The sequence below is a fragment of the Pleurodeles waltl genome, chromosome 7 (genome assembly GCF_031143425.1).
Source record: "Pleurodeles waltl isolate 20211129_DDA chromosome 7, aPleWal1.hap1.20221129, whole genome shotgun sequence".
Lineage (NCBI taxonomy): Eukaryota > Metazoa > Chordata > Amphibia > Caudata > Salamandridae > Pleurodeles > Pleurodeles waltl.
The window spans coordinates 610,837,307-611,125,664 of NC_090446.1; positions in this window are offsets into that span (position 1 = coordinate 610,837,307).

Here is a 288,358-nt window from a genome sequence, read left to right on the forward strand (position 1 = left end):
AATTCCACCAACAATTCCTTGGATTGCAGCATTGGTGTTTGGAGAATAGACATATTTTGAATTGATTTTGGTTTGATACCATATTTTAAAAGTTGTGACCAGGATAGTAACCCTCAAAACAACTGAACTTTCATTTCACCTATCTCAAGAATAAACTTTTCACCTTTAAAGCATGAAGAATCTGTCCTAGATTCACATCACGTTCTTATTGATTTCCATCGAAGACTAGTATGTCATACTAAAATGCTATGGCACTGGGAATACCATCCAAATTCTCTTTCATGGTCCTTTGAAAAAACAAAACTGCACTATCTCAAGTAAAAGGCATTCTTTTGTATTGAATCATAGGCTCTTGGGTCACAAGCACAAGTCATGCATTTTGGGTTCTTATCTTGCACCACCTGATGATATGTGCTTGCCAAATCCAGAGAAGTAAATAGAGTTGCTGTAATTAAAGCAGAGACCATTTCATGAAGAATTTGGAGGGGTTGCCTGTCATCCCAAATAGCATCAAACAGGACTCCTGCACAAATCAATGCATCACCTTAAACCACATGAGTTTTTAAGAAAATAACTACTTTGGACACAATGGGCTCCAATATGTGCTTCCTACAAAAGGTCTCTAGTATCTCTATGAAGGTTCACTGAATGTCAAAGACACATTCCTTACTCTAAGTATAATGGGCAGAATGTCATTCTTTTCTATAAACCATGTATGATGTCCTCACCCAACTATACCTGAAGATAGAACAATTTTAAGTTTGGCAGTAGGATACTCTGTCAAAATGTGACAGCTATCCTGTCTGCCATATTATCAGTGTCATAAACTACAATGCACCTGAAATATGACAGGCAGGATGTAGGAGTAGCTCATCTATCAATCTCCAAATCAGACCCTAAAGCTGTTACTTAAACTCCCAGTGCAATGGCTGTTTGTTCAAGTACAACATTGTTGTGACAATCCTCACTATTGATTCAATCATGCACTTTATTTTCTAGTTTGCTCATCACTAAATTTACCTTTCATCTCCTTCAAATCCTTCTAAAATGCCTTTTTTTGGGTCAAGCCTACCAGAATGCGCAAGCTGTCTGATTACAAAAGATCTATTGTTAGTTTACCAGATCTTACAGTGGGCTTAAAACCCACCCATTGTTTACAATTTGTTGGCATTATTGATACTTTCGTTTGCTTGCTTCTTATCCAATGGCTTGGCTTTTACCATCACTGGAGTATAACTTTCTTGCTTGTGTCATTCGACTGCTCGCTTTTAGAGAACTACTTTTTAAAATTTTTTGCTTAAGCACTCCACAAGAGTGCATGTGTTTTCCCGCTGTCTACTTCATATTCTTCTATCTTCCCTCCCATTTGTGTTACTTTCTCTCTTCCATGTGCTTTTCTCCACACCTTGCGCTGCTTTCCTTTGTTTCTTTTTGCATAAGCACTCCACTAGTGCTATCAGCTGTATCCCTTGTATTACCGCTGTATCCCTGGTATGCTTCTCGCCCCTACCATCCTCTGACAATTGTGATTTCTTCCACCCTGCCCTCCATGTGCTGCCTTCCCCTTTTCCATCCCGCAAGACATATTGACCTTGCCAATGCTTGTTTCCTATATATGTTTTGTTGAAGGGAACCTTTCCAATTTCTGATATGTACTTAGCTACAACAATTACAGCGTACTATACTACTTTTTCTTTCGATATTATTGAATTCCGATTTTTTTAACTTGTCCTTAAATTGTTTTTTATTGACGGAGCAAACTTCAGAAATGGATTGCTTTATATTTTCCCAAACAATTCTTTTAGATTTACCAAAGCTTTTTGAAATGTTTATAGTTAATTCACACATATACAATAGCACATTCATAGGAAATATACCTCCACAGTTTTGGCCAAAGCAGCTTCACACCCAACAGCATAACAGGTGAAATTGCCCCTAAAAGTTCCCCCATCCAAAAATGTCCATTGACTTGCAAACTTCGCAATACCTGGGTGACAACAAATACAGCATAAAGACATGTATACAGAGAGCAAATAAATTAAAAAGATCACTTATGGATTACAGTATCAGAACTGCACCAAATACAAACACCCGAATACCATAATGTAAATATTTCCGCTCATTATATGCAGGAGAAGGCCCAAAATTGATAGGGCAAGTCTTAATCAAGATGGCAGAGTTTCATGCTTTAACAAGGTGCCCACTCAACATGGGGAACATAATGTCAGCCATTTGTGTAACTGAGTGCAAAGTAATGTGTTGGTGGGGAAAATCTGCTGACTTTGTTAGTATCTAGATGTCCAGAGAACACTCTGAAGAAACTTGGTTGAGACGTTCAGGCTAAATCTTTCAAACGTTCTACAACATCAATATATGAGCAAAAATAGGGCTTCAACAGTATACTCACAACACTTCAGATGTGTTAAGGTCAGTGCTGGAATGAAGTGGGAACCAGACAGATCCCCAGTCCAGCAGCTGTTGTTCAGCCAGATCGGAGATACATCTGACACCATGAAATATGCTGAATTGTCAGTATAATTTGCTTAGACAGAGGCACAATTCAGCAGCGTGTGCGTATTGTATACTTACCTTTGGATGGGGTCCCCCCTCCTCCGCTGTCCCTCTGGTGTGGGTGGGGGTGTCCCTGGGGCCTGGGGAGGGCACCTGTGGGCTTATTCCATGGTGTTCCACCGTGGAAATAGGCCCACAGGTCCCCTAACGCCTGCCCTGACGCAGGTGTTAAAAAATGGCGCCAAGCAAGCTTTGCACCATTTTTTGACCTCTCCTCCCCCATGCATGATTTTTGCACAGGAGGATAAATAAGGTGTTTGGGCCTTAGAGTCTTTTTTTGTCCGTGAACGCCTACCTTGCATTTCATTGACGCATGGTAGTTTTCCGCAGGCAAAAAATGACTTTAACTCCAATATTTTAGTGCTAGACATGTCTAGCGCCAAAATATAAATATGGAGTTACGTTTGCGCTGGATTTGCATTAAAAAAATGATGCAAGTCCGGCATAAACAGAGTATAAATATGGGCCTAAGTCTTTATGTACTAACAGTCACTGGCTGCGAGTTTAGGCATTTCGTTTGTACAGACAGAAATTTAACAAGTCTACAGTTTATCTGCAGGCCAGTTGGATCAAACATTTTCATTGCTGCTGGCCGACAAGAGCATATCCCATTTGTGCTACAAACTGGTTTCAGCAGTTGGTGACGTGCTTCTCTTAGGGCGGGGAAGATACTGATCAGATGGACCATGTCCTCCCTGGCAGCATTGCACAGCCTACATGACGTCTCTCCCCCATTCTTCCACAATGGTTGATCCGCTCTTGATGGAAGGGATCCTAGCTGCATCGCAAGCAGGTGGTGTTTGACGTATACTGAGAATGTTGAGGTCAAATTTTGTGATGGTGCCAGGGTAGTATAAGTGTGCATGAGAAGCCAGGCATGTGAGTGTCGTGCAAATTTGCATTTATCATCCAGCAAAGATTGGATACCTATTTCTTTTTTTAATACACAGCACAGAAGGGGATATGACATATTAGAATCCCATAGGTATGTCATTTGTGTCTCTTGCAGCGAATACTGCAAGTACCTGTTGTATACTGACTTTGAGTGATTGCTTACTGAACTCCATAAAGCTGCGACTAAAGGGCAAGTATTGTTTCCTCTTATTTTATACCAGGTCTTTATCATATGTACTTTCCTGTCCAATTGTTGTTGTTTGAGGCCAAATTCAAGCCTAACTTGAGCAGAGGAAGCAGTATGGGGAAGTCTGAAAACTTGTTTGTAGATTTTTATTTATTGCTGATCCAGGAGCGAAGCGTCTTTCCCGTATAGTGTTGCGCTTCCGTATGTAGTGGCTGGAAGGAATTTGGCCGACACAACAGATAGTAAAGGTTTGTATGAAGGCCCTTTTAACTTTTTGGCTAGGGCACAGAAAGCAAATGTCAGCGCCTTGCATTTCTGAGTGATGTACTGCTTTTGTGGTGCAAACTTAGCCTTGTTGTTTATAGTAAAGCCCAAGAATTTATAGCAGCGAGTCTCTTCAAGGCTAATGCCGCCTAACTTAATTTTATTTACAGAGTTAGAGAAGTATCCTATAGACATGGTTTTTGTCTTCATAGTATTGATTTCTAATTTGTTTGACGCTGCAAAATCGCCCAGTGTGCTGACTAGCCACTGTAGCCCATTTTTTGTGTTGCTCAACAAAACAATGTCATCAGCATATGAAAGATGTGATATGAGCAGGTTCCCCATCCTCGGAGAATGTGAGTTGGTCACGTCTAACTTTGGGGAGAGGTCAGCCACAAAAAAGGTTAAACAGGTGCGGGGCCAAAACGCATCCTTGTTTCAAGCCTATATTCTTTGGAATTCTCCTTGAAACTTTCGTACCATCTACTACCTTGATCTGCACTCAGGTTTTATCATATAGCATGTCCATGCTGTGGAGAAGCCATTCCTGCTGGCCCCAGCTTCGAAATTTGCGCCAAAGAATTGCTCTGTCCACACGATCAAAAGTGAATTTAAAGTCTATAAAGCATACATGTAGCTTTTTCTTTAGGCGTTTTGCTTTGTCAGCAATGTCACTTAGTGCTAAAATATTAATCATTGTACCGTAACCCTTCCGGAAGCCAGTTTGATTCAGGTGGGGGTGAGGTTGTCTGAATTGGACCAGTGGAGCAGATCATCCAAAATCAGCGAGGCAAAGTATTTGGCCTCACTGTCAATTAAAGCAATCAATCTGTAGTTGGACGGATTTGTTCTGTCACCCCCTTTAAATATCGGATTGATAATAGATCCTCTGCAAGTGTCCAGGACAGTTCTGTTGCGCTCTACTTCAGTATAAAGAATTGCCAGTGAAGTTGATCAGTACTCCGGATCAGCCTTAAATACTGCCTGTGGAATACCATTGGGTCCGGGTGCACCATCCCTACTCCCCCTCCTAATTACTAGGGAGACTGCCTTAGCACTGTATCCTACGTCAAACTGACAGAGGTCCTTTGGGCTTGCAAACTCCTTCAGATGTCAGTTTGCTTCAGGTGAGTCTTGTTTAAAAAAGATGTTGGCCAGGTAATGTGCCATTTATTTTCGGGAATTGATGAAAAATGTATTACTCTTGACTGCCGGTCAATGCCGTTGACTGTTACCCAAAAGGCCCTGGAATTTGCCATTTTTGAGTTATAGAGCAATTTAAGCCAGAAGTTGTCCTCCATCTTGATGCCCTCATGCCATACCTGACTTTTATAGTTTGTGCGAAGGGCCTTTATTTGGACACATGTAGATTCTGTGAAAGCCTCAGTTCCTTTCTTAATTTTAATATTTTCTCTGATAGACTTGAGGACATCAACCGATTTTGTATTGATGGACGCATAGCAGAGCTGAGCGTAGGTAACAAAGTTAGAAAGGTAGCCTACACTTCCACTGAAGGCGAGTGCTGGAGTGTTGCAGATTGAAACAAAGGGGCATATTTATACTTTTTGACGCAAAACTGCGTTGACGCAGTTTAACGTCAAAGATTTTACCGCCGGCTAACGCCATTTCTTTGCGCCGCTCGGGCGTCAAATTTATCCTTTGACGCATGGCGGCGCAAACCACTGGTGTGAGTCATTTTTTTTAACTCAAACCAGTGCGTCACGTCGTAAAGAAAAATGACGTTAACGCAACGAATATTACTGTGAGCCGGTTTACGACATCGCAAACCGGATACGTGCCGTTTTTTTACACAATTGCGTCAAAAAGCGGCGCAAACACAGCAAACTGTGCTAAGGAGAGCCAAAATGGATCCCAGATGCTTGCACAGACCCCAGGAAGATGACAACAGACCAGTACCCACAGAAGACCCAGGACGGGGAGAAGAAGAAAAGAAAGTGTCGCTTCAGTGCAGAGGAGCAGGAAATTCTGGTGAAAGAGGTGACGGAACACCAGCCCCAACTGTTTGTCACCTCAAAGTTGCCAATCAGTAGGAGAGAGGCAATATGGCAACAAATTGTTGACAAGATAAACAGTGTGGCAGAAGTACGGAGAACAGTCATCGAGTGCAAGAAACGCTGGCACGACTGCAAGCGCAGGACCAAGGAAAAGATGGCCAGGAACAGGAAGGCAGCACTGCAGACTGGAGGTGGGAGCCCAGCACCGCAGGAGGCCCTGGACCACATGGAGGAGATGGTCGCAGCCGTCAGCCCTGAGGAGATCGTCACAGGGATTCAAGGACAGGATAGCACAGACTACCAGGAGACAACACAGATGCAGGGTAAGTCGCATGGGGAATTAAAATGCACAAATGTTAACTGCAAGCGGGGGGGGGATATACCTATTACACAATGCATGTAAGTCATGATATTCAGGGAGTAGCATGGGTAAAGGGGCACGGCACAGGGGCATAGCTCGTTCAGAGGAAACCTGGGGCAGAGTACTACATTACACCAACCACCTTTGCATGGGGGTATGCTGCCATGCCAAGGATGTTGGAAAGGTAAAGCCAGGCCAGGAGGGTAGGGTACAACGTAAAACTGCCCTGCTGTCACACGTCAGCTGGTATTCTCCCTACAAGAACTAGGGCTCAATTAACAGTCTCAGGCCATATCTTCAAGTGGAATTTAACATTAACAACCTTTGCCACTACCACCTATGCTGTGTGTGCAGGTCAAGTAGCTAATGGAAGCAACGTCCCCATGGATCAAACACACCCAAATTAGAGGGTTCAGGATGACAACGTTAGCAATACCCTGAAATCAATAGAAATGTTCCAATCCTGTCAAATGTGATTGTCCATAGTTGCTACAAACATCAGCCATTGTCATAAACATTATGAGGTACACAACACTAATGTCATACCCATGCTGCATATGTCAGGGTCCACTCTGTGCCTGGGTCACAATAGCTGCAATGACACCATGCAACATCCCAAATGTCATACTGCTCAGACAACAGCATTGAGGGGAAGGACATATGTAACTGGCTAGTGAAATACACCTGCACATTCAGAAGAGAAACTGGAACACTGCTAGGATCATCAATGCAATCCAATGTAGCACACATTTCCCAACATCAGCAGTACACACTACCAATGCTGACATAGTATATGCTAGGACTCAGCAACATATAGGTGGATGGGAAATATCAGAGACTGGGTCAGTTCCAGAATGTTAAGTGTGGTGCAAGTGTCATAAGAACACCCACAGCCAGTGAAAGGCCTCACCATGAGAATGAAAGTAGACGGAGGGTTGAGTAGGACAAGAAGGTGGCACTTCACAATTTGGCCAAAACCAACACCTAGAGGATGTAATGCTGACAAGTCCCCAAACTGACCACAATACATGTGACATGCAGGTGGGGCATAGGCCTGGGAGAATGCTAATATTAAAGACCGGAACAATGAACTGGAACCAAGATCCAAATGTGCAACAAATAGGAGGGCAGGCACGTCACATTACAAATCCCACAACACAGAGACACTAATTGTACCATATCTCATTGCAGAGGACGATGGCTCTCCTGTGGATATGCCTGTCCTGGACTCCCCTGATGACATGGATGACGAGCTGACAAACATCAGCCAGCAGACCCTCCAAGATGTCCTTGGGACCCTCCAGACCCCACCTTCAGTCACAAGGAGGAGCACAGAAGTAGCAGCCATCACAGAGGACCCACCCACGAGCCAGATTGTATGACCTGCCAGCTCCAACCCAGCTGACGACTCTGACGACACTGACACCAGCTTTGAGAAAACTGTAGTTGGAGCACAGCGGGAGCTGGCCAAGGAGGTGCGGGTGGGGATGGAAAATATGGCAGCCAGCCTAGAGGGGGTGCGTTCGTGCATGATGTCAACTGCAGAACAGGCAGCAGCCATGCAAGGGCGAACATCAATCTTGCAGGAACTCAAAAAAAGTGTGAAGGAAATCAGCACAGCTGTAAGAGAGTTGACACAACACCTACAACAAAAATCCTGTCAACGCATGCACAAATGCAATATTGACCCCCTCAGGGCCGACCTGGCTGCCTACCACAGTGATGTGGCTGCTATACTTAAGAACCAGCAGCTCCTCCTTGCTGCAGTACTGCCCTTAATAGCCCCACAGTTGGCAGCTACCGGGATGTCTGACTCCACGTCTTCAAACATTGAGGTGTGTGTTGCCCCTTCACAACCACCACCACCAAGGGCAGAGGAGACAACACACGCATCAGAAGATGAAGACGTGGAACAGATCACCTTCACCCGTAAGAGCACCCGGTAGCCCTAGTCCCTGCCACATGACCACCTATAGCCAAGGTCTTGTGCTTTGTAACATGCCAGTCTTGCAACAACTGCACTCAAGCACTGTTCTTCAGCCCACTGTTTATCTTGTCTCCTTGCCCTGTGATTGTCTCTCACTAACTCATTGGCAAATCCTGTCCCTCTGCACTGTCTGACACTTCACCCCAGCATGTCCAATGACATGTCCTTTTGAACTTGTGTAGGATCACAATGGAAGGTGTCACACTGATGGACTCACAATCATGGACAATGTACATATAGCACTACAGCACTTTAAAATAAATACCACTTACTCAACAACTTTGTCTCTGTGTTATGTGACATATCAACCGTGATGGCCATCAGTGATGTTTACCTCAGGTCAATGATTATAGATTGTCAATACAACTGACCTGAAAGAATGTTGGCGGATAACTATGCACTGTGGTCTCGATTGTACCATCATCTGCCCTTCCTGAGGGTTAATTCTGAGGGAAATAGAAACTATACACCATAATGCTGTGTTGGACAGAATAACACTTCCTCAAGGGATGTCTAAGCCAAAAATTATTGCCTTCAACTTTTTCTTCAAGCCAAAACTAACGTATGTGAGATTTGACCCAAATTGTACCTAACACACACCATACTGCATGAATGGATGTGTATGAGTGTACGTACAAATATGTAACCTGGCTGAACATTGTAACAAATGATAGGTGTGAGTTATGTATACCATACTACATGAGATCATACTACCACTCGCCTTATAAGGCTTCACTTGGACATCAGGCTGCAGGCAGACTTAACACAGTGTCCTCAATACCAATTCTGGTCACAAAGTATGTGAGATTGAAAACATAAATCAAAAATTAACAACACTTTGGGATACATAGTAACCTTGAGTGGTGGGTGCAGTGGATGGCGGATTCTTAGCACAACAGCTTTGGTGTAGCTACCAGTGTAACAGCTCAATTGGGATTAGGTTGCAGGATGGGACACAAAAGCTAATACTAAAGAGACACTGTTCACCCATGGCAAGGCCCTGATCCCCAAGCATGTGACACATACTGTAAAGGGTCACCTAAATATTTATTTAACAGTAGAAACTGAAGCTAAAACCAGGGGAAACACCTTACCTAACCTAACCTATCCTAACTACACATTACCCACAACTGGCCCTAACTGACCTAAGCTAAACTTACTTATCACATTTAACTAAACACTCTAAACATCAGCCTCCCTCCCCCTTATAAGACGGGACACATGGAGGACAACATATACTAACCTAAAAACATACTATTTTATCCAAAACAAATATATATATTTTTTTTATTTTTATATTTTATATATATTTTTTGTTTTTTGTTTTTTTTAAACACCAAAACCCCAACATCATCCCCCATACACCCACCCACACACATAATAAAAAACAGATATTAAAAGTATCATACCTTCACCCCCCACCTACTACTACTAACTAAACTATCAGTCTATACTAACCTAACACTAAGCCCCCTAAACTCACTAATGAAAAGAACCAAGAAAGAGGAGGGAGGGGAGGGAATCATGGCTGAGGGTAAAATGTTTACAAGTTCGCCCTCCGCAGGTTCTTCCTTGTGGCACGCACCCTCCTATTCACTTGTGCCACCTCCTGCTGCAGCCTGTTCAATTTCCTCAATATACGGTCAATGTTCAGTTGCATCCGCTGAAAATATGCTGGGTCAACGACTGCAGCAGGGGTAGTCTGGGTGCCAGTTGAAGATGTATATCTCCTTATGGGTGCCATGCATGTAGGAGGAGGTGCAGGTGGTGCTGTGACAAGTTCTGGAGCAGTGGAGGTTGACGGTTCATCAAAGGTGCCTGCTATGGTTGGTGCCACCTGGGTGGTAGTGGTGGTGCTGGTGGTGGTGGCTGTGGTGGACACCTAAGGGCCCCTTGGGCATATGACCTCCACACTCCTGAGGCTCTTTCATGGCGATAACGCCTTGCCATGTTGCGGAACCCAGACTCCACATCCAGAATGTGGCGGTAATGCATCGCCCTGCGCTGAAACTCCCGAATCTGGATGGGATTCATATTGGCAGCTGTTAAAAAAAATATAAAACCAAACATTAGGTACTTCATTGTGTTATATGGCTCTAGAAGTAAATCAGACAATACATCTAATGTACCAGAAATAGGCCATATCATCATACAGATCACTGATTGTCCCTGAGGAAGCACATGCCAACGCAGTCTACACATGTCCTATCAAACAGTACAGCAATGCTCTAAAACATGGTTAACAACTTAAATGACCTATGCATCATTGTTCTGCCATTTGTCACGTAAAAAAATGCTGCAAGTCCTCCACATGTGACAGGCCAACTAAAGACTAACTTCTGGATGACAATCAAGGGCCACAAGATCTGTGAGCTTTAAATAGAATTGCCAGCATAGAATTCAGTTGCTAATCATGGGTGGGTATCCTAGTTTTGGAAAAGTGACTTACAGATTTTCACGTCTGTGTACTAAACTTGGATCATCAGTCCTAGGTACACATTTCATAACCCTATATATGTGCCTGGGGGGGGGGGGGGGGTGGGGAGGGTGGACAAGCAACAAATACTTTCAAACATCAAGAACACCCAGGAAGCTTTGGACAGCTGTACATGGGTTTGGGCAGTCCACCACAGGTAAGGAGGATGTCCTACTAGGATACACCCAAACCTTGGACAATCCCATCCACATTTATGTTTGGAAATGTAGACAATTGTCAACATCATTTCCTACCAGTAACACATGACTTACATCAAGCAGATAGATGCAAGCACACATCTGGCCATGAGTTGCATGCACACCTAGGCCATTGTACCCAAGTGCCTCATACACGTAGCACAACATGTGGAGCTACATGCTGCTAGGAAGTCAAACATACAGTCAAACATGTTCATTAGTGAATAGGGACGCTCAACTCTGTGGGTAAGACTTTGGCATCCCTATTCTTTGAGATTCAGTGTCTGACTAAATCACAAATATGGTCCTCTGCTACATTTCCTTAATATAAGTTTTATCCACAAAAGTCACCCTATTCACATGGCCGTGCCTACAGGGCTGACCTACAATCCCAAAATATGACTATACGCTAATGATTGCCCAACTCAAAGATGGAATAAAAATGATACTCCACTCAAGGAACATATCCAATCATTGACCAGCGCATCATACCTAGCTATGTGTCCAACACACAGGAGTCAATCACACAACAGTAGCAAACACAACACAGAACAGAAATATCACCACTTACTAGAGATGTCTGGGTCCACAAAACAAGCCACCTCTCCGATAGTGTAGGGGGAAGGTCCACCTGTAAAGCATGGAAGGGAGAAATGTGCTCAATGTCTGTGCACTGTACAACACTTCCAAATACAATTACTGTGTGTAAGATTAAATCAGAAAGTCAAGTCTCTCAGGCATGATGATGCTGCATCCAACATACCACTGCAAACATGTACAGACCCAGGCACTCCAGTGAGTGATACACACATATCTGCACACACGCAGTGGCCCTAACTATCATGTGGTGGCAAACATGCTCCATCATTTGGTTGCAGACTCATTTATAGAGTGCATTCCTCTCATCATGTGTATCCATGAGAGACATGCAAAGCCACTTTCCTGGAGGACTGTAATACCAGTCACTCAGGTATTGTGACTTGGGCATCAAAGGACAATCCTTTACTGTGTACGCATCTGTGGGTTGATTTAAGGGCATGATTTATCATGCTTTCTATCGTCCCTTACATGTAGGGCCTGTGTTGTGTCTAGGTTACATATGCTACATTAACAGTGTACCCTGAGCCACACATGCCCCCTATGACACCATAATAGCAGGGATCCTGTGTATTATTTGGTGACAGTTTGAGGCTAGCCATGGATTGACCAGTTTTCTAATTTGGATACAACAATGAGATATATGTTGACAGTGTATATTGTATTCATCCATGACAGACTGCATGGGCACAGGTGTAGTTATTGCACCTGAAATGGGTCTCTCATTGCGCTTGTTACCCAATATGGGTTTCAGAAATCACAGATGAGCCACATTCATCATCTTACATTTGCCAATTTGGTTGATCAGTGGATCTATAGCAAACTGACACCATGGTATTATTAATACATGCTTTAGCAAATGTACCAGTGTGTCAATCATGATGATGTAGTTTTAATTTGTAAGTACCTTTGGAATGAGAGCAGTCACAGGAATGCTGGTCTACCGATCTTAGCATACACCCATGTCAGTGATAGCCACCATACTGGGAGGTTAGTTATTAAACATATGCTGCACTTGAACAGCATGGGTGTGCCAAACTAAACTAGCAAAGTATTAGTCTACTTGATATGTATGATGAAATTGGTCAGTGGTCCCTTGCATGACATCATGCACTTAATCCATTGTGATCATGCATTCCCCAACGTCACATATCCCACGATGATCCCATAACTTATGAGAAGTACACGGCAATGGAGTAACACAGATGGCAAATGCATTAGCTCGGGTCAGCTATTGTGACTAAGACCAATGTAAAACACACAGGTATAATGTACAGGGGGCCATGGATAGTTGTTACCCCTCAATGTGTATCGTTTGTTTCATTTTATGTGCCACAGCTATGGTAAGTTGCACCAAACATTTTTATATGAACCCATGTGCATTACTTTTGGCATCCATCCCTAATTTAATTGTGGCACAACAAAGTACAAATATCAATCTAAGATGTTACCTGAGGTCAGCTATAACTTGTTACGTATGTGTCAGAATCCAGTTCAGACATGTATCAGAAATAATTTTGGGACACATTATTTCTTGAAAATATCTGGATTAAAAACATGTCTTTCCTGATACACTCACAGACCATGCATAAAACATATGTTAGAGCCACATTTGCATCATATATTGACATGAAGGCAGCACTAATTTACAGGCTCCTGTTGTGTTTTGTAAGTTAGTGCAGCTGTTGCGTCAACAAATGACGGTAATGGCAGCATATGAACAAATCTGCTACTGTCACTACAGAGCATTTAAATGTGCACGTTACTTAGATTTGTACTCACCAACAGGGCCACCAAACACAATCCGTAGGTGGTCCAGCAGATCTTGCTCCCTGGCAACCAGGTCAGCCCAACGGTGTTTCAGTTGGTGGTCGTTGCACGGTGTGTTATAGATTCTTTGAAGATGGTACAGGACCTTTGCCCACCGGAGCCTCCTTGCCTCTGTGTGATACCCCTGTATCACACGCCCACCTGCTTCTATCATTAAAGGTAGGAAGTGGCACACCAGCCAAATAAATACCCCCAGCTCCTCCTCTCCCATCCTCCCAAGACGAGGCCTACCCAACATGCTTGCAAAAAAAATGTGATAAAGGGGTACAGAGGATAATGAAGGGAAAGTAGGATTACCACAAAACAGCCCAACTATCCCCAAACTAACACTACCCACAACAGACTCCCAACAGTACAAAGACAAATTTATACACCAGAAATGACAAAAATACACTTACACAGGATACCATAGACACTTAGGGAACACCAAAAGACAATTTAAAGACCACACAGGAGACAAGTTCACAAAATGCACAGAGAGACAAGTCAAAACGCAGCCACACAGTCAGGAAATATCACAGACTGCAAAGTGAAAGTGAAAGTACACCCACTGTACCAATTCTGTAAACAGGATATCCTATTACTCACTTCCTGCCTCAAATGCGGTACGTTTTTATTGTTAAGCTACAAAAATGTTTAATGCTTACAGTCTGTGCGTCATTTGTTTTTGACGCACATGCTTAGAAATTACCCTGCATCCATATTTTCAAATATTGTTCATACTTAACCAATTTCATGGGGTACAATGTGGGAATTACCGCTCAGGGCCAATGGATGTATCATGGCAGTGAGCGTCATTTTTCGACACATATGTGAAATTTTTTGACGAATGTGTGCCTTTTTTGAGGCGTATGCGTAAAATTTTCTGTCTTTGACTGGGTTTGGGTCATTTCTCATTTTTAATAGTACATGGCAGGTGTGACAATAAAGAGATAGGCTGTTTTCACCCACATTGTGCATTCCGGTGTATGGGCACATGTGACTGATCATACTACTACGGACCATGATCCTCTAGTTGTTGTACCGGATTTGCACTCTTCACTGATGCAATAGATGGCTAAACGTGTGGAATACAAATAGGTATTACCCAGTTTTGGCATGTTTTGCGTCAATAGAGGATTGCAAGGCTACACAACTCAATACAGCAACTCAATGCCTGTGTGTCAATGTGTGTGAATTGGCTCTTACTAATGTAGTTGTCCCACTGTGTGAACATCACAAGACGCGTTTTCTCAATTCTGCTTGTATGCATGTGTTGTCAATGTGCCCAACCGTCATATGCTATTCAGTGTGGAAAAGAGAAAGGAAATTCGTTTGTCATACATGTAGCAACAAATGCTGTGTGAACTTCCCAGGTTTTTTGGAACATAAGCATCGCCAATGACAAACCATGCACAGGATAGATAGAAGACGGTTGATCATGGCAAAGTTCCAAGACTAGGCCATCACATGTCGTGGAATGTTGGATACCACTTCCTGGGCACTTGTTTGTATACTACCTATGAGTCAGGCATTTGAAAATGCTATGCGAGTTCGGTGTTTGTGACACAGAGTCCCAAAACCAATCCACAAATGCATGTCACGCCACAGTTTGAGTCATATAAATGAGCCATGTTTCTCCTGTGGCAGTGGAGGACCAGCAAACCAAGCAGCACGTGTGCACATATTTCCAGTGGTTAATTGCACAAAGGTGTCCAGTTCAAGTGTGTGGGGCCGTGTGTAGCCTGAGTCATTATTGGGGTCCATGTTGTCACACTTATGTGCAGGTCTAGTCATGAGTCTGTGGAGCCATTTCCTGCATTTACAAAGTATCCTTCACAGCTGAATTGAACAAAAGCCAAAGAGGAATTCGGAACACACATGGGGATAGTCCAGCTATGGCACTGCAGACGTGTTATGAGACTGACACCAGGGCAACCTTGGTGTGCTGACAAAGTTAATGGATCAGGAATTTTAAACCGGCAGGTTTCCTCACAACATCTAAAATTCCCACTGCAGCCGGGAACATCAGTGCCTCTGTGCTGATTAATCTCACAGCTATTCACCATGCAAGCCCCATCAATATGTTGGGGGCAATGTGAATCAGTGAGTGTACTGTCAGGGTACTAACATGTGTTGACATTTCATGCACATTATCTGACGTTGTTTGTTGTACTGGAGGCACCATACCCAATCCATGCATACAGCCATGGTACACTGTCACTATTTGTCACTCATGCATACATGAAACCCAGACAAGGGATGGGCCATGATTAGGCTATTTAAAGACAAGTTCCACCCCATGATACGATAAGTAAACTGATCACGCTATATAATGTATTTGAGTCTTCATTGTAGACCTACATGACACAATACCCCAGGAGGAAAGTGAGGGCATGGAAAGCAACTATGAGACAAATGTAGCCATAGGGAACCTTTATGGTGACGCAAAGACAGGAACCAGTCAGGCTAACAGGATGCAGGGTCAATCAGGAACAAAAATGAACAAGGCAAATACACAGTGACCAGACTGAGACTGATCAAAGCTGGAACAACACTGTGGAAAATTAAAACTGTATTTGTCCTGTGTGTTGGAACGTAGCACAATAACCCAAGGCCTGTGTTACACAAGTCCTTTTAATGGCAATGCATAACAGTGTTATACATATAATGGCAGTTTCTATGCCGTTCCAGGCAGCTGCAAGGGCAGGTCATGTTCAAATGGCTGGTCTGCATGGAGGTGCTCACAGGTGTGTGCAGCTTCAGTCTCTCACAAGTCCTGTAGGTGAGAATCAAGTTCAAAGGGCCAACAGTACCTTTCACATGGGAAGTAATGTACAGGTGATTACAGGTCCTACAGACTACAAGGCAGTGCATTATTCAACCAGAAGTCCATGCAGACAGAAGAACAATGACTATGGCATACCATACTAAAGAGGGAAGCACACAGGATTCAGAATGTGAGTCTGGGTGTGTGTACATGAGGGATTATCGGGGTAAAATTTTCAATTTCCAGGGCCCTCTGTAGAAGGTTGGGGTGAGATAGGGAACATGGCAGTGACAGGACTTATGACCTGGGATGGCATGTGCAGGGGACGTCTTGTTAGCAATGCTAGTCATAAATACACAGAAAGAGAGCAAGGGAAGCAAGGCTAACCCACACCGCTTCCCAAAAGAAACTATATAATCACAGAAGGTGTGGGGTAGTAGGAACAGGGGGTGAGACTGGGTTAGTCTTTTAACCAGTGTCTGGTTATTTAAGGTTGCTGTATAAGGGGTGCTGTGTTGACCTACAGGAATGACGGGGGATTTTCCTTTACGGACTAGGTGGTCTCACACACATAATAGTGTCATGCTTCATCATATGACCACCTAGCCCCACCTAAGTAAGATGATACTACTCAGGCGGACTCGACCTCTGGTTTAAAGAACCAGAGGGAGTGCTGAAATTAAATTGACTGGATAATTACAGTGATCCAGAGGGGGTGAATAATAAAATTACCTAACATGTCACCGGTGGCTCTTATTAATTTTAATAGTGGTGCATGTTGGTAAGACTAAAACTAAGGGGAAAGGCTCGTTAGAGGATAATGTCTCTTGGAGTCTAAAAGGGGTTGTACATGACCAACATGTTTCTGCCCTCACTAAGTGCTGGTAGGTCAGGGGCATTCGTCAGGGTCGGAGCACGTGTAATCAATACGGTGCTCAAAGTAAACGTGTGTGTCCTACCTGAACAGGTAGTTCACGGTGGGGTAGGCCCCGGAGCTGGGGGCGGGTTGCCTCTGGTCTGGCTAGAACCGGGGGGGGGGCTTTTCCCTTGTAGTCACACTCACGCCAAAGGGAATACCATGGGGATTACCTACGTGCCGGAGCCAGGCCGTATTGATTACACGTGCTCCGACCCTGACGAATGCCCCTGACCTACCAGCACTTAGTGAGGGCAGAAACATGTTGGTCATGTACAACCCCTTTTAGACTCCAAGAGACATTATCCTCTAACGAGCCTTTCCCCTTAGTTTTAGTCTTACCAACATGCACCACTATTAAAATTAATAAGAGCCACCGGTGACATGTTAGGTAATTTTATTATTCACCCCCTCTGGATCACTGTAATTATCCAGTCAATTTAATTTCAGCACTCCCTCTGGTTCTTTTAACCAGAGGTCGAGTCCGCCTGAGTAGTATCATCTTACTTAGGTGGGGCTAGGTGGTCATATGATGAAGCATGACACTATTATGTGTGTGAGACCACCTAGTCCGTAAAGGAAAATCCCCCGTCATTCCTGTAGGTCAACACAGCACCCCTTATCCAGCAACCTTAAATAACCAGACACTGGTTAAAAGACTAACCCAGTCTCACCCCCTGTTCCTACTACCCCACACCTTCTGTGATTATATAGCAATGCTAGTCATACCTGGGGCACTTGTGCTATCCATTTTCTGCTTATATGGAATTCTTGTCACACATACTCCTTGCAAAGATAGCTGATGTTACACTTACTGATGTCAAGGGTCTGGTCATACCTTCTTGTTACCAATGCAATAGCACATCCACTGCCTCATGTATGAGGTATCTTTTGTCCACATTGAATGATGGTGTCTTAGTTGTGTGCCAAATGCTGCAATGAACCATGTTGCCAACATGTATGTGTGAAATAGCTGTGCTCCTCTGATATTGACCTTCAAATGTGAAATGGACAGGTTATATGTCATTTACAGTGTGTGTGAAGTTGGGTGTACATTCATACCCATCAAATATGATGTGGAGTTTTCTGTATCCTCATCTGTATTTCTGCAATGCTCCATAAGGCTACACTCTGATTATGATTCTTAGGGATAATGTTATGCAAAAATGATTAACCAGACCATGATATAGAGAATAGAATAGGTGTCTATTGACATGTGGTAAGACAGTGGTGATGGTGAGTAGAGTTAAAAGAAATTTTGGACAATATGTTGTCTCCGACGCAATCCAGCAGCTGTGTTTGGATGGTCCCCCTCATGTTGATGGACAGCATCCTCCTCTTCCTCCTCTTCAGGCATTTGTGGGTTGAGTTCATATAGGGGAATGTTCCTCCTTACACATATGTTGTGCAGGATGGCACAGGTCAAAATGATTTTGCACACCATTTCTAGTGAGTATAGGAGGCTGCCTCCGGTGATGTCGAGGCACCTGAATCTTGACTTCAGGATGCCAAAGGTCCTCTCGACTATGGTGAGTGTCCTTCTATGTGCCTCATTATAGGCACGCTCTGATGCTGTGCTTGGGTTTGCAAATGGGGTCATGATCCATGGCTGGATCCCATACCCCTGATCAGCTGAAAGAGAAAATGAGTGAGAAAATGTTGATGTTGCTTGCACCATGATTATCACTTTGCATGGCAGTTGTTCTCTTGTGTTGTCTGTGACTTATCTCTGTTTGTGTTATTGTGTGGAATCCTAGGCTTCTAGGATGTACTATCAGCATTGGGTTGTTTCATTATCTGAACTGGTGTTTGGCTGATTGACCGGATGTCAGCGGTATTTTTGTAGAGTTGCAGTAAATTGTGTACTCCCTTGCATTATGTCATGTGAAAGAGGTGTCCATGTCTCTTAACTGGGGGTTACATGATACTTCCATACACAGAATCAATTCCACAGTGGTGGTAACACGGTTGCATCTAGATGGCCTGGACATCCCATCCAATTTAACATATGCAACAGAATTAGTTGAACATCAGTGAAGCCCTTAGATTTGGCAAGGTGACAATGTACAACACATCTCCATAAGTTGTCAGCACTGACGTGTTGACAATTGACTATGCACAAATATCCCATGTGTGACAAATTCTCTGCAGACTTATTTCTCTGCCCTTGCCGAGTCGACTCAGGTTCAAACGTGTACCTATACTACTGAAAATGTTCTAGTTCAGCTGGCTAACTTAGTTGTGAGGTTGTCATTTACAATGTCAGAAGGTCCATATGCTTGTACATCTGTTGTGTATATGTGTAATTGTCTCAAACCGTATGTGTAGGAATGTGCACTTTCAATATTGTCACATCAATATGTGTTCTTCGCACAGTCCACTTGCTTATTGGTAGTGGGCAATGTCAGAGCAGGAGTGATGTGAGATATTGGTAGAGCCTCAATGATTCCATGTCACCTTCATTGTAGTCATCATCATGCTATGTGTGTCATGGTGTTTGACCTGCAGCAAAACACATTACACACCCCTTACATAGTACTTATTGCTTGGAAGGGTGTTTGATTGAGTGTTATTGATGTGATATTGAAAGATTAATCTTCCAAGTTGTACTGCCAGTTGAGGCCATGTCATTGTCATTGTGTTGTTTTAAATTGTTCCCTTGTGTATGTGGAGTGGCATCTGTTGTTATTTGGATCTGTCATTTCTCCATAGGTGTGTATCCAAATGGGTGAGGATATCAAACATGCCTAGCGGTGTCACAACCTCAGTGTGTTCCTGGCCAAGTGTCAATGTAGTGGTGTATGTGTTGTTTGTCCTAGAGGGTTGTTGTGCAGTGTGTATATAAGTAGGGTTCTGTACTTACCAACATGTAGGCCATTTCCATATCGTCCATCCTGGAAGTGTTGATTAATGGTGCAGTGGCGGAAGATGAATGAATCATGTACACTCCCAGGTTACTTTGCCACAATGTTGTTGATCAATCCGTGGTGATCGACAATGGCCTGCACATTGATGGAGTGTGTGTGCTTCCTGTTGCGGTACAGATGTTCGGTGCAGCAGGTGGCACAAGGCGTACATGTGTGCAGTCAATGGCACCAAGCACGTGTGGGAAGCCGTTGATTTGATAGAAGCCCTGTTTGGTCTCCTGCTGCTTCTGCTGTGTGTTGGGGAAGCTGATGTGGCGGGGTGTGAGGGAGATGATGGCATCCAATACCTTGGGTAGGAAGGCAGAGAATGAGGGCTGTGAGATCCCGGCAACCAGGGCACCAGTAGTTTGAAAGGAGCCACTTTCCAACATGTGGAGTACAGCTAGCAGCTTGGTTTCTGGTGGAATGGTGTGTGGTGTCTGCAAGCTGGGTGCCAACTGTGGCTCAATGTTGCGCAGCAGCTGCTGAATGGCTTGCCAGTTGAGTCTGTACATCTGGATGATGTCTTGTTGCCGGAGTCCCAGAAGGGTTGTCCTGGTGCGGAATATCCTCTCCTGCCTTCTGCGTTGCCTTTGGGGTCCCTGCTGGTGTTGTTGAACCTGCTGTTGTTGGTCCTGTGCTCTGCGTCGGCGTGCATGCTGAATGAAAAGCACCTCCACGTCTTCCTTTTTGAGCTCTGCTGTTGCTTCTGTATGTTTTCCTTAAGTACTGGTGTGTTTGCCCCATTTTAACGCCTGCCCTGACCCAGGCATTATTTTGTTACGCAAATCGGGCTGTGTGTCATTTTCTGACTCCGCCTCCCGGCTGTGCGGGATTTTTGCGCGGTAGCATAAATATGGGGCACAGGTGTTTAAGTCATTTTTGGGACGGGAACGCCTACCTTGCATTTCATTAACGCAAGGCGGTTTCCCGCATCCAGAAAATGACGCACACGGCTGAATTGTGGCATTTGCCGGCTCGGGCGTCAAAGTATAAATATGGTGCATGGTTTGCACCGAATGTGCGTCAAAATCTTTGACGCACAATCGGCGCAAACAGAGTATAAGTATGGGCTAAAGTTTTTATCTTTTCACACAGCCGAGGTAATGACGACTCTGGCCAAATCAGATGTTTTAAGTTGGTAGTTGCAAGACTTCCTAGGTCAGCAACAAGAGGCAGGAAGTGTGGGGCATTCAAGTCCAGTTCTATATGTTGGTATGAGTGATCGCTGTGGATCGTAGTTTTTATTTTAAATTTCCTCACACGTGATAGCAGGGGAAGAGACAGGGCCGTGTAGTCTATTATGGTTGCAGCCTTTGTGCCATAGTGGGTGTAGCTAGGTGGCATATCATCTTTGGTCCTGCCATTTAAAACCCTCATGCTCAAATGATCTAATGCCTCAACCATTTGCTTACCCAGGGTGTCCGATCTCTTCCGTATTGATGGAAGTTGAGGCAGAGCTGACCATAGAGCGTTTTCCACTGCCAGTTGGTCATCGGGTTCAGGAGTGTGGATTAAGAGGGCATTGAAGATGCCCGTCACTAGAATGTCCCATGTTGGGTGAGCGCATGTTATCTCTTCTGCTTTATTCAGTAATTTCTCAAAAAGCAAGGTTTTCTGACTTTTCTGCGGATGAGCATATACATTAAAAATTACAAGGGGAGTTTGTCGGTTGCCTGTGAAGATGAGTTTGACGGCCTGCAGATTGTTTTTTGAGAATGCCAGTTGCTCTGTTGTAGCGTGTAGTGCCTTGGAGACATACATGGCTAGACTTCCACTGCCCGATTTATTAAATTTTTCGGCACTGACGTGATGTAGTGTGTAACCTCCTAGGTGGGCGGGTCTATTAGCCATGTTTCTTGCAATGGGATTATAGTGTAATTGCAACTGTTTACTATTGCAAATCCATCTATAATAATGGTTTTTGCTCTGGCGATGTTCCAGGACATGATGGTAACAGCACACCCCTGTGAGCCATCAACCTCTGTTCATCCTGAGCACCAGTCTGTGGTCGTGGGGGTACCGGCATGGGGCTTCGACCGATTGGGGGGCCATGCAAAGTTTTTTGGTTAACTTCCCCCACTACTGTGCTGCTTCTTCCCCGACTCACTTCTGTTCGTCTCCAGAGCGTGTACATGGGCCTTTAAGTCCAATTGATGATTTGTTTTTTCCCAAAAATTGGACAGCAGGGGGAGAGGGTAGCATGGTCTGGACGATTGTGACAGCAATATCCCCCATGCTTCAAATTGCATTTTTTTCTGCCATGATTGATGTAACTATTTCCCTTGTTCTCCAAGTAGTAGATGTTTGTTCTCGCCCGTACTGATCGCTACTGGAGAAGAACAGTACGGGCCAGAACAAACATCCATTAGAAAGATTGCAGCTGATGAACTGCAACTAATAAAAGGATTTCTATGTCAAAAACAGTAACCCGTTTACCTATCTACATAACATAATAATGTGTCATCTTCATGTTACACAGAGTGCTTTCCAGGAGACAAATTAACCCTCTTTGCAACTTTGTGAGTCAAAACTGTGATTAAACAAAACACAGATCTCTTCAAGAAATGCTTTAACCACCAGAGTTATCATTTTATTATTATTTCCTGAGATTTATTGAGCACACAAAGCTCTCTGCAGCAGGTGTTTTAACTCAATAATATATTTTAAAATGCAGCCTTTGCAACCAATTAAGCCATAACAGATTTAGAGCCATATTTAAAAAAAAGTCACACAACTGCGCTAGCACAATTGTGCGTCAAAAATATTACTGCCTACTAAAGCTATTCCTTAGAGCCATCTGTGCACAATATTAATCAAATGATGCACAATGGTCCTAAGGAATAGTTAGCGTAAAAATAAATGGTGCTAACCTTTGCGACATGCCGTAAGTAAAAATCACACTAATGCTGCAAAAGTGGATTTAGCACGGTTAGCGGCACATTTTTTTACGCTATCTGTGTTAGCGCCATTTTTCCATCATTAGCGTAAAAAAATAACGCAAGGCTGCTGAACTACCCAAAAGGACCCAAAATGGGCAATGCTGGCCAGGAAGACCCCAGGTACACCCCAATCAGCCCAGTACAAGCCAGGATGGACATACAACAGCACAGGAGAAGGCGAAAATAAGAGGAAGTGTCGCTTCAGTGAGGAGGAGAACAACATCTTGGTCAGAGAGGTGACAGAGCACCAACACCAGCTCTTTGTCACCTCCAGATTGCCAATAGGTAGGAAGGAGGCCACATGGCAGGCAATAGTAGATAAGGTAAACAGTGTGGCTGAGGTGAAGAGGGCTGTCACCAATTTGAAGAATCACTGGCACAATTGCAAGCTCAGAACTAAAGAGAAATTGGCCAGGAATCAAAAAGCAGCACTGCAGACTGGAGGTGGAAGTCCCGCACCACAGGAGGACCTGGATGACCTATAGAAGATGATCGCAGCAGTCATCCTGGAGGAGCCGGTCACCGGAATCCCAGGACAGGACAGTGCAGACTTCCAAGACATAGCAGAAATGCACTGTATGTTGCAGTGGGGGACATTTCCAGAGCTAACAAATGCCAGAGGTGGGATGCACATGGGACACACTGAATGCAGGCAAAAGGGTTGCATAGGGGCCAAACACTTCAAATGCACACACACCCTCCCCGATAAGCACTGACCATTACACAAACCACACAGCAGTCCCTTCGCTGTTGCCACGCATCCATCTGCTCATGTGTAACACTAAGTGGTCAACATGTACTATGTTTGTTGCACAGGGTGGCCGAACAACTCACACACATCCATGCACCGTTGGGAATGGGCACAAACATGAACACCATCAACATATGGAGAATTTCTGTGATCATCATCTGTGCTGATGTACAACTAGATTCCATATCACAATGTAACAAGGTTGCCTGTGTAGTGGAAACGGGTGGAAGTCGTGCACAAAGGGACACCTTCATGCATGACAACAGTTACAAGTGATATCATTGTCGCACTAGGGGCCCAAGGCGTACAACCCCCTAATGCAACATTAGCATCATAACAATTGATGCCAATGTGGAGTCAAGCTGCCCATTCCCCCTCTGCTCCAAAACATGCCTGTGCCAGATATGATGTATGGCTGGAAAAAAACTCATGAAGAGAGGGAAGGACTAAGGGGGCTGACAATCCATAGAGGGGAAACTGTGCAAAATGACAACCCCACTTGTGAGGCGTACCAAAGGCAGATGTCAAAGTGGCGTAAGCATTCTAAGCAATTGACCTTCATGAGCTTTGTTGTACTAGTGCCATCATTCATGGTGACAATGCAGTAAAGCACCACTATAGTGATAATACTCATTTGACTACTGTGGGAATGTCTGCCATAGTGAGTAGGGATGTACATTTGAGCTGCCATGGTGTCAGTGGCAGGGACAATGGGGATGTAGGAAGAATGATGTTTGGGAAAAATGCACCACATACATAGAAACTCCGCATTATGTGTTATGCATAAAGCAACATAAAATAATCAACAACAATCTGTAGAACTACACACATGTCACACAAGCACTTGGCACTACCACATCGCCCTTGAGGTCTAGGACTACACTTAATCAAAGACAGATGTTCAGATCGTTTCTAAGGCATCCCAAGTGAGGGCTCACACGTGTAGCATAGGAAGATCACAGATGTGCACATGGAATGTCTCCTACATGCAGTGTCATGTGTGAGAGGGGCACATGATACATATGCCTGCAGAAGGCATGCAAGGTGCATCACCTTGGCATGTTATGTCTAACCTATCACTATCCACCACTGGAGTAGAAGTCCTAAAACAACTATGCCTGGGTAGAGCACTATGATGTTTGTGTATGCCAAATTGCCACATAATCATCCATCTTTGGACAAACATGCAGTGCAACGGCTCATCTTGCCCAGCTCTGCAGCATCAACTCAATTGTGCAAGATGGGTACTTGTTACAGAGAGTCAGTGCATCCTTCTGCGTACCTTGGTCATGTCAAAAGATATGATGATCAAGAACAACTTTGCAACACTATCTGCATAGCGTAGGAGTGTCCCTCTTGGTGGGACTAATGCACATCTGCATGAAGGAACACATTCTGCTAAACCCACTGACAAGAATGCGGTCTGCTACATACAAAGTGTGAGTATGAATACAACACTCAATTAAAGTAGTTCACAAAAGGATTACACCAAAGTCAGTCCTCAATACAACAACTACAATGCCACCCCTGATGTGCTGTACCACCATGATGCATACACACATCAGCTGGCATCTAAATGTACAAGGTCCGCATCACACCCCACGTGTGTTATCAGAGTGATGGAAGTGGGTAGGCTTTACACATGCATCCCCCTAGCCACATTGAGTCATATGTACAACATCCAGCGCAACACAATAAAACTATGAACTACCTCAAATGTATGTGCGCGAAGAGGAAGGGCCAGCTCCAAACCACAAAAAAAAGACCAGCAATGCAGCTATCCTTGCAGCCATGCTACAAGGAAACCTGTGATGCACGGATGAGTGTTGCCCTGCTGGAAGGAAGAAAATCATGTCAGCACACATACAGACGAGGTGGTACTATCTCACAATGGGTGGGGCAGGATGTTGGGACCCACCACTCAAAGTGGCTCGGAGGATGCATGTGGACCACACACACCCCTTCCATCACTCTGAAAACACACGTAGTGTTGCAGAGGAGTCAGTTACTCAGTCAAACATCTGTACAACCTAATGCCAAGTTGCCCTTTACATCTCCTCTTGTTGTCTGAGCACAAATCCCAAATAACGCACATGGCATGCATATGTAACACAGTCAAGTCTAGCTAAGGGGCACTTATGGGGGGGTACCATGATTAAACAGTCAAGGGGGTGTAACATTCTGGGAACCGGGGCCTGGTATGTTGTGCCAATGGTCATTCCACAGAAATGATGCTCAAGTGTCAACATGGGCCATTAGTAACCCACAAATGTGTGCCCTGATGTATGGGTCAGTAGCATGTCACTGAGCTAACAGCAGCAAATAAATGATGACACAAGTCCACAGCTACCATAGACAAAAACTGACCTTTCTCTCTCTCTTTGCAGAGGATGATGGCCTCCCTCCTGCGGACCTGTCTGTCCTGGATTTCACTGATGATATGGATGACCAGCTGACAACCATCAGTGCTGACACGCTCCAGGATGTCCTAGGTTCATTCCAGACCCATTTCCAGTCACAGGGAGGACACACAGCATTGGCGGGTCTCCATGTGAACCACTGAACAACCAACACTCACCACCAACCAGTACAGCCACAACCCTCGACTCTGAGGACCCAGACATTACCTTTCAGAGGACAGCGGTAGGAGTCCAGCAGGACCTGGCACAGTAGGTGTGGGTGAGGATAGAGACCATGGCAGGCAGCCTAGACAGGGTGCAGAGGTGCCTCAGTCTGATTAAGGACAACTCTGTTTCCATCAGAGGCACCCACTCTCTGCTATGTGGACTTCAGTAGTCCCTGGCAAACATTGCTGCTGTCCTGCGGCAAAGGCTGGAACAATTGCCTTCCCAAAGTGCCAGCAGCATGATTGATAACAGGCTCGGGGCTATACAAAATTCCTTGGGGTCCAAACAGTGGGAAGTGGCCTCTCTCAGGGAAGACATTACTGCTTACCACTGTGATGCTGCAGCTGTGTTGCGAAATATGCAGGTCCTCCTTGTTGCAGTGATGCCTTTTGTGTTCACACAAATGGCAGCTGCCAGGACCACAACTCCATCCCCTGATGTGTCTGTGCCCTCCTTAACTTCAATAACAGCACTACCCATGGCACACGCGGCACAAGACACATCAGAGGATGAAGATGTGGAAGCAACAACATTCCCACGTAAAACCACCCGTGGTTACAGTCTGTGGCACATGGACAGAATCTCTTTAGTTCTGTGCTTAGGATCATGCCAGTGTTGTGACAGCTGGCAATGTGCCCTCTTCACTCTACCACTGTTGACTGACGTTTTGTGGTCTGCCATTGTCTCAGTTCCTACCTAATGTCAATTTGGACACCACCTCACTAATGCATACTTCTCCTACACATCTCGTGATATGTCCCTCACTCTTGCACTCTGAATGAACATTAAATGGCTCAGGATCTCTCACGTGGTCAGTGAACAGAACATTATACTGCTTTGGAAACAAAACTTGCACATGTAAAAAAAATCTCCATATTCACAAATATAATGCCATATTTTACTGTGATCCATCAACTCATCTAAATGTATGCATTGTGTGAAGCTATGTCAATGTGAACAGAACCGAATGACATGTGTGGCTTACTGTCAGACACAAAACCACACACTAGGACTCTAACATGAAAAAGGCGACTGATAGTGTTGCGGACAACAACCAGCTTACAGAGCCTTAAAACCATGTATCGAACAGATATCCATGCAAGTTGACATATGGCATGTATGGGTCAAAACTCAAGTGTCTGGAAATTTCCCTGATGATAGCTCTAGTACAACAAATATGTGAGGAACAGAAGAGGCTAAATTGATCAGTGACGGGCAGCTGCCAGTGTGCCAGGATACATACCCCAAATAAGGTGAAATAAAATGTGCTACACTTTACAAGAATAATTGTGACAGACCTCAGCGATGACAGTTGATGTTGCATTCTTGCCTGTTAAAGGTTTTGTATACATACACAATGTGACTATCAGGGACTGGGGATGTTTTGAGTAGCTGATGTCATATTGCATCCAGACAGCTCCTTAGTTATAAGGGATACACATAGTCATACATGTAAATCAATACAGAAAGCATACCCTAAGGCATTCCTCTAACCTGGCCAGTAGACATACAAGAACACCCAGACACTCAATCATCATGGGCACCTAATTGTCTACAACTAACAGGATTTATTGGTACTTAAAAACAACACCTTATAAAAACCTATACTAAACAAAATCCTACACTAAGCTATAATAACTTATCTAAACTTACCCCCACCGCTATCTAACTTAATCTAAACTTATATATGTAACACCACACACTAAACATTGTCCTCACACCCCTCTTAAGAGACAAGATAGGAGTAGGACAACATAAACTAAAGCTACACATATACTAACTTAACCTATATTCTAAACAAATATATATTTTTTGTAATATTGTATGATTTTTTTTGTTTTTTTGTTTTTTTGAACATGCAGCCCCATTCATAACCCCCCTAACCAACACCCCCCCCCAAAAATGAAACTAACCCCCCAACTATACTTACTCTATCCTACAACTAACCTAATCTATGCTACCTAACTTATTACTACTGACCTAAAACCCACTAAAACTAAATACAACAGGAGAAGGGAAGGAACTGGGAGGGTGTGCATATCTTCAGCTTCTTTTTACAAAACTTTAAGAGTTTGTAATTGCGAGCATTGTCCTGCTCCAGACTGTCTAACCTGCCACTAATAACTGCCATGTCCCTCCTCATGTCCACCTCAAAGCTGGAGGATGGGGATTCTGCAGGTGGCTGTTGCGGTGCTTGTGTTGCCCTTGGTGCTGTAGACAAGGAGGGGGTTGGACCAACTAAGGCATCCCTGAACCTTGATGTGGTGCTTGATCTGCTCTGCCATGTTGGGGCCTGTTTAGGAGGTCCCCCATGAGACAAGGCAAGCCAAGACCCCGATTACTTCTCCCGCCGATATCTCCTGGACATCTTCCTGTACCTCCATGATGTGGCAGAAACTCTCGGCCCTCTTATCAAAAGAACACTTCTGTGCTGGGGTCATAGTGGCAGCTAAAACATGAGGAGAAATTACATCAAATACTGCATTGGGTAGAGGTAGAACAACCATGCAATGTACACAGCATCATCAGATGACACATGCTGTCCACCAGGCATTACACTACAATGTCAATAACCAAATCAAAACTAAACTTCCTACCAGCCATCTACGGTATCATATTCATGCCACAGGGTTAATGCCTATCCATTGTTGACCAATAGGGCACAGAAGAAAATCGGACTATTGCCTCCTTGCGCCACATTTGTGTCATCATACTTGTGAGGATCAAGTGGCCCACAAGTCCCAAACCCCTGTGCCATAGTCACAAAGTGGCACAATGCACGCATTCCACCATTTTGACACACCTTGCACTACATTATACTTTGGCCAGGCATCATGAATGCAAGGTGGGGTTCATCTGGTAGGGAGCAGGAAAAATGCATTAGGAATTCTAAGAGATTCCAATTCATCTTTTATGTTTCCTTCGGTTAACACCTGCTCAGAGCAGGCACTGTAAGGGGATACACCATTGCTTACCACATACCCCATGTACAGTTCAGGGTTAGTGCCAACATAGTTTGCCCTAATCCTGAACAGTACATCTACATTATCTACAGATTTTGTACCTATTGCCCCCTACCCTGTGGCATGGTGTGCAAAATTTCTTATGCTGCTCACACATTGTGGAGGTAGGGGTGCCCTAATGGCCACAGAAAGAGTGGTGCTGTACTGGGTGCAGTAACAGTTTTCCTTAATATTGAACTACCTGTGCACATGCATGTTTTACATCTCCTAAGTACCAAGTAAACACTCACCATCCACATTCTATACACACATGATGTGACCAAGCTCTCTCACAATTATCAGGATATGTAGATCATGTAGGTTAATCTGCACCCATCTTGTTTGCTACAATCCGTAGATATGTCCCACCTCCATCTGGAGCAGAGCTGAAATCTCAATGTGTACTCAACTGACTGTTGCCTAATACAATAAGGCTCCTTGCACGGCCCGTGCCTCACTTCATTTCAGAAGAGTAGTGAGGCACTGGTGGTGCAAATGTTTCCTTGATAAGCCCCCTGGAGACCTCAACACTTGGTTATCATTTGTCTCATGTCCTGAGTAAATTAAAGCAACCTGTGCCACACAGTGCTGAAAAATGTTTTGTGACAAATATGTTGGCAACAGGCATGCTAATCAGATAAACAGCACCTCTGACACATATCTTTACTGACATCACTGTGTATGTGGGCAAGCTCTCCTTTTCGTAACACCCACAATTCCATAGCAACACTTGTGCAACAATCAACTTAATCTAAATCCTCAACATTGCATCAGATATGATGTCAATACCCAAACTCAGATGATGTTATCTTATTGGTCACACATGCCATTTTAACATTGCATTGCAAACATTATACCCTCCCACACACAACCCTAGAATGACACATCTGAAACACAAGGTGACACTTACTGGCTGCATCGGGGTCTTCAAACTGGGAAACCTCTCCAATAGTATAGGGTGGAGGTCTACCTGCAAGACATCACAGGAACAAATAGCTTAGTGATTTTTAAACATTTATGAGCATGGACAACTGTTACACATTGAACTTGTTTAGCTGAGTAAGGTAGTCAAGTTTGTGTTAGGAATGAACAACTGGCAACCATTACATTTCTGTCTGTAAGACAAAGGGCTAGATTAAAGAGGCACTGGCACCACCAGAACATAACTTTCCATGACACTCCTGTGGTGCTTTTCACTGCACCATATGTACAAGGAGCTGTTATGCTGCTTTTTAGTAGTGTATCGCCTCCATGAACATATGGGGCAGCATGACACAGTATTCTAAGTGAGAGGGGCATGCAAGGGTTGGTACAGTGGCCGTCCCATTGTAACCCTCATAGCTTTTGACCCTGCCCCAGATTTACCACTCATCATACTTACTGCCAGCATCAAAAGAGTAACAACACCCCAGGGGTGGTGTTACCACAGCAAAGAGGTAAGGAATGCTTTAATACCTCCTTGTTTTATGATTCTAATATGTGTGCGCCATTAGAGGCACACACAGAAGAGGTAAAATGCCACGGATGTTTGCTTATGTGCAGGTAGGCATCCTGTTATGATGTGGCTCGCGGCTAGATGTGTGATTGTTGCCGCGAGCCTAGAATGTTAGTGATGATTCTTCCCTCTGGCAGTTGCTTGCTGACAGGGGAAGAAGACACTGCGTTAGAGGAGAGCTCGGATTAAAGCTTACCTGCTACACCGCAACGCTGCCTCTCGCCTTCATTACATTTTTGGCGACGAGATGTCAGCAAGCAGGTCACTTTCCTCTTGATGCGGATGCCGCGAACGTTTCGTACATCGTTTTGCCATGGGATCGCAGACGCGGCATTACGAAAGGGCATAATTACCAGCGCCTGGCGTTTTATGTCTTTCCAGCGCCAGACAATATATTTACAGTTTGCAGTCCGGCTTAGTTTGGAGATACGACTGCATCGGCCTCGGTCACGTGAGGGTGGCTGATTTGCTGTCAACGTCGCGATGACATCACAGGCGTTCTAGTAAACTGGTGGCGGCCATCTTTGAGAGTTGGGAAAACAGTCGGTCAATTGGATTTTTCACATGACGAACTGCTTCGTGTGGTGGCGGCCATCTTAGGGAGTTGGGAAAACTCCCCTTAAAATAGATTCTGGCCATGACGAACTGCTCACCATTTCACGGGTCTTCTACTGTGATAGCCACCTGTAACCTGCTGTTTGCTACATTGTTTTATCTTGGCAAATACCTGGAGGAACATTAATTTTGGGGTTTTTTGGGTTTCTCCTGAGCATAGCTTCATACCAAATTTACCAAACTGAGCACAGATTCACACAATGGATATGTCAGCCGCTCCTGTGCACTCTCCACCTCTATTTTTGGTGCAACCTGGGAATCCGCCGATATTTTGGGAGGAGTGGATAGATATATTCGATAATTATCTTGAAGCCTTAGATGGGTTAGGATTCTCGTCCAGTAGAAAAAAAGCTATCTTACTTAGTTCCCTAGGCAATGAAGGTCAGCATGTCTTTAAGTACTTGCCTAAAGCTGTTGATCAGTCTGGTCAACCCATAGATGATGTGTTTTTGGAAGCAAGGCGGAGACTAGAATTAAGGTTTGCCAAGACTGAGAATGTAGTCATGCAAAGATTTAAGTTTTACACACAACCTCAAAGGGATGGTGAATCTGTGGACGAATTTGTCACTCGATAAAGAGAGCTTTCTGTCAAATGCAGATTTGGGCCGATGACAGAGGAGTTGATTCGGGACCAGCTCATAGTACAGTGTAGGAGCAAGAAAATGCAGGAAAGATTGTGGGCAGCGAAGGACCCCAAGCTGAAGGATGCTAAAGAAATTGCAAAGGTGGTTGAGGAGTCAGAGTTTTGTATGAAACAAATGGAGAGGAGAGAAGTTAGGGCTTCTGAAGAAGTATGTTCTGTTCAGGGTGATGTAGCTGTGACGAGTAAATCGTCCTGGGAAAGGCTTAGTGGATCTAAAAATGGGAAGTGCAACAAGTGTGGGAGCAAGTATCATACTTCTGAGTCAAAGAATTGCTTTGCCCTAGGGAAAGAGTGCCGTAGGTGCGGGCGCAAAGGGCATTTTGCGAGGATGTGTAGGGAAAAAGAGCATTCAAAGGGGAAGGTGGCCATGGTTGGTGATGCGTCAGGCGATGTGTCCGTAGGTGACAAGTTCGGAAGGGCGTTGTGTGTTTCTGGGTTGGACAAGGCAGGGGTGAGAGCGGAAAGGATGCAGAGACCAAAGGCAGAATTTTCTGTCAAGAATGTGTCTGTAGAACTAATGGTGGATTCCGGCTCCTTATATTCAATAGTTCCTAAGGTTTTATTTCTCCAAATGTGGCCTTCAACAAGACTATTGCCGAAGGACATCAATCCCGGCGGGTATCAGGGTGAGCAGATAGACATTATAGGTTATATGCTCACTGAAATAGGGTTCAAAGGGAGAAAGGTCTTAGGCAAAGTGTATGTGGCAGAGTCTGGTCCGCCTATTTTGGGTTGGCAACACCAGTATGATCTTCGCATAGTCATCAATCCGTGTGCCCCTAGTCAGGTAGCTGCAATCGAAGATGTTTCTCTTGCTGGTATATTGAATGGAGCTAAAGGGGTATTCAGAGAGGAGATGGGAGAATTGAGAGGCTATGTTCACGAGATTAGGTTGAAGCCCGGTGCTGTTCCTGTGCAGCACAAGGTTAGAAAGATTCCAGTCTCGGTAAGAGAGGGTGTAAAGGAGCTCTTGAGTGAAATGCTAGACAGTGGGGTAATTGAACCAGTGGAGGCCTCAGCATGGTTGTCGCCTGTAGTGATTTCTAAGAAGAGAGATGGCAAGTTGAGGTTCTGTGTAGATTTGAGAGGGTTAAACCAGAATATTGTTACAGACAATTTTCCTTTGCCGAATATTAATGAATTGGTTCTACTAATGAAGGATGCCAAATTCTTTTCAAAATTGGACTTGAAGCACGCATACCATCAGATTAGACTTCATCCTGGTTCTAAGGCCCTCATTGCTTTCATCACCATGGAGGGCACATTTCAGTTCACTCGGATGCCGTTCGGACTGGCGTCTGCCGCTAGTGTTTTCCAAAGGATGATTAACCAAATTTTCAGAGGGTTGGACAATATCCTGTTCTTCCAAGATGACATTCTAGTGTTTGGTGAAACTATTGAAAGTTATAATATAACCCTGAAGATGCTTCTGGACAGATTGTTGCAATCTGGTTTGACTTTGCGCCGTGAAAAATGTCAATTTTTGATGACAGAGGTGGAGTATCTTGGTCACTCACTGTCACAAGATGGTGTAAAGCCGAAGAAAGACCTGTTGGAGGCAATTAGGTCAGCTCCAGCTCCTAAAGACAAGGACCAATTGTGATCCTTTTTGGGATTGGTTGAGTATTATTCCAAATTTGTCAAGAACTTCGCTAGCAAGACAGAATGCCTAAAAGTACTTTTGCGCAAAGGAGCTAGTTTTGTCTGGGGAGGAGAGCAATGCCAGTGTTTTCAGTTGATTAAGGATGATGTATGCAATGCTGGCATTCTAGTGCCTTTCGACACAAAGAGAAGAACAATAATCACGGTGGATGCAAGCGCTGTGGGCATTGGTGCCGTCTTATCTCAAATGCATGGGTCTGTAGAGAAGACGGTTGCCTTTGCTTCTCGGACTTTATCTTCTGCTGAGAGACATTATGCTGTTATTGAGCGTGAAACTCTGGCTGCGGCATGGGGTGTGGAGTATTTTCGCACATACATATGGGGTAGTACCATCACATTGCGTTCTGATCATAAACCATTGCTAAAGATTTTGTCACCAGGTGGGACTGGTAAAGGGTCAGCAAGACTGGCTAGGTTGGCTTCCCATTTGCAAGAATTTAATTACAAGATTGAGTACATTCCTGGTTGGAAGAATGTGCAAGCGGACTGTCTTTCTTGTCTGGCTCTTGAGTGGCAGACAGTAGATGGAGATAACGTTTTAGAGCATGAACAAGAAGGAGCTGTTGCGTCTGTGGGTGAGGTTGTGCATTGGTGTAAGGGAGCAGTGAAAGAAACTGATTGGAATTTGGCTATGAAAGCAGATGAAGTTTTGTTGCGGGTCATTGATTTAATAAGGAAAGGTGGGAGGAGAGACAGTACTCTCCCGGCATCTGTACGGCCTTTCAATTTGGTGGTGGATGAGCTTTCTGAAGTTGATGGAAGAATGATTCTGCGGGGTGAAAGGGTTGTTCCGCCTGTGGGGGTGCGCAAATGCTTGTTTGATATTGCACATGAGGGTCATCTTGGCCAAACGATTACCAAGAGAAGGTTGAGAATGGAATTTTGGTGGCCCGGTATGGATGATGATGTGGTGAGATGGGTAGAGAGATGTTCTGAGTGTGTTCAGAGTGAGAAACGGTTGAGAGTGGGAGAACAGTCGGTTAGTGGTAATATAACTGACCCTGGCCAACCTTGGCATAGTGTTTGCCTGGACTTTATCGGACCTTTGTCCGGCATCGGCAGGGGAAAGAATTTTGCCTTGGATATGGTGGATGTATACTCCAAATGGCTTATCGTCAAGTTTATGGGAGAAGTTACAACATCTGCTACCATAAGTGCACTGAGAGAAATTTTCGCTGAGGAGGGATTTCCATCGGTGTTGATTACCGATAATGGTACACAGTTAACGTCTGTGGAGATGAAAGAGTTTTTAGACTTGTGTGGCATAAGGCACGCTCGTACAGCGTTGTACAATCCTCGTGCTAATGGTATTGTGGAACGTGCTAATCGCATGATTAAGGGTGGTCTGCAATTGGCTGTGGTCAATGATTTGGATACTGGTTTGGTGATCTCAGAGTTGGTGTGGGGATATCGAACCACAGAAAACACAACGTCAGGCAGAGTACCGTTTGTTGATATGGGAGGTAGGAAACCTGTCAGCAAACTCAGACCTGCATGGATGGAGAGATTGTTGGGAGGTGGTGGCGCATTCAATGGAGACACAGCCAATGAGACAGGGAATGATGATGCGAGAATTAAACCAGGTGATTGGGTAAAAATCAAATCTGGTAGAGTGAGACAAGGGTTTAGCAAATTCTTAGGTCCGTTTAGAGTTCATCAAGTTCACAAGTGGCATGTCTTGCTTGATAATGGCCAACGTTGGAATTTCAGGCGTGTCGCAAAAAAAATTTCTGCATTGGATGTTGGATGTGCAAGGAGGGGTGATGATTGTAGTGGTTATATGTTGATGAAAGATGAAGATGTGAATGGTCCTAGTGGTGGCGAGAGGAAACAGTTTGGTTGTGGAAGTGGTGATGCTGCGGTTGGGAGGAGTGAGGTGATTATGGATGCTCCTAATACCTGTTCAGATTCCATGGGAGCCTCTACTTGTGTTCCAAGTACTGTGTCACCTAGATCTGTTGGGTTTCCTAGGGCTACCAGATGTCGGAGACCTCCAGGGTTCTTGAATGACTATGTAACATAAAGCTTATTGCTAGGGTATTTACTCTGTGTATAGATTTTCTTTTGTTTTATCTTTTAGTTTCTTATTTTGTTAGAGTTCTTTCCTGTTATTTATTTGTGGTACTTTTTGTGGGTGTTAACGGAGGGGGATATGTTATGATGTGGCTCGCGGCTAGATGTGTGATCGTTGCTGCAAGCCTAGAATGTTAGCGATGATTCTTCCCTCTGGCAGTTGCTTGCTGACAGGGGAAGAAGACACCGCGTTAGAGGAGAGCTCGAATTAAAGCTTACCTGTTACACCGCAACGCTGCCTCTCGCCTTCATTACACATCCCTTCCTGCACACTTACAATCTAACATAAAGAATGTTTTGGCACTACTATGTGGCCTGCATTCTGCAGCACACATAGAAGTGGCATATCACCATTGTAGATTGTTTATGTCCAGGAAGGGATACCTTTTTGCGCATATAGACACTTCCCTCAACACAGACACACTTGCACTGTGGTCCAGGTATACCTGTGCTGGCTGCTTAATTATGTGCCAGTGCAGGTGCAGACATAGGCCTGCCCCATACGCTAGGAAATATGGGGAGGCTTGTGTTTAAAATCGAGCGCAGTGCTGCTGATGCTGGCACAGCACTGCGCTGCACCCGGTTCTCACATATGTGGCTCATAATTATCACACAAGAACATGCACAGATTTGGGTGGCAGACATATGTACATGATTCAGATACTTATTTTTAACAATAAAGGGGGATAGGATACTGTCCATTGCCTAAAGCTTTGACTCTGGTAGATGATCTATGTGAAGAAGCAGGCAACCAATCAGATGCTTGCCTGTTTTCAGTCCCATAGCACAAACACATACCTCCATCATGTGCAAGCCATATGTAACATATGGCACACCATGGCGGATGTCAGGACACTGATGTTGGGAACCCTGTCAGTATGGTTGCACTTTGCATATTTAGCACCATACATGAATAGGCTACACGTGCAAAGTGGAAATTGGCTTTTTGATGACAAGGGAACAGTCAGGTAATCAATCAGCCTTAGGCAGACATATAAGTTGACTCCAATGAAGGAACAGTGTAACCAAGTTGATGTTAAGGCTATATGTTTTGGGTGTCACCTACGGCAGGAATACACAGCTTGCATTCCTCAGGCCTGGTTCTGAAGTCATGTGGCACCAGACTTTCACACTGCCACAATGCTTGCAGTTAATAAAAACTGACATATGGATAGGTAGTAGTTGCCTCCATTGGCAACATTATCTTCAAAATATTAGACACAGATGTTGCATCATGAGGCAATCACTCCCTCCTACATTTGTGTAACAATGATGTCACTATGCACATCCATGACTCTCGGCACGCCCATGACTAATAATACTCCTGCGTCATGTTTCCCATCACCTTTACATTACTTACCCCATTTACACAGTTGTAATGACCATGATGGGCATGTAACTTTGTGCATGGGAAACATGTACCCTTGCACCATTGCACCTGTGTCTGATATTTGACACTTTATGGTGTATCTGTGATACACAATGTACCCAAAGAGGAATGTGCAATTTGCCTTCAACTGGTGCATTGCTAAGCTCTCCTAAATGCTATTTGGTTTGGGCGCTAAACTTCCTGCCCTGACCCTTGACAAAGCATGCTGCAGTCAACCTTCTGTTCTCCTGTCATGCACATGCAAATGAGGATGTTGCAATGCAAAAGGGTGATCCAACAGATCTCTCTCTCACTCAATAAGGTCTGCCCATCGGTGTTTGAGTTGGTGGTCCATCCACACAACACCAAAGATCCTCCATAGGTGGTGGGGCACCTTGCCCCACCGCAGCTTCTGTGCCTCTGTTGGATAGACCCGGATGACCCAGCCACCCATATTCAACGTCATGGGGAGGTAGTGCACCACCAATCAGATGAACCCTCCCAGTTCATCTCCTCTCATTTTTTTTCATAAATCTTTTTTATTCAAGTTTTTACATCTTAATCCGCTTTACAACACATCATTTGGGTATAACCAGTAACAGTGAGAAAAAACATCTCCAGCAGTTATGAATTCCAGTAGTTCACATATGAACGCATAATACATTTGTGTCTGCAATGACTACAAATTACTTTGTACATAAGTTAAGTGGAAGCATGACCACGATAGCTGGGGTCTCCCATAGTACCTATTTTCGGAGCATGTGCTGGTAGAGAGTGACAAGTAAGTCCTGGTAGTCCCATAATGATCAACCATTCGTATCAGGGAAGCTGCAGCATACCAAGAAGATTTATCTGTTTAATTATTTACTTTTTTGGCGTAACTTGGAATAACAGTTGGTAACAACAGTAGGTTCAAAAAATAAAAGCAGAGCCTATATCTATAATCTCACTCATGTTTCGTTTCCCTGCTTCCCATCCCACCTCTTCCACTTAGATACTCATGTTCGCCGGTGACAAATCCATGCAGTAGTTGAAACTTCTGATACTCTGTAATTCCCTTCAACTGGATTACAGGCTGCCCCCCACCCTGCCTATCTGTTCAACATTCCCCGCTAGGCCCTCGGCTCGACCTTAGACTCACCCTCACCTTAGTGTCCTACGTTCAGTTAGCATGTTCTCCCAGCTAGAGGACAGTGGGTATTTGCGCAGCCCCAGGTTATCCTCCCTGAGCAGTGTTGTCCCCTCCCCCTGTGCCCACACTGAAAAAGAGAACAGCCACACCATTAGGGAGGGAGGTTCTGGGGCATTCCACGTTTTTTTGTAATTAGGCGCTTAGCTGTCAAAAAGCTCAAGTCCAAGAATTGGGAGGTTGCCTTGTAGTTCTTATATCTGGGAAATAATCCCAACATGCATTCCTCCCAAGTAGATAATGCTGGGCTTGTCGTACAGGCAGATAGGTGGGAGGTCACTCCCTGTCAGTAAACGCGCAAGGAGGGACACAACCACATCATATGCAGAAAGTCTGCCATGACCAGCACGCATCTGTGACAGGATGCATCAGGGCGTTGAAAATATCTGTTAATCTTCTCAGGGGTGAGATATGCCCTGTGTAGTATGTAAAATTGGATCAAGTGAAATTGTGCATTCTGCCGGACATGGGAGGGGCTTTCCTGAGCCATTTCCCATTCCCTGTCTGTAAACGGTCGGGTTAGGTCGCCCTCCCATTTGGCGCAAAAACCAGCATGTGCAGATGTAGTATATATTTGCAATGAGCTAGGTAGCCAATGCACTAAGTGCGTGCCCTGACCCATAACCTCCATATATTGTATCATCAAATGAGTTGGAAGTTCCATCAATATGTCCCTCAATGATGTGACAGGGATGCCTTCAAAGAATTGTAAAGAAGGAGTTGCCCAGATGGTAAGCCAGTCTCTGCTGCCAGTGTGTCAAAGGGAGTCATAGTGCCAACCTTGTAGAGGTCACCCAGAGAATGTAGTCCCACTGCATGCCAGGTCTCCAGCTCTGCTGCTGATGTAAATGTGGTGCTCCTAGGAGTACCCAGTAAGGCTAGGGCTGGTGCATAGGGAGTCAGCGAATGTGTGAGGTTAATGCTGCTGCAATAGCACCGATGTGACACACTTAGAAGAAGGGAGTCTGGTGCTCTAGTTCACATGTTTGGGTGGAATAGATTGAATACGTTGGCTAAAGGCCACAGTGGTATCGCTGTAGCTGTAGCCCAAGAGCCAACCGGACACCCACTGTAGTTGGGAGGCCAGGTAATAGTGTTCTAGGTTAGGCACCGCCAAGCCGCCTCTGTCTAGCTGCGCATATAATTTCACCAGTGCCACACGGCAGCGGCTTGTATTCCAGATGAACTCCCTGATCCTGGGTTCTAACTCCCTGAAAAACTATGCTGGAATATAAACAGGTAGGTTGGAGAAATAATATAAAATGCAGGGAAGCACTACCATCTTCAGGAGGGCCACTCGACCCATCACCGATAGAGGTAGAGACTGCTAGAAGGACATTTGAGTGCAAATGGAGGTGACCACATGTTTACGGTTTCCATCGTGCAGATCAGATGATGATTGATATATTCGGATCCCGAGATATCTAAATGTTCTGGGTTGTCAGAGGGCCGGCGCACCGGAAAGCACCAGGGCCGGGTCTCTTGTCTATTGGTGAAAGGGGAGCAAGCATGACTTGCCCCAGTTAACATGCAGGCCAGACAGGGAAGCAAAGTGTTGCAGCACTTACGCAATCTCAGTGGGGATATCTGAGATAGCTCAGAAATAAAGGAGTAGGTTGTCTGCATATAGGGACACCACATGATGCCCGTCTCCTAATGGGATGCCCCAGCTCGTCCCACAACGGCGGAGCTCTGTTGCCAGGGATTCGATGGCTAATGAGAAGATTAGGGGAGAGTGGGGAAAGCCCTGACGGATTCCCCCTGCCCATTGAGATTGAATCAGAAATGGCAGAACCAGTTTTTACTCTGAACAGGGGTTGCATATATAACAGCCGCACTAGTCGCATAAAGCAGGGGCAAAAAAAACGTTGAGGCTCAGAACTCAAAATCAAAAAGGCCATTCCAGCGAATCCAAGGCCTTTTCGAGGTCTAATACCAGGCATCCAGCAGTAGGCCAGGCCTGCGTGGAATATTTCATGACACAGAAGTAGTGTTGGAGGTTCAATGATGTGCTGCAAGCTGGCACAAATCCATTCTGGTCCGGGTGAACCAGTGTGGGGATTAAAGGCGCCAAGCGCGTCACAAGTGCTTTAGCAATATTTTATAATCCAGGTTAAGCATTGTCAGTGGTCTGTAGGAGCCCATCATGGTTGGGTCATGGCTTGGTTTTGAAAGGGAGATCAGCAGTGCCTCTCGCTGAAAAGCGGAGAGAGTAGCTACACAGAGCGCCTCCTCATACAGTCTCAGTAGGTGAGGGGCGATTGTAGGGGCATAAGCTTTGTAAAACTCAGTTGGGAGGCCATCCGGGCCTAGGGTCTTACTGGTGGCAGGAGCACGTATACTCTCATGTAGCTTGGTCAGTGTTAGTGGTTCGTCCAATTCCTCTTGCTGCTGATATGTAAGGTGAAGCAAAGGAAGTGAGGAGAGGAATGCATTGTAGTCCATGGGACTTGCAGACACCGTATATTGGTACAAGTGTTTATAGTCGTGTGCAAGCTCATTGTGTATTTCCCATTGGGTGTGCAGCAAGAAACCCACCACAGAGCGCAACACCATTATTGGCACGGCAGCGCACTCCTGACATATCAGCCAGGCCAACAATCGACCTGACTGATCCGCTGTGGCATGCGTATGGGCTGAGTGTGCAGCATAATTAAGGCAGCATAGGCTCTCCAACAGGGATATTCATTCCCTGTGGCTGTCTGCCAGGTCACGCCGCCCTTCCGGATCTTGTAGCGCATATTTTTATTAATTTAAGAGTGTGTTCTCCACCCGTGTTCGGTCCCCTTCAATTGACTTGCGCATGTTTCACTACATACCCAAACAGTGGCCCTCCCTTGTGACTTTGAATGCGTCCCATTCGAGGCACCTTGATGAAGCTGTCTGGTCATTGCTGTTGAAGTATTCTGAGATGGCTCTACTGAGAGACTCACATAAGGGGGGGTCCTCCAGCACCTCAGGCCCAGGCGCCACGTGGGTATGGCCGGAGCTATGTTGTCTTCCGCCAGCTGTATGTATTGTGGATTATGGACAGGACCCAGGTAGTCCGTGTGTGATACAGTGGATATTAGGATGCAAGAGCAAAGGATTCTGTTTAACCGCAAATGTAGATTGTGTGGGGTGGAGTGGAACGAGTATACATGGTCCTGGCCGTGTCAGTGGTGCCAAATGTCTGTCGAGGGCAAATGCTGGAGCCAGTTATGCAGTGAGCGTGCAGCATATCTTGCAGGTACCATAGGTAGGGGTGGGAAGGAGTGGTCTAGCCCCAGGTCAATGACGTTGTGAAAGTCTCCCCCCATAAGCCACGGGATATCACTCCTGCGGGACAGCACGCCAGACAGTTTGTGTAAAAAGAAAGCCTGTTCTGTGTTTGGCTCATAGATCGATCTTAAAATTAACACCGGCCATCTAAACAGTGGCATATAATTACATATCGGCCTTCAACGTCGATTACCTGCCCCTCAGCCAGGAAGGGGGTACCCGGTTTAACCCATATAAGAGTGCCCCTAGCATAAGAGAAAAAATGTGTTGCGAATAGCTGTCCGCGCCAGCTCCTTTTCAACCAAGTAGCCTCTGACAATGTGAGTTGCGTTTCTTGCAAAAATCCAATGTGAATGGAATGTCTTTTGCAGTATGAGTAAATAGATTATCTACACACTGGTTAGTGTATATCTCTCACATTCCATGTGAGAATTTTAGTAGGGGTCATTGGTGGTCAGTGTGGGAGCAGTGTCAGGACCAGTCAATGGAGCACTTCATGGATAGTGGGTGGGTCGCAGGGGAAAGGCAAAGGTAAAGGCTCCTTTTATCAACAAACCAATGAGGCAAAACAACAAGTGCTGCTAAAACGTATAGCGCAAATACCATAAAGGTAGAAAAACAAATGGCTTCTGCCCAAACTTCCAAACTTCTCGGTTCGGTTCAACTAAGGAATAAGGAAGAAAGTGCCTATAAGAGAGTTCGACAAGAGGAGTGCCACCATGGAGGTGCCAGTTGACTATTACTGTTAGGCAAGCATTGTAGAGGAATTTAATATTGCCCTGCATACAGCCTCCCCAATCAGGGAATGTACCTGACTTCTGCAAACGCGGAGAAAGAGAAGGAAGGGAGGAGGGAGCATCACGGGGGGAAGCAGGCCGCCAGCTGGGTGGAGCCAGGCAAGAAGGAGTGAGATCAAGAGCGCGGCTGGGAAGGCATCTTCCAGAGACCCGAGGCAGACAACTGATCATCAGTTATGCAGTTATATATTACTGCTATTTATAACAGTAGTTTGGAGATGCAGCGGTAGGTGGCAGTTGTATTAAATTGACTTGACATCTCATACAATGTCATCCGCTGTCTGGAGTGTCACGTCTGGAGGGGTTACAGTCTCAGCTTTCGAACGATCACCGCTCAGTGACTCATCTTCACTGCTGATCTCTCCAGTTCACTCCTCCAGATCTGAGGTCCGCACTGGCTCTCCAATGGGTGCCGCTTTCTGCAATGCACGTCGTCAGTCCCGTACGATCTGTTCGAGGTCAGGAGCATGAGACGATCGTTGGGGAGAGGCTCCGCAGTGTCCCCTGTTCCGCTGGCGGTCAGACCGCCTCTGCCGTGCCCTGCCTCCTGTCTCTGGTGATACAGTTCATCGGGCCTGATCCTTTGCCTCCAGCCATTCCCAAGCTGCCACTGGTGTAACAAAAAATCACGGCTGTCCCTGTGCCACAACAGGAGTTTTGCTGGATAAAGGAGAGAATACTTCAAATTAAGGCTCCGGAGCCGGCGTTTCACAGACAAGAAAGAGCTCCTCTGTTTCTGCATGGCCATAGAATAGTCGAGGATCAGCATGACCTTAGAATTGTCAACTTAGATGCTTTGTAGTGCCCTTGCTTCACATAGTATGGAGTTTCTGTCTGCGTAATGAAGTATGCAGAACAGAAGAGGGCGCATGCCCGACCCCAGTGGCGGGTGCCATGCCGGCACCCGATGAGCCGGCTTCACAGTGGAATATGGCATGAGTGCCCCAGCGGGGATCAGTTCCTTTATTCATTTTTCTACATAGGACACAGTATCGCTTCCTTCAACTCAGTTCGGCAGGCCCACTCCTCGGATGTTATTTCTCCAGGAGTGCCCCTCTGAGTTGTCCACTCTGCGCTCCAGGGTAGCCACCTTATCAAGCAAAGACTGCACAGAAGTTTCCACTCTTTGGGCTTTGGGGGCTAGTTTGTGCATGGTGTGTTCCATGGTGCGTGATTTGTCCGCCAGTTTTCAGTGGTCCACATGAAGCAAATTGAGATCAGTGGCCACAGTGTGATCTTATGCTCCAGAGATGTTCTGGTTTGGTCCAAATATGTACTAGGGTGCTCCACCGCATCCAGCACCGCATCCAGTTTACGGTCCATTGATGTTGGAGAGCCAGTGTTCGGGCCCGAAGAGCCACTGCCCGTCCTGGAGCACAACCGCCCCATGTTGCAGGCGTCTGGGAACAGGTCTCTCCAATCTCCCTGATCGAACAGATTATTGTTTATTGCATGGTGGTTGCTGCTAGTTACTCAGCTCCACAGCGTCACACCATTGTATTTGCTCTGGCGCCTCAGCCCTTAGGGTGGTGCTACTTGGGTGCCACCTCCACTGGTGTCCCACCATGGCGACCAGTGCACATTCCACTACAGCAACGCGGTAGGGCTGGGGGGAATGACAGGCAAAGCAGTTCAGCAGTTACCCCCCGAGCCACTCCTCACACTGCACAGCAACAATAGCCGGCCTGGCCTCCACTGCCGCTCAGGACGGTGCCCCCGGAGAGGATAGGCGGAACACCAGCAGCCTGTCTCCACACCTCTCACTCTTGGGACCACTATTTATCAAAGTGTCTTTGCAAGGAGGGGGGAGCAACCCACATCGGTCCAGCCCAGTATTCCCACCACTGGAACAACTTTCCAAAGGAGGGGGGGCAGGCCGGTCCAGCCCCGTCCAGCCCCCAGGCCAAATTGAGTGGGGCTCTCTCCTGTCTCCCCCCGTGTCCGGTCCGGACCCAGAGGGTGACCGTGTCCTCTGGCAGGTCTCTCTGGGGAGGTCAGGGGTGTACTTACTCCTTTCTATGTAGGCCAAACTACCCACCGGCAATTCCAATCCTCCTCACTTCAGTAGGCCAAGTGTGTGTGGCCCGCATCAAGGCCTGGCCTCTTCTCAACTCTCCCAGTGGCTGCAGGTGGTCCAGTGCCACAGCATGCCCATAGGGACCGCGCCGTCCCCGATCCTCTGCTCCACCACCTCAAAACACGCTTGCCCCAGAAACCTTCTCCTTACTTGCACGCTGGGGGGGTCGAGCACCCCATCAGCCTCGTAGGCCTTGGCCGCCCTCTGCAGCCATCAGGATCATCACTGGTGGGCAGTGGCCGCATCTCCAGTTACTGTGGCTGCCGCTCACTGCAGGGGAGCACTGTCTCCGGCTCCCCCCTCCACCAACTCTCCCTGCTCACTGGTCGGGCAGCCTCCTCCTTGATTCGCGCTAGCAGACCCCGCTCTTCAGAGGTACCCGCTTGCTGCGCATCAGGTCCCAGTTATTTTCTACGGCTGCCGGGCCACAAAGCAGATTCCGAGCATGCCGCCGGCTGATTACCATCATGCAGCGCTCGATGCAGCGCTTTAGTCAGATAATTGGCGGATAAACTGGGTCTTGTGGCGGAGCTCTTTCAAAGTCCGCCCGCCATCTTGGCTCCTCAAGCCACGCCCCCCAGTTCATCTCCACTCATGCGTTGGGCTCTTCCCTTCCCCGACATATTGCAGTTTCCCTCCACTGCAAATATATTACCCCCCAAAATAATGAAACACTAACCCCAAATACCCCAACAAACTACGCTACCCCAAGACAAACACCCAACAAAACAAATACTATGACAGGACAAAAACACTACACAAAACCTACAAAAATGACAAAATTGATGGGACAGCACCAGGACACAGCCCAAAACTCAGAAAAAACACCACTCCTAAAACTGCACCAGCTCCACACAACGTCTCACAATCACAGACTTGTGGGTCGACCACATTGTAATGTCTGATTTCCAAATCTACTTTTGACAACACTGCTTTAGATATGATGGGCTCTGTCCAACACATGTTCATTCATGTGGTACCCTTGACAAATCATACACAAAGTATGATGTTGACTACGACTGGGTTGATTTCACGTAAACAATGGCAATGTGAGTGCATGTGTGTCCACACTGTGGTGTGTTGTATGGTTCAGGGTTCATGATGCTATGCTACACATGTAACATATGGTTCACCCATGCATATATGATGCAGGAGATGGTGTACTGACATGTATCAATGAAGGTCAGTATGTGATGTGTATGTGGAAAGATATGTTTCGTGTAATATGTGTAATGAATGCCAAAGCAGTGTGTTCATGGGATATGACACCTCCCAAATCTATCTTCCAGCATGGACATATGTTGGCCATTGTTTCATGGCTGTGTATTCATATCTGTGCCACCTATGGATCCCTATGTGGGAAATATCTGAAGGTCATATAAGTCTACGTATGATCATGTGATACACATACATTTTCATTAGTGGAAAGTTGACTTTTGTGCATACTCCAATACATGATACCAAGCCTGAGCCATTGAAGTGGTACATGTGTGTTGAGAATTCAGACATATGTGTGAAAGGCACACAGTTGGTACACATAATCGACCAAAACATGGTTGTTTTGACTGTTACATGCAGTCAGGCAGTAATGACACCCAAGTCATCATTGCTTCTGTGGCACTTTTTGTGCCCACACAGACCCATGGTTGCATGTATTTATGCAGGTTGACGGAGCTCCACACAGCTCAGCCTACTGTGCAGAGGCAGCAGGCCCCTGACTGTGTCATGAGTCAATGTAGCCTCAGCAGGGGAATTAGGGGGCAAAGGCCGGGGATCTTCCTTCATCATGATTGCTCTTCAACAGCACATTGCACAGTCCCCTGCAGACAGACACCTGCACAAATGTGATCCCATGGTTTACCATGTTTTGTTATCTTTGGGGTACTTGATGTCAGGTTTGCCCTATCCTGTACAGGTGACTGGCTGTTTGTTAGTGTAGGGCATGTCTCATCATTTGGCTTGGTTTGACACAAATGGTTATACATTGTTTGGATATTCAATATGATGCTTGCTTAGGGCATTTATATCTTGTGTAACTTGCTTATGCTTTCCGACCCAGGGGACAGATAATGTCATCTGTCTCTGCCTTCTTTCACAATGGTATGCGATAGGCAAGTACATTGTTGTTACCAACATGAATGGGCTATGTACTGACCTAGACATCCTCTGTGAATATATGTCTGGTGATCACATGGTAACATGGTTGTGTTCTACAGTCAGTATTGGTCTATGTGTGTTCCTTCTCTAACATTCACAGCATATCATGTTTGCAATGGATTTGATCCTACCTTGCTGGCATTCTTTAGGTCGTTTACCCTTTATTCACATCTTCTACTGCAACACTGCCCCGTCATACATGGACAGAATGCTATGTGAGACTTGTGTACTTTGCAGATGAACACATCTTCTTCTACTGGCTAAGTGATAGTATCCCTTCCATTCCCAGGCTTTGCTAGATTACGTGACTTCCACACACACACAAGACAGTACACCAGATACAGCACTTGTGTAGTGTTAGAGTGACCTCCCCATGTTGTATCTCCAAGTGTCTGAGGGAGTCTCTCAGCTGCTCTTCCACATTCTTTGGTGTATATGAGCATGCACTCACATCTGCATTCCACAACCTATGTCACTTTCACCATGAGTGTATCTTTTTAGTGTGGAGTCATCTCAGCTCTGATTATGTAAAATGCCACATGCAACATTTCTGTCTCCTTCTTCACCCATCCAATTTTGGATCGGTCCGTGACATGTTTGGACATTGCTAGACTTACATGCACATCCCAAGCAGGATTGGCTGTGGGAGACCTAGATATTTTAAGGTTTTGTTCCCAGTATGTCACTTTCTCTTGGACAGACATGTGAGTGTCATTTGAGGGGTATGTTTTCATATGTCATGTGTGATAGTGTCTTACAGACTTTACTGGGTTATCTTGCAGACACAAACCAACCATTGTAGGTAATTGCTAACTGTTTCCTACCTAAGTCATACACCGGTGCAGCAGTCTTCACATGTATTTCCAGATCAGCTGCAGACATATGTCAAGACAACACAATTGTGTGACATGTGTCTAAGAATGTACATTGGAAGTGCTACAGGCTATGCCTACAGTCCACCCACACATTCACGTGGTGATGCATTCTCCCATTTTATAAATAATTCCTGGCTACGGGGCAAATATGTAAAAAGTGTAGCAGCAACCATTGCTGCTCCACTTGTCTTGCGGCCCTTAGCGCACTCCACAGCCAACATGTGTGTGCTATATTTGAGAGACAGCACACCATGCGGCAGGGTTGGGGCCAATAGTGCTCATGGTATGTAATGCCATTGATATACTGTGTAGGGTTAGGGCCCAAATTTGGCCCTAACCCTGACCAGTACATAATGGTCTATTAATACCATTGGTGTTCCCCCTTGTCACACCCTGCTCAATGCTGGCATTACAGCGACCCCTCTGAGATCTGACCTAGTTTAGGGGCATAATTATGCCCCATTTGCACCCAATTTGCATCATTTTTTTTAACGAATATTCAGTGCAAAACTAACCCCATATTTATATTTTGACTTTAGACACGTCTAACATCAAAATATTGGAATTTGTACCAATTTTTAGATGCGTGAACCTACCTTGCATCAATGAGATGCAAGGTAGGAGTTCCCATCTAAAAAATGGTGCTCACCCCATAGCCCCATATTTATCCCCTGTGCTAAAATGACGCACCTGTGGGAGGAGGGACTAAATAATGGTGCAAAGCTTGCTTTGCACTATTATTTAATGCTTGGGTCAGACCAGGCGCTAAGGGACCTCTGGACCCATTTCCATGGTTTAACACCATGGAATGGGTCCACAGGTGCCCCGCTCAAGCCCCAGGAACACCCCCACCCACACCAGAGGGACATCGGAGGATGGGGAACCCCATCCCAGGTAAGTAGGGTAAGTATAGATTTAAAAAAAGTTTTTAAATAAAGTGCCATTGGGGGCCCAACTTGGGGCCCCCTGTGTGGCACAGGGTCCAATGGCCATGCCCAGGGGACACTGGTCCCCTGTGCTAGCCATTGGGGTGGTGGGCATGACTCCTGTCTTTTTTAAGACAGGAGTCATGTGGTCTGGATGGTTTTGCATCAAAAAATGACGCTTGGCTGGTTAGAGTCATCTTTCTTTACTCTAACTAGCCTAACGTCATTTTTTGGTGCAAAACCCCCTTCTCCCATACAGCCAGCCCCACCCGGCTAGCGTCATTTTTTTTTACGCTAGCCCACCCTTTGCACAGGCTTGTGCCATTCCACAAATATGGCGCCCGGCTGGGGCTCAGGAATGGCGCAAGCCAGAGCTAAACTTTTTGGGGCAAAACTGTGTTAGTGTAGTTGTGCACCAAAAAGTATAAATATGCCCCTTAGTTCCTTTATTCCTTAGTTTCAAGTATACCATTTTGAAACACCCCCTATCGTATGCACGCCCCTCTTTCATACATCTTGTCTGGCATAGGCATGATGTGGTGCAAGGGGTAGGAATTGGCACAATGCATACATTATGCTACTTAGTATTTCTGATGCATGGATCTAGGCTTTAGAGAGTCACATGAGTGTGAGTAATGTGATGCTGATGTGTGGCATGGAGGCGCTGAACCCTCTTAAATCACAACCAATGTTCCAACATCCTTTGCAACTGTTGTAGTTTTTTTTCCTGCTCTCTGAGGTATGGCAACTTACGAGTGGTATATGAAGCAGTTAATGAGTATGCCATGGACAATCTGGAGTAAAGTGATTTAATGGTGATATTTACAGGGTAATTTTTGTTGTACAGTGCCTAGGTAAAGAGGTTCAGTACAATTTGTTGTCTCCTGCGAACTCCTGCAGCAGTGTTTTGTTGTTCCCCCTCCACCTGTGCTGCACCATTGTCGTCATCCTCCTCATTGGGGACATATACCAGTTCATCCTAGGGGACATCAGTCTGAGTACAAATGCTATGTAAGATTGCACATACAAGGATTATCTTGCATACCAGTGGTGGTGTATAAAACAGGCTTCTTCCAGTCAGAGCCAGGCACCTAAAACTTGACTTCAGGACCCCAAATGTCCTCTCCACCACATTTGTGTCCTTCTGTTGCTTTCATTGTATGCCTGATTTTCCTCCGTTGTCAGGTTTGAAAAAGGGGTCATCACCCATGGCTGCATGCTGTAACCTTGGTTGGCTGAGAAGGAATGTGAGAACGTGTCAGTCATGCATATTTGTGGTTTCCTATGTGCCATGGCAGATGTTAGTTTTAATTGGAGTGGTGAATCAGACTTGCACCTGGTATTGTGTGTGTGTTCCTGTTTGATTGAATGGTTGCATTAGTGTGTGGTGGTGGATGCTATCATGGGTTGTGCCTCTGGGACCTGGTGATTGTCAAATTAAACCTGGACTGACAGTTCGACCATGTGAAATATGTGTTGTGTTGTAAATATTTGAGGCTGTGTCCTAATGCTAGTGGAACCTACCACCTCCTTGCACCACAATACCACCACAATACCATCATTTGTATTGACACTATGGTAGCCTTAAAAGACCAAACTCAAGCCACTATGGGGGTCATTCTGACCCTGGCGGTCACCGACCGCCAGGGCCAACGACCGCGGAAGCACCGCCAACAGGCTGGCGGTGCTTCCATGGGCATTCTGACCGCGGCGGTACAGCCGCGGTCAGAAACGGGAAACCGGCGGTGTCCCGCCGGTTTCCCGCTGCCCCAGGGAATCCTCCACGGCGGCACTGCTTGCAGCGCCGCCATGGGGATTCCGACCCCCTTACCGCCATCCTGTTCCAAAAGGATGGCGGTAACTGGTGTCGCGGGGCCCCTGGGGGCCCCTGGGGGTCCCTGCAGTGCCCATGCCAATGGCATGGGCACTGCAGGGGCCCCCTAACAGGGCCCCACATTGATTTTCAGTGTCTGCCAAGCAGACACTGAAAATCGCGACGGGTGCCACTGCACCCGTCGCACGCCTTCAACTCCGCCGGCTCCATTCGGAGCCGGCTTCCTCGTTGAAGGCGCTTTCCCGCTGGGCCGGCGGGCGGCCTTCTGGCGGTCGCCCGCCAGCCCAGCGGGAAAGCCAGAATGGCCGCCGCGGTCATTTGACCGCGGTGCGGTTATTCGGCGGCTCCCGCCGGGCGTGCGGTTACCACCGCCGGCGGGAGTCGGAATGACCCCCTATGTTTCCATGTGGCACTACACATGCAGTGCGTCACTTAGTGACTCTTTGTGGCAGATCATACATCATGTGTACAAAAGAGAGATTCACACAATAGGAGGACTAGCAAAATTGGTGTAGAGGATTCTCCAAGGTTCCTAGGCATGATTTTTCGCAGATACTTTAAACACCTGCACAGAGCAGACATTAGGAGGAGGCACACCATTTATTTGAATGAGTCCCTATGTACTGTGCATGAAATGGTCAGGTATGTTTTCAGTACTCCTACAGAGTCCATCAATGGCATCCATTATCTTGACACAATTGCACCTACTATGCGCAATGGTGTGCCGTATATAGTATATGGGGCCCACATGTTGGAGGTAGGGTGTGGCAAAGAGGCACAATTACAGTGGCGGTGCTGTCGATGCTGCGCCACTTTCCTGACATGAGGCCCTCGGTCCCTTCGCTTTAGACCTACAGAACAGTAATTTTCTGGGAATTGAACCTATTTTGTGTGTTGTGTGCCATTACACAGGTGTTGTGCCCTGTGTAGCATGTGAATCCCATCCCTTTTCCCTTGGAAAAGCTCCCTTACACAATGTATTGTTGTTGCCAATTGCTGGCTGGTATATGTCTATACATGTGGGTCAGGGGCATAGTGTGGCACAGTTGTATGGTATGTTTTGTGATGTATGCATGAGTTTTCAGACACCTGGGTGACAGGAGAGGGAATTATGAGGTTTTCTGCAATACCCTGCATCGCATGACCAGACCTGTTAAGTCCCATGTCTCCTTTTCACATACATCTCTGGCCCCTCCCTGTAAATTGTCAGCAGGAGTCCAGCTGCCACAGTCCCCTGTTGGTACCTGGTATTATGTTAGGGAGCTGTGGAATTGCTGGATATGATTGTAGGTGTGCTGTGAGGTGTCCATCCCTACACATGGTCTTTCATGACTGATGAGGTTGTATTCCTATGTGTGTGGCACAATGCACCTGACAGGTGAAGGTGAACACAATGGGTATGTCTAGTATATTTTTGTGATATTTAGTTGGTGATGGCAACACTTGGACGACATTTGATATTGGTGCTGCCGGAGGCTTCTACACCATGACAAATGTGGGGCTGTGCCTATATGTGACTTTTTTTACATTGACATGGCCAATGCCATTTACATAGCTGAGCTATTCCTTGTTAGCTGTTATGTGTGACCAACCTGTGGACACTTGCAGTTGTTTGGGCCCAGCTTCTGTGTGCAAAGGGGACATAGGGGGTCATTCTAACCCTGGCGGTCGGTGATAAAGCGGCGGCCAACCCGCCAACAGGCAGGCGGTCCAAAAAATGGAATTCTGACCCTGGCGGGAACCGCCAACACAGCCCGCCACATTAACACTCCGACCGCCACGGCGGGACCGACAAACAGCGCGGCGGTCACCGCCAACAGGCAGGCGGCAGACAATGTACCGCCCACCCTATCACAACTCACCAATCCGCCACCTTTTCCGGGGCGGGAGCCCCGCCGATAAAAACACGGCGGAAACAGACTACGAACGGGAAAACGCTCACCTATAAACACTCCACGAGGAAGGAGGACAGCATGGAGCCCGAATTACACATCCTACCGGCTATTGTCTACCTGCTCATCTACCAGGAGTACGAACGCCGGCGCAGACGACAACGGTGAGTACTGCACCTATGACACAGGGGAGGGGGGAGGAGGAAAGCTTATGGGCACACACATACGTGATACACCCACCCCCCCAACCCCCCACCAATACCTACACACCAATGCAGAGCAACAAGTCAGAGTGACACCCCCAAACCCCCCGGAAGAATGCAAAGACATAATTCAAATGAAGTTAAAAAGTTATGTATAAAATAGGTTCATTTAAGTCATGGTAAATATGCCATATGAAATATACACAAGAAATAATGAACATAGTGCAAAGTATAAACATAGTCAATAAGTCCTGCACAGTCCGTTCAATATCCATAGTCCGTGGGCCAATGTGTACAAACACATGGGCAAAGCCCACACAGGAGACCGGAAACCATTGGAGAGAACACTGCTGGGGCATCAGATGAGAAAACAACAGGCACCTCAGGGGGAAGGGAAAGGGGGGCACCTCAGCCACATGAGTCCACGACGCCAGGTCCACAAGGGGCCTCCATGCCCACTGTACCATCCTGGGGAGTGCAAAGCCACAGTCCATCAGATGGAGAACCGACTCCACTGGTATTGGAGGAGGCATGGTGCCCAGAGTGCTTCGTGAACACCTGCTCGACACAGAACCGGCACTGTCAATGGACCAGCGGTGCTTGAGACGGCGGTGCCCAGCGGAGCGGTGCTTGAAATGAAGGGCCCAGCGGAGCGGTGCTTGACAGGAAGGGCCCAGCGGAGCGGTGTTTGAGATGAAGGGCCCAGCGGAGCGGTGCTTGAGATGAAGGGCCCAGCGGAGCGGTGCTTGAGATGAAGGCCCCAGCGGAGCGGTGCTTGACAGGAAGGCCCCAGCGGAGCGGTGCTTTACAGGAAGGGCCCAGCGGAGCGGTGCTTAAGATGAAGGGCCCAGCGGAGCGGTGCTTGAGATGAAGGGCCCAGCGGAGCGGTGCTTGACAGTAAGGGCCCAGCGGAGCGGTGCTTGACAGGAAGGGCCCAGCGGAGCGGTGCTTGACAGGAAGGGCCCAGCGGAGCGGTGCTTGACAGGAAGGGCCCAGCGGAGCAGTGCTTGACAGGAAGGGCCCAGCGGAGCGGTGCTTGAGATGAAGGGCCTAGCGGAGCGGTGCTTGAGATGAAGGGCCCAGCGGAGCGGTGCTTGAGATGATGGGCCCAGCGGAGCGGTGCTTGACAGGAAGGGCCCAGCGGAGCGGTGCTTGACAGGAAGGCCCCAGCGGAGCGGTGCTTGAGATGAAGGGCCCAGCGGAGCGGTGCTTGACAGGAAGGGCCCAGCGGAGCGGTGCTTGAGATGAACGGCCCAGCGGAGCGGTGCTTGAGATGAAGGGCCCAGCGGAGCGGTGCTTGAGATGAAGGCCCCAGCGGAGCGGTGCTTGACAGGAAGGCCCCAGCGGAGCGGTGCTTGACAGGAAGGGCCCAGCGGAGCGGTGCTTGAGATGAAGGGCCCTCTTTAGCGGTGCTCCTCACGGCGGGGCCCTGTTCAGCGGTGCCTGTCTTGGCGGGCCCTCTTCAGCGGTGCTCCTCACGGCGGTGCCCTGTTCAGCGGTGCTCCTCACGGCGGGGCCCTGTTCAGCGGTGCTCTTCACGGCGGGGCCCTGTTCAGCGGTGCCTGTCTTGGCGGGGCCCTCTTCAGCGGTGCTCCTCACGGCGAGGCCCTGTTCAGCGGTGCCTGTCTTGGCGGGGCCCTCTTCAGCGGTGCTTGTCCTGTCTTTCAAGGGAGCCAGACCTGGCCTAGACTCCCCGCTTAGTCGCGGTAGCGGGGCCCTCCTGTGATGGAGTCTTGTGCCCGTGGGTGTCGTCCGTCACACCCGGGATGGGGCTGGTGGGGCCCTCCTGGTGCGCTCGGCTGCTGCATGTCTTCTCCGCCCTGCTGCCCTTGCCCTCCTTCGCTGCAGCTCTCGGGCCCTTGCCTCCCTTAGATGATGTGGCAGGTGACGTGGCAAGGCCACTCTCCGTGGTGGCAGCCGTCTCAGGCTTTTCGCGCCGGCCCTTAAGTTTTCTTGTCCTCTTCCCAGGGGGTGGGCTGGCTGTCCCCTTGCTGCTGGCCGATGTTCCTTCCCTAGGAGCTGGTGGACTCCAATAGCCCTGCACTATGGTGATACTAGATGCAGGGCTGGTGGTGGCTGAGGTGCTCTTTGGACTCTTACCAGATGGAGGGAGTGGGTCAGGTGATGCAAAGAGGTTAATTTTGGAGAGGAAAAGTTTTTTAGGAGCAATGGGAACGGTAGGTGCAGTGGGTATGGGAGTGGAGGAAGAGGATGTGGTTGTAGGAGAGTCAAGTGTGCTGTCTTTGGGTGCAGGTGCTTGGGCTGGAGGCTGTCGTGAGGTGGATGGCTGTTGGGTGGGTGGCTGCCTGCGTTTGTGTGGTTTGGAAGAGGGGGTGACAGACACAGTGGGAGAGGACACAGGGGACGTGTAAATGGCAGTGGGGGTGGTGACTGCACGTGTGCTGACTGTAATGGAGGGTGTGCTGGTGAAGGAAGTACTGGCTGATGGTGGTGTGCATGCAGGTGTGAGTGGAGACGTCACAAGGAGGGAGGAGGGAGACGAGGAGGAGGGGGACACAGAGGTGGTAGTGACTGTTGGCATGTCTGCATCTGGATGTTGTTTGTGTGAATGCTTGTGGGATCTGTGGTGCTTATGTCTGGATGAGCTGCCCTTGGGTGTTGAGGTGTGTGCAGGCTGGTCTGATGGTGTGGATGGGATAGGCAGAGGAACAGGAGACTGGGACTGGGTGGAGGGAGTTAGAAGAGGGAGGCTGGAGACAGGGACAATGGCTGCCGTCAGTGCTGAGGCCAGAGCGTTGAACGATCGCTGATGGGCAGCCTGACCCGAAATGAACGCCCTCCAGGTATGCATTGCTCAGATGCACCTCCCTTTCCACCCCCTGGATGGCATTCAAAAGGGTAGACTGCCCATCAATGACCTCCTCACTGAGGGCAGCAGGGGTAACTGGGGCAGGGCCTGAGGTGCCTGGGGCGAAGGAGATGCCCGCCTTGGTGTGCGAGCGGGCACAGGGCGAACGCTGAGGGGCTGCTTGGAGGGCGGAGCTGGTGCGCTGGGTGGCGGCTGTACCTGTAGTTACGGATGTTGCCGCCACCGCAAGGGAGCTCCCTTCCGAGGACGTGTCGGTGTCGCTGACGTCTCCACGGGTCCCCGTTGTGGAGCTCCCCTCGCCCTCCGTCTCACTTCTGACCTCGGAGTCCGTTGCATGGCTCTCCGGGGCCATGTGAGATGCAGCTCCCTCATGCGCCGATGCCACTTCTCCTCCGCCTGATGATGCTAATGCACACATGCACAGGAAGAAAAAGAAAATGGGTGGGGGGGAAAAATGAAGACAGGTTGAGTGCATGCATTGGCAACACCGTTGGCGGAGAGGACAGACACAGAAGCCCCCTGAACTACGCTGCGCAATCGGGGTACACTACTCAGTTCTTGTGACTAGGCCTACAGGTCTATGGACGACAAATGCACACATGGGTGATGCAGGACCATGGATAGCTGTACTTGGCACCCTACAGAGGTGGGCGGCGGGGGCACAGGGCCATGGCTAACGGAGGGGACTAGCCTACAGAAAGCGCCCTGGCCTTGAGTTACCCACAGCCCTCCTCCCCCACCCAGACACCTCCACTGCGCGCAAAGATAGCAGAATGTGCTGATACTCACCCCCTTGTGTCTGCTGTGATGTCCTCACGCGCCCATCCAAATCGGGGTAGGCCACTGCCAGGATCCGGGACATCAGGGGGTCAATTGGCGGCTGGCACCCCTCCTACGTTGGGAGGCCATCCCCAGCAGAGACTCGGCGGTCTTTCTGGTCCCGCGGCGGATGTCCTCCCACCTCTTTCTGCAGTGGGTGCCCCGTCTGTTGTGGACCCCCAGGGCCCGGACGTCCTTGGCGATGGCACGCCAAATGTCGACCTTCTGATGGGCGCTGACCTATTTGACATGTACAGGGTGGGAAAGGAAATATGATCACTTTTCAGCATGGTAGATGTGAGTGGCCCCCCCTCCCCAACCTTGCCATGTGGCACATGTTCCCATCTGTCGTGCGTTGCACTCCTCATTCGCTCCCCTCCCCACCATCTTACATACACCCCACTCAACACAGGCATAGTCCATTCAGCGTGCACCCTGTGTACTAACCTGTTGGTCTGGAGGACCGTAGAGTAGCACATACTGGGGGAGGACCCCATCAACAAGTTTCTCCAATTCTTCGGAAGTGAAGGCAGGGGCCCTTTCCCCAGTCGCAGCAGCCATTGTATCTCCCAGACCGAGGTCACAGCAGCACTTGCAGTATAGGTTCTCTCCTGTGGATGATCAGGTCTCGAGTGATTAATCAGATAGAAAATGGCGGGCACGCCCGCGGTGGTGCGTACCGCGGCGGGGCGTACCGCGACCGCCGGCGCACATCGTCATTGGCTCCTGAGACCCATAGGGTTCAATGTTAACCAATGCTGCTTTGCGCCGCGGTCTTTGACCGCCTACCGCCACGGTGTGCCACGCCAGCGCAGTGACCTCACATCCCACTGTCACACTTCACAGGTCAGGCAGCCGCCATTTCAAGGGCCCACATGGCATGATTTCTACTGCGTCACACAGGCCTAGGCCTTGCATTGCCACTCATACAAGCCGTTCCATGCATAGCGATTCGTGTACTGTGCAAGCTGTGTGAACGAACCTGTGGGTTGCTTGACTCTGTGCTCCATGTTGTCCTTCCTAGGCACCGTCCGCTGGGACTTGCGAGGAGAAGGATGAATCCTCCCGTGTACCGACCGCTGGTGGACCTGTCGACAATGGAAGAACGACATATCATACTTACATACCGGCTTGACAGAGCAACTATACATGAACTATGTGTCCAGCTGGAGCCAGACCTGATGTCCCCCATCCGCCAACCCACAGGGATTCCCCCTCTGGTGCAGGTTCTGTCAGTACTCCATTTTTTGGCAAGTGGGTCGTTTCAGACAACAGTGGCCATATCATCTGGGATGTCTCAGCATATGTTTTCAAAGGTTTTGTCCAGAGTGTTGTCTGCCCTGATGAAATACATGCGGAGATACATTATTTTCCCTGAGGTGGGCGAATTGGCTACAGTGAAGGGTGATTTCTATGCCCTTGGACATATCCCCAACATCATTGGGGCCATTGATGGGACCCATGTGGCTTTGGTTCCCCCCAAAGACAGTGAGCAGGTGTACAGAAACAGAAAAAGTTATCATTCGATGAATGTCCAGGTGGTCTGTTTGGCTGACCAATACATCTCCCATGTAAATGCCAAGTTCCCTGGGTCAGTGCATGACGCGTATGTCATGCGAAATAGCAGCATCCCTTATGTGATGGAACAGCTACAGAGACACCGTGTGTGGCTAATTGGTGACTCTGGTTACCCCAACCTGTCGTGGCTACTGACCCCAGCGAGGAATCCCAGGACAAGGGCAGAGGAACGCTACAATGAGGCCCATGGGCGAACTAGGAGGATCATAGAAAGGACCTTCGGGGTCCTGAAGGCCAGGTTTAGGTGCCTGCATATGACAGGGGGATCCCTCATGTACTCACCAAAGAAGGTGTGCCAGATCATCGTGGCCTGCTGTATGCTTCACAATCTTGCATTGCGACGCCAGGTGCCTTTTCTGCAGGAGGATGGTCCAGATGGTGGTGTTGTTGCAGCTGTGGAGCCTGTGGAGAGTGAAGAAGAGGAAGACGACGGGGACGACACGGACAACAGGGATACAGTCATACAACAATACTTTCAGTAGCACACAGGTAAGAAACAGCCACCCCAATTTACATTTACTTGAGGCCTCATGCGTCTCCACTGTCTGTGTTTCCCCCAGTTCCTGTTAACTGATTTGTGACTTTCCCTTCCCTTTTCAGAGCTGTATGACCCACTGCCTGACTTCAGCTTTGTTTGCCCATGGACTAAAGCTTATTGAAATTGGTATGTTGTCATCACAAAGTAACTGGACATTATTGAACCGTTATGTGTAATACATTTGTTAAGAATACAAGCAGACTCCTGTTTATTTAAGTGGAATAAGTGATTTATTTAAAGTGCTAGATATAGGTAAATGATTGGGAAGCGGGGATGGGTGGGGGTGGAGTATGTCCATGGCAGAGTCCAGTTCTCAGTCGCACAGGTGCATTGTCCATATGCCTGTGGAAGGATGGAGCAGGGGCAGTTCAAGGTTGGACAGGGTGACAATGTGGGACAGTGGGATGACATCAGGGGGTATCTTAGGCTGGCGGGGGTCTTGCAATCCTACTCTGTCTTCTTGTGAGATCTCAGGTTCCGCTTGCGGGGTGGTTCTTCTTCTGCAGGAGGTGGGGTTCTGGTGGCCTGTCGTTGTGTGGGGGCCTCCTGTCTACTGGCGCCGGCGGAGGTGGTAGGCTGTTCCTGGCCTGGGCTAGTGACAGGGGCCCTTTGGGGTGCCACATGGTCCCGCAATGTGGTGACGATCTGGGTAAGGGCCACGACGATGGTCCCCATTGCGGAACCGATGTTCCTCAGTTCCTCCCTGAACCCCATGTACCGTTCCTCCTGCAGTTCCTGGATCTCCTGGAACCGGGCCAGTACCGTCGCCATCGTCTCCTGGGAGCGGTGGTATGCTCCCATGATGGTGAGAGGGCCTCTTGGAGAGTCGGTTCCCCGGGCCTGTCCCCCCCCTGTCGCACAGCAGCCCTCCCAGTTCCCCTGTGTCCCTGGGCCTCTGTCCCCTGGCCGGTGTGCCCACTACTACTGCCCCCAGGTCCCTGTTGTTGTTGGGGTGGTGGGTCAACCTGGGTGCCCTGTAGTGGTGGACACACCGCTGATTTACGTGCCCTGGAGACAGAGGCATGGGCCCGCTGGGTGGGAGCTGTGCTGGTGTTCCCAGAGGGGGTTGGGTCTGGTGTAGCCTGTGGCTGTCTGTGGGGAACCGACTGTCCAGAGGTCCCCGATGGGCCGGGCTGGTCGTCTGGCTCCAGGGAGACAGAGCTGCTGTCATCGCTGGGGGCCTCTTCTGGGGGTGGGATGGACATCTCTGGACCCTCCGTGGCGGTGTGGTGGCGTTCGGGTCCTGCAGGGGTATAAAGGTATGGTTATTGCTTCTGTGTGTGGGATTTTGTGTGATGGGTGGGTGTCCGTGTACCCATGTGCAGGCATTTCCTTGTGGAGGCTTTTGTGAGGGTGGCTTGTGGGGGTGATGTGTGTGTGCAGTGGGCATGCTTTGGTGATGGGTGTCCATGCTTTGGGGTCGCATGCAGGGCTTGGTGTTGGGATGGGTGGGTTGTGATGGTGAGGCTTTTGCTAGGGGTTGGTGTGATGGGGGAGGGGGTAAGGGTGGGGGTATGATTTGGCATTCAGGTGGGGTGGGGGTGGGAAGCAGTAGTGAAGATTTGCCTTACCAGAGTCCATTCCTCCGCCTACTCCAGCGAGGCCCTCAGGATGCAGGATGTGCAAGACTTCCTCCTCCCACGCGGTAAATTCTGGGGGAGTAGGTGGGGGTCCGCCGCCAGTCTTCTGCACCGCTATGTTGTGCCTTGATACCATGGAACGCACCTTCCCCCGTAGGTCGTTCCATCTCTTCCTGATGTCCTCCCGATAGGGTGGATGCTGTCCCACCGCGTTGACCCTGTCCACTATCCTTTGCCATAGCTCCATCTTCCTGGCAATTGTGGTGTGCTGCACCTGTGCCCCGAAGAGCTGGGGCTCTACACGGACTATTTCCTCCACCATGACCCTGAGTTCGGTGTCACTGAACCTGGGGTGTCTTTGGGGTGCCATGGGGTGGTGTGGTTGAGGTGTGGGGTGGCGTTTGTGGTGATGAGTGTGGTGTGTGTGGTGGTGTGTGGTGTTTGGTGCGTGGATTCTGTCTGGGTGATGGTGTTGTGTGCCTCTGTGTTGTGGGATTCTCTATTCTGTGCTCTGTCTCTAGCCTTCGTCAATGATTTCGGGTGGTAGGGGCTTGTGGGTGATGTGGGTGTGTGTTTTATATTGTGTTGGGTGTGTGGGAGTGGTGTTAGTATGTGTATCAGGTGTGTGTATTTCGAAGTGACCAATGTGGCTGAGTTTTCTATGGGTGTGTGTATTTTGACGGCGGCGGTGTGTACCGCCAATGGAATACCGTGTTTGAAAGACCACCGCGTGGATTTGTGGGTCGGAATGGTATGGGCGTATTTCTGTTGGCGTGACGGTGGAGGTTTGGTCAGTGCCATTTTTTCGCTGACCTTTGGTGTGGCGGATTATTGAGGATGTCGGGTTTTCGGCGGTTTGACAGTTGCGGGTCTGAATGACCGTGGCGGTTTACCGCGGCCGCGGCGGTGTTATGGCGGTCTTCTGACGGGCGGTAAGCGCCTTTTACCGCCGAGGTCAGAATGACCCCCATAGTTCCACCTGTCCTCCACGTGGTGTGTCATTCAGGTTGTGCTTGTATTATGTACATTTGGGTGTGTGTGTGTGTGATGTGCAATGAATGCGGTATAGTGTGGCATGTGGCATATGTGTTGTCTGTACATCTGTGTTCCTCTGTCTATGTGTGTTTAGTATAGTGTGTGTATTGTTTGTCCTACAAGTTTGGTGTGTTGTCTGAGTAATAATTTATATGGTGGCTTCCCTACGAGTAGCCCATTGCCAAATGTTGCCCATCCTGGAACCGCTCATTGATGGTGGAGTGCCAGAATATGTAGGCATCATGGATGCTGCCAGGATATTTGGCTAGGATGTTTGTGAAGAGCCCACGGTGATCCACAATGGCCTGCAGATTTATGGAATGGGTGTGTTTGTGGTTCCTGTAGAGGTGTTCCGTTGCAGCAGGTGGCACAAGTTGGATGTGGGTGCAGTCCATTGCACCCAGCACAAGCGAGAACCCAGCAATTTGGTAGAAACCTTGCTTGGTCTCATGCTGCAGTTGCTAGATGTTGGGGAACCAGATGTGGTGGGGTGTGAGGTGGATTATTGCGTCCAGATCCTTTGGAAGGAAGGCTGAGAAGGATGGCTGGGAGATACCACCCACATGTGCCCCAGTTGTTTTGAACGATCCTGATGCCAGCATATGGAGGACAGCCAGGAGTTTGGTCATCGGTGGAATAGTTGTTGGAGTTTCCACACTTGCAATAATGCCTACCCCAATGTGGTGCAGCAGGTGTACAATCGACTCCCGCTTCAGATGGTAGATTCTGATGACATCTTGTTCCCTGAGTGCAAGGATGGTTGCACACTGTCGAAATATCCTCTCCTGCCTTCTGCGCTGCCTTTGTGGCTGCTGTGGTGGTGTTTGGGGTTGCTGAGGTGGTGCTGGTAGGACATGTTGTCGTTGCTGTCATCTACGGTGTGTGTCCAGCTGGAGCAACAACAGATCCATGTGGTCCAGGGGGTTGTCAATGCTCCTTCTGTGTGTTTTCCTTATGTAGTAGTGGTTGGGGCTCATTTTAACGCCTGGTCTGACCAGGCATCAAATTTGATGCTAATCGGATTTATGGTCATTTTTTTTGACCGCTTCCTTAATGTGTGCCGTTTTTGCATTGGGCAGTAAATATAGCACTAGAGGGCTAGCAACATTTTTTGGAAGGGAACACCTACTTTGCATTTCATTGTTGCAAAATGATGGAAGGAGGGGTGGTGCTCCCAAAAATTGATCTAACTCTGAAATTTGGTTGCTAGATGGGTCTAGCAACAAAATATAAATGTGGCACTAGATTAGTGCCGCTTTTGTGTCAGAAAAAATGGTCCAAAGGTGGCACTAAGGCCCATATTTATACTTTTTTAGCACCACATTTGCGCTGCTTTTTGACCCCAAAACGGCGCAAACTCACAAAATACAATTGTATTTTGTAAGTTTGCACCGTTTTTGCGTCAAAAAGTGGCGCAAATGTGGCGCTAAAAAAGTATAAATATTGGCCTAAGTTTCTTAAGTGTGGGCCTTACTGTCTCATTTGTACTTGTGCCAACTTCTTTGTGACAGAGGTTTTAAAAAATAAGGGTCAGATTTAAGAGCACCTAGCGCCTCCTTGCACCTCATTTTTTTACACTAATGTGGCCTCACATGGCCAAAATCACTGTGCCACATTTACAAAGTGATGCAATGCATGCATTCCGCCACTTTGTAACCCTTTGTGCTACATTATGCCTGCGCCAAGGCATAATGTATGCTAAGGGGGTCTTCCTCCATTAGGGAGGCTGAAAAAATGGTGCAAAGAAATCTAAAAGATTTCTTTGTGTAATTTTTTCGGCACTTTTAACGCCTCCTCTGAGTAGGTGTTAAAGGCAGGCACATCATTTCTTACAATGGGCCTCAATGGGCTAATCCTGCAAAACTCCAAACTAGCGTCAAAATATTTGACGCTAGTTCCCCTAACTACCGCCATGGTGCGCCATATCCTAAATACGGCACACACATGGTGGTGTTATGGGGGTGCTAAGGGGCACAAGAAAAGTTGCTCTGCACTGGGTGCAGCACCACTTTTCTTAAATCGTTGAATGTCATACTGCTTTTCATGACTCCATCCTTGTGACTCCACCCACCATTAATTGCACAGCTTGACCCCCAGCTTATGTGTTCCTAGAGTAAGGTTTGTCCAAATCCAGCACTGATTAAGATCATCAGACATGTTAACAGTCAATGGAGGATGAGTTGTTCCTTTGCAGTTTTCTATTTTGTGCTATTTCGAATTAAAATGAAGAGGTTTGGATGAGTGTTTCCAGCATGGACGGGGGTCTATGCAAAGCATCTCTGTCCAGCCGAAACCGAACCCGGGAGACACCCCTGGACAATTAGATGATGAGCCACGGGTTATAAGACATGTAAATGTTAAATGACACAGTTTTGATTGAAATTATTCTGTCTTGTATACCTGGGTTGTGGACGGCAACTGACCTACAGGTACGTTTAGGTACTGGCCTTCGCCTCCAAACTCTGCAAGTGGTTGCCCCTGGGTAAGTTTGTTAGGTGGGTGCACCCTTCCTGGTTGCTTATCTGCAGTGGCAGGTACTGTTTGTCGATATTCAACTGTATGTGGAATGTAAAGACCTTTCAAAATCAATGCCCATAAAAGGAAATGCGGCATGGAGTGTTTTTCTGCTTCCAGGTTGTTATGTACTTATTCAACGTAGCCACAACCTTGCAAGCCGACATCCTGTTTGTCCTTCACGCAGCCGCAGGCCTTGCTAAGAGGACACTGCACCGGGCAGCCCTGACGACTGGTTTTGAAACCTAATAGATGTGCTGGGCATCTCTGATCTCTAGCCATATTATTCCGCCAGAAACAGCTTTGTGAGGGTGGTCCATTGCCAATTCACATATACTCGCTTGGACCCATTTGATGTTGGCGCTTGCGTCTTTCAAAGCAGTGCCCCTGCCAGGATTTATCCAACATGGCATCACATTAGCTATTCAAGGAACGCCAGCCCTGTAGGACGCTCCCTCTGCGCAGAATGAGGCACTTACTGAGCACTTAAACGCACAATGGAAAATGCTAAAAGCTGGTCTGTTGGCATCAGAAATTGCGGGGGGCACTCGCCCCCCGTTGGGCTTGACCCGCCAGAAAATGACAAGCACGCCACGGAAACTTTCCAAAGTCCATTAACGTGCGGTCCAGGGAAAAGGTCTGGCCTATTAAGGGAAATAAAGACACGCCGAGAAGCAGCAAAATGCAGGCATTAACTGCCAGAGGAGGCCCTCGCAGAAAGAGGTCAGCGCGGGGAGCGCGGCGAGCGGGTAGGACACGCCTGTCAGAGCTGTCCGGCCCTGCTATTAGCCAGCTCAGATGGTCAGTAAGTGTGTTTCAGTTTATCCGGCCTGGACTTTGCTCAAAAGGTTTTCTGTAACAAGCAGGTGGGGAAAATATGGAGACCCGCAGTGACCTGCGTAAACTCTCGGGATCCGAAAGTGGTGGCTGGCGAAGCATTGTGACCAAGGAGACTTCTACTCAGTAGAACCATGAAAGAAGCTCCGCGCCAGAGCCAGTTGGTGCGCAGTGGCTACCAGAGAAGGACTTCACCAGGCCAAATATCAGCAAGCCCCAGGGACCGACCTAATGTGAGTACCAGTGGTGGACCTCACAAGGCCTCAGGGGTCTACAAAGAGTATCAGCAGGGCCGGCTTTAGCGCTGGTGGCACCCTGTGTGACAGTCTTTTTTGGCACCCCCCACCCCATGACCACATCCTCGGATTCACTCATTACACCCCGCTAATGTGCCCGTCTTCTCTCCATAGCCCCCCTTTCACAAACATTCATTTGTTTTAAAGCGCCTGTAAAGGCTGGCTTTACTAATCCACTCAGCTATCCACATAAAATATAGTTCTGTTCCACACAGCTGGCATATTAGCCCTCCACGCTACGTTATGGAGAGTCAAATCTGCTGCTAGACAAAACTCTCATCTCTCTCACTAGCAGGAACATTATTCACAAGAGGTATCTTGATATTTTAATTGTTTCCTGAAGGCTGGACTCACAAGGAACTTTTCAGTAGGTGCTTTTAAATCGCAAGTTTTGTAAGTCATTGCTAAACCCAGTGCCCCTCTGAAGTCAACGTCCCTCAATCCAGGTCAGCACCTGGTGCAACAGCACCACTCACACTGCCCTAAAGCAGCCCCTGAGTTGCAGAGATACATCCCAGCAGACCTCAGCGATATACACTGAGTAACAGAAATAGACATCACAGACCCTAGGGATGTACATGTGTCTGACATGGACTGGACTGAGCCTTAGGTATTTACCACAAGCACCAGAAATTGACACTACCATGCCCAAGAAATCTACAGTGAGTACCAGCATTGGACATCACCATGCCTCAGGGTTCTACAAAAGAGTATCAGAGATACATTTCATCAGACCTCAGCGATCTACAGTGAGTACCAATGATGGACATCAGCATCTCAGGAATCTACATAGAGTATTAGAGACAGATCTCAACAGACCCCAGCGATTTATGCTGAGTACCAGACATGGACTTCACAAGACCTTAGTAATGTACATGTGTCAAACATGGACCGTACCGTTCCCTTACTTATCTACAATAAGCTCCAGAAATTGCCATTACCAGTCCCCAGATATCAACAGTAAGTGCCAAGGATGGACTTCACCATGCCTCAGGGGAGGGGTCTACAAAGTGTATCTGAGCTAGAGCTCAATAGATCCCAGTGCTCTACAGTGACTACCAGAGATGGACATCACAAGACCTAGGAATGTACATATGTCTGAGATGGACCGCACCATGCCTTAGGGATCTTACAATGAGCACCAGAAATGGACAATACCAGGCCCCAGATATCCACAATGAGTACCAGCGATGGTCTTCACCATTCCTTAGGGATCTACAAGGAGTACTAGAGTTGGACTTTAATAAGTGTTGGAGTCTACAAGTTCCAAATAAATTATGACCAGGGCCCAAAAGTATCATAGATAGGCACAACCAAGCCTCATGGAGCTACACTGATTACCAGAAATGGGCATCACCAAGTCTCAGGGATCTACAATGAGAATGAGATGAGACTCTCAACAGGCCCAAGAATCTGAAAAAGTAACAGGTCCAAGAGATGTGTGGTTGGTATCAGAGATTGGCTTTTCCAGGCCCATAGGAGATAGAAGAGCAACCCCAGACCCTGTCGATCTATGATGAGTACCAGAGAAGGACATTACCAGACCCTACCCATGTGTCCCAAGGGAAAAGAATATCAACATGAGGTCCTATAGATATCCCCGGGGATTGATATTTATAGAGATTTGTAATCAGCCCGAGAAAGTGTACCCTAGGTACCATGATGGTACAGCAAGCATGAGTGAATGCTCTTGCCAGGCCCCTGAAATGTCCATCAAGGATCTAAGAAGGAGTTTAGAATGCCCTAGGCATGTTCAAGAAGCGCCTGAAAATGTCAGTCTGGCTTATGGATATACCAGGCCCTATGGATAAACAACAAGAGCCATACAAAATCTTTCCTAAGTGCCAGGGATGTGCAGCAAGCACCAGAAAATGGTCTCACTATGAATAACCATGGTAAGGACCAAGGACGTACAATGGTTACCAGAGATGGACCTCAGCAGGTCCAGAGAATGCTCAAGGAAAGCAGAAGAGGTCTTCATTAGTGGTCGGAGGTAGATACCAAGGGCCTGATTTATACTTTTTAGCGCTGCATTTGCCTAATTTTTTGAGGAAAAATTGGCACAAACTTACAAAGTATAATTGAATTTTGTAAGTTTGCTCCACTTCTGCGTCAAAAAATATTCAAATGCGGCGCTAAAAAAGTAGCCTGTTAAGGAGGAAGCATGGCCTAATGGCTCCAGCTTCCGCCTATGAAACCTGGGGACCCAGGATCAAATCCCAGCCTCTTCACTAGACTTAACATCATGTGATTCCAGACAAATCACTTAATCAGTCGGTGCCTAAAATGTTTGTAAAATGTATTTGTGTAATCCCCGCAGTATGTAAACAATCTTGTAGATCGTCTTCCTAGCCCTCCACTACTTCACAGCTAGGTTTCTGCTATATGCACACTAATAAATGCATAGGCCCTCATTACAACCCTGGTGGTCGGTGGTAAAGAGGCGGTAAAAAAAATTGAATTATGACCATGGCGGAAAACCGCTAACATAGACAGCCACTTTAACACTCCGACCACCACGGCAGTACAAACAAACAGCATGGCGGTCACCGCCAACAGACAGTCAGAAGACAATGTACCGCCCACAATATTATGACAAGCCAATCCGCCACCTTTTCCGGGGCGGATTCAACAGGAACAAAAACCCGGCGGAACAGGACTTGGAAGGGAAAACACTCACCTAAACACAACCCACGAGGAACCAGGATGCCATGCAGCCTGAACTCCAAATGCTCCCTGCGATTGTCTTCCTGCTCCTCTACCAGGAGCACGAACGACGGCGGCGATGACCACGGTGAGTACTGCACCTACAACACAGGGGAGGGGGGAGGGAAAAGAGTGTGACACACACACGCAACACCCCCACCCACAACAACATACACACCAATACATGCTGCAACATTACATTTACACCCCCCAACTCCCCCGAAAGAACGCAATGACAAAAGGAAATGATTGTAACCATTGTAATCAAGAATAATCCATCAGTCAAAAATGTATATACACTATAAACAATTATGTACACCAAGAATTCAAGTCCAGGTACTGCACCTATATAGTCTGTGGACCACTGGGCCCAAAATGCATGGGCGAGGCCCACACTCGATACCCGATCGAAACGGAGAGAACACTGCAGGGGCATCAGATCGAAATAAAACAGGCACCTCAGGGGGAAGGGAAGAGGGGGCACCTCAGCCGGATAAGTGCACAACGCCAGCTCCACGAGGGGGCTCCATGCCCATTGATGTATCCTGGGGAGTGCAAAGCCACAGTCTCTCAAGTCTCTCCAGTGGGTGGTTTGCCCACTGCTTTATCCTGGGGAGTGCAAAGCCACAGACTCTGAAGTCTCTCCAGTGGGTGGTTTGCCCACTGCTTTATCCTGGGGAGTGCAAAGCCACAGTCTCTCAAGTCTCTCCAGTGGGTGGGTTGCCCACTGCTTTATCCTGGGGAGTGCAAAGCCACAGTCTCTCAAGTCTCTCCAGTGGGTGGTTTGCCCACTGCTTTATCCTGGGGAGTGCAAAGCCACAGTCTCTCAAGTGGATAACAGTCTCCACTGGTTCTGGAGGGGGCTTTGTGCCCAGAGTGCTTCATCCTGCCAAGGACTGAGGTAGTGGATGTCTTTCTCCACTGGTTCTGGAGGGGGCTTTATGCCCAGAGTGCTTCATCCTACCAAGGGCTGAGGTAGTGGATGTGACACTCCACTGACGGTGGTGCAACATGTAAGCTGCCCAGGCCCCTGGAACTGACCACCAGCCTCGTACGAATGACCATTGGGAATGGCAGCCATGTCTGCGGTGGTGCCACTGGCTCAGGATGTCGCGGGGTCGCTGGCGGTGCTGGCGGCGGGGTCAGTAGCGGCGGTGCTTGCGGCGGTCATTGTGGCGGCGGTGTTGGTGGTGCCCGCACTGACTGCCGTGCTGGTGGCTGGCTCACTGACTGCCGTGCTGGCGGCTGGCTCACGGACTGCTGTGCTGGCGACGGTGTCAATAGCGGTGGTGCTGGGGGCGGGCTCACTGACCGCGGTGCTGGTGGCGGTGTCAGTAGCGGCGGTGCTGGTGGCAGGCTCACTGACTGCGGCGCTGGCGGCGGTGTCAGTAGCGGCAGTGCTGGTGGCGGGCTCACTGACTGCGGTGCTGCTGAAGGGCTCAGTATCTGGGGTGCTGGCGGTGGTGTCCGTGGCGGCAGTGTATGTGGCGGTGCCGGTGGCGGTCTTGTCCGCCGTGCAGATTGGCGGCGATGTTGACTTGCCTTTCATTTTCAGGCCCTTCCCCACCTTGGATGGTGGCGCAGCTGTCTTGCCACTTTCAACAATTGCCTGAGCCCTTGGTGGCAGGTGATTTGCCCTTCTCCCTCCGGGATGTGGGCAACTTTTTCTGTTTTGGAGGTGGGGAATGTCCTTGGCCTCGCTCCTTGGGGCACTGGCAGCCCTATTGCTTGGCGCACACCAAAATCCGGCTATTGCTGGCACCACTGTGCCCAGTAATGTGGTGACTGAGGTGCTGGGTTGGGACCTGGAAAGGCAGGCCCTAAGGGACGGACGGAGGGGAGGTGAAGGGAAGAGGTCAAGGTTTGACAGGAAAAGTTTTTTAGACACACTGGGATGGGTAGATGGAGGGGGTTTGGGAGTGGAGGAAGAGGTAGTGGTTGTAGGAGGTGTTAGTTTGCTGACTTTGGGTGAAGGTGCATGGGCTGGAGGCTGCCGTGAGGTGGATGGCTGTTGGGTGGGTGTGTGCCTGCGTTTGTGTACTTTGGGAGGAGGGCTCACAGACACACTGGGAGAGGACACAGGGGATGTGTGAATGGTAGTGGGGGTGGTGAGTGCACGTGAGCTGTGTGTGGTGATGGGCGTGCTGGTGATGGAGGTAGTGGCTGAAGATGTAGTGCATGCAGGTGTGAGTGAAGACGTGACAGGGAGGGAGGAGGGAGACGTGGAGGAGGGGGACACAGTGGAGGCAGTGGATGTTGGTATGTCTGCATGGGTATGATGCTTGTGTGAGTGCCTGTGGGATGTGTGGTGCTTATGTTTGCCAGAGCCACCCTTGTATGTAGAGGGGTGTGTATGCTGGTCTGATGGTGTGCTTGGGATAGGCTGAGGTACAGGGGATTGGGTCTGGGTGGAGGAAGTTGGAGGGGGGAGGCTGGACACATGGACAATGGCTGCCATCAGTGCTGAGGCCAGAGCCTGAAATGCTCGCTTTTGGGCTGCCTGACCAATATGAATGCCCTCCATGTATGCATTTGTCTGTTGCAACTGCCTCTCTATACCATGGATGGCATTCAGAATGGTAGACTGCCGAACAGTGAGGGATTTCAGGAGGTCAATAGCCTCCTCACTGAGGGCAGCAGGGCTGACTGGGGCAGGGTCTGAGGTGCCTGGGGTGAAGGAGATGCCCACCCTCCTGGGTGAGCGCCGACAGGACACACTCTGAGGGGCTGCTGGGAGGGCGGTGCTGGTAGGGGGACTGGTGGCTGTACCTGTAGATGCGGTGGGCAAAGAGGGGCCGGCCACCGCAAGGGAGCTCCCATCAGAGGAGGAGTCGGTGTCGCTGGTCTCTGCTCCTGTCCCCGCCGTGGAGCTCCCCTCGCCCTCCGTCCCACTGGTGACTTCAGACTCCGTTGTCTCACCCTCCAGGGCCATGTGGGATGCAGCTCCCTCCTGCTCTGGTGGCACTGCTCCTCCGCCTGATGATGCTAATGCACACAAGAACAGGGAGACCACAAAAAGTGGGGGGAAGAAAGACATGTTCAGTGCATGCAATACCGCTACAGTTGGCGGACACTACAGACACAGCAGCCCTCTGCACTACGCCATGCACTTAGAGTTCCCTAATTCATCACAGGGACATGGGGTCCATGGCCTATGCCCGATTGCTGCACACATGGAAGTCACAGGAGCCTGACTAGGTGTAGATTGCTCTAACCACTGGTGGGGTTGGGGTGCCACTTAGCCTGCCTCACAAAGGGTCCTTGGCTACAAAGCTCGCCCTAGCCTAGGGGAACCCACTGCCCACCTCCCCCACCCAGACACCTCCAATGCGCGCAGAGTCAGATGGATGGGACCGTACTCACCCCCTTGTGGCTGCTGTGATGCCCTCAAGCGCCCATACTCCGGATACGCCACCGCCGGGATCCGGAACATCAGGGGGGTCATGGTGCGACGGGCACCCCTCCCACATTGGGAGGCCATCCCCAGCTGGGCCTCCGCCATCTTCTTGCTCCAGCGGCGAATGTCCTCCCATCTTTTACGGCAGTGGGTGCTCCGTCTGTGGTGGACCCCCAGGGTCCGAACGTCCTTGGCGATGGCACCCCAAATATCCTTCTTCTGGTGGGCACTGACCTACAGGAATAGTACAGGGGAAAAGGAAAAACTTTAACCGTCCGGACCATCACAGTCATTGTCCCACGTTCCCACCCTTGCCCTGACGCACATACACTCACCGTCCGATCATGCAGGCCTCATCCCCCCCGTATCTTCCATCCACACCACTCCAAACAGCATGCTCACAGTGTACTCACCTGTTTGTCTGGAGGGCCGTAGAGTAGCGTGCACTAGGGGAGGACCCCATCCACTAGTTTCTCCAACTCCTCCGATGTCAATGTGCGTACCATCACCACTGGCGTATATCGTCATTGGCTCCTGGGATCCATATGGTCCAATGTTAACCAATGCAGGATTGCGCCGCGGTCTTCGACCGTCTACCGCAACGGTGTACAACGCCAGTGCAGTTACCTCATATCCCCTTGTCCCACATTACAGTTCGGGCAGCCGCCATTTCAGGGGGCCAAATGGCATTACTGTTAAAGGCTTCACACATATCTAGGCCTTGCATACACACAAAGACAGGCACATAGCGGATTAACAGATGTGTGCAATAAATTTGTTTTTTTACTACCTCAGTGTTGGCTGACTCTGTGCTAGCTGTTCTCATCCATAGGGCACGTCCGCTGGGGCAGGTGAGGAGATGGCGGCATCCTCCAGTGTACAGACCGCTGGTGGACCTGTCGACAATGGAAGAGAGACATGTAATAGTCACCTACAGACTTGATCGTGCCACAATCCAGGAACTGTGTGCCCAGTTGGAGCCAGACCTGATGTCAGCTATCCGCCATACCACAGGAATCCCCCCTCTAGTGCAGGTCCTGTCAGTACTCCATTTCCTGGCAAGTGGGTTTTTTCAAACAACAGTGGCCATAGCATCAGGGATGTCCCAGCCTATGTTCTCAAACGTGTTGTCCGGAGTGCTGTCTGCCCTGCTTAAACACATGCGCAGCTACATCGTGTTCCCTCAGGTGGAGGATTTACCTACAGTGAAAGGTGACTTCTATGCCCTGGGACATATCCCCAACATCATAGGTGCCAATGATGAGACACATGTGGCCTTGGTCCCCCCCCATAGGAGTGAACAGGTGTACAGAAACTGGAAGATCTATCATTCAATGAATGTGCAGATGGTGTGTTTGGCCGACCAGTACATCTCCCATGTGAACGCCAAGTTTCCTGGCTCAGTGCATGACGCTTACATTCTGAAGAATAACAGCATCCCTTAAGTGATGGGGCAACTCCAGAGGCACCGTGTGTTGCTAATAGGTGAGGACAAGGACCCTATACCCTGTGAATAGTTGTATGGGTCTGGGGTTGTCCCTAAGGGTTAGTGTGTGTTTAACGGTTGTCCCTCGACATTTGCAGGTGACTCTGGTTACCCAAACCTGTCCCCAGTGAGAAATCCCAGGACAAGGGCAGAGGAACACTACAACGAGGCACATGGGCGAACTAGGAGAGTGATAGAAAGGACCTTCGGTCTCCTGAAGGCCAGGTTCCGGTGCCTCCATATGACAGGTGGGTCTCTCTACTACTACTCACCAAAGAAGGTGTGCCAGATCATCGTGGCCTGCTGTATGCTGCACAACTTGGCTTTGCGACGACAGGTGCCTTTTCTGTAGGAGGATGGTCCAGAAGGAGGTCTTGTGGCAGCTGTGGAGCCTGTGGACAGTGAAGAAGAGGAGGCAGAAGAAAAGGATATTGACAACAGAAACAACGTGATCCAGCAATACTTACAGTGAGACACAGGTAAGAAGACAACACTGCCTCCTACTTCTGATGAAATTGTTAGACCTATCATATGTCTGTCACTTTCACCCAGTGTATGGACCCTGACCTGTCACTTTGCCTTTTCATTTCACAGATGTGGGTCCCACTGTGTGACCTCTGCTATGTTACCTCATGGACTAGAGCTGTGTGACATAGGCATGTTGACAATACAATGGACATTGCTATTTTCCTCAGTTATTGCAAATACACATTTGTGAAAGCACAGACTGACTCCAGATTGTTTTGTGATTCAAGGGTGTTTATTTAAGTGCAAAATAGTGGATGGGGTTGTAAAATGGTCAGGGGTGATGGTGGAGGAATGTCCATGGCAGAGTCCAGTTATTAGTCTCACAGGTGCATTGTCCAAAGGGGCATAGGAAGTGGAGCTAGGACAGTCTAAGGATGGACAGGGTGACAAAGTGGGATAGAAGAATGACAATCAGGGTGGTCTCATTTCTTGGTGGCATTGCTCTCTGTCTTTGTCCTGGATCTCAGGGACCGTTTGCGGGGTGGTTCTCCATCTCCAGGGGGTGGGGTGCTGGTGTCGTGGTCCTGTTGCGGTGCCTCCTGTCCACTAGCGCCGGCAGAGGTGGTGGCAGTTCATCGTCCAGGCTAGTGTCAGGGGCCCCTTGTTGTGCCACAGTGTCCCTCCTGGTGTTCACAAGGTCCTTCAGCACCCCTACAATGGTGTCCAGGGTGGTGTTGATGTACTTGAGTTCCTCCCTGAACCCCAAATACTGTTCCTCCTGCAACCGCTGGGTCTCCTGAAACTTGTCCAGTACCGTCGCCATTGTCTCCTGGGAATGATGGTACGCTCCCATGATGTTGGAGAGGGCCTCGTGGAGAGTGGGTTCCCTGGGCCTGTCCTCCCCCTGTCGCACAGCAGACCTCCCAATTCCCTGGTTTTCCTGTGCCTCTGTCCTCTGAACCGTGTGCCCACTGCCACTGCCCCCAGGTCTCTGCTGTTCTTGGGTGGTGGGTTTGCCTGGGTTCCCTGTAGTGGCTCCATCTTCCTAGCTATGGAGGTGTGCTGCACCTGTGATCCGAATAGCTGTGGCTCTACCCGGATGATTTCCTCCACCATGACCCTGAGCTCCTCCTCAGAAAACCTGGGGTGTCTTTGCGGTGCCATGGGGTGGTGTGGGTGATGTGTGAGGTGGTGTGTGTTGTGATGTGTGAGGGGATGTGTTTGTGTGTGTTATGTAAGGTGCATGGATGTTGTGTGAGTGATGGTGTTGGTGTTGAGTGCCTGTGGATGCTAGTTTCTTGATGGTGGTGTCTCTCTCTGGCCTTCTGTTGCAATTCTGGTCATAAGGGTTTGTGGGTGTTGTGGGTGTGTGTTTTATATTGGATTGGGTGTGTGGGAGTGGTGTGTGTATGTGTATCAGGTGCGTGTATTTCGATTTGTCCGAGGTGGTTGTGTTTTGTAAATCTGTGTGTATTTTGAGCGCGGCAGTGTGTACCGCCAATGGAATACCGAGGTTGAAAGACCGCCGCGTGGATTCGTGGGCATATTCCTGTTGGCTTGACGGTGGAGGTTTTGTTATCGCCAGTTTAGCACTGACCTTTGGTGTGGCGGACTTGTGTGGGTGTCTAGATTTTGGCGGATTCCTAGCTGTGGGTCGTAATAGCTGTATCGGAATTCTGCCGCCGCAGCGGTGTGTTGGCGGTCTTCTGCACGGCGGTAAGCGGGATTTACCGCCAATGTTGTATTGAGGGCCATAATGTTTAAATAGACCTTAGGATTCTACAGTGAACCCCCGGAAGATCTTCACTAGGTACTGGGAATGGAGAACAAGCACCTGAAGGAGCCATGACCATGCCCAAAGGATGTACCTCAAGCATATGGAAAGGGCCATACCAGGACAGGTGTGTTCAAAGAGTATAAAACAAAGTCTTCACTAGTCCCCCAGGGATAGACAACATGCACCAAAGAGAAAACTCACTGGAGTCTAAGGATGTATACTGAACATCAAGGAAAGTCGTCGAGCAGTCCCAAAGGATGGGTCATTATGTACGTGAATAGGGGTCTGCAGAGGTAGCAGCTACTACCCGTGTCGTACGTTTTGGTACACCTAGTTCAGAGTCCTGCTTGTTCCTGTTTACTTCTCTTTGCCCTCTTCCCCTTGTCTCCCAGCAGCAAATAAATGTCTGCTGGGGCACTAAGGGTTGGACAAGGGTCAATCCCATGATGTCATCGGAGAATACATGTCATATCCCCCAACTTCATAACTTTGGTGATCCGACGTCTGTGCGTGCCACGGTCACCACACCAGTCAAGGTCAGGGTCTTGCCTTCTCCATTTTATGTTCACTTGTGCTCATGTAGTTTTCATACTCCGCTCTGCTCCGCGGTCCGTGACTCGTGAGTCAATCGTGCGAGGAACGTCTTCTCTGTCTCGGCTGCTCACGAGTCTGGAATATGTTCCTGAAGGAGATTGGGCTTGTTTCTCTCTCTCTCTTCCAGAACTGGAAATGCTGAATGTGCGGAGAATGAGAGACCAGCCGCTTATGCCTTCTGTCAGCGATTCCTACCAGCTTCTTTCACACCTGAACATATCCCTCGTCCCTTCACGCCTGAACGCCTCATTGCAGCTCCGACACCCAAAAACAAAAGAAAGACAGGCCCAATTATACAATTTCTGCACAGCAAGATATCAAGCTGGAAATCACAACGTGGATGCAGGCAAATGGCAACCCCCCTCCCACTGTGAAAGGCAAGACAATGCGGGTAATTACCAGGTGTTTTATTTTCTCTGTGGTACATACACATATTGCCGTTCTCTGATACACAACAGCCTGTCCTTCAGTCATGCTGCTACACAGAAACCATCAGTCCCTGACACAAACCAGCCCGTCCTTCAGTCACGCTGCTGTACAGAAACCAAGCAGTCCTTTCCTCCCAAGCAAGCTAACAATGTATAGGGGAACCTAGTGTCCGCGGCGTGCAAAAAACCTGGGTGCAGGGTCCAAGAGGAACGTTACTATTAGGAACGTGCAATACAGGTTGTACGGAGTCGAGGGCTCAACCGTTTTAATTCAGCAAAGGTCAGGAATGTGAGTGGGCAGGTATTTTATGAGTTATGGGGAGCTTAGCGAGGTGCGATTAAGTCAGCACCACTCATTACATTTCAGCAGGTCAAACTTGCATTTTATTTACTGTGACATGCGGATTTTGTATCAGCATGATATTCCTCCAGAACTCATAAGAGGTTCAATTTAAGGCACCCAACCAATTTCAAATCTAGGGGAATTGGATTTTAGTGAGTGTGATAAATAGGCCCTACCAATGCGGGGCACACTAGGGCCGAGGTTTGCCATAAAATAGATTAAAGATGATTTAGTGTCCAACACGCCTGCCCCTTCCAGCCACACTGCAGTTGAATTATAAGCAGATCAGGGCCCAAGCATCCTGTCCTTCCCCTCCATGGTGTCATGCATTAACTGTCATATAAGACTGAGCCTCCCAGTCCTGCCCATGCAGGCTACTAGACAAATACAGGCATGTTATGTTATGTTGATTTGTATAGCTCACTAAGCACTTGAGCGGTCCAGGCGCTTGGGCAGGTGTGTGGTCTCCAAGGTTTGAGCAGTAGCAGCACCTCCTCCCCTCACCCCCCACTTCAGCGCCTTGAGACCCTCACAGGTTAGTGGTGCGCTGTACAAGTTCCTGATTGATCGATTGAAGGTGATCATGCGAAGAGCCGGGTCTTCAGAACTCAACCTCATTGTGCATTTCAGACATTGTACAACACAGCTAAAGGGAAAATTATGCTCCACAAGACTGTCTCTCCAGGCCATTCTAATATGGAGATCAGAAGTTGGTGAATTAAAATTTGCCTACGAGTACTTTGCAAAAATGGGATAATTTCGGGTCCACACCATATATTTATTTCATTTGACTTTGCTCCTGTTTAGGGAGCAGTTCTCACCAAAGTTTTCCTATATTTACTAACTATAGATGCAGCACCAGTCCTGAGTCAATTCCTCTTCCAGGCCGCTGCTGGGCAGGACATCCTGGAAATGTAGTTCAGGTGCATCCTGGTTCAAGAAATAACATTGAATAGCTGCACCTGCCACAGAACATGATAGGTGGTGGCAAGGCTATATGTGAGCACCCGTGCTAGGAAGCATGTGGGTTGGAAGAAGAGGTGTACTAGATACGGATAGGAGCAAACTGCTGGTTATTGGGCAGATCAGATGACCTGGGCCAGGTAAGCATTTCTTGTTATAGTTTGGATGTGTGGCCCAGTCAACTGGTAATCCAGTGCCGGGGGGGTTTGGGGGAGTTATATCAGGGTAAATGGCTACCTAATGGCATCAGTCCCACCCGGTGCCCTGAGCGAGTTCTTCTTATTTTTTTTTTTAGCGCGCATAGCTATGCACTCTGCAAAGAGTTGTGAGGATTGTTAACTTCGCACACACCTAATGCACATACAGGTAAAGGTACAATTAATCTATCTGTCCCTCGCAGGCCTGGTACCATTAAGATATTAGTAATCACCAGCCCAATAACCATGCCCCTCACAGACACTATATCATGCAGATATAGGACCCGGAGAACCCAGCCCCAACACAACCCAAACAAGTCACCGACAAGAGGTAGGTACTAGACACTGACATTTTTTTAGTAGAACAGCTTATTACAAAATGAGCAAAGAACTTCAGACATTGGCAACAGAATTAAACATGCAAAATAAAAAATTGTCATGTGCAAAAACATATATCATTGAATCAACCTTAATAAAATAGGTTAAAGAATGTAACAAAATCAGACAGAGCAATAGCAATACGTAGCTTGATGCCGTCCACAGCGCCAGGGACCTCCCACATTGCTAAACGGCATTGGACCACACAGGTGAAACAACTTGTATCCGTTGGGGTCAGTCTTCACCACACCGTCCCTTGTGCTCATGCCTGGGGCTCTAACCCCCAAACACAAAGCTGCCAATAGGGCTGTGATGACGTGGCCAGGAGCAGGAGCCGCATGCCCACCCCAGTGATCTGGGTGCCCTAGCCCCACAAGCTGGTGTGTGCATCCACTGGTTGGTTCAGGGATGCTGGACCCTACCCTTGGTGCTGTCCAGGGGAACATGCTTTGGAGGGCCCCTTTGCTGCCAAGGGGTGAATTTAGGATTCAATATCCCACCCAAATATAGCGATGGGAGGGTGGAAGAATTGATTCTGGTCCGCCCGCCGTCGCCACAAAGTTCTGCTCAAAAGGCAGAGGCCAGGGTAAAGGGCACCTAAATAACCCTGGCCATCACGCTGGGCGGAAGTGATGCGCTTGCTGCACGACTTCAGACTTCCTTCTGCCCCCGTCTCGTGAGGGGGTGGAAATCCAGTCAGCCAGTGTATCCCCCTAATAGCACCAAGGCCTGGGCCACGATGGTCCAGGGCCATAAACACTGTCCACCCCCCCCTGATTGGGGGACACTCTGTCCATTGTCTCATCCAAGCTTAATCATTATGTTTCCCCCACACTACGGGTACAGGCATGCTGCCGTTCAGATATATGCTACAATCAAAGAGAAGGAAGGCATGCTTGAATTCATCTCAGACACTGGCAAAAGCTCAGGGCTAAATTCCAAACCATTAGTTTTCACTGATTATGCCTTGTTAGACAGAGACCAGCCGCATACAGCCAGTCTTGGACCTGCTCCTGTAGGAATCGCCCAACCTGAACACCTGGGCCAGATCCTCCCCAAGAAGGCATCTACCACAGCAAAGTGATGGAGGGAATAGAATACTTGAATTAATCTCAGCCACTTGGAATTGCTTAGGGTGGCATTACAGTCCATAGTTTTTGTCGCACTGTGCCACTCTAGACATAGATCAGCCATATGCAAATCAGCCTTGGTCCTGCTTCAATAGGAGCAGTTCACCCTAAACCTAAAGGCCAGGTCCCCTCCAGATGGAAATACAAGCAACCCCATAAGCATTCCTTCCACCATCATGTTATGTGTTACCATGGACGTCTTAAGCTCGCCAGGAATGCCCAAGCATGGTTTTCATGTTCACTCTGTGTAAGAGAGCTGGCCTGGCTTGTAGTGGGTACCAGAGGTACTTACACCTTGTGCCAGGTCCAGTTATCCCTTATTAGTGTAGAAGAGGTGTTTCTAGCAGCTTAGGCTGATAGAAGGTAGCTATGGCAAAGCAGCTTAGGCTGAACTAGGAGACATGTAAAGCTCCTACTATACCACTGGTGTCATATGCACAATATTATAAGAAAACACAATACACAGAAGTACTAAAAATAAAGGTACTTTATTTTTATGACAATATGCCAAAAGTATCTCAGTGAGTGCCCTCAGTATGAGGATAAGATATATACACAAGATATATGTACACAAACCAAAATTATGCAGGTAATAGCAAGAAAAGTAATGCAAGCAGTGTAAAGTTACAATAGATTGCAATAGGAGCACATAGGTATGGGGCAACACAAACCATATACTCCAAAAGTGGAATGCGAACCACGAATGGACCCCAAACCTATGTGAGGTTGTAGAGGGTCGCTGGGACTGTAAGAAAACAGTGAGGGTTAGAAAAATAGCCCACCCCAAGACCCTGAAAGGTAGGTGTAAAGTGCACCTACTACCCCCAGAGAGTACAGAAGTCGTGATAGGGGGATTCTGCAGGAAGAACAAACACCAGCAATGCAACAACAGTGGATTTCCAGACCTGAGTACCTGTAAGACAAGGGGACCAAGTCCAATAGTCACGACAGTGTCGGGAGTGGGCAGGAGCCCAGGAAATGCCAGCTGAGGGTGCAAGGAAGCTGCCACCTGTTGGAAGAAGCTTGGAGTTCTGCAAGAAAGAAGAGGACTAGGATCTTCCCCTTTGGAGGATCGATGTCCCACATCGCGATGAAGCTTGCAGAGGTATTCCCACGCAGAAATACAGCAAACAAGCCTTGCTAGCTGCAAGGGTCACAGCTAGGGTTTTTGGATGCTGCTGTGGCCCAGGAGGGACCAGGATGTTGCCACTTGGATGAGGAGACAGAGGTGGCACCCAGCAACGTAGGGAGCCCTCACAGAAGCAAGCAGCACCTGCAGAAGTACCTGAACAGGCACTTAGAAGAAAAGTGAACTGGAGTCCACCCAAAGTCCCAAAAGGGAGTCCCACGATGCCGAAGAACAACTCAGAAGGTTGTGCACTGCAGGTTAGAGTGTCGGGGACCCTGGCTTGGCTGTGCACAAAGGAAATCCTGGAAGAGTACACAGGAGCCGGAGCAGCTGCAAATCACGCAGTACCCAGCAATGCAGTCTAGCGTGGGGAGGCAAGGACTTACCTCCACCAAACCTGGACTGAAGAGTCACTGGACTGTGGGAGTACCTTGGACAGAGTTGCTGAGTTCCAGGGACCATGCTTGTTGTGCTGAGAAGGGACGCAGAGGACCGGTGATGCAGTCTTTTATTGCCTGCGGTTGCAGGGGGAAGATTCAGTTGACCCACGGGAGATTTCTTCAGAGCTCCTGGTGCAGAGAGGAGGCAGGCTACCCCCAGAGCATGCACCACCTGGAAACAGTCGAGAAAGCCGTCAGGATGAAGCGATCCAAGGTTGCTAGTAGTCGTCTTGTTACTTTGTTGCAGTTTTGCAGGCGCCCTGAGAAGTCAGCGGTCGATCCTTTGGCAGAAGGTGAAGAGGGAGATGCAGAGGAACTCTGGTGAGCTCTTGCATTAGTTATCTGGTGAGATCCCCGAAGCAGAGACCCTAAATAACCAGAAAAGGAGGTTTGGCTACCTAGGAAGGAGGATTGGCTACCAAGGGAGGTAAGAGCCTTTTAGAAGGAGCCTCTGACGTCACCTGTTGGCACTGGCCACTCAGAGCAGTCCAGTGTGCCACAGACACCTCTGTTTCCAAGATGGCAGAGGTCTGGGACACACTGGAGGAGCTCTGGGCACCTCCCCTGGGAGGTGCAGGTGAGGGGAGTGGTCACTCCCCTTTCCTTTGTCCAGTTTCACACCAGAGCAGGGGTGGGGGATCCCTGACCCGGTGTAGACTGGCTTATGCAGAGATGGGCACCATCTGTGCTCATCAAAGCATTTCCAGAGGCTGGGGGAGGCTACTCCTCCCCAGCCTTCACACCTATTTCCAAAGGGAAAGGGTGTTACACCCTCTCTCAGAGGAAATAATTTGTTCTGCCTTCCTGGGCCAGGGCTGCCTGGACCCCAGGAGGGCAGAAACCTGTCTGGGGGGTTGGCAGCAGCTGCAGTTGAGACCCCGGAAAGGCAGTTTGGCAGCACCCGGGTTCTGTGCTAGAGACCCGGGGGAGCATGGAATTGTCCCCCCAATGCCAGAATGGTATTGGGGTGACAATTCCATGATCTTAGACATGTTACATGGCCATGTTCGGAGTTACCATTGTGACGCTCTACATAGGTAGTGACCTATGTACAGTGCACGCGTGTAATGGTGTCCCCGCACTCACAAAGTCCGGGGAATTTGCCCTGAACGATGTGGGGGCACCTTGGCTAGTGCCAGGGTGCCCACACACTAAGTAACTTTGCACCCAACCTTCACCAGGTGAAGGTTAGACATATAGGTGACTTATAAGTTACTTAAGTGCAGTGGTAAATGGCTGTGAAATAACGTGGACGTTATTTCACGCAGGCTGCAGTTGTAGGCCTGTGTAAGAATTGTCAGAGCTCCCTATGGGTGGCAAAATAAATGCTGCAGACCATAGGGATCTCCTGGAACCCCAATACCCTGGGTACCTCAGTACCATATACTAGGGAATTATATGGGTGTACCAGTATGCCAATGTGAATTGGTAAATTTAGTCAATATCCTGTTAGTGACAATTTGTACAGAGAGAGCATAACCACTGAGGTTCTGGTTAGCAGAGCCTCAGTGAGACAGTTAGGCATCACACAGGGAACACATACATACAGGCCACAAACATATGAGCACTGGGGTCCTGGCTAGCAGGGTCCCAGTGACACATAACAAACATACTGACAACATAGGGTTTTCACTATGAGCACTGGGCCCTGGCTAGCAGGATCCCAGTGAGACAGTGAAAACACCCTGACATATACTCACAAACAGGCCAAAAATGGGGGTAACAAGGCTAGAAAGAGGCTACTTTCTCACACTATGACGTACAGAACAATACATACCTCGCTGATAAGGCATAGGTAGGCCAAAACCAGTCTGGGGTTGGTTAGCACAACCAGTTCTCCTCTCACCTGCAGGGCCCTGTCGACTCTTTGGTAATTCGGCACCAAAAACCAAATCTAAGGTCGTGAGGGCCTAGGTCTGCACAGCTTCTCAAGATGGTTCTAGTTGTTATGGTGAGGACAGTTGCTTAATGGTGCTTGGAAGTTCTGCTGGGTTGAGTTCACTTTTCCGCTCCACTCTGACTGTATGAGGTATCGCCTCTCTTTTCTGCCGTTCCCTAATTAGCTTGTGGGTGTCTCTGCTCTGAAGTTTACTCATGTCAGTTTAAGCAGCCTCTAACACCGAAAATACAACTCCCCTTTCAGGAGCCCTGAGTCAAGGGGAAAATACCACCTCTGATCTGGCAGGGTGAACCCCGACTCTTAAAGAAAAAATCCCTTAATGCCTCCTCAGCGGCAGGAGCGATGTGCCACAGCGAGCCAGTAATTCTCACCTTCGTTAATATTTAATGCAAACAATAAAAGTTCATTAAAAGGCCTTCGGAAGAGAATAAATAATTCCGGCCTGTTTTAAAGGGCAGCGCAGGGTGGCTATATATCACCTTAATAAAAGGGGGTCACCCAAAGTCCCGCCACCTTCTGAGCCCTGGGCCATTTCATCACTGAAATTTTCTGGCGCGGAACGAAATTGCATCTCTTATGCATCCTACTGGCAAAGGCAACCCCTGAAGAGAGGAAGGGAGGGAAAGGGTGGGTGGGTTAGTGTGCGGATGAGTGAGTGAGTAAGCAGACGAACAAGTGAGTGGGTATGATCTGGAGTGAGTCTGTGATGCAGTGAGTAAATACGTGGATAAGAGAGTTAGGGCCTGATTCTAACTTTGGAGGACGGTGTTAAACCGTCCCAAAAGTGGCAGATATACCACCTACCGTATTACGAGTCCATTATATCCTATGGAACTCGTAATACGGTAGGTGGTATATCCGGCACTTTTGGGACGGTTTAACACCGTCCTCCAAAGTTAGAATCAGGCCCTTAGTGAGTAAGTGAGTACAGGAACAACTGAATGAGTATGAGCTGTAGTGAGTCTGTGATGCAGTGAGAGAGTGAGCGGATGAGAAAGTGAGTGAGCAAGCGAGTACAGGAACAAATGAATGAGATCGATATAATGTGAGTCTCATGTAGTGAGTGGGTGAATATGTGTGACTGAGAGGAATGGAAGGTTTAGCGAGAATGAGTGAGTGACAGCAGGATTATGATATTGAGGGAGTACAAACGTGAACACTTCAGTGTGTATGTGTTACTGGATATGTGATGGGGTGAAGGTTTGGTTGGGTAAATGTGAGTTATATTCTCGAAAAAGTCTAAGTGATTATTATCGCACTCAACAAATAGTGAAAACCTCAGTTTCGTTTACATCAGGTGCGGATCAGCTGCGTAATGAGGACCAAAGTGTGCTACTGTGAGTAAGTAGGTGAGAGTGTGTGATGTAGCAATTGTATGATGGTTTGAGTGAGATCATGACTGAGGGCCTGATTTAGAACTTGGCGGACAGGTTTCTCCATCACAGCAATAATAGGTATCCCATCCTCCGAAATCTAAATCCCATGATATCAAATGGGTTTTACATTTCAGCAGACAGGATATCCATCACCGTTGTGGCGGAGTAACTCTTCTCACAAGTTCTAAATCAGGCCTGAGTCTGTCAAGAAGTACATGGCAGAAGGAGCGAGTGAGTAAGGGCCTGATTTAGAAATCAGCGGTGGGTTACTCCGGCACTTGGGTGACAGATAGCCTGTCTGCCGAAATCGAAATCCCATTTTATTCTATGGGATTTAGATTTCGGCAGCCGGGATATCCATCCCACCCGCTGCGTTCTAAATCAGGCACTAAGTTAGTGAAAGATAGAGTTAAAACATAATGAAATTAGTGTAACTCGAGCAAACAAACAAATGAGTGCAGGGTAGTGTTGCGGTAAGAGTGAATGAGTGAGCACATAACTTTGAGTGAGGGAATGACTGCATGGTTGAGTGGGTTCATGATGGAGTAAATAGGTGAACTGAGAAGTGACTGCCTTAAGGAGTGAGTGAATAGTACAGGGAATGAGTGAATAATGGAATGAGAGCGTCCTAAAGAGAATGAACAAGGGTAAAATGGAGATTGCATTATATAATAAGTGAGTGAGTTGAGTGAATAAGTGAACGAGTTAATAAATACTTGTGTTGCATCACAGTGGAGTGAGTAAACCAGGGAAGGTGACTGAGTGTAATCAGGCTGCAGTAAGTGAGGTAAGTCAGATGGATACATTATAGGGGAAAGATTGGTATGGAAAGTGGTATATGGAAGATGGGCACGGAGAAGGAAGGAAGAAAGAAAGGCGGCAAGGAATGTTAGGAAAGGGTGAAAAGGCTGGCAGAGGAAACGGCCAAGGTAAAGGGAGAAAGGTAAAGATAAAATTAATAATATGCAACAGGTGAGTCTGTGAGGTCCTTTACCATGTGACGTTTACTTGCTTAGGGCTCCACCTCCTACCACCTGAGTCACCTAATCCATTGTTTGTTCCAAACAGCAGAGCTATCCCTCGCATGTCACAGTGTTTATGCCTCTCGTGCTACAGACAGCTAGCTGCCCTACACCACAGACAGCAGAGCTATCACTCGCCACTTTCAGTGGAATCTTTTGCTCACCTAACTGATATCCAGTTCAGTTCACACAAAACAGCTACTACTCGCTTGTCCCAGGCAACAGAGCAATCCTTTGCTTGTCCCAGGCAGCAGAGCTATCCTGTACTTGTTACAGGCAACAGGGCTATCCTTTGCTTGTTGCAGACAGCAGGGCTATCCTTCGCTTGTCCCAGGCAGCAAAGGTATCCTTCACTTGTTACAAGCAGCAGAGCAATCCTTCGCTTGCCCAAGGCAGCAGAACAATCTTTCGCTTGTCCCAGGCAGCAGGGCTATCCTTCACTTATTTCTGGCAGCAGAGCTATCCTTTGCTTGTTACAGAAAACACAGGTATCCATTGCTTTTCCAAGGCAGCAAAACTATCCTTCACTTGTTACAGGCAGCAGAGCTATCCTTCACTTGTTACAGGACGCAGAGTTATCATTCACTTGTCCCAGACAGCAGAGATATCTCTCGCTTTTCACAGACAGCAGGACTATCCTTTGCTTGCCGAGGCGCCAGGGCCATCCTTCGCTTCTCCCAGCACCAGAATTATCATTCACTTGTTACAGACAGCAGAGCTATCCTTCGCTTCTCTCAAGAAGCAGGACTATCCTACACTTGTCTTGGGCAGAAGAGCTATCCTTCATTTGTTACAGGAGGTAGAGTTATCCTTTGCTTGTCCCAGGGAGCAGAGCTATCCTTCACTTGTCATAGACAGCAGAGATGTCCCTTGCTTGTCCGAGGCACAAGGGCTATTCTTCGCTTGTCTCAGGCAACAGAGCTATCCTTCGCTTGTTACAGATAGCAGAGCTATCCATCACTTGTACCAGGCAATAGAGTTATCCTTCACTTGTTACAGACAGCGGAGCTATCCCTCACTTGGTATAAGCAGAAGACCTATTCTTCCTTTGTCTCAGGCAGCAGAGCTATCCTTTGCTTGTTACAGACTGCAGAGCTATCCTTTGCTTGGTGATGTCTGGTGGAAGAGGGAACACAATGGGACGGAGAGAATGGTTTACAGGGTACACAAAGAGTGAGAGGCTCTCACACAGCACCAGGCACCAGGCATGGAAAGCCTGGACACAACAAAAGAAGGACATTGGGTCCAAATAGAACAGAAACAGTTCAGTCTGTTTGAAAATGCAGGTAGACCAGGGAACAAGAACTCAGGGAGGCGCCATTTCAGCGGGAGCCATGTGAGGTGGCACTTCTTGGTCCGGAAGTTGGACCCAGGTCACCAGTGTCATGGAACTAAAAGGAGATCCAAGTTAGACTGGAGTAGATACTGCTTGTGAGAAAAGGGAAATAAAATGGCAACAGAAACCACAGCTGGGGGTTAGAACATGAAGAGAGAATGCCATGTATGGAACAAGCATGGAGAAGAAGACAGAATTACCGCATGAACAACTTGATCAGTCCTTGTTTGTTATAAAAACCCTGTGTAAATATCTGGTCTTGGATGTGCAACATAAACGTTAATACAATTGTATTTTGTAAGTTTGCGCCGATTTTGAGTCAAAAAATGACGCAAATGCGGCGCTAAGAAAGTATAAATATGGGCATTAGTCCTTTAATCAATATTTGATGCAAGGGTGCATTTTTCAGTAAATAATAGCATGAAAAACACATGTGACACAAGTTTCAGCCACTTTCGTTCTTGCATCTTGTATTATTGTGTAAAATGTTACCATGAACGGCACGTTATTGCACAACGTAGCATAGTAGCATAATTTTAGAAATGTCAAGTAGCAAGTGTAACACCGAATTCCCTAAATGACCCGAATTTACTCTGGTGGAATTTCAATTTCGCCTGGGGCGTAGTCTCAGCATGCCCCATTCACGTCCTCAAGTATGAACTATTTACTTAATGACCTATAAAACACTCCTATTTCAAAGGTGACACGTCTGTTATCCAGTTTGATAACAAATCCGGTCCCCAAACTGGAAAAAGCTCAACTCGGGCGTGGATGCAGTGTGAATGCTGATTGGCTCATTTCATTGGGTTCTCCAGAAGGACCTTTAAAAGAAAAGAGCCCGGCGCCATTTCTTCATGTGCCTTCTAAAAGCTGAAAAACACTGCTGTGGAAAAGAAACATAGGAACTGATATCTCTTTGGACCAGAGACATGTCTGAGCTCTTTTTTTACACCATGACCTATTGGTTCACAGATTCCTGTATTGAAAGGCTCTCACGTCCAGCCCTCTATCATTGTATGGCAACGTGCAGGATGATGGTGGAGAACAGACAGGCACGGAGGGTCATCAGAACAGAGGGGCACTGTTGTAAAGTAGACACTGGAATATTAATTGAAGTAAAACTATCTTCTTTATTTCATCGTTGAAGTACATCGGGAACACATAGCTCAGAAGTGTCCAACAGGAAAGGCCTCACACAACCAACTCTCATCATTTTCTAACAATCTGTGGTAGCCTGGAGGACCGAACCATGGGGAAGAAGGAAAGGGAGGGGAGTCAAGTTTCTGAGCTGAGCTTTGGGCACTCATTCTATTACAAATTAAGCACTGATGACAGCCTCCAAGTTAAGTCCTGTGTCCTGATGAGTTATCACTGCTTCCGCTGTGCAGCCACCCTACAAGGCACGGCATACAAAGTAATAGCTGTTGACTGCCTTTGTCTCATTTGAGTAATTTTCAACCAGCCGTATTTGTTCGGTGCTCAGGATTTAGTAAGATAAAACCTATGGTTTACCTTCTCCTGTTTTAGTTATGGCCTTCAAATCTCAGCATGCTTAGTGATATTGTTTCAAAAATATGGCTGGCTGATAGTAATCGTTTTAACAAGTAATGGGTTAACAATTATGCAAAACTGAAAATGTAATTCTCAGGCAAGAGCACTGGATGATAGAACAGGTCCTTGTTTGTCCTTTGTCTTTTTCTTTTTCAGTGATCTGGTGCACTGCTTCTATTGTGTGGTGTTACAGTGCTTTTACTTTGCCCTCAGATTAGATGCCAGGTTATGCATGGGAAAGATGCTGGATTGTGTGTCCCATGTATTGAGACTTTGGTGACATGAACAAGGACCAGTGCTTCTGTTGTGTTACATTGAGTCTGATGCAACGTAATGTGCAGCGTATGATGGGCGGTAGTATTGAGATGCATGCATAAAACAAACGCAATGTCAGATATGCACAACACTGGAGTTTGTGAGCCTAGACATGCAAGTGTATGAGAGGCGAGTGTCCACTTGGGAGCTGTGTATATGCACCTGTTCTGTGCATGCAGGCCACAGTTGGGCTCTGACACCACACAGCAAGCAAAATGCATAGCACAAAATTTAATTAACAGGATCGTATAGTGGTTAGTAGCCTTCATTGTGTGTTTTAGATGAGAGGACATTTCATATTATGTACTTAATGGCCTAACACAAAATGGTGGATCACCCTTGCAGAATGTGATGGATGGCCACTTGGTTTCCATATCTCCCAAATATTCGTTGGCCTTGGGCTGAATTTGATCTCTCTTGAATGATTGCTTCCAGACCCTCCTGTCCCCTTGGTGTTGCCCCCTCCCCCCCTCCCCAAGCCACTGGGGCTACATGGACCTGCATTATGTACCTGTACGTACGGTTTACCCTGGCCAGAATGACCTGCAGTGATGGGGAGGGTTGTGTATAAAGGGAACAAGTGGTTTGATGGCCTTACAGAATCAAGGCAGTTGGAAATACATCCAGTGCAAGCCAGCAGGGAACGCAACATTTCTGCAGTTTAGACGGCCCAACTCTGTAGACGTTTTAGATTTCTTTCGGTGGAGGGATCAAACAAAGAAGAGATGATAAAGAAAGAAGGCTTTTGCGGCAAGAATACACTCAGAGAGCTGTCACGCAAACAAAGGTCAGAGCCATGATCCAGCAAATGACCTGCTCCACTGAAAAATAAATCTCTGTGGAAGCCTTGCGCTCCCGTGAAATCTTCTGATGCACTGACCACTCTACACTGCCCTCCAAGAAACAATGCGAGTGCAATCCTGTGTTGCCCTGGCAACATTGAATTGTTATGTTATATCCACTCATGAAACACTTTTAAGCATTGTTATGGTATCATAGAGCTTGTTTAGAGGGACCTCTTTCATCTGTAATTCGATTACTATAATTGGATAATGTATGTAGTTTGACTGTGTTGTATGTCTTCAGTGGAAAATGTATTCAGAATTTAGTTTTGTATTCATTTGCGTAGAGGGAGTTCGATATAAGAAGATCTTAGTTGTGTTTTTATGTTTATGGGTCGGTGGACAGAATATTTGTTTTGTTTTTTCCGTGGCGGTGAAAACACTGAAAACATTGCGAAAGTGCTTACATAATTTTAGGTTCCAGCACCGTACTGCTTACTCTGTTAATTTGCTATAAAACACCCTAACTAAAAGTCAAAATATGTCACATAATGTTCAGCTAGTCCATAGAAAAAAGCCACTTTCGCAGATTTATGGAAAGTGGTGTTGCACCAAGTGCAGAGCCACTTTCCCTGCACCGCTTAGCACCCCCCTACCGCCACCATGTGTGCCCCGTATTTAAAATGCGGCCAACTATGGCGCAGGGTAGGGGGCAATAACGTCATCTTTCAGGTAGCTATTGATGTACTCTCCAGGAGTAGCACCAAAATATTGGCACTACTCCTGCAGAGTACATAGGGCCCCATTCTAAAGAATGGAAGGCCCCTTTTAACGCCTGCTCTTGAGTAGGCGTTAAAAGTGCCGTAAAAAATGGGGTAAAATGTCCCATTTTTCCGGCTCCCCTAATGGGGGAACATCCTCTTTGCATACATTATGCCTGGTAAAGGCATAATGCAGCAGAAAGGGTTATAGGGTGATGAAATGCATGCATTGCGCCACCTTGTAAATACAGCAAGGGGATTTTGGCTTCGTTGGGCCACATTAACGCCAGAATAAATGACGTTAATGTGGCGCAAGGTGGCGCTAGGGGCCTATAAATACGCCTCTAAATGTACTTCTCTACACATTTTGAACTCACGAAAACTACACACCAGAGTACCTTTATACTAAGCATTACAAAACATTGCACCATCTATGAGCAGGGATTTAAGTAGGATGACGAAAGTGGGGGAGTCGGTAAATGGGGCATGGCCTATGTATTTTAGGTCACGGTCTAAACATGTAAATTACATTTCTGTGATTTTCATAGTGTGCCACCCAACCAGTATTTTCGTGCCTTTCTGTTTTTGCATCCAGATATATAACATAAGAACTGAAACACACCTTAAACAGCCAGGACTGTTGGCTTTGCCAACGATAATCAGCTGTTTAAGATAAAGCATGATACATGAGTAATATGCTACAACAAAAAACAAAAATACAAAAAAGATCCTGCCAATAGCTAACAGTCTTGGGAACAAGATGAGGTGAAACACAAAAAATAAAAACAGGAACTAAGGGCCAGATGTAGGAAAGGTTTTTACCCATTCTGTGTCTATGGGAAAAAGTGTTCGTACATATGGCCCTAAATCTCTGACATGGATTAGGTTAATGCTTTTTTCCCATCCATTCTTCAATCAATCAATCAATCAATAATTTATAAAGCGCTATGTACCCGTTAGGATTTCGAGGCGCTAGGGGCGGTGGGTGCTGCTATCGTTCGAAGAGCCATGTCTTGGGGAGTCTCCTGAAGGTGAGGAGGTCCTGGGTCTGGCGCAGTGAGGTCGGGAGTGAGTTCCAGGTTTTGGCGGCGAGGTAGGAGAAGGATCTGCCGCCAGAGGTCTTGCACTGGATTCGGGGGACGATGGCGAGGGCAAGGTTGGCAGAGCGTAGTTGTCGTGAGGGAACGTAGAAGTTGAGTTTGGTGTTCAGGTAGGCGGGTCCGGTGTCATGTAGAGCCTTGTGTGCGTGGGTGAGGAGTTTAAAGGTGATCCTCTTGTCCAAGGGGAGCCAGTGGAGGTCCTTCAGGTGAGGGGAGATGTGACATCGGCGGGGTATGTCGAGGATCAGGCGGGCGGATGCGTTCTGGATGCGTTGGAGTCGTTTGATGTCTTTTGTTGGGATGCCTGTGTAGAGTGCGTTGCCGTAGTCGAGTCTGCTACTGACGAGGGCTTGGGTCACTGTCTTTCTGGTTCCTGTTGGAATCCACTTGAAGATCCTGCGGAGCATTCGGAGGGTGTTAAAACAGGAGGATGAGACTGCGTTGACCTGTTTGGACATGGTGAGGGTGGAATCGAGGATGAAGCCGAGATTTCGTGCGTGGCTGGCTGGGGTGGGTGGGGGGCCCAGGGCAGTGGGCCACCACGAGTCGTTCCAGGCCGAGAGGGTGCGCCCGAGGATGAGGACTTCCGTCTTGTCGGAGTTGAGTTTCAGGCGGCTGTTGTTCATCCACTCGGCGATGGATTTCAGTCCCTCGTGGAGGTTGGCTTTGGCGGTGAGAGGATCTTTGGTCAGGGAGAGGACGAGTTGGGTGTCGTCGGCGTAGGTGAGGATGCTGAGGTTGTGCTGGCGGGCCAGTTGTGCGAGGGGGGCCATGTAGACGTTGAACAGCGTTGGGCTTAGTGAGGAGCCTTGGGGTACGCCGCAGATGAGGTTGGTGGCATTGGAGCGTAAAGGTGAAATTCTTCTGAATTTAATTTACCAGTAATGTTAATAGGACTATGATTTAGGGCCAGCAGGGACCCGTTTGAATTTCTATTTTCCATTGCTACGAGGTCTGAGAACCCGAATGGATCCTGCCCACTGAAAGCCCCTACTATGATAAGAAAGCAAAGCCAACTATGCACGCCTCGTCGTTTCCATGGGGCACAGATACCCACACACGTGCCCGTGTGCACATGTGCGTGCAGGCGTGCACGTCTGTGGAGGCCGTGTAAGTAGGTGCTCTGCAGGGATTTGTTTGGCGGCAGCTAGGGAAGGGTTAACAGCCGCCGTGTTTGCGGTATTGTTTACACTCTATTAATCTCATGCAATATGTCACTGCGCGGTGCAGTCCTGGAAGGATTCCTCACTCCTGCCCACCGAGAGATCTCTATCTGTCTGCTATTGTTCACAATACAGGAATGTGACCAAAAAGGGGAGCGAGAGGCAAGGAAGACAACAGAAGGCAGAGACAAAGAACAGCGAGGAGAGTGGTATGGAAAGAGGGGCAGGACAAATGACAGGTGCGGCAGGTGCAGTGGCACCAGGGCCCAGAGCCCTGAGAGGCCCGCTGAAACCTGATATTTGCTGCATTTCCGGACCCAAACAACTGCCAAAGCGGTCCTTTCCTTGCTTGCACCAGGGTCCATGGCATACTTGCCACTCTACTGATCACAGTAGCAGAGACAAAACTGCGCAAACGAGGGGACAAGAAAGGCAAAGAAAATGTAAAAGGGAAGGGCTGAGCGAATGACAGAAAGGAACGAGTACAATAAAGTCCAGAAAAACTTTAAACCCCCAAGTATATGAGTAAAAAAGTAAAACGCATTCACAGAGTTCGCTATGTTTTAGAATACATTTTCAACTTTGAAGTGGAAGCCGTATTAGTAAATGGCAGGAGTGTGCACACCTGTTTCCTGAAATAGGTCAATTTCACGAGCTTTCAATAAATGAATCTTTTACAGCGAAATACAACTGATGGCGTCTGACGTGACTTTTTCTCCTGAGACTCATAAAAAAAGTAATGAGATACAAATGCAGGAGAGACTCTCAGCGAGAAATGTCCCCGAATAAGTCTCCTGCAAATGATACCACATCGTGTATTGTGAAATCTTGGAAAACTCAGATGTGTGCACATTTTCCGGAAGGCCCACTAAATGGTTGACATCTAGCTATATTTCCCCTTGATAAAGGCCTGGAGTCCCGCCTCACGTTCCTTTGCACATACTGGGAATTCTGCAGAACTCATAAAATGCTCTTCCTTCAGTTTTCCTTTCAAAATTAAACACCAGAACCAAAGGGTGTGACGGGCCTCTCGCTAAATGAACCACTGACATTTTCTTTGCCACAGACGGATTTATTCTCATGATATTTTCCAAGGAAGGACTTAAGGCCTCTTTCACAATTGTGTGGTAACCATGGGTGCAAAAACACCCTAATACACATACCCTTTCAAGTTTGTTTTTGCATCGAATTGCTAGGTTTGGGCAATGGTTTGGGGCACATTTTTCGGCGCAAACACAGCACTAGGCTTCAAGATTGATTTTCAGCATATCATGTAGGGAAATATTGCCTCACATTAAATATGAAATACAGTTTACAAAAATATTGTCCCACTGGGTGTAGGTTCTGGTAAATAAAATTTGGACTCCAATATTTATGACAGATGATATCTTGACAATATTGTGAGACCACACACAGTTTAGCTCAAGCTGCGTTCTATAAGAGGGCAGGGTACAAGTCGGGGATACATGCGGGTACCCACTTTTTTACAGGTTGGATGTCGTCTACCCTGCCAAGAGGTTGGGCCCCACAGAAGTAGGCTAAACTTGTCCTGGTGTAATTTTCAGACACAGGGGCACATTCCCCTGTGTCTGCAGGTCTTCTGTTTTCGTTCAGAGGAGCAATGTGCAGGCGGGGAAGGGGCTTATGGCATTTCAGCTGGGCCCATAACAAAGGCCGAAGTTAAGGGGCCTGCGTCAGTGTCTGTGTGTGGGGGTGATAGCCAGGCCCGCAAGGGCTGGAGGATCCTCAAGGGAGCTCTTCTCCCCCCAGCCCCAGGGTTGGGGGAGGATATGAATTTCCATTTAATTCACACGGAGAAAGGCCCATCCGAAAAGGGCTTGCCCCAGTGCCTGCTGGCCATTGTTTGGGGCTTGAACTCATCACCTCCTTAATCTCCTGCATGTCCCTTTGGCCACACCCAGTGGAGTGTTTCAGCTGCTCGTGCTGCTCATGTGGACTTGTGGTGCAAGCGAGTTTCACTACCCCTCATTTATTCCTGCAAATTGGGATCCACCCTCTAAACCTGCTATGGGTAAGGGTCATCCACCATCCTCCCAAACAAAAATTCATAGATACACCACCTCCTTGACGGAGGCACGTAAGCCTGTTATGGACCCTTGGGTAGCAGCAGCACCCTCAGACACCTTGAATATCGAGTCTATCTTACAAGCCATAAAAGCTTCCTGAGTGGCCCAGGAGACCACAATTAGTGAAGTGGGTGTGGTTGTCACCCTTCTGTGACAAGATCTACGCAACAAAGTGGACAGGGTCTCTGATGCCAAGGGCTTTATCTCTGAACTTGAGGTCACAGGTCAAGAGCTCAAATCTAGGGTCCATGGTCTATCTCCATCCACCAAACTCCTGGAAGAGTAGGCGGAGAAAGCAGAAATCTGCACTTGTAGGAGTAACCGTAATTTTATTGGCTTTCCAGAGGGAGTAGAGGGGATGACACCTGAAAAATTCCTGAAAGAATAGATGAAATCCTGGCTCCCATCTGATCATATATCCTCTTGCCCTCTGGTGGAGCGTGCTTGTAGATCACTGGTCGAGCATCCTCCACTGCGCCCAACCTCCTGGTGGACCCACAATGTACTGCCCACGTGTCCCAAGAGTTTCACACATACTTTGACCTCAATGAGGGATTAGTTGACTCCACAGGGTCCTTATGGCTGGCCGGAAAAACAGTCCTGTGGGGTGGGGTCCAGGCATACCTTTGTGGGCAGGCCCATGCTCACATTGAGTATTTCTGATTTGGAAACAGAAGTTGTGACTCTTGAACACCGTCATCAGCAACTTGGGGATGCTCACTTCCTGCTACAATTGAAGACTTGCAGGATCTTTCTCCACCAACTGTGCCTGTAGGAGGCCAAGAAAATCTGGTTGGCCTCTGCTAAGTGTGTCTACTGAGTGTGAGGACAAGTCTGGTCAGCTCTTATATTGGCTGATGACACATGATGCCACCTCATGACTAGTTCCCCTGATTTGATCCCCCACAGGACATTGTCTCACCACCTCCTCAGACATTGCAGGTGAGTTTGCTTCCTAGTATAGTTCACTTTACAATCATCTCCACCACCCAGATTAGGAAGACATTCACTCTCTGATCAATGATCTCTTGCTAGCAGCTTCGACGGCAGCGGACAGGGCAGCTGTTGACCAAGCCCTGTCGGTGGAAAAATTGGCTGATGTTGTTGGCAGCCTACAGTCAGGCAAAAATGGCTGGACCTGACAGCTTTCCGATCAAATATTATAAGAAATTCCTATCACCACTTTTCCCCATCTCCTCAATTTTAGTATGGAGGCTACAGACAGGGGTCATTTTCCTTCTGAACTTGACATCGCTGCCATTAGAGTTCTTCACAAACCAGGACATCCCCTGGAGGCTTGTCCATCATACTGTCAATCTCTCTTATCAACAGTGAAATAAAAGTCTTTGCAAAAATCCTTGAAAACCGCCACCTGCTGCTGTCTTCTCTTATTCACCCAGATCAATGGCCTTCAGGCCTCACTGTATCAGCTGGCATTGTGTTTGTTGAGTGCATATTGCTTTGGAGCACCCCAGGAGCTTTAGGGATGCTGCTGCACTCATGCTTTTAGACTTTAGAAAGGCATTTGATTCCCTGAACTCAGGATTCCTTTTTCAGGGCTGTCTCATATGGGATTCAAACCCTGTTTCCTGTCCTTTCTGAAAGTGCCCTACTCCTGCAACCCATGAACAGTCTAGGGTTGATGGCGCTTTGGGGGTCATTACGACCCTGGCGGCCGGCGGTAAGTTGGCGGTAACACCGCCAACAGGCTGGCGGTGTTCCGCCAGCAATTATGACTGTGGCGGAAAAGCCACGGCCATACCGCCGGCCCCTCCACTTTCCCGCCAGGTTTCCGCCTGGCGGTCATAATCCCCAGGGGATTATGAGTCCCCGACCACCAGCCTGTCCGTGGTGGTAAACACCGCCATTGAAAGGCCGGCGGTAAGGGGACTTGGGGTGCCCCTGGGGGCCCCTGCACTGCCCATGCATTTGGCATGGGCAGTGCAGGGGCCCCCAAGCCTAGCCCCGTCGCGCATTTCACTGCCCGAATTTCGGGCATTGAAATGCGCGATGGGTGCTACTGCACCCGCTGCACATCAGCATTGCCGCCGGCTCTATTACGAGCCGGCTGCAATGTTGATGTGACATTTCCGCTGGGCCAGCAGACGGTAACACTGTTACCGTCCGCTGGCCCAGCGGAAATGTCATAATAGGGAGACAGGAATACCGCAGGCAATGGCGGTATTCTGTCTCCCGCGGCCTCGGTCGTAATGACCCCCTTTGTCTCCTCCTTCTCAATACACAGGGGCATCAGACAGGGATGCCCTCACTCTCCACTGCTATTTACCTGAGCGATCAGGTCCTTGGTGGTCTGGATTGGCAGCAACACCCACATCTGGGGCTTCCAGTGGCAGAACTGCCTGGAAGGCTGCATTGTATTACACGCAGACAGCGTACTACTGTTTTAATGCCAAACACATATCACTAGGCCTCAGCTCCTACAAATGCTTCAGCTGTATGGAGAGGCATCGGGCTGATGTCAACTGGGCCAAGTCGTGCTGCATCCCTGTGTGAGACAGCCATGAGGTCACTTTTTAAAAAGACTGCTTCCCAGTATGTAGGATGAGCTTCCTTACATAGGAATGGTCATTGCTCTGGAGCCCGATTTAACCTTGAGCCATAACCTTAGGCCATTACTACACCAGACGTGCCAGGACTTACCAGGGGGTCCACTCTTCCCCTTAATGTCCTGAACTGAGTAGCATTTTTCAAAATGATTGTCCTCCCATGGCTAGCATAGACCTTTCAGAACTTTCCTTTCTTTGATCCCCAATCCTGGTTCGAGGGCTTACATGGCGCTGTGCATCTTTGGTGCGGGAGAACAAGACTTCAAGAATAGTCTTCGGTAACTGTGTCCAATCGTCATACGACGGTGAGTTGGGTGTGCAAGACATTTGTCTGTACTATTGGGCCTCCCAGCTCCAAGCCATTAATGACTGCATATTCAGGGATTCCAATGATTCCACTTTCCGTCTGGAGATTTCCCTCGTGGGCTGACACCACATCCTGCATTTCCTATATGGCAACCCAATCTCTCACTCTCTACCGGAGGTTACTAGGGCAACTTTCTTGTGCTACCGGGGTGCCCTTAGGTGTGTTGGCTGGGCCCTTTAGCTTATGCAGATGACTCCTTTGTGGCAGGATAGCTAGATGCCTCAGGTGTCTGGTCTCGACAGGTTAACAGGTGGGACCTTATAGGCATTTCCCACCTTGGGGATATCTAGGAGGGCTTGCAGCTGAAAACTTTCTAGGCTCCCTCATGGACGTCCATTCACCGAAATGCCAGGGGTAGGGGAAGTGACAACACATGCCCTTTGACCTCCACTTTCACACACACACACACATTCACAAATTTACACTTAAACACTCTCTCTCACATAAACACACTCCCCTGTAAGCATGCACACAATATACATTTAAAAACATTTTTTGCTTACCTCACCTGGCATGGAAGGGCATATTCCAGCTAATTGTACTGCATTTTTATTACACTAATAGTAAACATTATGTTATTATTCACTATTAGTGTAATATAAAATTGGCAGAAAACAAAGAGAGTGGAGCCCCAACAGATGACCATAAGGATGAGCTGCCACTGTGTTCCTGGCACTGAATTTGCCATCTCTGAGGTCAAGGGTCATTGAGACAGTGCAAGGGCTCACAAAGTGAGAGCCAGTAAGTCACAGCTGCAACCCCTGGCGATCCCTAAATTACGTCTATAGGTTCTCTAGGAAGAATTTCATCTCCACAAAACCCGGTTCTACAGGTATCTTGAATTCCGTCACGCATTGGCTGTTTATCAGTGCAATTGCAAGGCCCACTGGAGGACAGCCCTCTAGAAGCCGAGGTCTTGTCAGCACCATTGTGCCAGGGAGACAGTTCATGGGTGTGCTGATCACTGATCCTTAACCGTCTGGAATGCTTTGGTGCCCTTTGGGTTAAATGGGAGGCTTTAGTGGATAAGCTAGATGACAGTGACTGGAGAGATGGAAGGATGCCTCCACGGGACCGAGTCATTCACTATCATCTATTCTGCTGATTCAGTTGACATACCTATATTCTTCATACTTTACCCCACAGCGACTATGGGGAATTGGCACACTCCCCACCTCTGCCTGCCCTAGGTGTACAAGTGCTGATGGAGACTTTTTCCATATGGTATGGTCCTGTCCTGGTATTGCTAAATGTTGGCCCTCCATCTTCGCCACAGTATCTGCTATCCTTGAAAGGCCCGTTGATTACTTCCCCTGTGCTGTACTGGAGAACGTTGAGAGACTACAGGGAACATGTCCTGGTGGACATTGACACTGTAGTGGCCAAGAGTGACATAACTTGCCACTGGAATTCCTCTTCCCAACTATTACGGAGTGGTGCTTCAGGATGGACTGGTGCGCGAAAGCGGAGACGCCTATCTACAAAGCCTGTGGTTGTTCCTGCGAGCACCAAAGCATTTGGGGAGGTGGTGGGCAATACAACCTACCTGAGGCATGACATATTAATGTCTAAAGTTCCCTTTTATCGTCCTCTTCCTCAGTAGTGGGTGCATCATGCTATGTACTTTGTACTGTTAACCATCTTGTTGCAAAAAAAAAAAAAAAATTGTCCATATAAAATCAGGGCACAAAATATTTATGTTCATCAATTCACTATGCGCTGAAATCACAACGAGGCGTTAAAGACTTCCAAAAAGTGAAATTCCTTCCAAAATTCTAGACATGGAAATGTATAATCTCTTCTCCCAAAAAGGCAACTGTAGCTGCTAGAGGATAAACAGACTGTTACGGAGAGAACTGGGATAGAGAGAGACAAAAGGAGAGATGAAGGATAACGTAAGCGAGAGATACGAATACAAAATAAGAGACACGGAAATAAGGACACAGTCGGATACAGGCAAAACACGCTAGAAAGCGCAGAGAGCAGACGATGAAAAACCTGCAAAGCCTGTAGCTGGGAGTGGGGGTGCAGAGACAGCGAATGTTTATTTATAGGCAGCACTTTTACCCAGAGGTCTCGAGGGATGTGAACCTGAAGAATAAATAGAGCTGCATCCACACACAAAGAGACACCGCGGGAGCAGAGGCTAACCAAGGTGTGAAAAATACTGTAATCATTAACTGCAAAAGGAAACCACAGAAGGGATGGAGAGGGCAGGGAGGGCCAGGGTGAGGGGGCGGATGGCGAGAGAGAAGAGGACAAAGGTAGAAGATAGAGAAGGAGAAAAAGAGGAAGAGAGAAAGAGGTGGAGTGGGGGAGATGGAGTGGGAGTGGATAAACAGGCGCACGGATAGATAGATAGATAGATAGATAGATAGATAGATAGATAGATAGATAGATAGATAGATAGATAGATAGACAGACAGACGCGGGGCTAGAGGGAAAGAGAGAGAAAGAGGCGGAAGGCGGTGTAGAGGTAGGTGGACATACAAATTGAGAAAAAGAGGAATGCACAGATAGAGGGATAGAAGGGAGACAGAGGGGAAGAGACAGACGATAAGAGAGCTGGAGAGCTGGAAAGAGGGGATGTGCTGACGGCGAGAGGGAAGAGGAAAAATTGAGAAGAGAGGCGGCGATAACGCAAGAAAGGAGAGCAGGAGTATGGAGAATGAGATATGGTCAGCGGTGAGGTCAGAGAAGGAAGAGTAAAGATACGGAAGAGAGATGTCAAGAGAGAGGGAGAGGGGGATTAGACAGATTGAAAGGAAGACAGATGGAGCGAGAGATGGAGGGAAGGGTGAGAGGATTAAGGGGGACAAGATGTTGGTGGACGGAGAATGAGAGATGTTGGGGCTGAGCGAGCGAAAGAGAGGGAGAATGGAAGAATGAAAAGAGAGTGGAAAGAAAGATGGAGAAAGAGAGGGAGAGAGAAATATTGAGAAAACTAGCGAAAGATGTTTGAGAGAGAAAAAAGATGGAGAGATGGTAGGAAGACAGATGGGAAGCGACAGGGATGGAGAGGAGGTGAGAAAGGGATGAGAGAAGATGTGAGAGCTTGCGAGATGGTAATTTGGTGAGAGGGCGTGATGTGCGGGAAACAAATGAAGATGTACGGACAAAGATAGATGAGTAGACATGAACATATCGGAAGAGAGCGAGAGAGAGCTGTGGGAAAAGATGGAGAGGTGCAATGAGGTAGAAGGGGTGGGAGTGAGAGAAGAAAAGAGAGAAAAAGATGAGGGAAAGGGGTAGAAAGTAAAAAAGGAAAAGAGTGGTTAGAGAGGGGAGAGGACAAGAGAGGGAGGGAAGAGGGAAGGAGAAGGAGAGAGGGTAGCAACCTGAAGTAACAGGGCCCTCCCACCAGTGAAAAACCTGAGGCTGAGGCGTTCCTTCCGGACCAGGGTGATGATTATTAGGTCTCACAAGGGAAGCCAGAGCTCAAGGCCTTCTGGACTCTCCTGAGGAGCAGTGCCCAATAGGAAAGGCCTAACTCGCGTGAGGTAGGGTGAAGCTTGTGGTCAAGACATCATATAGCAATGACTAACCGCCCAACAAATGTGCTAGAGTTAGTGCATCCTCTGAACATCTGCTCTGCAGGAATTTCGTTAGAGGAGGAGGCCCATCCCCCAGGCACCTGTGACTCTGCAGTCCCCCGCTACAAGGCCCATCGAATGGAGACTACCTTCTGCTTCCATGCACACTCCTGTAAAGGATGAACAAGAATGGCACAACATGAAGATTTGCATTCAGAGAATATCTGCAAGAGGCAAGTCAGCTTCCTGGCCAGAACCACAAGGGTCTTCTTTGACACAGATCTGCAGCGCAGCTACATGGGTATCTTCTTCTTTGTCAAGCTAATATTATAGGCTTCTGCTTGACATGAAACTGAATGAATTTTGTAGTTCAACAGCCCTCTCTACTATTAAATAAAATACTTAGCAGAACCCCAAAACTGCAGATAACGCAGCTGCCTAGTGGTTCGAGGCTGAGAGGAGTGGCTGTGAGGAGCGTAGCAGGTGAGGCATGGTAGAGGGGAAGTGGCCGTGGAAGTACTGTGCGGACCGCCTCCCTGACCTTCCCCCATCCTATTTGACCTTACTGGTGCCCTAACAGAGCCACGAGCTGCGAGCCATCTGGTTTCGATCTGGCCCGGTCCAGCCGGTCCGGCTCTCCAGCATGCAAAAGGGCCGGCAACAGGTGGTGCTTGTTCCTCAGCAGTGCAGTGTGTGGAACTGGGCACCATGCTGTGCCAGTAGGAAAGCAGGAAGGCAGGGGGGATCGCGGGTCAGCATTGAGTCCCCAGTTGGCTGATGTGGTGGAGCTGACGGTGACCGACCCCAACCCGGACACAGAGGAGCAGAGGCCAGTGTCCAGAGGTCTAAGCATCCAGGAGCCTCTCCAGACCACTCAGCTGAAATTAAGCAAGCACGAGCACTAAGCGCCAAGTACCGATTCACACCATGGCACAAGTACAGCCATAAGCCACAAGCACAGGCCCAACACAGCACAGCACAGGCCTTAACACAGACTTGGAGGTGGTTTAAGTAACTTTGAGCAACTGCAGAGTACCATACCTCACCAGCCAAGGACTTGTTGTGGGTGCAAGACACTTCAGGGCTTTAGGCCGCAGCCACCTTTTTGCACGGAAGCGCCCGGTGTTAGACCCGTGTGGCTTGTGCCTAAAGGAAAGCTGCCAAGCTCCTCATCACCTCATCATTGGCACTTCATCACCCGCACAGGCACTCTACTCTAGCTTGGTTGCCCAACCTCCAACTACCGGCAAAGGTGTAAAGGACCAAGGATGACACTAACTCGGGGAGAGGAGAAAAGCTGCAAAGAGACTAAAGCAAAACTCTCTGGGGCCAACTGACTTAATGGCCCAACCGAGTGACTCTATCGAGTGGAACCTTTCCACTAATCTAATAGCGACCAAGAAACCCATCAACACCTCTAATAAATCAGCTAGACATCAGAAAAAAGAGGGATACAAAATCACGGACTTTCTGACACCTAAGCTGGCGTACAAGTCTACCCCTGCTCTTAACTGCACACTGTCGGTATCCCTGCATATGGACGTTGATACTGGGACAGCTCCTGCTGGGACAGAGAGGCCCCTTCATGACAGGGAAAACTTCCACTGCAGCACCCCAAGTGCTCCAATTGCAATAACCATGGCAGAAATACACACCAGTAACCAACAGAATTCCTTCCTCACTTTAAATCTTAGCAACTGGAATAACTCGAGCCAGAACTCCCCTCTACAGACTCCACAAATACCGTTATTATAGCAATTACAGAAATCACTGCAGGGGGGAAGTATCAGCAACTGGATAATGATACATGATCCACCTCTAATTGACCCTTCTTACACTTGCTCTACTGTTTTCTTAGCTAAGCCGGTGACCTATGAGGGATCTATTAATGCGGCCCAACCGGCAATCACCAATGCTACGCAAGGAAGGGAGGATCATTCGGTAAATCCAGCACCCATCCTGAAACAGAGCACTACCAGTAGCAGCAGCTCATTGGCAGAGGTGGAGTAATACCCCCTGCAACCCATGGCACCCTAGTGTCCTAGCTAAGCAGGATCAGGCAACAAGCACTGTTTTGGGCTGTCCAGAGGAGGCAAATGTCCCAGTGAACCCTTCTTTGGAAGCTAAACTCAAGGAGGACCGGCCAGCTCCCGGGGAGGCTGGGGTCTCCTGGCAGGCCCTCCTATCGACCATCGATGCAATGTCGGTTGCGATTTATTATCAAGCCAACAAACAGGTCACTCAGGTGGACCTACACAACATCTTGGCAGTGCACATAGTGAATATCGACAAGAAGCTTCAAGCGTTAACCGATTCGTTAAGAAGGGCTCAGACCCATTCTTACACTCAGCAAATGTTATGCCAATGTGCTTCTATAGGAGATAACTCACCCAAGACCAGTGAAATTCTAAATGCCATCTTGACAGAAGTCAGGGCCCAGGCCTCCAGAGCTCAGGACGGGCTTTGTAGGAGGGAAGAGTCTGGGCACAATAATTACCTGGATGAGAAAGGCGCTGACATTGAACACAGAAACTCACAGGCTACTTGCTTGTTCCAGCAGGAGGAAAACCAGCGCTTACCTGGGTGCAGCAAATATTTTAACACTCAAGCAACAAGTCTAGTCAAGGAAGCGATTGCAGGAGAAGCTTCAAACACCTTATCAGCAAACGAAAAAGAAACGGCAAAGGAAAGCTTGGAAGAAGGCCAAGGTGGCTCTGCGAAACAGTATCTGAAAGTCATTTGCCAAGTCCATTGGCATGCAGGGCAAAGAACATGAGGAGAAAGATGAGGGTGACTTAGAGGATGACAGCACATACCTCACGCAGCAGGTGACAACGCAAAAGGTTATCCAGGATAACCCAACACATGCCATTCCTGCATGCAGAAGTCAACTGTCCTAACGTAAACAGGCACTTAAGGATATAAGGACAGCAAACGACTGCCGGGGTGAAAATCCAGCTCAGCGGGAGGTCACGGTAGGCAACCCCCCAGAAGTGGATCCTAACATCTGCCAGATCACTATCCAAGGGAACCAAAGGGGCAACGCTGGGTGGGACGCTTCCAATTATTGGGAAAACAACCAAACATCTGCAGTAATCGATAATTTCCAAGCCAACATCTTACACAGGCAAGCACCATGCCTGATATCAGCAAGAAAGAACTCACAAGGAATGATATTAATCTCAAACTGCTGACACCAATAAGCCCGCCAGGAGGTCAGACCTTACAACAAACAGTAGCTTTGAGCGATAACAAACTCCTCTTCATCTCCGGGTACAATTCAAAAGGGGCTTTTGAAATCTTAAATAGAGGAACTATTATCAAACTTATAAATGAAATTCAGCCCTTAGCCCATATCACTACGACTGAGCTGCAGACAGCGGAGTTTGTTCCTCATCTGAATAACAGGGTCAAAGAGGCACCACTTACATCCTGGTCCATTCCAGCCATTGTCGCCCAAATCCTTGCACACCAGGACATTTTAAGTTCATGGGGCATTCTGCTACAAAGACAAGAACCATGTCGATATCCTAATCCCCTGCTTCCGGTAAATGAGAAGAGGGCCTCCGTGTTGAAAGGAGTGATTGGAGTAAAGGTGACTCCAAGCAGACGAGAAAATGTAACTATAGTAAGGAATCAAAGTTTGCATCATCAAGGGAGTAGCCACCAAGTATATATGGTCAGGCCTCCGATTTGGAAACAGGCAGAGCGGCAACCCATAATGGTCCACTGTAGCAATTGGTCCTGATGAAATATCTAGATGGGAACCTGCTGTAGAGGACAGCCTCTACATAGGCTCTTGGAATTGCCATGGTCTGAAATAAATGGTAACAGACGAGGAGGCGTTGACGTTCTTACAGCAATTTGACATACTCATGCTTCAGGAAACTTGGAGTACGGAGTCAATTCAAATATCAGGCTATGTCGGCTGGCATGTTCCTGCAGCCAAGATCCAAAAATTTGGGCATCCATAAGGTGACCTCACTATATTATGTTCAACTAAAACTAATTGGGCCATCAAACAAATTGACCTCGGAATTGATTGGTTGCTGCAAATTAAGTTGGAACCTCAGGAACTAAACGATGCCAAAACGCCATTGCTACCTAACAATGTGTACATTCACCCAAACAAAGAGCAACACAGAGAAAACATGGAAGCATTGTTAAACATCCAAAACATATTGCAGAGGCAGTACAAGGAGGCCATTCATATGGTGTCTGGCGACTTTAATACTGACCTGAGCAAAGGCTACACAAAACAGGGCCAGAAACACCAGGGTATGCACCTGAACAATAGGTTTGAAAATATTGGCCTCCTTCACTTGATGACCCACTTAGGGGGAGACTCCCCTACACCAGTAACATTCTCGAGTAGATCAATAAAAACAACAACTGGCTTTACGTTCATAAATGAAGTAGCTCTGGACTAGTGGATGCTTACAATATTTATGCCCGCCCAGAGTGATCACTTTCCACAAGCCATACAGTTAAGACAGGAATGGGAGAGACTACCAACCACAAACATCATTATCGCTGCCTGACGACCTATAATACAAAAAAGTTAAAATGGCAGGGGCAAGGCATTGAGAAAGTAATGGAAGAAGTGTACCTCTGTGCAGGGTCATTGGAAGAGCTCAAGAAAGAAGTTTTTAACCAGGTACAAATGATATTGAGTTCAGGAGCATGGGTGAAGGCATGGAAGCACCTATGCGATTCATTACTAAACAAGTTTCCTAATAAAATCCCTTTCTCAAGCTCTGTTATTGCTGCAAATAAAAATCAGAAGGGTGTTACCGAAGAGCAGCCATGGTACAATAGATCTCTGCATAAGTTAAAAAATCAGGTCCCACTTGAGACAAATAAAGTGGCAAAGGAGGCACGAAGGGATAAGAATCCTGACAAAACAAAGCTCCTTAAATTGAGAACACAATATAAGAAAGATTGCTGGATGAAAAAAAGGCAGTACTATGAAGATCTGTGGTCAATGCTCCTGAGGTCTAATAAACTGAAAACAACAAAAAGTTCTGGCAACTGGTGAATGGGCTGGTACATGGGAAAAATCAACATCCTAACACAGGCATTGATGCTGCCACTTGGGAAGCCCATGTCTCAGCTTTGTATTCGTCCTCAGACCAAAAGGAAATGGGAGAGGACCTTCTGGCTGCAAGTCACTGTGCTTCAAGTTCCACTGACTTTGGCTTTAGAGTAAAGTTGAAAAGAGACACCTCCCAGCTCGACACTGAACAAGACAACACTCTCACACAGACATTAAGCAGTTAATAGGCATTATGAAGAAGCTAAGAACGGAATGAGCCTCAGGACAGAGCGGCATCCCTAACACCCTTTTAAAGGTGATGCAACATACTGGGCTTATTACCTGGTGCTCCTTTTTAACGATCTCCACGGCACAAAGCAGATCCCAGACGCCTAGAAAATCAACATCTTCCATCCAATTTAAAAGAGCGGCAATTCTGCCTCCCTGCTAAATTACGGGCTAATAGCCTTGTTCGACTTCGAAGCAAAGCTTTATGCATCCTGTCTGGCACAACAATTATCGGTTTGGATACACAAGAGACATCTCCTCCCACAAGGTCAGACTGGCTTCAGAGTTGGCATGGGGACTTCAACCAACTTGACTGCTTTGGTGTTGCTAGGCATAAAGTCTAGGCACAAGAAAAGCCGACTATTCACCTGTTTTATTGATCTTAAGTTAGCATTTGATCAGGTCCCAAGATCTCACCTATGGAAAAAATTGAAAAGCTGGGTTCTCCCAAGCAGCCCATTGAACGCAATGATGGAATTATATTCAGGTACTTGGGCGCGAGTCAAAATTGGAGAAGGTGGATAGGTTACCATTAGAATTCAAACTTTGAATGGTCTAAAGCAAGGAACGGTTTTAGCCCCTATGCTTTTTAATCTATATCTAGCAGACCTGGCCAACGCTCTTTCTCCTGTAAATAATCACTCGCCCGTTTTGGCTCAGGAAGCAATTGCATGGTTACAGTACACAGACGATATAGTATTACTTAGTCAAACTCCAATTGGTCTTCAGCACAGCATCGACGCACTCACTGGATACATAGCCAAGCAAGGTCTGGGACTGAACTTGAACAAAACTAAAGCGGTCAGACTGTTGGACTCTAAATTTGAATCCTTCACATGGTTCATCAATGGAACCCAGGTGGAGGTCGTTCCCAAATACAAATACTTGGGTTTCATAGTTGACCAAAACCTGACCTTTAAACCACAGCTTGCTGCGGCTCAAGCAAAGGCTCAATCCTTGAGCTATTTATTTAAGATATTAAAACAAAAAATGAGTTGTCTGTCATACAACCATCTGCTCTGTGTAATGTCAGCACGGCTATTGCCAACAGTTACATATAGGGCGGAAACAATGTTGGGCAAAGAAATAGCAGTTTTGAAATCAAATTCAAAGGAAGGCCTACCAAACAGTGTTCCAGATTCCAAAATCAGCTTCACCAGCCCAGGTACACCTTGAATTTGGATTAAAAAACTACAAATTTCAGAGCAAACACACGTACGTAAAACTCTGCTGGAGACTGCGAGTAGCAGAGACAATAACTATAAGAAATCTATGCTGGTGTGATATCGAGGAGCAACAACGCAGTAACATTAAAGGCTCAAGGGGAAACCATCTAAATAACTTTATACCCCCTTCTGTGCCAGGGACGTAATGGTTAGTGCTCCTGTGCCGAAGATGTAACCATTATGTCCTCAGACAAGAGCTCGGAGGGAGCGCCAGCGCTCCCTCCGTGGGCAAGGCAGGGATGGAAGGGAAAGCCCTTCCCCTTCCCCTTCCACCCCAACCCCCCCATGACGTCTGATGACATCAGCGTGCATTCGGGGGCCCTTGGGGGCAGATCGGTCTATTTTTATGAGGCCAATCTGCCCCCAAGGGGGACAGAAACCACTAGACACCAGGGAGTTTTTTTTTAAGGCGAATTCAAGCAAGGGGAGCTACCCCTTAGGCAAGGGTCGCTCCCCCGGGGGGGGGGATTTATTTTAGGGCATTTCTGCCCCCCGAGGGCAGATCAGCCTATTGTTATAAGGCCGATCTGCCTCCAGGAGGGGCAGAAAGCTGTAGGCGTCAGGGATCATTTTTTTTTTTTTTTAGAGGTGAGGAGCGATCTCTTAGGCAATGGTCACTCCCCTGGGGGGTGAATTGTATTTAGACCATTTCTGACCCCCCTTGGGGGCAGATCGGCTGATTTTTGTTAGGCCAATCTGCCCCAAGGGGGGCAGAAACCACTAGACACTAGGGATCTTTATTTTTTGCGTCAATTTCACGCAAGGGGAACGACCCCTTAGGCAAGGGTCGTTCCCCTAGGGGGGCAAATTTATTTTAGGCCATTTAGATTGGGCTGTTTTTATTAGGCCGATCTGCCCCAAGGGGGGCAGAAACCACTAGGCACCAGGGATTTGTTTTGTGCCAATTTCACGCAGGAGGAGCGACCCCTTAGGCAAGGGTCGCTCCTCTTGGGGGGGGGTAAATTTATTTTAGGCCATTTCTGCTCCGCTTGGGGGCAGATCAGCATATTTCTATTAGGCCGATCTACCCCCGGGGGTGCAGAAACCACTTAGGCTCCAGGGATTGGTGTGTGTGTATGTGTGTGCTTTCTTTAGGGAGGCAGCACCTTGGGTAAGGGTTGCTCCCCTTGGGGGCACATTACTGTTGGCAATATCTGCCCCCTTTGAGGGCAGAAAGCCCACCAGAGACCAGGGAAGATTTATTTTCCAAAATAAGAGGGTGGGGGTATGGCAATACCCCCACCCCAGATAAATGGGGTCAAAGTTGTTCTGCCCACGAGTGGGCAGATGGGGCAATTATCCCTGATCCACACCCCGGGGCAGAAAGTCAACTAGATGCTAAGGAATTACTGGTGGCTAACAACCAGTATGGGCCTGGTTATGCCCCGACCCCAACTGAAGGGGGTAACAGCCTTTCAGCTCTCCCCCGCACACTAAAACATCTTAACCCATGGCAAGCAAGAGGACATTTGATTATTTTGGGTTTTGGTTTTACATTTGGGCCATGAGAGCTTGGCTAACTCTCAAAATCGTCTCACATGGAATGGTGAGGGCTGCACTTAATGGACTTTGGGACGCTGCCATATAGAAAAATCCACAAGACCTAGACACATCTGAAAACTAAACATCTGGGTGATTCCAGGGCAGCGTGTTTGACATGCACCCCACACCATTTTCTTACCCACAATGCCCTGCAAACCTCCAACTTTGCTGGAAATCACAAATTTTTCCCACATTTTTGTGATGGAACATTCCGAAATCTGCATGAATCCACAAAATTCCTACCACCCAGCATTGTCTCATCTATACCAACACATCTTCTGCTGCATTTGTCAGCCTAAAAATATTTTTTTTCAAACTGCCCTTTTGGACCCGCTTTGGTTCCCCCTCAATTTCAACATGTCTTTGGCTCTTCCCTGTCACTAGCACTTGGCCCACCTACACAAGTGAGGTATCATTTTTACCAGGAGACTGAGGGGAACATTGGGTGGTTTGAAATCTGTCCCGGTGCAGTGATCCCACACAGAAATGTGGGAACAATGTGAGTTTTTAGCTAAATTTGAGGTTTGCTGAGGATTCGGGGTAAGAAAACATTGGGGGATCCACGCAAGTCACACACCCCTGGACTCCCTCGGGTGTCTAGTTTTCGGAAATGTCTGGGTTTGGTAGGTTTCCCTAGATGGCTGCTGAGTCTAGGACCAAAAACGCAGGTGCCCCCCCTGCAAAAACAGGTAGTTTTCTATTTGATAATTTTGATTTGTCCAGATAGTGTTTTGGGGCATTTCCTTTCATGGGCAGTAGGCCTACCCACAAAAGTACCATTTTTATTGGGAGATTTGAGTGAACGCTGGGTGGAAGGAAATTTGTGGCTCCTCTTAGATTCCAGAACTCTCTGTCACCGAAATGAAAGACAAAATGTGTTTATTTGGCCAAATTTTGAGGTTTGCAAAGGATTCTGGGTAAAAGAACCTGGCCAGAGCCCCACAAGTCACCCTATCTTGGATTCCCCTAGGTGTCTAGTTTTAAAAAATCTGAAGTTTTGCTAGATTTCCCTAGGTGTCGGCTGAGCTAGAGGCCAAAATCCACAGCTAGGCACTTTACAAAAAACAGCTCTGTTTTCTTTGGGAAAATGTGATGTGTTCATGTTGTGTTTTGGGGCATTTCCTGTCGCAGGTGCTAGGCCTACCCACACAAGTGAGGTACCGTTTTTATCGGGAGACTTGGAGGAACGCTGAGTGGAAGGAAATTTGTGGCTCATTTCAGATTCCAGAACTTTCTGTCACCGAAATGTGAGGAAAAAGTATTTTTTAGCCAAATTTTGAGGTTTGCAAAGGATTCTGGGAAACAGAACCTGGTCAGAGCCCCACAAGGCACCCCATCTTGGATTCCCCTAGGTGTTTAGTTTTCAAAATTGTGAAGGTTTGCTAGGATCCATAGGTACCGGCTGAGCTAGAGGCCAAAATCCACAGCTAGGCACTTTGCAAAAAAGAGGTCTGTTTTCTTTGGGAAAATGTGATGTGTCCACGTTGTGTTTTGGGGCATTTCCTGTCTCGGGCCCTAGGCCTAACCACACAAGTGAGGTACCATTTTTATCGGGAGACTTGGGGGAACGCTGGGGGGAAGGAAATTTGTGGCTTCTCCCAGGGTCCAGAACTTTCTGTCACCGAAATGAGAGGAAAAAGTGTTTTTTGTGCCAAATTTTGAGGTTTGCAAAGGATTCTGGGTAACAGAACCTGGTCAGAGCCCCACAAGTACCCCATCTTGGATTCCCCTAGGTGTCCTGTTTCAAATAATCAACAAGTTTGTTAGGTTTCCTTGGGTGCTGGCTGACCTAGATGCCAAAATCTACAGCTAGGCACTTTGCAAAAAACATGTCAGATTTCAATGTAAAAATGTGATGTGCCCATGTTGTGTTTCCTGTCGCGAGCATTATGCCTACCCACGCAAGTGAGGTACCATTTTTATCGGGAGACTTAGGGGAAGACAGAACAGCAAATCAAGTGTTATTGCCCTTTGTTTTTCTCCACATTTTGTCTTTCCAGATGTAAGACGGTGTGTAAAAAAGACTTTTATTTGAGAAATCCCTGTAAGTCACATGCTAGTACTGGCAATTCAGAGATGTGCAAATAACTACTGCTTCTCAACACCTTATCTTGTGCCCATTTTCAAAATACAAAGGGCCATATTTATACTTTTTGACGCAAAACTGCGCTAACGCAGTTTTGCGTCAAAAAAATTAGCGCCGGCTAACGCCATTCTGAAGCACCATGCGGGCACCGTATTTAATCAATGACGTTAGCCGGCGTTAGCCGCCGGCGCTGCCTGGTGTGCGTGAAAAAAAACGACGTACACCAGGCAGCACCGGCCTAGGGGGATATGGAGCTTGGGCGCCAAAAAATGGGGCAAGTCAGGCTGAGGCAAATTTTTCGCCTCAACCCGATTTGCGCCATTTTTTCCGACTCCCAACCCCCATAGAAATGACTCCTGTCTTAGCAAAGACAGGAGTCATGCCCCCTTGCCCAATGGCCATGCCCAGGGGACTTCTGTCCCCTGGGCATGGTCATTGGGCATAGTGGCATGTAGGGGGGCACAAATCAGATAAAAAAAAAATAAAAAAAAATACTTACCGGAACTTACCTTAATGTCCCTGGGATGGGTCCCTCCAGCCTTGGGTGTCCTCCTGGGGTGGGCAAGGGTGACAGGGGGTGTCCCTGGGGGCATGGGAGGGCACCTCTGGGCTCCTTCCGAGCCCACAGGTCCCTTAACGCTTGCCTTGTCCAGGTGCTAAAAAACGGCGCAAAAGCGGCCGTACGTAATTTTTTTTGACCCGCCCACTCCCGGGCGTGAATTTTGCCCGGGAGTGTAAATACGGCGCACATGCCTCGGAGTCAATTTTTTAGACGGGAACGCCTACCTTGCATATCATTAACACAAAGTAGGTGTCCACGCTAAAAAATGACGCAAACTCCATGGACTTTGGCGCTAGACGCGTCTAACGCCAAAGTATAAATATGGAGTTAGTTTTGCGTCGGAATTGCATAAAAAAAAACGACGCATTTCCGGCGCAAACAGAGTACAAATATGCCCCAAAGGCTTTCTTGATACCTATTTCTCACTTTTTATATTTCATCAAAATAATTTCTGTATGCCCATATACAATGAAAACCTGTTGAAGGTGCGTCTCCTTTATTGGCTCTTGGTACCTAGAGTTCTTGATGAACCTACAAGCCCTATATATCCTCTCAACCAGAAGAGACGTAACACTATATTGCTTTTGAAAATATGACATCGCAGGAAAAAGTTACAGAGTAAAACGTGGAGAAAAATGGCAATTTTTTTCACCTCAATTTCATTATATTGTTATTTCAGCTGTTATTTTCTGTAGAAAACACTTGCAGGATCTACACAAATTACCCCTTGCTGAATTCAGAATTGTGTCTGCTTTTCAGAAATGTTTAGCTTTCTGGGATCCAGAATTGGATTCACATCCATTTTGGTCTCTAACTGGAAGGAGGCTAAAAGCACAAAAAATAGTAAAAATGGGGTGTGTCCCAGTAAAATGCCAATATTGTGTTGAGAAATGTGGTTTTCTGATTCAAGTCTGCCTGTTCCTGAAAGCTGGGAAGATGGTGATTTTAGCACCACAAACCCTTTGTTGATGCAATTTTCAGGGAAAAAAACCACAAGCCTTCTTCTGCAGCCCTTTTTTCTCATTTTGAAAGAAAACGAATGTTTTGCTGTATTTTGGCTAATTTCTTGGTCTCCTCCAGGGGAACCCACAACCTGTGGGTACCTCTAGAATCCCTAGGATGTTGGAAAAAAAGGACGCAAATTTGGAGTGGATAGCTTATGTGGATAAAAAGTTATGAGGGCCTAAGCGCAAACTGCCCCAAATAGCCAAAAAAAGGCTTGGCACAGGAGGGGAAAAGGCCTGGCAGCCAAGGGGTTAAAGGAACTGGGCCTGCAAAACGTCTGGGGCATGAGCTTGAGCAAAGCGGAGTTTTACTGGATGGGTAACACTGCAACTTGGTTACTGTCACTTGCAACAGACAAGAACACGCTTGCCAGAAGAGGACATGCCTGAACCATACTATCATCATATAAATCACTCCGAGCACAGGAATGTTTATCAGTATTGTTCATGCAGTCACTGAAACATCAATTTATGCTTCTGAGCTTTGGGAGGATTGAAACTAAAGACATGGCCTCTTCTTGGAAGCAGCAGTTTAGGACTCAGTCTTGTCGCCTCTGTGGGTACAAACTAGAGCCACTTGTTCACGTTTTTTGTGCATGCCTGGTGAAAACATACTTGAAATACATCTTCATGGCCCTGGGTATATGCTTATGTAGGCCAGCCGTCATCAGCTGGTTAAGTGGCTCTTCAAATCCTCTTGCCTGTTGGGGGACTAAGTTTACGGTGCAGACTTTTAAAAAACTGTCAAAGATTGCTGAAAAGGTAGTGTAAAGCCAAGATGGATAGGGGTGCTGCTGTTTCAAATGTCATTCGGCTAATCATTGCGGGTGGTGACATATCAAAGCCTAGTTGTAGGGCTAGCATTTACCTTGTGTGTATTCAAGAATTTCTGATTTTAGCTTTTAGATTGAGGAACAAGGAAACTAAGCCCCGAGCCACTCCGATATGGTTGGCTCTTTAGGTTTGTTAATTAAGCTGTGCTGTTACTCTATATACATGCCCACAAGCGAGGTCTTGTTTTTAAAACCCCGCTTTTGGACTATTCTAAAGAAAAGTTTTAAATGCCATGACTACCAGGTGCACAATCTAGTGGCACATTAATTACCACTCCTGGGGATTGTGTTTTACAGTTCTTTGTATTTGTATGTTTTTATTTTTTAACTAAAGAGCTTGCGAGCGTTTAGTAGCCTGACAATGTGATGAGTTGAAAATTGGCATTGGTTTTAATTAACTATGCTAATACAATTTACTTACTAGTGCCTAAGCACACTTCAATAAACACCTCACTTGAAAGTACAGTGAAAGATATAGAGTGGTTGCAGTCTCATGTTTTCAGCCTTTAGACATTCCAGAGACTTGCTTTTGAGTTCTCTCTCTGCCCTTGGCTCACAGATAGGTTATGGTTTCGTTTCATTGGTTCATCCAGGAAGAGCATCTCATAAGGTCCAATGTGCAGAACATTAACTTAGAATTCAGCACCCTGGACATCTCCAGAGTGTTCCAGAGCATGGAAAGTCAGTAACTCTGAAGTGCAAGGTGGACTCCTGAGGCTTTATAGAAGTCAATGAGTGGACCAGAAATTGGTGTGATATTTATTGCAAATGATAAAATTAGACCCTGCTTTTTCGGAATTTATCAGGTACCATAAATATCAGGTGTTACCACACATATGGTTTTTTTTTTAGCCAACCCATAATGAGGGCTGAATATATTAAATAATGTGGTTGCGTGGTGGACTCACCATGAATACCCTGATTAAAAATTGAGAGATAAATTCTGCCCCCCCTGCAGACAGTTCTAAGTACTAAAGTAAACAGTGCACCCCTGAAATGAAAATTGTCCCTGATGAACTTAAGCTGATCGAACCTGCCAGAATTTACCAGGGAAAAACTTGTAGAAAATTCGGAGACGTATTGAGTTTTATGCGAAAACACAAATTTTGTGAAGTTTTTGCTGCTCTGGTAAATACTGCATGCCCAATATCAGTATTTACAAGGTTCAGCAAATGCCTCATTCTTCACGAATCCATTTATAAGCCGTGCCTTAGCCTCTTCCAATAATGCCTATAGACTCATTTTTACCGTTATCAAGAAATAAGCGCCATATGTTTCAATACTATAGCACATGACGTTTTCCATGAATTAGTCTAATTTTACTACTGCTTTTTTGTCAAGTTTATTTAATGCTTTACTCATTTTTAACAGCCTTTCTATTATATTGAACTCCATTATGTCACTGGCTTTATTTTCTGTGCACAGTTAGAACCCTGTTCTTTTTAAAATTTCAAAAATGCTGTTTATTATATTTAGCTTTTCCATTTTGTTTGGACTTTCGCCTCAAATTTCCCTATTTCACTTTGTGTAAGGATGATTCACTTTGATACTCTTAATCACTGGCATATTATGATGTTGTATTTTGCTTGACATATCTATATACGGTATTTTGTAGTTTGTACTTGCTGTAAGTGTTTCTCTGATATCTCTCTTCAATAAAGCATTTCAAACTCAAAACGAAATGTTTTATTGATAAATATTTGACTGTCAAACAGTCAAATATTTTAGTTCTCTCAGTACTAGGGCATCCTGGTGCTTAGTGTTTGGGGTCAGAGGTCACTGTTGACTACTGGGACCCAAAAGCTCTGCTTCTACTCATCATAATGGAGAAACGTTATTCTCTCAAGGGTTCCTTGGTAAAAGGATAGTCCCTGTTATGATAGCTCATCTGAAAAATACAACTGTTGATATTTCCAGAAATGCTGATAGTGGTGAAGAAATGTCTAGATCCGAGCTGCAGAGGTCTTGAATGCCTTGTAGTTAGGGAGTCCATGAATTTTGGGGTTGCAAATCTGCAGAATGGTAGTTACATGCCTCAAAGGGCCAATGGTCTAGTGTGGGAAGGTGGCCTATGGTATTAGCACCTGATACCAGGTCCAGGTATCCCTTATTAGTGAAGTGTAGGTAGAGTCTAGAAGCCAGGCTCTCTAGAGGTAGCTGTGGATGATCAGCTAAGAATTATCTAGGAGACATGCAAATCTCATGCAATACCACTGTAGTCACAAAGCATGTACAAGCATGAAAGAACCACACAGTGCAAATAAAGGTACCTTATTTTAGTGACACGAGTACTAAAACAGTAGATAGGCAATACTCTAATAGGAGATAAGTAAGCACACTATATATGTATAGTAGTAATCAGAAATAGGCATAAAAAGTCATAGAAAACATTGAAAACCGATAGGCAATACTGAAGGCCTAAGGGGACCATATCCTAAGAAAATGAAATGCAAAGGTTGGATCCCCACCCAAGGAAGTGGAATCATTAGAGGGGAGCTGGAAGAAATAGGAAACCCACAAGGCAAGTACCAGAGTGCCCCCTAGCGACCAGGAGAGAGGAGGTAAGTTACTGGTTCTATCCAAACCAACCCAAAGGACTTCAGAGAAGGATATTGCAAGACCCAAACAAGACTGCAAGAAACCAATGGTGGATCCAGGAAGAGGAAGACATTTGGAAGAAGGTGACCAAGTCCAGTTCACGTTAGAGTGTCCAGTGGTAGCAGGAGCCACTACCTACCCGTCTGTGGATGCAGGAGTTGGTTGATGGTGAGACAAAGATGGTCAGAAATGCAACACTGGAGCAGATGAAGAGTTCCTGGGTGATGCAGTCGACATCCCGGGTGGGTTGAAGGATTGCAGTCAGTCTGTGGTGTGGAAAAACCACCATCAAGCCTTGGCAAAGGCAAATGTTATAGTTGGTGGAAAAGTGGAGCTGCTGGGGACCTGCAAGGTCCAGGGGGACTCAACCTGTGGGTCGAGTCCCAGGTGACCCTCAGCAGTGCAGAGAGTCCAAAGAAGAATAGGTAGCCCTCACAGAAGACCCACAGGCAAGGAGCCCAGGAGTCCAAGGGAGGCCATGCAGCACACCTGAGGAGAGGCCCCATGTCGCAGGAGAAGGATGCAGAGGGCTGTTTATCACAAGGTAGAGTGCTGGGGGCTGGGACTACAAGGAGTCTGAATACCCCTTGGAGGAGCTGCCAACAAGCCTTGGTAGCAGCAAGAGATACTGTCACAGGGGTACTGTCCTGCATGGGAAAGCAAGGGCTTACCTTCACCAAAGTTGGAAAGCTGGCAGAGAGGACTAAGGGGACCACTCCAGACCACCACCCGTGATGCAGGATCCACAGAGCTCAGGATGAGAGGAGATCCATGCAGCCATTCGTCATTGCAGATGGTGCCTGAGGATGCAGGGAAGACTCTCCTTCACTCGAAGGGAGATTCCTTCTTGCTTCTTGTGCAGGCTGAAGACTTGCTGCCCTCAGAGGATGCATAGCTGGGGAAATGTTGCAGTTTCTGGAAGGAGCCAGAGAAACAATGTTACGGAGCAGAGTCGGCCCTGTAGCTGCAGATTGTAGGTTCCTGAATAGTCCAGTTGTGGTTCCAGTGGTCAGAAGTCAAAGTAAAGGATGCAGAGGATTCCTGCAGGAGTCTTGCACATCGAATCTGAGGGCCTTCCCAAGAGGGAGACCCTAAATAGCCCGGAAGGGGATTGGTCACCTAGCCTGATGACCACAATAGCAGGAGGGAGCTCAGATGTCACCTGCCTGACCTGGCCACTCAGATGCTCCCAGAGGCCTCTGCTCACCTTGGATTCAAGATGGCAGAATCAAGAGACTATCTGGAGGAGCTCTGGGCACCACTCCTTGGGTGGTGATGGTCAGGGGAGTGGTTACTCCTCTTTCCATTGTCCAGTTTCGCGCCAGAGCAGGGACTGGAGGTCCCAGAATCAGTGCAGACTGGTTTAGGTAAGGAGGGCACCAAATGTGCCCTTCAAAGCATACCAGTGGCTTGGGGAGGCTACCCTTCCCAAGCCATGTAACACCTATTTCAAAAGGGAGAGGGCGTCACCCCATCTCCCAAAGGAAATCCTTTGTTCTGACTTCCTGGGCTTGAGCTGATCAGGAGCAGGAGAGCAAAAACCTGTCTGAGGGATGCTAGCAGGGTGGGCTGCCTGGAAAACACCAGGAGCAGTCCTCCAAGGAGCCCCCAGAGTGCATGGAATCATACTTCCAATACTGGCAACAGTATTGGGGTATGCGTCCGACATGTTTGATACCAAACATGCCCAGGTTTGGAGTTACCATTCTGTAGCTGGACATAGGTAATGACCTATGTCCAGTACACACATAAAATGGCATCCCTGCACTTACAAAGGCCATGAAAATGGAGCTGGAGTTCATGGGGGCACCTCTGCTCATACAGGGGTGCCCTCACACACAAAGGTAGCTGCATCCTGCCCTCTGGGCTAGGAGGTCTGACCATACGGGTGACCTATAGTGACCTGGCTTAGTGACCTGTAGTGAAAAGGATGGCAGGACTGCAGATATAATTTGCATGGGCTCCCCATGGGTGGCAGAATACATGCTGCAGCCCATTGGGGACCCCTGGTGCCCCAATGCACTTGGTACCTGGGTACCACATACTAGGGACTTGCTAGGGGGCACCAGTGTGCCAAATGTGGGGTGTTTGTGGTCCAAGCAACCAAGTTTAAAGGGAGAGAGTGCAGTCACTGGGGTCCTGGTTAGCAGGATCCCAGAGAACACAGTCAAAACATACTGACAACAGGCAAAACATGGGGGTAACCATGCCAAAAAGAAGGGTACTTTCCTACACCGGGGTTCAGTGGAAAGTCTCTCTCGGTGTTTGACGAGGTTAGAATGTGTAGTCCAAGACCGACTGGGGTGAAAAGTCATCAATTGACCATGCAGTCCCATCAAGCGAACTCTGGATCAGAGACTGAGGATGAATGGTTGAGTGTTCTTCGCAGTTCAGCAGCAGTGAAGTCTACTGTTAGTTGCTAATGCTGTTCTGGCACCCAGATTCAATGCTCATGCCATGCTGCATGGAGGCTAAGGGTACCCTGGAATTGATACAAGTGGGTCCTCAATTTAAAGAAAATGTTATTTGATGGTGAAATACACACCAGCAATTTACTTCAGGGTAGCATATCCTCCAGCAATTTCACCAGACTAGGTGACTATCCTCATTAGCACTTCATTGCTTGGCAATGCTAAAGGAAACTTCAAGGTTTCTTAGTGATGCAGATGGCTTTCTTTCTTGTCTTTCTTTGCTGCTGGGGGAATATTCTTGGCTTTCGCTTCCACGAAGATAGAAGAACCAGGCCCAGGAGCAGATGTTCTGGCTAAGCCTCAGTTTGTGGGAGGCACAAAGCATTCAGCTCACTGTCTAAGAAGCATCGCAGGTAAAGACAATCAGAGTCCTCACAATTGTCCAATGGAGACACAGCTTTTGTGCTTAGTGGGTGGCTTGTGGAGTAAAGGCCACCATAAATTAGGGAAGTGACTACATTAATTTTTAAAGAAGAAGTTGACAATGCGCAAATGAGTTTTATTCACAGTGTGCATGTTTAATCTACACTTGAATTTGTATACTGGCATAAAGCTAATCCAATTGAAACACATTTGCTATGACTTGTTAATGTTTTTCTTGGTTTATGTTCACCTGATGCCATCTTGTCCAAAATGGATCCTACATCATGTCTATGCTTTCTTTACATAGCTGCTGCAGACAGTCAAGCAAGATGTGGATTTTTTTATTTGTGAATGACACTGTTCTTGAGGAAGGTCCTCTAGTTTTACATTAATTCACAGTGATTCACTATTGTTTATTTAACTAGTTTGTTCTGACACCTCCAGATGATATTAGGGCACACGGGCCTGAATCAATATTCATGTAGTCAGTTTTGCTAAGGTGGGAGGAGAGATAGGTGACACTTGTAAATTCTGTATTCTGATTTGTTGAAAATGTATTTCTTTGCTGACACAATGATGGCGTTGCAGTTGTACTGTCCCTTTTTGTAGAAATTGGCTTTATAAACTCTTGAATTTGTGGGTGAGCCAGATCTTTCTGGGTCTGCACTAGGGTTGATGCCCTATTTCTTACTGATTTTTGCTGCACATTTGAGACTTGGGGGCATATTTATACTCTGTTTGCGCCGGATTTGCGTCGTTTTTTTTACGCAAATCCGACGCAAAGCTAACTCCATATTTATACTTTGGCGTTAGACCCGTCTAGCGCCAAAGATCTTGGAGTTTGCATCATTTTTTAGCGTGGACACCTACCTTGCGTTAATGATATGCAAGGTAGGCGTTCCCTTCTAAAAAATTACTCTAAGGCATGTGCGCCTTATTTAAACTCCCGTGCAAAAATGACGCACGGGAGTGGGCGGGCCTTAAAAAATGACGTCCAGCCGATTTTGCGTTATTTTTTAACGCCTGGTAAGGGCAGGCGTTAAGGGACCTGTGGGCTCAGAAGGAGCCCAGAGGTGCCCTCCCATGCCCCCAGGGACACCCCATGCCACCCTTGCCCACCCCAGGAGGACGCCCAAGGATGGAGGGACCCATCCCAGGGAACTTAAGGTAAGTTCAGGTAAGTATTTTTTTCGTTATTTTTTTGTGGCGTAGGGGGGCCTGATTTGTGCCCCCCTACATGCCACTATGCCCAATGACCATGTCCAGGGGACAGAAGTCCCCTGGGCATGGCCATTGGGCAAGGGGGCATGACTCCTGTCTGTGCTAAGACAGGAGTCATTTCAATGGGGGTTGGGCGTAAAAAGAAATGGCGCAAATCGGGTTGAGGCCAAAATTTTGCCTCAGACCTGACTTGCCCCATTTTTTGACGCCCAAGCTCCATTTTCCCCTACGCCGGCGCTGCCTGGTGTGAGTCCTTTTTTTTGACGCACACCAGTCAGCTGCGCCGGCTAACGTCATTCAATAAATAAGGCGCCCGCATGGCGCTTTGGAATGGCGTTAGCCGGCGTTAAAATTTTTGACGCACAACTGCGTTGGCGCAGTTGTGCGTCAAAAAGTATAAATATGGCCCTTGGCCTATTATTGATTTTGCCTATTATTCTGCATTATTCTGTTACTAAGAGCCTTCATAGCAATGATTTACCAATTTAAATGAGACTTGCTGCATCTGTACTTTACAGTTTCTTTATTGTACTCTTTTGAATCTTGTGATAAACCTCCCAGTTTTTTTCTAAATTCTACTTTAGAGCTAACTTATTGAGTCAGTCCGTTTTTGACTGTATTTTGAAATGCCTGTTTTTTAACTTGTATCTGGGACACATTTCCACAGTACATAAGGGCCCATTGAAAGCAGTGGTGTGCCCCCTTTTAACACTTGCTCTGTGCAGATGTTAGAAGAAGCCTAACAGGGGAACACCCCCCTTTCATATATTATGCCTGGTGCAGGCATAATGTGGCGCAAGAGGTTACAAAGTGGGGCACTGCATGCATATCGCCACTTTGTAAATATTGCACTGAAATTTTGGTCTTGTTGGGCCAAATTTTTAAAAATGACGCTAATGTGGCGCAAGGAGGCGCTAGGCCCTCTTAAATCTGGGCCTTAGGTTTTTGTTTTGTTGTTTGATATTACTGCCACTGTGGCCTAGGTGCTTTTACTTGCAATGTTACATGTGTATGAGCAGTCAAGATGTACTGTAGAAGGAGGGCAGGAGATTGGGCTGAAATGCAAAATAAAACACAATGTGTCACATTCAATAGATATCAAAGTCCAGCCAGCAGGCAAAGATGGAAAACAAATCCTGAATAAGGAATCCTTTCTTGATGTACCAATTTATATGCAGGGGATAGCCCGGTGGTTGCTCAAACATGACCACAAATAAAGCACAATGGTTTTCCATATCGGCAAACCAATCCAAATGTAAGTCTTGAAGAGGCCAGCACCATTGATTAATTTGTAAAACGTAGTAAGTGCAGTCTCCCAAATTTATTCTGCCGTCTGTGCTGCCCAATGCCAACTCTGCCCAACACCTAGGTTGACTAGTTTTATTTCCACCTCATGCCTCTTTCTTCCTCTTCCCAAAACTTCTTGCCCCTCTCTCACTCTTATAGGGGGTTTTCACACCTATTTTTCACTTCGTTGCTGTTTTCCCCTCTTTCACTTCCTCTTCCTTTACTGCCTTTCCCTGTTCTGGGCCTAAGTCTGATGAATTAAAATAAGTCTTGGCCCTGACAAATGAGAGTCTGTGCCCACTACCTGCAACTTATAACAACTGTGGCAGACTTCTGGAGTTACATCACTGACAGAAGCATAGTCGAGGTTGAGGGGGTCCCCATACATACTGAGGACCTACATAAACCAATATGTTGAAATGGGCCTCGTTGCTGGTAGTTGAACCAGTGGTTCTTCATCTGTCGTCTTCGTCTGTCCTTCTAACATCCCACGCAACAATTTGGGCTGGATCAGCCATATCTCAAAATCTCTGCACAATGCCAGGTAGATTAAATGAAAGAAAAAGGCTGGGTTTCCTTTTTGAGTGTTTTTCGTAAATTAGGGTGGCTGTTTTCTGCTGTTTTCACAAAATCTGACTATCAGTGCTTATCAATAGTTTACATTTTTTAGAATGATGTCTGCAGGGTCTTCCTGCACATAAGTGTGGTGGAAGCAGGGGAATAGGCTGCTGAAGACAACGATTCCCTGACACTGATGCCATAAGTGTGTCTGCAAGAGCCGAAGGCCCAGCAGGGTAAGTGCAATGGGGAAAAGCTGCAGGCTGCTGAAAGTGAGCAAACCCGTGACCTGATTCCCATGAATTTGCCTGCCAAGCACTTCCCCGCTAGTTCCTCATATGTTCCCCAGCCCTCCAGTCTCAACTACATTCTTGAGTAAACAATTCTATCAAATCAGCCTCCATCCTCTTGTAGCAGCCATGTTGCCCTGGTAAATGGCACATACTCCAAAGAACTGAAATAAAACATAGAGGATGATCAGTAGGTGCTGGAGAAAGGACCACCTCTGACTTTTCATTCAGACTGTTCCATGTCCAAAAGGAAATTTAGAGCCTCCTTTGCAAGCGGGCTGTGCCGCCGCAGAGTCATTTTTGGTGCACATTAGTGGTGCAGTCTGCAAGACCATATCTACAAGACCACACAAAACCACTTTGAGTGGCTTTTCATGGCCTTGTAGATATGGAGTAAGGCAACACAGTGCAATTTGCTGGGTTGCCCTACTTTGTGTCATGGAGTCGTTCAAAAGGTGCTGCAGTCAGGGACAGCTTTAGCGCTGGTGGTGCCCAATGCAACAGTCTTCTATGGCTCCCCGACCCCATGACCACCTCCTCGGATTCACTCACTACCACCCAGCAAATGTGCCCCTTATCTCTCCATAGCCCCCATTTCCCATAAATCCATTTGTTTTAAAGCGCTTGCAAAGAATGGCCTTACTAATCCACTCAGGAATCCACATAAAATATACTTCTGTTCTTTGCAACAGGCATATTAACCCTCTACACTACTTTAAGGCGAGTCAAAGCTGCCGCTAGACAAAACTCCCATCTCTCTCCCTAGCAGGAACATTAATCACAAGAAGTATCTTGACATTTTTATTGTTTCCTGAAGGCTGGACGCACAAGGAACTTTTCAGGAGGTGCTTTTAAACTGCAAGTTTCATAAGTCATTGCTAAACACAGTGCCCCCTAAGGTTAGCGCCCCCAATTCCAGGTCAGCCCTTGGTGCGGCCGCACCCCTCACACTGCCCTAAAGCCGGCCCTGGTTGCAGTTGGTGCTCCCACTCAACATCCATGGATTTTGAAGCATTCACAGATTTACAAGGTTTCGTAAACCTAGGAATGCATCAAAAGCCTACGCCCAAGGGTGGTTTAAGGGTGGCGCAATGGGGAGAAATAACATTATTTATCCCCATTTCTTATTCATTCTATGTGAGCTGCATTTTGCAGCACACACATAAAGAGAAAAACTCCTCCTGTGATTTCTCCTTTGTAGGAAGGTTTCCCTTCCTGCACAAAAACAATCATCCCCACAATGCAGGCACTCTTGAACCATGACACAAGGGTGCCTGCATTGGCACAGCAAGAAGGCTTGCAGCGCTGCCCTGTACCAAAACTTTGTAAATTAGGCCCTTAGCGTTAGCCAGTTTCAGCTGGTAAAAATAACTTTTTAGTGGTAGGTTTTTACTGCTTGGAATTGGTTAAAACAGAAAACTGTAATGTGTAGATACTCTCTATTCCCTCATTTCTTTACCCAAGGAAATGACCCACTTACTACCCCATTCTCCCATATGCTAATTGCAGCAAGAAGCTCATACCCAACTGGGATTGTAGTAGTGAATATTGAGTCACAAAATTCGACAGGAAAGAATACCGCTACAACAATAGCCAGGGTTAAAATATCGAAAGGTATGTGCACAGCAGAGAGAAGAAAGGATTTAAAGCCGTATTTATACTTTTTTAGTGCTGCATTTGGGCCATTTTTTGACGCAAAAGCGGCACAAACTTACAAAATACAATTGTATTTTGGAAGTTTGCACCGCTTTTGCGTCAAAAAGCGGCGCAAATGCGGCGCTAAAAAAGTATAAATATGGGCCTTAATATCCTTAACAACCACATCTATATATCTTGAGGATAACTATCACAAAGGCACATATATATATGGAGTTTGATATAGAAAATGTATAGATACATACCTTTTGATATTTTGTCCCTAGATATTGTTGTAGGAATATTCTGTCCCATCAAGATTTGAAACTTCATATTCCCAGCCTACACCCCCGCTGACAGGCCTTCAGGCTCAGCAGTCATGGGCTCGCTATAAAGGAGACTGTCATCTATCAGGCCTTGAAATGCCCAGGTAATTTACTTCAAAACTGCATCTGGGAAATCATGGGCAGTCCCTTCAGAGCACTGTATCTGAACACTGAAAAAGTCTGTCTGCATTAGATCAGAAGCCAGTGCTCCAGATGTCAGTAGAGAGTCCAAAGTAAGGGCACAGAGATATGAGGGTCACCTAGAATACTCATTGGCAGCCGATCGACTATATGGTTTGTCAATGCCTTCTGTTCTAGGAGCCTCTTCTTGGGGCTCCTCTAAGTAGGTCATTTGTCAATCAATCAATCTGTATTTGTTAAGCTCTGTCATTCACCGTGAGGGTATCCAGGCACTAGGTTGCTGGGCTCAGTCGAAAAGCTATGTCTTAAGTCCCTTCCTAAATTCTGCTAGGGAGGGTGACAGATGGAGGTGGATTGGGAAGCCATTCTAGGACTTGGCGGCGAGGTAGGAGAAGAAACGGCCTTATGGTTATGGCCAGAGTGAGGGAGGCAGAGTGAAGGTTTCTGGAGGGTTGGTGGAAGATTAGGCTGTGGTTGATGTATGCTGGTCCTTGATCCTCAAGGGCTTTGTAGATGTGTGTGCATGTGTCAACATCTTGAAATGGCATCTTTTCTGGATCGGGAGCCAGTGGAGGTTCCTGAGGTGGGGGGTGGTGGGTGTCTGTTTGGGCAGATTGAGATTGAGTCTGTCTGCTAAGCTCTGTACCTTCTGCAGGTTCCTCATGAGTTCGGTGGTGGCTCCTGTTTACAGTGTGTTGCTGTTGTCCAGCTGGCTGGTGGCTAGGACTTCAGTCATGGTTTTCCTTGTGCCGATGGAGAAGATTCTTCAGAGCATTCGGAAGGAGGCAGAAGAAACTGGGCTGATCTGTCATTTGATGGTGAGTTTCCTGTCCAGGATGATGCTGAGGTTGCGGGCATAGTCTGTCAGTGAGGGAGTGGGTCCGAGTTTGGCGGACCACAATATTTTGTTCCAAGGGGAGGTGTTGTTCCCAAAGATCAGAACTTCAGTATTGTCAGTGTTGAGCTTCAGACAGTTGGTCTTCATCCAGTCAGTGATGTTCTTCATGCAGTTCTGGAAGTTGGTCTTCTTGATGGAGGAGTCTGCTGAGAGTGAGAGGATGAGCTGGGTGTCATCAGCACAGGATATGATGTTGAGGTAATAGGTTCTGATGATGTCGGCTAGAGGTGTCATGTATGTGTTGGAAAGGGTGGGGCTGTGGGATGAACCTAGAGGGATGCAGCAGATGGTGCTGTTCAGTTCCATGACTGTGGAACAGTGTTCTTGTGAATTCCAATAGCAGGAGGTGTCACACACCTTTGAAGTCAGATGCATCCTGATTTCCTAGTTACTACATTTCTTCTGAATTTCCATAAAGTGATTCAGGCACAGTTTTGCCACTGCCTTCTCAGCCACCAACTTGAATATCACTCCCATCTACGCAGGCTTCTCTGGAACCAATTCTGTGGACCACATACGTATCCAAACAGAGGCCCTCTTTACATCCCTGGTGGTCGGTGATAAAGCAGCGGTAATACCGCCAACAGGCCGGCGGTAAAAAAAATGAAATCATGACCAAGGCGGAATCCGCCCAGACAGACAGCCACTTTAACACACTGACTGCCACGGTGGTAGCAACAAGCACCACGGCGGTAACCGCTAATAGCCAGGCGGTAGACAATGTTCCACCCACTGTATTAAGACAGGCCTATCCGCCACCTTTTCCGGGACGGTACCAATGACAACAAAAGCAGGGCAGAAACAGAACACAGAAGTCAAAGGACTCCCCTCTGGAGACTCAGGGAACAACCACAATGCCATGGAGCCAGAGTTGTGCATCTTCCCCATGCTTTTATACCTGTTCCTGCATTACGAACATCAACGCCGGCGAAGACGACCACAGTGAGTACTGCTGCCTAGCACACAAGGAAGGGGGGGAGGAAAAAGAGAGTGACACACACACGCAACACCCCAACTCCCAACACCATACACACAACCAGATGCAATAACATTACATATCCACCCGTAACCCTCAGGAATAAAGCGAGTGTAGTAAGATAAAATAGTAGAAATACGTGCTTCAAAACCAAAAAGTATATACATATTTACAAATGGAGGGACACTGCCTAGTCCTCAATGTCCGTGGGCCACAGGGCCACTACACATAGGCCAAGGCCCCAGCTCACTCCTGCAACAACACAGAGAGAACACTGCAGGCGCATCAGGTAGAAAATACACAGGCACCTCAGGGGGACCTCAGCCGGAAGATGGTACAACTCCACTGGTCCTGGAGGGGGCTACATGCCCACTGCTTGGTCCTGGGGAGTGCAAGGCCACACTCTCTCTAGTGGGTGGTTTGTCCACTGCTTGGTCCTGGAGAGTGCAAGGCCAAAGTCTCTCTAGTGGGTGGTTTGCCCACTGTTTGGTCCTTGCGAGTGCAAGGCCACAGTCTCTCTAGTGGATGGCTTCTCAGCTGGTTCTGGAGGGGGACTTGTGCCCAGTGTGCTTCATCCTGGGAAGGTCTCTCACATAGGTGTCACACCTACAGGAATTGCAGAGTCCAGGATGTACTACAGCCCATGGAGGCAGGACTACACACTGCCCGCCGGCGGTGACAGCTGCTCAGTGGTGGCAGTAGCGGGGCTGGTGTCGGGGCTGGCAGTGGTCGGGGAGGCTCTAGCCCATCCCCTGCAGCCTCGGACGGCTGCCCACTGGGACTGCTGCTGCTGGCAGTGGTGCTGCTGGTGGTGCTGGCAGTGGTGGGGGAGGTTCCAGCCCTTCCCCTGCAGCCTCGGACAGCTGACCACTGAGAATGCTGCTGCTGGTGGCGGTGCTGGCAGTGCTCCAGCCCTTCCCCTGCAGCCTCGGACAGCTGCCCACTGGGGCTGCTGCTGCTGGCAGTGGTGCTGGTGGCGGTGCTGATGGCAGTGCAGGCAGTGATGGGGGGAGGCTTCAGCCCTTCTCCCTCAGCCTCGGATGGCTGAACCGGCATGGTTGGTGGTGGGGGCTCAGAATCAGTCCCAGCACCAGGCCTCCTGTACTTCCTGCCTGCTGGTGCAAGCCCCTTGCCCTTCCCTTTGGCAGCTGGTGGTGCCTCCTTGCCCTTCCCTTTGGCAGCTGGTGGTGCCTCCTTGGCCTTCCCCTTGGCAGCTGGTGGTGCCTCCTTGCCTTACCCTTTGGCAGCTGGTACAGGTACACTTTCAGTGCTGATGTCTGGTTCCCTGGAGCCTCTCCCACCTGCAGTAGCTGTCAATACTACTGTGGCAGTGGACTGGGTGGCTGAGATGCTTGCCTGGATTCTGACCACCCTGGCCCGACATGAAGGACGGGGGGAGGAAAGAGGTCAACGGTGGAGAGGAAAAGCTTCTTAGGGACATTGGGGCGGGTAGAGGGAGAAGGATTGGGAGTGTAGGAAGAGGAAGTGGTTGTAGGAGGTGTCAGTTTGCTGATTTTGGGTGCAGGTGTGTGGGCTGGATGCTGTTGTGAGGTGGACGGCTGTTGGGTGTCTGAGTGCTTGCGTTTGTGTACTTTGGGAGGAGGGGGCACAGACACAGTGGGAGAGGACACAGGGGACGTGTGCATGGATGTGGGGTTGGTGACTGCCAGTGAGGGGTGTGTACTGATAGGTGTGCTGGTGATGGTGGTAATGGATGAGGATGTAGTGCATGCAGGTGTGAGTGGAGACACTACTGGGACGGAGGTGGAGGAGGAGGAGGAGGGGGACACAGTGGAAGCAGTGGACGTTAGTATGTCTGCATCTGGATGGTGTTTGTGTGAGTGCCTGTGGGATGATGTGTGGTGCTTGTGTTTGCCTGAGCCACTCCTCAGGAGAGTCCTATTTCCTGGCGGGGTCTTGGCAATGTTCTCTGGCTTCTGCCTGGATTGCAGGGACCATTTGTGTGGTGGTTTTCCTTCTGCAGGGGGATGGGTGCTGGTGGCCTGTTGTGCCTGTGGTGGGGCCTCCTGTCCACTAGCGGCAGCGGAGGTGAAGGACTGTTCATCGATGTGGCTAGTGTCAGGGCCCGGTGGTATGCCACTGCCTCCTTCATGGTGTTGGCCATGTCTAGCAGCCCCCCTGCAATGGTGACCAGGGTGGTGTGGATGTCCTTCCTGTCCTTCCTGACCCCCACATACTGTCCCTCCTGCAGCCTCTAGGTCTCCTGCAACTTGTCCAGTATCTGGCCCATCGTCTCCTGGGAATGGTGGTATGCTGTCAGGATGTTGGTAAGTTCCTCCTAGAGAGTCGGTTCCCTGGGCCTGTCCTCTCCCTGCCGCACAGCAGTCCTCCCAGCTTCACTGTTGACCTGTGCCTCTGTCCCCTGAACCGTGTGCCCACTGCCACTGACCCCAGGTCCCTGATCGTCCTGTGTTTTTGGAGTGTCCTGAGGTCCCTGTAGTGGTGGACACACTGCTGATTGACGTGTCCTGGGGACAGAGGTATGGGCCCGCTGGATGGGTGCTGTGCTGGTGTTTCCTGAGGGGGAGGCTCTGTGGTGGTATGGGACTGTGCCTGGGTAAACAACTGTCCGGATATCACTGATGGCCAGGTTGGTCATCCAGATCCAGTTGTCCAGAGCTGCTGTCATCACTGTGGGCCTCTTCTGTGGGGGGACTGGATGTTGCTGGCACCTCCTCTCTGGTGACATTGTGTGGGGGAACTGTGGGGATGTAAAGGCAGTGTTATTGTTTCTGTGTGTGACATCTTGTGCATGGGTGTGTTGCCCTCTATGGTTGTGATTGCCCTGGCAGCTTTGCCTTGTGTGAGTAGTGATTTTGTGGGCTAGGTGATTGTCTGTAATGTCCATGATTTAGTGATGTGTGTCCATGCATGTCTGTGATTGGAGTCTGTGCATTGGTGCTATGTGCAGGGCTTGGTATTGGGACAGGTGGGTTGTGATGGTGGGGTGTATGTGAGGTGGTGGAGTGATGGGATGAGGGTAGGGGTATGTGATGGCATGCAGGTAGGGGTGAAAGTGGTAAAGAGTTGACTTACCAGAGTCTAGTCCTCCTGCTACTCCTGCCAGGCCCTCAGGATGCATGATTGCCAAGACTTGCTCCTCCCATGTTGGTGAGGAGGAGGTGGGGGTCCACCGCCAGTCCTCTGTACTATTATCTGGTGTCTTGCTACCACGGAAAGCACCTTCCCCCATAGGTCGTTCCACCTCTTCCTGATGCCATCCCTTGTTCTGGGGTGGTGTCCCACGGCGTTGACCCTGTCCACGATTCTCCACCATAGCTCCATCTTCCTAGCAATGGATGCCTGTGATCCGAATAGCTGTGGCTCTACCCGGATGATTTCCTCCACCATGACCCTTAGCTCCTCATGAGAGAATCTGGGGTGTCTTTGTGGTCCCATGGGTGTAGTGTGTGTGGTGTGTGTGAGTGTGTGTGGGGTGATGTGTTGGGGTGTGTGCTGCAAGGTGTGTGGATGGTGTATGGGCGATGGTGTTCTGTGGCTCTGGTTCTGTGGGTGCTCTTGGTGTCTCTCTCTCTCTCTGTTGTCAATATTATTTTAGTCGTAAAGGGTTGTGGGTGGTGTGTGTGTGTTTTATATTGGTGTGGGTGTGTGAGTGTGGTGTGTGTATGTGTGCCAGGTGTGTGTGTAGTTTGAATTGTCCAATTTAGTGTTGTTTTGTATGTATGTGGGTATTTTGAGCGCAGCGGTATGTACCGCCAATGGTTTAGCCCCATTGAATGTACGCCACAGTGATTTGTGGGTCATAATGCAATGGGCGTAGTTCTGTTGGCTTAACGGTGTGGGTTTTGGTACCACCAGTTTATCACTGACCTTTGGGCTGGCGGACTTGTGTGTGTGGCTGTATAGTGACGGATTGCTATGTGTGTGTCATAGTATGAGTAGCGGTAAACCGCCGCGCTGGCGGTATGTTGGCGGCAGTCAGCATGGCGGTAAGCAGGACTTACCGCCATTGTCATAATGAGGGCCATAATCTTTTTTCATGCTGTATAACCAATGACCCAATATTTTGATGCAATTGCTTTGGGGATAATTCCCCTCTAGCACTTCACAGAATACCGTGGAGATAAGCATGTTCAAACCACAGACAAGGCTAGCCTCTTCCCCCCAATCCTCCAGCTTGTACCGCCCACAGAAATATTATCAGCTCCTTCATAAATGTTACTAGTGTAATGGGAGCTCCCGTGCCATCTCAGCAACCATCTTGATGTGTTGAAGGTCCTCAGCGTATGTAGGACCATAGAAAATATCTCGATTTCTGGTCTTCAGATTAACTATTTTGTGAAGCTTAGACAATAGCTCAAAAAATCTAAAGATTACTCATTTTCCACTAACATTTATAAATTATCTGGTAGCTGTCACTCTTGAAAAATGTCATATTTTACTTTGAAGGGTGCGTTTGGATCTGCAATTCTCTTCTGTGCTTTTTCTCGACACAAATCTGTGAAAGTGGTCAGTTTGAAAGATGTTCTTGACGGAAGAGTCACTTCAGCCAGAAGAATCCTAAACCATCTTTCTTGTTTAAGTCTGAGCCAGGGGAAAGGGGCGCCTCAGCACTTGTAATTGTAGTAGTAGTGGTGATAGAATTTATATGGAGCTTACTACACCTTATGAGGCATCAAAGTGCTTTTCGGTGAATCGCACGCTACTCCGGAACCCAAAAAGGAGTAGTGGTGGATTAGTATAGGGAAATACGAGTTAATTTTAGCAGTAGGCAGGCAAGTTTGTTAGTTGGATTGAATAGCAGAATGGAGGGATAGATGAGGGAAGAGTCCAGAAATTATTATTTGGGAGATCTCAGGAGTAAGATGAAGTTTGGGATGAGTAAAAGGAGAGACGGAGGTGGGAAGAGTCTCTAGAAATGGATTAGGGAGATCAGCACTGGACTACAATCCCCAGCAGGTACTGCTAGACTCACAAGCACAGGGCAGCTCCTACCAAAGACTTTGACTAATCAGCACTGTTCTGCACCCACAAGCACCTACTTCCAGTCTAAGACCCCTTGGAATACAACTTTCTGCATACGCCGTTAGCCTGACAATGGATTATAAATGTTAGCTCTACTGTAAAGTTTGCAGGATTTTAAGTGCTATTCCAAACCGCATGGTTATCATTGAATCACAACCACCATAGCACAAGGCAGCATACATGAACTGCCACCGAAAAGCACGCCAACCATCACACACTGGTGCGAATCACAAGCAACAGGCTCTAGTTCTCTTACTCGTCCAGGTCCACTGAAGCTACTCTTCCATACAACAGCTCAGTAACAAAAAAAATGATGAGCAGCTCCCCACCCCCTAGCAAAATGTGACGAGGGACCCCAAGTTTTTGCATATCTCACAGATACGTTGCTCTTTGTCTGATCTGGGGGTGGTGGGGGGCACTTGAACTGTTAAGGGCTGGCCTGCGTCATGCCCCATGCCATGCAAACATTATAAGCCATTAAACTCCTACTAGTAATAAAATCAATGAGTCTGACAAGTACCGAAGAGGTGTCAGAACAAAATGTCTCACAAGTGTACAAGAGGTATCTGTGTATGAACACTAATATAGAAATTATAAAATGACATAAAGTTCAATTTGTTTCCATTGAGCTGTGTGGGCACCTTAAACCAATTAAGAATCAGATAGCTCAGCAGAGCTGATACTTTTTATCGCCTTTTATGCCTGCATAGTATAGGTTAGCTCAGCTAAAGACTGGTCAGCCAACACATCCATCTTGACCATGTAAGCCACCTAGCTACTTAAATGCCAATTCTGAAAGTTACCTAGAGTGTACGTTTGACAGCACCTTTTTATGGCTTCTGAAGCTCAACATCCTGTTCTAGTTTCTTTTCATTAAATATTGTTTCTATTTCCTTTTCTGCAAGCAGAGTTGACTTCATTCCTTCAGGGTTCTCATTTCACTACATGCAAAGCTATAAGCAGATCTAGGTCTACTTGCTTCAGATGGAGGCCAGGGATTCTGTAAGACTGGAAAATGCCAGGGTACGCTGGACTGGTCAGGAGCTGAGGTTAGATGCCGTTTGTTGGGCCATCTCGTAACTGCTACTGATTCAGAGAGAGTCTCTTGGAAGAGTTCTTTATTCTTCCTACCCATATTGTCTGATTCCTTTGGAGAGTCCCTGGAAGAAAAGGGGCTACTGGGACTCAACGATGGTCGGTATGTTTATATACCGTAGGTGAGCCTTGGCCATTCCTACAATTGCTTTGCAAACAGGGGTGTGTATGGTCATTTGACTCTCAGGGTTGCGAGAGCGAGCAGTTCTAGTCTTCTCAAAGAGACAGTGCGTAGCAAGATGTCAGGACTCAACAGTCAACCAACAGGCAATATAAAGTCTTGTGCAGCCATGTGCCTATCTTTTAGTAAAAATAAATTACTGATCTCACAACTAAACTAAATACTTTACTGTTTACTAGGAAGGCAAGTACAGCGTGTCAGTTACAATCTTCACTAAGCTGTAACACCCACCTTCCTGTATTCTCTTTCTTCACTATTGGAAATATCATGTGGCTTTAGTCCACAGTATAGTGTGAGCATACACTTTAAATAGGCATAGGTGCAGATTACTTCAAAAACCCCACTGATCAAATGTGTAAGGCAGTTTATTGTCTTTTTTAGGGGTGTGCTCTGCTGGTGGGACCAACAGAGGTTTTGGAAATTGGTGCTGTGCTTGGAGCGTGGAATTATCCAAAAACTCTGCTAACCCAGCCAGCAGAGGCAGAGCTGATCCAGAGTGTGCTGCAGCCCAGTTATGTGCTGCACAGGGCAAGCGCAGACAGTCTGCGCTTGCGCTGTGCAGCCCATAGCTAGAGTGCTGTGCGGCCCATAACTGCAGCGCATACTGGAGCAAACCAGAGGGAGGCAGCCGCTGAGACTCATCGCCGTCAGACGATAGGGAGAGGAGGATCCCCTGGAAGACCCGGTTAAGCCTCATCTCTTCTTTTTTGTTGTTGTCGTTTCTGCACACTGGTGCACAAACAAGGACTGAAACAGCAGCACAGACCCCAGGCTTGTGTCTGAGTGGCACTCCTAGCCTCTCAGACCAATCCTGGCACTGCTTACATGCTATATTTAGGATTGCTGGGAAGCCTGTACTGGTGTCCAGGTGAATGCTGGGACACCACAAGAAGACCAGAGAAGCAACGTGGCAGGGGGCAGCCGCGATTACAGGAAAAAGGAACTTTTTAAAAATGTATATATATTTTTTATTCTCTCCCCCCCACATCTCTCCCCCACCCCTCCCTTTGAGATTTTCTGCAGCTGCTGCTGTAAGCAGGGTCGGGCCTGGCCAACTAGGCCCGACCATGCTTAGCGCTTCTGAGATCGGGTGCATTCAGGACTCCGCGGGTCGCGGAACTCCGCCTCCGCGGAATTCCACTGATATTTTTTCAAGTCAGGCTCTGTGAACTCCACCCACACCTAGGCATTGTACTCCTTGTGTTTACTTGGTTAAACATTTAAATTTAAGCAGCAGAGCCCTCTGCACATTCTAAATTTTGTTGTGGTTGCAGGCTAGGCACCACTTTTACTTGCTGGTTGGTGTTGCAGTTATAGTGGTGTAGTAGGTGTGGTGCTGGTACTCAACCAAGCAGTGTAGGGCTCACTTCTGTGTGTTTATGACAGTCACCTCCTACTGGAATAGGGACTGCTGGGTGAAATTGGAATGGCAGGCCTGTGCAGCAGTTCTCATCTTTGGCAAAGGTGGCCTCCTCGGCCAGATGCAGAGAGGTGTTCTTGTATGGTGATGTCTAGGCTGATTTATTTGTGAGGCTGTATCTTCAACACTTTCGGCCTCCAGGTCAATCAGGGATTTTCCACTTTAATGGTGACATCACTCTTCTTCCCGGAATCAGCATTACCAGTCTCTCGGAATTACGGAAAATTATCAACTGACACAGTAATGCTTGTCCTGGTTCTTGCAAAAGTCATGACAGTTCATACAGAACACATTCAGAGAGGCTGCTGGATCCCTTAATAGCACAGGTCACTCCCGACTTCTTGGCCTGTAGTAGTCAACTTTTGTCTGGGAGATTTCCATGCTTGGAGAATGCTGAATTTGCTCCATTATATTCACTCTTTTGGATCCAGGCACACCCCTTGTCTCTCTCTCTCTCAGCAGGCACACAAGCTTATAGGCACTTTAGGCAGCCCCAGGTGATATTCCCTCACATGTGGGACACTGGCTGTAAATAAAACAAAGTCCTGGTACTCGGCACAGCACTTTCATCCTTGGTCAACAAAAAGTTGGAACTAGAAGCCAAATGGGGTGGTTTGGATTCAAACATTTATATACATTCTCTGGTCAGGGGATGTGGATCTACTGTCTAAGACTTCCGAACCAGTTTGGGTTGGCTCTCTTTTAAATGTCATGCTCTGGTCACTCCTCAGTCACAGTCTTTATGCAAAGTGATGTCTCTCACAGCATTTTGCTATGAGGTTGAATCCGAGCAGGAGTTCCCAAAACATTAGCAAAAGGAAGTGTGAGATATCTACACCTCACTGTCATCTGCCTTGCTGAAGAAGCAATCAGAAACAGAGAAAGAGCAGGCCCTATTAGAAACTTCCTCACCTTGAGCAGCAGAAACTGCAGCCCCACACTTCACCTCTATCATCTACCAAATGACTATGATCAGGAAGGACTAATCAACCATCTTTTGCTAATAAAGCCCCTATTAAATTTGTAAGGGAAGCCCTGGCCCCATCCACCTTCACCTCAGCTCTCCAATGAAATGCAGGCAATACAGTTTTGTTGTCTGGGGAAGCTGTCCTTATCTTCTGTCTTGTGCATTGCTAAACAAGGGCCATCAAAATAGATCCTACTTGCTCTAGTACTCAGACTTATACCACACACCGAATCCTACATCCATACATGTACCACACATTCACTGGACACACACACACCCACAATCAACATGGACACAGAATGTCAATGCAAGGGTCTGAGGGTTCGTATAATAGTGGAACTTTAAAGAGGGACCAGTAGACCACACTCTTTCTGACACAGAGAAAAAGGTCACATCACACTTAAAACTCAAACATACAGTATGCTGCCACCATTGCTTCATGTGTCCTACCTCAGTAGTCCTATGCCCACTAAGAGGGCATGCTTCACTCATCCCTCCAGGTCCCAGTTCGGATGTCTGGCCCTCACAGCATAAGGGACCAGCATCGACCTCTGTGCCCACACTAGCTGAATGTAACTCTGGGGACAAACAAAATGTCAGGGTACCAGTATCATATGCATTTGCCACTCAGGATAGGCATGTACGCCCATTTACCATCCAGGTGACATTCCCCTTCCAACAGATATGTTCATGCATCCTGATGAGGGACAATTCTACGGTGTAGGCTAGGAAAATCAAATCCCAAATATTAATTGACAGGACAGAATATTGTTACAACAATATTGAGAGGAAAAAGGCCCTCACTTTGACCTTGGTGGTCTTCTGACCGCCAGGGCCATGGTGGAGTGTTCACCACCAACAGGTTGGCGGTGGAGACCGCTACATTATGAGTGTGGCAGGTTGGCTTCTGCCAACCCACCACATGTCCACTCATACCGCAAGGGTGGTTGGACCTGCCGGGCCGGAGAGGAGCATCTCTGACTCAGGAGTCAATGGAAGACCACCGGCTGTATTAGGAGTCGCCTTTCCACCAGGGTTTCTGCAGGGTAGCACAGCCATGAAAACCCTGGCGGAAAAGCTACCGGTGACAGGGAATTTCTTCCCTGTTACCGGTAGGTGACTCCCCACCCCCCAAGCAAGCACAATACCACTGCATCCACCCCCCCCCTCCAGGTACAGCACTCCCCCTTCCTCCACCCCCGTAGAGTTGTGGCACCCCCCTCCAGGTACAGCACTCCCTCCCTGCATACATGCACATTCACACAGACACCAACATGCACCACACATACACTCATTCACCTACACTTACATACACGCATTCACTCACACGCATCCATGCTCGCATTCACCTCAGCACTCATACATGCATTCAACCACACATGCACACACCCATCCAAACACGCATACACACATCCATACATACACGCATACACACACCCATACATACACTCACACGCAATACCTCCCACCCCCCTTCTAGGTTGGACGATTAAAATTACCTGGTCCGGGGAGGAGGTACTCCGGCAGGGAAGGGACGCTGCCACCTCTGGCAGCGCCCGCCATCAGGACATCGTCAGGCCGTATTATTGCACATAATATGGCAGGTGGTGTCCTTCTGGCAGGGCGGGTGGTGGAACCGTCCACGCGCCTCTGCTCGCCAGCACAACTACTGCTGGATTTCTGCCCAAAATGTGGCGGAAATCCAGCAGTACCTGTAATATGGTGGGCGGAAGACCACCAGCACTGGCGATGTTCTGGCACCCTCGACTTTGGCGGTCTTCAAGAAAGACCGCCAAAGTCAAAATGAGGGCCAAAATGTCAAAAGGTATGTTTCTCTACATTGTCAACATTGTCAATATCTAACTCGAAATACACTAACCTTGATGGTGTATATATGTATATATATATATATATATATCAAAGTACAAGTCCGGCATTCCCAGTTGCTTCCACCAGCAGGGTTGCGGACGCCAGAATCCGCCATCAACATTCACACGCGGAGCCATACCCTGATAAACGGACACCAAATTACTGGCACTCCTCAGCTAGTTTGTTTGCAGGAATAATTTATTCAACTGCAACGCGTTTCGATCCAAATTTGTTGATAAAGGGATGCAAATGATTCACAACCTCTCCCGATCTTGGGCTGACATCTTATTGGCTGCCACAACTTCAACACGTCTTGTTGGATAGGTTTTGTGTGCGCTCTTGGGTCTCCATAGACTCACACTGTCCATGCCTTCCGCCCTTCCAGCCCCCCTTACTATCAATCTCTTGCACCTGTAGGGGCCCAAACCTCATGTAGCAGCTTGGAAGGGAGCGGGCTAGACTTCTGGTACTTCTACCCACACTTTCCTCTCTATCTTCACCGCTAGGTGCTGCCTTTACCCGGGGTGGACGCCAGCAAGGGGACTGTTGGCCGGAGGGGCTGACTGACAAATTGGAGCACCCTTTCACCTTCTTCTCACCCCCCAGTGGTCCGCATTGATCAACAGACCACCACACCGGCCGTCCCGAGAAGGTCCCTCATAGCCCTGAGTCAACGGGAACGCACCTCACCCAGAGCACCACCTACTCTGCACCAGGGACACGCCAGTTACTCAAATGACAGCCGTGATGGAGTAATTAACAGGTCACCTACATAAGGATATATCTTAGAGAAGTGTTTTCATATGCTTTGTTCCTCTCTCCCACCCACAGACAAAGACGTTGACCTCCACCCAAAAACGTATCCATCATTGACCTTTGGAACAACGTCCCTCTTATCGAGGATCTGTGTCTGTTACTGCCACTACCCCCCCCAACTATGTGATCCTCAGTACTGGTGAGCTGTCCTACCCAACCTTTTAGAGGCAGGACAGGTGTGGCTGGGTGATGCAGCTGTGTCCCACAGACGTGAAAAAGTTGGGGTACTTAAACAACCCTCTGGCCCCCCACTGAAGCTGCTGCTCCTCCAACACTGGGCCTTTGGCTGTGGGTTCTGCCAACCCTCTTGGTGCTCTTAATCCTCCACCATCGAGGAGATGTCCTCCGGCAAACCATCTGGTAAATCTATGCGGCAGCTGCTCTTCTCGGAAGCTGTTTCGTAACCATGACCAATGTCCTCATCCGCCATCACTCTGGGCCCCAGCTCTACGGACGTTCCAGTGGACTATCACCCAGGCACTGCCATAGAAAATATTCTGCATGAAATCTCAGCAATAGGCTGTCGCCTGCAAGCCATAGACTCCAGGATCACGGACCTCTCTGCAGACTCCAAGTCGATCCGGGTGGATATTGCTGGTTTACAGAACAAAGCCACAGATCTGGACCATTGCCTGCATACTGTCGAAAGTAGGATAGCACCCCTGCCGGATCATGAACCAAAGCTGCAATTTCTCTGACACAAACTCACAGACCTAAAGGACAGGAGCTGAAGAGACAATGGCTGTTTTTTTGGCCTGCCAAAAAGAGTGGAGGGTGCAGATATGAGGGCTTTCCTTAAAGACTTCATCCCTACCCTCACAGGCCTTACTTTTCCTCCCATGCTGGAATTTCAATGAGCCCACAGGATTAGCCCCCTTCACAAGAACACTGCTCGGAGGCCTGTCCCATTTTAACGTGCTTTCTACGGCATGAACAGGTCCGCCAGCTGTTAATGACTACGAGGGCCCTAGGCCCATACCGCCATGAGGGCCAAGAGATCCGTATAGCTGCTGACTTCTCCCATAAGACAACTGAAAAAAAAAAGGTGTTCCTCACACTCAGGCCCCAACTGTTTAATTCGAACATTAAGGGGGTCATTACAACCCTGGCGGACGGTGTTAAAGCTGCGGTAATACCGCAAACAGGCCGGCGGACAAAAAAAGGGAATTATGACCGTGGCGGAAACCGCCAACATAGACAGCCACTTTAACACTCCGACCGCCACGGCGGTACAGACAAGCAGCGCGGCGGTCACCGCCAACAGACAGGCGGAAGACAATGTACCGCCCACAGTATCACAACCCGCCAATCCGCCACCTTTTCCGGGGCGGATTCACCGTGGATAAAAACACGGCGGAAACAGCCATCTCAAAGGGAAAACGCTCACCTCTACACACTCCACGAGGAAGGAGGCCACCATGGAGCCGGAACTACAAATACTCCCTGCTCTTGTCTTCCTGCTCCTCTACGAACACCAGCAACGTAGGCGGTGAAGACAACGGTGAGTACTGCACCTACGACATAGGGGGGGGAGGCAAAAGTCAGGGACACACACATACAACACCCCCACCCCGACCCTCACCCACTACAACACACACACCAATGCATTTCCAAACAGCACAGTAACAACCCACAACCCCCCTGGATGAATGCAAAGACAAAAGGAAATCAGTTCAAACTTTGTAATGTATCAAAATACAGTAACCAATGATATGCATATATATATAAACATTCAAAAAATCATACATCACGATTAGTACTGCAGGTATGCACATATCAATGTCCGTGGACCACTGGGCCCACAATGCATGGGCAAGGCCCACACTAGATACCTGTCCACAAACGGAGAGAACACTGCAGGGGCTTCAGATAGAAATACAACAGGCACCTCAGGGGGAAGGGAAGGGGGGGCACCTCAGCGGGATGACTGCACCACGCCAGATCCACGACGGGGCTCCATGCCCATTGATGTATCCTGGGGAGTGCAAAGCCACAGGCTCTCAAGTCTTTACAGGTGGTGGTTTGCCCACTGCTTTATCCTGGGGAGTGCAAACCCACAGTCTCTCAAGTCTCTACAGTGGGTGGTTTGCCCACTGTACCATTCCGGGGAGTGCAAAGCCACAGTCTCACAAGTCACTCCAGTGGGTGGTTTGCCGACTGCTTTATCCTGGGGAGTGCAAAGCCACAGTCTCTCAAGTCTCTACAGTGGGTGGTTTGCCCACTGCTTTATCCTGGGGAGTGCAAAGCCACAGTCTCACAAGTCACTCCAGTGGGTGGTTTGCCCACTGCTTTATCCTGGGGAGTGCAAAGCCACAGTCTCTCAAGTCTCTACAGTGGGTGGGTTGCCCACTGCTTTATCCTGGGGAGTGCAAAGCCACAGTCTCACAAGTCACTCCATTGGGTGGGTTGCCCACTGTACCCTCCTGGGGAGTGCAAAGCCACAGTCTCTCAAGTGGATAACAGTCTCCACTGGTTCTGGAGGGGGACTGGTGCCCAGAGTGCTTCATCCTGTGCAGGACAGACAGAGTGGATGCAGGTCTCCACTGGTTCTGGAGGGGGACTGGTGCCCAGAGTGCATCACACTCCCCGTGACGGTCCCAGTTCAGTCACTGTCCCAGCTGCACATGGGCTAACGATGCTTGATTTGGCAGTCTTTGCCCTGTTCAGCGGTCTTCACCATGGCGGTCTTTGCCCTGTTCAGCGGTGCTTGCCTTTGCTGTCTCTGACCTGTTCAGCGGTCTTCACCATGGCGGTCTTTGCCCTGTTCAGCGGTGCTTGCCTTTGCTGTCTCTGACCTGTTCAGCGGTCTTCACCATGGCGGTCTTTGCCCTGTTCAGCGGTGCTTGACTTTGCTGTCTCTGACCTGTGCAGCGGTGTGTGGCATGACGGTCCCTCAGTGCCCAGCGGGGCTATGGCTGCCGGGGCCCTCCAGGGCACTGACGCTGGCGGTGGTCTCCGGACCAGTGACGATACTGCTGCCCTCCAGGGCACTGACTCTGGCGGTGGTCTCCGGACCAGTGATGATACTGCTGCCCTCCAGGGCACTGACTCTGGCGGTGGTCTCCGGACCAGTGACGATACTGCTGGCGGTGGCGTCCCGGCCGGCGGGGAGGATGCGGCCTTCTCCGCCGTGCTACTCTTACCAGACCTTGGAGACCTCTTCTGCCCCTTCACCACCTTGGGAGGAGTCACAGCTGACTCGGCACTCTCCCCGGGACCCTTGCGAGCTGTTTTGCCGACAGGAGTCTTCACCCTCTCCCGTCGGGCACTTTCCAACTTAAGGTGCTTTACAGGGGGTGGACTGGTAGTGCTTTGGCTCCATGTCACACTGGCTGCCCTGGTGGCCGGTGCACTCCACAGACCTTTAACACGCACCACTGGTACCGGACTTTTTTTGGCTGATGTGCTACTACGGGACCTATGAATTGGAGGGGTGGAGGTGGTGGGAAAGAGGTCAACGTTGCACAGGAAGAGTTTCTGACGAACACTGTGATGGGTATCTGGAGGGGGTCTGGGAGTGGAGGAAGAGGAGGTGGTTGTAGGAGGTGTAACTTTAGGTGATTTGGGTGCAGGTGCAGGTACTGGAGGCTGTCGTGAGGTGGATGGATGTTGGGTGTGTGGGTGCCCGCGTTTGTGTACTTTGGGAGGGGGCATCACAGACACACTGGGAGTGGACACAGGGGACGTGTAAATGGTAGTGGGGGTGGTGAGTGCAGGTGAGCGGGGTGTGGTGCTGGGTGTTCTGGTGCGAGTCCTAGTGCCTGTAGATGTAGCGCATGCAGGTGAGAGTGTAGACGACACTGGGAGGGAGGAGGGAGACGACGAGGAGGGGGACACAGTGGAGGCAGTGGATGTTGTTGTGTCTGTATGTGGGTGATGCTTGTGTGAGTGCCTGTGGGATGTGTGGTGCTTATGTTTGCCTGAGCTACTTGTGTGTGTTGAGGTGTGTGCATGCTGGTCTGATGGTGTGGTTGGGATAGGCTGGGGTACAGGGGATTGGGTCTGGGTGGAGAAAGTTGGAGGGGGGAGGCTAGAGACAGGGACAATGGCTGCCATCAGTGCTGAGGCCAGAGATTGCAGGGTTCGATGATGGGCAGCCTGACCAGAATGAATGCCCTCCAGGAATGCATTAGTGTGTTGCAACTCCCTTTCTACACCCTGGATGGCATTCACAATGGTAGACTGCCCAACAGTGAGTGACCTGAGGAGGTCAATGGCCTCCTCACTGAGGGCAGCAGGGGTGACAGGGGCAGGGGCTGAGGTGCCTGGGGCGAAGGTGATGCCCACCCTCCTGGGTGAGCGGGCACGGAGCGAAGGCTGAGGGGCTGCTGGGAGGGCGGTGCTGGTAGGGGGGGTGGTGGCTGTACCTGTAGAATTTGGGGGCACAGATGGTGCCACCACCACAAGGGAGCTCCCATCGGCGGACGAGTCCATGTCGCTGTTTGCTGATCCGGAGACCGACGTGAAGCTCCCCTCGCCCTCCGCCCCACTGGTGTATTCAGAGTCTGTGGTGTGGCCCTCCATGGCCATGTGGGATGCAGCTCCCTCATGCTCCGGTGCCACTGTACCTCCGTCTGATGATGCTGATGCACAAAAGAACAGGGAGAGCATAAAAAGGGGTGGGGAAACAGAAGAAAGACAGGTTGAGTGCATGGCTTACCGCTACCGTTGGCAGACAATACAGACACAGCAGCCCCCTGCACTACGCCATGCTCTTGGCCTCTACAGATGCAATTTCTGGGATATGGCCTACATGGCTATAAGTGTCATCTGTCCACATCAATGACACAGGGGCATGTATACCTGTACTTGGCACTCTACAGAGGTGGGGTGGGGGGCCACAGGGACATGCCTTACAAAGGGGCCTAGCCTACGGAACTCGCCCTGGCCTAGGGAAACCCACAGCCCTCCTCCCCCACCCAGACCCCTCCACTGCGCGCTAAGTCCGCAGAATGTGAGTGTACTCACCCCCTTGTGTCTGCTGTGATGCCCTCAAGCGCCCATCAAACTCAGGGTAGGCCACCGCCAGGATCTGGAACATCAGGGGGGTCATGGTGCGACGGGCACCCCTCCCACATTGGGAGGCCATCCCCAGCTGAGCCTCCGCCGTCTTCTTGCTCCAGCGGCGAATGTCCTCCCATCTTTTACAGCAGTGGTTGCCCCGTCTCTGGTGGACCCCCAGGGTCCGGACGTCCTTGGCGATGGCACGCCAAATGTCCTTCTTCTGGTGGGCGCTGACCTACATGACATGTACAGGGGAAGAAGAGAAGTCATTACCAACTGCACTGTCGAAGTGAGTGGCCCCCATCCCTACCCTTGCCATGTGGCACATGCATTCACAGTCCTTCATGGTCGCAGAACTCTGCCCCCTTCCTACTGACATCCAGCCCTCTCCACCCAGCATAGCCCATACAACGTGCTCCCTGTGTACTTACCTGTTGGTCTGGAGGACCGTAGAGTAGCGTGTACTGGGGGAGGACCCCGTCCACGAGCTTCTCCAACTCCTGAGCAGTGAAGGCAGGGGCCCTTTCCCCAGACGCAGCAGCCATTGTCTCTTCCAGACCGAGGTCACAGCAGCACTTGCAGTGTAGGTCCTCTCCTGTCGAAGATCAGGTATCGAGTGATTGAACAGATAGAAAATGGCGGTCATGTCCACGGCGGTGACGTCCGCGGAGGTGCGTATCATCACCGCCGGCGCAATTCATCATTGGCTCCTGGGACCCATAGGGTCCAATGTTAACCAATGCAGCATTGCGCCGCGGTCTACGACCGCCTACCGCGACGGTGTACAACGCCAGCGCAGTTACCTCACATCCCATTGTCCCAGTTTAGAGGTCAGGCAGCCGCCATTTCAGGGGACCACATGGCTTAATTTACTACTGCGTCACACATACCTAGGCCTACACTCAACACACATACAGGACAAGTTTTGTATTTGGTGTTTGGTGTTGCTGTGGGTACATACCTGAGAATTTGTTGACTCTGTGGTCGCTGTTGTCCTTCTTAAGCACCGTCAGCTGGGACATTTGAGGAGATGGCGGAATCCTCCGGTGTACCGACCACTGGAGGACCTGTTAACAATGGAGGAGCGACATTTGATCATCACCTACAGGTTTGACCGTGCCACAATCCAGGAACTGTGTTCCCAGTTGGAGCCAGACCTGATCTCACCAATCCGCCATCCCACAGGAATACCCCCTGAAGTGCAGGTGCTATCAGTGCTCCATTTCCTTGCAAGTGGATCATTTCAAACAACAGTGGTCGTGGCATCAGGGATGTCCCAGCCTATGTTTTCCAACGTGTTGTCCAGAGTGTTGTCTGCCCTGCTGAAACACGTGAGGAGCTACATCGTTTTCCCTCAGGTGGAGGATTTGGCTACAGTTAAAGGTGACTTCTATGCCCTGGGACATATCCCCAACATCATAGGTGCTATTGATGGCACCCATGTAGCTCTGGTCCCCCCCGCAGGAGTGAACAGGTGTACAGGAACCGGAAGAGTTATCATTCCATGAATGTACAGATGGTATGTTTGGCAGACCAGTACATCTCGCAGGTAAATGCTATGTTCCCTGGCTCAGTGCATGACGCCTACATCCTGCGGAATAGCAGCATCCCGTATGTGATGGGTCAACTCCAGAGGCACTGTGTGTGGCTATTAGGGGACTCTGGTTACCCCAACCTGTCATGGCTATTGACCCCAGTGAGGAATCCCAGGACCAGGGCAGAGGAACGCTACAATGAGGCCCATGGGCGGACTAGGAGGGTGATCGAACGCACCTTCGGCCTCCTGAAGGCCAGGTTCAGGTGCCTCCATATGACAGGTGGTTCCCTATTCTACTCACCAAGGAAGGTGTGCGAGATCATCATCGCCTGCTCGATGCTTCACAATCTTGCTTTACGACGCCAGGTGCCTTTTCTGCAGGAGGATGGTCCAGATGACGGTGTTGTGGCTGCTGTGGAGCCTGTGGACAGTGATGAGGAGGAAGCTGAGGAAGAAGACATAGACAACAGGGAGTCAGTCATACAGCAATATTTCCAGTGACACATAGGTGAGAACGATTTTTTAACTATTACATTCACTTTCACACTCCTACCTCTATCCTGTCTGTCAATTTGAAGCAGTATTTGGTAACTGAGTTGTACATTACCATTACGGTTTCACAGGTGTGGTTACCAAAGTGTGTCATCTGCTTGAATCATTCATGGAATTGTGATGTGTGACATAGGTATGTTGGCATTACATTTGAAAACGCATTTTGTCACTGTCATAGCTAATACACATTTTCAAAATCACAGACTGACTCCAGATTATTTTGTGGTTCAAGGGTGTTTATTGAAGTGCAAATTATTGGAGGGGGTGTCAAAATGGGGATGGGTGATGGTGGAGGAATGTCCATGGCAGAGTCCAGTCTATTAGTCTCACAGGTGCACTGCCCATATGGGCATAGGAAGTGGAACTGGGGCAGTTTAAGTATGGACAGGGTGACGAAGTGGGACAGTGGGATGACAATCAGGGTGGTCTCATTTCCTGGCGGGGGTCTTGCCATCTTGCTCTGTCCTGTTCCTGGATCTCAGGGACCGCTTGCGGGGTGGTTCTCCGTCTGCAGGGGGTGGGGTGCTGGTGTGGTGGTCCTGTGGCGGGGCGTCCTGTCCACTAGCGAAGGCGGGAGTGGTGGGCAGTTCATCGTCCAGGCTAGTGTCAGGGGCCCCTTGGAGGGCCACGGTGTCCCTCATGGTCTTTTGTATGTCCTTCAGCACCCCTACGATGGTGCCCAGGGCGGAGCTGATGGTTCTGAGCTCCTCCTAAGCCCAAATACTGTTCGTCCTGCAGGCGCTGGGTCTCCTGAAACTGGGCCAGGACCGTCGCCATCGTCTCCTGGGAGTGGTGGTATGCTCCCATGATGGAGGAGAGGGCCTCGTGGAGTTGGGTTCCCTTGGCCTGTCCGCCCCCTGTCGCACAGCAGCCCTCCCAGTTCCCCTGTGTTCCTGGGCCTCCGTCCCCTGGACCGTGTGCCCACTACCACTGCCCCCAGGTCCCTGTTGTTGTTGGGGTGGTGGGTTATCCTGGGTTCCCTGTAGTGGTGGACACACAGCTGATTGACGTGTCCTGGGGACGGAGATATGGGCCCGCTGGGTGGGTGCTGTGCTGGTGTTACCAGAGGGTGGAAGGTCAGTGTTGGGCTGTGCCTGTGCGAGGGGAACCGACTGTCCCGAGGGCCACAATGGTCCGGGCTGGTCATCTGGATCCAGTTGGCCAGAGCTGCTGTTGTCACTGTGGGCCTCTTCTGTGGGTGGGGTGGCGATGTCTAGACCCTCCTATCTGGTGACGTTGCGTAGTGGTCCTACAGGGGTATAAGAGCATGATTATTGCATGTGTGTGTGTCATGGTGTGCAATGGGTGGGTGTGCGTGTACCCCAGTGCAAGCATTCCTGTGTGGGGCTTGTGTGATGATGGTTGGGGGGTGTTATGGGTATGTGCAGTGAGCATGCTTTAGTGATGGGTGTCCATGCTTAGTTGTGTCATGCAGGGCTTGGTGTTGGGATGTGTGGTTTGTGTTATTAGTACATTAGTGAGGAGTTGGAGTGATAGGGGAGGGGGTGAGGGTGGGGGTGTGTGATAGCATGCAGGTAGGGTGGGGTATATGATAGTTAAGATTTGACTTACCAGTGTCCATTCCTCCACCGACTCCTCCGGGGTTCCTCTGGATGCATGATGGTCAAGCCCTGCTCCTCCCATGTTGTTAGTTGTGGGGGAGGAGGTGGGGGTCCACCGCCAGTCCGCTGAATTGCGATGTTGTGCCTGGAGACCACTGAACGCACCTTCCCCCGTAGGTCGTTCCACCTCTTCCTGATGTCCTCCCGATTTCTTGGATGCTGTCCCACAGCGTTGACCCTGTCGACGATTCTTCGCCATAGCTCCATCTTCCTGGCTATGGAGGTGTGCTGCACCTGTGATCCAAATGGCTGTGGCTCTACCCGTACGATTTCCTCCACCATGACCCTGAGCTCCTCCTCGGAAAACCTGGGGTGTCTTTGGCGTGACATGGGGTGGTGTAGGTGATGTGTGGGGTGGTGTATGTGTTGATGAGTGTGGTGATGTGTGGTGGTGTGGGGTGTTTTGTGCGTGGATGTTGTATGGGTGATGGTGTTGTGTGCCTCTGTGTGGTGGGGTTGTCTATTGCTGTGCTCTCTGTCTGTCACCTTCGTCTATAAGTTTTGGTTGTAGGGGTTTGTTGGTGATGTGGGTGTGTGTTTTATATTGTGTTGGGTGTGTAGGAGTGGTGTTTGTATGTGTATCAGGTGTGTGTATTTTGAATTGTCCAATGTGGCGGTATTTTGGAGATGTGTGTGTATTTTGAGCGTGGCGGTGTGTACCGCCAATGGAATACCGCGGTTGAAAGACCGCCGCGTGGATTCGTGGGTCGTGATAGCATGGGCGTGTTTCTGTTGGCGTGACGGTGGAGGGTTTTTTTTCGCCAGTTTACCACTGACCTTTGGTGTGGTGGACTTGTGTGGGTGTCTGAATTTCGGCGGAATCCGAGATGTGGGTCATGATAGCTGTGGCGGAATTCCACGGCCGCGGCGGTGTGTTGGTGGTCTTCTGCACGGCGGTAAGTGGCTTTTACCGCCAATGTTGTAATGAGGGCCTAAATTCGGACACTTTGAGCCAGCCAGAATGTGGATAACGATGGATAGTAAAGCCAGGGATTTCTTCGAGCCTACGGACCAGCACCCTTTCTAGGAGGACCTTTCCCCCCAACCCATGGGCCATGAACTTGCGGACCTGATGTCAAGCCCCTCCACGCCAAGTGACTCTATTCTACACACGGACACCGATCCTAGTGACTTCCGCATCTACTCTGCAGCACAGAAAAGAGGTTGATTTCTGTACTGCCCACCAAGATCTCAGGATGGCAGAGACATGGCCCTTCAGACGGTGGCAGACATCACCCAGGGGCTGCACAAATTGAGGTCCCCTTTGAAGCCCCCACCCCCTGCTGACAGAGCATGAGCTCTGGGGACAATTGCTGGATCACCTGCAGGCAACTAGACTGATCATCCCTTGAGCGCTAAGTACCACACATGTTTACCTTTGCTACCATATCATTGTTTTCACTGTTCTTATTGTTGTTGTTGTTACTGATATTATAGCCACATCACTCGCCCTGCTGGGGATACCTCCTTCCCCCTCACTCCATCTCTGGGCATTCTCAGAAACAGCACATAGTGGATATAGTGAACCTACCATTTTGTCTGACACAAACCTACTGTTTATTATTGCATTATCGCACTTTTCTCATATAAGTACTATATATTCCTATGATTAAGGTTCTTTTTTCCTATATAAGAAAAAAAGCAGGACGGTATCACTTAATCTGCTCGCTTCTGCTGGGCTACCCATCCCATTGTCCTATTCGACAGGCAGCTACTGAGTGCTCTTTCTCCCCCCATATTCCTGATAATCTGTTTCCACTCCTCCGCCCACCTACCCCTGTCCACCACCATCATGTGTCTATAAGTGCAGCTCTGCCGTCTAGGGGGCACCCTTCGGTACACTCCCTTTTCGTACTGGTTTGACATACCCTCCATTATCGCTAAGACCTAAGGGCACACCTGTGACCAAATCAGGGCCTCCTCCTCTCCCCTTTCACTTTAGACCCTCCCTCCCCCTTTTTCCCTCATCCTTGTCACTTCCCTGATGGTTTTACCCATTTTCACCACACCACCGCTACTCCTCGTCTGTGTTCTCTTCTGACCACCTCCCCATGCTAGTACCATTGTATCAGCGAGAGACCAGAAATCAGGTCTTCATACTCAGAACACGTCCCCCTTTTCCCTGTCGTCTCTCTACCAGCTATCTCCTTCCTCTTTTTCCCTCCCCCCTTTTCCTCCCCCCGAGTCCTGCAACCCCCACCCTCATTCATCCTGATTATGATATGTTCTAGCTTTCTTCCCATCGGCTATCTGCCTCCTCCCCCTCGTGCGTGCCCAGCAGCGGGTTTCACAGGATTAGACCTGCAGTTTTACAGAGTTGAGCTCACACGAGGTACCCCTCCTGATCCCAAAGTAAACCTAAACTATCTCCTCCTCTCTCTCTGTGAGCCTCGTAACTTTCTCTCTTTTTCTTTCTCTCTCTCTTTGCTTCTATCTTTACTCTCTCCTCTTCCTCCTTCCTCCTTTCTCCTCTCCTCTCCCCTCTCTTTTCTTTCTTTTCTCTGATTGGTCCTTACCTTCTGAAAGCGACTGCGGACCCCCCACCCTTTCCCCCTCACCTCCTTTCTCTCTTGCCCTCCACTCCGACGTAGATAGTCCTCATCGCCACGCCGTACCTCATAGACCCGAAGGTGCCTATCTTACCCCCACAGACCCTCACAAAAGCTCCAAGAATGAGGACTGCCCTCCAATTGACGACAGTATCGTGGAATGTTCATGGCCTCACGCACTATATCAAAAGAAAGGCAGTCCTATCTTATTTACAATCCAAACGTACAGATATTGCCCTCATGTAAGAAATGCATGTCTTCCTCAGAATCTGAAAAACTATGCCGAGACTGTGTAGGGCAAGTGCTCTATAGTGGTAGCCCACCGTCCACGTCGGGAGGCTCCGGCTTCACGCGCAAGTGTGGGGTCGCAATTCTTCTCCGCTGATCCTTACAATTTAAGTTGCTCAAGCCATGGTCCTACCGGGAGAGTAGATACATCCATACCAAACTCACACTTGGAGATTGTACACTCTGCATAGGGTCTGTATATGTTCCTACGGGCTCTAAACATTCATTCTTTCTACATTTCAGTCGTCTCCTGACGGAGATCGGAGCCTACCAATATCTCCTAGGAGGAGACTGGAACTTGGCTCGCAATGCGGTTCTTAATCGAACAGGCAGATTGGATATCGGTAACAACATGGACAGAGCTCTGTAGGAGGACATACTGGCAGATCACTGGTTGGTAGACCACTGGCGCCTTTCACACCCGCTCGATCGGTCCACGGAACACAATTCCAGTTGAACTACTTTCTCATTTCCCATAAATTGGTTCCCACAGTTAGGGACTCCCGGATCCTGGATGCAGCACTATCCGACCATGTCTCGGTACTCTTAGTGCTAGATTTGGGCCTTGTTTTATCAGGCTGCAAGCCATAGCGCCTGAATGTATCGCGATACCGCACGCCCCAGTGCAAGGATCAACTCTGTGCCAACGTCTCTACCTACATGACTGACAATAAAGGCTCGGTCTCTTTTCCTCAGGTTTTCTGGGCTGCGGCGAAGGCGGCAATCAGAGGAAAACTTATGAAAGACACAGCCCTCGCTAACGCCCAGAGATGCTCTCGTCAACACAAACTGGAGGGAATAATAGCAACATTTACTCGCGACTACACTGCGACTGCTTCCCCAGCCATGCGCTGTTGCCTTGAATAGGTGGAAATGGAGCTTAACGTCCTCTATACTGCCTAGGTAGAATACACACTGCAAAGGATGAAGGGCAGGCATTATGAGCATGGAGAAAAGGAAGGTCAACTGTTAGCAGCCCAACTACATCAGCAAGAGGCAGCGCTAGCTATTCCTGCCATACAGGATATTGATGGTACGCACCTCACCCACCCACAGGACATAGCTGGTGCATTTGGCCACTTCTATCGGACACTATACAACTCCAAAATGGCAGTGGATCACGGCAGACTTGCTGCATTCTTTGAGGAGGCCAGTGTACCTGGTCTCATGGGGGAGTGAAGAGGACTACTGGGAGAGAGTTTAGCAAAGAGGAGATAATGCAAGCCATATCCAACTTGCCATACCACAAGGCCCCTGGAAAGGAAGGATTCCCAGTGGAATTTATAAATGCATGAGAGCAGAAATGGGTGACTCCTTATATGAAGCCTTCTGGGGCGTGGAAAATACAGACCCTTTGAACCCTATTTCCAATAGGGCCCCCTTAGCCATACTACCGAAACCAGGGAAGGACCCATTACTATGCAGCAGCTATCGCCCCATTTTCCTCCTCAATGGGGATGTCAAGGTACTGGCTGGCGTCTTGGTGGCCCGTCTCAAAAAGGTTATACCATCCCTTATTCATCACACCCAGGTAGGATTTGTACCCGGGTGGTCATCTAGGAATCATCTTCGCACCCTAGCACATACACTCTGGACTACTAGATACTCTGGAGAAGAAGCCATGGCTCTCTCCCTTGATGCTGAGAAGGCCTTCGACAGGAGAGAATGGTGGTATCTCTTTGAGACCTTGAGCAGCTTCGGATTAGGGGATGGATTAATTAAAAAAGTCAGTTGGCGGTATGACTCGCTTATGGCGCAGGTTAACTTCGGGGTATTCCTCTCTGATGTGTTTTCCATTAACCCAGGAACAGGGCAAGGCTGCCCACTGTCGCCACTGTTATTTTTCCTGGCAGTTGAGCCCTTGCCAGTGCTTATACGAAGGTCACCCACCATAGCTGGCGTCCCCATTCCAGGAGGATGCTCTACGATCTATTTTTATGCTGATGACATATTGCTCATGCTCACAGACCTTACTCGCTCCCTCCCAGCAGTGCGAGCTATCTTGGCAGAATTTGAAGCGATATCGGGGTCTAAAATCAAGTGGGATAAAAGTGAAGATCTGCTCCTATCCCCAGTGACCACAAGCGCACCTATATCGGCCTTCCCAATTTCATGGAAAAAATTGCTTCTCAAATACCTGGGAATCCTTGTCAACAGGGGCTTGGATCAGATGGTGCAGGATAACCTGGAACCTCTGCTAGCTCGCACAAAACGAGAGTTTGAAAAATGGTCCCAAGTGCACGCCGTCCGCATGGTTACCTTACCACAATACATATATGTGTCCCTGGGATGTTACAGCTGCTGGTACCTCTGCCAATGCTCAGGAAAGTTGATATCTGTGTATGTAAATTCGTATGGGGCTCCATGAAGCCACGGCTTTCCAAAGCTAAACTCATTGTGCGAAGGGAATGTGGAAGACTAGGATTACTTTCTGTGGAACAGTATGCGCTGGGGCTACATCTGTCTCAACTGGCCTAAATGCTCCCGGGTGTACCAGACCCACCTCTGTGGGTAAAGGCAGAATGCACACTATCTCATATCCGGGGCCTGGATATACTTTATGGCCTCGGAGCTCCCCCGCTCCAACCCGCTCACCCAGTGATGCAGGCCATGCTGCACTCTTGGCACCGGGCTCCTAGTAGTGGACCCTCGGATTCATAATCATGCGCCACTTTGGGGCAATGCCGGTTTACTGATAGGAGGGAAGTGGTTGAATGGAAGGGCTGGTGGACTAAGGACATTCTAACTATCAACCAACTCCTCGTTAATGGGACACTGAAGTCGTTCCTGACATTACGAGTCGAATTTGGGCTACCTAGTCACTATTTCTGGCAATACCAACAGCTCTGTCACTACCTCCATAGCCGTTTGGGGACCCGCCCGTGGACCCTGCAGCACTCACCCGTGCTTGATTATTTACGAACCTGGGTTCCCTTCGAGGAGTGTGTCGGGTCTGCACAATGTACTAAACCAACACTTATTTTCTATACCCCTTCTAACCTCCCTCAAGGATAAATGGCAGACCCACTTACAGGTAGAATATGATATGGAAGAATGGACTACCCTATTGGAGGCACGGGAACGAGGTGCTCAAGAGGCACAAATCAAAATTCTGTCTCTTCAAAATGCTGCACGATTGGTACTAGACGCCCCAGAAGATTAGAACATCCAGACTATTGCCCCATGCGAATTGCTGGCACTGCCCCCACCCACGTTGCGACTTATTACGACTGTCCAACTATACAACCATACTGGGGAGCAGTTGGGGTTACTCTGAGAGAGGTATTGCTATTACTGCCTTCTCTTCTGAAAACTTTGCTCCTTCTGCACGATACTGGTGATATTCAGGGCTTTTCCAAGACGAAACTCTGCGTCTTACATACAGCACTGACCACGGCTAAGCTTTGTATTCTACGACACTGGTAAGTAGCGATACCCCCCCTCACCTGATGAATGGTTGTCATCAATGTTCCAAATAGCTGCCCATAAACGCATTATTTAGAACCTACATTATAAGATGGAGGTATTTCTGCAAATAACTGAACCTCCCACCCATTCCCTCTCACTCCTCTCTTTTCCTTCCTCCCCCATCCTGCCCCCCCTTTTTTTCCACTTCCACCCCTCCAACTCCTCCCTCCCTTACCCCTCTTTATTGCCCCCCAGTTGTTCTCTTTCTCTCTCTCTCTCCCTCTTTCTCTTTTTCTCATCTCCTTTCTCTCTTTCTCCTTTTCTTCCTTTCTATCTATATCTTTCTGTTACATTCTCTCTCTTTACCTCTTTCTCTCTCTTTCTTCCTCCCCTTCTCTTTTCTCCTATTTCTCTCTCCCTGATCACAATGTTCCCTTCCCTTCCTCTCCACTTCTCTGTACCTCCCTTCCTCTTCCCCTCCCACCTCTATGCATTTCTTTCTTTATCTGATCCTCTTTTCTGCCACTTTTCTCTCTTTTTCTTTCTTTTCCAGGAACCTGATTATGATCCTCACGCCTCCCCACTTTTCATCTGCTGCATGACCTTCTCTTCTCTCTCCATTACAGAATAAGAGTTCTCACCGATGGATATTGCCCTTCTGACATTCCCACCCCCTCATGGGACTGTTGTACTCAGCCGTGATCCCCACCTATAAGGAGTTCTAGACTTATCAGTGCCGCCCCCCTCCATTAGGCAAGCAGACTAGAGATTCCTTGGGGCTGCTGTCAATATGATTCCTGGTGCTGAGCGTTGTTCTGCCCCCCCCCCCGGTCCAGGTCCGGGTGCATTGTCTTAAAGTAACAGGGCGGCTGCCCAGTCCCCTCATAGCCCCAGGGACAGCCACCTCCTATGGGCAATGCTGAAAATATGTCTGGTGGGGCCGCGCTGCCTCCGCACCCTGGGGACCACCACTTCCCCAGGGCAAAATGTTTTAATTCTGTGGGAGAGGCACGTCATCCTCCCCCACATTCACGGGGACCACCACGTCTCCGGAGCGAAACTGAAAATATGTGGGTGGGGCTATGCGCCCCTCCGCACAGCACAAACCACCACCTTCCCGGGGGAAATGTTTTTAATTCTGTAAGGGAGGCCTATTGGCCTCCCACACAGCCCTGAGACCACCACCTCCCAGCGGCATCAACTTTTTGGGATGCCGGGGGCGCGTGACCCTCCCACGGCCCTGGGGACTGTCACCTCCCGGGGGCTTTAATCAGAATTAATGGGGAGGGGGATCTTCAGGGCTATGCTTATTCTCAATTCTTCTCCAAATTGAAAACAACCTTAATTCCCCAGTGTGTTACCATGGACGGTACAGCTGCAGTGCTAACTCATATTAGGTAGCTTGTGTCATCCAAACACCATCCATAATAAGATTGCTACATGCAAACAATCCTTGAGGTCCCCATGATACAGGATTCTGTCATTCAACATGACTTTCTCTGATAGTAGCACTGGCCACTAAGAGCAGGAGGCCTGCTGTTTGAAAATGTGACACTTTAAAATGAGAGAAAATTGAAATGAAGTCAACGTAATCATTAAGTTAACTCTTCATTTTAATTTGTTTCCATTTAAAAACATTCAAAAGCATCATTTTGTTCTCACACTCCATTATTGAGTTGACATGGACTTTTACTTAAGAGTTAAATATCTCAGTGTGCCAGTTGTTCACTTCTGTGCCTCAGCCAGAGTCAGAGATCTGACCAAGCACTGCTCATTATGGGCCATGCTATCTGCACCCTGACAATAATAATGTAAAATAAACACAGCCTTCCCTCATTTTAAAATTACTTATGGGTGAGAGCTACTCTGCAGATGACTATGAGCTACTGGTAGCTCATGATGGACTGGTTGAAGACACCTGTACCAGGTGGATGAATGCTGGGTAGAAAATGCCTCTAAACATTGATATATATTAGGGCAATCGGACTGAGCTTGCCTTCTTTAGGCTGATACACACAATGGGACAATTGTGTAAGACATGTCTCCTTTTGAAGGTTAATCAATGTCAGTCAAAATTTCATGCACTTGAGGGCGCCCATCAATGTAAGAAACAACATTAGCTATACTTGACTTGAGAGGTTCGGAGGAAATCAGTCAATGGTGTTGTTGGAAATGGTCCTTTTTGCAGGGTTATCCCCAAACTTTTTGCCTTCTTCCTCCTAATTTTTCAGGTCTGTTTTTCCTGGTTTATTGTCTCTGCACACTTTGCCACTGCTAATTAGTGCTAAAGTGCAAGTGCTCCCTCTATAAATTGTACTGTTGATTGTTTTATCCATGATAGGCATGTCTAATTTAGAATCTTTCTGGAATCAAGAGGAACCTCTGCCCAGAAGAAGAGCTGAAGAGCTGGAGTAGTAGTACTGTCCCTTTGCTGTGTTGCTTTGCAGGACTGCAGTTGCTGTGTCTGCCTGAATAAGAGTGAAAAGGGTGAATTTTGCTGTGTGTCCTGCTTGAGAAAGTTCTCCAAGGGCTTGTAGTAGAGCTTGCCTCGTGTTGGAAGGCTCAGGGACACTAAAGACTTCAGTTTCCTTGACCTGCAGCACTGGGAACGGTGTGTTTTGTGCTCTTCAAGAGGAGAAACCACTGCGACACCTCCAACGATGCAGTTGGACTTCACCGTGACCTGCCAATGCCGCACGGAGCCGCACTGTCCCGCTTCGCACCGCAACCCTGGTCTCACTGTCATCGGACGACTTCACTAAGCCGCTGCTCGCACCGCGACCTGTGGGCCCCGCACTTGGCATCGCCTGCTCACACCGCAGCCTGGGCACCCCCAATGATGCAGCTCCTGCTGACACCCATGCCGCTGCCTGCACCATGGCATGTGGACACCACTTGTGAGGTACACAAAGCATTGTCCCGTCCAACACCGCAGCCCCGGTCCACCGACGAAAGCACCGTCGACTCCAGTGTTGTCACCATGCATCCCTGCCTGCACTGTGGCTGTGGACACCGCTCGTGATTGTCACAAAGCACTGTCCCGTCCCACAACGCCGGCTTGGGCCTACCAATGTTAGCGATTCAGCAACAACAATGACGCTGCCTGCACCGTGGCCTGGTGACAACGCATGTCGCACCGCCCCACTTCACACAGCAGACCTGGTCTCACAGACGCCACAGGACACTGTCACAGAGCCGCTGCCTGCACCATGACCTGTAGGCACCGCACGTCGCATCATCCCACTTCGCACCGCAGCCATTCACCCCATCGCGCCTGACTTCATCAGCCCGGAGTTCGATCCGCAATGCGTGTGACTTCAAGGGCCTGACGACTCTCGCACCGACTCCAGAACTGACACCACAACGCCAGCAACGCTGCTCTCCGGAGCTCACCGCGAGGATCACGACACACTGCAATTCCATAGGTACTTTTTGTGGGTCTTCCCCACACTGTAGCTGGCCCGCGATGCCGCAGCCGGCCTGAACTGTTGGTTTTGTTGATCACGAAACCGTGATAGCTGCAGGTGGAGCTATTGACTTCAAGGAACTGTTTTTTTGAGTAAATCTTGCAGAATTCATAAATCTATCACTGTATGTTGGATTTTTATTGTATTTGGTCTTGTTTTATATAGATAAATATTGGCTATTTTTCTAAAACTGATGTGGTGTCCTTTTGTAGTGTTTAATTTATTACTGTGTGTTATGTGCAAATGCTTTACACATTGCTTCTGAGATAAGCCTGACTGCTTGTGGCAAAGTACCAGGGGTGTGAGCAGGGGTTATCTGAGCGGGTATCTCCCTTATCCTGACTAGAGTAAGGGTCCCTACCTGGACAGGGTGCAAACTAACTGCCAACTAGAGACCCCATTTCTAACAGGTGTTCATACCAACAGCCTTAAATTTAAGTATGTTTCAGCGTCCCTGCCATTTTTGGGGGATTTTTCCTTTTCTGGGTTACCTGGTCCTCACCCTCACCTGCGGGCTCTGCTCTGAGAGACCTGACAGTGCAGCAGTCCTGAAAAGTACTACAGTGCTAAATGCCTTCTGGTAAAGGGAGACAAAGTATTTCCTTTTCAATGTAGTACCTTTAGCTATTCTGCATGAATGCTAAACTGTTTAAAGGTATTAGAATACAAAAGAGGCATCAGAGAGAAGTGTTAATTTGTTCTAAATTATATGATTTATTGATTCATTTTAAGACGACAGAAATATATTCTTCGTCTACCAAACATGTTTTATGACTTAATACATGTCACTTTATGGGCGTGTAGAGTTAAATTCCATAGGTTCCAACATTCTGTATGATAATGGAATCTAAAATAAAGAAAGACATAAAAAGAGGAGAAAACAAGTGAAATTAGAAAATGCATCTTGGAAAATACATTTGTAATTGAAACGATTGTGGCTATGGTTATATTTTTATCCAAAAGACAAAGGGTGCTTTATTAGATCCGAGGAGAAAACATTTTTAAAAAAACAAATGGAACACAATCATTGTGTTAGCAACTAAACTAAAAATGACTGACCATATGTTCCCAGGGGGGAACTGACCTTCTAGTAGGAGTCAGTAAAGACAAATCCAGAATCTATATAATTAGCAATCAGTATAAAACATCATGAACCACTCTCATTGTAAGTACATTTCATGGATTCCGATCATTTGCAGTTTATCCCAAAAGAAATCAATTATAGTTAAACAACAATAAATCAGAAGCATGTCTTTCTCTTATTCATTAAATTATCTAGTGCTAGTCTACTCCACTAACCCATGTTCAATATAATTAAAACACCCAGGGTGTCACAATATTCATTTAAAAGCAGTACGTTGGTGTTAATCAAACCAAACAATTTAAAGACAATTACCAAGTTTTCACTATTGAATGTAAATATAATAGTATCAATGGAATCTTTAAAAAAAAATCATTTTGAACGAAATGACCTTTCATTTGGACAGTGTGCATTCTTTCATCGCTAGGAAAAGTAAGATTGTAGCAATTCAGTGTGGACGCATTTTTGGCACATACACATTGAAAAAGCCAAATTAAAAATGAAAGTTAGACACCTTCAGGCCATAATTAATTCATTGCTGCCTTAGTTAAATGAGAGAAATTTCTTGTCGTGTTGCTCGACATTTATTCTACACTTCCTGCTGTTTAAAGATTAAGAGGGAGACTAGACTTCTAAGGACTGAACAACAAAAGGGAGCACTTTGAATAACAGTTGACTACTGCAGCTTCAGGAGTCTGGCTTTTGGGTGTTTTTTTTCCTTCTGTGATTAGATGTTTTGCGCTGGACGTGTCCTCTGCGTACTGGACAGCCTGTTACTAACTTCCAGAACTTTGTCAAAGTCCCTCACCTCTCATCTGTTGCTTGGGAATGCATTTCGCTGCCGCGTCTCTTTCTTCTTGGAGTTTTGTTTTATTTTTCTAACACTGTACGAGGGCTGGAGGAAGGATATGGCAGGCTGGAGCCCAGGGTTATATTTTTTATTGTTATTTTTCTTCTTCCTGCAAAATTCTGGTGAACTGTTGTGTTGCCTCTTTGGGCTATTTTGCTCTGTACCGTTCTTTATCAGGTGGAAAAAGTTGACTGATATATTTGTGTCGGGGGTGGGGCGATGGTAAAGGAATTATGAATTGCTCTTCAAAAAGTCAGTATAACAAAGTGCTCAATGAGACATCTTGTAAGAGGGAAGGCACAAGCTGCCAGTACTGTAGGACTGGGTAGATAAAGAAAAAGGAAGATAAAATCCTATTAAGAAGGGTTCTGCTGCAACTTCTACTAAGCCAGGGGAAGAAAGATGGGAGATATTCACTTATGCCCTGGTAGGAAAGGTCAAGCAAAGGCAAAAGTGGTCAGTAACAAGACTGCCACACCAGTTGAGCTCCAAGATTCAGGCCTCAGTGCTGGGTTGCAAGAAGTGTACACAGTGACGGCTGGCTTGTATTTACAGTTGTGGGGTGGGGGGGTATAATAATAAAAAAAATATTTAATGTCACTTACCTCACAGCATCCTGCTCTCCTCGTCTCTCCTCGAATCTCCAACACAAGACCCAGGAAACTGCACTAACCAATCCTGGTGCTACTCTCAAGCTGTTAAACAGCATGAGAGAAGCAACTGGATTGGAGAAAAAGGACTTTTTCAGTGCTTTTAAGAGCACTGGAGGCCTGTGCTGTCTCTACCTCACCTGTCTTAAGACAGCTGGGTTGTAGAAGTTTAAAGTGAGCATGTCAGACTAACCATCGCAAGATGGCCGGCCAAAGGGACATGCACACTTTAAACTAAAGTGCATAGGGCCCTGCTGCCACTCAGCAGCAATTGCCCTACCCTGACACTTGGTTCAGGACAGGCTGCTGAAAAGTAAAATGGTAATATATAAACTTTATTACCATTTCATGTTTCAGCTCGGGGGTCATTTTTTTTGCGGGGCAATGCTCCTCCACTCTACTGGCGGAGCTGCACCTGACTGTACAACTGGGTGGTGGGCAGAGTGGGAATCAAAGCAGGTAAAAGGTAGATAGATTGAGACTACGCATGGGTGTAACTCACATAATTCAGTGTAGCATAATCAATCAGGATAACCTAGGAAATCCACAAGATTATGCCTGAATTCAGTGAGAAGAGTAATTCTGCATTTAGTGCTATTTATCAGTGGAAAATGCCCACCCCCTGCATTCAAAATGGAAGCGAGAATGTATTTTGCACTAAGAAATACTGCTAAATGCAACAGAACAAGAACAGTGAGCAGCCACTCGCTCTTGCTAAATGTGCTCTTGGGGTAGGATTTTCCCCCAATTTACTACCGGCATTTGCTGGCTTTTTTATCATAAAATACACCCTTGAAATCCAAAATGGATGTGAGAATGTATTTTTCACTGAGAAACAGCACTAAATGCAGAAGTACATGACTAGCGGTCATGAGCAGCCACTCACACTCACTAAATGTGCTTTTGTGGTAGGATTTTCCCACAAAATTACTCTTAATTACGTGTTGACGAGTAGTTGAGACTTTGAATGCATCCATCCATCACTGTTCTTGTTCTGTTGCATCAAAGGGTGATGAAAGAGATTATACATCTCCAAGTCCAGCCTTTTTTTATGTTGGTAAAATGCTATCCGCCATAGTCCACTCTGCTCCATCCATGCCAGCCAGCTGAGCAAGTGGAGAATAGGGCTCTTTGCACCTGGACAGCAGGGGCACCCATCTCTGAGGAATCTAAAAGAGCAATTGGGATACCAGGTAAAAAAAAGTAGAGTCTTCAGTATCAGAAAAAAATCATACTCTCTTGCTTCCCACTACAGGTTACTTCCAGGGCAAATCGGAGTTCCCTAAATGAGGATATTAGTCTCAGGGTGGAACAGATGCAGGCAGTAATTGGTTGAGTTCAGGGGCGTAACACAGGCCCTAAAGCCCCTGCAGCACGGGGCAACACTTCAGGGAGTCCCCCCAACCCCTTGAGAGCCGCCACTCATCCTAGGCCAATAAATATTAGTGTGATAAGGGATGCCTAGAGGCTCTCATCATATTCTGCAGGAAGGCTCCACCATTTTGTGTTATGCTACTGACTTAGTTGATGATACTACTTCCCCATCAGCTCCAGAACGAAACTAGTAAAGACTAAAGACAGGTAAGAAAAAATAACCCACACTCTTACAACAAAAGGCACAAATAAGTGTTTTTTGGAAGGGACAAAAATATATTCATAAAATAATGCCAGGCTGGGGCACAGTGGCCATAGCATATCCAGGAGAATATATATAATGAATCATCATTATATCAGGGGGTGTAACAAGCCATCCGATCTAATAGCTAAATCTGCCCGACACTTATGCAGTAGCTGTGTCAAGTCCGTACACTCAACCAGTTGTCTCATCAATTCCATATCTCCGGTGGCAACAAAAGTGAAGAAAGCCTCCAAGAAAAGGATAAAACTGATCGAATAATCATTGCGCCAGGAGATCCAGCAGATGTAGCTGTGAGAATCAGGACTTTGAGATTGAGGTAGATGTGAGGTGATGTTTCAGCCGCTGGAGCGCCCATCATTGCAAAAAGCCAATTTTCTTGTTGAAAATCCAGTAAGCATAGTTGTTGTGGGGCAGTCGGACCACAGGATCCATCACACACTCATATAACCGCACAAGTCATGGGAACATGGATACAGAGCATGGCGGCAGGAGGCTCTGAGAAACAGAAGAAGTAAAGTAAGCCAATTTCAAAGGCAATTCATGGCAATAATGGTTTTCATGATTGAGCAAATCAAGGAGGTGAATGATCTTCAGAGAGAGCGAGTATCCTCTGTAGATCAAACTGGGGAAAGTTCAATATGCAGGATGGCAAAATGGAATCTTTTAGCAATAGCATTGATAACCTACAATGCGTGATAATGGTAGAGTTTTGCTGCTTGGCAAAAAATATTAAATAGACAAAACTTTGAGGAGGGTAAATACAAGCTGAAAAATCCAAAAATCTTATAGAGGCAAACACATCTGTGTGTGGATGTGCTATGACAGGGACTTTAACAGAATGGCTCATTACTTACCCTGGCATCCAGACTGATTTCCAATTTAGTCCTAAATCAAGAGTCAGTGAATGACCAGTCTATAGCGCAAGATCTTTGTGCTCTCAGTGGACCACCAAAGCCTGGAGAAAAACCAAGGAGAGGTTTGCATATTTCCAAGACTTTCTGATTCTTATAGAGAAAAGGTCTTTCGGGTCCTTATTTAAGGCTTCCCATTTGAGATCTCAATAAACCTTGCTTGTGACACTGCTCTAAGGTTAAGCAGAACAGAGTCCAAACGTGACTATTCTAATTTCAGTATTAAAAGTTCTGCTCAAGGGATAATTCATAATTTTCCAGAACTCAATAAAGACTATCTTTAAAAATCAAGATGAAGGCCAATGAGCCCTCCTCGAGTCTTACAACAGATGGCATTAGATGGCATAAGATATCAATGAAGAGCTGAAGCGTGGGCGAGGACACAGACACTTGGATAGAGGGAAGAGAAGGACTGAGAGAAAACATGGAGGAAGTTAGTGATCTCTAAAATAGGTTGAATTTTGTAGTGAAAAGAGTGGGAGCAGCAATGGCACCCATATAACGTGAAACGTTTGATGTTCCACGGGTCAGTACCTGCTAAGGGAAATGAGGGAAGAGAGGTGGACAAGCCCCACGGGGCTAGAAAGACTGAATGTGTAAACAACAGGGGTACATAAAACAAAATGCAAAAAATGAAGTAGCGCTGGAAAAAATGTAAAGCGAATCTGACATTCTGGTTAAACATTAGATTTAAAACCAGAATCAAGAATGTCAGTTACGCTTAAGGCAAATATGACGATAATTTCTATGAGTGTGAATGGTTTACTAGAAAGACGGAAATATAATCTAGTGCTTAGATGGTTGGATAGAAGGCTGGGACTCTCTTTTTGCAGGAAACCACCTCACAGCATGTAAACAGAACTCCCTGTCACAATACAACTGGATCCAAGAAGTGCATTGCTCGATGGCCAGCACCGCTCACAAAGGAAAATATCAGGGACTGAGGGTTATACGAGGAATAAGAGATAAGGTAGGCCACTGGTTAATGCAGACAAGCACCTATTCTGAGTCTGAATTTTTATTGGCGAATAACTCAACTCCAATTACAACATGAGGTGATTTAAATGTGGTAAAGGTTCCTATTTACAAGCTCTCAGCATGGGTTGATAGACAAACAGAGAAAGGTAAAAGAAATAATGTACTTAATTTATCAGTACAGGGCCTACTTGAAAATGATGAATTGCAGGTTATCCAGCAGCTCACCTTCCCTACTCAAAGGTGCTTCACTTACGTGAGTCATCCATTTAACATCCAGGTCAGATTGTATATGTTTCTTATTTCAAGAGCTATACACTGCATAGAGGCAAGTGTTATGCCCTCAGTGATAGCAGATCATTCTCAAGAGGTGACTGAGTGTGATGTCCTCTCAGAAACACAAACAAGGAGAGGCAGAGCCTCCTGGCCGCTGGACAGGGCTTTTCTAGTTGGCGAGATCTTCCCAAATGGAAGAACAATTATATGTATTGTGGGGAATAAATGTTGTCTGGGATTCGTTTGAAGCCTTCTTCGGGGGACTTGTCATACAATATGTTGTTAAGACTGGGTGTGACAGTATTAATAGACTAGAATGTGTTTGAAAGGCTCAAGATATGGCAATGAGTAATGTCTGCTTTGAGATTATAGAAAATCCAGGATCAGCCACCGGGAGTCTAAAAGAAGAAAATTTGAGGCATAATAACAGAATGCTACATCAGAACGTTGAAAGAATACAAGGTTGGCCAGGTCTTGCCTGTCAGGAATGGAGAAAACAAAATGAGAGCCAAATCAGGGAAATAATCAACACAGACACAGGGATAATTGGGACAAAAAAAGAAGCGAAAGAGAGGTTTTTTTAAAGGTTTTATGCCAAGATGCAGCCATCTTCCTTACTTGACAATGCTGGTAAATTTGATCTACAGTCTCCATATCCACCATCAAAAGAGGCCAGTTCTAGGCCGGTGTGACCAATGCCACTGCACCGGGTGCTGACTGTGGGAGGGGGTGCTGTGTATGCAAGTATATTATAGTTTTAAAAGCCACTAATGGCAGCATTCCTTGCCTCCAACAACTTTCAGACAACAATTTAAATGTCAAGACTACACTGGTGATCAATGTTCTGTCTGCAAAGAGTTCAGGGTTTTCTCCAGTGGATGTTTTAAGGTAGGGGGTTAATATGTCTCCTGCAAAGAACATGTACCATGCAGATCACAAAGTGCATATAAAGGAAATACGTCAGTGGGTTACTGGTTTTGTCAGAGAGGTCCTTTTGTTAGAGTTTATAAGTTAAAATCCTTATATGGAACAGTAAACTATTAACTGTCATCAACAAAACTGCATGCATTCATCATGGTATAGACTACAACGTTATTTTTCCCTGGTTTTTCATTATCCTAATGTTACAAAAAGGGTTTCTATGGGTATATATTAATTCATATTATTAAAGAGAACCCCCAACCATGGTGTTACGTTTTAAATTCTGAGCTTGTGCTTCTCCAGACCAAGCACTTTTAAACTATACAGCCTACCAGTATGGATGACCTGTGACTCCTACATATTGTAATGCTCTGTTTTATGTAATATTTCTTATACAATGATTTACACACTTATGATTGACTGTCTCTGTGTAATGTGTGTGCAACATAGTGGGTTTTGACACCCTACAATGGAATGAGTGGTGCTACAAACCTAATTAAATGCAACTGCGAGAGGGTGGTTGTGGAGACCTGAGGGGCACAGTTAAAGGGTGGTAGTGAGGGAATCTGTGATGGAGGTGGTCATTGGAGTGCACCAACAATCATTGTCGCACAGGGTGCCGCCAGTGATAAGGCCACCCCTGACCATCAATAAATCTGATGCAAATGGTCTGTTGACAGAAACAATGGAGAAGGAAGTCTGGGGTAGTCAGAACCATGGTAAATGGCAAAAAGGTAGGGGGGTGGAACACACAGAGTCTTATCCCTCTGGAATTCCACTGGTGTTACATAAAAACTCTGGGAGATTTTGTTGAGTTCCACGAGGGCACAGAAACAGGCATGTTGCACTGATTTTTAGCACCAGAATCTTCTTCTGTGCTATAAAATCAGCGCAAACTGCACCATGAGGAGCACCAGAGGGTACTCCTTCTTTCTGCCGCTCACTGCTCAAGTAGATTTTCTACCAGAGTAACAGCTTTCTCAATGCGAATGGTTGTGACCTGCTGCGACCCCTGTGTTGAGAAATCTTGCCGGGAAGCATTCTAGTGGATGAAAAGCACACTAGAGGATGCAAATTCTTTCTTGCGCTCGCCAATTTAACATTGACAAGTCGCACGTGAGAAAAAACTCCACTATGCAGCGGTAGCAGAGTTTTGCCAGAGCTGTGCACTCCAAGTGGAATGTGGAGTGGGCAAAACTCCACAAACTCTGTGAACCCCGCCAGAGAGGCAGAATTTTTCACCCACCCTTAAAAAAGGTGGGCCCTGACAGCCTCTAGAATAAATTGTGCAAGATCTTTGGGAAAAACCTAGGGCCTAATTCAAGGTTTGATGGATGGCCCTTTGTCAATCAAGGTGGTGGAGGATATTAAGTCAGCTCCCCGATAGACCACCATCTGTCAAATTTAGAGATCACTGCCTGCCCAGAGGTGACCTCTCTACCTTCAGAGGAACCATGTCACTGTGGTTTTATTAAAGACAAGGGTAGTGAGTGGTAAGGATGCCGCACTTCCGTTCCGTTACAATTCTTGTTAAGGTAACACAATAAGTTAAATGAGAGAAAGAGGTGCCTCTTGGTCAGGTGCCCCACTACCCTGGTAGGCACAAAGATTTGTGTATCAAGATACACAAAAACAGTAAGTACAGGTAGACCAAGGCACACAGAGAAGTAAAAGTTCAACAATGTTCATGGGATGAAAGTAGAGCCCAAGTATAACGAATCCAAAGGCGAAGAGTAAAGCGATGATTCCGGGTAGGTGTTAAAGGTAGAGTCTTTAATCACAGGTTTAGGTTTGTGTCGTCTTACAGGAGACAGCCAACACGTGTTTCGTCACACAAGTGACTTTATCAAGGCTGGGCCCATCCGGCCAGAGGCACAAGAAGACAGTAAATTCAGTAAATGTAGAAACAAAGATTTCCAGTGGTCGAGTATACGGTGATATCAGAGCCCTGATAAGCCCAAAATGTAACCTGAATGTTGGTCCAGGAGTTTCTAATTCGGCGTTACATTTTGGGCTTATCAGGGCTCTGATATCACCGTATACTCGACCACTGGAAATCTTCGTTTCTACATTTACTGAATTTACTGTCTTCTTGTGCCTCTGGCCGGACGGGCCCAGCCTTGATAAAGTCACTTGTGTGACGAAACACGTGTTGGATGTCTCCTGTAAGACGACACAAACCTAAACCTGTGATTAAAGACTCTACCTTTAACACCTACCCGGAATCATCGCTTTACTCTTCGCCTTCGTTATACTTGGGCTCTACTTTCATCCCATGAACATTGTTGAACTTTTACTTCTCTGTGTGCCTTGGTCTACCTGTACTCACTGTGGTTTTATGTAGGTACAAAACATTTGGTGAATGCCCGCTATCAGTTTTGATGGCTGTCAACCAAACATTTTGTTTTTCAAAAACAAACCCCCAAAGTGAGAGTATTTTTTAAAAACAAATAACTTAAGACTCCACACCCAGTGAGTTTTTTTCCCTGGCTTTCAGTCATTAATTACATTTTTCTATTCAGCAATGACTGACAGAAAAAAAGGACATCAGGCCATTTGTCTTAAATAGGGCAGGTGGTGTGCTGCAATGACGCCCGCAGCAAGCACTTTCTCAGGCTATTGGAGTGAACTTTCCCTCGGCAAAGCAAATGGGAGCACAACCAACAGAAATATGATGGCCCAGCTATACAGCAGGCAGGCTGAGAGGCTGGCAGACATAGCACTTGATCATGTTTGTGAGGGAGTTTCCTGTCTCCAAAAATCTAAAACAGGTCCTAAGCCTCCGAACTCATAGGACCTTTTAATAACATTCTACAGGATTTCGAATTCCTTGACTCATTTAAGAGGAGACATTTTGTAATATTCCATAAAACAGATAAAGGCAATATTAGGTGCACATTCTACCCACCACTTAAAGCCTGATTTTGACCCGGTGTTCAAGGTACTTCGTCACATGAGTGAAGTAGTACCTTGATTGTGAATATGGTGCCCCCCCCCCCAAAAAAAAAAAACTTTTTGATTTTTGTTTTTTTAACAATAGGGTTAAGGGCCAGAAAAAAACAAGTACTTTAATCACAAAAAAGAGCTAAATATTAAACAATTCAATTTATGGTAAGCAAATACAGGATTCTATCTCTGACTGCATTGCGCAGAAGGTACTATACTCCCTAGAGGACCTCAGGCACCAGAGAAAACAACAGTGACAGCTAATTCTGAAGTTTCTGCTCCCTTGTGTCCCTGAGGGTGCTGGGCAGTGCGTAATTTGTGCTAGTGGTTGCAGGTAGCTAGCGCCACAATTCGTTCTTCGGCCCAGGACTTATTTTAATCATCTGAATTTTTACCCAGTGCGACAGTGAGCGTGGCAGAAGAAGGAGGACGCGAAGGAAGAAAAAGCTGACAAAGGGACAAAGCAGGGATGGAGAAGAAGTTGCAAGAGAGATATAAAGAGACAAGAGTTGTGTGGTGGTGGGAGAAAGAGACACGAGGTGGAGCCAAAACTAGCCAGCTTTGCTATTCAGCAGCCTCAAAATTCTGCAGCTCTGGCTCCTAAGAAAAACTTTGGCGTCAGAACTTCGGTTTTTTACAAGTTAAGCAAAGCCACTGTGCACTGGTGAACCGCTCCCTTTGCTTCAACCCCCAACCAGTTATTCGCGGCTTTCTCTCAGAAAAAGCTCCTGTTCTCCAAATCTAACAGAAAGAGTCTTAGCTAGCAAAAGCTAAAATGTTAGGCACTGAATGACAGAGACAAGCTGAAAGGAATAAACTCTGAATAGAGGCAGCAGAGAAAGAGAAACTGAACTCTGTCAAACTAAAGAAGCAGAGCGCCCTGGAGGAAGCAAACAAGGCCGTGTTTTATGACATGGAGATCATGAAAATTGAGCTGCCGCCTTTATGCTCACAACTAAAGCAGCAATTGCCATGACAGCTGTCATTCTTGTTATTCCCTTTTCCCATTCCTACACCGTCGATGAACTTGTGTCAGCTACACCCCTGGAATGGCTGGCTTTAGCATGGGAGGTTACTTTAGAGCCCGTGTAGGGGCATACCGCAGGCTCCTGCAGCCCCTGAGGCGCAGGGGAAGTATGGGACACTTCAAGGAGCCCCAAACCTTTCAGGGGCCCCAATTTCCAGCTCAAGGCCAATGGACATCTGTGAGAAATGAAAGACTTAGGGGCCCCACAGCACATTCTGCAGCCCCCTCCCCCCCCCAATCACTTCATGTTACACCACCGAGCGGGTGTGTCAGATGCAAAAACTGACAACCAATGGAAGGGAATGCACCAAATGGCTGAGATTCATTTAAGTATGGCGACCACTCCCTTCTGTACTAAACGAGTCGGCATAAGGGGCATGGGGACGTCCAGAAGTGGGTCCGAAGAAGTAAAAAATTAATCTGCAACCCACCAATGGGGCAAATAAGTAAAAAATACACCTACGTTTGACTTTGAAATCCTGTGACCGATCAATTAGGTCTGAAATGACTCTTTTTGGGTATGGCCAGGAGTAACATGCATAGGGTTGTTCCCTGTCTATAAAGGCACAAATAACTAGACGCTACAGTTAGAGATGTGCGAAATTCGCATAATTTACGTTTGCATAATTGCATGAAATTTCAGTAATATTACTCAAAATAACACATAATCAACTAAAATGCAACATCGGCATTTGGCGTCCTCGCGTTGTCATGGACGTCACTTAGGGGTCCACAGTGGTCGCAGCTGCGACCCCTGGCCTTGCCCTTTGGGGGCCACTGCCTTTACCCCTGGCTTCAGAGGTGGCAAATTCAAAGTATGAATTTGTGTGAATTTGTAAGTTTGTGTCTGTGCGTGATAGTGGAGGTCAAAGGGCACGTGATGTCACTTCTGCTGCCCCTGGCAATTTAGTAAATTGACATCCATGCGTGTTGGACGTGAGGATGCATTTTGTTTAAAAATGCTCTACAACCACAAGCATCGCAAATAGTCGCCACTCGCGTTGCTTCTGTACGCATGTGCTACATTTTTGCTACAAGCAGCACGTAGTAACGCGACGTGGCATAATGAAATAATTTTGCTTATGTCACATAATGTAAAACTACAAAAATTGCGCAAGATTATGCCAGAATAACATAAATGTTCCTTGGGCCTATTTATAGAATGCACTCAAAGTTACTAACATGTGGTTCACTTTGATTCAAGTATTTTTATCAAATATGTGCTGGCTGAGTGAGTCGGCCCAATTGACATGAATATCTGGGAATAGAGTCTCCAGCTCGCTGGGGGATAAGAATTCAATCTCCCGTTAACTGATGTTACAAAATAATACTTAACATTATACCCACCCACGCTACTAGTAATCCAATTACAGTTAAGTGATCCTGGTCACATTTCTGTGACAGAAGTATGGCATACATTTCAAACCAGCCGAAAATAGTTTAACGATTGTATTGCTACAATTTATGCTTTGCCATGTGCTCTCCTGCAGGATAATCATTTGTCATGCAACAACTAGTGTTTGTCGACCTTGCAGCAGACGGAAGATTGATAAATAATAAAACTCAGCATGAACAATTGTTTGCTGCAAACATTATGTGTAAACCTGGTGATATACCTCCTACTGTTTACTAAATATAATCCCTATTAGAGATGGCCAAAAGATATTGCTGAAACACAAAATGTGCAAAAATCATCTACAAAAAAATGTCACATGAATTTTCGCCACAGGTTTTTCAAAACTGTTCTGTTTGGCAAAATTCCGTAGACATTTGAGATTGTCCTGTTTTTGGGGCGGTTTTGTGAACATTCTGACAATTTGTGATGCTTCGTGTAAAATGTAGAAGCAAAATTCTACAAACCACTGCTTTTTCATTACTGCTCTCGCAAAGCAAAAAAAGGACCCATGTCTATTCTTAATACACTTTTGGGACATAGAAAGCCCCCCTGATTGGTTCTGGAGACTGTGCGCCCCTGCCTTGAGACCTCTTACCTCGTTACGCACAACAATCATGCTTGCACAATGGAGGCATTTTTGTGACATGAATGGGACTTTCTAGACAGGCGGGAACACCATATGCACCATCCTTTTAACGAGAGCGACTATCCGCAGCTGGCCAGGCAATAGTGAACTGAGAGTGGTGGCAACAACACCATTTATATTGGCAAGGCAGTCCATTTTTTACATTTCTGTGCCCAAGAGAGCTCCCTACTAGCTCCCCCCACCATTTTTGCAAATAGGTCTGGCAGCCTCACGCAACAGGGTCCTTTGCCCATGCCCGTGGGATTTTAAATAAGCATAGAAATAGAACTGACAGTCTCGGATCTGAATGATGGGATACACAATTGCTGTCAGAAACTTTGGTATACAGATAGGACAGGAGCTTTCAGACATAATAGCTAGGAATTCTCCATCAGAATCCAAGGTCTCAGTGCAGGGGGTCCAAGGTTGAGGAATTTGATTCTGCTCCAATTGAAACACTTGGGTCCAGAACATGGGAAACGGTGTCAAAACTACCAGGAGTGGCTGTCTAGACTCAGAAAGGCCCTGCTCAGAAGGAGAGGGTTGTGAAGGAGAAAGAGATGCCCAATGGTACATTAGGGAAGGATCTACACTCCTCTGCAAGTCTGAGTTCCACAGTTCCTAAGGTGAGCTTACAGTGTGAGGGAACTGTGTACCTCCTTGGATGTAGTATACTGCAGAACTAGGGTTCAGTTGAGTTCAGATTCAGAAGAAGCCACCTGGCACAATGGAAGCAGCTAGTGACCACTGCAAAGAAAAACAAAGAGTACTGCAGGAGAACCAGCTTGAATATAAGATTGCTCCCATAACTAAGTACTCACCAAGACCGAGAAGGATGGGCACTTTGCTTGTTTTGGATGGTGGGTTTTGTGTTTGCAACCGAGAAAGAACCTAAGCCACAGGATCCTTCAAGAGATGCAAGACCCATTGTGTCACAAGCACTGTGACGCCATTGCAACTTCCTCGACTGATGTTGACATGGCCTCTGCTCACCTCACACTGGCACTATAGACTTCACTTGTAATAAAATTTACCTTTTTGTAGGGTCACCCACGATTTCTTGCCTTTTGCTGGACTTTATGTTTTTGCTAGCTGTAGAACTCTGTGCGCATAACCCCTGCTAGCCAGTGATAACGTATCTAAGCTCCTCCTTCCAACAAAGTGACATTGGCATGTCCCCATTTGGCATATTTAACTTAGTTATAAATCCCTAGAATCTGGTAAAAACATACCAAGGGCCTGTATGTTAAATGTCACTAGTGGACTACAGCACCCATTGTGCTACCCACAACAGTGACAGTGCACACATGACTGCAGGCCTGCCATTTGTAGCATGATCCAAAAGCTATTTTCACTGCAGCAAGGATGGCTGTTCCATAGGAAAACACTAGGTCACATTATTAAATTAAAAAATGCTAATTTTGGTTACGAAACAGCTTTAAAAAATAACTAACAACTATTTTAATAGTTTTTAAAAATCCACATCAGTGGTGAAGTCCAATTGTAATAAACATTAAGGAAAATGTATTTTTAGAAAAGTACCTTATCCCTGCCTAGGGCCTTTGATGGTCCATTTGCATTTTCCCTCTCATTGCTCTCAGCCAGTAAATAGCATTTGTATAGGTGTGAATGGGTGTGAAAATGCCTCCCAGGAGCAAACAATGGGCTGTCCAGCCTGAGAAGAGACAACCCATCTGAATCTAACAGGATATGCAGGGTGGGGCTGTGAGCATTTTTTGACATTACAGTGTCAAATTCTGCTTGACAAGTCTGCTATGGTTTTACATAAATTGCTTGGAGTGCACAGGAAAGATGCCTCCCCTGTCACAGGCGATTGTTAACTGACACCTGGACAGGGCCCTTCCCCTGTCACCTCAGCCCAACAGACCTCTTTGTGAAATTATAGTGTCAAATCCGGTAGGGTTGTATAATCCTGCTTGGCAGGTCTGCTGGGGTTTTACATATTTGTTTGTGTCGAATGTCTGGTTGCTGGAAACCTTGTTTTGTTCTACCAGATGTCTGTCTCTGGGTGTATTGGGGTAACAGTGACTGCCTCAAACTGGATTTTAGTATATGATGTGGATTATTTTAGTATACTCCCCCCTACACACACACCCAGCCCTCAACGCTAAAGGTTAATGTGGCAGAAGACATCCACCAACTTGAAAATGCCCACTGTGGATAGGGCTGGCCCTGGGACCTTCTACCCCATTGGCTAGGGTGTACCAATGAGTCATTCCCACCCACTAGCTCATGCCAGGCATAAATATGACATCGGCAGCCACCCACTTCAAAACACTTCTTTACCTGAGGAAGACCAGAAGAAAAATGACCCTGTCATCTTCAATCAAACAAGAGCTCTGAAACAACTGGACCTACTTTTGCTTGTATCTAGGGCTAGAAGTGGACTCTTAGGGTCATAAGGCTGACCTTCCATTAAAGCTGCAAGGACACAAAAAGCTACAAGAGGCCTTGTCCTGCAACTGCCCAGCTAACCAGTGGCAGCTGCACCTGGACTGGACCCTGCTGTTGGCCTCTGCTTCACACCTTGTGAGCCACTAAGTTCCTTGTGGGCTTTAGAAATGTAATCCTGTGGTCAATTAGGTCTTAAAGCACTAAAGCCACAAGGTAAAATCTTTGACCAGAACAAACCCAGTTCATGTATCCAGCCCACACTCCATTTCAGCCATCCTCAATTTGTGCCTTAGTCCCAGTCTACAGCGACCATTAACTATCGTTGGCACTTTGTGACTCTTTGCGCTATTTCTACCTAAAACTTTAAAAATTCATATCTCCAGTTGTTTTTTGTCATTTTGTTTATTAAATTTTACTTGTTCTTCTTATTCCAAAAACTAAGGTATACATCTACCTGGAGGCAATTTTAATCTTATATGTTCCATTTAAATCCAGAAGGAAACCACTATCACTAATCCCTGTATATGAAGTTTTGTTAATAGTGGTAATCCTGATCCGCAGGGCCTGGCTCAGACATCACTCAGGTTTGGGGTGAGGGGCAATAACCTTAGGATAAACATGTCACAATAGTGAGGGTTTTGTGCCTTTTCTAATAGAAAATCTGTAGCTCAAATCAGTCAGGCCAAATTGGTAAATTACCTAAACACAGGCAGCTGGCATAGATCGATCCCACTTTATTGTTTGTTAAGCATGAACATTTTTCACAATGATTACTCACAAACAGTGACCTGTGCATTTTTTCAGATTTTGTGAACATTAGACAAAATTATGGGAAATTATGCAAATGGATCAAAATGTTGCTTACTGGTACATCATGTGACATTTTCATGTGAGGGCCTATCGCACAGGAAAAAGTCATGAAAGACTCACAGGACTGGTTCACATTTTCAAGCATCTTTGGTCTAACTTGGGCTCTAGTAGGTTTTTAATCGCTATTAATGAGAAAAGTTTTAGATAAATCTGGAGGGTTTTACAAAATATTTATATATAAATTGCTATTGTCATATTTTTATCTTAAAATAATTTATAGACATTTGTTGTACTTTCTGTCCTTGTTAATCGAATCACGTCTAAATAAACTAATTTTGACTGACTGGTTTGGAAAATAACCTGTATCATACAATCAAACTTGTATCATACAAACAAAAATTATGCAAACTATGCAATGCAAAATTTTGTGAATTTCACAGTTTTCACAAGTGTAATTAAAATTTCGCATTGGGGCTACGAACCACTTTCTATTCACAGAGCCGGGTGATCCAACTGTATACTTTCACTCAAAGAAGGGTAAACATTGTTCTTCAAAGTAGAGGTGAGCGAGCCACTGGAAACTCTAGCTTGGCACAAGTCAGATGCCTGACTCTGGCTCGGCTCGGGGTCCTCTTGCACCCTCGAGCCCACAGTGAGCTGAGCTTTCCACCTGGCTTCTGCCTGCCACGTTCACATTAATTCGATGCATTAAGAATTAAAGACAAAGCAGTACTTCGATGAAAAATGGTAGAAGGGAGGAGATAACTGTCTCCTGCCCCAAACTGCACAATGTAAGCTAACATTGCACACATAACATTCACATATTTCTCACATCCTAACAGTGGAGGCCAGCTTGTATTTACAATGGGAGGGCGGGGGGGAGGGGTTACAATAAAAATAAAATAAAAAGCACCTACCGTAGTACGATCTTCTCTCCTCGCGTTGCGTCATCTCTCTCAGCTCCGATGGTCACAGGATCCAGGAAACTGCACAAGACAATCGTGATGCTGGGTCCATGCTGGTAACAGCATGAAACCAGCGTCAGGATTGGTGGGAGCGGGCTCTCCCGGCACTCACCAGAGCGCTGGTGGCCTGTGCCTTCTCTAACCCAGCTGGGTCAGAGATGTTTAAAGTGCGCATGGGTGGCTGGCCAGCCAAAGGGACATGCGCACTTTAAACAAGCGCTCAGCTCCCTGCTGCCACTCGGCAGCAATTGCCACGTCCCTTATTGACACTCAGTTCAGGATGGGGCACAGAAAAATAAAATGGTAATAAACAAAGTTCATTACCATTTTATTTTTCTGTTGTGGGGCATTTTTTTGGGGGGAGCGGCTGCGCTCCTCCTCCCATTCGGAGGGACCGTCCCTACATCCTAAACTTTTGAATGCAAGCTAACAGTCTTGCACCCTCTTAAAAACTAACAGGTTCCAAGCACAACACTTTAAAAACACTTGTGATGACCCTCACACTAACACAAAACTAGAAACGTAATAATTATCACAGTAACCACTTCCCACTTAAAATATAAACAGAGGATAAATTGCAGGTCTGCCTCCTTCGATTTTTATTAATGACACTATGATTTCGTTTAAAAAATAGATAATAAATTTACCACATTTCCACTAACATTCTTCCATTATTTTTCTACTTTCCTAAGGTTATACTAATGTAAAGTTACACGATTTCTGATATTTAACAAATCAATTGAAATAATATTTAATTTAAAATGCATTTCCCTTTAAAAGTTTAACAATTCCATTGCATTAATTATATTTTAATTTTTGAAGTACATATGTGTCTATTTCAATTCAGAAATACTGTATAACACCATCAAAAGTTAATTATTATATTTAACATAAATAACACATGAGATTTATTGAGATTGCTTAATTGCTTAATGTTATTCTTGCAACTGAAGGTTTTCGTGGATAGACAAATATAAAGTTTGTAATCTGTGTCTTTAAAAGTTCATCGAGATTAAAGTTAAAAAGCTTTCAACACGTTGGAGCCAAAGCTTTTCTAATTCAAAAGCAGTTAATTGGGTATAAAGCAACATAGCTTCAGCTGTAAAACTGAAATTTGAGCACTCTGAGGAGGATGCAGTTTCAGACTTTCTTGGAGGAACAGGCCAACAGGCCTGACCCTGGTGAATCTGAGGAACACAAGATCAGAGTCGCTTCTAAATAGGGAGGAAAACTTGTTTTTCTTTTGTTAGGAATTCTTGATGAAAATCATGATTGCCACAAACCACCAAGAATGGCACTTTACAGACAGTGTTTTGTTGTAGTAGAAGCATCTCAAGTTTGAGGTGACCTGGCCCTCTTGTCAGAAACCTTTTTATCGGTGCAGCAGTAAGATGCCTAACATTTTAGGGGTCTGGGTGTGAGGAAGGCTTTCGACTACTTCCAATCTGCATCAACAGCCCAATACGTCCAGGTTATTTACACAGAAAGTCTGCACAGTAAGTAATGGAAAGCATAGGGTTGGGAGAAGATCTTAGCATCATGTTCGTTGGTCAGGGAAAGGATCTATGTAGAGACAGATGGTGGAGGGCTCCCAAAAGTAGGACTCCTTGCAATTTTCACTAGAAACCAGTTTAAGCAACTAAGTGAAAAAGAGGAGAGTGTACCAGACTTGGGGGTAGAGTACCTTGAAGGGAACCCTGGAAGAGAGCTCTGTGGAGCCACGCTGCAGGATCCGCATAGCACAGATCCATCTTAGACACACACCAAAGGTGTCCCACACTTGGCCCATTTTTAGAATTTATCATGTATACACACCACCTTTAGGGGCATATTTATACTCCATTTGGGATGAATTTGCGTCATTTTTTTAACGCAAATTCGACGTTAAAACGAACTCCGTATTTATATTTTGATGTTAGACCTGTTAGACCCATCTAACGTCAAAATATTGAAGTGTCCACCATTTTTTAGAAGCTGAACCTAACTTGCGTCAATGAGATGCAAGGTAGGCATTCCCCTCTAAAAAATGGTGCTAACCCCATAGCCCCACATTTATCCCCATGTTAAAATGATGCTCGGGAGAGAGAAGGAGCTAAATAATGGTGCAAAGCTTGCTTTGCACCATCATTTAACACCTGGGTCAGACCAGGCGTTAGGGAACCTCTGGACCCATTTCCATGGTTGAACACCATGGAATGGGTCCGTAGGTGCCCTCCTCAAGCCCCAGGAACACCGCCACCCACACCAGAGGGACGCTGGAGGGTGGGGGACCCAATCCGAGGTAAGTAGGGTAAGTATAGGTAAGTATTTTTTTATTTATTAAAGTGCCATCAGGGGCCCAGCTTGGGGGCCCCTGCAAGGCAAACGGTGCAATGGTTATGCCCAGGGGACACTGGCCCCCTGTGCTGGTCATTGGGGTGGTGGGCATGACTCCTGTCTTTTATAAGACAGGAGCCATGTGGTATGGATGGTTTTGCATCAGAAAATGGCGCTAGGCTAGTTAGCGGCATTTGTTTTGGTTCTAACCAGCCTAACATATTTTTTTGGTGCAAAATCCCCTTCTCCCATACCACCACCCCCACCCGGCTCAAGTAATTTTTTATGACGCTAGCCCAACCTTTGCGCCGGCTTGCGGCATTCCATAAATTTGGCACCCGGCTGGCACTCTGGAATGATGCAAGCCGGCACTATACTTTTTGATGCAAAACGTAGTTTGCATAGTTTTGCGTCAAAAAGTATAAATATGGGCCTTAGTTTCTGAGGTTCCATTGTCACTAACTCCAGGAATAAATCACTTGAACGTGCACTGAGGACGAAGGGAAGGCAGGGGGTTTGAGAGGGAGAAGCTGAAGCTGAATCATCGGGAACAAGGAGATAGGAGGTGTGAGATACACAAGGAATTGTTTCAGGAAGAGAAGGTTAGAGAAGATGAGGAAATGAAGCAGGAAATAGAGCTGGAGAGGGAAAGCATAGTGCTTCAGATGGAAAAAGCATTAGTATGACAGCAGAAACAACTACATCTGGGAAACACGTCTCCAACTTTAGTTCAGGTCAAGTGGTGGCCAGGATTCCCAGAGAGATTGTACATATGTATGTGGAAGGGCAAATGGTTAGGGAGCTTTAAGGTCACTTGTAAAGCTCACATTTTGAAGGAGGTGTCTGTGGTAGCCGATTTAATGAGCTGTTTGCCTTTGGAAGGGACAGGCATCATTGGAAGTATGCCTGTGGCACACCAGTTGGTCTACAAGTGAATGAAGGAAGCTCTTATCTGAAGGTTTGAGGTGAAGCACGCTCAGTACCTTCAGAGGTTCAAGGAATGCAAGAGGGCAGATGGATGTATTGTACAAGACTTGGAATCATGATATATTGTGAGACTGGAATGAGTGGGTTAGAGGGATGGAGGCCAAGGGTTTCAGTACATGAACAAGTTGATAGTGATAGGACGACTCCACCCCCACATAGACAATATCTATCTGACTTGACAGAAAGGGTCCAGAGAAATTTACAGCGTTAGTAAAAAATTGCTTGGCTAATAGGGCTCACAAGTGAGCTGGAGCAGCACAGTTCTAAGCTAAAGGGTGAGAGGAGCTCCCCACAGACTGACTCTAAACTGGAGGGGAAGGGCCAGACCTAGGGACTCAGAGAGGATCCAGGAAGGAGCATCATGAGTAGGGAGGAAAAGTGGGTTCTTCAAAGTTCAAGGTGGTGACTTGGTAAAAGTGCCATCAAATGGACATTATAAAGGAGACTGTGAGGCGAAAGATCCTGTATCAGCTGCATCTGTGGTAAGTAATACGTTACACATAGGTGAAGGGACTCTTTGGGGCACGGTTGCGCTCAGCTTAGGGGCTGTGGACATCTGGGAGAATGATCCTAATGCTCGGACGCACATACACTATGTACTAGCAAACATAGTAGTTCTGGTTCACAGTAATACTAACACCATAATATGCAGCGGCCAGCAGCAAATTGTAACTTATACTTCTTACATTCACATAAGACATATCTGCTATGAGCATTGTCCATCACTAGCACTGTACAGCCAAAAAAATACATCACCAAATGAACAGGCATGAATAACTGAAAAAAACTATCACACACTGCTGGACAATCTGGAGGACTTTAATGTAGTCCATGCACTGCAAGTCCCAAATAGCTATTGAATCTGACTTCTTCCTTACATCTCACAAATACACTCAGACATAGGATTATAATAACAATGTCCATCCCAACAGATCTCTCCACTTCTCTCTTCTCCATTCATGCCAGCTCAGAACCACAACTATACACAAAATCTCAAATTGAACAACCCAGTGCAGTAACCTGGTAAGCAGACCATAATCATATGAAATACCATAAAGGGACCTGCAGAGCTGTTCAAAGCTACGAGCATACTGTAAACAGTAAAACTGTGTATCTGTTTCTTACACTTCATCATTCACCAAACTGCTACTCGCAGCATCCTATAACACAAAAAACACACCTCGTGGTCATTATGCATGATGGATAAAAACAAAGAAAACATCCTTCCAACCATACCTGGTGTTGAGTGCTACTCATGTAGGGAAGAATGGGGGTTGTGCGTCAAAAAATGGTGCAAGTCAGGTTAGAGTAAAATATCATGGCTCTAACCGGATTTGCGCCATTTTTTGACACACAACCCGCATTGAAATGACTCCTGTCTTAGCAAAGGCAGGAGTCATGCCCCCCTGCCCAATGGCCATGCCCAGGGGACTTCTGTCCCCTAGGCATGGCCATTGGGCACAGTGGCATGTAGGGGGGCCAAGTTAGGCCCCCCTATGCCACTTAAAAAAAAATATATATATACTTACTTCTGCTTACCTGTACTTACCTGGGATGGGTCCCCCCATCCATGGGTGTCCTCCAGTGGTGGGCGAGGGTGGCAGGGGGTGTCCATGAGGGCAGGGAAGGGCACCTGTGGACTGCTTCCATGCAAGACCATGGAAATGAGACCACAGGTCCCTTAACGCCTGCCCTCACCCAGGCGTTAAAAAAGGGCGCGGATCAGTCTGGGTGCCATTTTTTAAGGCCCGCCCCCTCCTGTGCATCAAAATAACGTAGGAGTGTAAATAAAGCGCACAGACCTTAAAGTCATTTTTTGGACGGGAAAGCCTACCTTACATGTCATTAGTGCAAGGCAGTTTCCCGCATCCAGAAAACGACGCACACTGCTGCAAAGTATAAATATGGTCTTAGGTTTGCGCCAAGTTTGCGCCAAACATTTTGACGCAAATTCGGTGCAAACAGAGTATAAATATGCCCCTAAGCGCTACAATACAATACAATACGAAACCAGAAAACCTGAGATCAGTCCTGGATTCGCTGCTTCACCAAATTGTGTGATCCAAGGCAAACATTTTATTTTACCCTACCTCCTTTTTCTTTATTATTGTATCTGAGGTCACTTAGAAATACCTGAGTTCAGGATGTGTGCTGTAAAATACTTATCTTTTGTTTAATTTAATAAACTGTGACGTTGCCTCCTTTATGATAAGAATCAAGCCCACATGCAGGGTGTAGATGACACTGGCTTGTCTCATTTAACCAATGGTATTGTCAGTAAGATGGGCATGAATGTTTCTAAGTTCAAGTTTATAAACTATTAATTTTAATGCATGCCTTTCTATGCAGTGATATAATGTGAAACACCTCTGTGTGTTAAATAAATACACCCTTTTGAAGGTTGAAGAGACTATGGCGGTCATTCTGACCCTGGCGGTCAAAGACCGCCAGGGCGGAGGACCGCGGGAGCACCGCCGACAGGCCGGCGGTGCTCCAATGGGGATTCCGACCGCGGCGGTAAAGCCGCGGTCGGACCGGCAACACTGGCGGTCTCCCGCCAGTGTACCGCCGCCCCATTGAATCCTCCAAGGTGGCGCAGCTTGCTGCGCCGCCGAGGGGATTCCGACCCCCCCTACCGCCATCCAGATCCCGGCGGTCCGACCGCCGGGAACCGGATGGCGGTAGGGGGGGTCGCGGGGCCCCTGGGGGCCCCTGCAGTGCCCATGCCACTGGCATGGGCATTGCAGGGGCCCCCGTAAGAGGGCCCCTACAAGTATTTCACTGTCTGCTTGGCAGACAGTGAAATACGCGACGGGTGCCACTGCACCCGTCGCACAGCTTCCACTCCGCCGGCTCGATTCCGAGCCGGCTTCATCGTGGAAGCATCTTTCCCGCTGGGCTGGCGGGCGGCCTGAAGGCGGCCGCCCGCCAGCCCAGCGGGAAAGTCAGAATTACCGCAGCGGTCTTTTGACCGCGCAGCGGTATTCTGGCGGCCCCCGACAGGCCGGCGGCGACCGCCGCCGGTCAAAGTCGGAATGAGGGCCTATATCATATTTTCACATAATATTTATTGCATGGTTTACATGCCAAACTTTATCATAGCTCGTCTCCTGAGCAGGTTCTTAGAGCACATACTCTTGGCTTGGCTCTGCCCACTGTAATTTTTTGGTTCTCCCACCAATATACCACTCCAGTGGCAGCTGGTGACATTTGAAAGTGGTGGGCGTAAAAGTTCGGGATGAGTGCCTGTGGTGAGCGAGCCTAGCGGATGAGACCAACTGTCATAAGGAGGAGTTCGGGGGGTTCTGCCCCAGGATAGGTTTGAAAACAAAAGCAGTCAAATGGTGCATTCTCAAGCAAATTTGAGAAAGCAAGAAGGTTAATAGAGCAATTGTGAAACTGTAGTTATGTAGACCTCTCTAAAGTGATTTCATATGATAATGAGGTAGGTAGCTGCTTATTCAGTATAGCACTGTCTTATAGTTGGAAAATGGTCAGAAGTTAGGTATCAGATAGTCTTAAACATGTCATTTCCTGCTAGTCATTACCTTTAAATTAGGGACATAATGTTGCATTTTCTATTACATTAAGCGTTTGATTAGCATGTTTTCCCATTTTCATAAAATTTATTGAACCTGAAATATTTATGACAGCCATGCAAACCCTCACAGTGGATATTCTACATTTAGGGTTAATAATCAAGTAACAGATATTTCTAAATAAACTGTTAGACTCTAATTCAGCTGCACAGAAAACATTCAAAACATTTTTTTTACAAATATCACTAGATTCTCACAAACTACGTTCAGAGTACCATCAGATTGCTTAGCTTAGTGCAGTAGATGCAGTGACACTTGAGGTCCAGATGTATCAGGGGCTCACTGCACACCACTGACCTCTGTATTCTAATACTAACCATGTGGGCGGGAGCCACTAAAACATACAGCTGAAAAAGTGGCCAACATTTGCAAATCAGGGCAGTTTTTATTAGAGTTGAGCGAGCAAGCGCTCTGGCTGCTGTTGTAATCTCTCTGTGGGCTTTTAACCACGCCCATGTCACGCCCATCAGTTTGGTTGATTTGTGGGCTTGCCTTTTAAAATATGCTTGATTTCATTAGTGAAAGACATGCATACATCATGCCTTTTCTGGTGTTTAGCCCTCCTCGAGAGCACCGGTAAACTACTGAAAACATACGAGACTGTGTTTTCCAAATGGCTTCTGGACTACTTTTTCTTTTTATTTCCTACTCAGCTTGATCTCGCTGGGCAGTAGTTGAGCACTTTGCATGACATCAACGCTGTTACATGGATAATTGCTCTTTTGCCAATACATTTGACTGTGAGCTAACTTATGTTTCCTTTTGTGTGTCTCCTTCATGGCAGCTGTCAGCTCGCATATGTGAAACTGTTTTACTTTTCATTTTCAGTTTATGTGGCAAGAAATGTCAGGTTAGGAGTTTACAATGCTAATAGCTCTAACTCGAGCAAATGCGAGACCCATTGCATTGCAAATGCTTGTTTAACTTGTAAACGCAATGTGTACAGGTGTTTGGCAAGGTGTGGGAGACTGCGTTTGTGCTTGATGCAGTCAGTGTTTGTTGTAATATCAAACATATCAACAGTACAAACTGATCCACTAGACCATAAAACAGGTCAACAAACAGCCCACACACTGACGGGCCAAATTGCGCTACAGGCCAGTGTGATCCTGTCATCTTTTGCGAGGGCAGAACAGTTCCTTCAGACCCTGATGAGACATGCCACCCTTCCACCTGAGATGATCTGACCCCTTCTGCCCCTACAGAGGGAAAGCTTGTTCCCCTGCCTGGCCTCTCCTCTGCGAAGCCCTCCCCATCACTCCCCGAGACGTGAAACCTCTCTCTAGCCCATAGGGCATTTGGAGACAAACGTAGGCGGAGCCGGAGGACCCAGAGATGATCTAATAAAAACCTACTAATACCACAGAGAAGCGCGCAAAAGGAGGCTGGGGAGAAGGTTTTCCTGGTGCATTACAGGTATTGAGCACGCTTCCCGATAATTTGGGAAGTGTTACCGAACTCATTGGTTTTAGGAAGCCCGTAAAAGATATTTTATTTTAGGAGTTCTATCCCAGCGCTATGCACTATCACCTGACAAGCCAGCCCAGTCGCTGACCTATTGGACCTTCCTGCCAGTGTATCAATGCACTCCATGTGTTCCAGCTGAGTTTGTACATCAACGCAACGACACAAGCCACACCTTGCCCCCTGTCTTGGTAAACAGTAATGCTGAATATGAGGTGAATGCTTTTTCTTATTCAGAATTTTGCATGGCATGAAGATCGCTCGCTGGAACCACCGTCACCCGACATGTCATTTGCTGTGTGTAAATGCAGTACTATGTATTAGTTCCCACTATTCATCTCTGGCCTTGGACCCTGGCTCCTTTAATTTATACATTAATATATTGATTATACGTTTAAGTTGTGATAGTGTGCCTTTTGTTCAAACAATTGTCTATGGCAGTGGTTCTTAACCTGTGGGGCCAACGTAGACGACTCAGGAGGGGTTGGGACCAGCAGCAGCTGTCACATATGTCAAGTGGGGGTCGGTGACGATGACGGGGAAAACATAAAAAAAAAAAAAGAAACACTTACCTCTGCTGCCCGTCTCCCCCATCTTCTGCCACCTCACTGCTTTTGTGGTGTCCCAGCATTCATTGGGACACAAACCACAGGCTCGCCAGCAGACCTGACGCTGCTTACATTCTAAACATGGCATGTAAGCAGCGTCAGGACTGGTCTGAGTGGCAAGAAACCTGGGGTCTGTGCTGTTTCTCCAGCCCGGCTGTATGTACAGCCGGATTGGAGAAACCTAAGTGTGCATGTGTGTTTGGCTGGCCTCAGGTGGCCGGCCAAACAAACATGCGCACTTAGGCCCATATTTATACTTTTTGACGCAAACCAGCACACATGCATAGAGAAATAACATTGTTGTTTTACTCACCTTACGTACTTAGGCCCATATTTATACTTTTTTAGCACCACATTTGCATCATTTTTCACGTAAAAGTGATACAAACTTACAAAATACAATTATATTTTGTAAGTTTGTGCTGCTTTTGCGTCCAAAAATGACGCAAATGTGGCGCTAAAAAAGTATAAATATGGGCCTTAGATGGGGACTTGGAGACTCCATGGCTGGCATCAAAGCAGGTATCTGGTGCTGGGTACTAGAACCAGCAAGCCATGATTCCCAGCAAGGAGTCAGATGGAGGTGGGAAGGCCCTCCTCAATAGCTCTCCCAGCTTCTTTATAGGACTGGAAGCATAGGCCTAAAATAAGCTGGGATAGAGATAGGGCTCCTGTCCCTGCTGCACTGTGTGTCTTTTCATTGGATTCAGGGATGCACTAATACACACCCTGACAGCCCCATTATAGCAGATATACTGCCTGAGGCATGCACAGTATGTCTCCTTAAGAAAATGGATTGTGCATTTGTGAGGTAACTGTAGTTGAACTACACACTTCATATGTACAATCCTGACATCCATCTACAGAGTGTTTTAGTTTGAAACAACACTCAGTAGCTGGATCATGCCTTGGCCCCCTCTGGCCCCTCCACCTCTTTCTGTCACCAGGACCCGGAAGAGAAGACAGAGAGGGCTGACATGCGCACTGGCAGTGTTCCTGGAAACACAAAACTTGTGTTTTCATGAACACTGCTAAATAAAAAAATGCACAGGGGCCTCACAGGAGGTGGGGGCAGGGCTGTGCCCAGAAGCTCCTGGTAAGAAGCTGCTGCTGATTGGCATCAAGGTGGTGGCCACAATGATGTTATGTCACATAGTTACTCTTAAATGCAATATGCATACAGTGGTGCAATTAGCACCTCACTGTGCTCATCTGCCTCAAGCTTGCTCTTTCACTCAGTTTGGTAGGGCTGGACATGCACATCAAAGCAAGGACACACATGCGATGAATTTTTCTCCTTAGTGCAGTCGATGGCTATTGGGTTCTGACTTCACAGAGTCCACCTCCCAGACTGCATGCCTCTTGTCCTTTGCGTTTGGTGGACAAATATATAACGGACTGAAAAGGCGGCTCAGAATGACATTGTGGACAGACAGCAAGTGTCCCTTCTCCTACCAAAGCTTTCTGCCACACGGGCATGGAGTTTCCCAGTCTGCTCTGCTCTCATGTGTTCTACCTCTTGATCATCCTTACCATCTCTGCAAGTAGCAGTTGATGGTTGAAAAACATAAAGAAAGGGAGAAGAGTGTCTGCCCCAGATGCAAGACACATTCACATTTCTAAGGATCCAAACTGGTAAGTGTAGTCCTGTGGGTTAACACACCTACTTCAGAGACATGGTCCACCTGACTCTCTTTTTTTCAGAGTCCACCTGTTTTAAAGCTCAAACTTGGTGCTCAGAGGCAAGACTTCAAATTTGATGTTTTTTCTTTAACTTATTTTTCGGCTCAGACCCAATCTTTCCTTCCCATGTGCCTCAGTGCATTTTAACTTATATTGCATTGCCCATAGGTAGCCACCTGGACCTCAGCAATGTTCATCTTGACCTCTGCCCCTCTTGTCACTCTCTCCATGCTACCTTATCTGTCATCCTCCCTTTTAATTTTTCCCAACCTGCTCCTTCCCACCTCATACATTCCACCTTTGTCTCGTTTCATTTTAACATTGTCTCCTTGTGTCAGCCTGATCTTTCCTGCTCTTTCTAAACTTCCTTACTGAAAGATCAAAAGGACTTACCAAAACAACATAAAAGCAATGAACATTAAGAAAATGTTCACAACAAAGTATACTCTGGGAGGAAAGAGGGTGTGCCATTGAGAGGGGATAAGAAGACAAGGTAAATAGAGATCAGTAGTGCAACTATGGAACTAAGCATCCAAATTCTTGCAGCACAAAGTACCATTCAAAAGGGTGAAGTCTGTCCATTATCAGGAAGTTGGTTGTTCCTTTGGAGATAGAGTGAACACTTAGAAGACATTAACAAGTTCTTGCACAGAAGGCACTTGTGCAAACAGAGACAGTGGAGCTCTGCGACAAACAGACGTCCTCATCATGTAGAGCTGAACTAACTCCTCTGCAGCTAGATCTGAGCTCCAGCACAAATTTCTGCATAAATATGGCAGAAAGGAGGGGTTATGTTAGCTGCGACTGGGCACTGTCTAGGTGAAGAGATCTGTTTTCAATTTCTTGCAGAGCTTAAGTACCGAGGAAACAGCTCTAATGTTTAGAGGCTGTTTGTTCCAGGCTTTGACACAATGTAGGCGAAAGCATGATAGCTGACTCTGGTTCTTCATATGTGGGGGACAGGTGCAAGCAGGAATCTGGCTGAGCAGAGGTCTCTGGTGAGTGTGTTTGAGTTGACGTGGCTATTGAGGTAGGTGGGAAAGAGGTTGTTCAGGACTTTGTATCTATGTGTGAGCAGTTTAAAGAGTGTGGGTTAGTGATTCCTTGTAGGAGCCACTGTTTGTCCATGTGCGCTAACAGTTAATGTATGGCTTGGTGGCACCACAAACAAAGGGAAGGACTCCAATCATTGTGCCCTCGAATCATTGTCTCCTTAGTGGACAAAAGCTCTGCATACCATACCTTCTATCTTCCTGTGAGAGACCACCAGGCATCTTTCAGGTGAAGGAACATGAGTTCCACACTGGCTTAGGGTGTAGGTGTTGTACACTGACTCCAGCTACAGGAGCTCTGTGAGAGGAGTGCAGTAGGGTTGTGGGCATGCACACACTTTCCCACATGTGTCTACTCACAAGGTCTCCTACTGGCTATCTCAATGTAAACCTGAAAAAGTGTCTTATGCTGCTGATGCTCACCACAACAATAATACATTTAATTTTACATGGCTTCAGCTCCTTCACTAATATGGCTGCCATCACTGCTTCCCATGATAAATGTATATTGCAGCATGCACACATTTAAATCTATGCATCTTTCTACAACAATTTTTTAGTTGGTGAGATAGAAACAGTGACTGAGTGCAAGTTTGGCTTATGTTGTAAATGTGCATTTTTATAGGAAAATTAACATAGAGCTAACAAAAAGGGGACTGGATGTATGGTTGTAATTTATGATATTGCCTCATTTCTCTCACAGCAGTGGTTAGCCATTTTAAAGAAATTTTACAGGGCCAAAATCTGAAAAAAGATTCCTCAGCCTTTTGAACCCTACCTTAGATGACAGAAAAAAACACATTAAGAAAGATACTCCTCCCTACCAGGATTGCTTGTCCACGCGGATGAATGTGTAGAATGGAAATTACTGAAAAGGCATTACACCTTTAAGTAAAATTGTGTCTATCACATGTTTTAGTGCTTTTATTACACAAAAAGCAGTGGTATAAAACCCATGCATTTTTAGGGAACCATGGAAAATATCTCACAGTTACCTGTGACACACAGAGTTTGTCATCATAATGGCAGTCCCCAAACCACTGTGCAGAGGCTATACGTTGTCCAGGCTATTAAGATTATGCAGCTTGATGGACTAAGGTTATCTTTATATTACACAACAAAAAATACTAAATATGTGGCAGTTTGTCTGGAGGTATTATTTTCATCCATTTGGGCTAGAAACAATTTTAGAGAAATCTGCTTATTTTGGAAATTACGTGGCAAATTCAGTAAATCTTTATTTATGCTGTAAACCCTGCAGCCACATTTTCATAAATACCCACTGATCTCACATTGGCCTATTATTTTATCAAGAATGTATTTGTGACAAGTAAACACAACTTCAACAAATTAATTCCAGTCATTGTTGTTAGTTGCACTCTGAATAAAACAGCTTGTAGCATAATAAATACATAACAGGTACCTTGTCATTGCCATCTCAGGCTTATGGTGACATTTACAAACTAGAGTGCCAAAGATGTCACCAGAACCCCTCAATGATAATGTTCAACCACATTACACAGTTACCCGTTATACATGCTCTGCATGTACTTAACTTTAAACCATTGTGTTTATGCAAACACATAAACCTTAAACAAGAGACAACTCAATTAGGTGCTACCCATGTATAACATATAAATACCAAAATAATTAGCATTTGTCTACACACTAGACAGCTTGAGGAATGGAGCCTAATGGCATCAATAGAACATGAGTGTTCACAAAGAGTTGTGAAATCAAATGTTTGAAGCTTTTATAGAAATTTTGATTACATCAACTGAGGAAGGATATGTGGTCTAATTGCAAAGCTATCTGAGGACCTCGGTTTGAATCCAGCTTGGTATTGACTGAAAATTGTGCAGTACTGGAAAATAACTTAATTCCAGTGTGCCTAAAATGTTCATGTGTGAGATACTAGTGTAAGTGTGCGTGTAACAAAAAGATTTAATACACCATTTGTGAGTACACTCTTGCATTACTTTCTGTTATCTCCCATAATGTGCAACACTCTGTTGCTCTCAATCTAGGCCCTTGCTATAGAAATAACAAGACATGCATGCTTTTACATTGTTAATAGGTATCCTGCTTATTATTCTCTATGGACACCGCTTCCTTTTGAGCTGTTGGTGAGCCCCCTTCAATTTGTGTCTGCCAGATAGAAGGCCTCTACGATTTCTTTATCCCAGTTTATTCTGCATACCTCAGGTCTACTTCTCAATGTCTGAGGGTTCACTTTCTTGGGCACATTGTGAGATTCACCCCAAACACATCTTGTTCCCTGGAAGCATTTCATCATTATGCAGTTCATGCCACTTTTAATCAGAAAACAAATTTTTCAAGTAAGCCATCAGTGCTTTATTTTCTGTGCATCAGACAAGCACAGACTTGCTTGGTACCAACCATTTTGCAGACATCCATAGCTGCGGGCCTGGTGGACACTGAGTTCCAGCAGTGCTCGGTGCCTCAGTGGAATGCATTGGAGAAGACACTAAGGCCCAGATTTACAGGAATCTGCACATTAGTAGTGATGCGCCACATTTCTTGTGCCCCCCCACCGCCACCAAACGACACCATAGGTGCACCTTATTGACAATACGGCACACCATGGCACACGTTAGGCCAATAGCGTCAACATTTTAGATGCTATTGTGGCACTTTGCTCCACTAGCATAAAAAAAATGTTTACGCTAGTGAAGCAAAGTGCAAGTAGGCCCATTGATTTCAATGGGTAGGTCCTTTTAATGTCTGCTTTGAGCAGGTGTTAAAAAGATGCCAAAAATGGCACAATTATATCTTCTAGATTTCACTGTGCCATTTTTGCTGGCTTCCTAATGACAGAATGCCCCCCTTGCATACATTATGCCTGGCGCAGGCATAATGTGGCACAAGGGGTCGCAAAGGGGCGCAATGCATGCATTGAGCCCCTTTCTAAATATGGCGCAGCAATTTTTGCCTCCTTGAGCCAAATTAGTGTTAAAAAATTATGCTAATGTCACGCAAGGAGGCGCTAGGACCTTGTGAATCTGGCCCTAATGTGGCTTTAATGTGCTAAAGCATGAAAGAACAGGCAGAAACATATGCCTCTTCCATGTGTTAGCACATCAAACCCAGACCTACTGGTCTTCCAAATGTGTATTCTATACTGTCTCGGTCCCGGTGTCCAAAATTGTAGCCCCACCACCACTGTTTAGTACAAACGCCGACCCCTCCCCCCGAATTTCGGTTCTTGCTGCACCTCTGTATCTCAGTATGCAGAGGACGGTGTTGTGCACACCCAGGCCCATATTTATACTTTTTTAGCGCCGGATTTGGGTCATTTTTTTACCTAAAAGCAGCGCAAACTTACTGAATACAATTATGGGGCATATTTATACTTTTTGACACACAACTGCGCCAACGCAGTTGTGCATCAAAAATTTTACCGCCGGCTAACGCCATTCCAATGCACCGTGTGGGCGCCTTATTTATGGAATGACGTTAGCCGGCGCTGCGGACTGGTCTGAGTAAAAAAAAATGACTCACACCAGGCAGCGCCGGCGTAGGGGAAAATGAGGGTTGTGCGTCAAAAAATGGTGCAAGTCAGGTCTGACGCAAATATCAGGCCTCAAACCGGACTTGCGCCATTTTTTTTGATGCACAATCCCCATTGACATGACTCCTGTCTTAGCAAAGACAGGAGTCATGCCCCCTTGCCCAATGACCATGCCCAGGGGACTTCTGTCCCTTGGGCATGGTCATTGGGCATAGTGGCATGTATGGGGGGCCAAATTAGGCCCCCCTATGCCACTTAATTTTTTTTTAAAAAAATACTTACCTGAACTTACCTTTACTTCTCTGGGATGGGTCCCCCCATCCATGGGTGTCCTCCAGGGGTGGGCGAGGGTGGCAGGGGGTGTCCCTGGGGGCAGGGGAGGGCACCTCTGGACTCCTACCGAGCCCACAGATCCCTTAACGCCAGCCCTGACCCAGGCATTTAAAAACAGCGCACAACAGGCTGTGCACCGTTTTTAAGGCCCACACCCTCCTGTGCGTCAAAATGACGCTGGGGTATAAATAAGGCGCACGGGCCTTAAAGTCATTTTTCGTAAGGGAACGCCTACCTTGCATATCATTAACGCAAGGCAGTTTCCCGTTACCAAAAAATTATGCACATTGTGGAATTTTGACGTCCGCGGGGTCGGGTGTCAAAGTTTAAATATGGGGCAGGGTTTGCGCCGATTGTGCGTCAAAATTTCTGACGGACATTCGCCGCAGAGTATAAATATGCCCATATATTTTGTAAGTTTACGCCACTTTTGCGTCAAAAAATGACGCAAGTGCGGCGCTAAAAAATTATAAATACGGGCCCTAATGTGCTTCCGCTGTGCTTAGCTCTATGCACTGTACCTCCAGTTAATCTTTATTGCCCTGGCCTCTGTAGCGGACATGCAATATAACACCTGTGCTCTGAGCTCCGTAGGGTGAACATTGTTTGCTGCAGTGCACATTCAGTGAACTGCCATCCTGGCGGGAAACATGCATTGTATGTCTAGTGCGCATACTGCTTTGCAGTGCATATGCTGTGTTGCAGTGCACCTCTGGTAGGTTAAACTCTATGCAGTGCACAGCACAAGCGGTGATGCAGTGCTGTCCCACTTTGCTGTGCTCTCTGTGGTGCACATGTATACTTCTATTGTCTTTAGCACTGTGCAGTGCACACGAAGTGCTGCATTGCACCTTCACCGTAGTGAAACATGTGCTGTGTCGGTACAGTTCAGAAGTGCATTGCCGGTATGTCAGCCTGTTTTCGGTGCATACGTAGTCTACTTCTAGTGCGATGCCCGTTCAGCAGCGTACATGCAATGCTGAATTGCACCTCCAGTGCGCAGTGCACGGTGCGACGCACATGCAGTGCTGCAGCGCACTCCCAGTGTGTTCATGCGGTAATGCAATGTACTTACAGCGCCCTTAAACCTGTGCAGTGCACATGCAGTGCTGCAGTTCACCTCTGGGGTGTTGAGATCGGGCAGTTCACATACAGCGGATTCTCTGCTCACTGCCCCAGGCCCAGCGGTGATTTACTGGAGATCTTCCATCGGATGACATTGCGCGTCTTGCAGTGTTACTGCCGGTATCTTCCAATGATTCATCCAATTTTATCACATAAAATATAATTTCATTAATGTCGTCGCGTCTCGCTCCGCAGACGGAGCCTGCTCGGTCTCTGCGCTAAGGTCAGGCTGCACATCTCTCTCCAAGAAGCGAGCGGTTATTACTGCTGACGGTAAATTAGCAGCTTGTAGAAATGTCATTTCTGTGAATTACGGCCTTTACTTAATATCAAAAATAAGGATCTCACGGGAGGGACGCTAACAAAGCGTCCGAGAGCACCTGTTAGTGCCAGAGTGAGAGCGAGGGAGTGACAGGAAGTGTGTGAGAGAGCACCGGGTCACGCGAAATGGGGCGAGAGAGTGACAGGGCCTGGGTTACAGCGTGAAGGCAACGTGACTGCGAGAGAGCGCGCGCTAGTGAGAGACTGCGGGAGAGTGTGGCAGAGAGAACGTGAAAAAGGGAGTTAGTTAGAGTGGCAGAGTAGGACGTAGTGTAAGAGAGAGAGAGACAGCTAATGGGAGTCCGCGGGATAAATTGACAGTGTGAGCGAGGGAGTTACAGGAACTGAGTGAGAAAGTAATCGATAATGTTAGGGCCAGGGAGAGGGAGAGCAGTATTAGATTTAGGATTTAAAAGCACCTGATGTAGAGTTCCTTGTGAGTCCAGCTTTCAGGCTATATGTGGCTCACACTAGGATACAACTTTGATCCAGTGGCAGAGTGAGCACCGAATCCATACCTGGGTGTGCCTGTCGCACATAGGTTGTCGCACCTAGGAATATAAACACATGAGGTATGGAGTGCTTGAATTATTCTCAGCCACCGGTAAATTTATTGGGCTCATTTATTTGCCATCACTCTACCTCGGACAGGAACCAGCCATAGTAAAGGAGTTTTGGCCGTGCTCCAATCGGAACAGTATAGCCCAAACTACTAGGTCAGGTCCCTTCTGGACAGGAACTCATGTAACCACAGACCGGTGTCATCTTGTTTGGGGATCGTTATTATTCTGAAGAATATTAAAAAGTATTGGGTGAAATGGTTAACTTAATCTCAGATAGCGGTAATTACACAGGAGTGCATTCCAGTCCATCGTTCATTTTCCCAGTATGCCTCCTCAGCAGGCACCAGTCGCATGTAAATCTGTCTTGATCCTGCTCTAGTTGGAATAGGTCAGCCCGAACTGCCATTCCTGGTCACTGGTACATGCAACCCCAGCCAGGTTTTGCCTAGTTTTGGACTTATTGGTATAGAGTGGCTGGTGAGTGGCCAAATGAACAAAGAGACATGCAAGCAGGCCTTGAAGTACTTCCATGAGCCCAGCATCTCAGCACAAAGGCCAGCCAGGTATTGGATCAGTGTCCACGTGAACATAGGGGCACACAGGGGAGCATCCTAGTCCTTCTGTGAGCTCGGCATCTCAGCACAGAGGCCAGATAGTTCTGGGTCAGTAGATAGCCTATCTGGAGATTGCCAAGGGTGGGTCTGGGACATCCTCCAAGTCCCAAGAACTGAGTTTAGTGTGTTTGTGTACTAGTACAGCATAGTGGGAAGGAGACAGTAGGTGAAGAAGAGGTGGATTGTTACAATTATGTGTGGGCCCAAGTATTGAATTATCAGAAGGTGAGGCAGATCTGGCTGAAAATGCATTTACAGTGCTGCATGTGACTCTCTGTACAGGAGGTTCTGCAGTTCAGGTTTACGGTACACTGCATGTGTGTGTTTGTGTGTGAATGTATGTGTGTGTGGTGCTCCACTGTTGGATATGGGCCAGTAGGGATCTGCTGCTCAGATGTACTGTACTTTGGCAGAGCAGCATCTGGGTCTCAGTATTGGAATAGAAGAGCTAGCTGTAGGTACAGGGCTCGACTAGGATAGAAAATAGACATGGCACCAAAATAAAAGTGGACCTAATTTATGAATTAGATAGCTAAATAAATGGCCCATATTTGCAAAATTGGCCAGTGTTGTACTTGTATAAATATGCTGCATAAGTGTTTTGCAAGGTATGGATAAACTGTATGTATTTTTGCTTGTTGATGGCAATGTTTGTGGTGATAATGAGAAAATCAACAGTAAAAGTGGGCCCAACAACCCATAAAACAGGGCTAAAAGCTACAACCAGCCCAAAAAACAGCCCATAGGCCAGTCTGACTCTGTGCAGGTGTGATTCAAGCCACACTGTAAGGGAGGAGGCATGCATGTGGGTATTTGTGCTTGTGTCATTTTACCTTCTAGTTGGTGTGGTTGTGTGGGGGGGCAGGGGAATCTGAAGGTCATGAAGAGGTGCATGGGTACAACCATGTGTGTGTCCCAGGACAGCCATGGCAGGTGGCACCTCATGGTAGTATTTCTGTCTACTTTTAAAAATAACCCATTGCCATCATCAAAAAGCCCAGACAATTGACAGAATGCTGAACAATGCAAACATTCACCCCCAGTCTCAAAGATCTGGGTTTAATCTATCATTTTTCGCCCACCACGCTACCACAATTTGGACCCAGCCATATGCAAATCAGTTTTGACCCTGGTCTCCATGGGAACAATCCAGCCTGTAATGCCAAGCCAGGTCCTCCCTGGACTGGAAACAAGCATCCTGGGACCAGTTTCAGGGTATCAACCTTCATCAGGCAGGCTAGCTTGAATCCAGGTGCCAGTGAGCATGGACCCACATCTGGGCATACCTTTCCCACTTAGGGCAACAAAAGCAAAAAGAACAGATGATGGACGGAATGCTGAACAATGCAAAAATTCACCCCAAGTTACAAAGATCTGGGTTTAATCAATCGTTTTTTTGCCTACCAAGGCACCACAGTTTGGATCCAGCTATATGCGAATCAGTCTTGACCCTGTTCTCTATGGGAACAGTCCAGCCTGAACTGCTAGGCCTGGTCCTCCTTGGGCCAGAAGCATGCATCCTGAGACCGTTTTCCCTGAGACTGGTTGTGGTGTATCACCCCTCATCACCCAGATCTCTTTGAGTGGGGGTGAATGTTTGCACTGTTCAACATTCCGTCCATCATTTGTTTTTTTTTAAAGTGGAGCATGTTGGAAATGTTAATGTAGAAAACAAATCAGTTTCATTAGAAAATATCCAGAGCAGGTATTCCCCCAGCTATATTTGATATTTCTGTTGGCATTCTCAGCAGAGAGGTACATGTCTGAAAGAGACAGCAGGAATCTCCACGCCATCCACCCCCCTTAAATAAAAATATGATTATGCTTCAGGAAAAAGTCCACATCAAACAAATCTTCTCAGCAAAGTGTCTCTTGTCAAATGTGCTGATAGAGCCACCATTTTGAGGCTGACTGGCCCTGGCATCTAATGCCTATCTTACATCTCAAGTGTCCTCCAGCAAATACTATTTTCTCCGTTGTAACAGTAACTTCAGAGCAGCGCTTGAAATGGAATATAAAAGTGCTGCTACCACCCATTCTAGAGCACCTGGTTGTTACTGAGAAGTACAAGTAGTCTTGGTATAAGAATTGCATCTCTTCAGAGAAGTGCAGGTACTCGCTTCCTGCCCATATGAGGCACGTCTTCACCGCAATCTTAAATACACATACCGCCGATTACGTCAGAAATATTTTCTTGGAGATATTGCTTCTTCTTTGTAATATTTTGGTTGCACTTTACCATAAAGAGCTTTGATACCCTTTGGGGTTAAGCAGCCCTATATCAAAAACTATAAATAATGATTACTGGAGGGCGGAGTGGCACTTAACTGCTACAGATAATACAAATCCTTCACTTGAAGTCCAGCCTCCACTACAACGAATTAAACCTAAAATTCACATAAGTGCCTAGAAACCGGGTGAGAAAAAACGCGTCAAACTATGTTCAAGGCGCATTTCGTGATCTATAATTGGAAAGATGCCTTACTATCTCTTTTTACTTGGAGAGTACAGTTCACATAAATGAGTGAGTGAAACCTTTTGTTCACGTTTCAGCCTCAGCACTTTCGGCATGCCAGCAAGCCATGGCCGTCAATTGGGGTGGCCAAGACCGAGTTTAGCGACCCCTGTGTTCCGCAAAAAGTATGGTTTTGTCCTCTGTTCAGAGTCTTAAGTGGCTAAGGTGATGCCATTTGACAAGTCATATTTCAATTCAGTGTTATCAAACGAAAAAGTCCATTCATACGTAATAATAAACGTTTGTGGAATCACAATGAAACTTGTAATCGTGTCTTGAGAAACAGACATGCAACCAAAAATGGTAATGTGAACTACAAATAAAGTAAAATAAAATCTCATGAAACAAACCGTGTTGTTGGAGTGCTTGCTCCTCTAAACAAACACTGGCAAAGGACATTGCTAAAGTCAATAGCTCTCGCGTACGCTAGACCAATTGGCTTTGGCAATGTGTTTTCGCCAAGTTGTACACCAATGTGGCTGCTGATCAGCATGGCTAAAAGTTAGTTGGGTGGGGTAGAGTGTATGTGGGAGGTGGGGGATGGAGTCGAGTGAGGTAGAGTGGGGTTGGCTGGGTGGAGTCGGTCAAGTGACTGGGATGGGGTGGGTGGAATGCAGTAGATTGGAATGAAGTAGACTGGGGTGGAGTGGAGTGGGGTAGAGTGTGGTAGATATGGGTAGATTGGAGTGGGGTAGATTGGGGTAGTTTGTAGTGGAGTAGGTAGAATAGAGTAGATTGGCATAGGGTAGAATGGAGTAGATTGGAGTGGGGTAGATTGGATAGAGTGGAGTGGTGTAGAGTTGAGTAGAGTGTGGCGGAGTTGGTAGCATGGAGTAGAGGGGGTAGACAGGGGCAGATTTGGGTGGGGTAGATTAGGGTTGATTGGGGTAGAGTGGTGTGGGGTAGAGTGGGGGTAGAGTGAGGTAGATTGGGGTCTGTTGTAGTGGAGTGGTGTTGGGTACACTGGAGTGGGGTAGAGAGGTGTGTGGTAGATTGGGGTAGATTGGGGTAAAGTGGATTGGTTTAGAGTGGAGTAGATCGGGTAAATTCAGGTGGGGTAGATTGGGACAGATTGAAGTGGGGTATATTGGGGTAGACTGTAGTGGGGTGGGGTAGACTGGAGTGAGGTAGATTGGACTAGAGTGGAGTGGAGTGGAGTTGGGTTGAGTGGGGTAGAATGGGGGTGGGTAGATTGGGATACAATGGAGTGGGGCAGATTTGGGTAGAGTCGGGTGAAGTGGGGTTGAGCAAGGTACAGAGAGGTAGATTAGGGTAGACTGGGGAGGGGTATATTGGGTAAAGTTGAGTGGGACAGATTGAGGTACAGTGGAGTGGGGTAGATTGGGGTAGAGTAGGATATATTGAGGTATACTGGAGTGGGGTAGATTGGGGAAGAGTGGAGTGGGTAGACTGGGTTAGATTGGGATAGAGTGAGGAAGATTGGTGTGGGGTAAACCGGGTTAGAGTGGAGTAAATTGGAGTGGGTAGATTGGTGTGCGGTAGAATGGAGTGGATTGGAGTGGGGTTGATTACGGTAGAGTGCAGGAAGGTGGAGTGGGATGAAGTGGGGTAGAGTAGGGTGTATTGTGGTGAATTGTGGTGGGGTAGATTGAGTAAAGTGGAGTGGGGTTGAGGTGAGGTAGAGTGTAGCAGATTGGGGTAAATTGGAGAGGAGTGGGTTCATCATTTAGAGTAATGATCTTGCGGTAATTATGGTAAGGAATATCAAAGGTAGAATATCCAAGGGTCACACTTTACTGATCGGAATATCAAGGGACAAAATATCGAAGAAATAAGTACACAGAGGGAGGTATGAATTTACTATCTTTAACTCCACATCTACATATCTTGAAGATATGTATCACCAGGGTACGTATATGTATATTAAGTACAGAAAATCTATAAAACGTACCTTTCGATTATTTGTGCCTCAATATTCTGGTCACAATATTGTGACCTTTTGATAATCTTTCTTCGATATTCCTGACCCGCATCCCTAGTGTGGGATAATCTTCACCTACATGTCCTTAATAAGCTCTAAGCTTTCTTTCTCTATAACCAGGAGACTTAAAATTCTGTGTCAGGACCATAGGCGAGTATTATGCATGTTTAAACTTAGCCATCACCAGCAATAACTTATAAAATGGTCTTAAAATAACATTTTCAAATTCTATTCTTACAACCTATTCCATCCATAACGTTCATGTTCATTTCTAGATCTCCATCTAGCACCAAAGCCTTTGATGCCCTAACCCCTTGGTAAATGAGCTGCACCATGTGAATCATTAATTTTCACTCTATCCAACAAACGATGTGTGGTTGAAAAAAACACTCGGAACGCTTCTTAATTGTTTCCAAAAAACTGGCGTTCCCTCATAGTTGTACTTCCTAAGTCTTAACACAGCATTCCATACCCAGCTAAGGTATCTCTGCAAATGCCAAATAAGTAGTTAGTTGGTTATTGGTGTTGTCCCAATGATATAAAAAAGATTAGCCCCTCTACCCCAGAGTAGTCATCATACCTGTAATATCCATAGCCCTGGCATCACACCCCCGTGCTAGATCAAATATACAAACAACTCCACCCTGCTGGCATGCCTGTCTAAGTAGAACTTCAGTATTCCGGCAGGGCAGAATGTATATCACTAATTACGTTCCAATGGCTGGATAACCTGGGTCTGGGGAACGGATAATACAACCTCTCGCAACCTCTCCCCATTCAAAGTTGCTTCACTTGCTGGATTACTTGCACAGATTGCTGACCTGAAGGTCAGTTGTTCTATATTCTAAACCAACCTCAGAAAAACCTAATGGATAGTTCAGGAAATTAATACCTCCTCTTCCCACTTAATCAGCATTCTTTACCACAAACCAGCTGCCACTTGGGTGGAGCCTCATGGTGGTGGCCAGTGCCTTCGCCTAGGTAACATGGGAGAAAGTGTAGAACGGGACCCAGTAATCCACCAATCCAGAAGCCTCAGAGAACCCTGTAGTCCCAAAGGGTATGGGTCCTCTTAAATCTCCATTAAGAAAAAATGTAGCTCGGAGAACCCAATAAAAAACAAGCAAGGGATCCAGTATCACAGGAAACAAAGCCTCGGACCCCGAAGACAAAGTTACCATAATCAGCTCCACTGTTTGGTGTCGCGTCTGTGCTGAGGCTCTGTTTGTCCTTGAAAATGGTAGGAAGGCCCACTTTAAAGTCCTAACTCAGATCTGCGAGAACACAGCCACCAATATGACCCTGTGGTCCAGGAGCCAACTGAAAAATCTTGCAGTTGATGATCAACCTAGAAGCAGGAGAATTGCTGAAACATCCCTATCTCTGCAGCGGGCATTGAAGTACCTGCCATCTAGCAACCAATCTCCAATCCTTAATGAACCTGAAGTTCCAATAGTTTCCCTTCCTACCTCCCTAGGGGATATTGTTGCACCAGACTCCTGGCCTCAAAGCCTGGCTTAAGCCTCTCTGATCTATTCTGTGCTTAAACCGAAGATAACACTCCAATTCCAAGTCTCCATCAGAAACAAGAAAACGGGTCTCCATCATGTCTTCCTGCGGCATTCCTACCAAGTCTTAGCAAGTCATTACATCCTCTAATGGAACTTGGAGCCTTGCAAGAGCCTGCAGTTGAGCCCAAGAAAAAATGCCTGAAATGAGGATGCGACCAAGTACAATAGTCTGGTCATTTTCCCAGTGTCAATCCATCCCAGCTGAAAACCTTCCTCATCTTCTTCTCCATCACATACTCTTCTTTGAGGGTTGGTGTAGCTTCCACTCATCCCTCCACCTAACCCCAGAACCTCATATTAGCTAGGGCCACAAATTCTTACTTCTGCATTATTTATCAGAGGCCCAAATCTTACCACAAGCAACTACAAATTCGAGTTGCCCTTCAATTTCTTTGAACACATTCTAACAACTACAGTTGGTGATGAAGCTGAACCCGGAGCTTTAGCCTCCAATACCAGAATCCAGATTGTCTTAGAGGGCCTACTCTATCCAGTCCTGATATGCCATTCAAGAGTGACAAATCCCCTTCTAGGGATCTTTTATTGGTTTGTTAGGTGGCTACAAATCTTGTGTCGATCTCTGGATGAGGGTGACCCTGCCTTCCAAGTTGGACAGCCATTCTGCCCTACAGTATGTTTGGAGGAACTGTGGTGACACATTTTGAAGCCTGTTGTTCACTTCCACATTTCCTTGTGGAGGAGGCCCTGGATGCCAGGGGTTACTGTCCACAGGCTCTTCATCAGATGAGTAACCATCACCTGTCAAGCCTTTCCCTCATTGGGAGTCTCTTCCATGGGGGATCGAGTTGGGGACAACATAGTTCTTCTCTACCACAATGCTTTCTGTCTCTCTGGTGTAGATGTTTTGAGCATGAGTGCACTCTGAAAGAGGGTGCTCAAAACCCTTTGAGCACTTCCAGTTGGCATGCATCATGCTTTTGGTGAGCTTTTATTATTTGAGTGGTATCCAGGATTCTCTTTGGTTTGCGGTCTCATGGCCCTTAATTCTTCTTCCCTTCCTATGGGAGATTGCAGACGAACTGCGTATGATATTCGCTGTTCATTTGGGGGTTCAGAGATTCTATTGTTTATGACTTACCTTTTTCTATTTCATTTGACCTTGAAATTCTTTGCAATTGCATCAACAATTTTGTAGACGCATGGCTTCGGAGACACTGGGATCTAAACCCCTAACATTGACAGTTACAGTCTGACACCTCAACCATCAGGTCACCAGTAAATCTCTTCTACCTTGCTGCTGAAGTCCAAAATCATAACATACGTTTTCCCTTCTTCTCCTTTCTCAAACTGACCAGGTAACCAGTGATTGTTAAGGGTCGACACCAGCAAACATTCATAGGGAACAGGACTAATTTTTTATTATCAGACTTTTCATCAGAGAAAGCGCAATAAATGCAGAAAAGAAAGAAAGATTGAGGAAGAGAAAGATGGGGGAAACAGCAAAAATGGAAGAAGGGATGAAAATGAACCAGCAAAAGTGAGGTAAGGAGACAGGAAGTATAGGTTTGTGGAAGAAAAGGGCATGCAACAGAATCAAGACTAAGCAACCTTGGTAGTCAAAGCATTTGACAGCGTCAATGGTGGGCTCCTTTAAAAAAACTTTGTGCCCCTCCCCTCATTATGTTACTTTTTTGGATTCTGACCTTTCCAAAGCCTTTTTTAGGATTGTGCCTGTGAGTGTAAACCCAAGCGCATTCGTCTAGCTTGAAATACTCTTTTGTGTACAGTAAAGGGCTTGGTGCCTGCCCGTTACTTACCATGTGTTGGCTTGCATGGCACTCTCCTTTAGAGCCTCGTAATTCATTACTGCAGGCCAACTATCATTTCCGTTCCTCCCTGTGGAGCAGGGACCAAGCACTGATTGATTCAACTTAATTAGGGCCTGTCTGCTCCTCCCGATGTGATTGAGGTACTATTCTGTTCTTTTTAACTTCTAGAGCCATGCAAGCAGAAGGCTTGTAACTTGCAAAAATGGCAAAAACATGCCCAGCAGTACAAACAAAATTGCAAAGTTTTATTTTCTATAGCTAACTTTCTTTCATTTTGCCAAGTCATCTTTTCTCACTTTGCACTCATGTTTTCTTTTGTTTTTGCTGATGGGCGCTGTTCTCCAAAGATTACAAATATTGCAAAGCAACATTGTTTCTTTGTTATGTGTGATTTCTGAAATGATGCTTAAACATTACTAATCATAATCATGCAGTACACCCCAATCCATCTGACTCCAGTCAGCCCACTACAATCCACGCCAGTCCACCTCACCTCTCCACAGTCCGATCCACACCACTCAAATCCAAGCAACTCACTGCAATCAAACCTACAACCCGCCTCACTCCAACCCTCCCAACAGATCCCAATCTAATATTCCCCACTCCAGTCTGCCCCACACCAATTTGCCCCACTCCAATCCAAAACAATCTGCCCCTTTCCAACCCAAATGAATCTGCCCCACTCCAATTTGCCCCACTCCAATCCAAAACAATATGCCCCACTCCTATCTATCCCACTCTAATCTGCCCCACCCCAATCCGAAACAATCTGCCCCACTCCAATCCTAAACTATCTGCCCCAATCTAAAACAATCCTTCCCTCTGCCATAAACTGCACTCCAATTCAAAACAATTTACTCCACTACAGTGTGTCCAATGCAATCCAAAACAAGCCATCCCACTCAAATCCAAAACAATCTGCCTCACTCAAATCCCCCTCCAATCCAAAATATTCTGTCCCACTCCAATCCAAAACAACCCACCCCACTCCAGTACACCCCACTCTAATCCAAACCATATCACCCCAATCCAATCCACCCCACTCCACCCCATCCCAATTCACCCCAATCCACCCCACTCCCATCCAATCCACCCTACACAAACCCAATCCTCCCCAATCCAATCCACCCTCCTCCAATCCACCCCAATAAAATCTGTCCCACTCCAGTCTGCCCCACTTCAATCCAAAACAACTTGCCCCACCAAAATCTATTTCAATCTGTCCCACTCCAATCCAAACAATCTGCCCTTCTGCAATCTGCCACACTTTAATCCCAAACAATCTGTTCCACCCCAACCTTCCTCACTCCAACCTGCCCAACTCCAACCCACACCACTCCAATTCCACACAACCCACTCCAATCCAAAACAATCTTCCTCACTCCAATCCAATCCACCTCACCCCAATCCAATCCACCCCACTCCACCCCATCCCAATTCACCCCAATGCAGTCCACCCCACTCCCACCCAATCCACCTCACACCAACCCAATTCACCCCAATCCAACCCATCCCACTCCAATCCACCCCAATAAAATCTGTCCCACTTCAATCCAAAACAACCTGCCCCACCAAAATCTATTTCAATCTGTTCCACTCCAGTCCAAACAATCTGCCCCACTGCAATCTGCCACAATTTAATCCCAAACAATCTGCCCCACCCCAGACTGCCCAGCTCCAACCTGTACCATTCCAATTCCACACAACCCACTCCAATCCAAAACAATCTGCCCCACTCCAATTCACCCCACTCCAATCCAATCCACCTCACCCCATTCCAATTTACCCCACTCCAATCCACCTCAATCCACCCCACTTCAATCCAATCCACCCACACCAATCCAATTCACACAGTCCAATCTACCATACTCCAATCTAATAAACCTCACCCCAATCCAGCCCTCCTCAATTCATCCCACCCCACACCCACCCACTCCACTCCACTCTAGTCCAATTCACCCACCCCGATCCACTCCACTCAAATCTACGCACTCCAGTCCAATCCACCTGACCCCACCCCAGTCCACCACACTCTAGTCCAAGCCACCCCACTCCAGTCCAATCCATCCCACTCCAATCTGCTGCAACCAATTTAAAACAATCTGCCCCACTCCGATCCAAAACAATTGGCCTCACTCCAATTCACCCCACTCCAAACCAATCCACCTCACCCAATTCAGTCCACCCCACTCCATCCAAATTCACCCCACTCCAATCACCCCACCCCACTCCCATCCAAACCACCTCACTCCAATCAAACCCACTCCACCACTCCAATACAACTCACCCTAATACAATCTGCCCCACTCCAACCCAAAGCAATCTGTCCCACTCCAATCTGCCCCACTCCAATTGAAAACAATCTGCCCCACTCCAATCTACCCCACTCCAATTCAAAACAATCTTGCCCCACATCAATCCAAAACTACCTGCCCCCTCCAATTCATTTCAATCCACCCTACTCCAATCCAAAACAATCTCCCTCACTCAGATCAGCTCTACTTTAATCCAAAACAACCTGCTCCACTCCAGTCCCAAACATCTCACTCCATTCAAAAACAGTCTGGCCCACTCTAATTCGCCCCACTCCAATCCAATCCACCCCACCCCACCCCAATCCAGTCTACCCCACTCCATCCCAATGCATCCCCTTCAATCCAATCCACACCACTCCTATCCATCCCAGTCCGATCTACCCACTCAAATCCAATAAAGCTTGCCCCAATCCAATCCACCGCACCCCAATCCACTCTACTCCAATCTGCCCCACTCCAATCCAACCCAACCCACTCTAATCCAACCCACCCTACTCCAGTCCAACCCACCCTACTCCAGTCCAACCCACCCCACTACAATCCAACCCAATCCACTTACTCAAATCAATTCCACCTAACTCCAGTCAAGTCCACTACTTTCCAATCCACCTCACTCCAATCCAATCAACCAACACCACTCCAATATATCACACTCCAATACAATCCACTTTAACCTACCCTACACCAGTCCAATACAGTGCACATTAATCCATCCTACTCTGGTCCAATCCACCCCAATCCAAACCACCTTAATCTACCCCACTCCAATCCAATCCACACCACTCCAATCAATCCACCACCAGTCAATTCAATTCACCCCACTCCAATCCAATTTACTGTACTCCAATCCATTTCAACCCACACCAGTCAAATCCACCTCACCCTGGTCAATTCCACCTCAATCCACGCCACTCTAATACAATCCACCCCATGCCAATTCACCCCACCCCATGCCAATTCACCCCACCCCATCCAATACACCACACTCAATCCAATCCACCCCACCCTAATCCACTCCACTCAATCCAATCCACCCCACCGTAATCAACCTCACTCAATCCAATCCACCCCACTCAATCCAATCCACCCCACTCAATTCAATCCATCTCACTCCAGTCCAATCTACCTCACTCCAATCCAATCCACCTCACTTCAATGAGATCTACACCCTTTCGATCCACCCCAATACAATCCAAGCCAATACAATCCACCCCACTCCAGTCCACCCACTCCATTACACCCCTCTCCAATCCAATTCACCCCATGCCAATCCAAGTCACCTCACATCAGTGCAATCCACTTCACTCCAATCCACCCCACCTCACCCCTATCCAACCCATCCCACTCCAGTCCAATCCACCCCTTCAGTCCACCCCATCCCAATCCACCCACCCCATTTCAATCAAATCACCCACTTCAATTCACCCCACTCTACTCCAATCCACCCCATTCTACTTCAATCCACCCCACTCTACCCCAGTTCAATCCACCCCATCCCAGTTTAGCCCCCCACACTCCAATCCAATCCATCCAGCCTACCCCACTCCAATCCACCCCACCCTACCGCACACCACTCCAATCCACCCCACACCAATCCACCTCACACAATCCACTCCACTCTAATCCGCCCCACTCCAGTCAAATCAACTCCACCCCACTCCAATCCACCCCACTCCAGTCCAATCCACCCCACTCTAATCCAAACCATCCCACTCCAATCCAATCCACCCTACTCCAATCCAACCCACCCCAATCCATTCCAATCCAACCAAATCCACCCACTCAAATCCATTCCATCCCCCTCCAATCAAGTCCACCACTATCCAATCCACGTCACCGACCACCAACACCACCCAAAGCCACCTCACTCCAAAACAATCCACTTTAATTCACCCCACTCCAGTCCATTCTATGTTAATCCACCCAACTCCGGTCCAATCCACCCCACTTTACCTCACACCCATTGAATCCACTCCACTCCAATCTACCCCATACAATCCACCCCATCCTAAGCCAATCCAGTCTACCCCACCCCACCCCAGTTCAGTTCAGTTCACCCCACCACACTCCAATCCATCCAGCCCACCCCACTTCATTTGACACCACGCAATCCAATTCACTCTATGCCAATCCAATCCACCCCACCTCAGTGAAATCCACCCCACTTCAATTCACCCCAATCTAACCCACCCCACACCAATCCAATCCAATTCATTACATTCCAGCTCACCACACCCCTATCCAATGCACCCCACCCAATCCAATTCCCTGCTCACTTTCTGAGGCTAATAGTTGCCCTTCACTCCTCCACCTGGACTCAGGTTTTGATGGAGGGAACCAGGGCCTGTTGAGAAGAATGGTGATACAGAATGGCTTAAGACAGAGTTGCCAGCTGGTGCCATTTCTCTTTTCACACTATGCTCATGATTCGCCCTGCAGAGTTGTTCTGGTAAGGAGGGGTCCTCCCAATCTTGGTCTAATGAACGTTGGTTGTATTCTTTACACTGACACTGTTATTCTGTTGACCTATCTCCAATAGGCATCCAAATACCTCTTTGTGCTTTGGAAAGGTATGTGGAGTAACACTTTATAAAAGTAAATACTTCCAAGAGTAAAGTTATGGCCTTTAGAAAGAAGGAGGTCAGAGTCAGGCAATACGTTAACCGGTTCTTGGCGAGTGCTAAGATGGAAGTAGTGCAATTTTAATGGTATCTGAGTAGGGTCTTTTCAAGCAGTTGCCTGAATAAAGATCATACCAACCATGGCAAAAGTAAGGCATTGTCCGAGGCCTCCGCTATCCTTAGATTGTATAAGTGTTGTGGGAAAAGGTATTTTGCACAAGTCTTACCAGGTTATAGGATAGAAATCCCACCCACACTGAGTTATGCCTGTGAAGTGATGGACGTGCGGAACTGGACCTTCTTTCAGACAGTAGAGGGGTGCATATGGCATCAAATTTGCAATTTGAACTGATTGGGTTCCCCGCTTGCTTTTTGACTTGAATTTGGGCTACTCTCTACAGCTGTGGTTGCTATGGTAGCTGTTATGAGGTGGGAGAACAGTTTGCTGGGAAGTAAAGTGGGTTCTATTCGATCTGCATAAAAGCACAAAAATTTCCAAAGTATAAAATAAAGAAGTGCTCTTTGTTCCTCTTATACAAAAGCATTGCAAATGTTCGAGATTGTCCAGAGTGGGGATTTATCGCTCCCAAAACCTTTTTGGAAAAGTCTGATGAAAAAATCATTGTACATAGTGAATAGGAAAAGGGATATTTTACCAAGTTCACAGCATGCAAGGAATGAGATCATAATAGAAAGTAGCATCTGCAAAGATCCCCAACCCTACCCCTTAGGAATCTCCCACATGGTGTAAGGAGAATCATCTTGGTATTAAGGTTAAATTTGCTCCCTCTACGAGTTATCACAGGAACATGGGGCGGTATTCCGAAGGATGAGAGGTTCTATGATCTTTGCCTTAACCATGATCAGGACTTAAATCATTTGATTTTTGTATGCTCAGACCTTCACTCTACAGGGCGCCACTTTTTGAGAACAGTCTTTATGAAACACAATATAACTTCAGGATTTAAGGCTCGCCGATGTTTAGTTGATTCCCCAAAAGCAATAACTTGTGCAAAATGTTCAACTTTTTAAAACGTTTTTTTAAATCTGTTATAATCTTCTATGGATATGTTTGATGGGCCTTTACATTTTATTTTGATATGCTCAGAATCACAAACTTTATTATGCAGTTGTATGTTTTATTAGTGTTCTATATTGTGTGACCTATGTTGGGAGTTTGCTACATAGATCTGTATTATTGTACTTCACTATTGGAGTGGTGCTGAAATGTATATTACTTTCTCAAATTCATGTTTTTATAGCACTTTATCTGCCTCAATTAGACTGTTCTGCGCATTTGCACTTTGTAGATCTTCAGCACTTTATCATAGACTACTGTATTTTAGATTTTTTACTGGTTCTGTGTATTTGCACATTGTAAGGTTTAGTATTTTACTATGGAATGTGTTGCACTGTACTTGCTATTCATTCAGATTTGATTTCTTGATGGACAAATATTTGTAATTTTGTAACCTAATATTGAATAGATGAAACAACACTTTTCACCATTGTAGTCGTCTATATTTTTTTGAATTTGCTTTATCTAGGATTGTTTTTATCATGCTGTAAAGATGTTTGTTGTAAGGATGCATTTCTGTATTCTTCATGTGGATCTCAGTTGAGTTACAAATCCTAAATAATAAATACATTAATTGGATTGAATTTAATTTACTCTGCCTGTAGTGGTCTCTACTATTTAGCCCTAGGCATCGACTATTCTTGCAGTCCCTTCGTGTGTGTGTTTTTTAAGTTTACAGCACAGTCAGGGAAGTGCTCTGTCTTGCATATGTTAGAGATCTACAAAAGCCCACCCATTCTATGTTATGGAGCTGGAATATTCGGTTACACAAAACTAACACTCTGCAGATCGAATTCAATCACTTTTGTCATCATGTTCTGTGTCCTCATTCATGCAAGGCAATCTTTGCTCCAATACACTGAGAACATAATTAAGCTTGATCCTATTTGATTATGGCTCAGTCTCGATCAATCCCCACACCATTCTCAATCGCACCATGAACGCTGACTGTATAATATGGATGGGTTGCACACAATTCCGTGGTCCATTTATGTACAAATCCGATTATAAGGACCTAGGCAGGCCCAGTCCGCTTTTAGACACTAATTCTATTTGCCCTAGGGAAAGGACATACATGAATAACACGCTTTTGCTGACAAAGGGGAGCTACTGAACTCGCAAAGCCTTCCTCTTAACGGTATTTTCTTTTGAGAATGTGGAATTCTATTTATCTGTGGTATCTAATATCTAGGACCAATTTCTATTCTGTCTTTTCAGAATGAGAATCATAGGTTTTCAATTATGCGTCCTCAAAGGCTGCCTCTCCCCAGACACTGCTCATTGTTGCTTATGTGATGAATTCTCCTCTCAAACTTTGTTGTACTTCATGTTTTTTTTTGCACATTGTACTAACCTGGGCGCATCTCCTGTCGTGTCCCTTTACTAAAAGACTGTGATGTTACTAAATGTAAACCTGCCTGGATCTTTCTCCAAATGCTTTCTGAATTGCAGGTCTGCATTCTTGCTCTCTGAACTTTTTCTGTAATCTATGGTCTGCTCTTCTCACTTTTAATCTTTGATGTAGTCATATTTTACTTTGGATAATCCATCCAACTATCCATGCACCGATGTCCCCTGTAAAGCATCACAGCTGCGAAAAACAAAAAATGGCCTCTCATATGTCTATAACTACAGGTTTATCAGCATAAACGGCAAATTGAAAAAAGTTCCTTATCTTCCTAAATAGCAGATTCCAGAGTTGCCCTGAAGACAGACACAGTCGACACAGCAGCCAAATAGGATTCTTCGTCAATCACAGAATTACTGACCATGTACAAGCCGTTCATGCATTATTAAACAATTATGTGCGTGGAATACAGTAAAGGGGAGCAGTGAATGCTTCTGTGACTTCCGAAAGGTTTCAGGCGCAATGTAATTCACAGAGAACTTTTCTTTCAACCCTTCGAAATTGCTGTTTTGAGAAAAATATACACCACATTCAGGGCCACTAGAATTATGCGATGCGCAATTATGCGGTTATGCTTTTTCTGCATAATTATGGCTGTGCGCATTTGCCACAAAACAGATCATCTGCTGCATAATCCGCAAATGTAAAAAAAAAAGTTTCTATTTTAAACAGATCAAAAGTTACTAAAATTGCGAAGGCCTTAGTTGCCAGGCAGTGGGGGGCCCAATGCAAAAGTTGACAGGTCATCTCTCAGCAGAATATTACTGTATTAGGATGTTAACCTTTTACTAATGAGGTGAAATATTTACCTAGGTAGTGTAAACATGTGAAACAAATTACAAAATTATTAACCATTTCCATTGTTTTACATTGTCGAATTATTTGCTTTTTCTTTCCGCATAATTTAGTCAACCCTGCCACATAATCTGGTCCAACTCTGCCGCATTATTCTGTGGCCTTGAATATATCTTTAAAAGATTGCACTCACCAAATGCAGCGTGGAGATAAATTACACATGGGAATGGTGCCGTTAAAGAAAAAGAAATGTCCTAGTGAAGTACCAACCCCTGCGTGGTCGACAACGAAAATGCAAAACAATCTGCCTGGTCTACGTGTATGATCAGATCCACTCACCATTCACAACAAAACAACCCCCTCAGAGTACTCCACCATTCTGCAGCCTCCCTTACTCTCCAGTTATGACTGCAGCCATGTTTTTCCCTTGGTAAAGTCTTAAATCTTACTCTCTTTTTATAAATATGAATATATCTTCCTTTCTCCTGCTCTCTCTTTTTCTTTCTATTTCTCTCTTTTTCTTTCCCTTTCTTTTTTCTCTCTCTTTCTCTTACTCTTTCTCTCCTTCTTTTCAATCTCCTTTTCTCGTTATATCTCTTGCTCTCTCTCATTCTATTTCTCTCCCTTTCTCTTTCACTCTCTCTCACCCTCTCTTTACTTCTATTTCTCTTTTTCTTTCTGTCTCTCTCTGTTTTTTTCTCTTTCACTCTCTCTTTCTAGCTCTCTCACTCTTTCTCTCTCTCTAGCGCTCATCTTTGTCTCTCTTTCTCTGTCAACACGTAGCTTTCTTCCCTCTCTCGGACTGCCAGGTCTCTCACACATTATGTGGTCTGAAGTCTCTTTGCATATCGGGCTCCCTCTTCAAATGTGAGTGCACTCACACTTCAGTCTCTGTAAATCAGCAGTTTACCCTCTTTTTCGCCTCTCTTCCCTTCCCGCTCTCTCCATTTCTCCCTTAATCCAAGTCTGCTGTCTTTAAATCTCGTCTCTGTGCGCTCTCTCCTCTGTTATCCCGTTGTTCTCCCTTTGTCTAGATTTTCCTCCCTCACCAACCACACACCCCTCTCTCTACGCTGTCGCTGCAGTCCCCCCTCTCTCTCTCATTCTATCAAATTTAAATAGAAGTGAACTTTATCTGCATGACACGTAGGGAGTGGTTAACGTACTTGACATTAAGTTTTGTGTCTAGTTTAGAGACAGAATTGTATATTTCTGACATGTTTCTGTCGCTTCTTCCTCTATGATGATTCACGAGTTTTCTTCTGGAACTTTCCTCATCAAGCGTTTCCTTTCCAGACAGCTTCCGAGTGGCCCTCTGCATGACGCACGAGAAGGCGCCCTTTGGTTAATTTATCCCCCACATGTGCAGGGCCTGGCCTCGCTGGGCAGCCATTTTCTTTGAGTTAGCCTGTTTCGTTTGAGGCCGTTAAAGCTGAGCCTGCGGAGTGCCCGGTTGTCCCTCTATACGTCTGATGGAGGTGGGGTATCTGTTTGGCTGTGGTGCCTATTCTGGGGGCTTAGAACAGCCTGTCTCCCAGGTTATATCGGTTTCTAGTTATTGTTTATTTTCTGACGAGTTATTATGCGATCTTTTTGGCAGGGGCGGCTCCTCTATTAGGGTGGAATAGTGTCACTCCCCCCCCCCCCTCCAAATCCCCCCCACCCCCCCACAACCACCACCAGCAGCGGTAGCTGAAAAACCTTTAAAAGAAAAGGATAATAAACTTTGTTTATTATCCTTTTCTTTTAAAGGGGTGGGGCCATGGGGGTAAAGAGCAGCGAGGGGGAGTGCTCAGCACTCTTTCTCACTGCGCATGTATGTTTGGCTGGCCGTCTTGGGCAAGCCAGACACACATGCGGAGTAGGCTCTCTCAAGCCCGGCAACACGGTTGCCAGGCTTGAGAGAGCCTGCACAAGCTCCCAGTCTGCCTAGGAGCACCCTGATTGGGCGCCTCCAGCCAATCATGATGCTGCTTTGAGCAGCGTCATGACTGGCCGCAGGGCAGGCTGGGAGCCTGTGCCTGCAGCAGCGATGAGGGACAGAGGAGCTGTGCACGGCGAGGGGTGGAGAGGTACGTGTTTTTATTTTTATTTTTTATTTAATTTTTATTTACAACCCCCTCCTGAGAATGCGCGCCCGCCCCTTCCTTGTGTCATGAGCCGCAACAGCTTTTTGGTGTACTGGGGCATTCATTGGTTACTTGTTAATATTTTGTGCGACTATTGTTTTGTTCCACTGGTTTCCCAGGGCCCCAATGCTTCTACATACAGGGTGGGACTGGGACCGAAAATAGGCCTGAGCAACAAAATCAAAGTAGCCCCCGTCGGTGAATTAGATAGCTACAAAGGTGGCCTGTTTGCAAATTGGGGCAATTCTGAACTTGTAAGGACACACTGTACAAGTAGTTTATAACATGTGGAAGACTGCATGGATCTGAGGTTGCAGCAAACAATGTTTTGTTTTAATACTAGGAAACAGTAAAAACCAGCCAAGCAGATCATAAAACAGGCCTACACGCAGCAAAAAAAGAAAAATGGCCCACATACTGACCTGTCAGACCAGCCCTGCAGGCACTGCCTGTTTGCCTTATAGGCCAGTCTGCTCCTGATTGCATACTGCTAGTGGATAACCGAATGGATCAGTTTGGGCAGTTGACTGTATCTGGGAAGGAAGGGCGATCAGTCAAGGCTTACTCCAGGAGATTAGAAACCACTCACATGTAGTATGATGTAAACAATAACACCCAATAACATCAATGTCCAGTTAGTGTTTTTTAAATAAAAATTAGTTTATTAACAGTAAAAGTAGCTAAATAGATCGATAAAGGTACAATGAACAAAAAATAACCACAAAATGCAATATCACCTTCTGGTCCGATTTCTCATAACATTCAATATCATTGTATAGGGCTCTATCCTGAACAACTTGAGGATCTTCAAAATTACTTGTCACTCCATTCTTTTATTTGAGCTCCGTTCCAGAGAAGGGCCCTAATTCTAGTATTGGCAAACCTTGTGAACCACAATTGACGAAGCAGTTGGCTGAAGTCTCAACAGCTGTATTTCCTGTAGCTATGTCAAAAATAAAAGGTGTTCCCCCGAACATTATAGTATCCCAAAGACCCACCCCTAAAAAAACAAGAACCCTACCTTACTAAAGACATAGTTGAATCTTTGAAGACCCACTGTTGAAGTCAGTGGTGACCCTGAGCCTGGTCGCTGGAGTCCAATAGATTCACAATCCAAAGTTATTCAAGTATCTATGGAAACTAGCTACGGATATCTCAGAGCATTGTGGGGTTATTGGGCCACAATTGCATCCATTAGAGACTTCTAACTCTGGTGTCCTGAGGCGCCTAACTCATGGACCCAAACCTGAGCACCAAATACACCCCTTTAGCACCCGACCTTAAGGCAGTGAGGCAGAGCAGTCCAAGGCTTACTTGGGGAGGTGGTGTGGATGAGAAACTAAGCAGAGACAATAAAACCATTCATTAACACTGTCATCCTAGCCTGTGGTTGTAGTTCAAATACAAATCTACTTTATTCTACACACTGCAAAGTACTACATATAAAAATATAAACGGTCTCAGACAACTTACAAGCAAGGTAAAACAGTCTTTTCATAACAATTTCTGCCAATTGGCTTTAATCAGATCATTTCACAATACACCACCTTTCCACTACAAACTTTGACAGAGGGTTTTTCAAAAGCAATGACCAATGTCATATTGGCTTTATCAAAGGTTTCATCTCAATCAATCATCCACAGCCTTTGACCTTCCACAACAGGGGAAAATAAAGAATTACTATATACTTTTCTGGAACACCTCTCACGAGTAAGGACACAAAGGCTTCCATGAAGTAGGATTTTATATCCAAATATCTGTTCAACAGCTTGACGGTTTTGGATGCAGTCTGCATGCGTTGAGAGCTTCCAACACAGTGAGAACCACATAATACACTTTACTTTTGCATTGGAGAAGAACAAAGCAAGCTTAAGGTCATTGGAGGCAACCAGGTCCACACTGAAAGTTTCAGGAAAGTAAGGGCTTCCAAAGTCCTCCTTATTAGGCTTCACTTCCTAAGGGACCTCAAAGTTATGGTCTAGGTCTATGGTCTGTTCCTTGGTCCATTTGCATAGCTTGGTCAGGTAGCGGGCCACTGATCTCTGATCTTGTCTTCTCGCCAGCTCTTGCAGGGGTAACCTCCCAGGAGCCTCCAAGACCCATATCAACTACTAGACAACAGGCAGCTGGTCTGTTGACTCCATTAGGCAGGGGCACCTGTGACTTATCCAGTGCAGAAAATCAGTGGATACAGTGACTCTTCATGCAGGGTCTTGTTTGGGGTTCTGTTCATGAACTGGAAGTGAGATGGCTGATAAAGGCATCAGCCATAGAGCTAAAACAAATGTTATTTAACTCACTGCTGGGAGGAGCCTGGAAATGGTTTGTGAATGTCAGACCCCAATTTAGGGTGCCATATGGCAGACAAGGACTAGTGGGTCACATCGATTCTTACTTTTTTATCATACTATCCCTCCTGGGGTGTAGGCCATCAATCAGGACTCTCCAGCTACCTCTGTCCTGGGCTTTCTTTGAGTCTGACTCCAGGTGTCTTCCATCTCCTTACAGTCAGACTCGAGGCCCGGGCAACAGTTGTTTCTTGGCCTTCCTCTTTTCTTTATCCCTGAGGGCTCCAGGTCAGGGCTTGCCTGGTGATGTTTAATGCAGTCCTACAGAGGGTATAACCTATCAAGCCCCAGTGTCTTTTCAGGATTTCTTCATGATCAGGGAGTTGTAAAGTACGCTACCATAGGCCATTGTTTGCTGATGGTGTTTGGCCAGCGGATTGGAAGGCCTGAACTTTGTTGGTGGTGGTCATTGCTTTCCTCCAAGTTTCTTTTCCATGCAGAAGGACCGATTTTACGTTTGTTTAAAAAGCCTGATTTGGGTTTGCAGCTTTAGTTCTTCTTTAGCCTAATGAAGGGAGCCCTTGCTTTCCCTATTCTTGCCTTGACCTCAGTGTCTGTGCCACCCTACTTACCTATGAGACTATGCAGACAGGAGGAGGCCTCAACATCTTCCAGTGCATCCCCTACAAGAGTGATTGCAGTTGTACTGAGCATGTTAGCTTTCAAGAGCTTGTTTTTTCCTCCTGTGAATATTGAGGTCAAGTTGTGCTGATGTAGCAGCCACCTTGTATATCTTTTCTTGCATCTACAGATGGGTTTGCGAGGGTAGAGCCAGGTCATCTACAAAATACTGTCCAGCTTACTGCTAGTCCTTTAAGTAAAAGAAAATAGTTTAATCACCCAGCTTTACTGCATACTACACATTACAAAGGTGGTTCAATTACAGAGTTGTACGCCACCTTAAAGGATTCGATAAATGCAGATATCCTTTTAGTCGCACATTCCTCCTTTCTTCTCTCTCTCATGTGACTCTTGAAAACATACAGTTACATATATAGATGTGACACAGGTACAGATCCCTAGAGATTACCCAAAAGGTTGTCTTCTGGCCTATGAAGTCACTGCCCGGCAGTAGTTAGCAACAGTTTCCCTCTGCTAACATTGAGATACAGACTCTCAGCTCATACACAAATAGGACCAGATTACCAGCTTTGTGACACAGATGAGTCATAGGCAAGGGCTGATCAAGATCTTCATAATCTTGAGCTTCAACACTTGAGAAGGAGTCCACAGCTGGTGGACTAATGCCCTTCAGGATCATAGTCATTGAGCAACACACTCACTGGGCTTTTTGGCAGTCACTGCTTTCAGGCCAACATAGGCGGGAGTTTGTCTTCAACAGTTACAACTGTGGATACTGATGCTGGCAGATTCTCATGTTCTATAGCTGTGGCCATGGTGACTGAAGCAGGTGGGCACTCATCTTCAGAAGTTGCAGCCAGTGTAAGTGGACTCCTGTCTTCGGCAGCTGTGACCCTGGGGGCAGTTTAGCAGCTCCTCTCAAGTGGGACCTTAGGCAGCAGCATTAGGCCCTTGAGGTTGACAATGAGAATGCTTTCACAGTGAAAACTTGGGGAGTACCTCTTTATACAGTTTGCAGTGGGAGCTGCAATGGGATACCTTGAAGTCTTCGGGTCAGAACCAGTTTCATTAGCTCTCAGTAGTCAGCTGTTTCTAGGTGCCCACATGCTGAGAAATTGCTAGACTTTTCCTCTTGATAGTCTTTTCCCCTACAGTGCCAGGTATGAGTTTGCTGAATGTGGTTGACACCACCTTCCTGAAGCACTAATTGGTGACAAACAAATGAGCCGGCCCTCCTCACCTCATTGTCTGGGTATGCATCCTCCAGCCACAGGGAAGTAGGCAATACACTTTCATTGTTGGGGGAATCTATCTTCCCCTTCCTTCCTGTGCCATGCTTAACCAGGGGCAGCCAAAATTGATCGCACTGGCATCAGCACTCAGACTCACCTAACATACACAGAAGCATATTTACAAGAAAATGGTGCATCAGCTACAATACACCACTTTTCTTGCGCACCCTCTAACAGCACCATGGTAGAGCCATATTAACAATATGGCACTCCATGGTGCATGTTAGCTCAATAGTGTCAACATTTGTGATGCTATTGTGGGGCATTGGTCGACTAGCACCAAATATTGTGGTGCTAGTCCAGCAATGCTTGGGGAGGCCCATTGGAAACAATGGGAGCACCACGTTAACGCCTACCTATTGTCAATTTCACTGCACCATTTTTCTTGAACTCCTAATTGGGGACGCCCCCCTTGCATACATTATGCCTGGCATAGGCATAATGTGGCGCAAGGGGTTACAAAGTGGCGCAATGCTTGCATTGCACCTCTTTGTAAATCTGGCATGGGGAAAAGCCCAATCTGACATCACCTTAGTGTAAAAAAACATTATGCCAGTGCAGTGCAAGGAGGTGCTTAGAAATATGCGTCACAGACTTTTACTATGGTACGTGTAATACACACGTGGTACACACACTTTACCACCTGCAATGTCAGCAGGGTTCTGGGCTTCACATAACAGCAGAACGTTACACAAGGAGTGTCAGTAGACCCCACTCTCACTGACACAAAGAAGGTCTAATCACACTACAAATTCACAAAACATGGTATGTTGCTACCAAACTGCGTTCTGCTACCACCACCGCTTCTTTATGAGCTGTATCCCAGGTGAGAATAGCAGTTCATTCTCTTCCTTGTCAAGGACAGGCTCAGGGCTCCATGCACATGCTAGATTAAAGCGACATCAGGGCCAGAATGAAAGTCAGGATACCATTTTCATGTGTAGGACGGCACTTAGGGCAAAGGTACCCTCCCGTTTACCATGCAAGAGGCATTCCCACCCCAATACTAACAAATTCCTCAGACACTGACTTCTGTTTTCTGTCAATATTTATTCTTGATTGGCAGATGCAGATGTGACTTTTCAGAGCACACCATTTTTTATGTTATGTCTGTTTTTCAGGGTGCTAGAGGGTTCCACATAAATACATTGTAGCAAAAGTCCCTTAATCTGCATAGACAACAGGAAAAGGGGGTTGGAATTAGGTGTGCTTTATCAGGATGTGGAATAGAAAGGCACGAAGGAAGGAGAGGCAGGCTCACTATATAGTACACAAATCTGATTAAAGCTATTACTATCAGGTAGAGGAAAGCAAGAGGAGGTAGAAACAGTCTTTGCACTTTAAAGTGGATTCTCCGCAACCTCCAGAAACCAGGGCATGGCCAACTTCAAAGGCCAGATTCTGCAATATTCCAAGACTTCTCTTATCCACAAATTGACTTGAGAGGGCTCATCTCCATCCCCCATTTTGTGATTCATCCACAAAAGGAGTACCAAAATGGATCCCTTTCTCCGTGCAGTAAAGCACAAGTCCCTGCTCATCTAACTTCATACATGCAGATCAAAAATGTCCTCTCCATTCACGGATGAAGCTTGCATCCTGTCAGAGGGGGCTAGGCAGCTCTTTAATTAAGAAAGGTTCATAGGCTTCTCTCCTGTAAAGGCGATAGTCAAAAAGGGGATTACCCTCCATTTATAAACATTTGCTACAAACTGCCAGTACCTCTCAACATAGAGAGAGGAAAGTAAGCTGTCTGTGTAATCTCCTTACCTCAGAGCCACACAGTCCCCAATGAGCCTGTATGATTTTTATGTCGATGGCAGTAAAATAAAACATCTATAGAGATAGGTAATCATTAGCAGGGACACACGTTCGCCAGTAGTAGTCAGCCAGTGCCCTTTATGAGGTTCCAATGGTACCCAAAGTGTTTTAGGTCAGGTGTCTTTGGATTTACCAATCAAAGTCAGGATTTTCTCAAGGTGGAGGCACCCACAACATGGGAGGCACCCATCGTAATCCCTTGTGCCACCAGTTCCAATCGGGTACTTGTCTTTTATGGTTTGGGTTGAGGTCAGACAGTAAAAGTGTGCCCTATTATAGTGAATGCACTTCCCTCAGGGCAGTCACGAACTTGCGCTGCCCTCTGGGCAGTGTATTCAAGTGAAATATAGAGTGGCTGCTTCAAAGGCTTTCCATGTTTCACAGTGCAGGCTGCACCTCTCTGCACTTTCAAGAGGGATTGGAGATCCCCTTGCAGGTAGGTTAAGTGAGTGACTGCACCCACCTGCAAGAGGATGTCTGAAAGTTCCATGGACCCCTTTCTCCCCTCCAGAGGGCTTCCCTTAGGGGATGCGATGAAAGTGTGCCACCTTTTTGTGGCACATTTTCAATGCACCACCTAAAGGCATGTTTGCCTCTGCAGCTGTGTCTATTATGTATGGGGGCACAGTGATTCGCTCACTTGCATGAGGCCCGCCCCCATGTAAATGAGAGAATGCCCTCTAATTATAGCGATGGTGCTACATATGCATCAGTGCCATCAGTCTTATAGAAGGGGCCACACAAGCACCTGCGCACCCTTCTATAATACAAAAGTGCGATGGGGGTGCACAAAGCAAGCGCACAATCCGTTTCGCCCCCAGAGAACTTTCTGTAATACAGCCCCAGGTCCTTCTGGGATTAATGAGGTTAGATGTGAGCTAAGGGCAAGTTATGGTTGAAGACAGCGAAGACTCACCAGCAGTCAATGGTGCAGCTCTAGTGTGAGGCACTCATGACTCCTGGGAGACCACAGTCCATCAACATGCCTTCCAGCAGATCTTCCTGTGAGCTGGAAATGCTATGGAACCTCCTTGGATCAGGTTGGCTACTCCTGGTAGTCAGTGCTTCAATTGAGCTGGTGTTTGTCAGTGCTCATCACCAGCACTTAGTTTTCAACACCGGCACTTAGAGGAGTACAGCACATGGTGGAGATGTTTGTCTGTTTATGATGAGAGCAAAACAATATAGGGACTTATTTACAAGCGTCATGGTGCAAGACAACACAGCAAGATACCTTGATCCTCTCCACTGAGCCACAGGGAAAGGAGAGAAATGCACTGTATCTACAAGATAAGGTGGATTTTTGTCCTCTGACCCTGCGCTGGAGCACAATGGGCTGCATAGCGCCAACAAAGGCTCCCTTGCACCATGGCCTTCCTTCCTGAACAAAAACAATCCATGGAGGTATTTTTCTCTTTCTCAGTGTGCTACACAATGCAGCACACATAGAAAGAGGTAAAATGAGGACAAATAAAGATGTATCTTCTCGTTGCGCCTCCCCTGGGGAGCAGTACAATTTTGACGCATTCCCAGACTAACAGATTCTTGTAAATCAGGGAATGCATATGAATTCATGAGTGTTGCGTGGGAAGCCCACTGCAACGCGCATGGAACACCTCCCAACTTGCACGGAACACCTCCCAACTTGCACTGCGTTGCCTTACACCATATCTACAAGGCCATGAAAAGCTATGCAAAGTGGCTTTGCATGGGCTCGTTTATATGGGCCTGAAATATGCACTGCCGGTTAGTCATAAAAAGTGATGTACCGGCGGCGCACAGGGCTTGTAAAAAAAAACATAATGTTTAATATTTGCAGTTGAGAAGTGCAGTGGCACTAACTTTTGTTTTTTTTAACAAATAAAGCACTGCCTGGTAGGCACTGTTAAGCTTCTTGTGCTGGTAAACTCTCCTCTCTTCGGTTCAGAATATCAAGGTTTCATGCAGGCTTCCAACACTTGGGTCTAGTCTGGAGTGCGATCAGAAACCCATCAGAAGTGTCAATGTTCTGATGTCCTCTTCTTACACCAGTGTGTGCACCTCCTTGGAGTCCGGACAAACATCAGTGAAGATATGCTACACGCTAAGAAGGCCAGTACTTAGATCCCTCAGGTGATGCAGGAGGCACCTCAGAGCTAACCTGGCAGTCTACTTGGGTTCAGATTTCAAAATCAAACTCTATCTCAGTCCAGGAGTAGTTAATTTCTACTTTCTTCTCTGGGTTTATCCAGGTTTATAAGTCAGATGATCTTTGTAAGGCCAGGCTGCACTGACTCAAGTGAATATGTGGAATGTACTAGACAGAGAACTGCATGACAAGGGCAAGAGTTCCCAGTTACTGGACTAGACATACACTTAACCATGGAGAGTTTCTGGGAAATCTCTCCACAGCATGGGTACTCACAAATATTTTCCCAGAGGCCAAAAAGTTTGGTGTGTGATGTGCCTGAAGGCCCCACTGATGCCAGCGGGGTGGCCGTCAAGGGAGGGGGTTAGAGGGATGGGTGGTAAGATAAGTGTAGGCAAAACAAAGGCTATACCTCTAGTGGCTGAATTGAACAATGTGAAACCTGAAAACTGGGATTATTCCTGGCTTCCTCACTTTATGAAATTGTGTGATCTTAGCCAACTATTTAGTTTAACTTTCCCTCTTTTTTCATTATTGTCACATATAAGAGGACCTTGAAATACATGAATTCAGGGTCTGCTTTGTAAAAAAACCCTGCTCCTGTGTCTGACTCAAAAAACTATACTGTTGTTCATGTATAATAGGAACTCAGGCCACTCAAAAAGTCCACATAGCAACTGACTTGCCTCTTTAGTTCACTATTGGCATTGTTGTCGGGGTAGGGGAAAGAACTTCCTAAATTCATGTTTGAAAACTTTGACTTTTCCTTTTACTTCCTTTCTCTAAGACCAATTAACCTTGAAATAAATCATTGCCCATCTACATAGTACCTTTAGATTGTTAGTGCTGAGTCCAGTAAACAGCAGCCCAGGGCTCCTGTTGACCAGGGTGCCGCATGTAAAGGTCAGGGGGACCAGACGTAAAGGTCAGGGAAGGCTGTACTTTGGGTATCCCTGCTCTACAGCTTGCCGGTAAAAAGTCCAGGGTGGCTGTGCCGGCACTACAAAATCTCTACTACCACCATCATCACTGGATAGGCTGGGTTGAGTGAGCAGTACCCATCTATAGACAAAAAATGGACTACACTTAGTGGCGTTCCCCGTCAGTGATATAGAACTGATGCCAAGACAAACAAGCATTTGCAATGTAACAGGTCTCGCATTTGATCGAGATAGAGCTATTAGCATTGTAAAGTCCTAACCGGACTTTTCTTTCCACATAAATTGAAAATTTAACGTAAAAGAGTTTCACATAAGCGAGCCAATTCACAGCGCCACAGCCGCCATGAGCATCAGCGTGAAGAGACACACAAAAGGAAAAAGAAGTTCGCTCGCAGTCAAACTTATGGGCAAAAGTGCAATTAGCCATGTAATAGGGGCGAGGGCCAAGGCGGTAACAAAGCCTCCTCAAGGAGGAACAAACGTAAACCATTTACCAATGTCATCAAAGGATTTTTGAAGGGCAAGCCAAAGAACGAGTGGTAGTGATGTGGGCGTTGTTAATAGCCCAGATACATACTAACACGTCGGAAAATCCTCGATCTAAAAAAAAAAACGATACTCCACTTTCTGCAGCGAAAAATCTTTGCAGGCCGGACGACAAAGCTTTGCCAACGCACACAGAGACTGTCGTCCCACAGTTAGTAATAAGATAAACGCCAGTGATGTTCTCATTCCCTGGCAGCGTTCCCATATAATACTCTAGATTGTTATTGTGTAGTTTCTGTTTTTGATCATGCTCAGAAGTTCGAAGGTAATTCTAGCTCTGAGCTTCAGCCAGGGAGCCTTACTTGCAAAAGAAAGACACTCTTTGTGCAACACTGCCATCTTATGGACAAAATAAGTATGACTGCTGCTTTCCACATCATCTCATGCATGAGCTTTCCGGATGACACAAGTTCACGGGATATTGTGGCATTGATGTGCAGATTTTTGCGGCACACAGTTGAAATTTTACGGCATACAAATACGTTTTTTCGGCATTTTGAGGCACTTTGTTGCCCCATATCTGGTTGTCCTGTCCCTCTAAAGCACTGACTATCCAGCTAATCCACATAATACCTATAAACCAGCACTTCTCATCCAGAAATGAGCAGAAAAGCAGACGTGAAAACCAATGCATACTGAAGTGGCCAGTGAGAAAGCGGTGATGTTCGAGACATAGGACAAAAGCAAACCTCCTCATTGTCACCCTTTCCTCTCCCTGTTGAATGAGATTACACACTTGAATTATTTACTTAGTAACTGCCCAGATCCCAGACCTTTTGGTGGTCAGTCTGTATGACAATTCAACAATCTTCCCCCTGGCTACCCCTGTAAGCCTTTTATTCACTTGACTCTGCCGCTTCTCCGATATGGTAATCTTCACAACTGATCCAGCACAAGTATTCAATGAAGGTATTCATGAGGCTTTCCTGTTGAAAAGTGTGGCATGTACAGCAAAACATTTCACTTGAAATGAATGCACATGTTTATGTTATGAAAGATTTTTCCATTTGAGACAACACATGGAACGTCTAATAAACGTCACGTGGCACAGAGTTGAAAGTAAAGGGAGAACTATAACTGGTGCAATGGCACCAGGGACCTAGTATACAAGGAACCAATTGCACCCTAATGATTGCTGATTTTTAATAGCCATCCAGGGGTCAGAGCTCTATTTTATTTTTCTTCTCTCTCCTATTATGATTATGTACTATTATGTACTGTCACACTTCGTGTGCTTCTACTGTTCCCTTTCTTTTTTCCACCCTTCCCTGTTACGAGTACTTCAGCAATCACTATGTGCTACTCCTCACTTACCCATACATCTCCCTTCCTGCTCCGCCCTATCTCTGATGCATATGCCGCACTGTAGTCCCTTTATGTCCCTCATCGAGAAGGCCTCAGAGTATTGGGTACGTAGAATTCTGTTTGGCAGATGAGCCCAAGTCAAACATGCAAGACCGAATTTCGTCCTCAAGACTCCTACCACCAAGAAACACTTCCTTAAACTATCGGTAGGTGGCGTGAGAGAGGGGAAGGCCATTACACTCCCAGTTTTCTCATGAGCAGATCCAGGTTTTTTTCTTTTTACATGTAGCAGCTGCGGCTTATCTTTTACCAGTGGCTGCAAGTAGGGCTGGCTCTAGGGCGCTACAACCAGTGCCACTGCAGCTGGTACTGAATCCAGGTGTGGGTGTCATGTTCGCAAGTGTATTATGATCTTAAAAGCACCCGCTGCCAGCGTTTCTTGCCTCTAGCTATTTTCAGGCAACAATACAAATGTCAAGACAACTCCATGATCAATGTTGTTCCTGGAGAAAGATCGGAGTTCTGTCTAGTGGAAGTATTGACTCATCGTAAGGTAACACAGAGGGTTACTATCAGAGAGTGCATATAATGTCAGAGTGTTACTTCTTTTGTCAGAGAGATCCTTTTCTTACATGCAGTGTATAAATTAAATTAAAACCATAATATAGAACAGTAAGCTATTAACTATCATCAAAGAGCTGCATGCAAACCGAAAAGTATAGATTACAGTGCTATAATGTTTCCCTCAGTCTATCATTATCCTACTGTTGCAAAAAAGGATTCATTTGAGTAGAAATCAATTCTTATTATTAAACAGAACCCCCAGCCATGGTGTTACAGTTTTTAATTCTGAGTCTGTGCTCCTCCAGAACAAGTACTCTTAAACTATACTGCCTACCAGTATGGATGGCCTGTGACTCCTACACCTTGTAGCCCTTGGTCTTATGTAACATTTCCTATACACTGATTTGCACATGTGGGGTTGGTTGTCTCTGTGCTCTGACACCCTACCCTCACTGGTATGAGTGAGTCTATAAAACGAATTAAATGCATCTGAGAGACAGTGGTTATGGTGACTTGAGTGGCTCTGTTAAAGGGTGGTAGTTGGGGAATCCTTGACAGAGGTGGTCATTGAGGGGGCACCTACAATCATTGTTGCACTGGGTGCTACCAACGCTCAAGCCAGCCATGGCTGCAAGTGTTCCAGTACATATTTCTGGGTGGGGGCAGGATTTATTTTTTATCATCAGGCATTGACCAAGAGCAAAAAATGGAAAGTTAGGAAAAGGGAAAAGGAATAATAGAACTATAGAAAAACAATGGTGACAAATGGTGAACATTTTGATGAAAAAGAACCAGCAAAAATAAGAGAAAGAAATTGTAGGTGATGGAAAAAAGAGGAGCGATGTTCAGTCAGTATTAGACTCCCTTATTGTTTCCAGACTCCAGCATTTGGCAGCACCAGTGGCACACATATAAGCAAAATCCTGGACTCCAACACTTACTTTTATTTAAATTAGTAATTGAGCCTCTGTGATTGTTTCAGACTAGTGTTGTTTGGGTTTGTTCCTGCATGCATTGTTTTCCCTCTACCCTACTGCGCTTGACCCCACCACTCCCCAGCCAACTACCAACAGCGATCTTTGCACTTAGGCATATAAGCATATGGGGATTATGAGCTTTACTTCAAAACACAACCATCAGTACATAATTTTCATTATCTGCATCTTTTGTCCAGTGTTCACAGAGTACCTACCATGCACAGCCCTTGAGAAGTGCTTTGAAATATAAAACCCATAACAAGGTTATTTCCAAATTGACCATAATTTTCTTTGTGTACTGTTTCAAACATGGATACAAAGGGTCATATATTTACAAGAAAGAGGCGCATCTGCCCGATGCACCACTTTTCCTGCATCGCCCCTGCCCCACCCAACGACAATATGGTTGTGTCGTAGTTACAATATGGCGCACAATGGCGGTCATTAGGACAACAGCGTCAACATTTTTGATGCTATTGTAGTGCTTTGCAGCACTAGCATCAATAATTTTGACACTAGTGCAGCAAAGCACAGTGAGGCCTATTGATTGAAATGGGTTCGTCATTTTAATACCTGCTCTGTGCAGGCATTAAGAATGACGGAAAAGTTGGCACAGTGAAATGTTGAAAATTTCACTGAGCCGTTTCTCCGGGCCACCCTGTGTCAGAACTCCTCCTTGCATACATTATGTCTGGCGCAGGCAGAATGTGACGCAAGGGGTGACAAAGTGGCGCAATCCAAGCTTTATTTCCACTTTGTAAATACAGGAGTAAGGCCTCCTTAAAGATGTCTAAGATGAAAAAAATTACTCTAGGATGGTGCAAGGTAGTGCTAGGGGATTGTAAATATGGCCCTTAGTGCTTTTCAACACAGACCTATAGCTAGTTTGAAATTAGCTCAATTTGTCAAGTGAAAGTTTACATCTGGTATGTTGCTGATTTTGCAGATGAGGAGAATAGATAATGAGAAGAGTTGTGGGGGACGTCCACGCTCTCTGGTCAAAGCAGTTCCCATATTATGGAGGCGAGGAGAAGCAGATCTCTTTCCCTGGAACAAACATTTGAAGTTTATCTCTGCTTGTCCTCTGACTTCCCAGGCAGGCAGAGGCTGAATGCATGTTGCAAAAGGAGAAATGAAAGACTCCCGCCCAGACTAATCCTGGCGCTGCTTACATGCTATGTTTAGCATGAAAGCAGCACCAGGATTGCTGAGACACCAGAACAGGAAAGGAGGACGAACAAGGTAGCAATGCAGCAGGAGAGGACGGCGGCGGCAATGAACGGTAAGTTTAAAAAAAAATGTGTTCCTTCTCTTCCATCATCCCCGTTGTCCTCCCCGCCCCCGATTGATATCTGCGGCAGCCGCCGCTGCTAAAGACACGCAGAGGCATGCAATGACATGCAGCACAACAAAGCCAAAGTCGAAGCATCACTTTATGACAACACAGAAGCAAGAAAATAGCAAACAAACATGGCAGGGAAGAAATGAGTTCCAGTCCAATTTTTCATTTAAATATGTGGGCATTGCGGGACTTCAACAATAAAGCGGCAAATGAGTAAATTGTGAAATCGCGAAATGCTGGAGGGTCTGTCTAATGACTGTGCTCCAGCATCTATGCGCTTCTTAAGGATTGCACAGCAACAGCAGACAGTCTGTAATGTAAAATATCTGATGACACAGTGCTTACCATGCAGGAATCTGGCACCTCTACCCAGATGGAGCCACACTGTTTTACATTCTGCCTCTGAGTGCTGTGATGCGAGGCGAATCTTCCTAGTGCAGCTCTCATGCCATTTTCCAGAATTATTCTGAGGACGCAGATCATTAATTTGCAGAACCTTATTTTCTAGATTTCTAGTGTTTTTTTTGTCCCAATATGGGTGGGTTTGGGTCATTGCTGGTCCCCACACAGGAGTCCCATATGACACAATATGCAGAATTATTCGTTCGTTTTTTCAGTAATGCCATTGGTTAGGGAATTGGGAGTCTCAGGTTTGTTCAGGGGCTCCATACCGTGCTAAATGTAAGGAATACCATTTCCTGGTTATTTCGTTAAAATCCTCCTGAAGCACCAAAGGTTTATTTATGTCTGAGTCACAGTATCTGAGTCCGGTTTTATAGTCAAAGTCACTAGAACTATACGATTCTGCGGTCATAGAAATTTCTGCATATTTATAATATTATCAAACTTGCTACATCACCCACGGTTTGCTGAATAATTTGAAAATTTTAACAAAAGAACATTTACCGAGCTCAAACAGATCAAACGTTACCAGTGTCCAAAATTAATTATGTCCTTTTTGGTCCAGTTAAGCTGATACTACTGGAGTGAAATGTTTGCCCAGAAAGTATTAATGCGTTTTAAAAACGATTAAAAAGTAAAATAATTTTGCCATAGAATGTGCTGCATTGTGCTGCATAATTTGGCTTTTCTTGAGTGATAAGTATGCAGCCCTGTTGCATAACTTGGCCCTTCAGTGCCACTTGAATACAGTGGTCCAGTCTGTAATGGCCAGTTCTTCCTAATTGTAGAAGCAGATAGCTGAATGCCCACTGCCAAATGCTACTCATTGAGAATCAAGTATTAACCTTCCTCTTACCTATAAAACGAATATGCAGAAGGTGATGGGAAGAATGTTCGCACTTTGGACCACTGGCAATTGCTTTGGGTAGCATTCCAAGCCATCATTTTACGCCCGCTGTGCTTCTCCAGATAGAGGCCTGTAGCATATACAGGCTCATTTCAAGGTGCAATCAAACCACCAAGAAATAGTTGGCATTTGGTAAGTTTGTCAAAAAGTCATGAGATTGTAGGAAAGACTTATTTTTAGAAGGAGTGTGCAATGTTTGTTTCAGCCTTCACAAAGGTTTAAGGAAAACTTTGCAATTTCACGAAGTAGCAATTGTATTCTCTTTGCCACTTCCAAATGTCGAACGTATGATTATTTGACACTAACTGAATGGTTCTCTGAAAGACATACTGGGCAAACTCTTTTACTGCACAGTGCCACTCTGTACAGAAAAACTCTACGAATGGGAAAAACCTGCTGGGGATAACCTTTCGTACATATCTCAGCCTGGTTGGGTTCATATCATGCCATGCGCTGAAAAGTATCTCTCAATGAAGAAACAGGTAAACAAGGAGATTTCACCAACCTCTAAAAAGAAAAAAATTAGAAATGTCACACAACGATGCCAATGGTGGATTCAAGTAATGTACTGTAATGTGAAGCATTGCAAACAGGTATCATTGGAATGGATAAGTATTTGTGAGGAAGTAAAGAACTGTAGGATAATAATGGTGTAGTTTAAAAGGACATGTGACAGTTGCACTGGCAAGCCAGACCTAAAATTAAGTATAGGTGTATGACTGCCCTCCTGCCATCTGTGCTATTGCCAGAGAAAAACACTACATTATCTGGTTATCTAAGACACTTTAATAGCATTACAATGGCATGTGTGTGCACCTGAAAGTTCAAGGTCAGACAGCTGGGTAAATAAACAAAATGACCACAGCTGTGTGAAAGGTACGCAGCTTTTTGTGTCTGCCCAATCAAAACATGTGTTCCTGGATCTCAGCATGTGGGCAGAGTTAAAGTCCCTCTCTAGCGATACTGTCATAATTGTTGGACAATAGCTGCGCTGTCAAGCCAGAACATAAAAGTTCCTTAATTTTTAGATATGAGCTGGTTCCAAAGCATGGCTCTTGAACAGTGACTTAGTTCTCAGTGGTTTAAGGTAGTTGCCTGCTCAAGGCCGTAGTCAGGAGGGGTTAGAAGACGGATCTCCTCCGGCTTCACTCTTTTAAATTGGTGTGGCTGTAATATACATGTACAACTACAAAATGCTGGCTCTGCAGTTGGAACTTTCAAACTGTAAATCCTATAATCAGTATTTGAGGAATTTTCGAGTTTAATCCCTTCTCAGAACAAATAATCCACTACTGTGACAGATTTTCTATAGTTCTACACACATGCTAAGAGCAGCAGCCGTTCCTCCTTACGGGCGGGGGAGCATCGCCTCGCCTGCAGCGTGAACACAGGCAAACACACAGAATAATAAAATGGTGATTATCATTTTATTATTTTGTCTGCTGCAGTGCCGGCCTGTGCTGCTGTTACAGCGCGTTTTGTGAGGGTGGGGTGGGGGCTACGATAGCAGCATAATGACTGATGCCAGCGCGCATGTCGGATAGGCCAGCTATTAACAGCCAGCCTATCCTACATGCGCACTGTAGATCCAGCAATCCCAGGGCTGTGAAGCAGGAAGGGGATAGCTGGCACAGGCCTCCAGCCTCAAAAGGAGTTCTGGGTTAGCCCGCTCCAACCAATCCTGGAGCTGCACTCATGATGAAAACAGCATAAGAGCAGCTCCTGGATTGGTTATTTGTTGGCACGACAGGCAGTTGTGAACCACCTTTCTGCTCGTCACCCTGCACTAGTCGGAGGAGGAGAGGCACGCAGCGTGGGTGAGTCTTTTCCTTTTCGGCATCACGCCGCAACCCACCCTGTCATTTTAAAAGAATACTAATCACAATTGGTTAAGAGTGGGAGCTTAGAGTCTCTTGGGAGAGGGTAAAATTTGAGAAACACCCACAAACTCATATATTTACATATGTTGCCCACCATTCGCAATTACTTTTCGACCCCAATTTAACTTTTTATAAAACACTGGAATAGCTGTACATATTGAATGTTCGAAATCCACACACATCCCAATCAATTGAAAGGATGATGTAATACGTTTTTCTCCACGATCAAAAGCCTTTTCTATGTGTACAATAAAATATAACAGGTCAAGTGCACCAGTGCACATTTCTGCTGGACATATTCGGGTTGTCCTCAGTGCTGACAGTCAGACAGAGCAGGTGCAAGGCAGTAGGACCGCTGGCAATCTAAGTGAACCCAAAAATGAAGTTATATGTGCAAATCAGAGACGGACAACTATGATACATTGGTAAAGCAGGTCCTTCCTTGGTCCTAGACTGTCATCTGCTGGACATTAACATTATTACAACTGCACTGCTCATACCTTTTTGTAGGTTGCCGGCAGGGATTCTACCCTACTTTGAACCAAAGCTCAGATGGCACCAAACAAATGAACCCACACTTCCATAAAAGAACTTCCTTGTCTAATCCACCAAAACATCTAGCTATTCATCCTTTCACCATTACATCCACCCACGGATATCCACCATTTCACCTTTACATTGCCATCCATTCATGTATTCATCCATCATTCAAACTTTGCCCAATACATCCACCGGCCATTCCATCCATCCGTTCACACATATATCATTGATGCATGCATCCTTTTATCCATCCATACTTTTAACTGTCCATCTATCAATAAAGCAATCCATTTATCCATCCATCCAGACTCTCAGGTTTCTCATTACTCTGCCATCCATTCACCTGTCCATCAATCTATCCATGTACTCATCCTTTCACCAGTTCATCTAGCTACCCCCTCATTTATCCACCCACTCACCCATCAATCTTATCACCATTCAATCCTTTCTTCCATCCACCATTCCTTCCATCCAATATTCCTCAATTCTTTCCCTTTCCTATCTACTTATTGTTTCGTCTTCCTTGCTCCTGCTTGCTCTCCTATTGATGCTTATATTTCTTTAGTGTTCATTTTGAGCTTTTGTCTGCCGAGTGGCAGACAGAAGAGACCCTGCTGTAGCTGCTAAAGCGGGGTGTTCATGACGTCCCTAGGAATGACATAAGGCCCTATCCACAAAGCTATATGGGTGCGATTCACAAAGGTATATTTAGACCAAAAGTCTAAACTTCAACCAAAAATCTAACTTTACTATGAATAAAGTGAGATTTTAGGTCTAAACCTAGACTTTTGGTCTAAGTTTACCTGTGTGAATTGGGCCCTAGGTGTTTGTAATTTTCACTTAAACATCTAAATAGCCTTTTTGTGAATGCAAGCCAAATTAAGGAACTCTAAAAAAATGGGTTTAATTACACTCATAAAAGTATTTACTCATATGAAGAGTTTGTGTAAGTTAATTCCCGTGGAGTAGTAAGAGGTCATACAGTGAGTGTCCCAAGGCTGAAATGTCTTGTGAGTTCATGCACATCCACAGACGTACATAATTGTGAATATTGGCATACTTCTATTCACTCTCTTAACTTCATGGAATAGGACCAAAAATATATTCTTGATAAATGCAGGAGCAAATATCTTTCCAGGTGAAAAGGGCTTTGCTTTGGAAAACCCTTAAAATTGGTGTGAATGTAGGGGAAAAAGCTTCTCCTGGGGGGGGGGGGAATGAACTAATTGGTTAAAGGGCCATTGAACAAATGCAGTAGATTTCTCCATGCTTAATTGTGCAAAATACATACAAAAGTGTACATTCGCAAGTGTCTCCACAATTGTCTGGATTGCTAAAACACAAAACTAGCGACATTCACAGTTTCCCAGATGTGACCTGTGAAACTTTAGTGAATTCCAAATGTGAGAACATTTAAACCAAAAGGGGTTGTAGGTGTACTAATTTACTTGTGAACCCAATGTTTTTGCAAGATAATTTAAAATTGCACATTAGTGAAGTCTGTAAACATTGCAACATCTTAAAATATCTTTACAAAGTTGTGGAGAAAAAATAATTTGCAAGTTCACTGAGGGTCTGATTATGAATTGTCGGATGGGTTACTCTGTCATAACGGTGATGGATATCCTGTCTGCTGAAGTCTAAGTCCCAATATATGCTAAGGGATTTAGATATTGGTGGAAGTGATATCCATCACCGTTGTGAGCGAGTAACTTGTCTGCCAGTATCCAAATCAGGCCCTTAGGCAGTAAAACAACCACAAAGCCCATGGAAAAATCTTTGGTGGCCTCCAGTGAACAAGATAGTTTGGCTTTTGGCATAAAGATAATTTAGTGGGTGATGAGGACTGGGATGTCCAGGGTGGGGCACCTTCTAGGAACCCTTCTCTGCAGAGAAATCTAATAGCAGGAGTATGTCAGAGGGTTTCTCTGTTAACTCCTAAATATCTGCTAACATGAACCAACGAGAGATTAGAGGTGGTAAATTGATGTAATTGCTCTTATTGAGCAGGGGGTTCTATATCCATGACTGACTCTGTTGGGTAGGTACCCAGTTGCCCCTATTATTTTTCCCAAATTCCCTACTTCAGGCTCCTCCTTGTGCTAGATCAGATGATATTTCTTTGTCTTAGGGAAGGGAAGTCCAGAGACTTAAGTCTGTCTCAGAAGTCTTCTCCTTTTGAAGGACATCCACAGAAAATGTGCATGTATGGGCTTTCAGCTGAGATCCAAAGAATACAGTTAGTTTACCCATTTTGACATAATAACACCTATGTGGGATTAAACCTGCAGAACTTCAGACCACTAAATAGTATGCCCAACCCAGTTGGTTACACTAATGTCTGAAAAATACAGTGCTTCTGCTGCAAAAAAAATGTACAGCACTGCATTTACTGCAACTCTATTGATGTCTGGACATTCTGATACCTGGCTGTCTGCTTCACAGTGTTCTAGGGAAAGACAGCTACCATAGCTACCCACTTCTGAGTAGATTTGGGCTTGCCAAAAAATTAACAGGGAGAGCCGAGCCAAGGATCTGGCTCAAATATTACAGCCCATGCACGAGCTGAGCCAGGAAAATATTTGCTATGTAAATTAAACAATGCATATCACGTAAAATATGATAAAGCCTGTTAAACATGTTTTAAAAAGTGTATTCCTTTAACAAGTATAAGCTTTGACATTATTATGGCATATTATAGCAATACACAGCGAATTACTTATTAAAAGTGATAGCTCTGTACAACTGATAGTCTGAACATATGTATTTGGAAGTGCTCAATAATGAAGAAAAAACGTTCCTTTGCCTAAGATCACACAATATAAGATCACACAATGTAAGCAGGAAAGCTGTGATTTATCCAAGTGTTCTGGTTTCACTTGGTACAAATCAGCCAGTAAATGTGTATCCATCTATCTTTCCTTATGTTAAAGCTTTGCTTTTATCTTTCAGCCCATTTTTCTGCAGTTCCTAAAGCAAGCGCAACCTCTCCCAGAAGGTATTGATGTGCTTTACATGAGTGGTAGTTTTATTACACAAGGTCACATGCATTGTTTATAGGCAAGGAGAGATTAAGTGATTTGCTCAGAATCACAGGATGTTGAGCTGACATTGAGGCTGAAACCTGTGTTCCAAGGTCCACAGTCGGCTGCTCTCACCCTAATGCCACATTGTGGGAAGATGGAGGCAAGCAGAAGCCGCATGAATGCTCAGCTCATTGTGGGCTCGAGGTTCCAACGGGACCACGGGCTGAGCCAGAGCTAGCCTTCAGGCTTGAGTCTAGTTGGAGCTTTCCGTGGCTCTTCCACCGCTTCTTCCGAGTGCCATTGATCTTCTTGGCTCATGTCTGGATGCCAAGATTATTTCATCTCTCTCAAAATACAATCCCCTCTTGTGCAATCATGTATACAGCATAAGCCAATGATATTCATGAATTTGAATTCTGCTTTGATCTGGATTCATTCTACCTGTGGTCAACAAAACACTCCCAGACCAAATCCTTTTGATGGACCGACGACTAACACAGTGCTGAAATGCTGTTGTCATTAATTTGAGCTCTAAAGACATTTTTAAATACTTATCTATTGAGCACTCTCTGTATTTTTTATGAACTTATTTCTTTTCCTTTTTTCATGATTATGTTTTTTTTCTATTGTTGTTGACATATACTATCCCTTAACTATAAATGTTTACATAAAATCATTCTTTCCACAATTTTCATACTTGGTCATGTCGTTCTTTCGTTTTTAAATTCATTATAGCTCCTAACACACAGTTGGTATAGTGAAATATCTGATTACTTGTAAGATTTAAATCTTCATGGACACCGTTGAAGATAATTACAAAGTACCTAGTAGCCATTATCCTAAACACCCCAACTCCCCATAATTTGCCTCACATCCACTAATCTACACAAATCAGACTGTGGCAGCTCGCACAGTTTGTTGTGAACTACCACCATCATGCAAACATCTGCATTAAAGCAGGTGGATGTTAAACTGATGGTCACAATAAGTCAAGATCCACCACCGTTGTGCTGTGGATGCCAGCGATATGGTCCAAAGCATCACCTTACTGCAGAAATCTAACTTCGCAATATATGCACACAATAAAACCACTGTGCAAAGTAACCATAATCCAAAGTTTGGGCTTGTAGGGGTGGGCAGAACTCACAGAGTTTCACTCTGCGGAATTCAGCGGACTTACATGAAAACTCAGCAAGATTCTGCAGAGCTCTGCGAATGGTCAGAAATCGCTGCTGCTGATCAAGTTGATTTTGCTGCCGCTACTAGAGCGGCCTCTTTCTCACCACGAATGGTCATGACTGTCGTGACTGTTTGTGTTGAGAAACTTTAACTGGGTGCTCTTCTAGTGACCAACAATCGCAGGGGGTTGCCAATTCTTGCTTATGCTCACTAATTTACAGTTGGCGAGCCGCACACGAAAAAAAACTGCAACACAGCGGTTGGTGGATTGGCCAGAACTCAGTTATAAGCTTAACGAGGAGTAGCTAAAACTCCACCAATTTCGCAGGCAGCGGAGAATTTATCACCCATTGCTACATATGCCCACAATATGACATTTTACCGCCAAAATGCCAATAAAATCATTATGCAATGAGTGGGCATCGCTGTGCCATGACAATGCACAATATGTCAATACAGACAATCATATTGCACGGAAAAGCATTGTCCCAGACATAGACACCATCATAACGCGGATGTCCACAATATGCCAGGAATTAGAACTGTTTTGCAAGTGCCAGCTATAAAGGATGGATATCATGCATGGATACCCACAAGTTGCTAAGAATTGCCACCATTGTGCCAGGGCCAGCATTTTAGAGTGGGCGGCATACACTGTCAAGAATTAGCAAGTATCTGTAGGCAATGAGCACCATCATATGAAGACCACAAGTTGCCAACGTTGCGCCAGGGCCAGAATTTTGACAGAGTGGGCGGTGGACAAAACGCTCATTCTCACACTCTCAAATGAACACACAAACACGCGCGCATGCACTAATTCATACATGCATCAACGTATTTCAAGTATATACCCTGTGCTGCCGAACTGCAGTCACGATTACAACTGCTGCTCTAGGCTCTTTCTCGTCTCTCACTGTACTGCAGCATCACTGAGGCGAAACTTGAAAACACCTGCTGGAAAAATAAGGTACTCGAACATATCTTTAACATAGTCTTTAATATACAATATTTAGCATAACAGTTCCAATCGACCAATTATGTTTAACTCCTTTCATTCTCTCCCAAATGAGTATCTGGCTACCACCTACGAGTTCCTCTGAACTTTTTGTAATCTCTATGCAGCTTTTCTGTTCCTATCGTCCAGCAAAATAAATTACAGGGTACGATTTAATTCATGTTTAGCCAGTGTTTTTTTTATGAACTGGTAAACGCCGCCACCCACTGGTAATCGCTTGCCAAGACAGCATATGCAAAAATTATAGAACAATTACTTAATTCCCTGGCAATACACCCTCAGGGATACATAAGACATTTACCCATCTGTTCCTTGACAAGGGAATGTCATCTGCATATATCAGTCTGCCTCGATGCACAAGGCAAAACGAAGCACAAAAATGCCAGACACGTTCCTGCAAAAAGGAACTGATGAAAATTCCAAGGCTGCGATTTCACGCTCATTGTAGCTCGTCAGGTAGAGAAAAAATATAAATGCACAAAAACACATTGAAAATTGTGATAACAAAACAAACAAGGATCGGGTGCGACAAATGTACAAAGAGGCTTTACAGTAGTCATTAAGGATGCCCCACGATGATTTTATATGACCCTCTCTACAATGACGACGCATTGGGGAATGGACATCTGGGGCATATTTACAAGCACCTTGCGCCTCCTTACACCGCACTAGCGTATTTTTTATTATTTTTTATGCTAAGGCGCGTTAAGGAGGCCTTTTCCCCGCACCAGGTTTACAAAGTGGCACAATGCAAGCATTGCGCCACTTTGTAACCTCTTGCGCCACATTATACCTGCGCCAGGCATAATGTATGCAAGGGGCGAGTTCCCCCCTTAGGAGGTCCAGAAAAATGGAGCAGTGAAATTTCTGAGATTTCGCAGCGCCATTTTTCCAGTAATTTCTAGCACGTGCTAATAGCAGGCGCCACAGTGGCGCTCCCATTGTCTCCAATAGGCCTCCTCACACATTGCTGGATTAGCACCATCATTTTTGGCGTTAGTCGACCAATGCACCACAGTTGCATGAAATATGTTGACGTTATTGTGCTAATGTGCACCATGGGACACCGTATTGTAAATATGGGGCTACCATGGTGACTTTAGGGGAGGGGGTGCAAAAAAATATGCCCCTAAGTTCTATAACGTCACACGTTGGGAATGAGAGAGCGTAGCTTATATAATCTATACTAACATGAAATATTTATGAATTAATGTGTGATAATGCTGCATAGAAACTATAATAATAATAATTTTGCTTAAAACGTGCACTTGAAATGTGACCACGGGGATTGGCCGCCAATGTATACGTAAACTAATAATGATGACTAAAATGTTTATATTGTGTTTAAATAAGTTTATACTAATGATTGCGTTATTGAATCTGTGCTGAAATCCTCATTGGCCTTAAGTTAGCATGAGCCGAAGTTTAGCTGCTTGGCTCTCATATTAAATGTATTTTTCTATTTAGCAGTGTGCTGACTCATAAAAGGACACAACCCTGCATGTTCCTTTTTCTTCAAACTAGAAGACGAATGTAACCATGTTAAATCCGTTCTCATAACCTTTTTCTTGTTTGCAGAATAAATGTTAAAAACAAACTGAAACAGTGTTGATTAATGTAATGTACAAGGTCATTCAAACCGGTGAAGACAATGGAGCTGCTGACCAAAAGATGTGCAAAGAATTACAGAAAGATGAAATCATACCGGACGTGCCACCTCTGAAGACGTCAATTATGGAGACCAATCAAAGACTTGTAAAGTAATATGAGGTGAAGAGTTAGGTTACCTAATGTATTTTCTGATAGGTTAAAGATAGTGGGGTATAACAAATGTCCAATAGAGTTTTGGGGGAATGTACAATGGAAAAGGGATAAAAACCCATGTCACGGGGAGTCATTGAGGTGGGATAGGGAATGCTATTGATTTTATCCAAAAACTCTGTCACTCTGTTTGGTGACTTGTTGCTTTACTTAAAACCATCCTCGCCCTTAGATTTGTCCATGTTACACTTTACCTCCTTATGAGGGAAGTGCCCTTTTGCCCCGGAGCTGAGTTTTGACTGATGGCGAACTGACTGATGTCCTGAAGACGAAGACTGAACCTGTGCGCTGAGCTAAACCTTGGAGGGTAATTATGACAATGCATTTGTGATTTGTCTGTTTGCTTTCCTTTCTAGATACCAACTGCTTACTTTTGACAGAGACCTTAGATAGATGTTTTCCAAATTAGTGTTCTAAATTTTTTTGCATGAAGCCCAACATGCTAATGCTAATCAGTGGTTAGGACAGGTGTTCACCAAAACTGACGCAAATAGACAAATGACCGAATCTATGCTTTGTTGAATTGACGCATTATTTGACACTCTGCTAAATTGATCTATGTTCACGCCGTGTTATGTTCTGATGTTTGTGATTCTCGCTTTAATGAAATCTTACCAAAGTTGCCATATTGTGACTATGCTATTATGTTTCTTGGTTTTGAGATTGACGTACCTGCTATTAGAATCGTGAGCAATAGGGAATAAAACTCATAAAATTCTACTAAACCAGTGTGGTTATTCATGGCTGAAAGGTCATGGTAGCGTCTTGAATTAATTAATGACTTTGACTAAGGTGAAATGTATTGTTGTGATAAATATTGATGACATTATTGACGTATTGATTGATATATTGATTAGCTATCTCGTCCTAAGGTGTCTCTCAACTGGGTCAAAAGATTCATTGGCCTAAAACAAGTCCTGATGTGCAATAAATTATCATAAAGGGACGCGTTAACAGTTCTGGTAGCAGAGCGACGGTTTGGCCCTTTGTGGCCCTAGGACGGAGAATTATTGTTTAGACTGTTTTTCTGAGATAATGCAAATTGGAGATATGATGCGTTTCTAAATTCACCATGACTTTCCTGGGATCTCGGAGCCTGCCTAAGTGAGTTGGGAATGTTTGCGGCGTCATAGCATGTAGGGCGTAGGGTTTGCGCTTGCTCAGCTTATGCATTTCGCAGGTGAATTGTGAAGTTTGTGTGTATCTAGGCCAGGTAATGTTGTTTTAGTAGGAGTGGGCGTACTCCGCAGTATGATAGTAGGGAAGTCGGCGTACTTCATATGAGTGTGGCGCTTTGTGCTCAAAATTATCCACGTGGTTGGTTGTTCATGTGCGGACCCGTCGTGGTCTAAGACTCCGGAGTATATTGACAAGTGTAGGAGACACTTGGGTTTATGTTGTAATTTGTGCGGTTTAATTAGGTCAATCGGGCATGGTTGACAAGTCGAGATTGAGTCAAATTGTATGTGTGAAACCTTCAATGGAGATTTGGCAAGTTCTAAAGTGCACTAGGACGAACCATTGACAAGTCGAGAGTAGGATTTGCGGGTCGAATTCTGCTGGCGGGTGCGGGAACTGAGAAGGAGAGATTAGCGGCCGAGGCTTCAAGTGAAATCTCCGTAAAATTCTAAAGCAAATGTGTTACCCTTCCTGTAGCAAACTGGCAAATTTGTGTTGTTGTTGTTGTTAAGGTGCTCGCAGTAATTTTTGCATTAGTTTGGTGTGAATACTGTGTGGGGCGGACGAGCCGCAAGACTTTGTCAGCTGCAGTGTGTAAGTGTGACATCAGTGGTGCCGCGCTGAGATAGGTTGGTTGTCGAGAGGGGTCACGCACGGATTGGCTGCCGTCTGTGAGAGGCAATAGGTTGAGAAAAGGTGGGTGAAGAGTGTCCTGGGAATTAAAAGTCACTTCTTGATTATATACAAACAAAAGAAAAGACGTAAAAATTAACTTTGTCAAAGCTTTTAAGAGTGCTCTGAAAGGAGACACATACATTATGGCGAGTGAAGGGGAGCCTACACCGCCTGAGGGAACTCCAGCTTACATAGTCATGGAGGAAAAAGGTGTTGTGCCTTGTTTATGGATGAAACAGTGGCGCAAATTGTCAGAAAAAGAGGGATGTTTGGCGTTCCAAGAACACGGGACGTTCAATACGAGTGTTCTAGAGAATTTAAGGTGGATGTTAAGTGTACAGAAGCCACCTCAGAGGCCAGCTCAGTATGAGGCTTTATCAATTTGGGATCTAATGGCTATTAAACAGAGACAAGAAAAATTCCAAAGAAGAATAAAAAGGGCAGAAAAGACTTTAGCGGAAGCTAGGTGGGACAATGAGAGCAAAATGTGGAGACGGGGAATAGTTGATGGATTAAAATTGTTCCCAGCAATAACACAGGGAGATGAGGCACAGGGGAAGAAAGCCACATGCAAAACAGACAAAGACTCTAGTAAGCCTAAAGAAACTAAAAGATCTTGGGAAGAAGAAGTAGATTCAGATAACGAAGAATTCTTAAATCAGATATTACATGATTGCCCGCCACCTTATGCGGTAAGCGACAATGTCCCGAGCATTAGTGCGGGTCCTGGGAACCAGACGCAGGAGAAGGGAGTTACTGATACAGCACAGACTAGTGATACGGGTTTGATACAGAATGGTGTCAGTGTACCCACTGCGCCAGACATGCAGATACAGTTGCAACCTCCACCACAGATACAGAGAATCTATCCAGACGTCCCAGTACTAGAGACTACTACAAACCTGATAGTGCCGCTAGACCTGATATATACAAAATCGAGGTTAGTGCAGATTGAGTCAACTCCGCAATTGCTGCCCCAGCCGCAGCCACAACTGATACCGGGATATAATCCAGCAGCAGGACCTCCATTAATACCTGCCCCGGCTTCACTGGATCAGACCTTTGGAGTCGCTGCTCCGCGAAGCTTGGGACCAGGTAGGACACCAGCTGCAATGTTATTGCCAATTACCGTTGGTCCACCGGTGCCATTGTATGCACAAGGTAAGCCTGGTGTATATGATCAGGTTAGAGTCATACACAGAAGCAGAGTTGAGATATCTGTGCCCTAAGATTACTAAAGAAGTAGGCAAGGTACATCAGAAATCTGGCAGACAAATATAATATTGATATTGAGAATACTAAACATTTGAAAAGAAGTTACAGGTTAGACTTTGATTCAAAAGACTTCGAGCATATGAGGTCTGCCGGAATGAAAGCGCATTTAAAGGAAATACTGCAAAGTGCGCAAATCTGGGGGGCTTTAGAAAAGCGGGAAGGCAGATGGGCAAAGAAAAGAGATAGGGAGAAAAGTGACAGTCCGGGATCAAGTAAAGCTAAAACTTCACCGGATACGGAATCAGTAAAGATGTTACCCATGAGAGAAACAGCTGGTGGGTTTCTAATTCATGTACCGTGGTCCAGGGGAGACATCTTATCCTTCACAAATGATTATCCCAGGTTGAGGGAAAAGCTGATAGAATGGTAACAGCAAACAGACAGGTTTGTGAAGCTTGTGAAGTGTCTCTGGGAAGACTTGAATACCTTGTTTGAGATCATTGTTCCACCCGACTTATGGCTTGAGTGCAAAAGAGGGGTAGACTGGCCGACACAGGAGCCGGCAAGGGATAAGGTGACTGGAGCACCCTCTGAGGAGGTGATGAAATACTATCATAAAGTGATTGAGTTTTTGAAGCAGAAGGTGTCGCCAAAAGTGACTGATTGGCAGAAAATCGACCGGACATCACAGGAAGGTTAAGGAATCAATACATGCTTACTATGAGAGGTTGTTGAAGGCATTCAAACATTATAGTGGTACTGAGACCATTGAGCCAAAAGACATGAACCATCTTGTGTTCAGATCTGTTGAAGGGCTGAGACCAGAGGTTTGCCAGATGATTAAGAATAATTTAATCTGTTGGCAAGCGAAGCCGATTGATGAGGTGTTGCAGTATGCGAAATACTGTAGTGATGAGATTGAGCTGAAGCAGAAAAAGTTGAAGGAGAAAGTGATGATGATGCAGATAAGGGCTGCACAGGCAGGAATGCAGGGAAATGGGATTCAGCAGATGATACAGCAGCAACCGCAAGGGAATGGTGTGTTTCAGGCACAACCAAGAGGTTGAGGTCGAGGTTTTGTGAATCGCGGTCCAGACTTGAATACTGTTGTAGTTCAAAATGATGTACAAGGGATGAAAAAGATGTCACTATGTCACGCGCGCGGGGGCGTGGGGCATTGGAAGCGGGAATGCCCAAATGTGGTGCAGGATGGTGTCGTTCACAAAGCACTAATGTCGGTACATTGCAAAATATGAGAGGTCCAAAATTGAGAAATCAAAACCCGAACTTTCAAAATAACATGGTCCAGATGCAAGGGTTACAGCCCATGCAGCAAATGCAAATGCCGCATGTTCAACCAGCGCAAATGCAGCAAGCACAACAGCAGGTTCCCATGGTACCTAGACAGCAAATGCAACTACCAATGGCTCCAATGGACAGCAACAGGTGATGCTTCCTGAGCAGGTCACAGGTCAAGTGATGAGCCAAAATAATACAATACAGCAATTCCCATTGCGTGGTGAAGATGGAATGAATGAGGAATGGTCGGATGACAGTTCAGATAGTGAAGAGTGCAGGTTTGCAGCGTCCCTAGAGGTAGATCAGAGGGGACCCTATATAGAGGGAAAGGTAATGGGTCACAAGGTTTCATTCTTGGTTGATACTGGAGCTACACGCTCCTCAGTCAGGAGTGCAGAGGTTCTGAAATTGCCACTTTCAGGGCATACCATAAGAGTGGTTGGAGTAGCAAACCAGTATTTGACAAATCCAATTACAGACTCAGTGCAAGTTGAGATTGGCAACTTCCAGGGACTGCATAAGTTTGTAGTCTGTGATTCGAGTCCTGTGTCCCTATTGGGAAGAGACTTACTGTGCAAAACGAAATGCTCGATTACCTGTTCCAATGATGGAATTGAGGTGCAGACAAACAGTGATGATGAAGGGGATGATGGTCAGATCTCAGAGTTAGAGACAGAAACCGCGAATGAAGATTACCCTTTGATAACATTATTCCCGATGCTCACAGTAACTGACTTACCAGCGGAGTTACAGGGAACGGTGACAGGGAAAGTGTGGGACTTGACAGGAAAGGAAGTGGGACTGATAAAAGGTGTGGAACCAGTTAAAGTTCAAGTGAAACCAAATGCAGTATTCCCCCAGGTGCCGCAGTACCATATGGCACAAGATGTCCTTATTCAGGTGTCGCAAATAATTGCAGACTTTGTGAAACAGGGAGTCCTGAAGGAGGTATTGAGCAGTCCATGTAATTCACCGATAATGGGTCTGAAAAAGCCCTGTGGGAAGGTTCGAATTGTGCAGGACTTGAGGAAAATAAACGAGATTGTGGTGAAGTGTTGCCCCATAGTGCCAAATCCAGCAGTAATCATGTTTCAGGTTCCGTGCGATGCTGAATGGTTCACCGTTGTAGATTTGTCACAAGCCTTCTTTTCGGTGCCTCTTCATGAGGACAGCCAGTTTTTATTCAGTTTCAAATTCCTGGACAAGGTGTACAGTTGGTGCAGAATTCCTCAAAGGTATTCTGAGTCACCGTCCATCTTCAATCAGATATTGAAAAAGGATTTAGAATCCTTAGTACTGCCTTTCAATTCGACTCTAGTGCAGCACATTGATGACTTGCTGATTGCGTCCAGGACAAAAGATGACTGTAGGTATTGCACAATTGCCTTACTGAATCATTTAGGAAAGAATGGACATAAAGAGTCACCAAAGAAGCTGCAATACCGTCAGAAAGAGGTGAAATACTTAGGACACTTGATTGAGAGAGGGTCCAGGAGAATATCGAAGGAAAGGGTGACAGCCATTTTGCAAATGAACCCCCCGACAACAAAGAGAGATGTCAGGATGTTTTTGGGAATGGTGGGCTACTGTCGCTAGTGGATACCCAACTTCTCAATTATCTCAAAACCATTGATAAAGCTAACAGGCAAAGAGATTAAGGATGAACCGTACACCATAACCCTATCCAAAGAAGAGCTTGAGTCATTCATGGAATTGAGAGAGTGCATGTGCAGGGCACCAGCTTTGGGTATGACTGATTACACAAAACCTTTTCTACTGTTTTGTCATGAACGTGATGCTTGTTCTTTGTCTGTCTTAACACAGGTCCATGGAGGTGCAAATCGCTCTGTAGCATATTTTTCAGCTACCTTGGACCCCGTCGCAGCAGCCTTACCGGGTTGTTTGCGCGCAGTTGCAGCAGTTGGTCAAAGCCTCACGCAGTGTGAAGGCATAGTGATGGGACATCCCTTGACAGTAATGGTTCCACATTCAGTTGAAATTCTGTTAACTCGAACCAAAACCTAGCACATAACGAATGCCCGACTTACCAGATATGAGACAATCATTTTGGGGTCGCCTAATGTCTCACTGAAGCGATGTACTGTATTAAACCTGGCAACTCTACTTCCTGTTGAAAGTACCGAGATTAATAATGAAGAGGAAGTGGAGCATGACTGTCTTGAGGTAACAGAACTATGTACCAAGCCCCGACCTGATATTCAAGATACGCAGTTAAAAGAAAATGACTGCATTATGTTTGTTGATGGATCCTGCTTGAGAGATTCACTCGGAATGCTGAGAGCTGGTTACGCTGTATGTACAATAGCTGGTATTATTGAAGCTTCCTGGCTCGAGAGAGTGTATTCCGCACAAGTGGCAGAGCTAATTGCCCTTACTAAGGCATGCCACGCAGCTGAAAATCTGAGAGCCACTATCTATACTGACAGCAGATACGGATTTGGAATTGTACATGATTTTGGCCAATTGTGGTCACAGAGAGGTTTCATGACCTCTTCTGGTTCTCCTGTGAAAAATGGTGAACAAAAAATTGCCATGGTGAAATGCAATGCTCATGTTAAGTCACAGGACTTTGTGTCCATGGGAAACGGCTATGCAGATCAAGTCGCAAGATTTTGCGCATTGAACTGTATATCGTTCAAGGATCAGTGGGAATTGTTACCGCAAACCGAAAATGACACGTTTGAACCTTGCATTAAGGGTGGTTGATACACTAGATGAGCTAAAAACACTACAGAGTCGTGCTAGCAAGGAGGAAAAATGCTCCTGGCAGAGAATGCAATGCGTACAAAGAGCTGATGAATTGTGGGTCTCAGAGGAGGGGAAACTGGTTTTGCCAAACAGTCTTCTGTCACAATTTGCGAGGCTTTACCATGGACAGGCACATCTTGGGAGAGATGCAATGATGTGGTCATTCAGGTTTGACTGGTTTAACCCAAAATTCAGACATGCCGCAGAGGTTATTTGTCACAGGTGCATCATCTGTCAACAGATGAATGCCGGAAAAGGGACTGTGGTAACTTTGAGCCACATAGGGAGAGCTGGTGGTCCATTTAGCAAGATGCAAATGGATTTCATTGAGATGCCTGTTTGTGGAGGATTGAAGTACGTGTTGGTGATTGTGTGTGTTTTCAGCCACTGGATTGAAGCTTACCCCACACGTAGAAACGACAGTCTCACAGTTGCAAAGCTGCTGCTTAGGGAACTAATACCCAGGTTCGGGCTTCCGGTCTCTATAGAATCAGATAGGGGCAGACACTTTGATAATGAGGTGATTAAGCTCTTGTGTGCCGCATTAGACATTGACCAGAAGCTGCATTGTAGCTACCGCCCTGAAGCATCAGGACTAGTAGAACAAATGAATGGTACCTTGAAGTCGAGAATGGCGAAGATGTGCGCAGCTACCAATATGAAATGGCCAGATGCATTGCCCTTAGTGCTGATGTCGATGAGGAACACCCCTGATAAGAAGACAGAACTATAACCCCATGAGATCCTTATGGGTAGGGCTATGAGGCTGCCCGCAGTACCTGCAAATGCTCTTGTAAATATCACGGATGATATGGTGTTGGACTACTGCAAAGGTTTGGCTGATGTGGTTCGCTCTTTTTCTCACCAGGTGGAAGCTAACACATTGCCACCGATCAGTGATACAGGTCACACTCTGCAAGCCGGTGACTAGGTGGTTGTCAAGAAGCACGTGAGAAAGTTGTGTTTGGAGCCGCGCTGGAAGGGGCCATATCAAGTAATATTGACAACAACCACTGCTGTGAAACGTGCAGGCGTTCCAAACTGGATACACGCCAGTCACACAAAGAAGGTAACGTGTCCAACTGATGAGGAACTTGAAGTTTCTGGCTCAACAGTTCCAGAGAGGGAAGTCTCAGGGCCTGAAAATAGCCAAGAGGGAACTGAGACTGCAGGAGAGCTCACTGAGAACGGCCTAGTCTGTGGTATTCTCACCTGTAGTTTATGTAGCCCATCCATATCTTTTCATGGAATACTTCTTGGGACATGGAATGGAGATTCTGTGGGTGGTTAGTCAAGGCTTGGGGAAGGAGGAAAATGATGTGAGGAGAGCTGTGGGCTGTTTACCTGTGGATGAGATATTTATCCAGGATTCAATAAAAGAAACTAGAGCACATCGCCTATGGACATCATTATTACACTGGCGACGAGGATGGGATGTGTTCAATGGAATATCTCAACACAGCAGTTGGATTTATGATTTTCGTTGGACAGTTGGAACCTATTGTACTGTTTTCAGGAGGTACAGTTGGTGAGTTTTATTTGTTTTCAGTTCTAATTTTATGGTTTGGTTTCTTTATTTAAGAGTGAGAATATTGAAGGAAAAGTACAGAAGAGAAAAAAGAAAATACAAAGGAAGGAAGGAAAACATCCAAAGATCCTAGTAATAAACTGCCTGCTTGAGGAAAAGTTTTACTCTAATGGTATGGTGAAGGTGGGAACCATTACGTTTTTTTTTTCACCGAGAAAAATACTTTTCTGTAATTGTCGCAAGTAACTCGACGTTTGGGTTTATATTTAAAATACCGAATGGTTTCCGCGAGCGCTGTCACGCTCCAGCAGAGCGCTGCATTCGGGCGCCGTGTGTCTGTTTAGTTGCGCGCTCCGTTTCAGAAGAACAGGGCAGATGACGATCGCGCGCTTGTTGCGGCACTTTCAGAAAAGGCTCCATAGATAACGCTTGTGGTGGTCATTTAACAACGAACGGGTTATCTTTAAATGGTGAAAATCAAACATTTAGAGTAAGGAAGAATTAACTCACCTGCAGCTACGGTGCCATCGTGAAACAGCTTGAAATAGTCTACAACAGTATTTGGCAGCCCCGACACAGCCAACAGCCCACAGCTTAAAGTTTTCTTCACACAGTACAAGGTGAATTGCCTGTAGAAAATGGTCTTCATGTTTGAATGACATACTAATGACTTTGATATTCTACAAAATAGTAATTCAAAGGTAAAACATAAAGGAATTACTATAAGATTATATCTTTAGAAGATTTAATTTTTATTGTGATTCAATTCTTCTCTAAAAAATAACCATAATGCAAAATATACCTCCACCTCCGTTTTTTTTAACAGTACCTGGAGAAGCACCTATTATTTGGTCAAAATGGAAAAAGTCATATTTGCACTATACAAGAGTATGTGGTTCATCGCTATCAAATGAAAGAAAAGTTTCTCTTCTTATGCATTGTTTGGGGTGTGAAGGACTGGAAATTTTTGAAACTTTACCTGAGCCAGAGGATGAAGGAACGGATTTAAATGAATTTGAACTCTGTATAAAGAAACTAGATTTACACTATCTTCCTAAGATTAGCACAATTCTGGAGCGATATCACTTTGGTATGCGGGAACAAGCTCCAAATGAATCTATAGAGGAGTACATTACTGCTTTAAGGAAATTGGCAGCTACGTGCAAATTTGGATTAATGTTAGAAGAACGTATAAGGGATCAATTTATGCTCAAGTGCTCAAGTGACAAGATCAGGCAAGAGCTTTGGAGTAAGGACGATCCGCCTCTACAAGAAGTTGTGACAATTGCCAAAAGTGTGGAACATACCTTAGCATGTGTGGGGGAATTAGAAAAGAACAGATTTCCTTCAGTGAATAAAGTATTTCCTAAAAACGAGCAACAGGAAAATCATGCATTAGTTGCAGAAGGAGAAAAGGATAATGCGAAACTAACACAAATTCAGAGACCGAAATTCAAAGATACCAAATGCTTTCGATGTGGAAATTTAGGACATTTTGCATCCTTTAAAAAGTGTCCTGCTATGAATGCTATCTGCAAAATATGTGGAAAACGTGGGCACTTTGCGAAATGCTGTAGGTCACAGAAGGATTCAACAGTCAAAATGATACAGGATTGTATATTGATGGTTGATGAGCAAGGGAAGAAAAAGTATTATCCGAGAGACACTGTAATAATGTGTGGTATTAAGTGTGAGGTTCTCTTTGATTCTGGAGCATGGTTGACGTTGATGTCAAATGAGATATTTGACAAATATTTAAGTGATAAAGTACAATTGGAAGACCCAGATGTTGTCCCTGGGGGCTATGGAGGTCTAACTATTGAGCTAAGGGGATACTTTAAATCGGAAATTGTATTCAAGTCAAATTCCATTTATGCCAAGATCTATGTTCCGGTAAAAGGGGATAGCGTCTTAAGCTGGCCCCATCAAAGAGAACTAGAGGTCATCTTAGATCCTAACAATACCACACCTGTTTTACTCAAAAAAGACTTTCTTAAGAGTATTAATAATGTGTGTGAAATTTCTACAGAAGTTAATAAGGAAAGTGTTCCAAGTTTTGTGCGTGAATTCAAGGGTGTGTTTAGTGACACTCTAGGTTGTCTCACCAAATATGTACATCACATCAAACTTAAGGAAGGTGCAATTCCTGTGGCTTGTAAGGTACGGCCAATACCAATATCGGTGAGGGATGATGTGGAGAAAGAGTTGAATAATCTATGTCAGAGTGGGATCATTGAACCTGTTGAAGCTTCAGAATGGGTTTCTCCGATTGTTGTCGCACGTAAGCCCTCGGGGAATATCAGACTGTGTGTCGACTTAAGGAATCTAAATAAGGCTGTTGTGAGTGATTTATTTCCACTTCCAAATATCACGGAAATGGTTACACTTTTGCATGGTGCCAAATATTTTAGTACGTTAGACTTAGCCTCAGCCTATCATCAGGTGAAGCTTCATGCAGATTCAAGGAATCTCACTACGTTCATTACTCCTTTTGGAACGTTTAGATACATAAGGATGCCGTTTGGGTTGGTATCAGCCTCATCGGTGTTTCAAAGGTTAATGCATGATCTATTTAGGGCGGAGAAAGGTGTGAAATATTTTCAAGATGACATTCTGGTGTATGGGAGAACTAAAGAAGAACATGAAGAAAGGGTTAGGAGAGTCTTGGGTATCCTACAAGGTCATGGGCTCACGTTAAAACTCAGTAAGTGTCATTTTAGTAAGGAAGAAATAGAGTATTTGGGGCACAGAATTTCTTCTACTGGTCTATACCCAAAACAAGATTTGATAGAAGGTATTTTAAGACTACAGTCGCCCAAGAACAAAGAAGAATTGCAGGCTTTCTTTGGTATGGTGGAGTTTCATGGAAAGTTTCTACCTAACTTAGCTATGATAACAGAAAATATGCGGAGATTACTGAAAAAAGGTATTGTGTATAAGTGTGGAGTGATTTGTGTGAAAACGAGTTTGTAGTTGTGAAAAAGCAATTGTCTAGTGTGGGTTGTTTGAAATCGTTCAATCCAAATGAGTTGAGTGTGATCATGACTGATGCTAGCACGAAAGGTTTAGGTGGTGTTCTCTTACAGAAAGGAGAAGGACAGGATTGGAAACCGGTAGTGTATTGTTCACGAACTTTAAAAGGATCTGAGGTGAATGATTCCACAATTGAGAGAGAAGCGTTAGGTGTTTTTTGGTCTGTAAACAAATTCAAAAATTTTGTATGGGGAAGACCTTTTCATGTGTATACTGACCACAAGCCTTTGATTGAAGTTTTTATGAAAAAGGGTCTTGACCAAATTTCCTCCAGGATAAGTAGGTGGGTGGTTAATCTTCAGGATTTTAATTTTCAAATGTTTTATGTTCCAGGAGCGTATAACAATACAGCTGACTGTTTGTCCAGACTGTCATCGGTTTCAGAGGAAAATGTGTGTGAAAGCCCGGAAAACGATTTCAGTGTGTGTAGTGTTACGGAAGGAATTGTTGGCCATGATGACTGGGTTCATGCTGTTGCAAATGATTCCGTTTTGCAAAAAGTATGTGATTCCCTTAAGGACAAATGGAATTTTGATGATGTAAGGAATTCTAATATCTTGAAAACGTTCTGGAAGATGAGGGATGAGTTGTCAGTTTCAGATGGTCTACTGTTTCGTGGTGAGAGATTAGTGGTACCGAGTGCGTTAGTTGAGAGGATCATTCAACTTGGTCACAGTGGGCATCAGGGCATAAGTAAAACCAAAGCTAGGATTCGTTTGAATTATTGGTGGCCTGGGATGGATTTAGGTATTGAAAGAGTAATTAGAGACTGCTCTGACTGTTGTAATAGCGACAAAATCTATAAAACGAGAGTACCTTCGATGGGTATTAGGAGTTTATCGAACAGGCCGTGGGATGTTGTAGCAATGGATATTGTTGGACCTGTTTATGGTAAGGGTGGAAGCAGTTATATTTTGGTTTTAATTGACCAATTTTCCAGATGGGTGGAAATTGGTATAGTTAGTAGTATTGAAACTAAAAGAATAATCAATCTTCTGGAAGAGGTGTTTGCTCGAGAGGGTTTTCCCAATGCCATCCTTACTGATAATGGTCCACAATTTGTGTCCAAAGAAATGGAGGGGTATCTGAAAGGATTGGGGATTAAGCACAAGTTGTGCTCGTTATATCATCCTGAAGGGAATGGTATTGTTGAAAGGTTTAATAGGTGTGTGAAGGAGTGTGTGCAGTTGGAGGTAACTGCAGGGAGATGTTGGAAGGAAGGCTTGAGAAAATTCTTGATAGCTTATCGTTTTACACCACATGTTACGACAGGATCTGTTCCTTTTGAGTTATTCAGGGGAAGGAAACCCAATACGATGCTTGTTCCTGGTTGGGTTACTGGGGGTAAGGATAAAGCTGTCTCTTGGTCACATGGAGAGTATGACAGGACGTGTGAGGAAAATTCAGTGGAGAAAAGGAAGGAGTACTTTGATGGAACGAAACATGTATGTGATGTGAATGTGAATGTTGGTGATGAAGTTTTGGTTAAGAGACCTGTTTTGGGTAAGGGTGAAAGCAAATTTTGGGGTCCGTTTAGAGTAAAGAAATTGTTCAAAAATGCTGTAAAAGTTGATGATGGCCGCATATGGAATCTCAATCGTATTGTGATCTCAAAGAGGAAAAGTGTCTGATTTTCTATATATTCTGAATGAATTTTGTTATGTAGGTTTATTTATATTGTAGAGCATACTTGATTCTTGTATATGATGTTTATAGTTTCTGAGGTTTGTTTACTGTGTTGGTTTTGGGGGGAAGGTGTGTGGTATTCTCACCTGTAGTTTATGTAGCCCATCCATATCTTTTCATGGAATACTTCTTGGGACATGGAATGTGGGGATGGAGATTCTGTGGGTGGTTAGTCAAGGCTTGGGGAAGGAGGAAAATGATGTGAGGAGAGCTGTGGGCTGTTTACCTGTGGATGAGATATTTATCCAGGATTCAATAAAAGAAACTAGAGCACATCGCCTATGGACATCATTATTACATAGTCCCTCAAACAGTGAACGAGTTCGAGAGAGGTGACAATGTGCCTATCTCAGTAGAGGCTGCAGGAGAACTAAATCAAGGAGAGGTTCTCCCAAAAGTAGACGGATACGGGTTAGAGCTTGAACCTGTTACAGACCCAGGAGAAGAAGAAGAAGGGGAAATAGTAGAGAGAGACCAAAGCACCCCGGCATCCCCTGAGCCAGTTGCAGGTCCATCAAGAGAAAACACCATAGCACAAGAGGAGGGTGCTGGTCAGCATCCTGAAAGAACAAGCAGGAAAAAGACGCATAAGGGAGATAATTGGCCAGAGAAGCAGGCTGCGAAAGAAAGGGTCGCACCAGGTGAAACAATAACAGAAGAAACTGATACATCCCGAATAGAGGATCTAAGTGAAGGAGAATTGCAAGGCGAACGCAGATTGAAAAGAAAGAGAACCGCAAATAGAAGGTACTCAGGTCCTGAATGGGCATATGCAACAACATCTGAATGGCAACAAGAGTTCTTAGCATTCTGTTTTGATCGATAATTACCAGGCCAATACCATGGCACCTGAAATCAATCAGATAAAAGACTGTGTTAAAACTGAAATTGAAAAGAAATTGAAAGTTGGAAAAGCTAAGAAAGAGACTTATAAATTACCGGATGTGACACTGATAACCTGAATTGACTTTGAAAACCCGATTATGACAAGCTGCTAACCTGACTTGACAAAAGGGGTCCTGGAGTGAGTGAAACGCTGTAAATATACGCAGAGAGAAAGAGACTTTTGCATTTAAAAAAAAGAGGAGTTTTATATCGTCCTCAAATTGATTATTGTTCTGCTATTTGATTCTTTACAGACATGGCTTATAATAGAGGTAGTAACAAAAGGGGTAAGGTGTGTGGTTGGTTAAGTCTTATACTAGGTATTATGTGTGCAATAATAATTGTAGGAGCGATTGTGGGAATGCCCTGGTTGGATAAGAAGGCAACTTACAATGCTTCAAAACCTGAGACTGCAACACTAACACCATGGGAAAGGTTTGAGCAGGATGCAAAACACTTGCATGAGGGAACTAACTCAAAGGGGGAACTTTCCACTAATGTCTTCTATCGCTTGCTGAATGAGTATGTTGAAACAATGGATGCGAAAAACTGTTATGTGTGCACAAAGATTCCTTCATCAGTGCAAGAAGGGGTCACCTACCATAGCCTTCCATTAACGTACGGGATAAGTTGTAGCTTGCTATTAACAAGATTCTATAATCAGGAGCATGTGCAATATTTTTATTCTAATTTGGATGTAGTGTTTTCTTTTGTGCCTGTGATTGAGTTTCTGAACAAATTAGCCAAGGAGCATAGTATAAAATTAGTTAGAGGTTTCTTTGAACCGACGCTTACATTTGGGACAGCTTATGCACACCGCAATGATCCGACTTGCTTATTGACACCTGTAGAGAAAAGCTTCTTAGATCACACTGATGATAGACGCAAAGCATTAAAAGAAAGACTAGAAAAAGGGCTAGAGAAACGCACATATACAAACGATTATGCTTACACTGCAATGAAGACGCAAGGTAAACTAGATAAAGATGCATTACATGTAGGAAGGCTTTGTATATATAGGCCGAAATCTGAACATGAAACTTTATTTGTGGGAACGAGTGAATGTAGGCATGTATTTTTGTTTCAGAGTAAATGGACATTCATGTTAAATGGACAGGATCCAGCGATCCCTGGGATCTATTATATCTGTGTACTTAATGCTTATTACCATCTCCCTAAGGGATGGTATGGGACATGTTATTTGGGAATAGTTTTCCCAAAAATTTACCAGATTGATGACTTAAAGCAAATACCTAAAACGTCTGAATTACAACATGCTAGACAAAAACGAGAGACAGCGGCTTCTGTCGTTGGTGACATATTTGGAGCCATAATTCCTTCGGTAGGGGTTATCTTAAATTCCATAAAGATTCAAAAGCTGTCTACTATTGTGGATAACATGCTGACAAATTTTACAGGGGCTATACTCCTGATGGATACTGAACTTGCTGCGGAAAGGGCTATGACTCTTCAAAATCGGCTTGCTTTAGACATTCTTTTAGCAAAGAGCGGCAGAGTCTGCAAGATGCTCAACGAGCGTCATTGTTGCTCATATATACCTGATAATAGTAAAAAGATTAGAGGTATGCTTACTAACCTAACTAAAGATAGTGCAGATTTGAAGGATTTGAAGGAACCCGGAGTGTGGGAGAAATTAGGAAAGGGAATTGCCAGAGTAGAGAGCTGGTTTAGCAACATTTGGAATGGGGTACTTGAAAAAATATTAGGTGGTCTATTAATTGTTCTGGCCGGTCTATTAGGATTATGGGGAGCTTGCAAAATAAATGACAAAATTAAAAGAAATTGGACAAAGAGGAGTAAAAGGAATGAAGAAAATGAAAGGGAGAAAATGTTTAATGAAATTTGGGAGAGTTCACACAAGGGACAAGATGTTGAAATGCGCATTATGCGTAAAGTGAAAAATTAAAGTAAAAGGTCAAAGGGAAAGGTTTGTGTGATGACGGACGTCATCAGAGGAGGGACTGAGAGAGCGTAGCTTATATAATCTATATTAACATGAAATGTTTATGAATTAATGTGTGATAGTGCTGCATAGAAACTATAATAATAATAATTTTGCTTAAAACGTGCACTTGAAATGTGACCACGGGGAGTGGCCGCCAATGTATACGTAAACAAATAATGATGACTAAAATGTTTATATTGTGTTTAAATAAGTTATTGAATCTGTGCTGAAATCCTCATAGGCCTTAAGTTAGCATGAGCCGAAGTTTAGCTGCTTGGCTCTCATATTAAATGTATTTTTCTATTTTGCAGTGTGCTGACTCATAAAAGGACACGACCCTGCATGTTCCTTTTTCTTCAAACTAGAAGACGAATGTAATCATGTTAGATCGTTCTCATAGCCTTTTTCTTGTTTGCAGAATAAATGTTAAAAACAAACTGAAACAGTGTAGATTAATGTAATGTACAAGGTCATTCAAACCGGTGAAGACAATGGAGCTGCTGACCAAAAGATGTGCAACGAATTACAGAAAGATGAAATCATACCGGACGTGCCACCTCTGAAGACGTCAATTATGGAGACCAATCAAAGACTTGTAAAAAAATATGGGGTGAAGAGTTAGGTTACATAATGTATTTTCTGATAGGTTATAGATAGTGGGGTATAACAAATGTCCAATACAGTTTTGGGGGAATGTACAATGGAAAAGGGATACAAACCCATGTCACAAGGAGTCATTGAGGTGGGTTAGGGAATGCTATTGATTTTATCCAGAAACTCTGTCACTGTGTTTGGTGACTTGTTGCTTTACTTAAAACCATCCTCGCCCTTAGATTTGTCCATGTTACACTTTACCTCCTTATGAGGAAAGTGCCCTTTTGCCCGGAGCTGAGTTTTGACTGATGGCGAATTGACTGATGTCCTGAAGACGAAGACTGAACCTGTGCGCTGACCTAAACCTTGGAGGGTAATTATGACAATGCATTTGTGATTTGTTTGTTTGCTTTCCTTTCTAGGTACCAACTGCTTACTTTTGACAGAGACCTTAGATAGATGTTTTCCAAATTAGTGTTCTAAATTGTTTTGCATGAAGCCCAACATGCTAATGCTAATCAGTGGTTAGGACAGGTGTTCACCAAAACTGACGCAAATAGACAAATGACCGAATCTATGCTTTGTTGAATTGACGCATTATTTGACACTCTGCTAAATTGATCTATGTTCACGCCGTGTTATGTTCTGATGTTTGTGATTCTCGCTTTAATGAAATCTTACCAAAGTTGCCATATTGTGACTATGCTATTATGTTTCTTGGTTTTGAGATTGACGTACCTGCTATTAGAATCGTGAGCAATAGGGAATAAAACTCATAAAATTCTACTAAACCAGTGTGGTTATTCATGGCTGAAAGGTCATGGTAGCGTCTTGAATTAATTAATGACTTTGACTAAGGTGAAATGTATTGTTGTGATAAATATTGATGACATTATTGACGTATTGATTGATATATTGATTAGCTATCTCGTCCTAAGGTGTCTCTCAACTGGGTCAAAAGATTCATTGGCCTAAAACGAGTCCTGATGTGTAATAAATTATCATAAAGGGACGCGTTAACAGTTCCATCCCTTACTCTCATGGGCACCGGCCTCACTACAGTACCACCTCATTGAACGATGCCCTTTGTGCAGTTACATCACGCTGGGAACGCCCTTTGCTACAATGACCTCACATTGGCAGCCCCGTATACCTCAGTGGCATCACACTGCGGCTGCCCTTACTGCTCTGACATTAAATAGGAGATGACCCTCACTACTGCTACTGCAATCTCAGCGCACTAGGGACACACATCACCGAAGTACCTTGACACATGGAGAAGCCTTCATTGCAGAGACGTCATAGAGGGAGCTGCCACAACCAAAGTGACAACACAATGGGAATGGTCCTTACCACAATGACGTGGCATTGAGAACTGCTTCTCCTGTCGTGACATCACATGTGGAGATATTCTCACTGCTCTAGCAACACACTAAGAGCCACAATAACTACAATGAAATTATACTTAAAATGGACCTTACTACAATCAACTCAAAATGAGAACTGCTTCTATTGCAGTGACATCACACATGACGATGACTTCAAGGCAGTGACATCACACATGAAGATGCCTCCAAGGTAGTGACATCACACATGAAGATGCTTTCAAGGCAGTGACATCACACTTGAGGATGCCTTCAAAGCAGTGACATCACACAAGAAGATGCTTTCAAGGCAATGACATCACACATGATGATGCCTTCAAGGCAGTGGCATCACACATGAAGATGCCTCCAAGGCAGAGACATCACACAAGAAGATGCTTTCAAGGCAATGACATCACACATGATGATGCCTTCAAGGCAGTGACATCACACATGAAGATGCCTTCAAGGTAGTGACAAGGTAGTGACATCACAGAAGAAGATGCCTTCAAGGTAGTGACATCACACAAGAAGATGCTTTCAAGGCAATGAGATCACACATGATGATGCCTTCAAGGCAGTGACATCCCACATGAAGATGCCTTCAAGGTAGTGACAAGGTAGTGACATCACGCAAGAAGATGCCTTCAAGGTAGTGACATCACACAAGAAGATGCTTTCAAGGCAGTGACATCACACATGAGGATGCCTTCAAGGTAGTGACATCACACAAGAAGATGCTTTCAAGGCAATGACATCACACATGATGATGCCTTCAAGGCAGTGACATCACACATGAAGATGCCTTCAAGTTAGTGACATCACACAAGAAGATGCCTTCAAGGTAGTGACAAGGTAGTGACATCACACACGAAGATGCGTCCAAGGTAGTGACATCACACAAGAAGATGCCTGTAAGGTAGTGACAAGGTAGTGACATCACACAAGAAGATGCTTTCAAGGCAATGACATCACACATGAAGATGCCTCCACTGTAGTTACATCATACATGATGATGCCTTCAAGGCAGTGACATCACACATGAAGATGCCTTCAAGGTAGTGACAAGGTAGTGACATCACACAAGAAGATGCATTCAAGGCAGTGACATCACACATGAGGATGCCTTCAAGGTAGTGACAAGGTAGTGACATCACACATGAAGATGCCTTCAAGGAGGTGACATCACATATGAGGATGCCTTCAAGGTAGTGACAAGGTAGTGACATCACACAAGAAGATGCCTTCAAGGCAGTGACATCACACATGAGGCTGCCTTCAAGGCAATGACATCACGCATGAGGAGGCCTTCAAAGAAGTGACAAGGTAGTGACATCACACAAGAAGATGCCTTCAAGGCAGTGACATCGTACATGAGGACGCCTTCAAGGCAGTGACATCCCCCATGAGGATGCCTTCAAGGTAGTGACATCACACAAGAAGATGCTTTCAAGGCAATGACATCACAAATGAAGATGCCTCCACGGTAGTTACATCATACATGATGATGCCTTCAAGGCAGTGACATCACACATGAAGATGTCTTCAAGGAAGTGACAAGGTAGTGACATCACACATGAAGATGCCTTCAAGGTAGTGACATCACACAAGAAGATGCCTTCAAGGCAGTGACATCACACATGAGAATGCGTCACTGAAGTGCCATCAGAATAGGAGCTACTCTTACTGTCGATAATTAACTGGAAATAGCCCCTCTTACACTGACTCCCCACTGAGACCTGCTCCTCCTGCAGTGACATCAGATACAAGGATGACTTCACTGCAGCGACACCACAGCGGGCTGCATTTACTACAGTCAGTTCAGTGCAAAAGGCCCTTACTACAATGGCACAACACTGAGACCTGACCCCACTGCAGTGATATCAGATGTGGAGCACACTAAAAGCAGTGCCAGAACATCTAAATCGCCCTTGCCACAATTATCTCAAACTGGGAACTGCTCCTCTGGCACTGACACCTTACAAGGTGATGCTGTCATTACAGTAACATCACACTGACAAGCGCCCTAACAGAAGTGACCGCACACCTGAATGTGTCCTTACTACAATGTCATGAGCCTCTGAACTGCCCTTACATTAGTCGCATTACACAGTTGCTCTCATTCCAGTGCCTTTACGATGTGATTTACACCCAATGTAGAAACATAACAGGGAGTTTCTGTACTTCAGTGACACCACCCATGTGACAGGGGGCTTCTGTCACTCAAGTGACACCCCACTGGAGCCTGTCCCTACTACAGTTATATCTCACTGTGAGTTGCTTTGCTATAGTTATATCACACTGGGAGCTGCCCGAACAGCAACAAAGAGGTTCTATCTAGGACTTCACTGTTCTTAAAAAAACATGTAGCTTCACCAGAAATAGTTAGCTTATGTGCTATCAATAGCTTCCAATATCTCTACATCACTTAAAAACACCTACGTGGATCCAGATAGATAAATGGCCAGACAGACAGATGGACGGACGGATGGGCAGACAGATAGATAGACGGATAGACGGATAGACGGATAGATAGATAGATAGATAGATAGATAGATAGATAGATAGATAGATAGATAGATAGATAGATAGATAGATAGATAGATAGATAGATAGATAGATAGATAGATAGATAGATAGATAGATAGATAGATAGATAGATAGATAGATAGATAGATAGATAGATAGATAGATAGGTAGATAGATCAAAATGTTGAATGCTCTTCCACCACCACTCGGACTACAGGGCATCAAGTAAAAAGAAACTCAAAAACTAAAATTCTTACTCTTCAAAGCAAGATCTATGAATGAAAATCGCTTAAACATTTTTGCCCTACTCTCAGAAATGACACCGGACCTCACTTTCACTACAAAAACATCCCTCAGCAAAGATTCTACATCCACATGCCATGAAGCCACCCCCCTGATTTTCTCAATACAAACAAAAATCGTATTAGAACAATTGGAAGAGACCAGACTGTCATCCATAAAAAACACTACAAATAACAATATAATATAACTGAAAACCTTACCATGGATGTGAAACCTTGATGATAAGATGTCACCCCAATTTTAACTACAGTTGTTTCCATTCTCTTAATATATAGACCACTACATCTCAATGTCAACTTTGAAGATGTCGTACTTGATACACTAACCAAAACCCATCTGGACCACTCAAGTCTATACATTCTAAGAGACCTGAACATATGGTTTGACAAGAAGAATTTAAACAAAAGCACAGCTATCACAACTGTACTTGAAGCCTTAAAATTGTTTATGGCTCAACGCACTGCATAGAACACACTTTAGATATTTTAGTTGCATCTTTAGGACAAGCCATGGTTAAAGATAACTCCCCAGTAAGCTGAAGCAACCACCACAACACCACATTCAGGATCAACACCCCTATCAATGACAACACGTTGAAGACACGAAAAACTAACAACAACAAATACTTGTACAGACAATGGAAAAAAAAGACATCCAGCAACTCAACACTCACCTTGAAAGAACCCCAATAAAAATGTGTCAGAAGGACATACACACTTTCTACAACTGAATCTCTGCTGCCATGGACAGACATCCACAAAACACATCCAAGGTTGACCACAAGAACAACCCCACATGGGTTAATGATTTTTTTTTTTTTTTTTTAAATATTTTATTGGTTTTATATTTCAACTGTACATTACAAGCTGTTCAATTATCGACCACAGGATTCCATTTGACTGCATGAAAAGAAAAGAAAACATGAAACCACCCCAGCCCCCACGCACTAAACACGCCTTGGAACACTAATTAACCATCAGTATCATTGCTTGCTGCATTTAGCAGAGAAACCTGTAGCGTATGTTAAGTAGCTAACAGGGGGGGTCGCGCTGGTGGCTAATGTGGGCCTTTTGCAGCTGGATCTGTACTGTTTGTAGCCCGGTGGAGGTTTGGAGTGGGAACAGCCAATACTATTTATAGCGAAAATTGGATGTACACCCTGTGTGCTATAATTATTCTTGTGCTGGTGAGCTATTTGGCTGATAGCGTATTTGGGGTAGGGTGTACGAGCCGATTAGGTATTATGTGCCGCACATAGATTATATTTTTGTGGGAGGAGCGGCTTTTCCTATTCATGGAGGTTTATCATCGTTTTTGGCCTCCAGTTTAGTTACCAGTGCATCCCAGGCCGCGCACCCTGTGTACTGTTGTCCCGCCCTCGCCCTTCTCCTTAACACCTGGTGCTCCGTCCGGGCCCAGCGTAGTGTTAGTGTACTCCAGGATTTCCGATCAGGTGCTATGGATGCCTTCCAGTGCATAGCTATTAATCTTTTGTACATTAAGCAGGCTAGGTTTACGAATCTGTGCAAATGTCTTTGTTTTTTAGATCTTGTCCTAAGCCCCAGTAGGCAGGATTTGGGTTCTACTGTCAGTGCTAGCCCTGTTAGTTCGGAGATCTCCTGGACCACCTCTGCCCATGCTGTTTGTATATTAGGGCAGTCCCAGACCATGTGATATAAGTGTGCTAGCGGCACTTTGCATCTAGGGCATGTTGGGTCAGAGTCTGGGAACATACGCTTTATCCTAGCAGGGGACAAATATGTTTGATGTGTGTAGTTGAACTGGGTGTACCTGAATCTGGGGTTCCTTGACACTCCACGGGCGTGGTGCAAGGCGTGCGGCCACTCAGTTAGCGTGATCGGGGCAGGAAGGACGGAATTCCATCTCTCCCTGGCTTTCTCCACATGCGGCTCGTGGGGTTTATTAAGAATTTTGTATAGGCTAGATATTACTTTTGTTTGGGTGTCGTAATGTAGAATATGATGAATTGCAGGAGAGGTCTCTGGCTCCATACTGCCTGTCCCCCACGTTTTTTTAATTGCATGGCATATTGCATGGTATGTCAGAAATTGACCAGCATTTATCTCGGTGAGTGCCTGTAAGGACTCAAACGACATTAACTTGCCGTCCTCGAAGCAGTCGCCCACTGTCTGCACCCCCGCCTCAGACCACGCTTCCGACACCTGCGTGCTTGCCCCGGTCCATTCCGGGATATGAGCCAATGGAGTATATGGGGAGTAGGGGAGCTTAAAGCCCCCGTTCTGCACATATTTAACCCAACAGGCGTGTGCGACTGACAACAATGGGTTAGCAGTGTTTGCCTTGGGGTGTTTGGATGACAGCCATTGTAACAGGGGGGTATCTTTTAACCAGGCCTTCAGTCGCACGGCTTCCGCCAGCGCCGGGCTGTGTATTCAATTCTGAACCCACTGTAATTGTGCAGCTGCGTAGTAGCGTTCAAAATTGGGGGCTCCCAGGCCCCCCACATCTACTGGCCGCTGCAGCGTGGATAGAGCCACTCGGGCTCTGCCGCTGCCCCAGATCAGCTGCAGCAGAGCCGTATTCAAATTGCCGAAGAAGCTTTTGGGGATGGTGATCGGTAAAGCCGCAAAGTAGTATAGCAATCTGGGCAAAATCAGCATGTTCGCGATCGCCACCTTCCCTGGTGGAGAGAGCGGTAGCCTGTTCCGAAACTGCAGCGAGCCTTTTATAGTGGACAGCGCCCACATGGGTTAATGATAACATTAAAAAAATGGAGAAAAAAAAAATCAACACACTACAACGCAAATGGAGAAAACCAGTTAATGAAATAGACAAAAGCATGTTATGCAACTATAAAAGGGCCTACAGAAGTAATCAGAACCACAAAAAGACACCACTGCTCCACATGCATAACTGAAGCAAACTGCCTTCTAAAGAACTCCATATAATTCCAAAAGAATACTGCAGTCCAGAGTGCTTAAACACAGAGATACCACAATTGCAAGGTTTACGTGACAAAATCGCCAATCAATTGATTAAAAAAATAAAAAAGATTTAAACTTATCTTAAGGAGAATGTGGACAATACTACAACAACCCATGACCTAACCACCTTAGAAAGAGATAACACCCACCAATATATATTTACAATACTCTGTCACAAAAAGATTTCCTCAATATTATCATTGTAGACAGACCATTAGAATCATTTTCAGACCCAGCACAGCAAAAAATCTTTAAAGATTTACTGCACTCAACCTGTGCAGGGGAGGTACTAGCCAGATGCCTACTACACAAGTCCCTGGAAGTAAGTTCATTTCTACCTGAGCTGAAAATGTCCTACATTTGAACTTTCCTCCAAATAAAGACCTTGATCGATCCCACCTAGCAGACTACAGACCCACGACTAATGGACCATTCTTAGGAAAAAAAGTTTAAGAGAGCAGGGTTTACTCACCTCTCTAACTTAACAAAACAGTATGGCTTATTGTCAGACCCACAGTCCAGATCAGACTAGGAAGAGGCACAGAGGCACCTATTCTATTCATCTGGGATGATCTAAAACTGACAGCAGACAAAAATGGAGTAAGTGCATTGTTGTTTCTTCATTTATTAGCTAGTTTGGCAAGACTCCAAAATGTTAGAATCCATGAATCTTTCTACAATAGATTGCTTCTCATCTCACAGACAGACAAACTAGTATATCTGCCGCCTTTCAGATCAACTCCTCACACACAAAAGTGTGGAGTTTTTCAGAAGTCCATCAATCCTCTCTATTATTCAACATATACCCAGCCCCCTCACCAAATCTGATAAAATCATACAACCTCACCTGTTACAACAATGCAGACGACATTCCAATTATTTGAAAACTGAAGAGCCCCCAAGACCTCTAGAATTCACAACTCTATGACTGCCTTTGTGCTATAAACCCATGAATGATGAGTTACCATATAAAGCTCAATACCACAAAGACAGAGATTATGAACTGTGGACAGCGACAAAAGATGCCAAGGTTTGACTCCATTCCAGGTCAGGTTCCCATCTCCAGCTCAAACAACCTCCTCCTGAATACTGTCAGGTTACTGTCATATTTGTTATAAACAATAATAACATGAATGTCGCCCGCCTTTACCAATCGTAAAACTGAGAGAGTGTCCAGTCATTCTGATAATGACCCAGATACTACACCTGATGAGATACCCAGTCTGGAACAAGTGTCAAGGCCATAAAGAAAAGTCCCTAGGTAATTCATCAAAGAGGTGTGGTTCAGATTGATGTACTCTCATCTTGCATCTTCTTAAAGATATGTCTAGCACTTTTTCCTAGCACAGGTAATCTAGGTACCACATTCCTGAAATTATGTCAGAGCTTTTCATTCCTGCTAATAATTGGGCCCATATTTCTGGGAAAATGACGGAGTGTGACACTGCGCCAAAATTGGCAGCGCCGCCCTCCGTCATTTTCTATACACAGGGATGCACCGTATTTACGTGAATACGCTGCACCCTTGTGTTGTCCCCTGCACTGGCCACTAACACAGGGCACAACACCGGGGACAACGCCAACACAGGCATCCTTGCACCATCGAGCAAGGATGTCTGCGTTGAGGGGTTGTGATTGTTTATGTGCGGGAAGGTGCACCTTCCCGCACATAAACAATCACTAGTGGCGCTTTGGCACTTCTGTGTGTGCTGCACAATGCAGCACACACAGAAGTGCCAAAGTGTCATTTTCAAATGGTTGTTTATGTGCAGGAAGGGACACCTTAACAATCATTACTGGCATTTTGCTCTTTCTATGCATGCTGCAGAATGCAGCACACAGAAAAAGCAAAAAACAAGCAGGAATACAAGGATTCCTCCTCATTGTGCCTTGCTAACGTCACCCTGGGAGGTGGCGTTGGATGTTGGCGTGGCCTCAGGTTTATGGAATATTGTAAATCGGAGGCTGCGTCAAAATGCAATGGGTGTTGCTGTCGCAGATAAGTGCATTAGAGGGCCCCATATTTACAATAAGGTGTAACGCCACAAAAGGTGGCGTTACACCTCCTTGTAAATATGGAGCAGAGGTTAGTGAAACTGGAGCGTTACGTAAAGTGATGCTCTAGTGGCACTAGGATCTCATAAATATGCCCCTGAGTATTTAAGAACCACCACTCAATGCCTTAGGTAGCAAGGTTCTTTGCCCCAGATTATCCTGCAAGATACCGTCCGAAGACGATCTTGGTTACTGGCAGCACTCAGGGCTGGACTGAGAACCTCAAACAGCCCTGGCAAATTTTGTCAGACCAGCCCCCATAGAGTGCAAAGCAAATGAGCCTAATCACTGGGTTCACTTACTATGCACCCTATGGGGGCTGGTTTGACCTGGGCGTTGGTCAGACCTGGGGGTTCTCCAACGACACAAGAAAATATGGGGGAAAACAGTCAAAACAGTGCCTTCTTCAACACATTTTTCGTTATATATTCAATTGTATTTGTTTTTAAAGCAAAGTAAATGATTACCTTACAGTGCACCAGGATACAACAATCCTTAATGGAGCTCTTCAGTGATTCCCTCCCCATCACCCTCGAACCACGCTTCTTATCTCTCTATAGGCCCTCTCTCACATATATTGTTTGTTTTAATATAGCACCTCTCTTACCAGCGTAGGGTGTTGGAGCACTTTACATCACACACATATGAAGACAATGAATCATATGTGTGTAAATCAGTTTATAGAAAATACCACAAGGTGTAGGAGTCACATATCATCCATACTGGTAGGCATTTTATGAGAGCGCTTGGTCTGTTGAAGCATAAATTCAGGATTCAGAAATTAACACAGTGATTAGCATTGACTTTACCAATAACAATTTATTTCTACCCATACAGACCCCTTTTAGCAAAATTAAGATAGTCAAAGACTGAGAAAGAACATAACTTTATAATCCGTGTCATGAAGTTTTCATGCAGCTCTTTGATGGTAGTTCATAGATCTCTGTGCTGGATTATGTTTGTAACTTATGATCTGAACAGTAACAAAAGGAGCTCTTTGAAAAAAGCAGTATCCCACTGACCTATAGGCATAAAATACGGTTCTGTCATCTACATAGTGCATGTTCTTTGATCTCTATCCAGCAGGTACATTAATCACTAGAGTTATTTTGGCACTTTTATTGTTGCCTGAAAACTGTTGGGTATACAAGGAACTCTGCAGTGCTTTTAAAACTGCTGCACTGCAACAGACTGGCCCCCTGTCACAACACCAGCCCCTCACCCTCACGCTTCCAGCCTCCTGGGGAAATGCCCAATGCCCCATATGGCAAGTCCAACCTTGCCAGCACTTAGAAAAGATGATGTATCTTGCCTGACCCCGATAAGAGCTGAGTAATCGAGGACGAATACTAACACAGAGCTTGTTTGCCTTTCACTGGGAATACTTCTTCCATGACTCTTCTGAGGACAACAGCCTGAGCTGTCAACAAGGTATGTAGTGCACCACTTCTCCCTCTTCTCCCTAAGAAGGTCTAGACCTCAAGTTACTGTACTATATGCCCTCCAAGAGTCGCACAAAGAAGTAGGTTTTAGGGTGTTAGGCATTTAGATGACATTTTAGCCATGTTAGAAATATTCATTTTATTCGTGTTATTTACAACATTCATTCCTGCAGTTTATATATCCTGTATGGTTGCCTTAGCTGTACTAAGAAACAGGTTTTAGCTAAAAGTGTCTGTTCTTAATGTTGTGTGTGTGATGCTGTGAAAAGTGAAATAGGTTTACAGTTACCATGGTGTCCTTGATTCCCTTCCAGGGTTGTTAGTAACACAAAAGCAATGACTTCACCTCAACTATGTATTGAGTAAGGTTCTGCAGGACTACAATAACCTGTCTTTCACATTTGGGGCCTATTTACGAGCTGGTTTGCATCGCTCTTGCACTATGCAATGTCATACAAGAGCGACGCAAACCTTCCGTCAGATTTATGGGGCCACACAAGGCCACTTTGATTTCCCTTAGGTGGTTCCATAAATCTGGAGCTAGATAATGCAGTGCAAATCACTGCATTGAATTACTCTGCCATGGAAAGGCATTTCATGGGACCTGCGACGGTGTTCCACGCAACTACCATGGTTTTTGACACATTTCCAGATTTACCAGAACTGGTAAACCTGGGAATGCGCCAAAAAGATATGCCTTCACAGGAGAGGCGTAGCAAGGAGAAATATCTTTATTTCTCCTGGCTACGTCCTTTTGCTATGTGTGCTGCATTCTGCAGCACTCAAAGAAAGAGGAATATGCCTCCCTTCCTGTACAAAAAGAATTCTGCACACAACGCAGGCAATTTTGCACCATGGTGCGATGAAACCTGTGTTGGCGGTAGGCTGCCAAAAGGGCACCAGCACAGAGGAAGAGGCAGGAATGTGCTGTATTTCCCTAAATACAGTGCATTCCTGCCCTCTGCTGTCATGCTTTTTCATAAATAGGCCCCTCTGTGCTGGTGAAAAGAACTAAGTTCACCTGTGTAAAGGAAAGGTAAAGGAAACCTTGTAGAATTATGCCAGTGTTGTAGTTTACACAACTACATGAAAAGAACCTAGGAAAATAGTATAAACTTTGGATTCAGAACTGTCTTTAAAACTGCATGTTAGCAATGTCAAAAGAGTGCCTTTGAGAAAATGAAATCACTATGTCACATCTTCTCATGCCTTTCACACCAGTATAAACTGCAAGCCACCCTCCCACTCGTGATCTCCAAACCTGACTATGCCAACAGCCTATACCTTGGTGCATCTGCGTTTATTTATACAAAATACAACTCATCAAAAATGATACCAGAAGGCTTCTTCTCTGCCTCATCCAAAAGAACGCATGACTACAGTCATGGGATCACTCCACTGGCTACCGATAGCTTGAAGGGCCATATTCAAGGCATTCTACATTGTCCATAGAGCCTCCCACAGAAAAGGACATCTATACCTACAAGTTAAATTCAAGAAATACGCACCAAACTAAACACTAAAACCCAGGCTTGCACCACTTAGCATCATGCCACTTAAACATAAAAAATCCATAGGAGGAACTGTTTTCTCAGTACAAGATGCCAAGCTCTGGAACGCATTTCCAGCCAACATTAGAAGCACCAAGGAGCATATACACTTCCAAAGACAGTTGAAAACATGGCTATTTCCTAAATAACTCCACCCTCCCCCTCACATCCCAGCAACAGAGCCCAGTAAACAGTTTCACTGTCAAGTGCATTCCCCAGTTGATACTGTCCTTAGAGTCTTTCCACACAAATTTACCAGACAGAGGTGACCACTGAGAGGAAGGTCATGGCCTGCCCTGAACCATCATACCAACGGGCCTGAGAATTTGCATTAAAATCCCAGCTATGAATTTGGATGAAGGGTCATACCTAGTACAACCTCTAGCACCTGGTACTTGTAAACAATGTGTGGTCCTTCTTGCAGAGCACACTGTAACCTGTCAGCTTTTGTCCTGAAAATGCAGAACTGACACATGTGGCTGTCTCGAGCTCCTTTGCCGCACTGTGCATACATAGGCAGGCTGAGTATCGGTGTGCCTTTTCACATTGACGTAGTGTAGTTTTCCAATCACAATCCTGATACTCAAAAGCACTTGACAGAAGAGACGCCATTTATCCTCAACAGCTCAAGATGGTCTGTTCCATGCTTCAGTCACAGAAGAGGGTGGTCATTGCCACCTCTAACATGGCAGCATAGTGATTTCCCAATCATGGAATGGGAGATCGTGGATTTTTCTGAATAGCAGGACAGCTAACCAATGGAAGGAGAGTGAGTGTCTGAAAAAATGAAATAATTTATAGCTGGGTTCAGAACTGGGCTAAGACCAGCGGTTTGAGTTCAGGTTGAGCTACCTCAGTCAAATGGTCCCCCTATCTGTCCCCAAGCGTACCCGGCAGAAAGAAGAAGCCAAGGCACAGGCCTCCACTCACTGTGACCAGAGATTGAATCTTTCATGTATTCCTCAGCATGTTGTCTCTTTTTGCATTGGTTTTGAGCTGGGTATGATATGAAGTGTATAATAGAACATGATGAACAGCAGTATTAAGTGATATACAAGATTTGCTGTGGTTTTGTGTGAGATGATAGAGAGGAGCAGTATGATTGTTATGAGTGTGTAGGGGGAATGGGAGGCATCACTGGCGTGCTGTATTATAGTATGCATGACGTATGTGTTGTGTCTTCTATGAATGGACAGGTTCAGATACCTTGGTGGCTGATATGAGTGGCATGGCTTTGAGTAGTCTGTTAAGGTGTTATTGGTTGAATGATCTGGTAGGTTATGATGTAGAGTGATCAGATGTGGCATATAAAGGCAGGGTGTTCAATGGGCCGGTGTAGGTTTGATTCAGTGTTAGTATGTCGCTTTAAGTGGTGTTTTGGTGAATTTTGTGGTGTCAGCTTTATGCTGGCATACACTGTGCAAATATATGGTGTGATGTTCAGTGATGTGAATAATCAGAAGGTACATTAGGTGTGGGGCACTGTAAGGCCTGATATGTGGTGTAGCAGATTTTGGACTGACAATGTCCTGGGTGGGTTGTTTGATGGTTCTCGTGGGGTGTTTGTAATGTCATGGAGCTTTTTAATGATCTCAACAAGGCAGAACTAATTCTTGCCATGGATGTAACACAAATGAGTAATACACCTATAAACTAACTCTGGAGATGGCCTACAGCACTACTAGAAGTTATCTTCAATCACTGCTTCTTAAGGCGATGGCGGTACAATGGTTTTTAAAACAGAGTCTGTTGTGTCCAGATCCAACTTGAACAGACCACGTAGAAACAGGTACTATGTTACTGTGTTCTTTATTTTCATGGTCTGCTGCCTGATACTTTTTTAGTCTACCTCTTGGGGAGCGTGTCAACATCCATGCTGTCTCTAGATTGTCCTGTACTTCAGGACCTTCCTCCTCCCCAGACTTCCTGCTCAGATCCTGGAGCAGAAAGCGGTGTCCACTGCCCTTGCTATGGGACTGGGACAACATTTCCTGTAGGGTCCTTGTATTCCTATGCCATAACATCTTCCTCCTTCTAAGAAAAGAAGCAATAGCTATGCTAATAGCTTTGACCTATTGGCATTGCTATTGGCAGTCTATTGGCTTTGTCGATGTGTTTTTTAGTCAAGTTGTACAAGAGCACAGCTGCTGTGCAGAATGTCTGAAAGTAAAAAAAAATTACTATGATGCAATCAATGTTGGCAGTGTCAAACCATTTTTTTCTTTTTTTTCAACCATGCTGCACACCAAATGTGTGGTGGCCCATCATGGGTAAAAAAACATTGACAAAGGGAAATAGCTTGTATGTATTCGGGAGCTATTTGGTTTTGTCTAATTGTTTTCTGTGGCAAGACGGGAGGGGGAAGCAACGCAGGACTGGGTTAGAGGGTTGGAGGGGGCAAGCAATAAAGTGGGACAGGGTGGGAGGGAGACAACAACAATGGGGCGGGGTGTCTAAGCTTAAGTAAAAAAGCAAAACAAAAAAATAAAGTTTGAGAAAAAAAGCGCTATGATGCAGCCACGTCATAGCTCTTTTTTTTGTTATGGAAGGTGAAGGTGGGCCAACACGAACACTGGGATGAGAGCAGGAGAGGGAGCAAGCAAAATGAGGGACAATAACAGGAAGGCAGGTGGGGGATTAAACACGTCAGACAGCAGGAGGAGGACAGGAAAAGGTAGCAAGATGAGGAACAGCAGGAGAGGCACATGTGCAAGCAACAAGGCACGACAAGAGGCCAAGGAAGCGGTGGCCTGCAAACACATGCACTCTTAGGGAGTTCTGCCACTAAAAGAAAAAAGTAGCTCTGAAAGCAGAGCACCGGAATGGCACTGTGAAAGGAAGAGGTAGTTGGGCCATGATCCAGGGGAGGAACAGCCACATGAAGAAGTGAAGCCGACTCACTCTGGCCAAAACGAAACAAGGAAATGAGAATGATGATGAAGCCAACCAATGGTAAACAATGAGTGGACTCTAAGCTCTTTGCAAGTGAACAAATGTCTCACAATCGAAAGCACATGCACTATCTCAGGTGCGGCTGAAAAAATAATCCATCACTGATTTGATTTCTGCCTCTTTCTTTAAGAACGATGACACAACATCTCTGCCCCCTGTAAAAAATGTCTCTTTTTGCATGATCAGCCCCTCCATTTTTGACTGTTGAAGGCTGGTTTCTCAACTTTGAGAGTGCACTGAGGCCTGCTAATCAGACCTCAGTGCCAGTGTTTTAACCCCTTACAAAACACACAATGAATTGGCCATCCCCAATTGGCCTAATGTGCATTACTTATAAGTCCCTAGTATATGATGTACAAGGTACCAAGGGAATGTAAGACATAGGCCCACATTTATACTTTTTGACGCAAAACTGCGCAAATGCAGTTTTTTGCATCAAAAAGTATAGCTCTGGCTTGCATCATTCCAGAGCGCCAGCCAGGCACCACATTTATGGAATCCCGCAAGCCGACGCAAAGGGTGGGCTAACCTCTGGGAAAATGACGTTAGCCGGGTGGGGGTGGCGGTATGGGGAAAGGGGGTTTTGCACCAAAGAATGACATTAGGCTGGTTAGAGGCAAAAAATGCCTGTAACCAGCCTAGCGTCATTTCCTGATGCAAAACCATCCATACCATATGACTCCTGTCTTATAAAAGACAGGACTCATGCCCACCACCCTAATGGCCTGCCCAGGGGACAAGGGTCCCCTGGGAATGGCCATTGCACCCAGTGCCATGTAGGGGGGAACATTTCAGGGCCCCCAATGGCACTATAAATAAAAATTTAAAATACTTACCTCTACTTACCCTACTTACCTGGGATGGGGTCCCCCCATCCTCTGATGTCCCTCTGGTGTTGGTGGGGGTGTTCCTGGGGCTTTGGGTGGGCACCTGTGGGCACTTCCCATGGTGTTTGACCATGGAAATGGGTCCACAGCCTGCCCTGACCCAGGCGTTAAATAATGGCGCTAAGCAGGCTTAGCGCCATTATTTAGGCCTGTTTCCCCCATGCACCTTTTTTGCACTGGAGGACAAATAAGGAGCTAGGGCCTTAGAGTAATTTTTTTGGATGGGAACGCCTATCTGGCATCTCATTGATGCAAGGTGGTTTCACACATCCAAAAAATAACTTTAACTCCAATATTTTGGCGCTAGACGGATCTAGCTGCAAAATATAAATATGGAGTTAAGTTTGCGCTGAATTAGCGTAAAAAAATTACGCTAATTCAACGCAAAGGAAGTATAATTATGCCTCATGGGGGGTCATTACAACCCTAGCGGACGATGTTAAAGATGCGGTAATACCGCAAACAGCCAGACGGACAAAAAAAGGGAATTATGACCCTGGCGGAAACCGCCAACAAAGACAGCCACTTTAACACTTCGCCCGCCACGGCGGTACAGACAAGCAGTGCGGCGGTCACCGCCAACAGACAGGCGGGAGACAATGTACCGCCCACAGTATCACAACAGGCCAATCCGCCACCTTTTCCGGGGCGGATTCACCGTGGATAAAAACATGGCGGAAACAACTTTTGCTATGGGAAAACGCTCACCTTCTACACATCCCACGAGGAACGACGACTCCATGGACCCCGAACTCCATATACTACCTGCCCTTGTCTTTCTGCTCCTTCACAACCAACAGCGACGTAGGCGCAGAAGATACCGGTGAGTACAGCACCTACGACACGGGGGAGGGGGTTGGCAAAAGTTAGGGGGACACCCACCAAACACCCCCACCCTCGCATATTACAACATACACACCAATGCAGTCACAAACATCACAGTAACAACCCACAATTCCCCCGGAAGAATGCAAAGACAATGCGAAATTCGGTCAAACTTTGTAATGTGCCAATATACATGTCATACAAAAATAAACAAATATATGTTTACTAAAATCACTCTTATTTACATATATACAATCCGAGAAGTAGTGCAGATATGTAAACAACAATGTCCGTGCACAAACTGTCCAAAAATGCATGGGCGAGGCCCACAATAGATACCTGACCAAAATCGGAGAGAACACTGCCGGGGCATCAGATAGAAACACTACAGGCACGTCAGGGGGAAGGGAAGGGGGGGCACCTCAGCCACATAAACGCAAAGCCAGATCCACGACGGGGCTCTATGCCCATTGATGTATCCTGGGGAGTGCAACGCCACAGTCTCTCTAGTCCATACAGTGGGTGGATTGCCCACTGTCACATCCTGGGGAGTGCAAAGCCGCAGTCTCTCTAGTCCATACAGTGGGTGGATTGCCCACTGTCACATCCTGGGGAGTGCAAAGCCACAGTCTCTCAAGTCTCTACAGTGGGTGGTTTGCCCACTGTTACATCCTGGGGAGTGCAAAGCCACAGTCTCTCAAGTTGATACAGTTCCATACTGATACTGGGGGGTGACTGGTGCCCAGACTGGATGAGTCTCCCCGTGAATGGTAGTGTCCTGTCACTGTCCCAGCTGCACATGGGATAAGGATGCCTGATGTGGTGGGCCATTCATTCCTACCCGGTGCATTGCCCTCTTCAGCGGTGCTTTGACATGGCGGTCTTTGCCCTCTTCAGCGGTGCTTTGACATGGCGGTCTTTGTCCTCTTCAGCGGTGCCATGACATGCCGTTTCAGGACTGTTCAGCGGTGCTTTGACATGGCGGTCTTTGCCCTCTTCAGCGGTGCCATGACATGGTGGTCTTTGCCCTCTTCAGCAGTGCCATGACATGGCGTTTCAGGACTGTTCAGCGGTGCTTTGACATGGCGGTCTTTGCTTTCTTCAGCAGTGCCATCACATGGCGGTCTTTGCCCTCTTCAGCGGTGCCATGACATGGCGTTTCAGGACTGTTCAGTGGTGCTTTGACATGGCGGTCTTTGCCCTCTTCAGCGGTGCCATGACATGGCGGTCTTTGCCCTCTTCAGCGGTGCCATGACATGGCGTTTCAGGACTGTTCAGCGGTGCTTTGACATGGCGGTTCTGATACGGACATTGGTGTGTGGCATGACGATTTCCACACTGGACATTGGTGTGTGGCATGACGCTTTCTACACTGGACATTGGTGTGTGGCATGACGTTCCATCATTGACCAGCAGTGCTGTGGCATCCTGGCCCCTCCTGGGCTGTGACTCTGGCGGTGGTCTCTGGACCAGTGACGATACTTGAGCCCTCCTGGGCTGTGACTCTGGCGGTGGTCTCTGGACCAGTGACGATACTTGAGCCCTCCTGGGCTGTGACTCTGGCGGTGGTCTCTGGACCAGTGACGACGGTGCTGGCGGTTGTGTCTGGACCGCCGGAAATGATGGCGCACTTCTCCGCCGTGACACTCACAACAGGCTTGGCAGACTTCCTCTGGACCTTCCCCACCTTTTTAGGAGTTACAGCTGACTCACCAATCGCCTTCGATCCCATTTCACTTGTTGTCCCACCAGGAGTCTTGACAGGGTCCCGTCGTCCACTCTCCAATTTCGGAGCCTTTACAGGGGGTGGGCTGCCTGTGCCTTGGCTCCGGGTCCTACTGCCTGCCCTAGTGGACGGTGCACTCCAAAAACCTTGAACAGGCACCACTGGTCCTGGAGGCTTTTTGGCTGAGGCGCTACGAAGGGACTGATGAATTGGAGGGGGTGGGGGCAAAAAGGTCAATTTGACAGAGGGACAGTTTCTGACGAACACTGGGATGGGTAGCTGGAGGGGGGGTCTGGGAGTGGAGGAAGAGGAGGTGGTTGTAGGAGGTGTCACTTTAGCTGTTTTGGGTGCAGGTGCAGGTACTGGAGGTTGTCGTGAGGTGGATGGATGTTGGGTGAGTGATTGCCGGCGTTTGGGTACTTTGGGAGGGGGCGTCACAGACACACTGGGAGAGGACACAGGGGACGTGTAAATGGCAGTGGAGGTGGTGAGTGCAGGTGTGCGGCGTGTGGTGCTGGGTGTCCTGGTGCGAGTCCTAGTGCCTGTAGATGTGGTGCATGCAGGTGTGTGTGTAGACGAGACTGGGAGGGAGGACGGAGAAGAGGAGGAGGGGGACACAGTGGAGACAGTGGATGTTGCTGTGTCTGTATGGGTGTGATGCTTGTGTGAGTGCTTGTGGTGTGTGTGGTGCCTATGTTTGCCTGAGCTACTTGGGTGTGTTGACTTGTCTGCATGCTGGTCTGTAGGTGTGCTTGGGATGGGCTGGGATACAGGACATTGGGTCTGGGTGGAGGAAGTAGGAGGGGGGAGGCTGGACACAGGGACAATTGCTGCCATCAGTGCTGAGGCCAGAGATTGCAGGGTTCGCTGAAGGGCAGCCTGACTAGAATGAATGCCCTCCAGGAATGCATTACCGTGTTGCAACTCCCTTTCTACACCCTGGATGGCATTCACAATGGTACACTGCCCAACAGTGAGTGACCTGAGGAGGTCAATGGCCTCCTCACTGAGGGCAGCAGGGGTGACTGGGGCAGGGCCTGAGGTGCCAGAGGCGAAGGTGATGCCCACCCTCCTGGGTGAGCGGGCACGGGGCGAACGCTGAGGGGCTGCTGGGAGGGCGGTGCTGGTAGGGGGGGTGGCGGCTGTACCTGTAGAAGTGGTGCGCACAGATGGTGCCGCCACCACAGGGGACCTCACATCGGCGGACGAGTCTGTGTCGCTGGTTGGTGATCCGGTGGCCGACGTGAAGCTCCCCTCGCCCTCCGTCCCACTGGTGCATTCAGAGTCTGTGGTGTGGCCCTCCATGGCCATGTGGGATGCAGCTCCCTCGTGCTCCGGTGCCACTGTACCTCCGCCTGTTGATGCTGATGTACAAACGGACAGGGAGAGCAGGAAAAGGGGGGGGAGACAGAAGAAAGAGAGTTTTAGTACATGGCATACCGCTACCGTTGGCGGACAAGACAGACGCAGCTGCCCCATGCACAACGCCGCGCTCCTGCCCTCTGCACATGCAATTTCATGGATATGGGCTACATGACAATGCTGGAAAGCAGCGCACATGGATGCCACAGGGGCAACTATACCTCAACTTGCTAGTGTGCTGAGGTGGGGTAGAGTGCCACATGGCCTACATAACGGAGGGGCCTGGCCTAACTAACTCGCCCTGGCCTACGGACACCCACAGCCCACCTCCCCCAAACAGACCCCTCCACTGCACGCAAAGTCCGCAGAATGAGTTTGTACTCACCCCCTTGTGTCTGCTGTGATGTCCTTAAGCGCCCATCCAACTCCAGATAGGCCACCGCCAGGATCCGGAACATCAGGGGGGTCATGTTACGACGGGCACCCCTCCCATATTGGGAGGCCATCCCCAGCTGAGCCTCCGCCGTCTTCTTGCTGCAGCAGCGAATGTCCTCCCATCTCTTCTGGCAGTGGGTGCCCCGTCTCTGGTGGGCCCCCAGGGTCCGGACGTCCTTGGCGATGGCATGCCAAATGTCCCTCTTCTGGTGGGCGCTGACCTACATGACATGCACAAGGGAAGAGGAACAGTCATTACCAATTGCACCATCAATGTGTGTGTCCCCCTCCATACTCTGATCATGTGGCCCATTTATTCCCATGCTTTACTGAAGTATGACTTCTGCCCTCTTCCCTCTTCCACCCAGCCCTCTCCACCCAGGCCTAGCCCCTACAACGTGCTCCCTGTTTACTAACCTGTTGGTCTGGAGGACCGTAGAGTAGCGTGTACTGGGGGAGGACCCCATCCACAAGTTTCTCCAACTCCTTGTGAAGGCAGGGGCCCTTTTCCCAGACGCAGCAGCCATCGTTGCTTCCAGACCGAGGTCCCAGCAGCACTAGCAGTGTAGGTCCTCTCCTGTCGAAGGTCAGGTATCTAGTGAATGAAGAGATAGAAAATGGCGATGACGTCCGCGGCGGTGACGTCCGCGGCGGGCCGCATCATCACCACCGGCGCACCTGTTCATTGGCTCCTGGGACCCATAGGGTCCATTGTTAACCAATGCAGCATTGCGCCGCGCTCTACGCGCTCTGTGCTGTTACCCCACCATCCCATTGTCCCAGTTTAGAGGTCAGGCAGCCGCCATTTCAGGGGCCCACATGGATTCATTTGCAACTGCGTCACACATACTGAGGCCTACACTCAACACACATACAGGAAGGGTTTATTGTCTGGGGTAGTCTTGTGTGTGACTGTGGGTACATACCTGGAAGAATAGTGACTTTTTCCTCGCTGTTGTCCTTCGTAGGCACCATCAGCTGGGACATATGAGAAGATGGCGGAATCCGCCAGTGTACCGACCGCTGGTGGACCTGTTGACAATGGAGGAGCGACATTTAATCGTGACCTACCGGTTTGACCGTGCCACAATCCAGGAACTGTGTACCCAGTTGGAGCCAGAGCTGATGTCACCAATCCGCCATCCGACTGGAATCCCCCCTGACGTGCAGGTGCTGTCAGTGCTCCATTTCCTTGCAAGTGGGTCATTTCAAACAACAGTGGCCATGGCATCAGGGATGTCCCAGCCTATGTTTTCCAACGTCTTGTCCAGAGTGTTGTCTGCCCTGCTGAAACACGTAAGGAGATACATCATTTTCCCTGAGGTGGAGGATTTGCCTTCAGTTAAAGGTGACTTCTATGCCCTTGGACATATCCCCAACGTCATAGGTGCTATTGATGGGACCCATGTAGCTCTGGTCCCCCCCTGCATGAGTGAACAGGTGTACAGGAACCGGAAGAGTTATCATTCGATGAATGTCCAGATGGTGTGTTTGGCAGACCAGTACATCTCCCAGGTAAATGCTATGTTCCCTGGCTCAGTGCATGACGCATATATCCTGCGCAATAGCAGCATTCCTGATATGATGGGTGTACTCCAGAGGCACCGTGTATGGCTATTGGGGGACTCTGGTTACCCCAACCTTTCCTGGCTATTGACCCCAGTGAGGAATCCCAGGACCAGGGCAGAGGAACGGTACAATGAGGCCCACGGGCGGACTAGGAGGGTTATCGAACGCACCTTCGGCCTTCTTAAGGCCAGGTTCAGGTGCCTCCATATGACAGGTGGATCCCTATTCTACTCACCGAAGAAGGTGTGCGACATCATCATCGCCTGCTCCATGCTCCATAACTTGGCTTTGCGACGCCAGGTGCCTTTTCTGCAGGAGGATGATCCAGATGACGGTGTTGTAGCAGCTGTGGAGACTGTGGAGCCTGTGGACAGTGATGAGGATGAAGCTGAGGAAGATGAAAACGACAACAGGGAGTCAGTCATACAGCAATATTTCCAGTGACACACAGGTGAGCACATTTTCTATTTTACCATTACATTCACTTTCACACATCTACCTCTATCCTGTACCTCAAATTCACTCACTATTTGTTAACTGAGTTGTCCCCTTCCCTTTCAGTTCCACAAATGTGGTTACCTACGTGTCAACTGTTTGCATCCTTGAAGGGCTTGTGATGTGTGACATAGGTATGTTAGCCTTCCAATGGGTAACCCATTATGCAACTGTAATTGATTATACAGATTTACAAATCATTGACTGACTCAATATCTTTTTGTGTTTGAAGGGTGTTTATTTAAGTGCACAAAAATGAAGGGGGGTTGTAAAATGGTGATGGGTGATGGTGGAGGAATGTCCATGGCAGAGTCCAGTCTATTAGTCTCACAGGTACATTGCAGATCTGGGCATTGGGCAGTTCCGATTTAGGCAGGGTAAAAAAGTGGGACAGTGGGAGGACTATCAGGGTGGTCTTATTTCCTGGCGGGGATCTTGCCATCTTGGTCTGTGCTGTTCCTGGATCTCAGGGCCCGCTTGCGTGGTGGTTGTCCGTCTGCAGGGGGTGGGGTGCTGGTGTGGTGGTCCTGTGGCGGGGCGTCCTGTCCACTAGCGCCGGCGGAGGTGGTGGGCAGTTCATCATCCATGCTAGTGTCAGGGGCCCCTTGGAGTGCCACGGTGTCCCTCAAGGTCTTTTGAATGTCCGTCAGCACACCTACGATGGTGCCCAGGGTGGAGTCGATGGTCCTGAGCTCCTCCCTGAACCCCAAATATTGTTCCTCCTGCAGACGCAGGGTCTCCTGCAACTTGTCCAGGACCGTGGCCATCGTCTCCTGGGAGTGGTGGTATGCTCCCATGATGGAGGAGAGGGCCTCGTGGAGAGTGGGTTCCCTTGGCCTGTCCTCCCTCTGTCGCACACAGCCCTCCCAGTTCCCCTATGTTCCTGTGCCTCCGTCCCCTGGACCGTGTGCCCACTACCACTGCCCCCAGGTCCCTGTTGTTGTTGGGGTGGTGGGTTAGCCTGGGTGCCCTGTAGTGGTGGACACACCGCTGATTGACATGTCCTGGGTAGGGAGGTTTGGGCCCGCAGGGTGGGTGCTGTGCTGGTGTTACCAGAGGGTAGAAGCTCGGTGTTGGGCTGCGGCTGGGCAAGGGGAACCGACTGTCCTGAGGCCCACGATGGTCCGGGCTGGTCATCAAGATCCAGTGGGGCAGAGCTGCTGTCGTGACTGTGGGCCTCTTCTTGAGGTGGAGTGGTGTTGTCTGGACCCTCTGGTGTGGTGACGTTCCTTCGGGTACCTGCGGGGGTATAAGTACATGATTATTGCATGTGTGTGTTTCATGGTGTGCAATGGTTGGGTGTGCGTGAACACCAGTGCAGGCATTCCTGTGTGGGGGCTTGTGTGCTGATGGTTGGGGGGTGTTCTGGGTCTGTGCAGTGGGCATGCTTTGGTGATGGGTGTCGATGCTTAGTTATGTCATGCAGGGCTTGGGTTTGGGATGGGTGGTTGGTGTAATGGGTAGATAGGTGAGGATTTGGGGTGATAGGGGAGGGTGTGATGGTGGGGGTGTGTGATATCATGCAGGTAGGGTGGGGGTTATGATAGTTAAGATTTGACTTACCAATGTCCGTTCCTCCAACGACTCCTCCGAGGCCCTCAGGATGCAAGATGGACGAGACTTGCTCCTCCCATGTTGTTAGTTGAGGGGGAGGAGGTGGGGGTCCGCCGCCAGTCCGCTGTACCGCGATGTGGTGCCTGGATACCGTTGAACGCACCTTCCCCCGTAGGTCGTTCCACCTCTTCCTGATGTCCTCCCTATTTCTTGGGTGCTGTCCCACAGCGTTGACCCTGCCATAGCTCCATCTTTCTGGCTATTGATGTGTGCTGTACCTGTGAGCCAAATAGCTGTGGCTCTACCCGGATGATTTCCTCCACCATGACCCTGAGCTCCTCCTCGGAGAAGCAGGGTGTCTTTGGCGTGCCATGGGGTGTTGTGTGTGATGTGTGGGGTGGTGTATGTGTTGATGAGTGTGGTGAGTGTAGTGGTATGTGGTGTTTTGTGCGTGGATGTTGTGTGGGTGATGGTGTTGTGTGCCTCTGTGTGGTGGGATTGTCTAATCAGTGCTGTCTCTCTGGCCTTCTTTCAGAATTTTTGTTCGTAGGGGTTTGTGGGTGATGTGGGTGTGTGTTTTATATTGTGTTGGGTGTGTGGGAGTGTTGTTTGTATGTGTATCAGGTGTGTGTAATTCAAATTGTCCAATGTGGGGGTGTTTTGGAGCTGTGTGTGTATTTTGAGTGTGGCGGTGTGTAGCGCCAATGGAATACCGCGTGGATTCGTGGGTCATAATAGCATGGGCGTGTTTCTGTTGGCGTGGAGGTGGAGGATTTGTTTCCGCATGTTTATCGCTGACCTTTGGTGTGGCGGTATTGTGTGGGTGTCTGAATTTTGGCGGATTCCAAGATGTGTGTCATAATTGCTGTGGCGGTCTACCGCGGCCGCGGCGGTGTTTTGGCGGTCTTCTGCACAGCGGTAAGCACCTTATACCGCCAATGTTGTAATGACCCCCATAGTGTCCACCCAGGGCTGCAGCACTAGTTGTTCAACCCTGTGAGGGACAAAGTACAAAATGGCTCCCAGCCTGCCACTGCACCCTAGATGTGGAGTATAAAACTGTTAGTTTAACTTTACCATTCAAACCAATGGCAAAGCCCACCTGCTTCCCTTAACAATATGTGTAAGTCTCCCCTAAGGAAGGCCTACTAAGTTCGAAGGCAGGACATATATTTTCAATATGGCTGAAAAGCAAAACTTTAAAATTGTCATTTTTACTGTGGAAAAGTTAGCAGCCCCATTGAGTAATGTGGAATTAACAGCTGAACCCCCCCAGCCCAGCAAACTTCTGAATGGGACTACTATGATGAGGACTTCAAGGTATCAAATTAAACATGGCATTGAACCGGGGGGACGTGGTTTTGCGGTGCAGCAAGATGGCCGCTCTAAAGAGGTGCTCCGCAGACCGGAGATAATAATCCTGTAAAATCTGCATAAACAAATGACATTGAGCTTGCCGAGCGCTGGACAGCCTAGAAGCTGACACTGCAAACATGAGGGTTCGCTGAGGACCCCTGACGAGCCGGGAATGATGGACCAGGCTGGGGATGGGAGTGGCCTGGTGGGGAACTCAGACGCCGGCCTAGTGTGCAGCGGTCGCAGCAGCTAACCAGAGCAAAGCGTTGCCTCTGTGCCAGAAAAGCAAAGGAGTAAAAGGAGACCGGCAGCGCGACACAGCCTAATCTGCCATCACACCAGAGCCTGAACCAGCAGTGCGACATCGGCCTGCACCTGGCGGCATTGGGGTGCCCCGGCAGAGGCAGAGTAGTCTGGTAGGTGCCAAGATGGGGGATCCAGGCCTCTGAAGTCGGGGTCCGGCAGATGGTGGGTGATCACTACAGACCCCCACCTCATCAGATCTGCGACGTAGGCTCCAGCAGCATACGGGGGGAGAGCCTGAGGACTCGTGGGCTGCAAGTCGCCCCGACGGATTGCTTAGTTGGGGGGCTTCAGGCGGGGGGACAGTGAGGGAGCCGCCCAGCGACATATTTGACTTGGCACCCCCTGGGATTGCAGGTTACTGGGGGAAGCTGCGTGGGCCTGCTCTTGCCCCCGGTCTCCGATGGCTGGGTGTGGCGGGGCCCGCGCGGCTGTGACATTCTAGCCCTTGGACTTGCACCTGTGCCCGATAAAGAAGCGACCCCCATTAAGTTGAGTGCCGATGAAAACTGTGACAGCAGGTGCATGCTGACCCTTCTGCCCGAACAGCACTAACTGGCTGAAATCATGTGAAAAACAGACACCAAGCAGGCAAAGATCACTTTTGAGGGCAAAAAACGCAACTGTAATACGGAAGGTGAGAAGTTCCACTGCGCAACCATGAACCCTCAGATGGAAGAAGACCCCTATGAGCTTGACCTTAAGGGCATACTCATGGATGTGAAAACTAGCCTAAGGACCGTTGATAGCAAACTGGACCTCCTAACTGCTCATCTAGACCAGGTCAAACAGCATGTGGACACTCATGAGCCAGACTGGATGGCCTGGATAATTGGATATCTGACATTGACGACCAACGATCTGAGTCCAGGAAGCACTTTTTAAAAATGGATAAGATACTGGACATCATTAAGGCCAAGAATGAGGATCTGGAGGATAAATCGCGAACAGCAACATTCGCATCACAGGAGTCCCGGAGCCCACCTCAGTATAAAAAAAAATGGAAGACTTTGTCGAGTCGCTGCTGTGCAGCCTGTTTGCCACAGACCTATCACCAGTGTTCATTGTCAAAGGTGCCCATTGATCATTGGGCCCTCAACCACTGCCCTGCGCACCAGCACAGCCGATAATCGCTATATAGGGACAGAGACACGATTGTGCGATTTGCCTGTGAAAAAGGCCAGATACAAACCATGGCAGTGCCATATCCTTCTTCCCTGACTTTACCCAGAGCGTGCAGGCTGCCCGACGCGAATTCATACCAGTGAAAAAACTCTTGCAGAATGCTGAAATTCTATACGCTTTGCTATGCCCCGCTAAGCTCTGAGTCTCTGCGGAGGGTAAACCACACTTCTTCACAGATGTCAAGTCACCAATAAATTTTGCCAAGAGTGTAACCAAAAAATTATGTATGGCGGGGGTTCGCCTGGATCCATCGTGCCAACCACCCTTAGTGACAATAATTGAGCAATACATGACGCCCTTTACTCCCCATTCTCTGTTTATGTACTGTGCCCTTAACGCACCTGAACACTATCTTCAATTGGGCTCATATATGTATCCGGCCACCCAGCCATCTGGTTGGGTTTACGACTGGAGTCACCTCACCCAGGAAGGTCTCCCATGTTTATTTCATTTTTAAGGGTATGGGGGAGCCAGGGTGGGGGGAAGGCAATGTATCTCGACCGAGTTCGGGGGTTGGATTGGGTGGGGGTGGGATGGGATGTTTGTTATGAAGTTCCGTTACCAGTTTGTCTGTTTTTGTGCCTTCCACTGAGGTACACAAATAGTTTTTCCCCACATAAGACCTGTGACACCGCAACACAACATAGGTCTCGTGGACCAAGGGTCCCTCAGAAAGCACAGACCTCACTGATATGACCATCCTGAAGTGCTCAACCTGGAATATACGTGGTCTTAATGACACTAGAAAGGCTCGCTTTGTGCACTCTTATCTCAATAAACACAAAATTGACATTTGTTTCCTATAAGAAATACTCTTGGCTGACCCACAGTCCCCCCACCTTCGAACCAGAGGCTGGGATGCTGCTTTCTCATCCACATACTCGAACTACGCAAGGAGGTCGCGATAATTCTACGTAGAGGTCTTGCATGGCAAATTATTAATACAGTGCTTGACCCTGAGGGCTGATATGTACTCCTTGCTGGATCATTGAGTGGGCACCCAGACACACCGGCGGCAGTATACGGTCCAAATGTAGACGACCCTGAATTCTATCCTGCATTGTGGTCCAGGATACAGGGTTTAGGTCAGCGAGCTCTCATATGGGGTGGTGACTTCAACGCCATTTTTGAGGACCGATGTGATATATCGGGCAGATCCCGGGATCTCCATGTTCGTGCCTCCAAGATGCTCCACGCGATTATGACAGGCAATCAACTACACGATATCTGGAAGCTTACACATCCACACTCACTCAAAGGAACATGCATCTCCACATACCACAGATCTTGGTCCTGAATAGATTTTTGGGTGGTGTCCCCTGAGGTTAGGACGTGGTTGGTTGGAGTCACCCATCACCCCCATACGCTATCGGACCATTCACCGGTCTTATTTGAGCTTCAGCTCCCTCTGTCTACACACAGGCCCTTCTCCTGGCACCTACCACCGGGTGCATTATGTGACACTGTATTCTGCGAAGAGATTCATAAGGGGATCGTGGAGCTTTTTGCCCAAAAAGTAAACTCCGTCGACTCGCACTGGTTTTATATCGGGCTGCTCCACCTCCCATAACCTTCACACAATTTTCTCCATCGTGCATCATCTAGCTCCCTATGAACAAGCCACTGCGGCCCTACTGGATGCCACCAATGCGTTTGATACGTTGGATACGTTGGAGTGGTCCTACCTCTTCCCCCTTCTAGCCAGAATGGGGCTTAGCCCACTATTCATAAAACAGATCCCCCTATTGTACACCAACCCACTGGCCCGTGTGCACACAAATGGATTTGTATAAGATCCCTTCCCAATAACTCGGGGGATGAGGCAGAGGTGCCTGCTGTCATCCCTTTTATTCGCCATTGCGATGGAACCATTGGCTTCACGTGTTCGACAGCTCCGTACCCACAGGGGCATCGGACTCACTACAAGAGCCTTGGTGGTCTCCATGTACGCTGACAATGTTGTGCTCTTCACCTGTAATCCAAAAGAAAATCTGGACCCACTGATACAGGAGGTGATCCGATTGAGTTGTTATTCAGGGATCCAGATAAATTGGGGGAAAGCGATGTTATTTCCTCTTACAGACGAGACTCAGCCTTTCCCATCTGAGTTCCCCCTTAAGGGGGCTGTAGAGCCAGTACAATATCTCACCATATGGCTATGCTGCAATATAACCATGGTGGTCCTCCCCAAATTCCTCTATCTCTCCATTAATATCTGTGAGAAAGAAGCCTCTTTCTAGCCTTGTTACCCCCACTTTTGGCCTGTTTGTGAGTGTATGTCAGGGTGTTTTCACTGTCTCACTGGGATCCTGCTAGCCAGGGCCCAGTGCTCATAGTGAAAACCCTATGTTTTCAGTATGCTTGTTATGTGTCACTGGGACCCTGCTAGTCAGGACCCCAGTGCTCATAAGTTTGTGGCCTATATGTATGTGTTCCCTGTGTGATGCCTAACTGTCTCACTGAGGCTCTGCTAACCAGAACCTCAGTGGTTATGATCTCTCTGTACAAATTGTCACTAACAGGCTAGTGACCAATTTCACCAATTTACATTGGCATACTGGAACACCCTTATAATTCCCTAGTATATGGTACTGAGGTACCCAGGGTATTGAGGTTCCAGGAGATCCCTATGGGCTGCAGCATTTCTTTTGCCACCCATAGGGAGCTCTGACAATTCTTACACAGGCCTGTCACTGCAGCCTGAGTGAAATAACGTCCACGTTATTTCACAGCCATTTACCACTGCACTTAAGTAACTTATAAGTCACCTATATGTCTAACCTTTACCTGGTAACGGTTGGGTGCTAAGTTACTTAGTGTGTGGGCACCCTGGCACTAGCCAAGGTGCCCCCACATTGTTCAGGCCAAATTCCCCGGACTTTGTGAGTGCGGGGACACCATTACACGCGTGCACTACACATAGGTCACTACCTATGTGTAACTTCACAATGGTAACTCCGAACATGGCCATGTAACATGTCTAAGATCATGGAATTGCCCCCCCAATGCCATCCTGGTATTGGGGAGACAATCCCATGATTCCCCGGGTCTCTAGCACAGACCTGGGTACTGCCAAACTGCCTTTCCTGGGGTTTCACTGCAGCTGCCAACCCCTCAGACAGGTTTCTGCCCTCCTGGGGTCCAGCCAGGCTTGGCCCAGGAAGGCAGAACAAAGGACTTCCTCAGAGAGAGGGTGTTACACCATCTCCCTTTGGAAAAAGGTGTTAGGGCTGGGGAGGAGTAGCCTCCCCCAGCCTCTGGAAATGCTTTCATGGGCACAGATGGTGCCCATTTCTGCATAAGCCAGTCTACACCGGGTCAGGGATCCCCCAGCCCTGCTCTGGCGCGAAACTGGACAAAGGAAAGGGGAGTGACCACTCCCCTGACCTGCACCTCCCCTGGGAGGTGCCCAGAGCTCCTCCAGTGTGCTCCAGACCTCTGCAATCTTGGAAACAGAGGTGCTGCTGGCACACTGGACTGCTCTGAGTGGCCAGGGCCAGCAGGTGACGTCAGAAACTCCTTCTGATAGGCTCCTTCAGGTGTTGCTAGCCTATCCTCTCTCCTAGGTAGCCAAACCTCCTTTTCTGGCTATTTAGGGTCTCTGCTTTGGGGAATTCTTTAGATAACGAATGCAAGAGCTCATCAGAGTTCCTCTGCATCTCTCTCTTCACCTTCTGCCAAGGAATCGACTGCTGACCGCGCTGGAAGCCTGCAAAACTGCAACAAAGTAGCAAAGACGACTACTGCGACCTTGTAACGCTGATCCTGCCGCCTTCTCGACTGTTTTCCTGGTGGTGCATGCTGTGGGGGTAGTCTGCCTCCTCTCTGCACTAGAAGCTCCGAAGAAATTTCCTGTGGGTCGACGGAATCTTCCCCCTGCAACCGCAGGCACCAAAGAACTGCATCACCGGTCCTCTGGGTCTCCTCTCAGCACAACGAGCGAGGTCCCTTGAACTCAGAAACTCTGTCCAAGTGACTCCCACAGTCCAGTGACTCTTCAGTCGAAGTTTGGTGGAGGTAAGTCCTTGCCTCCCCACGCTAGACTGCATTGCTGGGAACCGCGTGTTTTGCAGCTACTCCGGCTCCTGTGAACTCTTCCAGGATTTCCTTTGCGCACAGCCAAGCCTGCGTCCCCGGCACTTTAACCTGCAGTGCACGACCTCCTGAGTTCTCCTCCGGCGTCGTGGGACCCTCCTTTGTGACTTCGGGTGAGCTCCGGTTCACTCCACTTTGTAGTGCCTGTTCTGGCACTTCTGTGGGTGCTGCCTGCTTCTGAGTGGGCTCCTTTTCTTGCTGGGCGCCCCCTCTGTCTCCTCACGCAATTGGCGACATCCTGGTCTCTCCTGGGCCACAGCAGCATCCAAAAACCCTAACCGCGACCCTTGCAGCAATCAAGGCTTGTTTGCGGTCTTTCTACACGAAAATACCTCTGCACGACTCTTCACGACGTGGGACATCCATCCTCCAAAGGGGAAGTTTCTAGCCCTTGTCGTTCTTGCAGAATCCACAGCTTCTACCATCCGGTGGCAGCTTCTTTGCACCCACAGCTGGCATTTCCTGGGCATCTGCCCACTCCCGACTTGATCGTGACTTTTGGACTTTGTCCCCTTGTTCCACAGGTACTCTCGTCTGGAAATCCATCGTTGTTGCATTGCTGGTGTTGGTCTTTCTTGCAGAATTCCCCTATCACGACTTCTGTGCTCTCTGGGGAACTTAGGTGCACTTTGCACCCACTTTTCAGGGTCTTGGGGTGGGCTATTTTTCTAACCCTCACTGTTTTCTTACAGTCCCAGCGACCCTCTACAAGGTCACATAGGTTTGGGGTCCATTCGTGGTTCGCATTCCACTTCTAGAGTATATGGTTTGTATTGCCCCTATCCCTATGTGCTCCCATTGCATTCTATTGTGACTATACATTGCTTGCACTGTTTTCTATTGCTATTATTGCATATTTTGGTATTGTGTACATATATCTTGTGTATATTTGCTATCCTCATACTGAGGGTACTCACTGAGATACTTTGGCATATTGTCATAAAAATAAGCTACCTTTATTTTTAGTATATCTGTGTATTGTGTTTTCTTATGATATTGTGCATATGACACTAGTGGTACTGTAGGAGCTTCACTCGTCTCCTAGTTCAGCCTAAGCTGCTCTGCTAAGCTACCATTTTCTATCAGCCTAAGCTGCTAGACACCCCTCTACACTAATAAGGGATACCTGGACATGGTGCAAGGTGTAAGTACCCCTTGGTACTCACTACAAACCAGGACAGCCTCCTACATTGGTTGTGCAGCGGTGGGATAAGTACTTGCAACTACTTACCACTTTGTCATATTGTACTTTTCATAAGAGAAAAATATACAAAACAAGTTCAGTGTATGTACACCTAACCAAAAAGTTTTGCTTTTCTTCTCTTACTCTTTTTCTAAGTGCTGAAAAGTACCTCTAAAACTTTCAAAAAGTTCTTAAAAAGTTTAAAAAGTTTTTCTCTGTTCTTTAAAAAGTTCTGAAACTTTTTTTCTTTTTCTGTCCCTTAAACTCTTGTCTATCATGTCTGGTACAGGCAAACTCTTGATCTGGCCAGCATAGCTTATGACAACCTTAGCTGGAAAGAAGCAAGGAGTCTCTGCATAGATAGAGGTTTAGGGGTAGGGAAGAATCCCTCAAGACAACTGTTAGTTAATATGCTCATTGAACAAGATAAGACCTTAGTTGGCACTTCTGGTGAAAAATTAGCTGATGGTTCCCACTCTGATTCTGGGGCACCCCTAGGGAAAGGGTTAGAAGGATACCTTCCCAACCTGCCCCTTAGCAGGCCACCTAGCATAGCTGGTACTAATGTGACTTCTCATCACAGTAGGAGTGTGACTTCTGTAGGCCAGGGTGTTAGAGTGCCATCTGTTAGGGACAGGTCTCACTCTGTTCATTCACACCATTCTTCTGTGTGAAAGAATGCCCAACCCACCCTCCCTGAAGACAGAATGTTAGAAAGGGAACTCAATAGATTGAGAGTGGAAGAGTCCAGGCTGAGGCTTAAACAGCAACAGCTGGCTCTAGACAGGGAATCTTTAGACTTAGAAAAAGAAAGACAGAGGTTGGGGTTAGGACCCCATGGTGGCAGCAGCAGTATTCCAAATAGTCATCCTGCAAAAGAGCATGATTCTAGGAATCTGCACAAGATAGTTCCCCCTTATAAGGAGGGGGATGACATTAACAAGTGGTTTGAAAGGGCCTGTGTTGTACAGGAGGTCCCTCAAAGGCAGTGGGCTGCTATCCTATGGCTATCTCTTAGTGGAAAGGGTAGGGATAGACTCCTTACTGTTAAGGAAAGTGATGCCAATACTTTTACAGTTCTTAAGAATGCACTCCTAGATGGTTATGGCTTAACCACTGAACAATACAGGATCAAGTTCAGAGAAACCAAAAAGGAGTCTTCACAAGACTGGGTAGACTTTGTTGACCATTCAGTGAAGGCCTTGGAGGGGTGGTTACATGGCAGTAAAGTTTCTGACTATGAAAGCCTGTATAACTTAATCCTGAGAGAGCATATTCTTAATAATTGTGTGTCTGATTTGTTGCACCAGTATCTAGTGGACTCAGATCTGACCTCTCCCCAAGAATTGGGAAAGAAGGCAGACAAATGGGTCAGAACAAGAGTGAACAGAAAAGTTCATACAGGTGGTGACAAGGATGGCAAGAAGAAAGATGGTGAGAAATCTCAAGATAAGCATGGGGATAAGGGTAAAACCAAAGATCCTTCTTCAAATCTTAAACACTCTTCAGGGGGTGTGGATAAAACAAATTCTTCCTCTTCTTCTCAACCCACACACATTAAAAAGCCTTGGTGCTTTGTGTGTAAAAACAGAGGCCATAGGCCAGGGGATAAGTCCTGTCCAGGTAAACCCCCTGAGCCTACCACCACTAATACATCAAGCTCTAGTGCCCCTAGCAGTAGTGGTACTAGTGGTGGGACTGCTGGCAACAGTCAAGCAAAGGGTGTAGTTGGGTTCACTTATGGGTCCATCATAGAAACTGGGGTAGTCAGTCCCAAGACAGTTTCTGTCACACCTAGTGGCATTGGCCTTGCCACACTGGCTGCGTGTCCCCTTACAATGGATAAGTACAGGCAGACAGTTACAATAAATGCTGTTGAGGCTCAGGCCTACAGGGACACAGGTTCCAGTATCACTTTGGTGACTGAAAACCTTGTGGCTCCTCAACAACACATAATTGGACAACAGTATAAAATTATTGATGTCCATAACTCCACTAGGTTTCTTCCCTTAGCTATAATTCAGTTTAGTTGGGGTGGAGTTACTGGCCCTAAGCAGGTGGTGGTATCACCTAGCTTACCTGTCGACTGTCTCTTAGGTAATGACCTAGAGGCCTCAGGTTGGGCTGATGTAGAGTTTTATAACCATGCAGCCATGCTGGGTATCCCTGAGGAATTGTTCCCTCTCATTTCTACTGAAATAAAAAAGCAAAGAAGAGAAGGCCTGAAAACTCAGGATCCCTCTCCATCAACAGGTAAAAAGGGTATCACAGTATCCCCTAACCACTCTGCCATTCAGGATACCATTCCTGTGGTGGGAGAAACCTCTCCTGGGGTGGCACCTGTTCCAAGGGAATCATCAGCTGGCATAGCTGTACTCCCTGAGGTGGAAGTACCTCTCTGTGGGATAACTAACATTGGTGAGAAAAAGAGCACCATTTTAGTTAACATGGAGCATCCCTCCAACCCTCCCAGAGAAACTTTAGTGCAGAAACCCTGCACTGCCTCACAACACTTAGAACAGCATCCCTGCCCTAGTGTGGAGCTCATAGGACAGCATCCCTGCCCTGCTCCAACTCAAGAGAAACAGCATCCCTGTTCTCTCTTCCAGCCATATGGACAAAGTTTTTGCCCAGCTACGGCTTTACTGAGACAGCATCCCTGTCTGGCATTTTCATCACTACAAATAGGTTCAGTGGACAATCCCCACTGCTCTAAACTAAAACTTACTGATAGAAACTCTGAAAATACATCTTCACATTGTTGCTTAGCTAAAAAACTTCAAACAGGGTGGTTTACATCCCCACAAGGAAGTAACCATATAGTGGATGATAAAGGGAGTAACCAGTCTATTGCAGAGCTACTCTCTACTTATCACCACTTAGACAATAAAGTCTCAACTGGCCAAGGTTAGCCTTATTGTCCTTCGTTTGGGGGGGGGGGTTGTGTGAGAAAGTAGACTCTTTCTAGCCTTGTTACCCCCACTTTTGGCCTGTTTGTGAGTGTATGTCAGGGTGTTTTCACTGTCTCACTGGGATCCTGCTAGCCAGGGCCCAGTGCTCATAGTGAAAACCCTATGTTTTCAGTATGTTTGTTATGTGTCACTGGGACACTGCTAGTCAGGACCCCAGTGCTCATAGGTTTGTGGCCTATATGTATGTGTTCCCTGTGTGATGCCTAACTGTCTCACTGAGGCTCTGCTAACCAGAACCTCAGTGGTTATGCTCCCTCTGTACAAATTGTCACTAACAGGCTAGTGACCAATTTCACCAATTTACATTGGCATACTGGAACACCCTTATAATTCCCTAGTATATGGTACTGAGGTACCCAGGGTATTGGGGTTCCAGGAGATCCCTATGGGCTGCAGCATTTCTTTTGCCACCCATAGGGAGCTCTGACAATTCTTACACAGGCCTGCCACTGCAGCCTGAGTGAAATAACGTCCACGTTATTTCACTGCCATTTACCACTGCACTTAAGTAACTTATAAGTCACCTATATGTCTAACCTTTACCTGGTAAAGGTTGGGTGCTAAGTTACTTAGTGTGTGTGCACCCTAGCACTAGCCAAGGTGCCCCCACATTGTTCAGGGCAAATTCCCCGGACTTTGTGAGTGCGGGGACACCATTACACGCGTGCACTACACATAGGTCACTACCTATGTGTAACTTCACAATGGTAACTCCGAACATGGCCATGTAACATGTCTAAGATCATGGAATTGCCCCCCCAATGCCATCCTGGTATTGGGGAGACAATCCCATGATTCCCCGGGTCTCTAGCACAGACCCGGGTACTGCCAAACTGCCTTTCCTGGGGTTTCACTGCTGCTGCTGCCAACCCCTCAGACAGGTTTCTGCCCTCCTGGGGTCCAGCCAGGCTTGGCCCAAGAAGGCAGAACAAAGGACTTCCTCAGAGAGAGGGTGTTACACCCTCTCCCTTTGGAAAAAGGTGTTAGGGCTGCGGAGGAGTAGCCTCCCCCAGCCTCTGGAAATGCTTTCATGGGCACAGATGGTGCCCATTTCTGCATAAGCCAATCTACACCGTTCAGGGATCCCCCAGCCCTGCTCTGGCGCGAAACTGGACAAAGGAAAGGGGAGTGACCACTCCCCTGACCTGCACCTCCCCTGGGAGGTGCCCAGAGCTCCTCCAGTGTGCTCCAGACCTCTGCCATCTTGGAAACAGAGGTGCTGCTGGCACACTGGACTGCTCTGAGTGGCCAGGGCCAGCAGATGACGTCAGAAACTCCTTCTGATAGGCTCCTTCAGGTGTTGCTAGCCTATCCTCTCTCCTAGGTAGCCAAACCTCCTTTTCTGGCTATTTAGGGTCTCTGCTTTGGGGAATTCTTTAGATAACGAATGCAAGAGCTCATCAGAGTTCCTCTGCATCTCTCTCTTCACCTTCTGCCAAGGAATCGATTGCTGACCGCGCTGGAAGCCTGCAAAACTGCAACAAAGTAGCAAAGACGACTACTGCAACCTTGTAACGCTGATCCTGCCGCCTTCTCGACTGTTTTCCTGGTGGTGCATGCTGTGGGGGTAGTCTGCCTCCTCTCTGCACTAGAAGCTCCGAAGAAATCTCCTGTGGGTCGACGGAATCTTCCCCCTGCAACCGCAGGCACCAAAGAACTGCATCATCGGTCCTCTGGGTCTCCTCTCAGCACAACGAGTGAGGTCCCTTGAACTCAGCAACTCTATCCAAGTGACTCCCACAGTCCAGTGACTCTTCAGTCCAAGTTTGGTGGAGGTAAGTCCTTGCCTCCCCACGCTAGACTGCATTGCTGGGAACTGCGTGTTTTGCAGCTACTCCGGCTCCTGTGCACTCTTCCAGGATTTCCTTTGTGCACAGCCAAGCCTGGGTCCCCGGCACTCTAACCTGCAGTGCACGACCTCCTGAGTTGTCCTCCGGAGTCGTGGGACCCTCCTTTGTGACTTCGGGTGAGCTACGGTTCACTCCACTTCGTAGTGTCTGTTCCGGCACTTCTGCGGGTGCTGCCTGCTTCTGAGTGGGCTTCTAGTCTTGCTGGGCGCCCCCCTCTGTCTCTTCACGCAATTGGCGACATCCTGGTCTCTCCTGGGCCACAGCAGCATCCAAAAACCCTAACCGCGACCCTTGCAGCAATCAAGGCTTGTTTAAGGTCTTTCTACACGAAAATACCTCTGCACGACTCTTCACGACGTGGGACATCCATCCTCCAAAGGAGAAGTTTCTAGCCCTTGTCGTTCTTGCAGAATCCACAGCTTCTACCATCCGGTGGCAGCTTCTTTGCACCCACATTTTTTGGGCATCTGCCCACTCCCGACTTGATCGTGACTTTTGGACTTTGTCCCCTTGTTCCACAGGTACTCTCGTCTGGAAATCCATCGTTGTTGCATTGCTGGTGTTGGTCTTTCTTGCAGAATTCCCCTATCACGACTTCTGTGCTCTCAGGGGAACTTAGGTGCACTTTGCACCCACTTTTCAGGGTCTAGGAGTGGGCTATTTTTCTAACCCTCAATGTTTTCTTACAGTCCCAGCGACCCTCTACAAGGTCACATAGGTTTGGGGTCCATTCGTGGTTCGCATTCCACTTCTAGAGTATATGGTTTGTGTTGCCCCTATCCCTATATGCTCCCATTGCATTCTTTTGTGACTATACATTGCTTGCACTGTTTTCTATTGCTATTACTGCATATTTTGGTATTGTGTACATATATCTTGTGTATATTTGCTATCCTCATACTGAGGGTACTCACTGAGATACTTTGGCATATTGTCATAAAAATAAAGTACCTTTATTTTTAGTATATCTGTGTATTGTGTTTTCTTATGATATTGTGCATATGACACTAGTGGTACTGTAGGAGCTTCACTCGTCTCCTGGTTCAGCCTAAGCTGCTCTGCTAAGCTACCATTTTCTATCAGCCTAAGCTGCTAGACACCCCTCTACACTAATAAGGGATACCTGGGCCTGGTGCAAGGTGTAAGTACCCCTTGGTACTCACTACAAACCAGGCCAGCCTCCTACAATATCTCTATACCTTTGACGGCCGCTTTCTTTAAATGCTTAAAATCCAATCTAAGTACTCTGGTCTGGGCAGGCAAACAACCTCAGGCATCCTGGGAACTCCTCACCTTACCTCTAGAGAGGGGAGGATTGGGTG